The sequence below is a fragment of the Aquarana catesbeiana genome, linkage group LG03, assembly GCF_042186555.1.
Source record: "Aquarana catesbeiana isolate 2022-GZ linkage group LG03, ASM4218655v1, whole genome shotgun sequence".
Taxonomy (NCBI): domain Eukaryota; kingdom Metazoa; phylum Chordata; class Amphibia; order Anura; family Ranidae; genus Aquarana; species Aquarana catesbeiana.
This window is the reverse complement of record NC_133326.1, coordinates 470,222,515-470,510,872: the sequence shown is the minus strand read 5'-3', so window position 1 is coordinate 470,510,872 and position 288,358 is coordinate 470,222,515. Positions and strand designations below refer to the sequence as shown.

At 41.9% G+C, this 288,358-nt stretch overlaps 1 protein-coding gene across 5 annotated transcripts; it reads right to left on the bottom strand.

The window, feature by feature from the left end:
* Nucleotides 1-63,375: 63,375 nt before the first annotated feature.
* On the bottom strand, nt 63,376-190,819 carry LOC141132481 (protocadherin-10-like). Of its 5 annotated transcripts, XR_012242911.1 has the most exons (5): nt 187,950-190,819; nt 108,718-108,776; nt 104,153-104,187; nt 92,189-92,248; nt 64,311-64,401 (listed from the first exon to the last, which is right to left on the bottom strand). XR_012242911.1 is itself a non-coding variant. In XM_073620882.1 (4 exons), exons 1-4 carry the CDS (start codon nt 190,431-190,433, stop codon nt 64,148-64,150), a joined length of 2,880 nt encoding a protein of 959 aa, XP_073476983.1. In that variant the 5' UTR covers nt 190,434-190,802; the 3' UTR covers nt 63,376-64,147. The 5 variants fall into 5 exon arrangements, 4 of the variants coding, with proteins under 4 accessions (XP_073476983.1, XP_073476984.1, XP_073476985.1 ...); XM_073620882.1 differs by lacking the exon at nt 92,189-92,248 and having other exon boundaries at nt 63,376-64,401; nt 104,105-104,187; nt 187,950-190,802; XM_073620883.1 differs by lacking the exons at nt 92,189-92,248; nt 104,153-104,187 and adding an exon at nt 106,566-106,606 and having other exon boundaries at nt 63,376-64,401; nt 187,950-190,801.
* Between the last annotated feature and the right edge of the window lie 97,539 nt (nt 190,820-288,358).

The following is a 288,358-nucleotide window of genomic DNA, read 5'->3' as shown; positions in this document are numbered from 1 at the left end:
GAGGTTGGGATATCTGTATACAGACTGGGAGGAAGTGGTATATGACGAAAGCACTCAAGCGGAGTGTGGGACGTTCCGTGACAATTATAATGAGGATGTTTCACCTGCCACAGACAGGGCAGCTCCCTGTACTTGTCTATGAACAGGGGGAGGAAATTGTGGTCATTGAAGCTAGGTGGGCACTGATGAGGTGGCACAGATGGGCACTGATGAGTCGGAACAGATGTGCACTGATTGATTGCTCAGATGTGCACTGATTGATTGCACAGATAGGCATCCATTTTATCTGCAAGACACAACACAAGACAAACCCTAATGTCAGGCGAAACTCTCCTAATCTTGTTACAATACAGGCCTCAATCTAGAAGCAGTATAGGCCCAAGTTAAAATCTTACCTTCGTTATCACAATCGGCGTCTCCGATACTCCTTCCCCTGCTCACAGATTGTACGTACTACGCACGCCTGTTACGCTTTATATAAACTGCGCATGCGTGAAACTCCGCCCTCCCCTGAAGTTCTTTCTAGTCTATTCCCCACCCCTTCCCGTTCGGCGCAGTGGGGGAAGAGCACATGGCGGAGACACAGCAGGTGCGTGCTAATTACAGCAACGAGGAGGAGGAAAGCCTGGAGCCAGAAACGTCCCGATCCCGGAAGAGATGATTTAAGGCCTCAAATATGTCCTTTGGGGAGATGTTGGAGATGGTGGACATCCTGAAGAGGGCCAACTATGACGGGAAGTATGGACCTTACCCCAACCCCATTGTCAGAAAGGCCAAGATCATGGCGAAAGTGGTCAAAAGTCTGCAGAAGAATTTGGGGTACGTCGATCCAAGGATCAGCTCAGGAAGCGGTGGTCGGACTTCAAATTAAGGGAGCATGAGCAGTACAGAAGGATCAGGAGAATGCTGCAAAAAAGTAAGTAGTTGTCCTGTGTTCCTATTCTTTATTTTTCTAACGCTCATGCTGCTCCATGTGCTTTTCTTTACTGTTGTACAGTTTAAAATGGCAACTTTCATGTTCATGGGCACATTATTCGTTCGTATGAAACATTGTTCATTCGGCATAGAAAACACCATGTTTTGGACATATGCATTTAAATACATTTTTGCTAGCCTACTTCTCGTCAAATAATTTTGGTGTCTAGATGGGTTGGCAACTAGAATAAAATGCAAACTAGATTCTGTGTAAGGAGAGGACACTCAGCAGCAGTTTACACATCTGGACGCTGGAGCACTAGTGTGGGACACCAGAACACCCTTTTTATTAGGAGGTCCCACACAGGTGCTCCAGTGTATACTATAGGAGTGTCTCCATCTGTGAAGCTTCTACAAAAAAGGTAAGTATTCAAGCTTGACAAAGTGACTCAAATATTTCTTCATCTTGGAACTCTGCCATAACAGACAATTGTACCCCACTTCCAAGCAATGTTTCAGATTCCTATTACTGTCATCAAATATCTGTGTGCTAAGTATACCTATTTTTTTTACATAGGGGAGAAAAGACTCGGAGGACACCCCTCATCCGAGGAGACCACAGACCTCCACCTCATGAAGAAGTGGAAATCCAACAAAGTCAACAGGAGGAGGAGGAAGGAGACGTGGTGGAAATAGTCACCACAACAGGTGAGTGTCTGCGACCACAGGCTCAGGTAAGAGATGGATGCCGGCAGATTTATAATACATGGTGTTTCTGTTTTTATATTTTTAGGTGATCATGATGTTGTGGATGAAGTACATTTCACCAGTGAGAGTGCCCAGATCCTGATCTGGGAGATCATGGGGTGTAATAGGGACTTGGAAAACATCAAGAAAAACATCAGTGATGTTAAAAACAAAATGAAGAACATCATTGATATTTTAGGGAGAGTTTAAAACACCTCCAAATCCCTTACTTTTTTGTGTTTTTTTTAATTAAAAATGTTTTCATATTTTTGGACATATTTGAGAAAAGCCAAATTTTGAAGATGCACACAGTGTGTCAACATGTGCTATCTGCCATCACGGGAGAGCAATGTAGGCGTTTTGGGAGTGCAACCCCTTCCTCAATAATAAAGTAGCTGTGAGGAAGGGGTTGCACCCCCAAAACACATCCCTTGATCCCCCCGTGATGGCAGCTAGCACATGTTGACATTCGGCAATTTGTGTGCATCTTCAAAATTTGGCTTTTCCAGGGGCGACTTCACCCCATCTGAACGCAATATCAAACACAGTTTATAAATACTCATGTCTGATATTGCCTTCAATTTCTACAAAAGTTGAACTTTGTAAGTTCCAGATTTGTGTCTTTCTTGTTTGTTTGAAACATGCCTGTTTTACCTTAAATGGACATTTCTACTTTAATTAATGTGACCCAAAAAATTGTTATACAACAAACATGTTGGTTTGTTTTAAAAACCTTTTATAAATGCACATGTGATTGTGCTGGTATTAAAAAGATTGATACTCAAGAATGTGTGGATTATTGTTTCAATGCAGCTAAAATCTTAATTGTGGTAAAATTGGTGTTTTCAGTAACAATGGGGGTTATTTCCCAAGGGCAAATCCACTTTGCACTACAAGTGCAGTTTCAGTGCAGTCTCAAGTGCACTTGTAGAGCAAAGTGTATTTTCCTTTCATAAATAACACCCAACAGTGCTTTTTAAGGTTACACAATCACGCCATTTTCAGGACTCCCCACATTTCTGTCAGGGTCAGCTAAAAGAAACACAAGCAGTAAATGTCACCAAAGATTTTAGTAGTTAAATTTTTTTGTTTATTTGAAAAATGTATCAGACATTGTCTGGCATATTGATGGCCCCCCTACCCGCAAAGTAATCAAGGTATCTAAGACAGACCTTGCGGGCACTCAGGGGGGACAAGCCAGGACCGCCAGCCTCAAGCGCTGTCAGGGTTGGTTCATTTACTTGAATTCCAGCCTCAGGCCCAACTGAGGCAGCATAGTTGGCAGAATTTCGCCTTAAAAAGTTGTGTAGAACACAGCACGCCAGGATGATATGATTCAGTTTATACTCCGCCATGTGTTTGGGTGTAAGAAATAGGTGGAACTGGCTGGCCATGATTCCAAACGTGTTCTCCACCACTCTTCTGGCTCTGGCCAGCCGGTAATTAAAAACCCTCTGGTCTGGGGTGAGGGTCCTCATAGGGAATGGCCGTATAAGATGGTCCCCCAGCGCAAACGCTTCATCCGCAACAAAGACGAATGGGATTCCTTCCACATTGTCTTCTGGAGGTGGCAAGTCCAAGCTGCCATTCTGGAGATGCTTGTAGAACTCTGTCTGGGCGATGACTCCACCATCAGACATCCGGCCATTCTTCCCCATGTCCACATACAGGAACTCATAAGTAGCCAACACCACTGCCAACATCACAATACTATTGAACCCATTGTAGTTCTAATAGTATGACCCCGAGTTGGGTGGTGGGATGATGTGGACGTGTTTCCCATCAATTGCCCCTCCGCAGTTAGGAAAGTCCCACCGCTGGGCAAAGTGGGAGGCCACAGTCTGCCATTCCTGTGGCGTGGAAGGAAACTATGGAGTCATAATACAAAGAGATAAATACACACTGTACACATTTTAGCACATTTTTACATTCTGCTATTACCTATCCAGATAATAATAGGATACCAAAACTTTAAACAGTACCATTTGAAAGTATTCAGGCAGGCCCTTGCACTACATGATTTGGGGAATTCATCTATAAATCTGAACACTAAAGAGTGTGTATGGGTTTGGCAAAGTCAGCAGATAGAGGATTGTTATCAGCTGAGTTAGCAGTTGGGGGGGAGGGAGGGTTCCAAATGATTATGGGACACCAAAAAAAAGCCTCTGGCACTCTGCCAGAATTTCAAACACACATCACAATTTTCGAAATTTTAGGGGGTTTTTAGGGTAAAGCACTACTATGGAGCTGACAAAATACATTGTTAAGTGACTGCATGAGGTGAATATAGGGCCAGGAGAGCATGCTGGGGAGGTAAGTGAAGGCAAATATGCATGAAGGACAAAAAATAAAACCTAAAATTCCAGCATGCATGAGGACAAAGGGGACATTCACATATTGCAATCATGTTAATTAGGGAATGAGGAAAGAAATACAATATATTAACAAACATTAAATACAATAAAATTTGAGATTAAAGGATAAAAATGTTACCTTAATATAATCCTTCTGCAGGACCTGGATGATGGCAGAACAGGTCTCCGGGATAATGATCCCCAGAGCCTGGGGGGAGATGCCTGCTGAGAACTTCAATTCCTGCAGGCTTCTCCCCGTCGCCAAGTACCGCAGGGTGGCGACTAGCCTCTGCTCCGGAGTGATGGCTTGCCTCATGCAGGTATCCTGCCTGCTGATATAGGGGGTCAGCAAAGCCAACAAACGGTGAAATACGGGGTCCGTCATCCGGAGAAAGTTCCTGAAATCGTCAGGATTATTCTCACGGATCTCACGGAGCAAAGGCATATGTCAGAACTGGTCACGCTGGAGCAACCAATTCTTGGTCCATGAACTCCTCCCCACCCTGTTCATGGACTGGACTTGTGTCAAGGTCAGGACCCCAACACCGAGCCCCCGCACAGCACGAACTCTACGAGGAGTACGTCTGCGCAACATGGCTAGAAAACGGTCGGCTGCTCAGAGCGGAGTACGAACGCACTGAAGAACAGCAAGGCCTGTGAAAAGCGACCTGAAAAACAGCAACGAACGGACAAGAACGCACTGAATAGTCAAATACGAACTCACTGCACGCACTGAAGACCAGATACAAACCCACAAGCACAAACTGAACAGCAGAAAACGATCTGAAAACCATGAGTCTGAAAAAGCATGAATCGTCTCTCACCAAACTTTTACTAACACGAGATTAGCAAAAGGAGCCCAAAGGGTGCCGCGCTTGGTTCTGAACTACCCTTTTATAGTCTCGTCGTACCTGGTGTACGTGACCATGTTCTTGGCGATCGGAAATTCCGACAACTTTGTGCGACCGTGTGTATGCAAAACAAGTTTGAGCCAACATCTGTCGGAAAAAATCCATAGATTTTGTTGTCGGAATGTCCGATCAATGTCCAATCGTGTGTACAGGGCATTACACTTCAAATCATTGAAAAAATCATTCTCTGTACTGCACATTTCTAAAGTAAAACTGTGTTGCATTTAACATCTGTGTCTTAGAAGAGTTAGGCTTCCTGCGGATTCTGCCAAATAAGCAAGTGGCCATACTTTCTGCACAAATTGTGGGCAGCACAGTGGTGTAGTGGATAGCACTCTCGCCTAGCAGTAAGAAGGGTCACTGGTAGACATGTGCACACTGAAATATTTCGTTTCGGAATTTCGTTTTCGTCTCAAAAATAAATTTATTTAGTTACTCCCGAAATTCGTTTTTATTTATTTCGTTTTTCGTTAAAAATTGCATTCGTCCGAAAATCCAAATTAAGGTCGAATCTGTCATTGAAGGCTTATGGTGTCTGTCGAATGTTCAAAGAAGATTCGACGGAGCAGCTAAACTGTACAATGCCGTATAGTTTACCTGCTCTGTCGAATCTTCTTAGAACTTTCAACAGACACCATAAGCCAAAGTACGCGTGTACTTAGTTCTAGCTATTTTACTGCTCCACCTCTTTGGTTACAATCAGCCAATAACATTCATCATCATCATTATTTTTATTTATCTTTTCTCCCCTACGTCGAATCTTTCCTCCTCTACGTCGAATCTTTCCTCCCCTACGTCGAATCTTTTCTCCCCTACGTCGAATCTTTTCTCCCCTACGTCGAATCTTTCCTCCCCTACGTCGAATCTTTCCTCCCCTACGTCGAATCTTTCCTCCCCTACGTCGAATCTTTCCTCCCCTACGTCGAATCTTTTCTCTCTACGTCGAATCTTTTCTCTCTATGTAGAATAATCTTGGACTAATAGAGCTAAGGTTAGGCACATTCGACCACAGGTTTGATGGACACAGATTGTTATTGTCATCATCATGTCGAATCTCCTATCTATATCGAACTGTTGTAGCAACGAAAACGAAAATAAAGCATTTGTTTATGTCGGATCTTTCATTTTTCGGACTCTGCACTTTCGTTATCGTTTGTTAAAACGATAACGAAAATACCTGAAATTCGGACGAAAATGCATTCGGACGAAAACGAATGCACATGTCTAGTCACTGGTTTGAATCCCAACCATGACACTACCTGCCTGGAGTTTGCATGTTCTCCCTGTGCCTGCGTGGGTTTCCTCCGGGTACTCCGGTTTCCTCCCACACTCCAAAGACATGCTGGTAGGTTAATTGGATCCTGTCTAAATTGTCCCTAGTATGTATGAATGTGAGTTAGGGACCTTAGATTGTAAGCTCCTTGAGGGTAGGGACTGATGTGAATGTACAATGTATATGTAAAGCGCTGCGTAAATTGACGGCGCTATATAAGTACCTTAAATAAATAAAATAAAATAAATAAATAAATTGTGTCTAAGGAGGGCAGTCATTATATATACTGGCATTTGAAACAGATCATCAAAGTTAGATAGATCATGAAGAATTGTTAAAGTGGTTCTAAAGGCTCAAGGTTTTTTACCCTAATGCATTCTATGCATTAAGGTAAAAAACCTTCTGGGTGCAGCCCCCCCTTGTACTTATCTGAGCCTCATCTCAATCCAGTTATGTGCATGAGAGCAGTGGTTCTCCCAGGTCTCTCTCTCCTCAGTGGCTCACACAGCAGTGGTAGCCATTGATTCCTGCTGCTGTCAATCGTAGCCAGTGAGCCAATGAGAGAGTGGGGGGCAGTGTGTGAACAGACACAGAGAACCTGGCTCGGGAGTGAGCCTGCTCAAGTGCCCCCACAGCTTACCATTGAGGGCACTTGGCAGGAGGGAGGAGCCAGGACCACCATTTGGGAATCCCCATCAGGGCTGCTCTGTACAAAACCCACAGAGCAGGTAAATATAACATATATGAAGGAGAAAACTAAATGGTCGCACACTGGAGCAAAACAAATGCTTGATAGAAAACCTTTATCGTCAGACACAGGTACAGGAATTACAGTTGACGCGTTTCACATGGGTATATCGCTCTTGCTCACAACGGTAAATATAACATGTTTGCTTTTTTTTTTTTTATTTCCTTTAGAATCACGTTAAACCAAAATTAATACTTTTCTTTTAAACTGGCATTTTAAAAATAAAAAACACAATAATTTAGATGTTGGATGCAAGGTTAAGAATCCTTTTACATGGGCATTCCATTTGACCGTTTTTCTCCATCCGTTGGCAGATGAAAAACAGTATGTCTATGGGCTAGCGGGCGTTAGTGGATGATCATCCGCTGACATCCGCCTCCGTTAAGTTCAGTTTTTTGAGATGGACTGAAAACGGATGTTAGCGGACGACATCCGCTTACATCTGATCCACTGACATCCATTTTAAACCCTTTTTTACCCCTTTTTAAACACACTGCAAATAGTTGGTTGCTAAGGAGGGAGCCGGGAAGCCAGCTACCGCGTCCTTAACAACCGATGAGTTATCAGCTGCCGGCGGGGTGCCGGAGCCATCTTTTCCCCTTGCCGTCCTCTCCCCTTGCCATCTTCTCCCACTGCTGTCTTCTCCTGCTGCTGTCTTCTTCCTCACCGCTGGTTACCCTTAAATAAAAAAAAAGCTGCACTTTTTCTGTGGCTGTCTTCCTCCGTGTTGTCGCCAGCTGTCTGGCATATTTTGTATAGCCACGGGGCATGGCCATCCAATGATGTCAACCAGAAAGCCTGCCCCTTGTGATGTCACGAGAGGCATGCTCTCCAGGTGATGTCAGGCCTGGTATGGACCTGGGGGACCCCACATTGTTTTTCTTCGCAATTTTTTTTTTTTTGCAATTTTTTTTTTACATTCAGCTGTCAGAGAGGATCGCGGCTGACAGCTGTTGATTCATCGGTTGTTAAGGACGCTTTCTGGCCCCCTCCTTAGCAACCAGCTATATACAGTGTTTGAAGTTCAGTTCAGTCACTTTTTTTTTTTTAAATAAATGAAAAACGGATGTCAGTGGACATGAAAACGGATGTAAAAATTGACATCCGTATCCGTTTTTGATCTGTTTTTTTACAAAAAAAAAGTGACTACACTGAACTTAAAAACTGAACAACCATGTGAAAGGACCCTTAGTTTATTTTTTGTTAGTTAAATAGATAAAAGGTTTTACCTTTTTGTTAGTTAAATAATATGATATTTTATTGAAGTTAAAACATCACAAAGAAATGAGGGACAACTAAGGAAGAAATAGGCACAGAGGGCTCAGGCTGGGAGGGGGCCGGCTCAGGCGGGGGTTTGTCCACACGGTTTGGGTGGGGGGGCAGGGCCGGCCCGGATCTGGCGGGGGGGCAGGTCTGCTCGGTTTGGGCGGGGAGGAGGGACGACAGACAGAGAAGGCAGCTGGTGGAGAGGAAGCTGCACACAGGCAATGAAGCAGAAATGTGGTTTTAAGGAGCCTACAGAATCAAGAGTAATGCCGCGTACACACGATCGGAATTCTCGTTGGAAAAAGCTATGATGGTTTTTCCAACGGAATTCTGCTCAAGCTTGTCTTGCATACACAGGGTCACACCAAAGTCCGACCGTCTAGAATGCAGTGACGTACAACACGTACAACGGGACTAGAAAAGGGAAGTTCAGTAGTCAGCGTGCCACCCTTTGGGCTCCTTCTGCTATTCTCGTGTTTATCTCGTGTTAGTAGAAGTTTAGTGAGAGACGATTTGCGCTTTTCAGACTGCTTTTTCAGATCGTTTTACTGCTGTTCAGTTTGTGCTTGTGGGTTTGTATCTGGTTTTCAGTGCGTGAAGTCAGTTCGTATCTGTTTTTCAGGGCATTCTTGTCCGCTCGTTACTGATTTTCAGCTTGCTCTTCACAGGCCTTGCTGTTCTTCAGTGCGTTCTGTTTAGTTCGTTCCAGCCGACTGTTTTGAAGCCATGTTGCGGGTACGTGCTCATCGTAGAGTTCATGCTGTGCAGGGGCAGGAGGAGTTCATGGACCAAGAATTGGTTGCTCCAGCGTGACCAATTCTCTCATATGCCTTTGTTGCGGGAGATCCAGGAGAATAACCCTGATGATTTCAGGAATTATCTCCGGATGACGGACCCCATTTTTCACCGTTTGTTGGCTTTGCTGTCCCCTTGTAGTGTTTAAAGTTTTGTTCTCCTATTATCTTAATAGGTAATTGCAGAATGTAAAAATGTGCTTCCATTTGTACAGTGTGTATTCATATTTTTGTATTACGACACTTCTTACCTGTCCAGTGGGCTGCCAATAGTGTAAGTAAGAATGGGCTGGCCAAAGTAACACACATTATTTATGCATTCAGCTCTCAATGAAGTTGAGAGGGTTACCTGTCCAAAAAATACCCCCCCTAAAATATTTCCAAGGGGCCATCAGAGGGGGTGAGGAATCTGATAAGTGGGCCTTATATTTTTGCATTTAATTACTCCTTAAAATAAATGTTATATTGATGTTGGCCAATAATGTTTGTGTCTAATCTGCTTGAAATGTTTATGTGCAAAATGACTATTTTTTTTTTCTTGTTTGACTCCACAGTTTCCTTCAACTCCACAGGAATGGCAGACCGTGGCTTCCCAATTTGCCCAGCAGTGGGACTTTCCTAACTGCAGAGGGGCAATCAATGGGAAGCACGTCCACATCATTCCACCACCCCATTTGGGGTCATACTATTATAATTACAAGGGGTTTAATAGCATTGTGTTTGATGGCGGTGGTGTCAGTGACATATGAGTTTTTATATGTGGACGTGGGGAGGAATGGCCGGATGTTGGATGGTGGAGTATTTGCCCAGACTGAGTTCTATCGACGTCTCAAGAGTGGTGGCTTGGGATTGCCACCTCCGGAGGAGAACGTGGAAGGACTGTCATTTCTCTTTGTCGCAGATAAGGCATTCGGTCTGGGTGACCACGTGATAAGGCCATTCCCCCAGAGGACCCTCACCCCGGAGAAGAGAGTTTTTAATTACCTGCTGGCCAGAGCCAGAAGAGTCGTGGAGAATGTGTTTGTAATCCTGGCCAGCCAGTTCTGCCTATTTCAAACAGCCATAAGTATGGCGGAATACAAACTGAACCATATCATTTTATGTTGCTGCATCCTGCACAATTTTTTTAAAAAGACATAAAGCAAGTTATGTTGCCTCTGTTGGGCCTGAGGCCGGACTTTCAGAAACTTCAATGATGGCCCTGGAAGCTGGCCGTCCTGGCCTGCCCCCCCAAAGTGCCTGTGAAGTGCGAGAAAAATATGTAGAATATTTTACGGGTAGGGGGGCCATTGCTATGCCAGCACATTTTGAATAATTTTTCTATTTTATCAGATCAAATCTTGATTTTCATTTACTGCTTGGGTTTATTTTTGCTGTCTCCTAGGTTCTCCTAGTGCACTTGTATTGCCAAGTGGTTTTTCCATTATTAAATAACACCCATTGTCACTGTAAACACCAACTTAACGCAAAAAATGGTATTGATCATTGAAAGAAGAAGCCACACATTGTTGAGTATAAAACCTTTTACTCCGTGCACATTTACATGTGCGTTTTATAAAACATTTGGCGGTAAAAAAAACACATCTTTTTTTTCAAAGTTTTACCTTGAAATTTATGAAAAAATACAGAAACAGGCATGTTTACAAACATATCATACACAACTCTGGAACTTACAAAGTTCAACATTGCAAAAAAGAAGGCAATATCAGACATTTTATAGTGTGAAAAAGGTCTTGATCTTGCCTTCATCAGATGGGGTGAAGTCACCCCTGTAAAAGCCAAATTTAGAAGATGCACACAAATTGTGAGTCAAAATGTGGATTTCCTTTCTGATCCCATACCTAATGTCAACATGTGCTATCTCCCATCATGGGGGATCAATGGACGTGTTTTGGGGGTGCAACCACTTCCTCTCACCTACTAGAGTTGGGAGGAAGGGGTTGCACCCACAAAACACATACATTGAAATCCCCTGATGGCAGATAGCACATGTTGACACACTGTGTGCAACTTACAAATTTGGCTTTTCAACTGTATTAAAACTTTAGATAACATTTTTTTTTTTTAAATAAAAAAATTCCAGGAAGCTTTTTAGGATTTAAATTCTCCCTAGTACATCAATCATGTTCCTCAGTCTTTGTTCAATCTCCTTGGTTTTTTCCTTGATAATGTCCAAATCATGACTACAAAACATGGTTTCCTGGGTAATCCATTGGGCACTGTCACTGGTGAAATGACTGGATTTTGGTACCACAACCTGAACATCACCTAAAATAAAAATACACACCATGTATTAAAAATATGCAGGCATACATCTATTACCTGAATCTGTGGTGTCCGACACTGACCTGTTGTGGTGCCAAATTCGAGCACTTCTTCCACCTCTCCTTCCTCCACATCCTGAGGTACCACAATACTCTGCTCCCCTTCTTCAGGAGGTGGGGGGTTCCTGGTGTCCTCCGATGGAGCGAGTCTTTTCTCCCCTATGAGAATGAAACAAAAGGTATACTTAGCACACAGATATTAGTGGACAGAAATATAAATGTGAAACATTGCTTGGAAGTGGTGTACAATTGTCTGTTTGGGCAGAGTTCCAAGTTGTAGACATGATTAATTTCCTTAACCCAGCTGGAATACTTACCTTTTTTGGACAAGTTTCACACATGGAACACCCCAAGTATCCACTGGAGCACCTGTGTGGGTCACCCTAAAAAATGTGCTCTGGTGTCCCACACTAATGCTCCAGAGTCCAGATGTGTAAACAGCTGCTGAGTGTCCTCTCCTTACATTCCACGAAATCAAGTTTCAAGGACATCTAGACAACAATGTCCTAAACTTCTTTGTATACAAATTATCATGACCAAATGTAGTTAACCCTGTATCTGGCAAAAACATCGTATTTAGTTGGCAAACGAACAATGTTTACTACGACCGATTACTGTGCCCACGAACATGAAAGTAGCCATTTTAAACTGTACAACAGTAAAGAAAAGCACACGGAGCAGCATGCAAGTAATAATAAGAATAGGAACACACGACAAGTACTTACTTTTTAGAAGCACTTTCTTGATCCTTCTATACTGATCCTGCTTCCTTAATTTGAGGTCCGACCAGTGTTTCCTCAATTGCTCCGTGGATCATGATCTTGGCCTTTCTCACATTTGGGTTGAGGTACGGTCCATATTTCCCATCATAGTTGGCCCTCTTCAATATGTCCACCATCTCCACCATCTCTTCAAAGAACATATTTGAGGCCTTAAATCTCCTCCTCCTGGATCAGGACATTTCTTGCTCCGGGCTTTCCTCCTCGTTACTACTATTAAGCACCTGCTATGCCTCCGTGTTCCTCTCACACTGCGACGAAAGAGACGGGGCGGGGAATATTCAATAAAGAACGTCAGGGGCAGGCGTCACAGGCGTAGTTTCACGCATGCGCAGTGGATATAAAGCGTAACACAGATCGTACTACGATCTGTGAGCGGAGGAAAGTGTAGCGGAAGCGCCGATCGTTATAACGAAGGTACAATTTTAAGTTGGTGCATCAGTGGCATATACTGCTTATAGATTGAGGCCTATATTGGGTCAAGATTAGGAGAGTTTAGCCTGACATTAGGGTTTGTCTTGTGTTGTGTCTTGCAGAGAAAATGGATCTATTCAATGACGAGGACTTTATGCCCATATTCATTGATATGTACAGGGAGCAGCTCTGTCTGTAGCAAGTAAACCACCCCTTTTATAACAATAAACCAAAGCCGGTGATCCCCACGGCAGACACCCCCTATTTGAAGGCCCTAATTGGTGGCATGAGGAGCACTTATAATAGGGAGCTCAAGAAGGTACAAGATTCCCTGAGATCAGGTGCTGCAGCAGATGACATTTATGTACCCAGGCTGTGGTACTCTGACAGACTGCATTTTCTGGCAGGCCAGACTGAACCCAGGCCAGCACTCTCCAGTCTTCCTTCCACACTTCCTCCCCCGCCAGCTGAGGCTTCTGACGTCCAACCTGGGCCTTCCAGGCAGCAACATGTGGAGGAGCCCAGCTTGAGCCACGTATAGCATTCTTCAAAATATTTCTGGTTGTCAAATTACTGATGTTAAATATATGCTAATTTTGATCACTAAATTCTGATTTCACAAAGTGGTTTACATATCAATAGACAGTAGTGGCCACAAATGATTGGGACAAAAATGAAAAATGCTAGGGTCAGACTGCTAGTCATTTCTATTTATTAACATTCAATTTGCAATAGTCATGAGATGAAAATTGTGTGTGATTGATGAACCAAAAACTAAAACTAGGTCCCTTTTTCATACACAGGTAAGCCTCAGCCAGGCCGTGGAAAGTGGCAGCCAGGAGGTGGCAGGGCCCAGTAGTCAGCCAGAAGCGCAGGTCCCTCCCCTCCGCCTTCCACCAAAAAGTGGCAGGAAGAGGAGTAACGTGAAGGAGGCAGCAATTGGCCTATTTCTGAAGGCTACTGCGGCCCCCCACAGTGTTCAAGAGGACTTTGCGTACATTACAGCCTGCAAAATGCTGGATATGGAGGAGGGCCAACGCCTCTTATGTGAGGAAGTGATGTTACAAGCCCTAAATAAGGGGTTGAGGGGCCAACTCAAAAGTCAAAGCCACATTTGTGAGTTGAACCATGGTCCTCCTCCTCCTCCAGGTCCTCCTCCTCCACCTCCTGACACACCTCCAATACCACAGCCACAGCCTGGAAGGAAGCCTCTAAGGAAGACCAGAGAGTGATGGCCTGGGTTCAGTCTGGTCTGGCAAAAGATGCAGGCTGTGGTATGACCACAGCCTGGGGCCAGATATGTCATCTGCTGCTGTTCCTGATCTCTTGTAGTCCTGGACCGGATTGTGCTCACTATTATAAGGACTCCTCAGGCCACCAATTTTGACTGTAAAATTATTGATGTCTGCCCTGGGGTACAAAGGCTTGGCAAATTTCACCAATTTCTCCAGCGTTGCCTTCCTCTTTATTTTGTTATGACCCAGAATAAATGGATATTTTGTTTTCAGAAATACTTGCCTATGTGTTTTACTTCAAAAAGGACAGTTTGTTTGTGAGTAGGCAGGTACATTTCAAAAATACAATGTCAAATTAACAAGGGACACCAACCAACCTCCTTGAGATTTACAAATACAAGATAATAATGGTGTTGTGGAAACGTGACATATAAAAAAAATTAAAAAATGGAAATCACTATAAAATAATTTAAAAAAAACAAAAAAACAACAGGAGATCTTGATTAAATAAAAATGACTATAAAAATTAATTTTAAACAGTATTAGTGAGATCTGGCTTGAAAAACTAAAATATTATTCAGGAGATCACGAGAAATAATAAAAAAAATCAGTTTGTGAGAACTCTGTGTGAATATGTGCAGCAAAACAACTTAATTCTTCTAGCATTATAAAGAAGAAGAGAATGCACTGCATTGAAAGATTTAAAAATTTGCAGTGTGACGAATGTGCCATCTCTATTATGAACAGTCGTTTTACCAGACTGAGCGGCTCCGTCTCATACTTGATTCTGAGCATGCGTGTTTTTTTTCGGAATTGCATACACACGAACGGAATTTCCGATAGAAACTTTTTCCGTCTGAAAAATTGAGAACATGCTCTCAATTTTTTGCTGCCAGAAATTCGGCCAGTAAAAGTTCAATTGGGCATACACATGGTCGCATTTTCCGACCAAAAGCTCTCATCGGTCTTTTGCTGGCCGAATTTCCGATCGTGTGTACGTGGCATTAGAGTAAGTGGAAAAAGGGTGCATTAGTGATGGAGCAGATTGAAAGCAGAACATATAACAGGAAAAGATGCTGTACAGATAAGATTGTAGCAAATTGTGCTACTCCTGGTACAAACTGAATACAGACACCATAACCAGGCACGTTTGTCCCTTTCTTTTGTAAGTAAAGTAAATTCACAAAGAGGTTCAACCATTTTTGGTCTTAAAAATGTTGCTTTCTTGTGACTAGCATTATCAGTAAGTTTCAGCGTTGTATTTTGAGAAGTGCAGAAAAAGAAAAATTACAGATAGAGATAAAATAACAACTGATGAAATAAAATACAGATTCATGAGAAATAGATGTTTAATTGTTAAATGTTAATTTCATAAGCAAAATCAAAGTTTCCATATCAATGTGATATTTAGTGTTGTGAATTGGACATTCGTTGGCTTTATGAATTAATCCAGGCTTTTTTTAAATGATTGGGTCCCCATCATGTATACAAAAAAAAAAAAAAAATAGTGGCAATATTCAAATAACCTCTGCACATTCCTGCGCTGTCCCTGATTTCCTTTGTAGTCCAATGCCAGCCCCCCAATAGAAGGAAAAGGAGCTGATGATGCAACCAGACCAGCACAAATCCCATAAAATATTCCCATTGCATACACTCCTGGAAATAGTTGATAACACGTATGAGGTAAGTAGTACACCACTTGACCCTGCACTCGGTACATAGCACACCACTCCGTACTGTAGTAATGATGTGTACAGTGCCTATAGTAGTCAATCATATTTTATCCTTATTTTATCTTATTTTATCACAGTCAGCTCAATGAAATATGCTTTATGTTAATATTGTTAAAGTTGTTAATGTTAATTTCATGAGATAATTTACGAGGGCGTGTTTAGGGGCGGAATTGGGGGCAGGGCAGGGTAGGGGTTGAATGGGGCAACTGGTGGCAAGTAACTTTTAAGGCCTGGCTAGTAGCTCAGGACTTGAGCCCGATCTGAGCGGACTCGTCCCCTGCCCGAGCCAGCCCACCTCCTCATCCGAGCAGACTCATTTGGAAATTTTGAGGGCTGTGATATGTTATGATGATTTTATATATAAATTTGTAAGTAAAAAACTAATAATTTATTTCTTAAAGTGATTGTAAACAATCTCCTTGTAGAACAACCCATTCAACTTAATTACTTACGGACGAGCCGCCGTTGTTATGCGTCGGTACTTTGACGTGGAATTCCGTTGTTATGGCAGCAGATAGCTGCCATAACCCCAGTATCCTCTTAAATGGCTGGCGGTCAACTTTCATATAAAAGTGGTCTCTGTGGCGGATTCACCACAAGATCACTTTTATCAGCGACGGGAGAGGTGCTCTGGTCGTTTCTGCCGCTTACCAGAGCGTCAGTAGCGGTGGAGACAATCCGATCCTATCCCCTCGGCCTGGAGCCGAGTGAGGGAAAGATGGCCTCCACTCAGCTCCATAACATTGGATGATGGAAGCAATGTCAAATATCACTTTCGCCCAATGATCTTAAAGGGGAAATTTATTTTTTTTTAACCAAAAAAATACTTTTTTTTATTGCATTTAAGTGTAAATGTGAGATCTGAGGTCTTTTTGACCCCAGATCTCACATTAAAGAGGTCCTGTCATGCTTTTTTTTTCTATTACAAGGGATGTTTACATTCCTTGTAATAGGAATAAAAAGTGACCCAAAAATGTTTTTTTGAATGACAGTGTAAAAAAATAAAAAATATAAAGTAAAATAAAACGCCCCGCTTAGCTTGTGCACGGAAGCGAACGCATACTTAAGTCGTGCCCGCATATGCCGCATATGAAAACGGTGTTCAAACCACATATGTGAGGTATCGCCGCAATCGTTAGAGCGAGAGCAATCATTTTAGCACTAGATCTCCACTGTATTGCAATGACTGCCATTTTATTCTCTAAAAAAACACACAAAAAAAAAAAACGATCGCGTTTCAAGGGTCGTAGCCTGGCGATCTGGGGTCACCTGGGGTATGTAACTGAAGTCTTACCACACCACTGGTCAAAAGGTGGGGCTTCTATGATCTGTGGTTCCGAAAATATGGGGCTCCTTGTGCAGCCTGTCAAAAGCTACATACAGAGCGGCCAGTTTAAATACAAGCTGGCACAATCTGTTTGCAGCAGATTGAGAGGATGAGCTCACAATGCCTCTCCTCACTTCTTGTCAGAGGCACTGAGCTCAATGGACAGCTTGGAGTCTCGGTCCAATAGTAAAGTACCATTTGCCCAAGCTGTCCAATAAAAATGCTGCAGTGGAGGCACGCCTCTCACTGCAGTGTCAAAGAAGGGGGCATGTGTCTAAAAGACACATGCTCCCTTCCAGCCAGCCCTCTTAACTAGAAGGAAAAAACATGGATTTATGGGTATAAGATTTACCCACAATCCCATGTTTTTCTCACACAGCTAAGAGGGAGAATGAGAATCTGCTTCTGTTGAAAAGGTATTGTTTTAATCAAGCTAAATCATATATTTATATGCTATATGTTATAAGATAATAACAATATATATTTTTAGCAGACACCATAGAGAATAAAATGGTGGTTGTTGCAACTTTTCATGTCACATGGTATTTGCGCAGCAATTTTTCAAACATGTTTTTTTGGAAAGAAACTGTTTCATGAATAAAAAAATAAAATAATAGTAAAGTTAGATTTTTTTGTATAATGTGAAAGATGATGTTACACCGAGTAAATAGATACCTAACATGTCACTCTGTAAAAATGCACACACTTGTGGAATGGCGCCAAACTTCAGTACTTTAAAATCTCCATAGGTGACACTGTAAAATTTTTTACAGGTTACATGTTTAGAGTTATAAAGGAGGTCTAGTGCTAGAATTATTACTCCCGCTCTAACGATCGCAGAGAATGTAACTTGTGTGTATCTGGCTCTGATACTACCCAGTGCCCCACCAACCACTGACCTCACCGCATGTCCCTGTTATCTGCATGTTTTGTTTGATTCTGATTACAGTATAGCAGGGGAGGACCATACAGGTAGGACAGTGTTATGAGTAAGAACGAACAGTGCATTTTACTACACAGCACCGGGAATCCTATCATTTACTCAGCTGTTTACATCAAATGTTTTTTGGAGCTAAAAAAGCAGGTAGTAAGACTCCTGTTGCTATATAAAAATTGATATTTCCAAGAAAATAATTGCATTTGTGGGACTGTCAACCAATAGTCAATTTTAATAACATTGATTAATGACATAATTTAAATAATTAATTAATAACATTGCCATTTTGTCATTATTGCAGAATTGCTGACACAGAAGTTGCATATCTAACATGGAACACATGTTAGTGTTCCATGTTCGTGTTCCATGTGTTATGTTCTGTATATGCATTTAACAGCTATCACAAGGTGAATGCAGCAAGCTGCAGTACTCAGGCCACGGCAGTACAAACATACATTCATTGCACAAACTGGTCTGAAAAGCTAAAACACTCCAATAGCGTAATATTGCTAAAACCAGTCATCTTTTAATTGGTAAAAAAGTTACATTCACATGTCATCAAAAAAGTTAAGCAAAACATCCAGCATGGGTTCAGCATGACAGACGCCGGCAAAGTAGGTTTCTTCCAGCATCAAAGATGGCCGACATGTAGCTAGGCGTGCGTGATGGTGCGTGTGCGTGGCTCCAGAGTAAAAGAGAAAATCAAATACAATACGACACAATTCTAATCTTTTTGCTCTATACACCACCACAAAGGATTTGAAATGAAATGAGCAAGATGTGCTTTAACCGCAGACTTTCAGCTTTAATTTGAGGGTATTTAAATCCAATTCAGGTGAACGGTGTAGGAATTACCACAGTTTGTATATGTGCCTCCCACTTTTTAAGGGACCAAAAGTAATGGGACAATTGGCTGCTCAGGTGTTCCATAGCCAGGTGTGTGTTATTCCCTCATTATCCCATTTACAAGGAGCAGATAAAAGGTTCAGAGTTAATTTCAAGTGTGCTATTTGCATTTGGAATCTGTTGCTGTCAACTCTCAATATGAGATCCAAAGAGCTGTCACTATCAGTGAATCAAGCCATCATTAGGCTGAAAAAACAAAACAAACCCATCAGAGAGATAGCAAAAACATTAGGTGCAGCCAAATCAACTGTTTGGAACATCCTTAAAAAGAAAGGACGCACCGGTGAGCTCAGTAACACCAAAAGACCCAGAAGACCACAGAAAACAACTGTGGTGGACGACCGAAGAAATCTTTTCCTGGTGAAGAAAACACCCTTCACAACAGTTGGCCAGATCAAGAACACTCTCCAGGAGTTAGGTGTATGTGTGTCAAAGTCAACAATCAAGAGAAGACTTCGCCAGAGTGAATACAGAGGGTTCACCATTGGTGAGCCTCAAAAACAGGAAGGCCAGATTAGAGTTTGCCAAACAACATCTAAAAAAGCCTTCACAGTTCTGGAACAACATTCTATGGACAGATGAGACCAAGATCAACTTGTACCAGAGTGACGGGAAGAGAAGAGTATGGAGAAGGAAAGGAACTGCTCATGATCCAAAGCATACCACCTCATCAGTGAAGCATGGTGGTGGTAGTGTCATGGCGTGGGCATGTATGGCTGCCAATGGAACTGGTTCTCTTGTATTTATTGATGATGTGACTGCTGACAAAAGTAGCAGGGTGAATTCTGAAGTGTTTCGGGCAATATTATCTGCTCATATTCAGCAAAATGCTTCAGAACTCATTGGACGGCGCTTCACAGTGCAGATGGACAATGACCCGAAGCATACTGCAAAAGCAACCAAAGAGTTTTTTAAGGGAAAGCAGTGGAATGTTATGCAATGGCCAAGTCAATCACCTGACCTGATTCCGATTGAGCACACATTTCACTTTCTGAAGACAAAACTGAAGGGAAAATGCCCCAAGAACAAGCAGGAACTGAAGACAGTTGCAGTAGAAGCCTGGCAGAGCAGCAACAGGGATGAAACCCAGCATCTGGTGATGTCTATGCGTTCCAGACTTCAGGCTGTAATTGACTGCAAAGGATTTGCAACCAAGTATTAGAAAGTGAAAGTTTGATGGATGATTGTTAATCTGTCCCATTACTTTTGGTCCCTTAAAAAGTGGGAGGCACATACACAAACTATTGTAATTCCTACACCGTTCACCTGATTTGGATGTAAATACCCTCAAATTAAAGCTGAAAGTCTGCAGTTAAAGCATGTCTTGTTTGTTTCATTTCAAATCCATTGTGGTGGTGTATAGAGCCAAAAAGATTAGAATTGTGTCAATGTCCCATAAATATTGGGACCTGACTGTATATATATATATATATATACCAGGGCTCAAAATTTCACCAGGGCTTCAAAATTCAACCCTGTACCACCCCTAATTCTGCCACTTAAACGCTCTCCCTCCTAAGAGAACCCAGCAGTGTGGCCTTTCGGCTTCACACCGGAAACCCTACTGTGCATGCGCGAGGCTCAGCTCTTCTCTCCTACTGACCTGGCGACAGGGGGAGGAGGAGAGAACCCCAGCCATGACATCAATACCTGCGGCTGAGGCTCCCAGAAGTGGGGAAAGCATACCTGTAAAAGATAGGTATGCTGTCCCCCCTCCCCCCTGAAAGATGCCAAATGTGGCACCTGAGGGAGGGAGGAGTACAATGAGCAGAAGTTCTCTGCAGAAGTAACTCCGCTTTAAGTTATAAAAATAAATATTAACAACAACTTTATCAGTGCCCATCAGTGCAGCCTCACCTGTGCCCAACAATGCAGCCCCACCTGTGCTCATCAGTGCGAACTCACCTGTGCTAATCAGTGCAGCCTCACTTGTGCTCGTCAGTGCAGCCTCACCTGTGCCCAACAATGCAGCCTACCTGTATCCATCAATGCCACTTCACCTGTACCCAACAATGCAACCTACCTGTGTCCATCAATGCCGCCTCACCTGTGCCCATCAATGCAGCCTACCTGTGCCCATCAATGTCGCTTCACCTGTGCCCAACAATGCAGCCTACCTGTGTCCATCAATGCCGCTTCACTTGTGCCCAACAATGTAGCCTACCTGTGTCCATCAATGCAGCCTACCTGTGCCTAACAATGCAGCCTACCTGTGCCCAACAATGCAGCCTCACCTGTGCCCAACAATGCAGACTACCTGTGCCCATCAATGCAGCCTACCTGTGTCCATCAATGCCACTTCACCTGTGCCCAACAATGCAGCCTACTTGTGTCCATCGATGTTGCTTCACCTGTGCCCAATAATGCAGCCTACCTGTGTCCATCAATGCAGCCTACCTGTGCCCAACAATGCAGCCTACCTGTGCCTAACAATGCAGCCTCACCTGTGCCCAACTATGCAGCCTACCTGTGTCCATCAATGCTGCTTCACCTGTGCTCATCAATGCAGCCTACCTGTGTCCATCAATGCAGCCTCACCTGTGCCCAACAATGCAGCCTACCTGCAGCCATAAATGCTGCTTCACCTGTGCCCAACAATGCAGCCTAACCTGTGTCCATCAATGCTGCTTCACCTGTGCAGAGGAAGAGAAGAGTGGAAGAGGATTGCTGGCCGGATCTTCAGAGAGCAGGGAACATCACTGTCACATACAGCCCTGCCTCCTGGCCCAGGTACTTTGATACACGTCACACGTCCCAGGATTGGATGGGTGTTCTGTCTATCAAAGTACCCGTGTCAGGAGGTGAGGCTGTATGTGACAGCAAGTGCGGAGAACACTCTGCAATTTAAATGAAAGCTGGCACAGCGATGTTCCCCACGCTCTGATTATCCGGCTGGCTCTTTCTTCTCTCTTCCCCTCGGCTATCACTGGAAGAATGGGTCCCTTTCAATGCTGCCTGCCGGCGGTGCTGGTCCCCCCCACTCCCAGGCAGCCCACGCATCATGTTCCACTCACAAAATGCATGTAGGCGAGTGGAAAATTTGAGGGCTGTATATACACTATATTACCAAAAGTATTGGGATGGCATCCCATTCTTAGTCCGTACGGTTCAATATTGAGGAGTTGGGCCACCCTTTGCAGCTATAACAGCTTCAACCCTTCTGGGAAGGCTGTCCACAAGGTTTAGGAGTGTGTCCATGAGAATGTTTGACCATTATTCCAGAAGCGCATTTGTGAGAAAGCCTGATTCACAGTCTCCACTCTAATTCATCCCAAAGGTGTTCTATCAGGTTCAGGTCAGGACTCTGTGCAGGCCAGTCAAGTTCCTCCACCCCAAATTCGCTCATCCATGTCTTTATGGACCTTGCTTTGTGTACTGATCCAAATCATTTGGTGGAGGGGGGATTATGGTGTGGGTTTTTTTTTTTCAGGGATTGGGCTTGGTCCCTTAGTTCCAGTAAAGAGAACTCTTAAGGTGTCAGCATACCAAGACATTTTGGACAATTTCATGCTCCCAACTTTGTGAGAACAGTTTGTGGATGGCCCCTTCCTGTTCCAACATGGCTCTGCACCAGTGCACAAAGCAAGGTCCATAAAAAATTAAAAAAACAGTGTCCCCTGACGTAAATATATTGTCAATCATGACGCCTGCCACACTTGAAAAAAGAAGAAAAAACGCTCCACACACATTGACGGCTGACCACCGAATGCCTCCTCCGCTGTTTGACAGTTCTTATATAGTTGGTGCACTGCATGCACTGGTCCATGATGTCACAAGAGGAGTGGTGCCACAAGGTGATGTCGCCAGGGGCCCCGCTCCCTGGCAACCGTGGTGGAGGCATTCAGCGGTCAGCCGTCAATGAGTGCAAAGCATTTTTTTTACTTTTTCTGGTGTGGCGGGCGTTGTGATTTATGATGGATTTACATAGGGGGGACACTGTGTTTTTATTATTTATTTTTTAATAAAGGGGCCCCCCGCCCCAAAGCACTCCCCCATGTTGAGGGTATGTGGCCTAGTATGATTTAGGAAGGAGGGTGCTCACTTTTCCCCTCCCTTTCCTGACCTGCTAGGCTGCATGCTCCGATACAGGTCTGGTATGGATTTTGGGGGGCCCCATATAATCTTCTTTTTTAAATTGTGGCGTGGGGTTCCAGTTAAAATCCATACCAAACCCGCTGTTTTTCTCCTTCATTTTGCCTAAATACTTGGGTGTCGGCGATTGCAATTGGGAGTCAATTTAAAGGTGATTTGACTTTTTTTGTTTAGAAATTTCATTTTTGCTGCAATAGGTTCTATACATGCTACAGATGCGCTACTTTACAGGTAGACTAAGGGGACCCCCCAGCCACTATATTTAAAGGAATTTTCATTTTTATTGTTGCACTTTAAGCATCATTAAAATCACTGCTCCTTTAAAAACGATTGTTTTTTTACAAAAAGAGGTGCATTGATACATGTCCCCCAGGGCAGTACCCAGACCCCCATACACTTTATATGCCCAATTATTTGCATATAAGCCTTCAAAATGGGAACTTTTGATTTTTCAGGTTTGGCTCCCATTGACTTCAATGGGGTTTGCCGTTCAGGTCAGAACTTTTTCTCTGTTTGGGAATTCTAGTGTGAGCTGAGCTCAACTTTTATAGCAAAGGTTTTCTACATAACTTTATTTCTACTGATCTACATACAGTACATTCAGTTTCCACTGAAGGTATTATTATCTTATGAATTTTTAAGCAAGTTCTCGGTTTGAATTGCCAAATTTGAAACAGATTTACTTGATATGGTCATGATATATAAATGTCATAATTTTCATTAACTAGTATCATGCCAAAGATTTATACATGATATTCAAAGATAAACATTTGAAGATTTCAAGAGATTATCAAAAGAGAAGTTATTTAAAAGCAGAGTGCTTAGTGATAAGCAATATTTTCAGCACAGAGATGACTTCTTGTGCAGTAGAATTATATTATCAACTGCTGTCTCCAGTGTCAACTCACAGCCTGCACTGCAAAATTACATGCATCTTAAAATAGATTTAAATCTTAACTGGATGACATTCCCAGTAAATTATTGTCATGGTTCTTTTCTTACAGAAAATAAAAAATTCACCTTTTTTATCCCTTTTTGCATTTTAGAGCTGATGATCGCTTCCAGTCTCTTTTCAGCCAGTTCTTGACTACTTTCAGAGGGTACCAGTGGCAACTGCATGTAATTTCTCAGGACATGTGAAATTGGCAAACATGCCTGCCCTCAGTCTCATATAGTCTATACAAAATTGCATGTTACGGAGTGACAATACATTAGCACTACTAGGAGATAAGGTACAGAATGTGTTGTCACCATACAATAGAAAGGAGGTCTGAACAAGGACCTTCATGGCGGGATCACAAGGTATTATTTTCATTAAAACAATAGATTAAAAATGATTGTAATAACTTTTAAAATGGTATTAACTTTTTCAAAAGTACTGTATATGATATTTTTGTGATTTGGTTTTCCTCAACTTTAAATAACTTTGAATAATAATAAGCACTTCTTGGGACAATATAGATATGAGCTTTGCAGTAACATGGTTGAATCATTTATGCCAAATGAGGTTAACAACAATTAATTAAACAGAACATAAAACAGATGATTATCACACCATGGAACTGGGCTGTGTTCGGAAGTCTGCTACTGACATATTTGTGAAAATGTGTCAGTGATAATTATGTTATTCAGCCAGTCGAGATGGAAAGTGTCACCCACAGCCATCCAGTCTACCAATGATGCCACAACTCCCATCAAGTGTTGTTTTTTCATGCTAATTGTATGTGCAATCATAAGAACTGAGTGTTACCTCCTGTACACTTACATTGCCAGCTGGATTTTATATAATTTATTAGGAATTCAAGTTCATCTTATTTTGAAGGAATATCAAGTTAAAATGAAAATAACAATTATGGCACAGTGCTAATTTAACTGAAGTATAATCACTTGCCCTAATGAAGATTTACTCCCCTTCATGACCAGGCCATTTTTTGCTTTTTGGCACTTTAACTGACAATTGCACGGTCATGCAACGCTGTGCTATAAATGAAAATTTTTGAAAAAAAACCAATATTTTTTACTTTCTGCTATAAAACATATCCCATGAAAAAAAATTAAAATCAAATCTATAAATACATTTTGGCCAAAATGTATTCTGCTACAAGTCTTTGGTAAAAAAAAAAAAAAACAAATACCAATAAGGGTATATTGATTGGTTTCCATGAAAGTTATAGCATCCAAAATCTATATATATAAATATGGTATGTATACTGCAATTTTTATACTAGTAATGGCGGTGTAATCAGCGACTTATAGCGGGATGGCGCACAATCTGACACTAACTGACATTTTGTAGGAACTAACTAACTGTCACTGACATCACAAGTGATGCCCCCTACCTGGAAATGCAGAATCACATACAGTGGGGAAAATAAATATTTGATCCCCTGCAGATTTATTAAGTTTGCCCACTTACAAAAAAAATGAAGGGTCTATAATTGTTATCATAGGTATATTTTAAATGATAGAGACAGAATATCAACCAACAATCCATAAAAAACACATGATACAAATGTTATAAATAAGTATTTAATCCCCTACTAACCAGCAATAATTCTGGCTCCCAAAGACTGGTTACAGTATGTGCTCATGTGGTGAACAGATTAGTCCTGTCAATTTAAGAAGGTGCTCCTAATGACAACCCATTATGTGTATAAAAGACACCTGTCCACAGAATCTCTTTCTTCCATTCAAACCTTACCATCATGGGCAAGACCAAAGAGCTGTCAGGGACAGGATTGTAGACCTGCACAATGGGCTACAAGACCCTCAGCAAGAAGAAATACAAAATAACTATAAATCCATCTTGGTCTGGAGCTCCATGCAAGATTTTGCCTCATAGGGTAAGGATGATCATGAGAAAACTGAAGGATCAACTAGAACTACACGAGAGGAGCTTGTGAATGATCTCAAGACAGTTGGGACCATAGTCACCAAACACACTATTGGTAACACAATACACCACCATGGGTTAAAATCCTGCATTGCCCGCAAGGCCCCCCTCCTCAAGCAGACACATGGACAGGCCAGTGTGAAGTTTACCCATGAACATATAAATGATTCAGAGAAGGATTGGAAAAAAGTGCTGTGGTCAGATGAGACCAAAATTGAGCTGGCAATCAGAGGCGGCTCTCTAATTAGGCGAAATAGGCGGTGGCCTCAGGCCTCGCAGTCATAGGGGCCTCGCACAGCTGTATTGTTTACCTAATCAGAGAGCCGCCTCTTCCAGCAGCAGAGGTATCCGCCATCACACAGTCCTGAGTCCCCTCGTTTTGTTACAGGGAGAGATAACAAGGCTGCGAGTGAGATGTGTGATCGGAGCTCAGGTACATCTCCGGATCACAGACAGGGAGAGCCGCTCAGTATAGCCTGTTCTGACAGATCTCCCCCCTCCCCCTGCTGCCCGCACAGCCAAACAGAAGAGGAGAGAGAGCTTCTGCTCCTCCTCCTCCCGCCCTCTCCTCCTGTGTCTGCCCCGTCCACTCTCCTCGGCAGTGTTCTCTGTTCTGCCTCAGAGAAGGGGATGTGTGGGCGGGAAGATTCATGCTGAAGAAGAAAACATAAAAGGAAAAGGGGAGTCTGATCCATCCATCCATCCATCCCTCCATCCATCCATCCATCCAGTCCCTCCTGCGTCCCAGTGAGTACACTGATGTAGGGGATGCTCTTCCTTCCCTCCTTCCTCCACCCCCTTCTCTTTCTTTCCTTCCATTTTTCTTTCTTTCCTTCCATCTTTCTCTTTCTTTCTTTCTTTCTTTCTTTCTTTCTTTCTTTCTTTCTTTCCTTCCATCCATCCATCCATCCATCTTTCTCTTTCTTTCCTTCCATCTTTCTTTCTCTTTCTTTCTTTTCTTCCATCTTTCTTTCTGTTTCTTTCCTTCCATCTTTCTTTCTATTGCTTTCTTTCTTTCCATCTTTTTTCTCTTTCTTTCTTTCTTTCTTTCTTTCTTTCTTTCTTTCTTTCTTTCTTTCTTTCTTTCTTTCTTTCTTTCTTTCTTTCTTTCTTTCTTTCTTTCTTTCTTTCCATCCCTTCCATCCATCTTTCTTTCTCTTTCTTTCTTTCTTTCCATCCATCTTTCTTTCTTATTTTCCTTCCATCTTTCTTTCTATTTCTTTCTTTCTTTCCATCTTTTTTTCTCTTTCTTTCCTTCTTTTGTTCTCTTTCTTTCTCTCCTTCCATCTTTCTTTCTCTTTCTTTCTTTCCTTCCATCTTTCTTTCTTTCTTTCCTTCCATCTTTCTTTCTCTTTCTTTCTTTCCTTCCATCTTTCTTTCTATTTCTTTCTTTCCATCTTTTTTTCTCTTTCTTTCTTTCTTTCTTTCTTTCTTTCTTTCTTTCTTTCTTTCTTTCTTTCTTTCTTTCTTTCTTTCTTTCTTTCTTTCTTTCTTTCTTTCTTTCTTTCTTTCCATCCCTTCCATCCATCTTTCTTTCTCTTTCCTCCACCCCCTTCTCTTTCTTTCCTTCCATTTTTCTTTCTTTCCTTCCATTTTTCTCTTTCTTTCTTTCTTTCTTTCTTTCTTTCTTTCTTTCTTTCTTTCTTTCTTTCTTTCTTTCCTTCCATCCATCCATCCATCCATCCATCTTTCTCTTTCTTCCTTCCATCTTTCTTTCTCTTTCTTTCTTTTCTTCCATCTTTCTGTCTGTTTCTTTCCTTCCATCTTTCTTTCTATTGCTTTCTTTCTTTCCATCTTTTTTCTCTTTCTTTCTTTCTTTCTTTCTTTCTTCTTTCTTTCTTTCTTTCTTTCTTTCTTTCTTTCTTTCTTTCTTTCTTTCTTTCTTTCTTTCTTTCTTTCCATCCCTTCCATCCATCTTTCTTTCTCTTTCTTTCTTTCTTTCCATCCATCTTTCTTTCTTATTTTCCTTCCATCTTTCTTTCTATTTCTTTCTTTCTTTCCATCTTTTTTTCTCTTTCTTTCCTTCTTTTGTTCTCTTTCTTTCTCTCCTTCCATCTTTCTTTCTCTTTCTTTCTTTCCTTCCATCTTTCTTTCTTTCTTTCCTTCCATCTTTCTTTCTCTTTCTTTCTTTCCTTCCATCTTTCTTTCTATTTCTTTCTTTCCATCTTTTTTCTCTTCTTTCTTTCTTTCTTTCTTTCTTTCTTTCTTTCTTTCTTTCTTTCTTTCTTTCTTTCTTTCTTTCTTTCTTTCTTTCTTTCCATCCCTTCCATCCATCTTCTTACTCTTTCTTCTTTCTTTCTTTCTTTCTTTCTTCTTTCTTTCTTTCTTTCTTTCTTTCTTTCTTCTTTCTTTCTTTCTTTCTTTCTTTCTTTCTTTCTCTTTCTTTCCATCCATCTTTCTTTCTTTTATTCCTTCCTTCCATCTTTCTTTCTTTCTTTCTTTCTTTCTTTCTTTCTTTCTTTCTTTCTTTCTTTCTTTCTTTCTTTCTTTCTTTCTTTTTCTTTCTTTCTTTCTTTCTTTCTTACTTTCTCTTTCTTTCCATCCATCCATCTTCTTTCTTTCTTTCTTTCTTTCTTTCTTTCTTTCTTTCTTTCTTTCTTTCTTTCTTTCTTTCTTTCTTTCTTTCTTTCTTTCTTTCTTTCCATCTTTCTTTCTTTCCTTCCATCCATCTTTCTTTCTCTTTCTTTCTTTCCTTCCATCAATCTTTCTTTCTCTTTCTTTCTTTCCTTCCATCTTGTTTTCTCTTTCTTTCTTTCTTTCCATCTTGTTTTCTCTTTCTTTCCTTCTTTCTTTCCATCTTGTTTTCTCTTTCTTTCCTTCTTTCTTCCATCTTGTTTTCTCTTTCTTTCCTTCTTTCTTTCTCTTTCTTTCCTTCCATCTTTCTTTCTTTCTTTCCTTCCGTCCATCTTTCTTTCTCTTTCTTTCTTTCTTTCCTTCCATCCATCTTTCTTTCTCTTTCTTTCTTTCCTTCCTTCCATCTTTTTCTTTCTCTTTCTTTCTTTCTTTCTTTCTTTCTTTCTTTCTTTCTTTCTTTCTTTCTTTCTTTCTTTCTTTCTTTCTTTCTTTCTTTCTTTCTTTCTTTCCCTTCCATCCATCTTTCTTTCTCTTTCTTTCTTTCCTTCCATCTTTCTTTTTCTTTCTTTCTTTCTTTCTTTCTTTCTTCTTTCTTTCTTTCTTTCTTTCTTTCTTTCTTTCTTTCTTTCTTTCTTTCTTTCTTTTTCTTTCTTTCTTTCTTTCTTTCTTTCTTTCTTTCTTTCTTTCTTTCTTTCTTTCTTTCTTTCTTTCTCTTTCTTTCTTTCCATTCATATTTCTTTCTCTTTCTTTCTTTCTGTTTCTTTCCTTCCATCTTTCTTTCTATTGCTTTCTTTCTTTCCATCTTTTTTTCTCTTTCTTTCTTTCTTTCTTTCTTTCTTTCTTTCTTTCTTTCTTTCTTTCTTTCTTTCTTTCTTTCTTTCTTTCTTTCTTTCTTTCTTTCCATCCCTTCCATCCATCTTTCTTTCTCTTTCTTCTTTCTTTCTTTCCATCCATCTTCTTTCTTATTTTCCTTCCATCTTTCTTTCTATTTCTTTCTTTCTTTCCATCTTTTTTTCTCTTTCTTTCCTTCTTTTGTTCTCTTTCTTTCTCTCCTTCCATCTTTCTTTCTCTTTCTTTCTTTCCTTCCATCTTTCTTTCTTTCTTTCCTTCCATCTTTCTTTCTCTTTCTTTCTTTCCTTCCATCTTTCTTTCTATTTCTTTCTTTCCATCTTTTTTTCTCTTTCTTTCTTTCTTTCTTTCTTTCTTTCTTTCTTTCTTTCTTTCTTTCTTTCTTTCTTTCTTTCTTTCTTTCCATCCCTTCCATCCATCTTTCTTTCTCTTTCTTTCTTTCTTTCTTTCTTTCTTTCTTTCTTTCTTTCTTTCTTTCTTCTTTCTTTCTCTTTCTTTCCATCCATCTTTCTTTCTTTTATTCCTTCCTTCCATCTTTCTTTCTTTCTTTCTTTCTTTCTTTCTTTCTTTCTTTCTTTCTTTCTTTCTTTCTTTTTCTTTCTTTCTTTCTTTCTTTCTTACTTTCTCTTTCTTTCCATCATCCATCTTTCTTTCTTTCTTTCTTTCTTTCTTTCTTTCTTTCTTTCTTTCTTTCTTTCTTTCTTTCTTTCTTTCTTTCTTTCTTTCTTTCCATCTTTCTTTCTTTCCTTCCATCCATCTTTCTTTCTCTTTCTTTCTTTCCTTCCATCAATCTTTCTTTCTCTTTCTTTCTTTCCTTCCATCTTGTTTCTCTTTCTTTCTTTCTTTCCATCTTGTTTTCTCTTTCTTTCCTTCTTTCTTTCCATCTTGTTTTCTCTTTCTTTCCTTCTTTCTTTCCATCTTGTTTTCTCTTTCTTTCCTTCTTTCTTTCTCTTTCTTTCCTTCCATCTTTCTTTCTTTCTTTCCTTCCGTCCATCTTTCTTTCTCTTTCTTTCTTTCTTTCCTTCCATCCATCTTTCTTTCTCTTTCTTTCTTTCCTTCCTTCCATCTTTTTCTTTCTCTTTCTTTCTTTCTTTCTTTCTTTCTTTCTTTCTTTCTTTCTTTCTTTCTTTCTTTCTTTCTTTCTTTCTTTCTTTCTTTCTTTCTTTTTTTCTTTCTTTCTTTCTTTCTTTCCCTTCCATCCATCTTTCTTCTCTTTCTTTCTTTCCTTCCATCTTTCTTTTTCTTTCTTTCTTTCTTTCTTTCTTTCTTTCTTTCTTTCTTTCTTTCTTTCTTTCTTTCTTTCTTTCTTTCTTTCTTTCTTTCTTTCTTTTTCTTTCTTTCTTTCTTTCTTTCTTTCTTTCTTTCTTTCTTTCTTTCTTTCTTTCTTTCTTTCTTTCTTTCTTTCTTTCTTTCTTTCTTTCTTTCTTTCTTTCTTTCTTTCTCTTTCTTTCTTTCCATTCATATTTCTTTCTCTTTCTTTCTTTCTGTTTCTTTCCTTCCATCTTTCTTTCTATTGCTTTCTTTCTTTCCATCTTTTTTTCTCTTTCTTTCTTTCTTTCTTTCTTTCTTTCTTTCTTTCTTTCTTTCTTTCTTTCTTTCTTTCTTTCTTTCTTTCTTTCTTTCTTTCTTTCTTTCTTTCCATCCCTTCCATCCATCTTTCTTTCTCTTTCTTTCTTTCTTTCCATCCATCTTTCTTTCTTATTTTCCTTCCATCTTTCTTTCTATTTCTTTCTTTCTTTCCATCTTTTTTTCTCTTTCTTTCCTTCTTTTGTTCTCTTTCTTTCTCTCCTTCCATCTTTCTTTCTCTTTCTTTCTTTCCTTCCATCTTCTTTCTTTCTTTCCTTCCATCTTTCTTTCTCTTTCTTTCTTTCCTTCCATCTTTCTTTCTATTTCTTTCTTTCCATCTTTTTTCTCTTTCTTTCTTTCTTTCTTTCTTTCTTTCTTTCTTTCTTTCTTTCTTTCTTTCTTTCTTTCTTCTTTCTTTCTTTCTTTCTTTCTTTCTTTCTTTCTTTCTTTCCATCCCTTCCATCCATCTTTCTTTCTCTTTCTTTCTTTCTTTCTTTCTTTCTTTCTTTCTTTCTTTCTTTCTTTCTTTCTTTCTTTCTTTCTTTCTTTCTTTCTTTCTTTCTTTCTTTTTCTTTCTTTCTTTCTTTCTTTCTTACTTTCTCTTTCTTTCCATCCATCCATCTTCTTTCTTTCTTTCTTTCTTCTTTCTTTCTTTCTTTCTTTCTTTCTTTCTTTCTTTCTTTCTTTCTTTCTTTCTTTCTTTCTTTCTTTCTTTCCATCTTTCTTTCTTTCCTTCCATCCATCTTTCTTTCTCTTTCTTTCTTTCCTTCCATCAATCTTTCTTTCTCTTTCTTTCTTTCCTTCCATCTTGTTTTCTCTTTCTTTCTTTCTTTCCATCTTGTTTTCTCTTTCTTTCCTTCTTTCTTTCCATCTTGTTTTCTCTTTCTTTCCTTCTTTCTTTCCATCTTGTTTTCTCTTTCTTTCCTTCTTTCTTTCTCTTTCTTTCCTTCCATCTTTCTTTCTTTCTTTCCTTCCGTCCATCTTTCTTTCTCTTTCTTTCTTTCTTTCCTTCCATCCATCTTTCTTTCTCTTTCTTTCTTTCCTTCCTTCCATCTTTTTCTTTCTCTTTCTTTCTTTCTTTCTTTCTTTCTTTCTTTCTTTCTTTCTTTCTTTCTTTCTTTCTTTCTTTCTTTCTTTCTTTCTTTCTTTCTTTCCCTTCCATCCATCTTTCTTTCTCTTTCTTTCTTTCCTTCCATCTTTCTTTTTCTTTCTTTCTTTCTTTCTTTCTTTCTTTCTTTCTTTCTTTCTTTCTTTCTTTCTTTCTTTCTTTCTTTCTTTCTTTCTTTCTTTCTTTCTTTCTTTCTTTTTCTTTCTTTCTTTCTTTCTTTCTTTCTTTCTTTCTTTCTTTCTTTCTTTCTTTCTTTCTTTCTTTCTTTCTTTCTTTCTCTTTCTTTCTTTCTTTCCATTCATATTTCTTTCTCTTTCTTTCTTTCCATCCATCTTTTTTTTTCTTTCTTTCTTTCTTTCTTTCTTTCTTTCTTTCTTTCTTTCTTTCTTTCTTTCTTTCTTTCTTTCTTTCTTTCTTTCTTTCTTTCTTTCTTTCTCTTTCTTTCTTTCCATTCATATTTCTTTCTCTTTCTTTCTTTCTTTCCATCCATCTTTTTTTTCTCTTTCTTTCTTTCCTTCCATCTTTCTCTTTCTTTCTCTTTCTTTCTTTCTTTCTTTCTATTTCTTTCTTTCCATTCATATTTCTTTCTCTTTCTTTCTTTCCTTCCATCTTTTTTTCTCTTTCTTTCTTTCCTTCCATCTTTCTTTCTCTCTTTTTCTCTTTCCTTCCTTCCTTCCTTCCTTCTCCACCCATCCCCCTTTATTTCTCTCTTTGTAACAGCCTACCAGAATAGGTAGGAGCTGTGAGAGCAGCTTCCCTGTGCAGCTCTGCTTGAGGAAAATATATCTTTATTATGCCCACTTACCTACCCCCTGTACTGTCCACTCCCCTATACTGTACACTCCTAATACAGTTCATTTTCATCCCCTTGAATTATTTTTCCCATTATGGGAGTGAGTGGGGCCTCATGTCTAAGTTTTGCCTAAGGCCTCACAAAGTCTAGAGCCGCCTCTGCTGGCAATAACTGTTTGAAGGAAGAAAAATGCTGACTATGACCCTAAGAACATCATACCTGCAGTTAAGCACGGAGGGGGAAACACTATGATTTGGGGCTGTTTCTCTGCTAAAGGTACAGGGCCAACTTTGCCACATTGAGGGGCCAATGGACAGGGAAATGTATTGTAAGATCTTGGATGAGAACCTTCTTCCCTCAGCCAGAACACTGAAGATGGGTCATGGATGGGTCTTCCAGCATGACAATGACCCAAAACATACCGCAAAGGCAACAAAGGAGTGGCTCTAGAAGAAGCACATTAGGTCATGGAGTGGCCTAGCCAGTCTCCAGATCTTAATCCTATAGAAAATTTATGGAGGGAGCTGAAACTTTAAGTTGCCAACGACAGCCAAGAAACCTTAAGGATTTAGAGAAGATCTGTAAAGAAGAGTGGACCAAAATCCCTCCTGAGATGTGTGCAAACCTGGTAACCAACTACAAGAAACGTCTTACCTCTGTGCCTGCCAACAAGGGTTTCTACACCAAGTAATAAGTCATGTTTTACCTGGGGGTCAAATACTTATTTTACACTGAACTGCAACTCAATTTATAACGTTGGTATCATGTGTTTTTTCAGGATTTTTGGTTGATATTCTGTCTCTATCATTTAAAATACAGATTATAGACCCTTTGTTTCTTTGTAATTAAGCAAACTATAATTAAATAATTATTTTCCCCACTGTATTTATATATGTGATTCTTGTGCACAGCGACCACCCTGTAGCAGTAAATCTACAAGAGGCGGTCTCTAAGTGGATATTTTAAGCAAAGGTTTTCTTTCTTTAGCTTATTTAAAGTTTAAAATTTCCATGAGAGATTTTTTAGATATCTGTATCCTGTTTGGTAGATTTCAATTCCCTGTCCTTAGAGAGGAAATCTCTCTATAGAGAGGGCAATCACATTTTGACAATTATCAATAAGGATAAGCTAATGTATCTGGGTTTAGCTCAGAGGAGAATTTAACAAACTCTAAAACCAAACATGGTTGAAGCATATGTGGGGGAGCGAATCTTGAAAATCAATTCCTACCATTTTCAAGGCCAATACGCAAAGGATGGTCCAAAAAAAGGACATTGGAGGATCCAGGCTGTGAAGATGTCAATACTCCCAAAACTATTTTTTTTTTCAGGGCCCTACCTATCTATGTGTCATGCCAGACGATTGATCTGATTCAGAGGGATGCCAATAACTTCGTTTGGCAAAACAAAAAACCCCGCCTGGGTAGGAATATGGCATATAGACCGCGGGCCATGGGTGGGCTGGGACTACTGAATCTTTGGCTATATTACCTCTCTGCCAGACTTGTCCAATTGGCACAATGGCATACTCTCCCGAATGATATCCCTTGGCTCCGCTTTGAGCGGACTTCCATAACTCCATATTTCCTACCTACTTTGGGCTACCTCGATTCGCCACAAAGATATATCCCCTATAAACTTAGTAGTGGGACAATCCCTACATCTATGGTCATTATATAAGAAAAAATTATCACTACTCCCTTTAGGCCCCAGGTTAGTAACTTTCATCGGGGACCTCACATCCCACTTGGCATTCCCCTCCCCAAGCGCTTTTGCCCTTTGGATCTCGAAAGACCTTATTACCTTGGACTCATTACTAAAAGATGGGGTAATCTGTTCTTTCTCCTCCCTACAAACCACTCACTTCCTCCCTAGAACAGAGTTTTACAAATTTCTGCAGATGAGACATTTTTTCAGCTCCCATTACTCCCTGAGTGCGACTAGTACAGCCACCACATTCGAGGACTTATGTGGTCCCTCATCTAGGGACAGAGGGACTGTCGTCTTGATATATAATTATTTGAACGGTCTGGGCCTTCCAGAGAAATCTGCAGCTATGCTGGGCTGGGAAGCAGAGACCGGACAAGAATCTTCCCTGGACGACTGGGTAGACAGGATCTCTAACATGCACAAATGCACTAAATCCATAGATAAAACTACACATGAGATGGTATGACACCCCCTCCAAGTTACATACATTTTTTCCCACTGTATCCGAAAACTGCTTCAGAGGTTGTCTTGAGAGGGGGACCCACCTGCACATCTTTTGGAGTTGTAAGGCACTTTAGCAGATTTGGCAAAATGTAGCCTCCAAAGTGGCTGAGATCACTGGTATTTTGACGACCCTGACACACCAGATGTGTCTATTCTTCGCGGAAATACCTGGGACCTCCCCCCGGAACAAAAACTGGCCCATACCCTATTTAGTGCAGTCCACTGGACTATCGCTTTGTTCTGGCTGGCTCCTAAGGGTCCCATGGGACCAAATCCTTAAACGTATGGCAGTTATTCAACTCATGGAGAAAGTATATCATACTATCATGGACACCATGCCCATATATGATGGTAAATGGAAGTCCTGGTCCTCATGATCTTAGGGTGTATATATATATATACTCTCCCTTTGTAAACAATCCAGATAATATGCATTGTACGCATACATAATCCTAAGGTTTCCCGTAATTACTTTTTTATTTTGTTTAATGGTTTGTTTGTTTGGTACTTTGTTAGCTTTCTTGCACTTTTTCTTTCTGTAGTAGAAGTGTCAACGAGAACTTGGGACGCCCACTATACCCTTAGCAAGATTTTGGGCTCCTCTCATTGGGCTTCTGACCATCAAGAGTTGTTATTTGTACTTTGCTTTTAATGATTATATAACTTGTTACATACATTGTACCACCTTTTGTATGTGATGCTTACTGTTACTACACTTTATTTTCTACAATAAAATCGACATTGGGAGCTGTGGACTGCCATGGGGAACATGTTCCAATGCAAAAAAATATAAAAAAAATACCAGAAGAAGTTTTTTGTTAATGCAACTTCAAAGGCAACATGGGAAAACATGAATCTTGTCAATCTGGAGCTTGGCCTTTAGGCTTTATATATTGCTTTATATGGCAGTACAAATTTCACAGACAGAATCAGTGACACTGTATACTAATATTACATATATTTAATTCAGCAAATCGAGATCCAGTAGTAGATATAGCAGGTAGGGATCAAGCAAAAGCAAAGTCAGGATCAAGCCAAAGGTCGGTAACAAGTGGTTGCAGGTTGGGATCAAGTAGAGGCATAGTCGAGAAACAAGCCAAAGGTCTGTAACAAGTGGTAGCAAATACACGAATGACAGCAGGAGTGAAAAGAGCAAGATATTGGCTAGAGAGAGCACAATAATCTGACAAACAGGAAGTGCAAAGGTATGGCTTAAATAGGAAGTTTGTGGGAGGAGCAAAGAGTTCAAGTTTCAGAAACAAGGTACAAGGTAAGATTGTCTAAGGAGCTGTCCAGTTGTTCAGGTGGTTTAGCAAGAAGAGACACCAGACACAGCATAGGTTGCAGGTTCAGACCCACGTCCTGACACTGTGGCTGGAGAGCATATAAGCAGCTTGGTTAAACTGCAAGAGGAAGAGATGAAGCAGCTTCTATCCATTATTTAAAAATTAGAGTGTTTTATTTCAGAGAAAATATCCAAAAATATTGTATAATATAGTCACAGGACACTGTATAAGCAGCTTGACTAGGTCATAATATAAGAGGGAGAAATAAGAAATAAATATTATACTATATTTCTTCAGAGACAAAAGCCACACATATTGCACAGTGACTTGAGAGCAAATAAACTGCTTGTTTAGGCTGCATTGTAAGAGGTAGAGATGAAGCAGCATTCATCCTTTAAATTTTAGTATGTATTATTTCAGAGACAATAGCTTCCAGCCACGTACTACTCCCAAGGGTTCTGAGTGAGAGGAGCCCTGTTTGTTTGGACTGAAAACAAAGGTTTGCTTTTCCTCATGTTTTGTGGGTGACAGGGACCAACCTCACACCGTATAGAGAGCAGTGTACTGTTTAGTTTAGTGCCGGACGGCAAGGATTTGTTTTACTGTTTTGTTTATTTTTATGACTTTGAAAACCACCTGTAAATAAAGTTGGCAAACCGCCAGATTTTAAAGAAACTGCCTGTACGCTGACCTTCATTTCAAGAAAAGGTAATCCCCATGAGCTAATCTCCCCACACGTGGTGGATTCAGCGGGCAATTTCTGAAGACGGAGGAAATGATAAAGGCCCTGCTACAGGCCAATGCAGCTCAGCGGGAAACCAACCGCCAAGTTGCAGAGGCCACTGTAGCACAACAGGTGGCCCAGCAAGAGATGCACTGCCAAATCGCAGAGGCCACTTCAGCACAACAGGTGGTCACTGCAGCACAACAGGCCGCCCAGCAGGAGATGAACCGCTAAGTCATAGAGGCCGCTGCAGCACAACAGGCGGCTCAGCAGTAGATGAACCGGCAGTTCGCAGAGGCTCTAGTGGAACTGAAAAAGGGGTCCCCACCTCCTGTGCCAGTGGAACCAAAGATGGTATGTGCCTCCTACCACCTACAGAAAATGACTCCTGCCGATGATGTTGAGGCATACCTTGCGACTTTTGAGAGAGTTGCTGTCTGCGAAGGATGGCCAAAAGAACAGTGGGCGGGTCTGTTGGCCCCATTTCTGACAGGAGAACCTCAAAAGGCGTATTTTATTCTGGAACCGGATAAGGCCCAGGACTTTGAGTCTCTGGAGACAGAGATACTCGCACGCTTGGGTGTCACTATTGCAGTCCAGGTCCAGCACATGGACCTACTCCAGCAACCAGCCACCCCATTCTCAAATGTTCGACCTGGTCCACCTTACCAGGAAGTGGTTGCAGCCGGAGACCTTGACAGGCCCTCAGATTGTGGAGCGTGTGGTAATGGATCGGTACCTGCGTGCACTCCCTTCTGCTCTGAGGAAATGGGTAAGGACAGGGGGACCCCAAAACTGCAACCCAGTTGGTGGACCTAGTGAAGAGGTACATTGCTACTGAGGACTAGGTGAATCCGTCTACGCCACACTCCGGTGTGTTCAGGGGTACAAGATCGCACAGCCATTCTGGTAAGACTGTTCTGGGGTTCAAGAGCATGGGGAAGTTAGATAAGACTGTTGTTACAGCTCATGAGACTGTGGGTCCTAGACCTGGAGACTGGCCAAAGAAGCCAGGGAGGTCTTTGGGACAGTTAGGACTGGGGGTAGAGCATATACGGTGTTTTCATTGCCATGCATTAGGGCATATTGCTGCAAACTGTCCTATAAATGATGAACCTATGCAATGCGATTGTGCTTATATGAAAAGACGCATTTCTCTGTTTGCACAGGTCGCATGTACTGCATCATGTCAGACTAGCGTTGAAAAACAAATGTGTGTTATTTCAGTGGATGGGAAGCCACTCACAGCCCTGCTAGACTCTGGTAGTGTGATGACCCTAGTCAGGGATGATTGATCCGGATTGATACCACGAATCCTAGGGTCCATTTACAGGCTTTGCAGAATCAGGGAGGCCATGCAGCATAAGTTTGCAGAGGCATTCGATTCTGAGTCCTCTGGGTCACTAAGGATCACATGATCCGTAACAACCTCCTACCAGCCACGTACAACTCCTTGGGTTTTTGGGGACTGAAAACCATCCCTTGAAGACTGCTGCTGAGTGTTATCCTCCACGTCCATGCTGACACAATCCTCCACCTCCTCTTCTTCCTGTGTGTTTGGCAGGCCCGCAGGAATACTATCTGGATAAAGGGGGCCTTGAGAGGTAAGGAAGTCCTCCTCTTCCTCCCGCTGTTCTGCCTCAAGTGCCCTGTCCATGATTCCATTAAGCGTGTGCTCCAACAGGAAGACTAGAGGGACAGTGTCACTGATGCATGCATTGTCACTGCTCACCATCCTTGTGGCCTCCTCAAATGGTGACAGGACAGTGCATGCATCCTTGATCAGTAGCCACTGGCGTGGCAAAAAGAAGCCAAGCTCCCCTGACCCTGTCCTGGTGCCATACTCACACAGGTACTCAATGATGTCCCTCTGCTGCGTGTGCAGCCGTTGCAACATTGCCAATGTTGAGTTCCACCTGGTGGGCATGTCACAAATGAGGCGGTTGGTGGGCAGGTTGCATTCCCTTTGAATGTCAGCCAGCTGAGCACTGGCATTGTATGACTGGCGGAAAAAAACGCAGACTTTCCTGGCCTTCTTTAGGAGTCCTGTAAGCCTGGGTACCTGCTCAAGAACTGCTGCACCACCAAATTCAGGATGTATGCCAAACATGAGACATGGGTCAAGTGTCCCTGTCAGAGGGTGGAGAGAAGACATACAACCATTCCTGGCTGAAGCTGGCGTGGTGTCAACCACCTCTAAGCCTGCCCATGCAGAGCTGACAGAATCTCTGCCCCAGTGTGACTCCTGTACCCTAAGCAGAGGACCTAGATAAAGAAGAAGAGGAGGGGGTGTAGCAGAGAGCTGTGGCAGAATCACCACTAGCATTTTGGAGGCGTGGTGGCGGAACAAACTCCAACAATACTGAGCCCTGTCCCGCATCCTTCCCAGCTGCCAGCAGAGTTACCCAGTGCGCCGTGAAGGAAAGGTAACGTCCCTGCCCATGCCTGCTAGACCATGAGTCAGCAGTAATATGCACCTTACTGCTGACCGCCCCTGTCCAACGAGGCCAAAATATTGCCTTCCACTTGCTGGTAGAGAGTCGGAATGGCCTTCCGTGAAAAGAAATAGCGTTTTGGAACCTGCCACTGAGGTACAGCACATTCCACAAATTCACAAAACAGGGCAGAGTCTACCAGCTGAAAAGGCAGCAGTTGCAGTGCTTGCAATTTGGTCAAGCTAGCATCTAGACATGTGGATGGCTGGAACTGAATTTCTTTTTACGGTTTAGCAACTGGGGTATGGAAATTTGCCTGCTAAAATCAGATGGTGGTGTACTGATAGCAGATTGGCTGCAAGTACTTGGGACACCTATTGCTATACCTTTATTGCTCTTAGTGCAGGTTTTTGAGAGGATTGGAGGTATAGTGGTTTGGAGATCCCAGATGAGGAGAAAGGAGAAGTCAGCCTTTTTCTCTGATGTGGGTCTTTCAAGTGCTGTTGCCAATGGACTCCATGGCAGGTAGTCATATGTCTGGTCAAGCATGTGATTCCCAAGCGGCTGCTGTTCTGGCCACGCTTGATCCGCTTCAGACATAGGTTGCAAACAGCAATGGTGCGATCTGCTGCACACGTGTCAAAAAAGGCCCACTCCAAGGAACTTTCCAAAATCAGCGGGGAGTCAGCAGTGCCCTGCACCTACGGAGCTCTGCAGTGTGATGCAGTAGGGTGGCTGCCCTTAAGCTGCCCCCTAGAGTACATCCTGCCTCATTGGAGTTGTGCTCCTACTCTCGTCTCTCAGGCACCCAAGTACAGTCCGTGACCTCATCATCCCCTCCCTCCTTGTCACTGGAGCAAATTGGCAGTATGCTGCAGCTGTGGGAACATGACTGCCAGTTTATTTTCCTTCTTGGGCACCCCCTCTCTCTAGGCTCATGTTACTCCCTTCCTCAACCTGGGAACCAACATTGGAGCCTACAAATTGCTGCGCATCCTCCAGCAGCATGTACCCGACACTGTGGTCGAATAATTCTGGGGACTCCTTCGTGCATGATGGTGGGGCTACGGGAAGAGTGACTGTGGAAAAGGAGCCAGTGGAATAGGCCGCTTTGACAGCTGCGTTGGAAGGCAAACTACTCTGAGCCTGGGTGACAGAGGATGAGGAGGATGAGGATGGCTTTGTTATCCACTCCACCAACTCTTCTGCATCTTCTTGCTCAATAACATGGTCAGCAGCAGGAAAAAAAGGACAAGCGTGCCCCACGGCCACCTGCAGAGGATACACCATGCCCACGACCAGCACTGTTGACTGTAGACACAGAGGCTGCTTGCCCTCTTTTAGTGGCCTGTGAGCATCTGCCTCTCCTTGGTGGCCTTCCAGACTTGGTGTATATTTTGTTTTGCAACACCACACTAAACTGTATTGTGTACTGTGTACAACACCAGAAGTGTAGTAGCAACTGCACTGCGGCTGCACTGTATTGTCTACACCACCAAAAAAGTAGTAGCACTGTATTGTAATTACAATTTTTGATCAAATATTTCACAGCAGGGCCCGTTCCTGTGCCCATAAAGAGTAACTGTGAAAGCTTACAGTGTGGCACCACCACCACTAAAGGCCCAATTTTTCTGCCCCTGTTTAACAGGGGCATGTAATTACAATTCTTGATCTAATATTTCACAGCAGGGTAAGGTTCCTACTCCCACCAAGAGTAACTGTGAGCGCTTACAGTGTTTTGGCACCACCACCACCATCAAAGGCCAAATTTTTCTGCCCCTGTTTAACAGGGGCATGTAATTACAATTTTTTAAATAATATTTAACAGCAGGGCCTGTTCCTGCGCCCAACAAGAGTAACTGTGAGGGGTTACAGTGTTCTGGCAAAACCAACACCTAAGGCCCAATTTTCTGCAGAGTATATAGTGCAGGCCGTATAGTATATATACTTCTGTTCAGAGTATATAGTGCCTGGGGGCCCCCCCCACACCATTTTTTTTTATAAATTTGGGTGCAGGGTTCCCCTTTTTATTATTATTATACAGGATTTATACAGCGCCAACAGTTTACGCAGCGCTTTACAATATAAAAGGGAGACAATACAGTTATAATACAATAAAATACAAGAGGATTAAGAGGGCCCTGCTCAGAAGAGCTTACAATCTAATAGGGTAGGGCAGGTGGTACAAAAGGTTGTAACTGTGGGGAATGAGCTGTTGGAAGTGGTAGGAGATTAGTTGGAGACGTGATAGGCTTTCCTGAAGAGATGAGTTTTCAGGGATCGCCTGAAGGTAGCAAAAGCAGGGGATAGCCGGATAGATGGAGGTAGCGAGTTCCAGAGGGTGGGAGAGGCTCTGGAGAAATCCTGGAGATGAGCATGGGAGGAGGCGATGAGAGAGCTTGAGAGCAGGAGGTCTTGAGAAGAGCGGAGAGGTCGATTTGGGTGATATTTGGAGACAAGATTGGTGATGTAGCTCGGGGCAGAGTTGTGAATGGCTTTGTATGTTGTGGTTAGTATTTTGAATTTAATTCGCTGGGTGATTGGGAGTCAGTGTAGGGACTGGAGGAGAGGGTTGGCAGACACTGAGCGGTTGGTAAGGTGAATAAGTCTGGCAGCAGCATTCATGATAGACTGAAGAGGGGATAGCCTATGGAGAGGTAGGCCAATGAGAAGAGAGTTGCAATAGTCAAGGCGAGAGATAACAAAGGAGTGAATGAGGAGCTTGGTGGTTTCATTTGTTAAAAAGGGGCGAATTTTATAGATGTTACGGAGGTGAATTCTACAAACTTTTGACAACGATGGGATTTGAGGCTGAAATGACAAGTCAGAGTCTAGGATTACACCTAGTACCCTGTTGTGAGGGGACTGATGGTTGCATTGTTGATTTTGATGGAAAAGTCATGGAGGGGGGCACGGGCGGGGGGGAATATTAATAGCTCAGTTTTAGAGAGATTAAGTTTAAGGAAGTGGTGCGACATCCATGCTGATATGTCAGTTAGTAAGTTAGTAATGCAAGAGGAGACTGAAGGAGTGAGGTGAGGAGTAGACAGATAGATTTGGGTGTCATCAGCTTACTATTACTTTTACTATTACTATTTTACTATTACTATTACAGCTTACCTTACTATTCATACAAGACCCAAAGAGCCTGGTAATGGGCTGGGGGGAGACCCATACCATTTTTCTCAATGATTTTCATCTATATTGCCGGGACCTAACAATACATTACAGCCGCAAGCAGTGTTAGATGACTTTTTTTCATTTAGAAATGTCATTTTGCTGTGGTATTGTTCTAAACACGGGAAAACTGTGCCACTTTACAGGCATACTATAGACACCCCTCAGGCATGATATTTAAAGGAATATTTCATTTTTAGTGTTTCACTATAAGCATTCTTAAAATCACTGCTCCCGAAAAAACATCCGTTTTTAAAACTTTTATTTGCATTGATACATGTCCCCTGGGGCAGGACCTGGGTCCCAAGACACTTTTTATGGCAATAACTTGCATATATGCCTTAAAAATTTGCACTTTTGATTTTTCACGTTCGTGTCCCACAGACTTTAATGGTGCTCGCGTGTTTGAACAAACTTTTTGCATGTTCGCATGCTGCGAACGGGGTGTGTTCGGCTCTTTCCTACTGTTTAATGAATGTCTTTCTCTGCTTCAATACCTCCAAAACTCCCAGAATTCTACTCCTCCTCCTCCTCCCTCTCCACTTGTGTGTTCTGTGGCATAGGAACAATGGTGTCTGCATAAAGTGGGCCTTGAGAGGAAAGGAGGTCCTCCTCTTCCTACCGCTGCTCTGCCTCGCGTGCCCTGTCCATAATGCAACGCAGAGTCTGCTCCAGCAGGAACACAACAGGGATTGTGTCACTAATGCATGCATTGTCACGGCTCACCATCCTTGTGGCCTCCTCAAATGTTGACAGTATAGTTCATGCATCCTTTATGAGCAGTCATTGGCGTGGGGAAAAAAAGCTGAGTCAGCCTGAGCCTGTCGTTGTGCCATATTTACACAGGTACTTGTTGATGACCCTCTGCTGCATGTGCAGCCGCTGCAGCATTGCCAAAGCCGAGTTCCACCTGGTGGGCATGTCACAAATCAGGCAGTTTACGAGCAGGTGGAATTCCCACTGAATTTCAGCCAGCTGAGCACTGGCTGTGTATGTCCACCTGAAATGAGTACAGACTCTTCTTTCAACCCTGGGAACCTATTTAAGAAATGCTGCACCACCAAATTGAGGACATGTGCCGGCATGGCACATGTGTCAACTTTCTCTGTCTAAGGGCGGACAGGAGGTTTGTGCCGTTATTGCACACCACCATTCCTAGCTCCAGTTGACGTGGCATGAACCACCTCTGGGCCTGGCCCTGGAAAGCTGCAAGAATCTCTGCTCCGGTGTGGTTCCTGTCCCCTAGACAACCAACTGAAGCACTGCATGGCACCTTTTAGCCTGACTCATTGAATAGCCCCTTAAACACTTAGGGGGTACTTGTGGTTCATAGGTCAATTCTGCAGAGGAGGGCATGGAGGAGGAGGAGGAGGAGGGGGTAGAGCTGACAAATCTCGCATCATCACCACTAGCTCTATGGAGACATGGCAGCACAGCAATCTGTTGCACTGAGCCCTGTCCTGCATCCTTCCAAGTTGCAAGCAGAGTTACCCAGTGTGCTGTGAACGAAATGTATCGCCCCTGACCATGCTTGCTGGACCACGTGTCAGCAGTAACGTGGACTTTGCGGCTGACTGCCATGCCTAATTATGCCACCACACTGCATTCCATGTGATGGTACAGAGCTGGAATGGCCTTACATGAAAAGAAATAGCGACCTGTCCTTGTGGTAAAGCACATTCTGCAAATGCAGTGCATGTGGTGGCAGTGACTGTATTTTTTTTTGCTGCAGCAGAAGGGGCAGAGAAATTTGCCGGCTATAGTCTACAGCTGGTGGTGTGCTACTGGCAGATATGCTGCAAGGACCTTGGACACCCTGCACTATACCATCATCCCTGTGAGCGGTGGCTGCTGAGAGGTCATGAGGTATAGTGGGGGCAGACTGAGGTGAGTAAGAAGGGGGAACAGAATTGCACCCCTTTTGTGTGGCTTTCAGGTGCTCTTGCCAACAGGCTGAGTGGTGGGAGGTGTTTGGTGCACTTTAACTTGAGGACTCACTACACAGACACACTCCACTGATACACTATAATATACTGCAGTAAAACTGCATTGACGCACTGCAATATACTGCGGCAAACATGCAGTAACGCACAGAAATATACTGTGTTAAACTTGCAGTAACGCACTGAAATATACGGCATTAAATGATATGTAATGCACTGAAATATACGGCATTAAACTTGCAGTAACATACTGAAATATGCCGCGCCAAACGATGCGTAATGCTCTTAAATATACGGTGTTAATTTTGCAGTAGTGCACTGAAGTATACTGCGTTGAACGTGCACTAAAGCACAGAAATATACTGTGTTAAATGGCATGTAACGTACTGAAATATACGGCATTAAACTTGCAGTAACATACTGAAATATATGGCATTAAACTTTCATTAACGCACAGAAATATACTGCGTTAAATAGCACGTAATGCACTGAAATATACGCCATTAAACTTGCAGTAATGCACTGAAATATACTGTGTTAAACGGCACGTAATGCACTGAACTATGTGGCGTTAAGCATGCAGTAATGCATTGAAATATACTGCGTTAAACTTGCACTAATGCACAGAAATATACTGCATTAAATGGCATGTAACACACTGAAATATGTTGCGTTAAACTTGCAGTAATGCATTGAAATATACGGCGTTAAACGGCATGTAACACACTGAAAAATACAGCGTTAAACTTGCAGTAATGCACAGAAATATAATGCGTAAACATTCACTAATGCACAGAAATATACTGCATTAAGTGTGCACTAATGCACAGAAATATACTTGGTTAAATGGCATGTAGCACACTGGAATATATGGCGTTCTACTCACAGTAATGCACTGAAATATACTGCATTAAATGACATGCAACAGACTGAAATATACAGCGTTAAACTTGCAGTAACGCACTGAAGTATACTACGTTAAAGATGCACTAACGCACAGAAATATACTGCGTTAAAGAGCATGTAATGCACTGAAATATATGGCATTAAACTTGCAGTAACACACTGAAATATACTATGTTAAACATGCACTAATGCACAGAGAATTCCCTGCCCCAGTATATCCGATCAGCCGCTAAACTGTCCACCTTTAGGAGATCCCTGAAAACTCACGTATTCAGGAAAGCCTATCCCACACCCACCTAATAACCCCATCAAATCATTCCCTGCATCTATTACCTTTTGTACCACCACCCCCTCCCTTTAGAATGTAAGCTCTATGACCAGGGCCCTCCTGTCCCTTCTGTATTGTACTGTAATTGTGCTGTCCCCCCTCTACATTGTAAAGCACTGCGTAAACTGTTGGCGCTATATAAATCGTAAATAATAATAATAATAATTTCACGGCACATAACGCACTGAAATATATGGCGTTAAACGGCACGTAATGCACTGAAATATACTGCGTTAAACTTGCAGTAATGCACTGAAATATACTGTGTTAAATGGCACGTAAAGCACTAAAATATACATCGTTAAATTTGAAGTAACGCACTAAACTGCGTTAAACGGAAGGTAACGCAGTAAAATATATGGTGTTAAACTTGCAGTAATGCACTGAAATATACTGTGTTAAATGGCACATAACACACTGAAATATATAGCGTTAAACTTGCAGTAACGCACTGAAATATACTGTGTTAAACGGCGCATAACGTACTGAAATATATGGTGTTAAACTTGCAGTAGCGCACTGAAGTATACTGCGTTAAACGTGCACTAAAGCACAGAAATATACTGCATTAAATGGCATGTAATGCACTCAAATATACAACGTTAAACTTGCAGTAACACACTGAAATATATGGCATTAAACTTGCACTAACGCACAGAAATATACGGCATTAAATAGCACATAATGCACTAAAATATACTTCATTAAATGGCACATAATGCACTGAGCTATATGGCGTTAAGTTTGCAGTAATGTACTGAAATATACTGCGTTAAACATGCACTAATGCACAGAAATATACTGTGTTAAATGGCACGTAATTAGAGAGCCTGGCTCTGTGTACAAAGAAGTGTGAGATACAGGGAACAAAAAGGAGGATACATATAGAGTGCACTGGGATAGATGTTGCAGCGCTGCTCCCCATCTAGCTTATTTACTTTCCCCTTAGTATTTGTCTCTCCTTCAAGTGGAGGAAAGTCAGAGGCGTTTTAACTTTTCTTATCAGGCCTATAGCAGGTAGACCTGCAAACTGCACGGAACCTGCCGTCGCCTGGTTTATTTCTTTTTTTTTTTTCCTTCTCTTCCCCCCTCTCCACTCAATCTCGTCGGTTGGAGACTTAGTAAAAAGAAACCTCAAGATGACTAGGTTAATCTTAACCTCCTATAATGTGAAAGGGTTAAACAGCCTGGAGAAACGTACTAGATTGCTTGCTGAACTTGGAAAACTTAAATCTCATGTTATTTTTCTACAAGAGACACACTTCAGAAACAAAAGAGTTCCGAGATTGGGTAAACGGAGATTTCCAACTGTGTATCACAGTGCATCAAAGACCTTAACCACTTCAGCCCCGGAAGGATTTACCCCCTTAATGACCAGAGCACTTTTTACAATTTGGCACTGCGTCGCTTTAACTGCTAATTGCGCGGTCATGCAATGCTGTACCCAAACGAAATTTGCGTCCTTTTCTTCCCACAAATAGAGCTTTCTTTTAAACGGAAAAAGACCGAAAATTTTGAAAAAAAATGATATTTTCTACTTTTTGTTATAAAAAAAATCCAATAAACTCAATTTTAGTCATACATTTAGGCCAAAATGTATTCGCCCACATGTCTTTGGTAAAAAAAATGTCAATAAGTGTATATTTATTGGTTTGCGCCAAAGTTATAGCGCCTACAAACTAGAGTACATTTTCTGGAATTTACACAGCCTTTAATTTATGACTGCCTATGTCATTTTGGGGTGTAATTTCACATATTTCCATGGCATGTTTGAGCAATATATCATTTAGTGACAACTTTTTCCAAAAAAAAATAAAAAATGTGTCTCTTTCCGGCAACTTGTGTCACAATATAAAATATTCCATGGACTCGACATGCCTCTCAGCAAATAGCTTGGGGTGTCTACTTTCCAAAATGGGGTCATTTGGGGGAGGTTGAACTGTCCTGGCATTTTATGCATAACATTTAGAAGCTTATGTCACACATCACCCACTCTTCTAACCACTTGAAGACAAAGCCCTTTCTGACACTTTTTGTTTACATGAAAAAAATATTTTTTTTTGCAAGAAAATTACTTTGAACCCCCAAACATTATATATTTTTTTAAAGCAAATGCCCTACAGATTAAAATGGTGGGTGTTTCATTTTTTTTTTTTTTTGACACAGTATTTTTAAAACGCATTTTGTGGGGAAAAAACACACTTTTTAAAACTTTAATGCACTAAAACACACTATATTGCCAAAAAGTTTGATGGAATAAAAAAGACGATCTTAGGCCGAGTACATGGATACCAAATATGACATGCTTTAAAATTGCGCACAAACGTGCAGTGGCAACAAAATAAATACATTTTTAAAAGCCTTTAAAAGCCTTTACAGGTTACCACTTTAGATTTACAGAGGAGGTCTACTGCTAAAATTATTGCCCTCGATCTGACCTTCTCGGTGATATCTCACATGCATGGTGCAATTGCTGTTTACATTTGACGCCAGACCGACGCTTGCGTTCGCCTTAGCGCGAGAGTAGGGGGGGACAGGGGTGCTTTTTTTTTTTTATTTATTTTTTTTTTTTTCTTTTTTATCTTATTTTTAAACTGTTCCTTTCATTTTTTTTTTTTAAATCATTTTTATCTCAAGGAATGTAAATATCCCCTATGATAGCAATAGGTAGTGACAGGTACTCTTTTTTGAAAAAATTGGGGTCTATTAGACCCTAGATTTCTCCTCTGCCCTCAAAGCATCTGACCACACCAAGATCGGTGTGATAAAATGCTTCCCCAATTTCCCAATGGCGCTGCTTACATCTGGCAAAATCTAAGTCATAAAATGCTCGTAGCTTCCGGTTTCTTAGGCCATAGAGATGTTTGGAGCCACTCTGGTCTCTGATCAGCTCTATGGTCAGCTGGCTGAATCACCGGCTGCATTCTCAGGTTCCCTGTTGAGACAGGAGAGCCAGAGAAAAACACGGAAGACTGTGGGGGAGGGGGGGCATTCCCTCCCACTGCTTGTAAAAGCAGTCTAGAGGCTAATTAGCCGCTAGGATTGCTTTTACATGAAAGCCGACCGCTGGCTGAAAAGAATGATACCAAGATGATACTTAAACCTGCAGGCATCATTCTGGTATAACCACTCAAAGTCGTGAATGGCGTACCTGAAGACAAAAAAATGGTTAACAATAAAGCACAGTAAACGGTAAAGTATAAAAAATTGCATACCTGAAAAGCAAACATGATAAAACATAATAACAATAAAACATTGCAGAATAGAATACAGTAAAAAAGAGCAGAACAATAGAGAGAGAATAGAGAGAGAGAGAGAACAATAAAACGACAACTTTTTTTTTATTTTATATTTTTGTTTGTGGTTTTTTTTTTTACACTTTTTTTTGTAACTAACTTTTATAACTGTAACCGGTTCCAGGTTTGGGTCTCTCAAAATGCGATGGCATCTTGGGAGACCCTGTGAAAGTGTGTCCTAGTCTGTGCAATGCTGTACCCTACGCTAATACTCGTGTATGGTAGCATTCAAAACATTCACCAATGCAAAGACCAGGATTGTCAGGACAGGAGGGACAATAATAGCGGGTGTCACGCCTATATCCACGCTTGCTGCAGACACAACATCTTTTTGGGGGGGTTCGTTGGGTAGGGGTACTCGGGAGGACATAAAAATGCCTCTCATGCAGCCGACTGCATTTGGTTGGGGATGTGAATGGGGGAAGTACGGGCGCTGCAGAAGTGGTGGGTTCCCAATTAGGATTGGCAAATGCAGCAGGAAGGGCACGACGGGCCTGTTTGTCTTCTTGGTGGCAGTGGGACACTACTTGTGCTTGCCACCTCACAAGCTTGAATTGCACTTATGGGACTCGCTACGTCACCAAGTGTTACTGGAGTGCTGGTTTGACTACGACTGGGGTGTACTAGGCCGCTGGTGCTTGCCAGTTCACCAAAAAGCTACCAAAAAACTGTTAGTGATCGCAGGGATCAGGCCTGACTGTGCGAACGCTGCAGTTATGCGTTTAGTGTTTTATAAGTGACAGTGATCGATCGATACTGCACTTGGCTGGGCTGGGCGGAGGGGCAAAACGCAGGTGCTAGCAGGTATCTGGGCTGATCCCGCTAACACTGCGTTTTTGGGAACCCTAAACTGCTTGGGACGCTAGTATAAATCTGATCGGATCAGATATTGATCCGTTCAGATACTATACCACTAAGGGAGGTGTACGGTGCGTGCGTGGGTGTTAGCGGTACTGGCGCTAATCTGACGCTGCCTGGGGCTGGTGCTTGCCAGTTCACCAAAATGCTACCAAAAAAACTGTTAGCGATCGCAGGGATCAGGCCTGACTCTGCGAACGCTGCAGTTATGCGGTTAGTGTTTTGTAAGTGACAGTGATCGATTGATACTGCACTTGAGTGGGCTGGGCTGGGCCGGGCGGAGGGGCAAAATGCAGGTGCTAGCAGGTATCTGGGCTGATCCCGCTAACACTGCGTTTTTGGGAACCCTAAACTGCTGGGGACGCTAGTATAGATCTGATCAGATCAGATATCGATCCGTTCAAATACTATACCACTAAGGGAGGTGTATGCTGCATGCATGGGTGTTAGCGGTACCAGCGCTAATCTGACGCTGCCTGGGGCGACGCATATCACCGCCGGGCGATCAGGGGGCTAAACCTTTATTCGGTAATAAACGGCGGGTGCCCTGACACTATAAAAAATAAACGAACTAACCAGCGTCACCCGTAACAGTTATACGGTGATCAGTGGGGAAAGGGTTAACTAGGGGGCAATCAAGGGGTTAAAACATTTATTCGGTAGTATATAGGGGTCCCTGACGCTATAAAACGCTGACGGCGAACCTAAATATTTATCTCCCTAGCTAGCGTCACCAGCGACACTAAGGCCCCTTTCACACTGAGGCGGTTTGTAGGCAGTATTGCGCTAAAAATACCGCCTGCAAACCGCCCCTAAACAGCCTCCACTGTTTGTTCAGTGTGAAAGCCCGAGGGCTTTCACACTGAAGCGGTGCGCTGGCAGGACGGTGAAAAAAGTCCTGCAAACCGCTTCTTTGGAGCGGTGAAGGAGCGGTGTATTCACCGCTCCTAAACCGCTCCTGCCCATTGAAATCAATGGGACAGCGCGGCTATACCGCGGCAATACTGCAGCTATAGCCGCGCTGTACGAGGGATTTTAACCCTTTTTCGGCCACCAGCGGGGGTTAAAACCGCACCGCTAGCGACCGAATACAGCTGCAAGAACGACGGTACAGCAGCGCTAAAAATAGCGCTGTTGTACCGCCGACGCCCCCACCGCCCCAGTGTGAAAGGGGCCTTAGTGACACTGACGATGGGGGGTGATCAAGGGGTTAAAACTTTATTAGGGGGGCTAAGGGGGGTACCCTAGACCTAAAGGGGGCTAATACTAACTGCCCTACCATACTAACTGTCACAAACTGACACCATGCAGTAATCAGGAAAAAAAAAAAAAAACTGCTTGGTGTCAGTGTGACGGGGGAGGGGTGATCGGGGGGTGATCGGGGGGGGAATAGGGGGGTAAAGGGGGGTGTTTCGTGTGCCTGGCATGTTCTACTGGGATGTGTTGTGTTTTACACTCACATTTCAGTCTTCTCTCCTCGGCACCGGAACGGAAAATACCGAGCCAAGGAGAGATGACTTCACATCCCCTGCCTCTGTGTACTATACAGAGGCAGGGGAAGATTCTGATTGGCTGGGAGTGATCGCAAGGGGGGGCCACGAATAGATGGCCTCCCCCTCATCACTGAACGCTCCCAGACCAAAGCCGACCGCCTCTGGCACCGGGGGGGGGGTCCGAACGGACCCCCCGCCCGCAGGAAGGCAATCACGTACCAGGTACGTGATTTTGCCTGCCCGTGCCATTCTGCCGACGTATATCATCGTTAGGCGGTCGGCAAGTGGTTAAAAGCAAATGGAATATCGATCATTGTGTCAAAACAGATATCATGGAAAGTATAAAAGATAATTACTGTTGAGGCAGGATGTCTCCTTATCGTAAAAGGGTCTTTGGGTGCACAAAAGGTGACGTTAGTGAACCTATACTTACCTAATGAGGATCAAGTCTCAGCTCTTGAGACTTATCTAAACTTAGTACATCAAAATAAGGAGGGGACCCTGCTGTTGGGGGGAGACTTAAACATGGCACTGGAGGCCACGTTGGATGTTTCAAAAGGTGCCTCCCATATATCCTATGTAAAATTGCGTAAAGCAAAGAGATTTCTCCAAGATCTCCAATTAATGGACAGTTGGAGAACTTTCCACGTACATCATAGGGATTATACCTTTTTTTCAGCAAAACATAAGACATATATTAGGATTGACTATGTCTTTATCTCCCACAATGCCCTGTCAAGTATCGTGGAAACCTCAATAGGTTCATTCACATTATTGGATCATGCCCCAACCAATTGCGTGTTAGAATGGGAAAACTTAGGGCCACGGGAATGGTATTGGAAGATCAAAGAGACTCTTCTGAAAGAACCAGAATATGAAAAACAGATAGCCCAGGAATTAGAATCTTTCTTTTCAATCAATGAGTCAGGTGAAGTAACCGCACTATGTATATGGGAAGCTCATAATATATGTTATATCAGAGGAATTCTCATATCCTTAGGTACACGTAGGAAACGCCTTATGGGGGCTCAGCTGGAATCCTTACTCTGGGAGAATCAAATACTTGAATTGGCACATAAGAAATCGCATGCACAACAGATGGAGGAGAAACTTGCATGTTTACGTGAGGAATTAAACTTATTATCAATGGATAAAGCAAAAGCTACTCTAACTCGGTGCAAGTGAGCATTCTATGAGTATGGAAATAAGCCAAACAAGATGCTAGCTAACGCGCTCAGAGAGACAAGAGCACGGAATCATATTGAACGTATCAAAACCCAGGGAGACGTGTTAGTTAGCTCATCACAGAAAATTGCAAAGGCATTTAGAGATTACTATATCAGTCTCTACCAGATAGAGGGTCAATTGTCTTCCCCAAATTCGCCTACTGGAGGAGAGGCGGCTAAAGAATATATAAGGGCCTCAGGAATGCCCAGATTGCCCGAGGAGGGTGCAGGGGACTTAGATGGTCCAATCACAATAGAAGAATTTTCAGAAGCTCTTAAATCGTTGAAACCAAGTAAGGCCCCTGGCCCTGAGGGGTATACTTTGTATTATTATAAGACCTTTTTCAAAAAATTGGCACCAAGATTCCTGGCCGCCTTCAATTCAATACGAGAAGAGCAAACGATGCCTGAGGAGACTTTAATGGCCCATATAACAGTAATCCCCAAGGAGGGGAAAGACCCATCACAATGCGCGAGTTTTCGGCCAATTTCAATGCTAAATGTGGATCTCAAGATTCTTATGAAAATACTTGTGAATAGACTATTGCCCTATATTCCCTCCCTAATACATCCTGACCAAGTGGGGTTCACCCCAGATAGAGAAGGTAGAGAAAACGCGCAACGGGTTCTAAGCGCTATACACTATTCTCAACATTATCAAAATCCTTTAGTGCTGATATCCACGGATGAAAACGCAAAAGCAAGAAAAAGCATTTGATAGAGTAGACTGGACGTTCCTGAGAGCCATATTACAACATTTAGGATTGAGAAAGGGGATGCAAAATTGGATCACAAGTTTATACTCTTCTCCGAAAGCAAGGGTTAAGATAAATGACATAATGTCCGAACCCTTCTCCATATGTAGTGGAACGAGGCAGAGATGCCCACTATCACCTATTATTTTTATTCTTACACTGGAACCCTTTTTAAAAACTATACGGGCTAATCCAGATATTAGGGGCATCCCAGTAAAGGGGGAAGAGCATAAACTTGCTGCTTTTGCAGACGACTTGCTATTTTTTAAAACCTCACCAGTAATATGCCTAACTTTAAGGTAAATTATAGTAAGTCAGAGGCGATGGGAGTGGGGAGGAATATATCCCAACAACAGCTATCTACTTATTGCATTCAGATGGACCGACTCCCATATATGTTATTTGGGGACTAAAATACCGAATAAATTAAACAGAATATTCTAACTCAATTTTTCCTCGTTAGCAAGATAGATTAAATTAGATCTGCAGCGGTGGGATAAGGAAGTCTTTACATGGTTCGATAGAATTAATATCATAAAAATGAACGTAATGCCAAGATTGTTATATCTGTTACAGACCCTACCTACCAAGAGCCCTTCGGGATTTCTGAGGGATCTGAGATCAAGTTTTACTAGTTTCACATGGGCTGGGAAACCAGCAAGAGTTCGTAGAGATATTTTGACCCTTCCAAAAGAAAAAGGAGGGGTGGGTTACCACGAAGCATCTCACCTTACAAGGGCATTGGACTGGTGTGTACTTCAAAAAGATAAGCCATGGATACATACGGAACAAGCAACGGTCGATATACCTATGGAGGGTTTGGTATGGTCCTCGAATTCGGATATACCACAGGAGGTGGAGTTGTTAAAAAGATATTTTTAAAAACTGACCTATCGACATATCTGAGTCCGATGATTCCAGTCATGGGTAACCCGATATTTGAGCCAGGCCTTACAGACCGGAGTTTTATTAATCTAAGGCGACAAGGTAGTAGTAGACTCGTGTATTTCTCAATAAACAATCATGTGATGTCTAGTGGAGAGATTGAACGTGTGTTCCATTTAGGCAAATGCAGCTTAACGCCTTCCTCCAACCATTATCACCGTGATTGACAGTAGTACGTACACCATCTAAGTTTGAGCAGATATGCTTAAAGGAGGAACCAATGAGACATTCACTCTCATTTTTGTACGCTCTATTGATTGAATCGAAAAGCTCCAAAAGAACTGGCCTTTTTTCAGGCCTGGGAAAGAGACCTTGGGGTTACTTTTTCTGAGGCAAATTCGCCTACTGGAGGAGAGGCGGCTAAAGAATATATAAGGGCCTCAGGAATGCCCAGATTGCCCGAGGAGGGTGCAGGGGACTTAGATGGTCCAATCACAATAGAAGAATTTTCAGAAGCTCTTAAATCGTTGAAACCAAGTAAGGCCCCTGGCCCTGAGGGGTATACTTTGTATTATTATAAGACCTTTTTCAAAAAATTGGCACCAAGATTCCTGGCCGCCTTCAATTCAATACGAGAAGGGCAAACGATGCCTGAGGAGACTTTAATGGCCCATATAACAGTAATCCCCAAGGAGGGGAAAGACCCATCCCAATGCGCGAGTTTTCGGCCAATTTCAATGCTAAATGTGGATCTCAAGATTCTTATGAAAATACTTGTGAATAGACTATTGCCCTATATTCCCTCCCTAATACATCCTGACCAAGTGGGGTTCACCCCAGATAGAGAAGGTAGAGAAAATGCGCAACGGGTTCTAAGCGCTATACACTATTCTCAACATTATCAAAATCCTTTAGTGCTGATATCCATGGATGAAAACGCAAAAGCAAGAAAAAGCATTTGATAGAGTAGACTGGACGTTCCTGAGAGCCATATTACAACATTTAGGATTGAGAAAGGGGATGCAAAATTGGATCACAAGTTTATACTCTTCTCCAAAAGCAAGGGTTAAGATAAATGACATAATGTCCGAACCCTTCTCCATATGTAGTGGAACGAGGCAGAGATGCCCACTATCACCTATTATTTTTATTCTTACACTGGAACCCTTTTTAAAAACTATACGGGCTAATCCAGATATTAGGGGCATCCCAGTAAAGGGGGAAGAGCATAAACTTGCTGCTTTTGCAGACGACTTGCTATTTTTTAAAACCTCACCAGTAATATGCCTAACTTTAAGGTAAATTATAGTAAGTCAGAGGCGATGGGAGTGGGGAGGAATATATCCCAACAACAGCTATCTACTTATTGCATTCAGATGGACTGACTCCCATATATGTTATTTGGGGACTAAAATACCGAATAAATTAAACAGAATATTCTAACTCAATTTTTCCTCGTTAGCAAGATAGATTAAATTAGATCTGCAGCGGTGGGATAAGGAAGTCTTTACATGGTTCGATAGAATTAATATCATAAAAATGAACGTAATGCCAAGATTGTTATATCTGTTACAGACCCTACCTACCAAGAGCCCTTCGGGATTTCTGAGGGATCTGAGATCAAGTTTTACTAGTTTCACATGGGCTGGGAAACCAGCAAGAGTTCGTAGAGATATTTTGACCCTTCCAAAAGAAAAAGGAGGGGTGGGTTACCACGAAGCATCTCACCTTACAAGGGCATTGGACTGGTGTGTACTTCAAAAAGATAAGCCATGGATACATACGGAACAAGCAACGGTCGATATACCTATGGAGGGTTTGGTATGGTCCTCGAATTCGGATATACCACAGGAGGTGGAGTTGTTAAAAAGATATTTTTAAAAACTGACCTATCGACATATCTGAGTCCGATGATTCCAGTCATGGGTAACCCGATATTTGAGCCAGGCCTTACAGACCGGAGTTTTATTAATCTAAGGCGACAAGGTAGTAGTAGACTCGTGTATTTCTCAATAAACAATCATGTGATGTCTAGTGGAGAGATTGAACGTGTGTTCCATTTAGGCAAATGCAGCTTAACGCCTTCCTCCAACCATTATCACCGCGATTGACAGTAGTACGTACACCATCTAAGTTTGAGCAGATATGCTTAAAGGAGGAACCAATGAGACATTCACTCTCATTTTTGTACGCTCTATTGATTGAATCGAAAAGCTCCAAAAGAACTGGCCTTTTTTCAGGCCTGGGAAAGAGACCTTGGGGTTACTTTTTCTGAGGCACAGAAAAATAAGATCTGCACACTTACGCATAAGGCATCAATGGCAACTAGATATCAGGAGGAGGGGTACAAAATTTTGAGTAGGTGGTATAGAACCCCGATAGTATTGAATCGGATGTTCCCACAAGTGTCGAATCTCTGTTGGCGATGTCAAGGTAGGGAGGGCACCCTGATGCACATATTTTGGGAATGCCCAGGCCTAAAAGAATTCTGGTAAATGGTTTCAGAAATAGTTAAAGAAATTACTGATGTGGCTCTTGGAAAGAAACCTGCGGCCTTCCTATTGCATGATACTCCGATATCGACTGAAAAATATAAAAATTCACTGGTGAGGCATTTGCTTACGGCAGCGAAAGCTTGTATACCAGCTTTGTGGAAAAGTACGGATGCCCCAACCAGATCACAATGGTTTGCGAGAATAACGGAAATCCAACAAGTTGAAAATCTTACTATGATGATAAGAGAGCAGGAGAATAAATATTGAAAAATCTGGACCCCCTATATTATATATAGGGAACAACACCCTTAAGAAATACATAATATCTTGAGGTGCTATGTGGGGGGGAGACTGGGAGAGGGGGGGATGATGGGGGTTATAGGGTTTTTTTTTTTGTTTTTCTTTTTCTGTCTCTTTTTCTTTGTCTTTTTCTATGCTTTTTTTTTTGCTTTTCTTTGTAGTCTATCTCTGTTTTAGGAAGGGCCTCATCCCCACAACCCTTGCCCGGTGGTTGTGGGGGTCTGCGGGGGGGGGCTTATTGGAACCTGGAAGCCCTCTTTAACAAGGGGACCCCCAGATCCCGACCCCCATCTGAATTGGTAACAGGTACATTGTATCCCTACCTATTCACAAAAAAAGTGCCAAAAATAGTAAAAATGACAGGAGACACTTTGGGACAAGTCCTTTATTAAAAAAGAAAAAAAGAAAAATGTCCCGCGATGTAGATACATCTCACGCCGCCCAACGGACCGAAAAAAGAAAAACAATGCAACAGCTCCTCCTCCATGGGAGGCTCCCGCCGAGTGATGCTTCTTCTCGTTGACAGCTGTTATATAGCTGAGGGCAGGGCCACGTAAACGGGTGACCCCACTTTCCTGGGACGTGATGTCACTTGTCCCAAAGTGTCTCCTGTCATTTTTACTATTTTTGACACTTTTTTTGTGAATTGGTAGGGGTACAATGTACTCGTTACCAATTCAGATAGGGGGCATGGGATCTGGGGGTCCCCTTGTTAAAGGGAGCTTCCAGATTCCAATAAACCCCCCTGCAATGAGTATGGAGTACATTGTACCCCTACCCATTCACCCAAAAAAAGTGTGAGGAAGAACGAGAGAACCAGAGAAAGAAGACATCACTGGAGGGAGAAGAAATCGGAGGGAGAGGGAACTCTGGAGCTGCTTTAATAAAGGACTGTTTTTTTTGCTGATTTTTATCTCTTTTGAACACTTTTTTTGGGTGAATAAGTAGGAGTAAAATTGACCCCATACTCATTCACATAGGGTGGGGGGTCAGGATCTGGGAGTTGTTAAAAGGGGCTTCCAGATTCCGATAAGCCCCCCGCCCACAGACACTGACAACCACCGCCCAGGGTTGTTGGAAAGAGACTCTTGTCCCCATGAGTAGAGCCCCCCCACCCCAAAGCACTCACCTCCCCATGTTGAGGGCATGTGGCCTGATATGGTATGGGGGGGCGCTCGGTCCTCCACCCCCTATCCTGACCTGCTGGTCTGCGTGTTTGGGTTAAGGGTCTGGTATGGATTTTTGGGGGGAGCCCCACACCGTTTTTTTTTTTTGGCATGGGGGTTCCCCTTAAAATCCATAAGAGACTGAGCGGTCTGGTATGGTCTTGGGGAGGGGGATCCCACACAGTTTTTTTTTTAATTTTGGCTTCGGGTTTCCCCTCAAGATCCATACCAGACCCAAATTGCCTGGTATTGGCAGGATTGAATTTGGATCCTGCTCATTGAAGTTGGATGGAAGTCGGACATGAAGTCGCAGGGCAAAGTCGGATCCACAGTCGTACAACTGTCGTGTTGTACCAGTGGGAACACGCTCTTAAAGGTGCAGAGGCACACCAGAAGCCCAACATAATAAAGGCAGCTGAAGGCCTCAAGCATGTCCAAACAATCAGTGACTAGGAATGGGCTCGGGCGTGTTCGGGATCACACCTGCTCAATCCTGCCAGGAAGTCTACACTGTACACCGCACAGGCAGTAAAACATTTCACGATCTGCAGCTGCACAGAAACATCTCACGGCCTGTGATTAGCGGTGTGCAGTGTCAGCTTCCTGCCGGGATCGGACAGGTGGGATGCCAAACACGCCTGAGCCCATCTCTATAAGTGACTAGCTTTTAAAACATTGTGCTCATTTCCAGCACACTTTTGTATTTTTTTTTTTTACTGATCTAAACAAGGTTTTAGCTTAAGGACATTTACTCTCCTGTGCGTACAGGCTTGTTGAAAGCTATGGGCTGCATTCAGATCAGTTAAAAAAAGAAAACCAGAATGCCTAAAAATGTGGTGTTTTTGGCACCTGTGCGCAAGAACCCGAATATTGTTCTGTGATTGCAGTCAAATTGCTTAAATAAATCTTTACATTTTAGAAGCACATATGTTGAACAAGGGTGGAAGCACAGCTTACCACTCCTCAACCACAAATGTAAATGAGTATAACAAATAAACCTACGGGCCACTACTAAATAGTGATAAAACTAAAAAAGCCACCCAAATAAACTGTGCAGCGCTAGTATTTCCATTAACTTATATATACTGTGCATTCATTACTGTAACAAAATAAATACATATTGCAAAAATACATACACATTTAGAAAATAGAATTAAATATGTTTCAAACACCAAGTAAATATAAAAATCTATATATAATGAGAAAACTGTGCCCATGCAAAAAAAAATAGTACACATACATTTTTTTTTCAAGAAGAATACTGTGGGCCATCCGGGAGCAAGTAGTGGAGAGGAGAGCTGGAGTGTGCCACATTGTAGCCCAGGAGAGGCTAAAAAGTGTTTCTGACCCTACTTAACTGTAGTGGACGCGCTGCTTCAGGCGAGAATACTCCTAGAGGGGGGGAGGGGGCACCTACGGTAAAATATTTATCTTCACTATTTGTCGGCACGAAAGGAATGGATGGAATAACAGCACCACTGTGAAAAGCATACCTGTGGGATATCTTATTTATGTGGACTATCTTTATTTTTGCATGGACACAGTTGCCTCATTATATATAGATTTTTTTATTTACTTGGTGTTTGACACATGTTTGATGCTATTTGCTAAAGGTGTATGTATTTTTGCAAAATGTATTTATTTTGCAAAAATACATACACATTTAGCAAATAGCATCAAATATGTGTGACTGTGTTTTTTGGACATACTAGCACTGCACAGTTTGTTTGTGACAAGTGTAAACAAGGTTGAAGTGTTTTACTGGCAGAATCACCAGGTGAAATTAAAGAAAATTTCCTTAATTAATAAAGAAATTAAAGAAAAAAAAAGACAAATGCCTCTACCACACCTTTGCACTGGTATTACATTTATGCTATTGGATTTAGATATATTTTAAGTATACAGTACTTATCATCTGTACTCAGTGCGGTCTACAATTTTCTCATTCTTACTGCTTCAGAAAGTGTAATAATGGGGTGTAACCAATGGAAGTATGCGTATTTATTCAGAATTGTGTGGGTTTTTTTCATTCAAAGAGTAAAATATTTATAGGCACATAACATTGGGCATATCAAGTGGAATTGCAGAAAAAAAAACTTCAATTTTGTTGTGCTTTAATAAAAAATAATGTAACATATTAGGGAAGATTTACTAAAACAGGTGCACTCAGAATCTGGTGCAGCGGTGCATGGTAGCCAATCAACGCCTAAATTCAGCTTATTCAATTAAGCTTTGAGAATAAAACCTGTAGGATGTTTGGTTTCTATGCAGAGTTGCACCAGATTTTGCACAATAGTCGCACTTGCAATGGAGCCCGGCATTCCGCTACTGTCGGGGGGCCCAGCGGAGTTGCTATTCACACACAGCTCTGAGCGGAGCTCGTGTCTGTCATGGAACAGTAGCACAGAGACACCAACATTAAGGTTCTATTTGCCCGTCCATCCTCTTTCGCAGGGGATGAGAGAGGACACAGCTGATCTCACTTCTTCCCCTTCTCCCCCCTCCCCTCTCCTTTGTGCTCCGCGGGTAGTCAAGTGTGAAGCTAAAGAGCTCACATTTCCCGCGGAACACACAGGAGAGAGGAGGGGGGAGAAGGGGGAGCAGTGAGATCAGCTGTGTCCTCTCTCATCCCCTGCCAGAGAGGACGGACGGGCAAATAGAACGTTAATGCCAGTGTCTCTGTGCTACTGTTCCATGACAGACACGAACTCCGCTCAGAGCCATGCTGTCCTGAGAAGGCAGATGGCACAGATGGAAATTAATAGCATTTACTGATGAGCACTGATAGGAGGCACTGATGGGCACTGATAGAAGGCACTGATGGGCACTGATGAGCACTGATAGAAGGCACTGATAAGCACTGATAGAAGGCACTGATGGGCACTGATAGAAGGCAATGATGAGCACTGATAGAATGCACTGATGGGCACTGACAGAAGGCACTGATGGGCACTGATAGAAGGCACTGATGGGCACTGACAGAAGGCACTGATAGAAGGCACTGATGAGCACTGATAGAAGGCACTGATGGGCACTGACAGAAGTCACTGATGAGCACTGATAGAAGGCATTGATGGGCACTGATAGGAGGCACTGATGAGCACTGATAGGCAGCACTGTTAGGAGGCACTAATGTGCACTGATAGGCTGCACTGATAGGTGGCATTGATGGGCACTGATAGGTGGTACTGATGGGCACTGAGGAACACTGATAGGCAGAACTCAGGCAGTATTGATGGGCTGTTATGGACAAAATTGAAGAGTACTGATAGGTGGCACTGATGGACGCTGTTAGGCGGCATTAATGAGCACTGATAGGTGATGCTGATAGGCAGAATTGATGGGCACTAATAGGCGGCATTAATGAGCACCGATAGGCAACACTTGTAGGTGGAAGTGATGGGTACCGATAGGCGGCATTGATGAGCACTGATAGGCAGCATTGATGGGCACTGATAGATGGCACTGATTGGGGCACTGATTATCAGTGTAAACAATTTACTGATATTCTTGACAGTTAGCGGCAGTCCTTTCCTAACACAGACACAGTATGGGCGGAAAGGGCTGCGGATAACCGGCAAGTCTGTTTACATGTGATCAGCTGATCACACGGTAAAGGGCCGCTGTGTTTGCGCTGGATGCATGTCCCAGGGGTCATGCGGGAAGCATGGTTTTGGGAGGATGTCCATGGACACCCTCCCAAAATTGGAAGCCCGGGGCTCGGATGGAAGGAGGGGGGTCCATCATGGTTTCTTGCACCGAGGCCCTGAAGGTTCTAGTTACGCCTCTGCCCCTATGTGTATATATCTGGTACCAGCTTAGCTTCCCATAGTCTCCTACACATCAGGATTTGGAATAAAAGAGGAAGAACCAGCACTGTAATCTGTCAAGGCTGTATTGTATCAGTTTTTTCCTGGTTGAGCACATAACGGCTTCACTGGTGTGATTCTCCTCCTTTACTGTCTAAACAATAGGCTGAGGCTGTGGAGGGGTAAGGAGAGAGCATGATCAAGGAAGCAGAAATTTGGCGATCGTTCGCCTATGACCATCCATCTAATAGGCGAGCACCACAAGTTCAAGCATGAGGAGGGCACTTGTTCATAAGATGTGGATGGCATGCTGATCTGTGCACATGAGGAGCACGTGCAGTTAATACAGTAAGGCAGGATATATATTGATATTATGATGTATGCCTGGAGTTTTGCTTCAAAGCAAACCTGTGCTTTGCCCATAGCTCATGACAAAGCAGCATATACTCACCGTTCCTTCAGCCACCAGGAGCATAGAAAATACCCCATACTTCCAAGTACAGTGCAGTATAGAGGAGCATGTGGCACATTTCCTTTTCTCTCATGAGAAAGGGCTGGTCATTGGTCGCGGGGGGGCTGGCATTAAGAGCAAAGGCCCTGTATGCACAAGCACAGGTATGCTTAAAGGGTCAGTCCACCCAGAGCTGGTTGATGTCAAATAGGGGAGGAATTGTATTTAAGGGCCAGTTCATACCAGAATGCAGCATGGGAAACCCCCGTTCCATGCGTATTTCCTGCACAGCGTTTAAAATACAATGCAGTTGCGATCTACAGCAGGTGATACTATTAAGATAATGACACCCCAAACGCAGGTCCAAAATGCAGTTTATTTATCCACCCCAGATCGCAATGTGCAGAAGTACCATGGGATCCGCTTTTTACGGAGTTTCCAAAGGAACTATATTAACTACTTTTGTTGCAGTGCGATTTCAGCCCATTGAAAATGAATGGGCTGAAATCACACTGCACAGAACAAGCACGTTCCTCTGTGATCCTGGTATGACCCGACCCTTAATTAGCTAAATCTCTGTGAATCTCTCAGGTGGAATCTCTTGAGTCCTTCGTTTTGCACACTTGCTAACTGTAGTCATTATGAGGAATCCATACTATTTTATATCATACAGATTGCATCAGGAGATGCTAGAATAGACATATACTGGTGACTTATAGGGAGACAGGAGCTGATGCAACCCAAAAGGCTTTATCTGTGACTAAAATATAACATTTTGGTGGTCTGCCCCTTTAACTGTCCAGTTACACTGCTGACTTTTTATGCATTTAATTAAAGAAGAACATGTCAGATGAAGCAGATTTCCAGGAAAACACTCTGATATCAGCCATTATTATCTCCAGATTGTAATGAGGAAAGACGAGTGACCTTATCATGCTGGATCAGGATTTGAATGCGATCTCCGAGACATTTTTAAGTTTGTTCATCTCTTTCTGCAGCTCTTGCATACTGTACCTCTGTTAAAAAGCCTTTGAAATGTCGTCAGTTTTACACAGTAACTTTAAACATCACAGTGAGTGTAGTTTTCTTTAATACAAGTGTTAGTTTAAAAATAGCATATACATATATTTACACTTGTTTGGCGATTATTTGTGTTCCATGTGAAGCAACAATGAATGCCTTTAGTTGATTATAGACTATATGTAAATATGATTTGGACATATACACACACCCTTCATTTGCTCTGGACAAACACACGCGCTAGCCCAACAAACAAAAAAATAATGTATATATTCACTGAATACATTCACATATTAACAATGAAAGACAGAACTGTCACTAAATGGAAATTGCCAAAGGCTGGAACTCAAAATGACATTTCAGAAAGGATGTCCCCTCATTCACTCTCCAGTCCTCAAGGAAGTTTTTCGCTTGACTGCAGATAGAGAAAATTGCTTTTTACACACAGGCGACTTTCATTCGCACCCACATTGAATCTGTTTTACCAAATGAAATTGCATCCTGTCCATTTACCCAACACACTGCTTCACTGTCATTTATTTTCATTGTCTCTGTGTACGTTTCTTTTGCGCCTTCATTACCTCACCAAGTGTACTTTCATTTCAAGTGTTACAGATTAATTTTAGATCTCCTTGTCCCATTGCACTTTATAGATCGGGACCTGTCACCATTTGTGTTTTCAGAATTATCGCACACAAACAGACGTCAGGTAGGTGAGTTGAGACGGTGTTCTTGGCATAGTAATGACACAGTTTATTAACCGCTGAGGTCCCAGCTCTCCTCTAGAAGGTTGGCATTGGCTCTGTGGCTTACACTTTGGAATGTCTTTGTTTTGAGCCCAGCTCATTTTAGGTCATTGTTGATGATCATATCATCGTGTACGTCACAACATGATGTGATTTTCCTTTTCTTTCCGAAGGTGGAAAAACTGTTTTTCTCTTCGTGATCCATATAGTGACCTTTGTTGGCTAATAGCGTTGGCGTCCCAGGAATATATACATTATGTTGATAGTCCAGGGATGGAACATGTTGTTGGAATGGTGCACCGTACTTGGGGCTCCAAACGCCATTTGATGTTGGAGGTGTCTTTTTTATGTCTGTGAATAGAAAAAAAATTTTTTTGTTAAGGTGTCTTCACTAACAAAATGGAAAATTTGGGACTAGGGTTTAAGGAAAGATAGGTGATAGGTGAAGGGACATCAGTGATGCTTAAAACAACCAATCAAAATTAAACTAGTATTTTTTTACTAATGAACACTAGAAAACAAAAGCTAACACTTGATTGGTTGCAACAACCCTATAAGTATTTGCTAATACTATGACTGACTAACAGCAAGGTATTTTTTGCAAAGTATTACACTTTGCAAAAAACAGCTGCGCACTTCTGCAAAATATAGTGGGAACTGTAAAATGATCATTTTTGTGGCTCATTGTTTAGTACCACTGATATTGGAGCAGTGCCTGTGTACATCTATTTATTGCAGTATCTGGTAAATTTTGTAATGGCCCACAGGGGAAGAAACTGAATGTGAATGATCCAATTTTCTGTGTAAAGAACTTTGAAATATATTGGCTATGTGAATTAAACATATTATATTTTACTAGTAAAAAAAAGGAAAAAAGTATATACACTGTATATATCCAGAGTATATATATATATATATATATATATATATATATATATATATCCAGAGTATATATATATATATATAGATATAGATATAGATATAGATATACACACACTATATTACCAAAAGTATTGGGACGCCTGCCTTTATACACACATGAACTTTAATGGCATCCCAGTCTTAGTCTGTAGAGTTCAATATTGCGTTGGCCCACCCTTTGCAGCTATAACAGCTTCAACTCTTCTGGGAAGGCTGTCCACAAGGTTTAGGAGTGTATCTATGGGAATGTTTGACCATTCTTCCAGAAGCGCATTTGTGAGGTCAGGCACTGAAGTGGTCAAGGAGGCCTGGCAAGCAAGTCTCCACTCTAATCATCCCAAAAGTGTTCTAGCGGGTTGAGGTCAGGACACTGTGCAGGCCAGTCGAGTTCCTCCACCCCAAACTCACTCATCCATGTCTTTATGGACCTTGCTTTGTGCACTGGTGCGCAGTCATATTGGAACAGGAAGGGGCCTTTCCCAAAAATGTTCACACAAAGTTGGGAGTATTAGATTGTCCAAAATGTCTTGGTATGCTGATGCCTAAAGAGTTCCTTTCACTTGAACTAAGGGGCCAAGCACAACCTCTGAAAAACAACCTCACACCATAATCTCCCCTCCACCAAATGATTTGGACCAGTGCACAAAGCAAGGTCCATAAAGACATAGATGAGCGAGTTTGGAGTGGAGGAACTTGACTGGCCTGCACAGTGTCCACCTCTGCAGCGTTTGCACCCCTAAACTCTAGCAGACTTGAGTTCTGACGTCATCAAGCTCAGAGCAGCATCCATAGCCATGCTCTGAACACAGGGATGCCAGAAACAGTCCACCATTGGATTGTGGAGGAGCACCGTTTTTGCTGGGGTAGCAACGTTTTGAGTAAGTATAAGGGTTTCTCCTCTCCTCTGGACAAAACAAACACTCAACACCTGCATTGTGGACACAGCCCCATTGCAAAGAATATTTTTTTTTCTGCCCGGAGTTGGACTTTTTGACTGGTCGGTGGACTTGACCACTGATCGGTTATAACTTGCATTTTGTGTGTTTCTTTGGAAAATAAAGTTATCACTACAACTTTAACTCTATGCTACACAACAAAAGAATGTACAAACATTGTTTCAAAATTTTCTTTATGCTTCCACCGCCCCCCTTGTTTTATTCAATGCCCCTCAATTGCATCCAAGGCTACTTTTGCCAGAAATATAAATGTATGAACTGGTAAATACATCTTGTGTTTCTCAAGGCATCCCAAGGCATAAAATTATCATTAGCCACAGTAGGCCTGTTACCATAGGCTGAAAGGGCAAATAGGCTTTTTTTTTTTACCAACCACATATTTTTAACTCACCACCAATAGAAAAACATTTGTTTCCTATAAGCTTATTTACACAATATTCTAATCGAATAAATCAAGAAAATATTCTATATAGATGATCCTAGCAGAATGATGCTGCTCTGGGCAGCAAAGGTTGTGTGCCTCTAATGCCCTGTACACACGGTCGGATTTTCCGACGGAAAAAGTGCGATCGGATTGTGTTGTCGGAAATTCTGATCGTGTGTGGGCTCCATCTGGCTTTTTCCGTCGGAATTTCCGACACACAAAATTTGAGAGCAGGATATAAAAATTTTCCGACAACAAAATCCGATCGGTTAAATTCTGATCGTGTGTACACAAATCCGACGCACAAAGTGCCAGGCATGCTCAGAATAAATTAAGAGATGAAAGCTAATGGCTACTGCCCCGTTTATAGTCCCGACGTATGTGTTGTATATCACCGCGTTCAGAACGATCGGATTTTCCGACAACTTTGTGCGACTGTGTGTATGCAAGACAAGTTTGAGCCAACATCCGTCGGAAAAAATCCATGGATTTTGTTGTTGTCCAATCAATGTCCGATCATGTGTACACGGCATAAGGTCCACTGATGGAAACCTGACTCTGAAGTTCTCAAATTTACCCAATCCTAGTTAGGAACTTCTTACACAGACCACTGCAAACGGTGATAGGTGCTAGGCAGAGAGAAAGTCTGTAGTAAAGAACACAGGCTGTTGGGAGTCAGGACTAATGCCGCGTACACACGAGCGGACTTTACGGCAGACTTTGCCCGCAGACGGGATTTTGTCGGACAATTCGATCGTGTGTGGGCTCCAGCGGACTTTGTTTGCTCAAAAGTTGGACGAACTTAGATTTGAAACATGTTTTAAATCTATCCGTCAAACTCGAGTCCGGTCGAAAAGTCCGCTCGTCTGTATGCTAGTTCGATGGACAAAAAGCCACGCTAGGGCAGCTATTGGCTACTGGCTATGAACTTCCTTGTTTTAGTCCGGTCGTACGTCATCACGTATGAATTCGACGGACTTTGGTGGATTGTGTGTAGGCAAGTCCGTTCATTCGGAAAGTCCGTCATAAAGTCCGGCGTAAAGTCCGCTGAGCAAAGTCTGCCGTAAAGTCCGCCCGTGTGTACGCGGCATAAGGAGTAGCTACTGGTACAGACTCAGTGACTTTCCCTTCTTCGTACCAATTTGTGGAAAGGCAGAGACAAATCTGATCTTAGGAAAGTGAGAGATGGAAGATAGATCAGTTTGCAAAAAACTGACCCAGTGAAAGTAAGACCTATAGAAGCCTTGTCAGAAAATGTATTCCATGGCCCAATTGCAGAGAAATAGTCCCACTATTTCACTGAAGTTGAATTTATTGTAATGCATGGATGTAAAAAATATGTTGGCAGCTGCTGTTTGGGGCCTGAAGCATTTTTAAGGTTGCTTTATTACACCCACGCACCCCTAATTAGGGGCACATCTATGGTAAATAGTGCCCATTGCAAGCGTTGAAACTGCACCCTGGCCAAACATTTGACATCCCAGTTCTGCCACACCCAGACACTTACAAATACACTAGAGCTGCTGAGCCTGTAAGTTTGGTGTAGAATAGGAACAGCACAATATACAGAATAATGCAGTGTGGTAAAGGACACGTACATTCTATACACAAGGTGTATGGAATGAGGTAGAGTGGAAAAGGAAAAGCATAGCAAAATCAATGTGCCGTAGCGGAATAAGAAAGGTAAAGCATGGCATATGGAATGAGGTGGTGTGAAATAGGGAACGTATAGCATGGCATATGGGTTGAGGTATTTTGGAATAGGGAACATACAGCATAGCATATGGAAGGAAGCTGTGTGGAATAGAGAATGTACAACTTTGCATAAGGAATGGGGTGGGGTGGGGTGGAATAGGGGAATAGGGAATGTACAGCTTTGCATAAGGAATGGGGTGGAAAAGGGAACATATAACTTGGCATAAAGAATGAGCTGGTACGGAATAGGGAACTTACAGCATGGCATACAGAATGGGTAGGTGTTGAATAGGGTACGTACAGCATAGCATATTGGATAAGGTGGTGTGGAATAGGGAATGTACAGCATGACATATGGAATGAGGTAGTGCAGAACAGGGAATTTACAGCATGTCATATGGAATGAGATGGTGTGGAATTGGGTACATAAAGCATGGTATATTGTATGAGCTGGAGCGGAATAGGAAACGTACAGCATGCCATATGTGATGAGGCAGTGTGGAATCCTGAACATATAGCATAGCATATGGAATGATGTTGTGTAGAATAGGGAACGTACAGCACTACATATGGAATAAGGCTGTGTTTAATCGGGAATGTGGCATATGAAATGAGGTGTTGTGGAACAGGGAATGTACAACATGGTATATGGAATGAGGAAGTGAAGAATAGGGAACAAATCACGTGGCATATTGCACCAGTCAGAGCTGGGCAAAGGAAGCAAGTAGTGTAACTTTCTCTGCCCCAATTCTTTATTTCACATGTGACGACAGTGATCGGCTGCACTGTCTGTTGCTGCAGTTCCGTGCTGATGGGAGGTCTGAAAGAGACATAGTTTGACTAAAGGGGCACACACTACTACTGTACCTGAGTGGCCCCTTCAAGTGGCGCTCAGGGCACTTGCCCTGTTTGTTATACCCTAGATATGCCACTGCTCACTGCCAATACATATACTGTATACAGCCAGTACCTGTGTCTTCTGAAAAAAAAAATGCCTGCATGTATGTAGATAGATAGATACACGCATACTGAACATTACGTATAGTGTATACAAATATAAAAATAAATGCTGCACTGTTTATAGTGCTGTACAATAAATATGTGGTCTATATATAATATAGCTATTAGTGCATTATACAAATCCAGTAGTGGTGTGCAAATTCAACATATGCAAACTAAAAGAAAACCAATTCTTACAATAAGTAAATACAAATTCAATAATCCTATACATATTGGAAAGTGGTCTACATTTCTTAAAAAATATGGTATTTTTTTTTATATAGACAGTCTCTCGTGTTCTTTCTTTGTCCGTCACCTCTTGTGCTCAAAATAGGCTTCTGTGTCCCCTAACAGTGTTACTGTGTCACCACTGTGCCCACAGAACTCTCACCTTCTTTGTACTTGTGCCTCAGCATATATCATGAATCCTCCCAATATGTGGATCCTCCTATCGTCCCTGTCCACTAGTGACCCTCTTGGTAGAATTTTCCTCTGTTAAGATCTATTTGGTGGTACGTTCTCCTTTAAGATGCCTGTCTGTATATATTCCAGGGTTAACCGCACCGATGGTATAGGAACATGCAGAAAAAGCCTCCCATATTGTGATAACGTTTAAAGCAATGAATTTATTAAAGTTAAAACCCCCACTTACAATAAAACTACTTGGAAATAGGCATAAAACCATGAATACCAGACATATACTTTCACTTACATCTCGTGTGCCTCCGCTCATGCCCTATGCATTACGTCACCTGACATCCTCAGGGGTGAGGAGGTCAGCCCTGAGGAAGTCACGTGATGGTGACGTAATACATGTCCTACGAGACAGTGTCCTATGCGTTATGTTACCATCACATGACTTTCTCAGGGCTATTTCGAGCACAAGAGGTGACCAACAAAGAAAGAACAGGAGGGACTGTCTTTATATACTGTTTACTATATTTTTAAAGAAATACAGACAACTTTCCAATACGTATAGGATTATTGAATTTGTATTTATTTATTGTAAGAATTGGTTTTATTTTATTTTGCATATGTTGAATTTGTACACCGCTACCGGATTTGTATAATGCACTATTATCTATATTATATATAGACCGCATATTTATTGTAAAGCACAATAAGCAGTGCAGCACCATTCATTTTTATATTTGTATACACTATATAGTTGTGGGAACACTACAGGTGTTTGCAGCAGCCAATTTATAATAATTTATTTACTTAATAAGGGTGATAGCGTGGGAGTAGTACCCATATTTTTTATTACGTATTGAGCTGTATATAAGTTTCAGACTAGGTTTTAAAATATATTAACCATCATGCCTCTTACTATTTTCAGCAGAAAGGTTGTTTGTATGTCACGGGAAGGGAATTGAAAATTTACATGTGTTAGTTAAGCAATTATGAGGCAATTATTACAAGATATGATTAGAACTACAGAAAGCCCAGTGATAATACAATCATTAATTATCCACAGGAATGTAATAGGTAACATGTTTACTCTGAGGCTGATTTAATTTTCTAAGGGAAGCTGATCTAAATTAAGAAAGGCTATCCAAATTAAAATTGTTTACATTAGAAAAAGGAGTCAGAGAGGCAATATAATTACTTATTGCAAGTACAGTACATGCAGGACTAATCTAAGCAACTTTCACTAAGACATGAATAATATCAGGGTCACTTCTTGGGATTAAAAAGAGAATATTTAAGCAAATTCAGAATAAAAGGCTCTGGGAACAGTAAAAGCAGTCAGCCATGAAATGTACTCTCTGTATAGGCAGCCTTCGCAAGTTGTGCCTAATATAATCATCAATTTTTAAAAGGTGCAATAATACAGTTATTTAAAAAGTCAGATGTGCACCAAACTACGATAGAGAGGAAGCAAACTTCAAGGAACTTTATATGTTATTATAGCATTTAGTGTAAGATTTTTTTTTATTCCATATATTGTCTCCAATTTTACATGCAAACCTGTCTACTATAAGTGACAGTACCAGAGGTTGGAACAAACTATAATAATGCCAGGGGCGTGTGTAGGCAGGTGTAGTCTACTTTCTTCATTGTAGTTGGTGCTCTCCCATAGCGGCACTGTAGTTGGAGAGGAAGTCAGAAGGAATATGGTTTCTTGGATCTCTGGGGAAGCTATGCCTTTGGATGCTGCCACTCCATGTAACTCTGGTGGCCATCTTGGGTCAAGCAGCGCCTTTTTAGGGCCCTGGCTCCAAGTTTTGGCGAGCATTTGCGAGTTAGTAGAGTAGGGACAGGTAACCCGCCTTGTAGGGACAGAACTAGCAGCAGGGAAAGGTTCCTGACAAGGAGGGAAAGCTCAAGGCTCGCAACTTCTCTGGACACCTGCCTGTTTGGGCACAAGACATCCACATTGCATTCTTCCCCTTTATACAGTCACTGTTGGTTCGTCTGCATCCTGCTCTGCCTACATGCTGTTGGAACAGTGCGTGTTCCCAGCTGCCTTCCCACAGTTCTTTCATTGCACTGGGACTGTATGTGTTATTCTCGCCACACCGCACTGTACCCCACCTACATTCTTACCTACACTCCCTTTTTATTTATTTTATTCTTCCAATTGTGAGGCTAGTTCAGATGAAAAGTGTGTAAGAGAGGTTTTCTCCTCACTTTTCTGTTGTGTGCTCAGGATAAGAAGTAAATGGAAATCTATCCAATTTACAGCAAAAAACTGAAAAAACTAAAAACAACAGATTTTTAAATGCACTTTGGATACTGTGATATCCAAAGCTAAAAATAAAAGATTTGACTAGGGATTCAGTAAATCGTCTATTTAAGGAAAATTGTTACTGCAGCTGCTGAAACACCCCTGGAAGTGGTTTATTAAAAAAACCTAAAATAAGAAAATCTATATCAAGTCCCTGGAAGACAAAATACATTATACTCTCCTTTCTGGTGGCCTGTGTGTTCTAACTCCCCTTTGTTTTAGTGCTGTAGCCTCTATCATTGTCTTCAACTTTCAACACTTCTTGGAGTATCAGATGCCTATCTTCCTCACTGCAGGCTGTGGCTCCTTCCAACCCCATTGTCACTGTTCAGTCCTATAGAAATGTGGAGGGTTAGAAAAGGAATTACAGTGTACAGCATGGCTCTTCTTTTTCGGGGTCCTAACAATTTGATTTCTTTGGATACCTTACAGCAATTCTTAAAATTAAAGCGGGTCTAAAAAGGGGCAATTCAAATTGAACATAAGATAGAAAAAATGCATGAGCATTGGTTACCTGAATTTCATAACAGTCGGTAAATGCAGAGATAGCAGCAGTGAACATGAAATTGAAGCAGTTACATTTACTTTAAGACTGGGTGCATGCCTTTGAGGTGTATTCCACTTGCACTTCAACGTGTGTTGTGGTAGGGCAACCAATTTATTTTGCATGCAGCACGACTTTGTGCACTTTGGGGATGTGTTCGGGGTGACATTAAAAATGAATGGCACACTAGTGCATGTTGTTGCTGTCCCCCATTAGCCAGTCAAGTCATGTGTGACAATAAGGCCTCAATAGGTTGACTCAGGAGGTGGGAAGAGATAGAACAAGCTTGACTTTTCCAAAACAAATCAAGCTCTGGGAATCAGTTTAGCTGCCAGTAGCTCTAGGTCTACTAAAAGTTATAACATGCAGTTTTCATTAAAGGTAGCCCTTGATGACGCATAGTTACATCAGAAGATCAGTTTGAATTAACTGTGTTTGCGACAAGTTTATTTAATTGGAACTGAAACTTTGCGCTTTGCCTTCCTAAATAACTAAAAATCTTTAAAAGATAGAATAAAGACTAACAACCAGGGAAACCAAACAAAAAGGCATTGTAAGTTCTGGGGTTTTCCATGACCTCCAGTAACTTTGCCAATGTGTGTCCCCTATTCTGTTTCACAAAACAGCTTTTATTTCATATAAGTTACTTGTTTTAAAGATAGAATGCTTTAAAACAATAACTTTAACCCTCTGTTGTCTGATAACCCAGAAGCACATTGTGTTTGTGCATGCTGAATGCAGATCTGGCAATTGTGAAGCTAACCAACAAGAGCAGACAAATGAAGTGTAAAGCACATCCCTTGCAGCAATGCAGGGATCATTCAAAGTCACATTTCTATGTGATAAAATATAGGAGGAGTAATGTAATGTTTAGACGTGGCAAAGCAAACAAAGGTATAGTATAGAAAAGATGCAAGTAAGATATACAGTAAACTGGCTATTGCTTTTTTAGCTTGTACTTGTATATGGCGCTGTACCTGAATACAGCTACCAATTAGATCAGTCTACATCTGGACTGAATGGTATTGTATAGATTAAAGTGATTAGGTCTGATTAGTGATCAGATTTTTGAAAGTTTATATCCTACAATTTGTGTGAGATGGAAAAAAGGAGTACAAAAACATTTTATTGTGATCTGTCATCACTAAAGAGTTAGCTGTCATGTTTTTGTAGCTTCCCATTTTGCAAGCTTTCCCTAAGCCCTGACCACATACTGGTTTGCTACTAAAGAAACTTGCACCATAGGTAAAGGAAGAGCCCTCCTGTAAGCCAGTGCAAGCAGGCAATGCCAAAGTCAGTGTCCTTTGTAGCACTTGAGTTTAAAACATCTCTCCAATGGGGGTGATTTTCCAAATGCATATATATAAGCTGTTCACTTTACAGGAAATTTTTCCCTTAACTTAGTAAATGATGTGAAGCTCTGTTGACTTTCATCATTCAATCATGTGCATCAATCATCATGTTCATCATGTGCATCATTCAATCATGTGCATGCAAAAATACATGATTAGGTATACCTCCCAACCGTCCCGCGATTTGAAGTAAGTCCCGGGGTCCCGCGAATCTGGGCTGGAGTCCCGGGGCCCAGTGCCGGAACAAGTGCTGACACTTGGCTCCACTTAGTTGGAGTATCCTCACTGCAGCCAGTAAGGATTTCTGCCAGCTTCTCCCTCCCCCCTCAACCTTTTTTCAAGTTATTGGTTGCCAGGACCGCCAGCAACCTGGCAACCCATGACATGCTCTGCGGGTGCGCACTGTGAAGAGGCAGAGCGGCTCTCCCTCCCAGCCCCGCCCCCTGACTCCAAGTTGTTCCTGCATAGTCAGGTAAGAGTGGCGCTAGGAGAAAGGGCAGACAGGTTCCCTAGGGGGCAGAGTTTACATGGGAGAAGGAGGGGCATCACTTAGTAGTGCCCCCTTCCCCTGCAGTCTAGAGCACATTGGGCAGTCCCATTGGCATCGACAGTGCAAGTGATAGCAGGGTCCTGTGGAGCAGCCCTGTGTTTTCAATTACCGAGCTCTCTACCTGGCTCCTGGTGGTTGTATTCACTAAAAGAAAGAGATCCGCCCCCTCAGTCTTGGCTCAGCAGGGAATGCCACAAGTTTACACTGAAGTTCAGCAGGTCAGTTTTCCTGTGCTGTAATACAGATGTGTGATGTGAAGGGGGAGGGGTGGCTGCATGGAATGGTTAGGGAGCTTTGTAGAGCTTGGAATGCCCGGTGGGATTTTCCCTCCTCCGCCCCTCCTTCTGAGCCCATGCTGCCTGGAAATTGGGGGTGCCATGATGGCACTGAGAGTGATGGATACACAGAGGAGGCAGGCTGGCAGCTGTGCGCCGTGCTGTGCAGAACGATACCTATTATATCACAGCCTGCAGGGAGAGGTGGAGCTGGAGCGCTGGTGATGCTCTGACCCCGCCCCATGCAGCTTGAATGGTCGAAAGTTAGAAGCCGCGGGGTAGGAGCTGGAGTGGGAGCTGCTGACTCGGCAGCACTGAGAGCCCGCCTGAGGAAATGGCATTGTGGATGGTGTCATGGTGAGCCCAGCTGTACAGCACTGTTTGCACCGAAGAGCTTGGAATGCCCGGTGGGATGTTCCCTCCTCCTCCCCACCTTCTGCCTGCATGACTTGATTGGTATAGGTGAGTCTTTGTCACAGTGCTGGAGGTAGGCACATAGCCAAAAGTTCACATGCACTGTATCTCCAATGGTAAAGGGGGTACTACATACATGGAATAAAGGTGCTGGGGGATATCAAGGATGTATGGGAGAAAACAATGCTGAGGGGGGATCTGGGGTGTATAGGAGGTAGCAATGCTTGGGGTATCTTGGGTGGCTATAGTACTAGAGCAGTGGTTCTCAACTCCTGTCCTCAGGACCCAACAGGCCAGGTTTGCAAGATAACTGAAATACATCACAGGTGATATAATTTTCTGCTCAGTGATTGCAGTATCCTAGTCTGAATCTCCCCAAGGTAATACTTAAAATCTGGCCTGTTAGTGGGTCCTGATGCTAGAGGTATCAGGGATGTAGAGACGCTACAGTGTAGGGGGTATCGGGGATGTAGTGGGGTCACAATACAAGGGGTATCTTATGGTATATTGTAACAGTGCTGGGGGAAATATCTAGGGTGCAGAGAGGGTTTAGAGTGCTGGGGGGGATATCTGGGATGTAGAGGGGTCTGAGTGCTGGGGGAATATCTGGGGTCTAGAGGAGTCAGAGTGCTGGGGGGAATATCTGGGGTGTAGAGGGGTCACAGTGCTGGGGGGATATCTGGGGTGTAGAGGGGTCAGAGTCCTGGGGGGATATCTAGCGTGTAGAGGGGCCATAGTGCTAGGGGGATATCTGGGGTGTGGAGGGGTCAGAGTGCTGGGTGAATAACTGGGGTGTAGAGGGGTCAGAGTGCTGGGGGGACATCTAGGGTGTAGAGGGGTCAGAGTGCTGGGGGGATATCTGGGATGTAGAGGGGTCAGCGTGCCGGGTGGATATCTGGGATGTAGAGGGGTCTGAGTGCTAGGGGGTATCTAGGATGTAGAGGGGTCAGAGTGCTGAGGGGATATCTGGGATGTAGAGGGGTCAGAGTGCTGGGGGGATATCTGGGATGTAGAGGGGTCAGAGTGCTGGGGGGATATCTGGGATGTAGAGGGGTCAGAGTGCTGGGGGAATATATGGGGTGTAGAGGGGTCAGAGTGTTGGGGGAACATCTGGCGTGTAGAGAGGTCGGAGTGCTGGAGGGATATCTGGGATGTAGAGGGGTCAGAGTGCTGGGGGGATATCTGGGATGTAGAGGGGTCAGAGTGCTGGGGGGATATCTGGGGTGTAGAGGGGTCAGACTGCTAGGGGCATATCTGGGGTGTAGAGGGGTCTGAGTGCTGTGGGGATATATGGGGTGTAGAGGGGTCAGAGTGCTGGGGGATATCTGGAGTGTAGAGTGGTCTGAGTGCTGGGGGGGGATATCTGGGGTGTAGAGGGGTCAGAGTGCTGGGGGGATATGTTGGGTGTAGAGGGGTCAGAGTGATGGGGGGATATCTGGGGTGTAGAGGGGTCAGACTGCTGGGGGTATATCTGGGATGTAGAGGGGTCAGAGTTCTGGGGGGGATATCTGGGGTGTAGAGGGGTCAGACAGCTGGGGGCATATCTGGGATGTAGAAGAGACAGAGTTCTGGGGGGATATCTGGGGTGTAGAGGGGTCAGAGTGTTGGGGGGATATCTGGGATGTAGAGGGGTCAGAGTGCTGGGGGGATATTTGGGGTGTAGAGGGGTTTGAGTGCTGGGGGGATAACTGGGGTGTAGAGGGGTCAGAGTGCTGGGGGGATATCTGGGATGTAGAGGGGTCTGAGCGCTGGGGGGGTATCTGGGATGTAGAGGGGTCTGGGTGCTGGGGGGGTATCTGGGATGTAGAGGGGTCAGAGTGCTGAGGGGATATCTGGGATATAGAGGGGTCAGAGTGCTGGGGGGATATATAGGGTGTAGAGGGGTCAGAGTGTTGGGGGAACATCTGGGGTGTAAAGAGGTCAGACTGCTGGGGGCATATCTGGGATGTAGAGGAGACAGAGTTCTGGGCGGATATCTGGGGTGTAGAGTGGTCTGAGTGCTGGGGGATATCTGGGGTGTAGAGGGGTCAGAGTGATGGGGGGATATCTGGGGTGTAGAGGGGTCACACTGCTGGGGGCATATCTGGGATGTAGAGGAGACAGAGTTCTGGGGGGATATCTGGGGTGTAGAGGGGTCTGAGTGCTGGGGGATATCTGGGGTTTAGAGTGGTCTGAGTGCTGGGGGATATCTGGGGTGTAGAGGGGTCAGAGTGCTGGGGGGATATCTGGGATGTAGAGGGGTCAGAGTGCTGGGGGGATATTTGGGGTGTAGAGGGGTCAGAGTGCTGGGGAATATCTGGGATGTAGAGGGATCAGAGTGCTGGGGGATATCTGGAGTGTAGAGGGGTCAGAGTGCTGGGGGGGATATTTGGGGTGTAGAGGGGTCAGAGTGCTGGGGAATATCTGCAATGTAGAGGGATTAGAGTGCTGGGGGATATCTGGGATGTAGAGGGGTCAGAGTGCTGGGGGGATATCTGGGATGTAGAGGGGTTAGAGTGCTGGGGGGATATCTAGGGTGTAGAGGGGTCAGAGTGCTGGGGGGATATCTGAGGTGTAGAGGGGTTAGAGTACTGGGGGGATATGTGGGGTGTAGAGGGATCAGAGTGCTGGGGGGATATCTGGAATGTAGAGGGATCAGAGTGCTGGGGGGCTATCTGGGGTGTAGAGGGGTCAGAGTGCTGGGGGATATGTGGGGTGTAGAGGGATCAGAGTGCTGGGGGGATATCTGGGATGTAGAGGGATCAGAGTTCTAGGGAGGTATCTGGGATGTAGAGGGATCAGAGTGCTGGGGGATATCTGGAGTGTAGAGGGGTCAGAGTGCTGGGGGATATCTAGGATGTAGAGAGGCCATAGTGCTGGGGAGATATTTGGGGTTGGGAATCCAGGAGGTGTGGAGGTGGTAACAGGATAACAATGGTAGGGGGGAAACCTGATGTATATGTGTGTGTGTGTGGGGGGGGGGGGGGGGGGCATTGGTTGGTTGGGTTGGTTGGTTGGTTGGGTGGGTGGAGTTAGGAGTGCTGGATGTATATAAGATGTAGAGGGGTTACAATGTTGGGGGTATCTGAGGCCCTGTCAGGCTGGATGGTGCCTCATGATTTTTATTGGCAGCCGTGTCTATACTTGTTACAACTGCCCTGAGCATCATTCTAGCAGATATATTATATGCACAGGACAGCTTTGTTACTTTATGTATGTAGTATTTTCCCACTGTTTCTTTGCTGTACAGAATGATTGTTCATGCAGTTAAAGTGGAGCTCCACCCAAAAGGGGAAGCTCCACTTCTCTGCCTCCTACCTACTTGATGTCTGTTTACCTGCACTGTCTCCATTGTAGGGGCCCCAGAGCATTACTTTACCCAGGGGCCCATGGTGCTATTAAGACGGCCCTGCATAGTGCTACAGTCTCCTAGCCTCCATAATTGTAGTCAGCTTGGGAAGGGAAGACTGCAGGGAGAGGAGGGGAATCTGACTCCAACAATGAGGCTTACTTTACTGACAGCAATGATGGGTATTTTAGGTACTGATGGCAAAGGTGGGACTAATTTCACTCAGACAGCAGCCACTGGGCTTACTTTAGATGCAAACAGGCTGCAATATCCATCAAGCTGTAATGCAAGTATTTCATAGGTCATGATTTAAGGTACATACACTACACAATCTGATTGTACAATCCGCTTTAGATCTGCCAAGAACTACATAGTGTAAGGATCTGTTTATTTTATACAAATGCAATGCATTGTTTAGGTGTGTCCTCACATTACATTATTTTGGTAAGTCTAAAGGAGATTGTACAATGATATTGTGTAGTGTATGGCCACCATAAGCCCTTGTTGGGGAGAAGCACATTGAAGGAGTAGGAGGGGGTCTGTTCCTACAGTCGGGCTTTGTGAGTTTGCACTACTTGCAATAAAGCTTGTTGGATATTGAGCCCATGTTTACATTGGCCCGATTTGGTGTGCGATTTTACATGTCAAATCGCATGCCAAATCGGATCCTATTGCCGACAATGGCGCAGTCCGAGTCGGTACGACACAGACTTTGCAGCGCCGCACCGATTATCAAAAGTAGTTTCCGCACTACTTTTGGCGACTTCTGGGGCAATTTCAATAGACATCTGTGCATGAACAGATGTCTGTCAAATCGCCCCCGAAGTCGGACTGAAATGCTGGTTTGAAATTATGCGAGTGCAGCTGAACTCGCATGATTTCAAACCCACATCAGTGTGAACCTAGTGTCCAGCAGACGTTCAGCTTAAATGTTGTGTTGGGTTTGGCTTGAAGAAAACATGTGATGCCAGAATATGGTCTGCCTGATGATGTCCTTGAAAAATCATACTATTCCATAACACCACACACATTCTCTGTATTTTTCAAACATGTTTTTGCTTTGTTAAATGCCCCCATGACATTGTCCGTTTTCCCATGCCCATTTTTGGCAAAATTTGGCCTATTTGCCCACAAAACTGAACAGCAAAATTCGCCCCCTACAAAGTTCGGGTTCGCAAAACTTATGCTGCGTACACACAAGCGGACTTTATGGCAGACTTTGCCCGACGGACTTTTTGAATGAACGGCCTTGCCTACACACAATCAACCAAAGTCCGACTAATTCGTACGTGATGACGTACAACTGGACTAAAACAAGGAAGTTCATAGCCAGTAGCCAATAGCTGCCCTAGCGTGGCTTTTTGTCCGTCAAACTAGCATACAGACGAGCGGACTTTTCGACCGGACTCGAGTTCGTCGGATAGATTTGAAACATGTTTCAAATCTAAGTCCGGCAAACTTTTGAGAAAAAAAAGCCCGCTGGAGCCCACACACAATCGAATTGTCCGACGGACTCCGGTACGCCGGAAAAGTTTGCCGGAAAGTCCGATCGTGTGTACGCGCCATTAGAAGCAGTTTCATCAAACCTTCAGGAAATCAAACCCAGGCCGATTCATTTATCACTAGGATGAGATTTTTTTTAGTTGTGTCGATTTTTTGTTCCCCTGCTGCTCCCTCTCTGTTCCTCCCTCTGACCCTTACTTCACCACTACTAGGTGATCTACTTTACCCAAAACTGTCAGAGCTGTAAGCGGGATTTTTCCTCTATTTGTAATATTATTTGCACAAGTCTTTTCTCAAGGCTAAGTTCACCTGTCACAAAATAAATAAATAAATGCAAATATTCTTGCGATTACAAAAATTGTGCATTTAACATTTTTTTCTAAAGAATCCTGCAAAGTATTGCATCTGCAATCAGTGGATCATGGGTGCAATGTCAGTCTCCTGCACACTCTTCCTTCAGCTTTTTGCCCATACTTCTGTACAATAGGGGCTTGCAGCCTATTGCACTAGGGTGTGTACCCCAAAGCTCAGACACACATGCGTGGCTGTGTATATATATATATGTTAGAAGGCCAGTGTGCTGGCCTGAATTTATGGGAGGAGCCCGGAGGGTATTTAAGCTGACCACTTCCCCTTCCTCTTTGTCAGTTTCAGTGCATGATACTACATGTCACTGTGCTGACTCTTCCCAGCTTACCTTGTGTTCATAAGTCTGTGCGTTCGATTACAAGTGGGTTGCGGCGTCTTCGTAGGCGGTTCTCGCTTGCTGTTGCAGGTAGGGTTCAAACCTTTTTGTTCATATGCAATGTTACCATTGGATATGTTTCCTATACCTGCAAACTTGGATTTGCAGGCTCGCTCTGCCTTGCTTGTCATCCTATCCACAAACATACGATTCGTTCGTAGATCCAAGGCTCTGAGCCATTGTCGGTTGTTCTCTGAAATCACTCGATACAGGCTTCATTTTCTCATAGGATTCACTGTCTATGGGGTTGCCATCTCATCCATTTGGAGATCAGCATGTATTATTTGCATGGGTTTTGTGTCTGATTGAGGTGGTAATTAGACCCACATGGGGCCTTGTCTGCACTTTGATTAGCCTGGGGGGCTGGGTGGTTGGAATGTGTTCGGTTTTAGAAGTAAGGTGTGGTATACACGCTGCAACCGATTTGTATTGGATTCACTTCATACATCTTACAACCGATTTGTATCAGTGCCATCTCTTTACAACCGATTCATATTGCATACCTGCTACAATCCGATTCGAATCTAGTCGCATCGGCAGCACAACGGTTCGCATCGGATGCATCCCGCTCACTGATTCTTATTAGTCCCTGTTGTACCCCACAAATGGTTCATTGTTTATGTAATTTTCTACTGACTGTTTCGTATTGCTTTCATGTCATACGAATCAGTCGGATTCAAGCCTAGTCGCCTCGGCGGCACAACGGTTTGCATCGGTCTTATCCTGCACACCAATTTGTAATGGTTCTTACCATACCCTACGATTCATTATTTATTTTTTGTCCGATTCACATCACCTCAGCAGTTACATGCATCACAGTCCACTCCGAACCTAGTCGCACAAGTGGCACAACGGTTCGCGTCACGAGTATCCCACACACCAATACGTAACAGTCCCTATAACAAATCTACGATTCGTTACGTATGCCACTTCGCAGTTCCTTCCTACATATACAATTTCTGCTATCCTTTTCTTTTTCGCCTACCAGTAGGTGACCTTTCTTGCAATCGCTGCAAGCTACGCATCTCATCATAACTCCTTGCAATCGCTGCAAGAACACGCATCTCAACATTTACCCATTTGCAATCGCTGCAACATGCATCTCAGTATAAACTCCTTGCAATCGCTGCAAGAACACGCATCTCAACATTTACCCATTTGCTATCGCTGCAAAAACATGCATCTCAGTATAATCTCCTTGCAATCATTGCAAGATCACGCATCTCAACATTTACCCATTTGCTATCGCTGCAAAAAACATGCATCTCAGTATAATCTCCTTGCAATCATTGCAAGATCACGCATCTCAACATTTACCCATTTTTGCAATTGCTGCAACGTGCATCTCAGTATAAACTCCTTGCAATCGCTGCAAGATACGCATCTCATGATAACTCCTTGCAGTTGCTGCAAATACACGCATCTCAGCATATACCTATTTTGCAATCACTGCAAGAACACGCATCTCATCATAGCTCCTTGCAATCGCTGCAAGACACGCATCCCATCATAGCTCCTTGCAATCGCTGCAAGACACGCATCCCATCATAGCTCCTTGCAATTGCTGCAAGATACGCATCCCATCATAGCTCCTTGCAATCGCTGCAAGATACGCATCTCATCATAGCTCCTTGCAATCGCTGCAAGACACGCATCTCATCATAACTCCTTGCAATCGCTGCAAGACACGCATTTCATCATAACTCCTTGCAATCGCTGCAAGACACGCATCTCATCATAACACCTTGCAATCGCTGCAAGACACGCATCTCATCATAACTCCTTGCAATCGCTGCAAAACACGCATCTCGGCATATACCCATTTTGCAATCTCTGTAAAATTATGCATCTCAGTACAAACTCCTTGCAATTGCTACAAATACACGCATCGTACCATTTACCCGTATACAATCACTGCAAAACATGCATCTCAGTATAAACTCCTTGCAATTGCTGCAAATACACGCATCTTAGTGTTTACCCACTTGCAATCGCTGCAAAACATGCATCTCAGCATTTACCCATTTTTGCAATCACTGCAAAACACGCATCTAAGTATAAACTCCTTGCAATCGCTACAAAACACGCAGTTCAGCATTTACCCTTTTTTTTGCAATCACTGCAAAACACGCATCTCAGCATATACCCATTTGCAATCGCTGCAAACATGCATCTCAACATATACTCCTTGCAATCCCTGCAAGCACACTCAGTGGTGCTCATACAGCCCACTTCATTTTTTAGTGGCACTTAATCGGTCACTCGTCTCCAGTGGCATTCATACGAGCCACTCATTGTTTTCATCTATCTTTTCCCCCTCAGGTCAGTCGAGTTCAGGTTCCATCCTGTACCAGGTTGGACGTTATTTCCCAGGTAAAAAAAAAAAAAACAAAAAAAAAAAAACGCTATGTTTGCATCTTCACCAGGGCCAGTCGCATACAAGGGGGACACATAAAAAAAAGAAAAAAAAAAAGGAAAAAAAAAAAAAGTAAAGAAATCTTGTTGCACTCATGTCACCCCTACTGCAGGTGTTCCCGGTCAACCGAGTTTCGATCATAACCAGGACCTCGCTACTAGAGCGTCAGTCAGGGTCTAGCTCATGGGCTTTTCTATCACATCATTCTGCAGCACCCTTTCACTATACTGTTACTTCACATACATCATTGGACGTGATCTCCAGGCGTTAGTTCTGTCACATATGTCTACACATGACACTCTGTTTTCGAAGGGCGACCCTTCACCTCGCAGACAAGGTCGCTTAACAGTAGACTTGCTGGCAGGGCAAGTGTTAGCAGGCCGAGCACAGGTCACCCCCTACAGACCGCAACATTCCTACGTAGGCCGTACCAGACTTCTACTTCTCGCCCCAGTACGCCCTGGGCTTCTGGTCTTCAGGTTTGTGCTTGCCACAGACAGGCACCCGAGCTATCGGTTATCTGGCCAGTCACCTCCTGGCCCACCTCGGTCGCCACGCACTCTTCTGAGTTTTCTAAATTTCCACTCAACATAAGTTCTGCACAACAGAACTCTGTCAGCTCCTGTCTATGCCTATCATTCCTTTTTCTGTACTTCTTCCTTTTTCCTCCTCTCTGAGTTTTCTCTTTACCACTCCGCTCTCTATCCTATGGCTATGACTCCTCTTAAATATGAGCAACCAGCCCCCTTTTTGTCTTCTGGCAGCGAGGACTTCACACCCGCCCCTCTGTTACCCCCCCAAACGGCTCAGAGCACGGCTGCCTGCAGTCCCTCAGGGGACGGAACATCCCCAAACTCATAGCTGAGTCGCAGGGATATTCCCTTTCCTGCTAACGGCCAGGAAGGCAAAGCTTTTCAGGCTCCTCTTCCCGCCTCCAGCTGCAGCTGGGCCCAACAGGCATCCCTACAATCCATCCACGGGGCCCAGCTGCACTCTTTGGTCTCCCCCTTAGCCGCAACAGTTCGGACTTCCAGACCAGAGTCACACCTTTGAAAGTTCGCCCATCCATGGCCCTCCCGGACCTGGTCATGGTCCCGATGACAGCTTCTCCTTCTGCAGGTACACCAGGCTCTGCACCTATCGTCCTCCCCATTCATCTTGTCCCGACCAGCATCAGGGAGGATATATTGGAGGGAAAAGATGTCATTTGGCATCCCTGCTCATCTCAGTCCATGACTTGGCGAACAACAAATCATACGCCTGGGGGGATGTCTCAGTGATTGTCAAGTCGAGAGACCCCAGCCTCAGTCGTAAGCTGTCAGCCACTGAGTTCTCCCTGGCCTTCGGGATGTTCAGAGATGTACTTTGTTCAGCCACCCTCAGCAGGAGGGAGGAGCGGGACTTATACCTTCATGCAGTGACAGATCTTGCTTACAAATATGGAGGTTTTGCCATCTACGACCATCGGCCATTTTTCAGCCAAAGCAGCAGCGAGACTTGCCCAGTTCCAGATAAGCTCTAACTGGAGCCTCACAGATACGGAACTCTTTTGTCGCCACTTTGCTCACAAAGCTGACGGTTTCGCCCAATCCCTCACTTGAACCTGTCACACCAGGCCCAATGTCACAGGGTTATCCATAATCCGGACGATTTTCTGCTTATCGAACACCTAGACATACCCCCCCCCCCCCCGATAGATCTAGACAAGCTAAGAGGTCTTCAACAATCTCAATGGACGCATAGTGGAAGGCCCAACACATTCCATAAGTTTCTCAGGCATCGTCCTGGATACGCATGCCATGCAGCCTAGCCTGCCTTCTGACAAATTAGCTTGTGTTAGGTTGGTCATTCAAGAGTTTACCCGGTCACAGGAATGTACTAAAAGACAGCTGCAGTCCTTGATAGGGATGCTCAATTTCGCTATGAGAACAATTCCTCAGGGGCGGTCGTTCATCTCAAGGCTCTTAGTCTTTCTTGCCCGAGTGCAGGACCCGACCAAGTCCTCAGACTAGACCCAGCAGCAATAGCAGACTTGGCTTTGTGGGACGAGTTCCTCTTCAACTGGAATGACATATCAATGTTTTTCCCTCAGTATCAGCTCAGTCGCCCCAGATAGTCACAGATGCTGCAACCTCCACTGGCTTTGCTGCAATTTTTGGCCATCACTGGTTTTCCAGACCTTGGCCCCCGGAAATCTGCCTGATTCCTGGCTTCCCTCGATCTTTGTCATTGTTCGAGCTGTACCCCATCGCGGCAGCAGCCCAAGTCTGGGGCCACACGTGGACAGATCAGACAACCAGGTTACAGCTGACATCAATAAGGGTAGATCCAAGTCGCTCCCCGTCATGTCCTTCCTGCGCAGTCTGCTGCAATTGTCACTACATCACCAAATTTAACAGTTACTGTAAGCATATCCCTGGCAAGTGCAATACCGCAGCCGATGCACTGTCCCGCTCCAATTTTGTCTCATTCTTCCAGCAGGAACCCGGAGCCGACCCATCATCCACTCCTATCCCACCTTGGTCTCAACTAACAATGGATTGAAGCCACACCTTGCCAATGCAAACCGGCTCATCAACCACTCACTGTCTAGCAACACACTAAAGGCTTATCCCACGGCCTGGTACACCTACCGTAGGTTCCTTGCCACTTGTCCCGGAACCACAGTAGATGACGTCACTCATGTCCTAGCCTTTATATCTTATTGCCACACACAGCTGGCTCTCCCTCATACCCCTATCAGGCTGTACCTGGCCAGTATCCAAGCCACTATGTCCTTTATCTTACGGAAAATGCAACAAACCGGACCCGGAGTGGATATAAACTTCTTTCGAACCAGCAACGCCTGGTGCCCAGCAACGATCTTTTGACCGTCTGCTCTTTCACCTACCCAGCCAGTCTCCAGCCCGTTACTGCCTTTTCAGGTCAACCCCCTGAGTGGAAATCAGTTTATTAAACATGTTTGGGTCCTACTGGTCAACTTAGGCCTAGACCCCGGGCGGTATTCTGGATATTCCTTTGGATCGGCGCAGCCTCAGCCACATCTCAGCAAGGAGTTCCAGACCATGTGACCAAGAAGCTAGGCAGGTGAAAGTCTGCCTGCTTTACCAGATATATATTCCCTCAAGATGGCCCTTTCTCCAAGCTCACTCAATGAGGTTAGAGGCAATAAAGATACTTCCCTACCTGGTTATTTTTGGCCCCTTTTCTTGCCATACCTACCAGACGACCAAAAGCCACACCTCAGGTCTATTTATGTTGTGAGTCTTGTCGCGTGTTTATGTGATCCACATTTGTCTCGGTCTTAGGGCCACGACCATAAGTTAGAAGGCCAGTGTGCTGGCCTGAATTTATGGGAGGAGCCCGGAGGGTATTTAAGCTGACCACTTCCCCTTCCTCTTTGTCAGTTTCAGTGCACGATACCCTCCCTCCCATTCCCCTTTTTACAGCACTTCTCAGCAAATTCTCCTCCACAATCATCCATTACTTATCTTGGGTATGGCCCCTTTTCTTGCCATACCTACCAGACGACCAAAAGCCACATCTCAGGTCTATTTATGTTGTGAGTCTTGTTGCGTGTTTATGTGATCCACATTTGTCTCGGTCTTAGGGCCACGACCATAAATATATATATATATATATATATATATATATATATATATATATATATATATATATATATACAGTACACACCCATGCATACACACACACACACACACACACACACAGTATATACTGTATATATATATATATATATACACACACACACACACACTTCCACAATTCTCTTACAAGCAGAGCTGCCCAATGGGAGATCTTTTCCATCTCCCGTTGTCACAGTGAAAGAGAAGTGTACTTCTTTTGAGGCAGGGCTGGTCAGAGGGAGATGTTTTCTTATCTCCCAGCAGGCACATAGAGCCAGAGACGTCTTAATAGAATCAAGCGCCCCTGGGCAAAAAATAATGCAGTGGGGCCCCTACCAGGGAGAAGGCGACCTGCAGTATGCTTAGCAGCAAAAAGTGGGTGTGGCAGGGGGAGAGGGGTTAACTTTCACTGTCATGACCAAAATGCAGAAGGGGGGTGATGGGTTGAAATATCACTACCATGGCTACCATTGCAGGTGGGAGGTCAGTGACAGTGAAAGTTAACCCCCCATCCCCCACTCCTGCATCAATGGTAATGGAAGTGAATGTTAACCCTTTCCTCAATAACAGCCCTCTCCCACATTGTAATCACTTACTGTACAGGATCACAGGCTTCCGCTCCCCTCTCTCCTGGCTGGGACTTTGCTTGTACTGGGGCAGAGATAGTCGCCGTTTTTCTTCCTGTGCAGAGTGCTGGTACACGGAGAGGGTTCCAGTGCCCAGCACTCAATGCCACTCTGCATGTTGGGCGCTACATCACTCCTGAAGCAGAGAGAGTTCCAGGGCCCAGCACCCTGGAGCTACTCTGAATATTGGGCACCATACAGTATTGCAGCTGTCCCCAGGGCTGCAGTCCTGTGACATAGGTCAGGACAGAGCAATAATGCCTATAGTTGCCAACATTTCAAAGAATATTCTATGGATGCCTTTTTCTTTTGTGCATCCATCAAGTCATTGTAGGTGGAGAATTTACTTTAAAAAGGGGCAAGGCATTCAGTTTAAATAGGTGTGGTTCCACAATAGGCATAACATTAACCTATTGCCATTCTTTAACTGCTTCAGCCCCAGAAGATTTTACCCCCTTCCTGACCAGAGTGTTTTTTGCGATTCGGCACTGCATCGCTTTAACTGACAATTGCGCGGTCGTGCGACATGGCTCCCAAACAAAATTTACGTCCTTTTCTTCCCACAAATAGAGCTTTCTTTTGGTGGTATTTGATCGCCTCTGCGATTTTAATTTTTTGCGCTATAAACAAAATAAGAGCGACAATTTTGAAAAAAACGCATTATTTTTTACATTTTGCTATAATAAATATCCCCCAAAAATATATAAATTTTTTTTTATTTCCTCAGTTTAGGCCGATCGTATTTTTCTACATATTTTTGGTAAAAAAATCGCAGTAAGCGTTTATTAATTGGTTTGCGCAAACGTTATAGCGTTTACTAAATAGGGGATAGTTTTATGGCATTTTTATTAATTATTTTTTTTTTTTATTAGTAATGGCGGCAATCAGCGATTTTTATTGTGACTGCGACGTTATGGTGGACATGTTGGACATTTTTAACACATTTTTGGGACCATTGTCATTTATACAGCGATCAGTGCGATTAAAAATGCACTGATTACTGTGTAAATGACACTGGCAGTGAAGGGGTTAACCACTAGGGGGCGGGGAGGGGTTAAGTATGTCCTAGGGGAGTGATTACTAACTGTAGGGGGATGGGCTCTGTGTGTGACGTCACTGATCTCTGCTCCAATGACAGGGAGCAGAGATCGAGTGACACTTGTCACTAGGCAGAACGGGGAGATGCTGTTTACAACGGCATCTCCCCGTTCGTCCTCTCCGTGAGGCGATCGCGGGTATCCCCGCGACGATCGAGTCCGCGGGACCCGCGACCCGACTCACGGAGCTCCTGGCGCACTGGCACGGCGGGGAACACCCATTTGCCCAGCCGTGCCATTCTGCCGACGTACATCAGCGTGCGCCGGTCGGGAACCGGTTAAGTATATGTATATTAAGATTAAAAAAAAAAGTAAACAAGGGGCAGGCTTTACATACCCCCCACTTCAAGAATTGCGACATTCAGACTGTGCCTGGCCCTGGTATATTCAGCTAAATCCCAATAAAATGAAACTACGTCATTCTCTTCTTTGTCTTGCTTGACTGTACGATATATTATGAAGATGTACAGTCATGCACAGATAAACAAACATAAAAAAAATAAGCCTTGATGTGTTGTGTGCAAAGCGCCTAATTGTAAGAAAGTTACATTCAAGCAAGACAAACAAGGGAATTAGTTTTATAAGAATTGCTGAAAAACAACAACAAAACACTGGTACAAACAGCAAACCTGTAAACACTGATCCCAAGGTTCTAAAAGAAGACTGCAGACATTAACTATATGAACAATCATTCTGTACAGCAAAGAAACAGTGGGAAAATACTACATACATAAAGTAACAAAGCTGCCCTGTGCATATAATATATCTGCTAGAATGATGCTCAGGACAGTTGTAACAAGTATAGACACGGCCGCCAATAAAAATCATGAGGCACCATCCAGCCTGACAGGGCCTCAGATACCCCCAACATTGTAACCAGTCTATAGCTTATATACATCCAGCACTACCACCCACCCCACACCAGATTTCCCCCTAGCATTGTTACCACCTATATACTCCCTGGTTTCTAAACCCCAGATACCTCCCTAGCACTCTGACCCCTCTACACCCCAGATATCTCCCCAGCACTCTGATCCCTCTACACAGGGCCGGCCCTACCATGGGGCCCATTTAACAAGGGGTGGCAGCAAAGCCGGCAAGAAGTTGCGTAGTGTGGGGGGTGCAGGGGATGCCATGGCCCCAGGCGCAACATTTCACGCCAGTATGTGTCACTACTGGCTGCCTCCTCCTAATTTTAAGTTCCTGTGTCCCCTGCGCCCTGGCCGCCATGTTCAGTGTCCGGCGCCATGTGATTGGGCGTATGGGGGTCATGTGAGGTAAAGGGCTGGCCTGTCTGTGATCGCAGTTGCGCCTGAAGTCCTGCCTCCGCACCTGACCCCCATACGCCCAATCACAGTGTGCTGGACACTGAACATGGCGGTCAGAGTGCGGGGGAGACAAGCAAAAATGTGAGCCATCGCGGCCGCTGTCTTCTCCTTCTCCTATCCTCCAGACCGATGCAGGACAGGACAAGAAGGTGAGTGAGACTCCCTCGTGTGAGTCGTGTTACAGGCCCCGGGGGGGGGGAGAGAGATGAATACTGTAGGCAGGACAGTATAATGTAGTATGGTGATCAGTGTAGTGTAGTATGGTGGACAGTGTAGTGTTGTATAGTGGACAGTGTAGTATGGTGGCCAGTGTAGTGTAGTATGGTGGCCAGTGTAGTGTAGTATGGTGGCCAGTGTAGTGTAGTATGGTGGCCAGTGTAGTATAGTGGACAGTGTAGTATAGTGGACAGTGTAGTGTAGTATGGTGGACAATGTAGTGTAGTATCTTGGTCAGTGTAGTGTAGTATCTTGGTCAGTGTAGTGTAGTATCTTGGTCAGTGTAGTGTAGTATCATGGTCAGTGTAGTGTAGTATGGTGGTTAGTTTAGTGTAGTATAGTGGACAGTGTAGTGGTCAGTATAGTATAGTGGTCAGTGTAGTGTACAGTATAGTGGTCAGTGTAGTGTAGTGGACAGTATAGTATAGTGGACAGTACAGTGGTCAGTTTAGTATAGTGGTCAGTGTAGTGGACAGTATAGTGATCAGTGTAGTGTAGTAGACAGTATAGTGCAGCGGCGCTTTGCCGGCGGTTCGGAGGCGCTGCCCATTTGATTCCCCCCAACACTGTTACCCCTCTACGCCCCAGCAATGTGACCCCCCTGCACCCAGATACCCCCATCACTGTAACCCCTCTACAACTCAGAAATCCCCCTAGTATACTGACCTCTCTACACCTCAGCACTGTGACCCTCCTACCCCCCAGATATGCACCAGCACTGTGACATTTATACTATCCAGCACTGTGACCCACCCACACCCCAGATATCCCCCTAGCACTCTGACCCCTCTACACCCCAGCTACCCCATCACTGTTAGCCCTCTACAACACAGACATCCCCCAGCACTCTGACCCCTCTACAGCACTGTGACCCCCCCCCCGAATATCCCCCCTCTACAGCACTGTGACCCCCCCCCCGAATATCCCCCCTGCACTCTTACCCCTCTACACCCTAGATACCCCTATCACTGTAACCCCCCTACACCCGATTGCCTTCCAGCACTCTGAGCTCTCTGCACCCTGGATATCCCCCCAGTACTGTTACCATACTCACTCTAGATTGGATACCCCTTGTACTGTAAACCCTCTACATCCCTGATACCCCCAGTACTGTGACCTCTTTAGCCAGCCCCTATACCCCCACACTGTGACCCCTCTACACCCCTGATGATATCTCTAGCACTATGGCCACTCAAGATACCCCCCAAATTTCTAACCCCTATACACCCCAGATTCCCACTCAGCACTGGCTTTACCCATACATCCTTGATATCCCCGCCACCATTATCCCATCCATATAATACCCCCTTTTCACTTGAACTTTTGGCTATATGCCCCTTTCTAGTTCTGTGAAAAGGACTCACCCATGTACCAATCATGTCATGCAGGCAGAAGGAGGTGTGGAAGAGGGAGCAGTAGTGATAGACAACCTAGATCCTCCAGAAGGAGTGGCACTCCCGTAAACTCCAAAGGCATCCCAAGCTCAGTGGTGCCCACAGTTCACACACAGTGTGCACCCTTCTGCTGGAACAACGTAGATGTGATGGGGGGATGTGCTGAACAGGTTGTTGAAAAGGTGAACTCCTTTAGGATTGGTGTTGTGATTGTATCACATCTTATTGTAGATGAGAAATTTGCCAGTACATGGATAGTCTAGTTCAGGTTTAGTCCACTTTTGCATCTCCAGCCATGTAGAAACTAAAATCCCTAGCATATATTGCCAAGCATTTCATGTCAAAGTTTCCTTGGATTTATAGTTTTACAAGAGCTAGATAACATCTACTATCTCTGATAAACTCATGCTATATTCTACCACAGGAACCTGTGTGGAAATTCCTTTTCCGTCTGGTGAATGTTTTGTAGGTGCTTTCCACTAGCTTTTGTTTTTGGTGTTTTAATACTCTTAAATTACCCCATATATTGTACACATAGCCATAAGTAAAAAAAAAAAAAAAAAAAAAACAAGAGCTCTGATAAAAGCAATTTTTGAAAATCCTATTCAGCCAACTAGATAAATATCATTTTGCTTCCTGCAAAGTTTTTGTTACAGTATACAAAACAATAGGCTGAACCAGTGTTCTTTGCATTCAGCAGCTGTCATTGATTTTTGATATTTTCATTTAGTTGGCAAGGGCTGAAAAGCTCATTTGCTTTCCAGTAGCTAAAGGAAAACAGTTTGACAGCACGTTTTTTTTTTTTTTTTTTTTTTAAGTCGTATTCAAAGGTTTTGATGCATGCTCAATAGAATAAAATGAAGCTTGTTTTGAGTGACAGATAAAATATATATTTTTTTTTGAAGGGTCAATTCACTCAAAAGATCTCTTTGAAACTATAATAATAAGATATCTTCATCAGGCCTCCTGGGTCTTCATACCTGCTGTGGCCATTATTAGGGGTCCCACAATCCTTGTTGAATTGTTTTATTTTGGTTATCCTAGGTAAAATAAAACAGGATATGTTGGAATACACCAAGATAAATGGAAACACCAAAACCCCCAGGTGGTCAGAAAGAGACATGAATTATGATATGTGGATCTCAGTGTTGGAGTACCCAACATATACTGTATAATTAGCTAATGACATAGGGCTAGTATCCTGTGCTTCACATATACAGTGCCTTGAAAAAGTAGTCATACCCCTTGAAATGTTCCACATTTTGGCATGTTACAACCAAACATGTAAATGTTTTTTATTGGGATTTTATGTGATAGACCAACACAAAGTGGCACATAATTGTGAAGTGGAAGGAAAATGATTAAGCCTGGGCTGACACTATAGCGAACACAGGCATTGCATGTGATTTGCACCCGCACTGCGGTGCCGATCGCATGCGATGACTGTGCAATGCGAGTTCAGCCATACAATTGTATGGCTGAACTCGCATTAGATTCACACACAAAAAAGGTGTAGGGACTTTTTTTTTTCCCCGCACTGGAATCGGATCACATAAGTGTTCTCACCCATACGATTGGATTCCTGTCCAAATCCACAGTTCGCACTGCGATCTGAGAACCGTTCTGGGGTGTCATTAACATTGTATTGACACCCGCAGTGGTTGGCAGAGGGCAGTGTGAACTGCCTGCGGAATTGCGCTGGTGTGAACCGAGGCAAATGGTTTTCAAAATTTTCTACAAATAAATATGTGAAAAGTGTGGCGCGCATTTGTATTCAGCCCCCTTTACTCTGATACCCCTAACTAAAATCTAGTGGAACCATTTGCCTTCAGAAGTCACCTAATTAGTAAATAGAGTCCACCTGTGTGTAATTTAAATAGTATAAATACAGCTGTTCTGTGAAGGTTTGATCAGGGGCGGCCTGTCCATTAGGGGGGCACGGATACCACCTCCTCTTTCCATCGCCACTGACACCCCCCTATTCATGTGTCCAGCCCCTTTCAGGACGCTGGGCACATGAATTAAAGTGTCTGGGTTTTTTTTTAAGCATCTGATTAGAGCCAGAGGCTCTAATAGGCTTTAAAATAGGGTGGGCTCTAGATGCAGAGCATTGTGCTTGTGTTAGAATAGCGAATGAATATTCGCTATTCTAACACTGACTCACCTTCCGCCAATCAGGAAGCGCGGATGTGAGATGCGTTTCACGATTGGCCAAAAGGAGAAGCAGTCTGATCGATTGCCAAGAAGGAGATGGAAGCCGCCAAGCAGGGGAAGGATATGCACGCTCGTGATGCCCGCAGAGGAGAGCCGAGGAAGCCGCCCATGGTTGAGGTAAGTGCACTGACCGGGGGGGTTGGGTTTGGGGTGGCGGGTGCACTGTTTGCTGCCCCCTCCCCCCAAAAAAATTACCACCAGCTTTCACTGGGTTTGATAGAGAATCTTAGTGAAGAAACAGCATCATGAAGGCCAAGGAACGCAACAGACAGGTCAGGAATAAAGATGTGGAGAAGTTTAAAGCAGGGCAACTGTTCAATCAATCATGGAAAGAGTATGGCACAACTGCAAACCTACCATGACATGGCCGTCCACCTAAACTGACAGGCCGGGCAAGGAGAGCATTATTCAGAGAAGCAGCCAAAAGGTCCATGGTAACTCTGGAGGAGCTGCAGAGATTCACAGCTCAGGTGGGAGAATCTGTCTACAGGATATTAGTCGGCCACTCCACAAATCTGGCCTTTATGGAAGAGTGGCAAGAAGGAAGCCATTGTTGCAAGAAAGCCATAGGAAGTCCCATTTGTAGTTAGCGAGAAGCCGTTTGGAGGACACAGCAAACATGTCGAAGAAGGTGCTCTGGTCAGATGAGACCAAAATTGAACTTTTTGGCCTAAAAGCAAAATGCTATGTGTGGTGAAAAACTAACACTGCACATCACCCGGAACACACCATCCCCACCGTGAAACATGGTGGTGGCAGCATCATGTTGTGGGGATGCTTTTCTTCAGCAGGAACAGGGAAGCTGGTCAGAGTTGATGGGAAGATGGATGGAGCCAAATTCAGGGCTGTTAGAGTCTGCAAAAGACTAGAGACTGGAGGGGGGTGTTCACCTTCCAGCAGGACAACGACCCTAAACATACAGCCAGAGCTATAATGGAATGGTTTATATCAAAGCAAATGTATGTGTTAGAATGGCCCAGTCAGAGTTCAGACTTAAATCCAATTGAGAATCTGTGACAGGACTTGAAAACTGCTGTTCACAGATGCTCTCCATCCAATCTGATAGAGCTTGAGCTATTTTGCAAAAAAGAATGGGCAAAAATGTCACTCTCTAGATGTGCCAAGCTGGTAGAGACATCCCTAAAAAGACTTGCAGCTGTAACTGCAGTGAAAGGTGGTTCTACAAATTATTGATTTAGGGGGCTGAATACAAATGCACTCCACACTTTTTACATATTTATTTGTAAAAAAAAAAATTGAAAACCATTTATCATTTTCCTTTCATTTCACAATTATGTGCCAATTTGTGTTGGCCTATCACATAAAATCCCAATAAAATACATTTATGTTTTTTGGTTGTAACATGACAAAATGTGGAAAATTTCAAGGGGCAGGAATACTTTTTCAAAGCACTGTAACTAGACTATGACTTTAACTGGAATGCTTGTTAATAAATACCTACCAAGACTAAAGTGGCACGTGGCATTTCTCTTTAAATGACAAGTGCAATTTGGGCGCAAATCCTTTGGCTGTCATTGTCCATATAGGTTCCATGAAAAAAACTAAATAGAACACAATACCTTGCTTGAAAAGATCATCGTGTTCACCCACCATAGCCTTCAGCCACATCCTGCTATGCTCCAAATGAAGCTGCTCCCAGCTGTCACTAAAAGAAGCACTCAGAAATCAGGAGACAGGAGGCTCAATCAATCTAAAGCATAGTACTCTGCCATCGCTGTAGACTTCCCTATATGGATTGCACTCTCTGCCATCCACAAATGGGTGGGGGTCCAATTGACTGGTCCAATACTGGGCCAATCACATGCGCTATCCCATATAACCTACATCCCAATCCCAAGACCCAAATCCCTAGGTATTTCCATTTATATTCGGTAAATGAAATAATGGCATGAAAAAATTGTGAGTATATGCAAAATTTACATTTCTTTGGCCTGCATGGGCAAAATGCAGGTTCGTTTTAAAGACAAATTTCGGGTTCTTACAGGAAATGATTTGCAAAGTTTTCTTAATTTCTTATAAACAAGAAAAAAAAATAAAGTGCACATGCTTGCAGCAGTCTTCTAAACCTTCCTATCATGACTGTATCTTTGCCTATTCTGACAGTCAAAATTTTATCATTTGCTGCCCCCTGTTTATTCCTATAGTGATGGGAAAAAGGAAATGTGAGGGGGGTGGCTTAGTGGCAAACTACCTGAAATTGTTGAATTGCCTGCAGCAGTGTCCCCTCATCCTTCCCTAACAAGCCCTCTAAGTCTATTCCAAGCCCAAATGAACCCTCATTATTAATGCTGTAAAAAAGTCAGGATGCATATACAATTAAAAATGTGGGTCTCTTTACTTTAACACCTCTTAGTGCTGCAGCAAGGGTTAAATTAACCTGTGTAGGCAGCACCTAAAAGAGTTGGACCTTGGCTCTCTCACATATTGCGATGGCCTGACTCTCCAAGCAAGCCAACGCACCTCTGAACCATGCTCCAACTAACAGCGCTGCTCAGGGAGTGAGAGGGTATTTTATCACTTGCTGCAACATGTAGTGGTGTTAAAAAAAGTATAACAGCCTCATATTAATTAATGTATATGCAGCCTTGCTGCATTACAGTAATAAAGAATGAAGGTTCAAATGGACTTTAAGTAAATGCATACAGGAGCTAAAGAGGGATATGTTATTTAATTAAACATAAACAGTTCATGAACACTCCTTTGTTCTGCTTCACAAATTTTGGCCATGCTATAAAATGTGGGTAGCATGCTTTTTCAAGTCTAGCACAGATCCTGCAGTAATTTTTGATCCCCTTTGTTATTGCTGAAAGGGTATAATGAATAGCTGCTCACTCATCTTTACCTACTGATTATAATAGGAGAAGGGGAATAATGAAATACAAATGGATAGGAATGCAAACCTGATTGCCTTAACTTGCAAATGTGTGAATGAGGGATGGAACACAATTTGTAGTCCACTCACCACAAATGATAGATTTTAAGAGCATTTTTTTTTTAAAGTGAACCTGTCAAATGAAATAAAGGGATCATTATACCAATGTGCCAAATTGCCAGATACATTCATGTTTTTTTCTTCAGTTTTGTATGGAGTGCAGAAGAGATAACATTTCTACCAAGTTTATATTTCTGCCTGTGACCCTGCTAGGGAAATTTCCCTTCACTTCCTGTTACTGTGACACTTGTATAAGAAATGGAGGGAGCAGCAGACAGCAATAAAATATTGAGAGATATTCTAATTCTCAAGCTAATAAAAAGGTATGTTTTGCCCCATTACTGTAAGATTTCCCATTACTTTCTGTCGTGACAGTAAATGTAGAGGAAAATAGGGAAAAACACAGTAATAAAAAAAATAGGATTTTTGTACTGCCATAAAATCTATTTCTCAGAGTCCATTGAGAGACAGAGCTTTATTGATAATAAGCAACCAAGAGTTATACTGCCACCAACATGAAATATTGGCACAAGGTATATAGAAAACTGAAGACCAACCCCCCAAAGGCTATAAACCCTCCCTGTAGCAAACTGTCCAAAACAAAAGGAAAACAAGGGTATTAAATATCCTCTTGAAGAAAATTTTCTGTCAAAACTAAGGCAGATACAAAACTTATAACATGTGAACAGAAAGCCAGGTCACAACCTTACAGAACCGAGGCCTAGCAACGAAAGTCTCAAGAACTGCTCTAGTAGAGTGAGCTTTAACAAGGAAGCAACCTGTCAAATCCACTTAAAAACAGTGTACCTGCAAGTCAGAGAACCCTTATCAGGACCTTTTGGGAAAAAAAACAATACATTGGCAGACAGGTAAACCCTGATGACCCTCACCACGTCCAGATAATGAACAAAGATCTCCTTGAGGTAAACTGGTGCTGGACTCATCAAATACACAATATCCTCATTAAGGTAAAAAGCAGTGACCACCTTTGGCAAAAAGGAGGTCCTTGGTCTCAAAATAAACTTTTCTTGGTTTAAAATCAAATGGAGATCCTTATGGAACAATTCTGATAACTCAGAGACCCTTTCTAGCTGAAGTGATAGCCATAAAAAGGGCTACCTCAAAGGATTACATTGTCAGGGAAATTTCTCAAATAGGTTCAAATGGGGGTCTTTGTAGTAGCAACAGTACTAGATTTAAATCCCATGGTTATGGCGTGTGCCAAACAGGGGGAGAAGCATGTACAACCCTTTGAATGAAGATATGAATCAATTAATTACTGGCAAGCAGATGTTGAAAATAAACAGACACCTGACCATTGATGATGCCCATGAGGGTCCACCAAAAAGGCACACAAGGAAACCACCAAAGCTTCACACCAGTAAAAATAATTTTTTTCATGTCAGGTTATGCATCAGGTCCCATGTCCTGAAAACAAACATGTTCAGCTTCTTGCTGAACCAAACACTAGTAAATCCATAGCATCCTCCAATGCAGACATATGTCCCAAAACACCTCCTAATGGATTCCACCAGATCCAGATATTGTACGTGCACTCTCAAAATCACTGGAAAATGAAACTCCACCCAGGCGAGGATATTGCCCCCACAATACTCCTGCTGACACCCTGCTGTGGAAATGTCTGATTTAATCTTGTCCAGATGACCGGTCAGAAGAATGGTCCTTTGAAGAAATGACAGATGAATCATTTACGACTACAGAATGTTGTTTGGAAGCTTTGTTTCCTCCAGAGACCAACAACCCTGGACAGAAAGATGTTTCAGAACTCCGCACTAATCCAGAAGGCTGGCATTTTTTGTGACCATCTTCCAATGTAAAGAAACCAAAATCCCAATGACAATGTCAGGGGTCTAAGCCAGAATGATAAAGACATCTTGGTTCAAGGATGTAATTGCATCCTCTTGTCCACAGAAAGACTGCACTTGTCTTACACTGTGAGGATGTTCCATTGTAAAGTTCTGAAGTGGAGTTGAGCAAATATACATGTAGGGAAGGTGGATGTCGTCAATCATAGAACTTTTATGCAGCTCAGGAAGACCAAGATCAGGAATGAAATTGCTGAATCTGACCCTGCATTTTGTCAGTTTCTCCACGGGGTAGGGTAGGAAGACCTTCCTTGAAAGGTATGTGGAAGAAGGCCCAAAGACTCCAAGTGATATGACGGAAATTTTTTTGAATTTCAATATCCATTAAAAGACAGAATCATGAATGACACATTGGAGTAAAAGGTCTGAAAGGTCTGTTCACACAGCAGCAGATCTTCCGGATATCCAATGACTGGAAAAGCTCTGAGACGCAGAAGACCCAAAAATGATATAAGGGCCTTTGTACACATTCTTGAGGCTGACGCAAGGCTGAAGAGGAAGGGCCATAAATTGATAGTGATTGCCACCCGCAACAAAGTGAAGAAATTGCTGGTAACCTGGAAAGATGGGTATATGCATTCTTTAGGTTGATGGATGCTAAGAAGTCTCCATGATGAAAATAGGCAAAAACTGACTAAATAGATTCCATCCAAAAATTTTGAAGATGAACAAAGGTCTCCTTTGAATTTCGGAACTGTAAACAGCTTTAAATAGATAAAAACTTGGAATCTGTCAGTTGAAGGAATGGGAATAGTAACTCACTGATTCATCAATTCCAGAGTGACTGAAAAAAAAGGTCTATCTGATGTTGTTGAAACACTGCAAGATGCAAAACAAAAAATAGAGGTGGAGGACAGAGGTGAAACCCTGTTTTTAACCTGCAGATATCACCTCCCACACCTAAGCGTTGGTTATACAAACTTCCCAAATATCCACAAAGGCCCCCAGACATACCTCTACTTCAGTTGGAGCTGGCTTTGATGGAACATTATGCTGCAGTATATTTATCTGCACGTTTGAGCTCTTTATCTGCTTAACACGTTTAGGAGTCCCTGAACCCTAGTGAGTGAAAGAAGACTTGTGGGTCTGAGCACTAGAACTGGACATGGAGGCACAAAGGAAACCTTTTGCTTTTGCTGCAGACCAGGAAGCTTGATCCTTATTTTTGTGCAGCTGGGGTAAGGGAGTACCCTTATCCCCTCCCCCATCGCTTTTTAATTTACGCTGGAAAAATATTCTCCCACAAAAAAGTAGTCATAACAAAGCCTTCTTATACTGTTGCTCCACAAACCAGTAGTTAAGCCAAATTGCTCTGCGGGCACAGCCCCACTGCATTGGAGAAAAAAATGTTTCCTGGAATTCTTCTTTAAGGAACCCCTAGCAATCTGTGGAGGAAGGCTAGGGTTCCACAGAACCCTGGTTGAGTAAGGCTGCTCTATATTATATGTACAAAATCAAACAAGGAATGTTAAAGTTGGACACCATATAATGGCCACAGCAGGTGTCCTAATCCAGGAACAATCCTGGCAAACTGGCAACCAAATGGGATATACATTTTAGATGTGCTGACCCTTTGAACTGCAAGTACATTCAAATCTTGTTATTCAATTTTGGATGAAACCTGCTTGGATTTGTTCACCCATAGGTTTTGCCAGCAACACACCTTATTAATGTCATCTGGCATTTCAGGCCACCATAAAGTGCCAATTATTCTTAAATTGAATTATTGTATTTTATGGTAAAAATTTAGGCTGTCTAAACTATAGAAAAGAAGAAACCCTGTGTATGGTTACAGGGAGAGTATCTGGCAATTAAAAGGATGTTATGTATTCTTTTTTTATTCCTTATATTCACATACCACATTCCTCTTGTTACCTTTCACTTACACCTTTTTAGTGAATCACACTAAAGACATTGTAGACAATCTCTCATCAGTTTTAACCATCTGGAAGATAGTAGATAACACTGAGCTGCACTGCAAATGTAAATGCAGAGCTAGGCGCCTCTCACCTGCCCCCTGCTGCCTCCGCCACCATTTATAGAACTCAACTTGCTACACTCCCATGAGTTGTGTGAATGGGCAGAGGACCTGCAGTCATTCAACTCCTCCTTTCCAATCACAGAACTGAAACATTTTTTTTTCTTTTGGCTGAAGCACGCTCTCAGACATGTTGCTAGGATGGTTAGGTAAACTTTGATTTTTTGGGCTTCTCTGTAATCAGTTGAGCAGCTTGTGATTGCTTTGGGCTGTTCTGGGCTCCACTGGTTGCAGGTTTAATTGTTTGCCCCCTGCCTTCTGGAGTATTCTAGAATGTAGTGGTCTGGAAAGGAAAATCAGCAACCTGAATATTTATGTTGTCTTAGCCAGGCCCTGGGGAAGGGTGCCCAGAAGGTGGCTAGGGTAGTGCATAAATGGTCTGGGGTCTGGAGCTGCCCTGTTCTTGTCCAGGAGGAGAGTTTCCAAACGTGAAGGGCTGCTGCCCTTCTAGGCAGCCCAGCTGAAATTCTACTTACAGTATGTTAATCGAGGTCCCAGCTGTGCTAATGCTGGGGGGCCTGTCTGCTGAAAGTTTTAGAAACTAATCATAGGATTTCACTGAGAATCTGGTCTGGAAGGAGGGATCCAAGTATCCAGGGGTATTGTGTGTACAGACCTGGGTGCAGGATCCATTTACTGGGCCAATACTAAGGGGGGTTGTCCTAGGGAGTAGCGACAGGGTGAAGAGTGTCCTCTTGTTACTGTTCAGTGCTAATGGAGTATCCCACAGCTCCCTATGTCCTATCCAAGTTTGTTCAGCTATAAATATTGAAAAAGGTAACCACTAGACTGTTCATTGAGCCAGAAGAGTGACTGTTGCTGTGTGCCTAGCTGATGTTGCATCTATGGTAAATCGCGGCCCTTGAGGGGGTGAGCGCTACATGGGTGTGCTGTGTGGAATCCAATTGAGAAGATTTCCCCTCATTTTGTATCCTTGTGACACCTGAATAAGAAATGTGGGGAACAGTTTTGACTGAGGTAGGAAGGCACAAGTTGTGTTTTTTTTTTTTTTTTTGTCTATGTCCTTGTTAGAGAAATCTCCCCAACAGGGACACAGATATCAGTAGAAACTGTCACAGGCTCTAATCCTTATTCATTCTATCCAAAACAAAATAATTTTGGTTGGAGCAGAAGTTTAACCTGTGTTCCAATTGAATAGAATGCACCTTGAATGTTTTATTTAAAAATGCAATATTAAAAATATTATAATAAAAAAGTGCACTGATCATTTTTGCCCCCTTTCCCTGATCTAACCTTACCCATCCTCCGCCTCCAGAGATACATACTTACATCAATCCAACAGTCGCAGATCTGCTCTTTATTTACCTCCTGCGCCACAAGTCCTCACTATCCTGGCAATGCCTGCACATTACAGCCCCAGGGATCTCTCTGAGACCATCTTATAACCTTCTGGCTTTGGGGCCTAAAGATGTTTATGGGGCAATAATGTGTAGCATGGCCAGAACAGTAAGGATGTGAGCAAATGGTGGAACCGTGACTGTCAGACTAAGGTACAGGTAAGTATGTGGAGGGGGAGTGTGGGTTAGGTGAAGTCAGGGGAAGGGGACAAAAAAGAATAAATGCATTTTGTTTAAAAGTGCACTTACAGTGCCTTGCAAAAGTATTCACACCCCTTGGCATTTTTCGTGTTTTGTTGCCTTACAACCTGGAATTAACACGGATTGTTTGAGGATTTGCATCATTTAATTTACAGAACATGCCCACAACTTTGAAGATTTTTTTTTTTATTATTGTGAAGCAAACAACAAATAGGACAAAATAACAGAAAAAGTCAATGTGCATAACTATTTACCCCCCTAAATTAAACACTTTGTAGAGCCACCTTTTGTGGATATCACAGCTCCAAGTCACTTTGGATAAGTCTCTATGAACTTGCCACATCTTACCACTGGGGTTTTTGCCCATTCCTCCTTGCAAAATGCTCCAGCTCCTTCAAGTTGGATGGTTTACTTGTGAACAGCAATCTTTAAGTCTGACCACAGATTTTCTATTGGATTGAGGTCTGGGCTGACTAGGCCATTCCAACACATTTACATGTTTCCCCTTAAACCACTCAAGTGTTGCTTTAGCAGTGTGTTTGGGGTCATTGTCCTGCTGGAAGGTGAACCTCCTCCCTAGCCTCAAATCACACACAGAGTGGTACAGGTTTTGCTCAAGAATATCCCTGTATTTAGCACCATCCTTCTTTCCCTCAACTCTGACCAATTTCCCAGTCCCGACTGCTGACAAACATCCCCACAGCATGATGCTGACACCACCATGTTTCACTGTGGGGATGGTGTTCTTTGGGTGATGTGATGTGTTGGGTTTGCGCCAGACATAGCGTTTTCTTTGATGGCCAAAAAGTTCATTTTTAGTCTCATCAGACCAGGGCACCTTCCTCCATACATTTTGGAAATCTCCCATGTGCCTTTTTGCAAACTCAAAATGTGCCATTTTGTTTTTTGAAGAAAGTAATGGCTTTCTTCTGGAAACTCTGCCATAAAGCCCAACTCTATAGAGCGTACGGCTTATTGTCGTCCTATGTACAGATACTCCAGTCTCTGCTGTGGAACTCTGCAGCTCCTCCAGGTTTACCTTAGGTCTCTGTGCTGCCTCTCAGATTAATGCCCTCCTTGCCTGGTCCATGAGTTTTGGTGTGTGGCCGTTTCTTGGCAGGTTTGGTGTTGTGCCATGTTCTTTACATTTGGTTATGATAGATTTGATGGTGCTCCTAGGGATCATCAAAGATTTGGATATTTTTTTTATAACCTAACCCTGACTTGTACTTCTCAACAACATTGTCCCTTACTTGTTTGGAGAGTTCCTTGGTCTTCATGGCAGTGTTTGGTTAGTGTTGCCTCTTGCTTAGGTGTTGCAGACTCTGGGGCCTTTCAAAAAGGTCTGTATATGTAATGACAGATCATGTGACACTTAGACTGCACACAGGTGGACATCATTTCACTAATTATGTGACTTCTGGAGGTAATTGGTTGCACCAGAGATTTTTATTGGCTTCATAACAAAGGGGGTGAATACATACGCACATGCCAATTATCAGTTTTCTATTTCTGAAAAATAGTTTTATGTATATATTTTTCTAATTTTACTTCACCAACTTAGACTATTGTGTTCTGATCCATCACATATAATTCAGATTAAAAAAACATTGAATTAAAGGCTGTAATGTAACAAAATAGTTAAAAAGCCAAGGGGGTGAATACTTTTGCAAGGCACAGTACCTTTTTTAAAAAAAAACTAATTTGGGATAAATATTTAATGCCATTGCAAGCTTCTTTTGAACAAGCTAGCTACCTGGATTTCATGCTACGTTAGTGGCTTCAATATTTTTTGTCACTTACCCAGAGGGTATGCAAATTAGGGATTTTGTCTCAACTTGCTGCATGCCTGTCCTGGATCAAAGATTCTATAGTGTATACAGCATGGCAGTCAGATAATGTGCATTTCCAGAAGGAGGTCAGTATTGGCAGCTCACATATTGGGATCAGGGATTTTTTTTAATTGTCATTAACTGATCTGGATGTAAGATTCGAGCATTGCTCCCTGTTGACCCCTGGATATTTCACTTTTCTAGACATTGTACTCATAGATAATGTTTAATATTTCAGGAGTAATCTCATCTTTCCTGTAGTTCTACTCTGCATCAATATAGCTTGAGTTTCCAGTCATCGGCCACGTGACCATTCCAGACTATAGGAGGTGGGATATACACAGAGGGATAAGCGTGGGAAATTGTCTGAACTGGTCTAAGACCACTGCAAAGGGGCAATGTGTGTATACAGACCAGTTGGGGTAACTAGTGAACGTAGTCTGTCATGATCTTTTTTCACACCTTTTCGAGTTCCAAGATCTTCAAGACTCTGTGAACTGGAGATCAAGAACAAAAAAAAGATATTTATATTCTGTCCCCAATTTACAATTAATATATTTCATATTGCTTCTGATACTGTAATGTATGTTAATTAAGTTGAATTTATAGTGTTTTGTATTTTTATTTATCAAAAAGCTGTAATTATTTTTACTCAGATAAATATGAAATATTGCATATAAAGATTTCAATTTTATTTGCAGCCAGCAAATGGCACACTGGGCTCCTTTTCACAAGAATACCAGGCTACTATTAACTGCTTGGCTAAAACTGAATGGATGAAGCTCAGGTCACACAGCTAGATTATTCAGAGAAGTGACTCTAATCCCCCCCCCCTTGTGTCTCTTGTATGGGCCCATGCAAACTTAAGATAATAATGTAATCTTTAAAACACATTTAAAGAAGGTAGCTTTCTCCAAGTTAAAGGACTCATTCATACTAGCACTTTGCAACATCACGTTACCACAGCTTGCAGTTACACGCCATACATGGTGCATTGTGGTGCCATTAATATTAAATGGCATCCTAATACACCTCCCCACAACACACCTGTGCTACAACTCACCACAATGAATATCAATGCAAGATATATTTTGTGATTTGCTGTGCAGCAAGAAAATGCAGCGTGCATTACATTTTCAGTAGATGAGATAAGTTACAGCCTATTCATTTTGAATTGGCTGTATAACATAACGTGTCATAATACGGCTTAACGCATGAAAATACAATCATGGATCATGTTGTAAGCCAACTCTATGAAGAAAAAACATCATCATCGGTATATCATGGCAATGCGACAACAAAGCAACTCACAAAGTTTTCATTCAAATTACCAGCCTCCACACACTTTTATGAAAGCAAAAGAAATAATGTTTGGAGAGGATGCCCAGTCACATGAGCCAATCACATGGGCTCAAACCCCCATTTCTTCAGTTGTTCAGCTCATGCATGCAAGACTGATGCACATGGGTGTGTTAGGGCACATAACATAAAATAAGGCCATATTTTGGTGCCCTAGAGTCACATGTTGCATACAGACGCCTGTACAAATGTATTACATAATACAGCTGTACATAGATATATACGGAGCTCCAAATGCAAGCTTGCATATACATACATATGTACACCCCTGGACGCAAACAGTCTGGATCCAAGAGCATTCAGCTATGTGTGTATGCATGTTTACACTCAGAGCTGTGTATACACACGTAAAGCCATATCCTGTCATTTATTTGTTCAGAATGCTGTGGGCAACACCTTTGGCTCCCATACATCGAAATATGACTATCATTTACATAATGCCCCTTTACACCCAGTGCATGAGTTCTTAAACTTGGTATATATTTTGACTGGAAACTTTACAACAGTAAACGGGATAATTTTGTTCTCAGGACCAGCAACAGTAAACAGGAAGAAAGTGGAGATCTCACATTAAGGAGATTTCCACTCACTTCCTTTTCTGTATAATACCCTTTAAAGGGGAAATTTTTCCAATAGGCACCCAGACAGGGGTTTAAACCTTTCCCTGCTCTATCCAGTACTAAAACTTTTGGCAAAAGTTGGGCTTTAACATTTTAAATGAAGAGTTCTCTTGACAGCCTTTGGCAAAAGATTACAGTTCTGGACGAGTAGTTAAAGTGATCATCACACAAACGTTAATGCAACACTTAACAACTGGACAGAAGCAGCATTTTATGCCATAAGTGGTTGTAAGATGTAGTTCTATTGTCCAATATTTAAAATGTTACCATATTCTGGAAAGGTCACTTGAAGCTTCAACTTCTGCATCACTAAGTTCCACTCCTTTTATATATAACAAGGCATATCTGGGAACTTTTGAAAATCAGTGGGCCTGGGGGTGAGACAATAAACTGAGTAGGGGGCATGGGCTAATAGTGTTGCACGCAGCACACTGCATGAAACTGTTTGCACAGTGGGAGAGAATTAAGAGTATAGTTATATTAACACCTGAGCCTAGTCTGCTTTGGGTTGAGAGTGTGCATCACACAGAGTGCAGGGGTCAGGAGTAAAGAATTCACAGAATGCAGGGATCAGGAAAAAGTAGCTTGCAGAGTGCAGGAGTGAGGAGTAAGTAACTCACAGAGTGTAGGGGTCAGGAGTATATAATGTTCAGAGTGCATAGGTCATAAAGAATAAGTCAGTGTGGCACTTACAAAAAACAACCCAGCAACACTGTTTCCAAATCACATACTTGAATTCATGTTCAGGAACAGATTTCCTCCAGGATAGAATGAAGTTACCACTGTACAAAATCTCTACAGCCCATTTCATAACACTGTCTAGAAGTAGCTGTGAATAACATATTGGAGATTCACGCATCAATATTTTGCTGTGGGGCCCAATGACCTGTACTTACGCCCCTGTTTAGCAGAATTGAAACGTGTTGACATCTGCTGGCTGCATGTAATAAATATGGAAAAATACTCATATGCAATATTTAATAACTTAGACCTCAACATAAAAAAATACATACGGTATTCAAACAAAACCATTAAATGGTACTTTTAAGAAATACAGCAAAGCCTTTACTATTAAAGCAGAACTATAAGTTAGTGCATAAATGCACAGTTGAAATATTTGATTCGTTTTGATTAATTTTTGGGTGTTCCTCCCTGATGAATCCTTTTCCAGCCCTTTGGGCTTCTTTCCTGCTCTCCTCCCCGTTCCTGAAATTTTGTTTAAATTACTGGTTTGATTCAGAGGAACTTGCTTTATTAGCCTTATTATTATTACTATTAACTGTCTGGGCTATAAGCAATAGACCCCTTTCCCCTGGGTGGGTTGAGTGTTTTTATTATGTTTATTTCTGTTTAGATATTGTTACACTCCCCTTCCTTTGGGCTATCTTTACAGATGGTACCTCCTTGACGATTTTATCCAATTTTTTTCTATACTGTTTTACCTGCCAAAGGCTGTCAGCTCAGTTCATTCACTCACACCTACCAGCACAGTAAAGCCAGGTCCCTGAACTGAGACCTAATTTAAAACAATACAGCTTGTTCATGGACGTGTCTTAGCTTGTGACTGGATAATTGGAAAGCAACAGCTCATGAACGAGGTCATTAAACACTGGTATGCATTAGACTAGAGTCTGATTGGCTTACAATATTGCCCCTTCCTCTCCCAGCCTGTGTGCTGCTATACAGAAAATTAGAAAATTAGAAGAATCTCATATGAAACTGTGGTACTAATTAAAAACATATTTCCATTTTTTAAATAGTAAATATATGAAGATACGGGGTATGTAAGGAGCAGAGTGTATGTTGTGCCCAGATTGTGGCTTTTTTTTTTAAGGTGAAAGAAAGGCAAAAAAGATTTTTATCTCAATATGGCTCTGGACTGTCTGTGACGGGGAAACAGTGGGTAGATTTCCTAAGAACCCGTCAACTACAGGTTTTGTACCTTGATAGGAAACCACAGGGGCTTTACAAAGGTTGGGCTCTCGGCTGGAAATGAGTGCTGTTGATGGCAATATGAGAATGCTCCACACACAGCTGAATGGTTGCATTAGCCAACAAACATTTAAAACTAAGTCAGGAAACTGGAAATTCTGAAAAATGTTTGATGGACCCTCCTAAGGAAGATTTTTTGTAAGTGTGAATTTTTTTTTTTTAAAATGACATGTTGATCTTGGTGTCCTCAAGCTGAACTGAAAAGATTGTGATACCTTCCTGGTACCTTTGTCATTAGATACTGATCTCTCACATTGCTTATAGTTCTGCTTTAAAAGAATGAAACACAGTGCTCACCTTGCCCACCATCCTTCTTCACAACATTATGTGACTCAAAGAATATCTAAAGGCAAAACTTTTTTGTTTTGGACACAGTGGAAAATATTTAGAACCCCTGTCAGTTTTTTAATGCTTTCTGGTATTAATTATATTAATAATTATATTTGTCCTTTAGACTGCTGTCAGCAGGAATAAGAATGAAGGTGAATTCAAAATTTTGAGTTGCCACCAGAACTGGAACACAATAGAAATCTTCCAATGAGGACACTTTTTCCTGTGACAACTATCTAATAGAGGACTTACCTCAATTTAGAGATATTTCTTCTCACTTCCTGTTATCTGTACACAAAAACCAAGCAGGGTTTTAACAATTCCCTACTCTATCCAAAATTAAAGAAAAGAGTTTTGGCTTTTAGAATTCTTAGGCAAGGCACACAGAATAAATAGGAAGAGCACGCCTCCAAAATAAATCCTTGGTAAGTTCTTTATTAATGACTGCTTGAAAATAGATAAAATAAGTAAGTAGGCATGTCGCTATTCATGAACTCTCTATTCTGTATCTTTGTGAGAGAAGGGATTGCTCAATTCAGCCCTGTATTCTGTTCTTCTCTCACAGCTATTAGCACGTATTGTAACAACCTTTGAAAAACATTTAATAGTACAATCATTATTAATCATAGCATTCCATGTGTAATTATTATGCATTATTCATACATTGCCAGAGAATGCATTGTCTTTTATTAAAAGGCAAATGACAATAGCACTGAATAAATATACCTTTTGAGGCTTGGTTTCTGTGTCTTCTGCGGTGACCAGTCAGTATTGGGAAGCTTTATCTATAAAAAACAAAGCAGGACAGAACAATGAAATCATACACATAACCTATGTGTTCTTCCCCAGAGACTGTTCTTTGAATTTTGCTTAGAATAGTGTTTTCCCAGCTCCAGTCTCTTAGTGACCCCCAACTGGCAAGATTTTTAGCATATCTCTGCATGAGACCAATTTGCATACACTCATCCTTAATTACATTTGAATGGAGATGATTTGCAGGTGGCTTGGTTATAATGAAAATCTGATGTGTTTCAGGAAAGGTCTGCATAAAAGATAATAAGAAAATGCATAAAGAATTATAGCTGTCAGGTAATAGAAACTAAGAAATAAATAGGTCTATGGACCTTGTGCCCAACTTGCAGCCCAAGGTTCACCTTTGGCCCTTTGTTGCTTGTTTTGTTGCCTTCAATCCTAAGCAGTCTTCTAGTGGGATTGGGATCACTGATTTGTAAAGGGGCAGTGACCTCTAGCAGTCTCCTGTAACATGTCCCCAGAAGTCCCAGTGTCTTCTGCAGCATGTCTGAAATTTCCACCCATAGCATATCCACAGACTATGACCATGTAGTATTTCTGAAGACCCTGACAGTCCTTTCCCAGACAGCAGGGATAACTTGCCACAAATGTGTGGCAGTGTTGAATTGTAAGTCTGTTAACTTGCTGGCAAGTTGTACACTTGCAGAGCACTTGAAGCACAAGTTCTAGTTGACACTTTTCCAATTTGCAGCAAATTTTTGCAAGTCTCTACTAAGAAGAAAGTTGCAGTGGTGAGTATACAGCAAGGGCTCTGCAAGTCTACAGCATGAAAATTCAGCCACAGTGACCCCTGTGGTGGGATGACTATCGTACAACATAACTGAACCAGAACTTGCAGCAGACTTGCAAAATGTTTGTAAAGAAAGTTATCTGGAGTCATGCAATGTGAACTTTCTGCAATTGCGCAACACATGTGTGAAGCCTGATAAGTCTAGCAATAGCTTAGCAAGTCATTTTCAAACTTGTAGCTCAGTTGCTTGCTACCTGGGTTGTAGCATTACAAATGCTGAATATTAAGTGTTGCTCCTTGGTGATATAAAGAGACACAGTTGGGACTCCCCATACTTTGTAGCTTGACGACCATTGGTCTACGGGCATTCCTGCTTTTGGCGGTACTTTCTACTGCTGACACGTGGCAAGGATCAGCATTGCTTTATAGCAACCTGCTGCTTTTAAGCTGATATAGGCACTAAAAACAAAACTTTGGGTAATAAGGGGGGTCAAGATTGAAATCTTTAACCAAATCAGCACCCCTACACTGTGCCAATAGTTTAGCTCCAGTGATTTGGCATTTTAAATTATATGGAAAGGGGGGTGCTATAACCGGTCATTTTTTGTTACAGTCTGTGTCCCTGAGAGGGGGTTCCTTCACTGATCCTATCCACTTGACCTCGAAGGGAGTGAGGGGAATCTCCCAACCTGAATTGGGAAAAAAAAATAATTGTCAAAATGTCTTATTCCCACCATACCTGAATGTGAACCTTGAGCAAGCTTTTCAAAATGGACTGAAGTGTGAAATACAAATTACATTTTTTATTTTTTTTAAAGTGTAGTAGAGGAAAATGAGCTGTTTCACAAAGAAACCAATCAGATTACAAATATTGTTTTGTGGGCAAAAAAAAAAAAAAAATACCCTAGTAAATCAAGTTTCCAAATATAACTTAATTTTTTCCCCTTTCTCCTTAAGTCCACTGAGAGCTGTACAGAGATCTTAACCTTTTGCCAATTCAAATGTATTGCCTGGTGGCTGCTAAGACATCTGCAGACATCTTCAAACACAGGTGTATTTATATCAAAGAAAAAAGTCCTTTGATGTGCTTTGCTCCTAGATCAGAGCTCCTAGCTCACATTCTCCCTATTATACTAAACTAAATCACAACCTGTCCCTTTCAAAATGCACACTATCTGTCCCTATCATAATAAAGTTTCAATCTGATTTAATAGATGTCTTTGAAACAAAGTTAACTTAAAAAGGCTAAAAAACATGAATACATAGTAAGAAATGAATACAAAAATCAAAGAGCAGGGATTTCATGATCAATAGAAAGGGACTCGCTGCCAAGGCCTTGAACTGCCCTTGGAAATTAGGTACAGTTGGTAGCTTTTAGTGCCTATTAGTGAAGATAAGCATAAACATGTAAATACAGTATAAAGGGTTGTTGGGATGCCTCTGTGTTTGCATACAATTATAGCCACTAAATATAGCTTTTTCTTATTTGCCCTTTGCTCAGTAAACTCCTTGTATATTTTACTAGAGATTTTGAGAATAATACTGGCCCTCAGGGAAGGAAAACTATATTTTCAGGACTGCAATCTCCTGGCATTTGCTCAAATAGGTATTGTGAGACAAGATAACATTCAGTTGTCTTTTTTTATTTTATCAAGATAGAGGCTTTGTTCAAATTGTGTTTTGTTTGGGACGCATAAGCATTCACTGTTTGTTCCCAATATTCTACAACAAAATAGTTACAGTAAAAGTGATTGTAAAGTCTTGTTTTTTTTCTATAAAAATAACAAACATGTTATACTTATCTGCTCTGTTGCAGTGGATTTGCACAGAGCAGACCAGACCCTCCTCTTCTTGGGTCCCACCTTTGTGATACTGGTCCCCCCCTTCTGTTAGGGGCCCCCACAGCAAGCAGCTTGCTATGGGGCACCCAAGCCAAGCTGCAGCTCCATGTGTCCATTTAGACACAGAGCTGCTGTTTGGCCCAGCCTCCTCTCTCTCCTGATCGGCTAACTAACTTTAAATGACAGCAGCGGGAGCCAATGGGGCCGCTGCTGTGTCTCAGCCAATCAGGAGGGAGAGTCCCAGATGGCCCAGACACTTGTGGACATCGCTGGACAGAGAAGGGGCTCCGGTAAGTATTAGGGGGGCCGAAGGGGGCTCCTGCACACAGAGGTTTTTTCATCTTATTGCATAGCATGCATTAAGATGAAAAAACTTCTGACTTTACAACCCCTTTAAGCTGGCCATACATGGATTGAAATTCGGACGGTTCAGCAGGGACCAGCTGAATTTTGGTCCATGTATGGGCAGGAAGGTTGTATAGAAATCAATATACTGATTGACTTCTGTGCGACCATCCTGTTGGACCCTCCCTGCTTAATCAGTGCTGCAGGCTATAGCTCATAGCCTGCAACACTGATCAGTGTATTCTGAAGACGGGGGAGTCTCCCCACTCAGAATATAAAGATAAAACAGGAGGATTCTCTCTCCCACATCAAGTGGGGGAATCAAGTCAGTTTTTTAATTCAGCCTGCTGGTTGAATAAAAAAAACTGTATCGGGCCTTAGGCTTAGTACGCACGGGTCAAATGTCAGGCGGCATAGGCCGGCTCAATAGAAACTGGCTGACATTTGGCCCGTGTGTACTGCAGCTGGTGCGATAGAAGTCGGCCGTTCAAAGGGGCATGACGGAAAAAGGTCTGCCGTTTGGCTACTGATCAGTGTACTGACCGGAGTGTTCTGGCGTGGGGGGTCAGCCCCCTATCAGATTACAATAGAACAGCAGGGGAGATCGCTGTACTAACATTGCATAGTTAGTACAGCGGATCTGAACCGAGCTGTGAGGTTTTTTTTCATTCAGCCCACTGAATGAGGTTGACAGAATACCAGAGAAATACCAGGAGATTCAAGGAAACAAGTAAATTGATTCAATGTTCCACCAACGCACATCAAAAAATACTGCTGCAATGTTAAAGTCCTCTTAAGTTACTCAAAGTTAAGCAAGATTCACAGTATGACTCTGAAAAATTAGTGAGTGAAAATAGTTTAAAAATAGTCCTAAGCTATTTCTAGATGCATTGAACTTTTCTGCCAGGCACTCCTCAATTCATATTAAAAGATTTACTGTCTGTCAAGTTCTCCCTTTGTGGCAATCAGAGAGGTAGCGACCTAGGACCAGAATAAGGTCTACCCAAACTATATTTTCATTTTTGAAGGAAAACGCACCTTATGGTATGTCCATCAGAACCAATTTTCACTTATATCAGTACAGGTCAAACACATATCGTGCACAATACAATTGAAAGCCTTTTTCCATAGAATTTTCCTGGAAGTTTTTTTATAGGACGGGTTGCCAGGTCTTTCCTCAAGCTTCGCTATTTGCTCACTCTTGGAACCCGCCATTTAGAATGTGATAACATATGTGCATAGCCAATTTGTACACACATACTAGGCACATAGGCACAAATCAGATAGGAAAACACACACCAAGATCTCAAGTGCTAAGAGCTGTCAGTCCAATGTGTATATATGTGTGTATATATATATATATATATATATATATATATATATATATATGTATGTGTGTGTGTGTATATATATATATATATATATATATATATATATATATATATATATATATATGACCCGGATAAATGAGATAATAACCAGTGTAGCTACCTAACCACTGGAAAATGGAAGACTAGCAACAAAACACAAAAAAGCAGCGCTCCATGGGCAAAATCATGAGTCATATAACTGGTAGATATATGAAAAATAGTTAATTGAACTGAGAAGATGAACAATCCCTACACAGTTCTGTATAGGATTGTGGGATATAAAAAAAAACAAATGCAGCAGTCATACAGCATAAAGCATCAAAATAAGGATAAGTTTAAAATGTTTTTTTTTTTTTTTTTTTTTTTTTTTTAAAGCAAAGCAGTACCACACAGAAAAACTGTGACACAGCACCATTTCAAAGTGAGTGAGATTTTATGTTCATAGCTATGGTGCACAATCCCATTGTGTATATTATTATGGCTGGCAACTGCCATGTAGCTGAGTCTAAAAAAAAACAATGATTATGTTTAATAAAAATATATCACTGGGTAAAACATTCTGCAGCATGACTAGTAGAATTAAAAATTGATTTATCTACATTAAAATAAATACAATGCACCTAAATTATTCAGCTTTTGATAATATTCCTCTTTTGCCATTGTTATAAATAACCTTAATTTACCAATTCTGCTGAAAGCCGGCTCGGTGTACCCACCACACTATTCCAGTAAGCTTCTTGCTTTTCCTTCTAAATGAGACGTCAACTGTAAAGCTGTAACACGGTGTTCTAAATTGGCCTTTTACTGCAAATAATGCATTTATAAATGAATGCAAGTATTTCTTTCATGGAGTTGAAGAAATGGATGCTTCTATGTGTTATTTGACAACCATTAATTCTGATTCATGTGGCTTTATATTTGCACAAAAATGAAATTGGGTAATGAAACAATTCCAAGTAGATGATAAATAACACAGCGCTGCCATCTAGTGGTAGATACAACACTCCCTGTTTGTACCACACTGAGGCAAAGCCTTAAAAGGTCAGTGGAATTGCCATCAAGCCATATCATTTTAAATTAAATTAATTAAATCCACACAATCCAATTAACGGCTTTCGCACATCCTTCTCAAAAATAACCCTGCTAATTATGTTATCAAATAATTTGCTGTCGCACATATGGGGGCCATATGCTGAAAAAGTACAAAATAAACTTGATTTGAGCAGCTGCCAATATTCTACATCTAGCCATCAGGATAAAATGTCATATTGTTATTTTAATTCCTGCTGATATGCAGTTTGGTACTGCTCTACATACAGTATATGTGAGGAAAGTGATTACTACGCTCAGCATATTTATATAAAAATATATTGTCAACTTATACATCAAAATGTGACTGTTGGCATATGGCAATATTTTGTTAAAAGTTCAATGGAAATCTGTACTGAGAAAATATAGAGGGCAGCTTTGCTAACCTTTCCTTCAGAAAATGCTAATTGCTTGGCCTCTGTGCTGAATCAATGAAATCATTACTTTCTGGGTTTTAATGACCTCCAAAATGTTTGCAGATCAGAGGTGGTTGTTTTATTTTGTTATCTGTAGCTGCATGCTTCTTAAAGTGACTTAAAGTGATGATAAAATGTATGAATGTATCCAAGTAAACTGTATCTAATTGTTTACCAGCTATATACAGTATTATCTGAACACTTTTAAAGGTAACACTGGAATATCATCATGGGAAATGCAGCTCAAAGAACAATGTAAAGAACATACAATAAAGAGCAATGGGAGTTATTTACGAAAGGCAAATCCACTTCACACTACAAGTGCAAAGTGCACTTGAAATTGCACTGAAAGTGCACTTGGAATTGCAGTTGCTGTAAATCTGAGGCGTATATCTGAAATGAGGGGAAGCTCTGCTGATTTTATCATCCAATCATGTGGAAACTAAAATGCTGTTTTTTATTTTCCTTGCATGTCCCTCTCAGATCTACAGCAACTGAACTTCCATTTGCCTTTGGTAAATAACCCCCATTGTTCTTTACTGTATGAATGCAGAATTCATCTACAACATAAACACAACCCTATGAATACATATACTTATATTTACAACCTGTGCTAATGTTGCACCAAGATCCAAATATATGAAGTAAAAAAAAAAAAATGGTGAATAATTATTTTGTATTTTAAGGGGTCTTTTTTAAAGCAGCGGTATGGCTGCACTGTGGCCATACAAATGCAGTAAAAAAAAAAAGAAGAAGAAAAAAAGAAAAACATTCAAAAAGCACAGAGATGTGTTTTACAAATGTGTTCTGCGCTACATCATTTTTGGGACTCTAAAGCCAAGGGAGCACATTAAAAATGAATGAGCTTTAAAAGAATGAAAACGCTGGAAAGAGAACCCAGGCATGTGGCCTGTCAAAGTCACATGACCCGATCACCCTGAGGCTCTCTGATGCATTGTGCAGAGGGAAATCTATGTGGCTTTGCAGGCTACACCTATTTTTATGACTGAACAGCGAGTGGATAGCCCTTAATGCCTCATGTGTAAACAAAGTGCTACAAAAATGTTTTTTTCTTCTAGCAATCAGTCACCATCCAACTGGCAATTTTAAAGGGTTAGTTTGCCTTTCTGAAAATATGAGATAACAAAATCTAGCTCACGCTGAGTCTATGAGGACTGAGAGAGCCGCTGCTCTCGTGCACATCGCTGGATCGAGATCGGGCTCAGGTAAGTGTAAGGGAGGACTGGGGTTAGCTGCAAGTTTTTATAGTAAATGCAGAGAATGCATCAAGGTAAAAAGCCTTTAACCTTTAGAACCATTTTAACCTCCCTAGCAGTATTCCTGAGTGTGGCTCGTGGTGAATTTTCAGTACCAAAAGCAGTAACCTCGAGCCACACTCCAGATCGCATCGCAGGATCCAGGCAAAGTTACTTCCCTTATCCCCAGGATCCTGCGATGTCTCTCCGCTGTGTGTGCGACCTGTCCTCCGCACGATCTATCACAGTACCAAGCTCCGTTCCCATTGTGTACTTAAAAGGCATACCCCACTTTTAAGTACACAATGAGGTTTATTTACTAAAGTTGGAAAGTGCAAAATCAGGCTCACTTCTTCATAGAAACCAATGAGCTTCCAGGTTTTATTACAAAAGCTTGATTGAACAAGCTGGGGTTAGAAGCTCATTGGTTTCTATGCAGAAGTGAGCCTGATTTTGCACTTTCCAGCTTTAGTAAATAAACCCCATTGTGTACTTAAAAGTGGGGTATGCCTGTACTGTTCTTTCTGCCTGGAAACTGGAGATTGTCCATAGCAACCAAAAAGTGTCCCTTTACGTTAAAAGTGGTTTTAGACCAGCTAGAAAACAGCGATAGTAAATTAGAATCACTTGCAGAATTGAGCAATAGTGAATCACGGGGAAATTCGTCATCAAACACTGAAAGTAATGACAGCGACAATTCTGCAAATGAGCAAATCTCAGTGTTTTTGATTTGATTACATTATTGAATAAATTGTATTATTATTATTTGTTATAATTATTTATAGTTATTTATTATATTATAATTTATGATTTTGTGTTTCAAATTTTATCATACCCGGGATGTCTACTAGACCCTTATTTGGATAGATTTAAGTGTGTTATTCCTAAGAATTACAGGTCTACAATATAAAACGCCAAATTTCCATGCAAAACATTGTACCGCTTTGAGCATCAAAAATCTGACATAATCATACCGCCAGGGAGGTTAAGGCACAATCATATCTAAATGAATGCAGACAATGCACCTCTTACTATTAGAACACTGGGATTGCTTAGCTATTAAAATAAAAGCAGATCCTTTCATTCTTATGTCCTTGTCAGAAAGGGTGCAGTAAGACAACCAGCAATTTATTCAAAACAGTCAAAGGTATGACTTTGCTAGTAAGGCTTCTAAAAGTCTTGCGTTGTATATTAGTTCACCCAAAGGGGATTTTTTTTTTCTGAACAAAAGCGGGGTTTCATTTAGGGCTGCAACTAATGATTATTTTCATAATCGATTAGTTGGCTGATTATGTTTCGATTAATCGATTAATCGGTTAATAACCTTAAAAAAGGTGTGATATATAATTTAGTTAATATGTAAAGTTTAAAAAAAAAAGCCAATTTATTCTTAAATATCTCTATGCAGTGGTAAATATAAATAACCAACTATATGGTTAGGGAGCAAAATTTAGAATCCACTCTGAGAATAACAGACAGAAGAGATATACTGTATATACTATTAGAGGAGAGATATACTGTATATACTATTAGAGGAGAGATATACTGTATATACTATTAGAGGAGATATACTGTATATACTATTAGAGGAGAGATATACTGTATATACTATTAGAGGAGATATACTGTATATACTATTAGAGGACATATACTGTATATACTATTAGAGGTTGAATCTGGTAAATATCATCAGACTCAGATCTTTTTTTAAAGAAAAAAAAAAAGTTAAAGACTGTTTTGCAGATTTTCAAACAGAACTGTAATATATTATATGCTGGCCATACAAAAACGATTTTCGAATCATTAGTGGGGTCAAATCGATGTTCGTTTTCAACCAAAGTGCCAGGAAAATTTAGAAATAATAGAAAATTGCTTGGTCAAAGGAATTTTCAGACAATGTATGTGGTTTTCGTTCAGAAATTGCATTAATTTTGAAACAGAATGTTAAAAGCAAGTGAAAATGTCAAACATTCTTTCATTCAGTGAATGTACAAAGATTTTTCATATGAATATTCTCATCTGAAAATTGATCCATGTGGCCAGCATAAGGCTCGGTACACACCTATGCAGTTTGCTTTTGATCTGTTTCTACACTGCTTTTTGCTGTATGTTAAGTACAGTATAGAGTGCGCCAATAGCAAGGTAAAAAATTTCTGCCTTTAAAACCACTCACTTTCTGCCCAGGACTACATGTCCCATGAGGCATTGCTCCTCACACATTCACAAGTTCTCAGGCACTTACTGACATGTATGGACGGTGTACTGAGCTGTATGTGTGCTGCACTGTATTTCCTGATATGTAAACAAATAATGCATTCTGTATGCTGGCCAATTAATCGGCTGGCCGATTAATCGATTATGAAAATAGTAATCGATTAATTTCATAATCGATTAGTTGTTGATTAATCGATTAGTTGTTTCAGCCCTAGTTTCATTTTAAGTTTTCTGATTATATGTAAATACAATCAAGTTCTAAAAGTATTTAGATATCCAGTAAATGTAAAAAATAATTAGGCCATACATTACACTGAATTTATGTTTAAACTGAATGTTTAAGATGAATACGTTTCATGTGCATTAAAACAAAAAGTGTGCAAAGTATCTTGCTTTCGCTAGAAAGCAGCTGCAGCTTCAGCAGAAAAGACTATCCCCTGACAGCATGCTGCAGAGAAGAACCTTTGTTCTGGAAGCAGTGGTCTCTCTGCGAATGTCTAATACACCCCCCTGCTGAGTCAGAGCTAGATCTCTCCAATCAGCAGGGGACATAAGTTTTGCTGATTGCTGAGCTGTAGGTGTAATGCTGGCCATACATTATAGCATTTTGTTGTACAATTTTCCTTTAGATTTACCAAAATTATATCAAAAGGCTGTCATGGACAAGAGTCTGTCCTCACTAGGGGGTAGACTGGCTAAGCAGGATTTGGTTATAGCAGATGGAGCAGGCAGTGGTGAAACCTTACGACGAGACACAAAGAGCTCAGCATGCCCACTCATTCAGAAAAGGCGATAGCCCTTAGAGGGGCCAAGGTGCAGAGTCAAAGAAGCTGCCTGGTCTTCTCCAGAGCTCCTGATGGTGATGATGGGTTTTGCTGCTGACAGTTCCCAGGTTGCAGCCCTTTGACTCGAGCAGGTAACTACCTAGGACAAGATCGGGTATGCAGATAGAGTTTCTTAAACTGAGATGCTGGGACCACAGGTCAGTAGTGAGTACAGTTTAAGTTGGCAGGGATGTACAGAATCACACAGAGACAACTGAGAGCTGATAGGTATACATGGGATCATTGGAAGCATGGGAACACCCAAGGAATCACAAAGGTTCTAGGATGAAGGTTGCTGGCTGGAATACACAGGAAGTCACTGGAATTAAGGAAGACGTGGTGTTGGCTAAGGTGCACGAAGAAGTCACAGCTACAAGTGAACTGGAGTGCTCAGGAGAATAACACAGGTGCTGGGATTCAGGTTGCAGGCTGGAACATGTAGAGAATCACTTGGGATAGCTAAGAAAGGAACACTGGAGATCACAGAAGCATAATTAACCTCCCTGGCGGTATGATTATTTCGGATTTTAGGTGCTGAATGCGGTACAATTATTTTGCATGGAAATTTGGCGTTTTATATTGCAGGCCTGTAATTCTTAACAATAACACACTTAAATCTGTCCAAACAAGAGTCTAGTAGATATCCCGGGTATGATGAAGTTTGAAACACAAAAACATAAATTATAATATAATAAATAAATATAAATAATTTTAAAAAATAATAATATAATAATAATAATAATAATAAAATAAATTTCCCCACGATTCACTATCGCTCAATTCTGCAAGTGTTCTAATTTACTATCGCTGTTTTCTAGCTGATCTAAAGCCACTTTTGACATAAAGGGACACTTTTTGGTTGCTATGGACAATCTCCAGTTTCCAGGCAGAAAGAACAGTATATATAATATAAAACTGCATGCAGGGCATGGGCCAAAGCACTGGGGACAAAAGGGATGTGAAATAATTTCATACAGTACTGTAATCCGTAAGAGAGAAAGAGTGACATGAGAGAAAGTCCCCCCACCCGTCTGACTCAGCCACATGAGAAAAAGTCCCCCCACCCGTCTGACTGATTCCCGGCTCCCGCTGCCGGTTCCCGCTGCCGCCTCCCGCACACTTGCAGCCCACGGCGGCCGGCTTTCTGTAGCGGCGCCGCGGTGTATGGGCGTGCTTGGCAGAGGGTGGGGGCGTGTATCTCACGCCCCCTACTCTCTGACAAGCACGCCCATACACCGCGGCGCCGCTACAGAAAGCCGGCCGCCGTGGGCTGCAAGTGTGCGGGAGGCGGCAGTGGGAGCCGGGAATCAGTCAGACGGGTGGGGGGGCTTTCTCTCATGCGGGGGGGTGGCGTGTGTCACTCGCGCCCCCCATATGCAACAGGTGACAGGTGGAGCCTTAAGCTCCACCTACCCTCCCCTGCACTGCTTTCCTGCAGTGAATCTTCTCCTCGGCCCTGGGGCTGTGACGTCAGGAGGAGAGAGAGGAGCACGAGGGAAACCCCCAGGACAGCAGGTACAGTGATTTAATAAAGTATATCAGTGTTATGGGCACTGGCAAAATTTGATGGGCACAGTGGCAGCGTTCGATGGGCACAGTGGCAGCGTTCGATGGGCACAGTGGCTGCGTTTGAGGGCACAGTGGCTGCGTTTGAGGGCACAGTGGCTGCATTTGAGGGCACAGTGGCTGCGTTTGATGGGCACAGTGGCTGCGTTTGATGGGCACAGTGGCTGCGTTTGATGGCACAATGGCTGCGTTTGATGGCACAGTGGCTACGTTTGATGGCACAGTGGCTACGTTTGATGGGGCACAGTGGCTGCGTTTGATGGGGCACAGTGGCTGCAATTGATGGGGCACAGTGGCTGCAATTGATGGGGCACAGTGGCTGCAATTGATGGGCACAGTGGCTGCGTTTGAGGGCACAATGGCTAAGTTTGATGGCACAATGGCTACGTTTGATGGGGCACAGTGGCTGCGTTTGATGGGGCACAGTGGCTGCGTTTGATGGGGCACAGTGACTGCGTTTGATGGGCACAGTGGCTGCGTTTGATGGGCACAGTGGCTGCATTTGATGGGCACAGTGGCTGCATTTGATGGGGCACAGTGGCTGCATTTGATGGGGCACAGTGGCTGCATTTGATAGCACAGTGGCTGCATTTGATGGGCACAGTGGCTGCGTTTGAGGGCACAGTGGCTGCATTTGATGGGCACAGTGGCTGCATTTGATGGGCACAGTGGCTGCATTTGATGGGCACAGTGACTGCGTTTGATGGGCACAGTGACTGCGTTTGATGGGGCACAGTGAGACCCCCCCCCCCGTGATAGCATTAAAACTCAGCAGCTAAAAATACTGTAGCTGCTGACTTTTAATATTAGGACACTTACCTGTCCAGGGACCCAGCGATGTCGACACCTCAGCCGATTTTCGGATTGGCTCTCGGGTTTTGCCACTATCATTTATGGTAAGGGAAACCGCCCAGTCCCCTACTGCACATGTGCGAAGCGCGTTGCACTTTCTGAATGGCCCAGCGGAGGAAGGAGGAGGGGGGCAAACTTCAGAGGGGACAGCGCAGTCTCCCAGAAGTGGGGAAGCCCGTTCCCCCCTGAAAGGTGCCAAATGAGCCTAAAGAGGAAGGGGTGTTGTTTACAGATGATAGGGTGGGTCTTAAACAGGAAGGGGTGTGGCCTCGGCAGGATGGGGTGGGTCGTATTTAAATTAGGGGGGTGCATGCGTTTAGTTAGGCCTAGGGCAGCACAAAACCTAAATACACCACTGCTGAGGAGTCCGGCTGATAACATGAACATGTGCTGCTCGAACACTGAGCAGCCCACACACTAGCCCTTTAAGACAGCGCCCCCTCTGTGATTTGCTGCAGTGAAGGGGAAGCAGGAAGCCAGCAACCAAAGTCAGGGCAGGGCCCAGCGCTAGAACTTGAAATCGGTGAGTGTAGGTCAGGCTTCTCATGCGACTAAAAATAAAGATCAATATAACAAGTAATACATCCTGTTTTAGTGAACAGAATTGTAAGATCTTGGTATACAAGTAATCCTTTCACTTGCGATGGCGTATAGCTTACAGGGCTGGCAGGAAGAGCCCTGTAAACAGATTCTATATAGCCACCAAGTTTGTTTACATTTCTTCAGCTGTCAGCTTTCTTGCAGAAGTGATTTGGCCAGCTGTAAAGATCACATGATAGCTTCTACAGCACCTTGTCATAGCAACAAAGATGTGTGGGAAAAAAAAAGAAAAAAGTAAAACAATTGCAACTAAGTGTTTTTCTCAATAAAAAAACTGCTTAAAGCGACTGTAAAGGTAAAATGTAAAACAAATATATAACAAACATTTCTATACTTACCTGCTATGTGCAATAGAGTTGCACAGAGCAGCCATAAACCTTCGGGTCCCCCACCGGCTCCTCCTCTCTGTCCAGTGCTTCCATGGGAATCCGCTTCCCATGGGGCACTCGTGCGTGTAAAATCCCCAGCCCGGCTCCTGCGTCCATTGACACAGACAACAGGACTCAGCCCCGCCCCTGCTTCTCATCACTGGCTTTGATTGACAGCACTGGGAGCCAATGGCTTCTGGAGCCCCAGCAAAGCCAATGAGACCCAGAAGTGAGGGGAGAAAAGAGCTGCAGATGTGCACAGTGCTGGATCAAATGAGGGCTTGGGTAAGTAAAAGGGGGGGGGGGGGTGCTGATGCCTAAACATTTTTTACCTTAATGCAAGGGATGCATTAAGGTAAAAAATGTTTTGGCTTTATAACCACTTTAAAGTCCCCTGTACCTACGTACAAGCACATGCAAACATATAAACATATACATGCATTTTGAGGAGCCTACATATGAAAACAGCAATTGTGTCACACATGTTAAATATTGCCACTCACATCCCATCAATAAGTCTAGAGCCATCATTCACAGATAATGCTAACATTTTTATAATGTTGCCTTATGAACAATTTTGGGTATCACATTTTTTTTTCTTTTTGCCGTTTTAGGGGCATGCACAATATAAAGCTAGACCTGCTTGGTATGTGATATAAAACATTGCAATTGCCAATATTTCTGCTTTCAGAAAATGTGTCGTATTTTGGGGGTTTTAAAAGCAATCTTCCAGCCTTAAAGGATAAGCCATTGCAGCTGTTGGTTTGTAGTTTTCAATGAACTACCACGGCGCTGTGGAATGCCGTGGTAGTTCATTGAGTCTTCCTGTCAGATTGTATCTTCTTGCCCGTACGATACCATACAGGAGACCTGCATGGTACCAGCAATCTGCTAATCACTGGTGCAATGTTTCAGAGCCTCTAGAAACATAAAAATAACAAATGCACATTTTTACCTGCAAAAAAAATTGCAATTATTATTTTTTGTTAAAAGGTGAACTTATCCTTTAAACATGGTTTTTTACCTTGAGTACAAAAAATGGTTTTGGCAGCAAAAGAGTTATATTCTAAATTTAAATATTATGGCTTTGCTTCAGAGCTGTCTAATCCAACGACAAACCCAAACTGCGTAGATACAGAGTATGGAATTTCAAATATGACCCGCTCTTTCCATCAAAAAAAATAAATGTAATGTGGATTTTAACTGACTGAAAAGAAAGATTGTGTGAGTAAAATTTTGGAGCTATAGTGATTAAAGATGCACTAAAATATGTAAGATACATTTTTAAGCAGGTCACTAAAGGAACAAGCAATAAAAGTAAAGCATAAAACAAAGAAATGAAAATATTAATTTGTAAGACTCGCCTAAGTACATTTTTAATGCAGTAGAAAAAAATTACCTTTGTACCTTTCCTAAAATAGAGGTTTAATATTGCCTGGCTCTGTAAAAACAGAAGACAAATTTCTGGATTGAATGTATAAATTGTTACAAGGATTAAGTAGTACTTCATGAATATTTACATGTAGATTGTTATACCCGGATAGATCAAGGCATTTTGGCAACTAGCTGGAATATTTGATTCCAGGTACCCCTATCTATATTCTAACCCAGATCTGTTTCCCAGCTAAGCAAATGTGAAGGTTTGCCTGGAAATATCATAATAATGATGTAATAGAGGTAAGACGTTGCGCCTAATGGGACTACATAGAGATATTGTAATAGAAATTTCTCTCTTAATCGGGAGTACCCAGAGGAAGTGGTGACAAAAAATATTTAATTTATAAAAAGTAAAATATATAACAGTACAATATGCTATGTATAGATTTACCAAATTGAATATGCCAAAGTCTAATAATATTCCAAAATACATTTTTTCATAGTTACATAGTTAGTCTGGTTGAAAAAAAACGCAAGGCTATCTAGTTCAACCAATCCAGTTCGTAAAGTGCTGATATATAATCTGGGGCCCAATATCAGTAATATCAGCAGAATTTTTTTTAGTGTAAAGCTACCCAACCCTTGATAGCCTCAAATGCAAAAAGGCTCAAGTTTATTCCAAACCTTACTGAAGAGAGCTGGCAAGAGGTTGGTGATACATGGTTTGGGGATGTCATCAGTGTGGGCGATAAGCGTACAGATTTTAAATTCATACATCAGTCACACTACAACCTAGATAAACTGCAGCGTATGGCCTTTGTACTCCATAGATACGGTGAATCTCCAGGTACTACATATCTAATGTTTTAGACTTGCACTCGTATTGATGGTTTGTGGAATAACATATTTTCTATAATGGAAACCTATTTAAGTTTTAGGTCACTTAATTACTTTGTACCAGTTACACAATCCAATTCTATTTTTCCTTTAACACTTTTCAAGCTAGGAAAGCCAATTTACTCAATTGGAAATATACTGACCCTCTGACTCTGTGCTCAAGTGAACTGCCAAATGAGGTAGATCTTCCAAAATTGAAAATGTATAGCAGATATGGCACCTATAGTTAGACTCTAATATGCCACCCTTACATATGCTTCCTTAAATGTAAATGTTTTTTTCTTCTGTGCAGTCTTTTTGAGGTGTCTGATCTTGTGATCTATGTATTGCTGGTGAAGGGGAAAGAGCAGGTATGAGTGCTGTATGTGTGTCTGTGTGCACAGGATCTGAGTTATTGTCTTTGTAGCTGGGCCCTATGTGGCCTCAACTAAGTTTTCCTATGCCTTATGGCTAAGGCCTCTATAAATAAATATTTTTTTTTGGAGGGTAATGAATATTTTATACGTCTAGTAGAATCAAAGTCTCCGATAGCTAGACACTATTTTATTATAGGGTTTAAGGCATTGACATCATAGACATCAGTAGAAAGAGTTTCCCTTCCCTCCCCTCTTCAGCTAACACTACATTTTGTTTATATACGTTATATTGTGTTATAAATCGATAAACCTGCGTTACATTATAAGGAACATGATGCCTATCAAAAAGTATCAGGTAACACAAAAAGCAGAAAAATGTTGTTGAAGAAATGCACATTACATTTGCTTTGAGCTAAACCTGTTTCATCGTGTACAATGCAGGGCTATTAATCCTGCATTGTACATGGAGGAGGTAGGCAGAGAGGAAGCTTTGGGGGAACAGTTGCATGAATGGGGGGCCTCACTGTAATGCCCTATACACACGGTCGGAGATTGATCGGACGTTCCGACAACAAAATCCATGGATTTTTTCCGACGGATGTTGGCTCAAACTTGTCTTGCATACACACGGTCACACAACATTGTCGGAAAATCCGATCGTCCTGAACGTGGTGACGTAAAACATGTACGTCGGGACTATAAACGGGGCAGTAGCCAATAGTTTTTGTCTCTTCATTTATTCTGAGCATGTATGGCACTTTGTGTGTCGGATTTGTGTAAACAGGATCGGAATTTAACCGACAACGGATTTTGTTGTCAGAAAATTTTATAGCAAGCTCTCAAACTTTGTGTGTCGGAAAGTCCTATGGAAAATGTGTGATGGAGCCTACACACTGTTGGGATTTCCGACAACAAGGTCCTATCACACATTTTCCATAGGAAAATCCTATCGAGTGTACAGGGCATTAGGGTATTTTTTTTCTTCATTTGGGTTTTAGTTGTTGTTCAAACCAAGCACTTAAACGGAGGCGAAGATACCCCCTAAATTGGTTACTTATTTGTATATCCACATCCTGATTCTGATGCCATCCACTTTCATGGTGATGCCCTTTACTAATTCTCTGGGATTCTAACTAAACTCATCAAGGCCCCATATATGCACAGACAATAGGGGATGGTTTACTAAAGGCAAATAGGGTCTTCACTTTACTAGAGAATTTTCCCTTAGCTTAGTGAATATGGTTAAAATTCCCTTTGAGAAGAATACCCAATAACATACAAGAAAAACAAAAATACAGTATTTTCCTTGCATGTGATTGGATAATGTAAAGCAGCAGAGTTTTACCACATTAAGCTAAGGAAAAAATATTTTGCAAAGTAAAACTTACCCTTGCAAACTGAACTATTTGCCTTTCAAAAATCAGCCCCCAAAGTAAGCAATGGAAGCCTGAAGTAACATTAGGAGAAAAAAGTCTATTATTTTTTAAAGGCAATGTTTCTTTGTCTGCAGACCATCTCCTCACTTGTTTAATGGCTACAGAAAAATCAACAGGAATGAAGGGAGAGTTGGCCAGCAGAAGAAAAAATACAAGCTTGCACTAGTAAAAAACCAGTAGCAAACCTATTTATGGTAGTGCCTTATCCCAGAACTTTGCAAAAGGCCAAACCATACTTAGGTCTTCAAAAGTAGACGTAACATGAACTTGGTGACAGGGTAGGTCTTCCTAGGTAAACGAGCAGTTTATTATGTCCAATTTTTATTTAAAAGGCAGGGATTATACAGGACTGCAAGACTGGCTCTGTAAGCTGAAAGGTATTTGTGTTAAAAAGTGTGTTTCGTTGGCAACTGTATCTTTCTCATCTCCGGCATATCAATACTTGGTGCTATGCTCCTATTCCTTATCACTAAACACAGAGTTTATCTTAGCACATCCACTTCAGACAACAGTACTTTCTATATATCTGACAAGTTACCGTGTCATTTTTTTGAGCAAAACATTCAGGCTTTGTACTGTGATATATTGAGGAGTCGTCTCCACAGAGGGAAGAATTATCTCCTATTACTGCTTACATTTGTCAGAGTTAACATAAAACTTCTGCCTGCTTGGAAAACAGTATCACAGGTTTTTATTTTATATTGTTATGTTCTAAGAAGCATTTTTAGGATTGTTGGGAATTGGCTTGGTTCTTTTTACTACAGATCTGGAAGAATAAAAGCAAACTTGTATAATTCTGCAACATTTTTAATCTAATCCGGCTGCCTAAAAGTGGACACCACAATCTACCTGCAAGTAATTTTTCTTGGACTAAAGTCTACTTTTTTTTGTCCACCCTGGAAGCCCACAATCCCAGGAATCTACTGAACAAAGGCCCCAACTTTTTTGACATGGATTGCTTTTGCCACCTTTTCTGGTTTTCTAACCGTATGATTTCTTCCTATTGTCAACAAATCCTACCCTTCCTGCCTTCCAGAAACAAATGAAAGCGTCATTATTGACTATTGATGATGCTCCTTTATTCGATGTGCAACTGGGAATGGTTGAGATGTTTGTGTGTGTAAGGAAACTATCTCATGAATAACAAAAAGATATGTACAGGCACTTTGTGATACCCGTGTTTAAGCAGTAGCAATAGACCCAAAACACAATCAGCACTGACAAGTGTGCTTTGATATACAAGGACACATTTGCTTATTTAATAACATACAGTAAACTGTAGCAGGTTGCAGCCACTGAGAATTACTGTCAGGGATCGGTTTTTATTTGCCTGCCACATGTGATTTTCCATTGGTTGCTATAAACAATTGCTCACATTTCTATTTTTACAATTTTACTTAACATGCCATTCTATTCACAGAGGCTACACAGGAACACCACAAAATAAAAGGCTTATCATGGATAAAGCATACATAAAAGCTATAATATTTTATTAATTTCATAAGACTTTAGAGGTAACATAAATGATATGATCTGCTCTGACAATATTGCTTAAAAGGGATTTCCTTGTATTTAAACTTGGCAAGATATGAAAAATCAAGAGTGAAAGTAATAGACAGTCCAACGCTGATAAATTATTTATATAGATGGTACATCTAGAACGTTTGAAAAGCACTCTTAAGACTCATCTGGCCCTTGTGTAAATTAGTCACTCACAACAAATTATTAGGATAGATTTTCAAAGATGATATCATGCAGAGCAAGTAACTTTTAAAAATAAATTCAAAAGAGACTAATTTAAAATATGCCATTGGATAGATGAATCAAGAAAATGAGAATTTGAATTTTACTTTTTAATCAAAAAAGTAATTGGACTGATGAAAGGTAAACTTTAATTAAATGCAAAAATGTAACATACATAACAAATATATACAGAGGACAGAAACGTCCTGTCTTTGTTTTTGACTATGACATTGTTTGTTTATCCTAGCACCATGCAATTCAAATGGTTATGGTTATTCTATAAAAATTCCTGAGAAGTCTGACATACACCTATCAATGTTAAATTGGCAACTGATTGTCAGCTTATAGCTTAATACAGTATGTATAACCATGACATCATAGGTTAAACATAGTTCATAATAAACATTCTGAAGACGACCCTTTGCCATTTTTGCACACCTCTGAGCAGAAGGAAAGCACTTATTCACCCCCTCGGCCATGCCTGTTGTCTTCTCCACTCTACTGGAAGTGCTGTGTCTTAAAGCAGTTGTGAAGGCTATATTTTTTTTTAAATAAAAAACATGTTATACTTACCTGCTCAGTGCAATGGTATTACCCAGAGTGGCCCCAAACCTGCTCTTCTGGGGTCCCCCAGCAACGTTCTCTGCTGCTCCTCTTCTCTGAATCCACTTCTTATAGTGGTACACCTGCAGGCTTGCTCCTGAGCCAGGCTGTGTGTGTGTCTATAGACACACACAGCGCGACTCAGCCCTGCCTCCCGCTTCTTCCTCACAGCATTTGATTAACAGCAGCAAGAGCCAATGGCTCCTGCCTTTGTCTCTGAACGTGCAAGAATGGAGAGAGAGAAGCAGTGCTGCTGCAGGCGGGTACAGCGCTGGATCAATATAGGACTTAGCTAAGTATTTAGGGAGGGGGTTGTGGGGTACAACTAATGGAAACATTTTTTTACCTTAATGCAAGTAATGCATTAAGGTAAAAACATTTTGACATTAGAACCACTTTAAAGTTATATTAAATTCAACTTCTTTCATAAATCAGATACTAATAATAGAACTTACAAGGATGTTCCCTTTTTAAAAAAAATAAAAAATGTTTCCTTTGAGCTTGGTTCTGCAACTGTCCCAGAGCCATGCTGCCATACTCCTGTTATATTGGTGTCCCCTGGGGCCACTGGGACCTATGGAGTAGGGTAGGAGTCTCCTCTACATGTGCAATCTCGCTTAGAACTTCAGCTTTACATGCAGCCACAGGCAAGAGGGCCACATAACAAAAGCCACTTCTCTCCTCCTCTATATCAGTGATTGACAGTGGCTATCAAGATATTGTGTTCAGCACGAACAAAAGCAAAAAGACTTTTTTAAACTAGTTTTTGGGCTGTTATTACATGGCACCACATCCTTATTGCATAGTAAATCGAATATTGGTAATAGACCTTAAAAGGTGCCCACAAGGTTTACAACATATGTTCAAATTATACAAATGTATTATTACAAAAATAAAACATGTTCACAGACATAATAATACAACTTTAAAAGCCAGTCCTACACAAAATTGTATCAGCAGGAATATCAGACTCCCACAGATTGTGAAAGACCCCCCTGATATCCCCAGCTGGAAATTTCTGATGCACATACCGATTCAATTTAATTGATTTACTATTTGAAGCATACCCTCTATGTTTACCAGTGAATTGATATATGTATTAGAATTTTCCAGCTGGGGATATTAAGGGGATCTTCACAATTCAAGGAAGTCTTATATTCCTGCTGATACAATTCTATTAACAAAATAAAATTATTATACATTGCACACGGACATTTTTTATTAAAAAATGCAGCCACCAGGTGGAGCTGTAAAATTCTTTTAACATTTACCTGTCTGTTCTTAGCTGTTTTGTTCAGGGTAAACCGGTTGTTTACAGAGCTCAGCGGCACATATTGCACAAACACAAAAATTAATTTAGAGGTGTACAGTATATCGTCTTCTTACCCTCCCCCACTATGCACACTTTTTCAAACAGAGAGAGATATCTTTGATTTGAGTCCCAAGGCAAAAAAGCACAATAAACATTTGTACTGCTGTGCTTTATAGATGTGTATTTTTTTTTACGCAGTGGCAGGGCTGTGTTAAGGAAAGAGAATCTTTACTCTATTTCTTCACATCATTTATCACTATATTATAGGTTAACGTTAAAGAACATTGCTACCATTCTAGAGAGAACACATAGAACAATACATCTTTCTGGAGGGGCAAGCATAAGAAAGAGCAGGAGACAGTTGAGATTCACAATACAAATAGAAAAGCCCTATCTAAATTAAGATGTCCATGTACTTCATCGTAGGAAAATCTCTGTATATTGATATTACTACCACCAGGGCTTTTTTTTCTCAGAGAATAGTCAACTTTGGTCTCCACCGCTACTAATCTCCAAGCACCGTTTCTTGATTCCACCCCCCACCCACCTCTCAGTACTGCCCCTTTAGAGAATACAAAGCCAAGTATCACTTTGTGGTGTTAAGTAATTTGTTTGGAATTTGTTAATTATAACAAGAAAAGCCGTAATATAGATCCCCTGCAGCCATAAGCAATAGACCCTCCCCAACAACAACGGAGCCCTGCAAAAAAATATCACCCCAGCAACAATAGACCTTGAGCAGCAACAAAAGATCTCCCTGCAGCCATCATCAATAGGCCGCCCTCAACAGCAGATCTGTTTTAGCAACAATTGACCCCCCAGCAACACGAGTTCCCTCCAGCAAACCATTAACAATAGACCACCATGCAAAAATAGATCCCCTTCAGCAACAATAGATCCCCCAGCAGCCAGCATCTATAGACCCTCCAGCACACCCCAGCACCCCTTGTCATTGCATACAATACATTCAGTACTGGAGGTGCAGGAACTGCATTCCGGCTGAAAAAAAGCCCTGACTACCACTAATGGCTAATAATAATAATAACAATTTGCTGTTGTGCATGTTGTTTTTGGTACTGTTGTAATGGTATTTTGGTTTTGGGTTGTAATTGTTGCTATAGTCACTGTTCATATTATTTTTTCTTTTCCATTTTCTTTTTCTTCTTCTTCTTATTATTATTTGCAGTATTTAGTGTTGTTATGTATTAAAAAATACAGAAAGTGCTGCCAGTGCAAAAAATGTTAGCAAAGAAACTATCATCCAATCAAAAGAGAGAGATAAGGCTAAAAATGATATCATTGATGTATTTTATATCTTAACATTTGGTTAGCATTAGCTCACTATGGGGCCTATGCTAATCAAATATTTTTGTATAAACTCAAATGAGAAAAATATCATGGCATGGTAAGTTATTTTCTGGAGGCTAAATCATCAAAGTGCGTAAAGTATCTCAATACTTGATGAATCAGCTGCCTAATAAAATATAATCTGAAGTGAGTCTATCTCATGAGAATAAAATAACATGGTTGATTATCATAGAGTCCTGGGATTTACATTACAACACTGGTCTAGGCAAGTGATACTGTATAACTGATAATCTTCAGCAGCTTTACATGTTGCAAAAATATCAATGTTGTTTTGCCACAGTATTAGTATACAATAATTGCAGCAGTACTCAATTAAACAAAGCAGGCAATCTCAAGAGCAGCATACTTTTGGAGTTGCATGCTATCTCAGCAGAGACTCCTATTGCAGAAAGAGGCGTGAATGTAGCAAGAATAAGAGCCAATTAGGAATTAGATTAGGTTAGTATTAGACCAAAGTTGGCCATATAGTCAAAAAATGATCAGTTTGTGGCCCTGTTGACACTACTCCAGCCGACATCCTTAAGAATCAAAGGAGTTGGAGAACAACACTTGCATCCAAGTACCTGTACAATTGTCTGTTTAGTGTGGATGGAGGAATCTGTTAGACTTCTTTCATTCAGCCTGCTGGCTGAACCAAAGAAAGCAATGTATGTATGGCCAGCTTAAAGAGGAATTCCAGGTATGGATAATTTATACATAATTAGATTGGTCCAGCTTGGACAAATGTAACTATGTATATCCCATACTTGGTACCTTGAAGCTAAAAGTTACTTTTTCTAAAAAAAAAACGTACTTACCTGCTCTGTTGCAGTGGATTTCAATAAAGCAGCCCAGATGTTCCTTTTCTCGCATCCCTTTTAGGCACTCCTGGCCCCTCCCTCCTGTTGAGTGCCCCCACAGCAAGCAGCTTACTATGGGGGCACCCAAGCTGAGCTACAGCTCCCTATGTCCATTCAGACATAGAACTGCGGTTCGGCCCCACCACCTCTCTCTCCTGATTGGCTAACTGACTTTGATTGACAGCAGCAGGAGCCAATGGTGCTGCTGCTGTGTCTCAGCCAATCGGGAGGGAGAGTCTCGGACAGCCCGACACACTCGTGGATATCGCTGGACAGAGATAGGGTTCGTGTAAGTGTTATGCCCTGTACACACGTTCAGATTTTCCGACGGAAAATGTTTGATGGGAGCTTGTTGTCGGAAATTCCGACCGTGTGTAGGCTCCATCGGACATTTTCCATCGGAATTTCTGGATCTCAAATTTTCCGACAACAAAATGCGTTGTCGTAAATTCTGATCGTGTGTACACAATTCCAACGCACAAAGTTCCACGCATGCTCAGAGTCAATCAAGCCACACTGGTTATTGAACTTACTTTTTCTAAAATCAATTTGTGTAAGTGTAAACGTGTAGTGCTATTATACCATACTTAAATATTTAGTGTGGCAATGAAAGGTAATATAAAGTGCTGAAAATTACCCCAATATGCAAAAGGGTACAAATAAAGGTACATAAAAAGTCTACCCTAGTGAAAAAGTGACTCATGCTAAATAAGCAACATTATACGTAAAAAATCTGTTAATGAACTACTATGAAAATATCATGAATAAAGTCAATAAAAAGTGACTGAATATGTGAATAAAGTGATCATACCACAATAAATAACAGTTATAATGTGTGTAAAGTGCCAATAGTGACAGAAATCAGTACTTAAACATAAAAATGTTATGTGAAAGGCAAAGTCCAGAAATAGCTGGCAAGTATGTTTTTAAGTAGGCAAGTACGTATTAAGTTTAACAAGTCCAAGGATGATCCAAAACACACTTGGGCAGATATTCGCACGATGTTGACACTCCAAAGAAGCTGTGATAACAAGTGGGCCACCGCCAATGAACAAAAGGAGGCTTACCAGATGTTGATGACCTGGAGAGGCTTGCGCTACCCAAGTCATACATGCTTATAAGTCAGCTGGCTTGATGGATAGGCCCGGGCTGAACTGGCACGACGGATCCTGGATCAGACCAACAACTTGGCACAGACGTTTTCAGACATCAACGTAGAGATAGTATTCCAATAAGAGCCAGAAGCTCAGTGTTCACAAACCATGCAAAAATAGATTAAAAAATTTGCATAGCGTGATACCGTTTGACATAGGATTTATTAAAAGAAAAGATGTAAACTCACATGTTAGAGAATCATCAAATAGGCTTCGTATAAATACAGGAACAAGAGCGGTATATGTAAGTGGGACTACCCGACGCGTGGACCACTTCCTTTTTCTCGGCTCGTTGTACGTGTTGTACGTCACCGCGTTCTTGATGTTTGGAATTTCGACAAGATTTGTGTGACCGTGTGTATGCAAGACAAGTTTGAGCCAACATCCGTTGGAAAAAAACATGGATTTTGTTGTCGGAATGTCCGATCGTGTGTACGGAGCATTACGGGGGCTGAGGGGGCTGCTGCACACAGAAGGCTTTTTTGTCTTAATGCATAGCATGAATTAAGATAAAAAAAACCTTCTGACTTTACAACCCCTTTAACCACTTCAATACTAGACACTTTTACCCCCTTCCTGCCCAGGCCAATTTTCAGCTTTCAGCGCTGTCACAATTCGAATGACAATTGCGCCATCATGCAACACTGTACTCAAACTAAATTTGTATCATTTTGTTCACACAAATAGAGCTTTCTTTCGGTGTTTTTTAATCACCGCTGAGTTTTTTATTTTTTGCTAAATAAATAAAAAAAATACCGAAAATGTTTGTTTTTTAAAATACATTTTATTTTGTTTCTGTTAAAAAAATTTGCAAATAAATACTCTTTCTTCATGAATTTAGGGCAAAATGTATTCTGCTACATTTCTTTGGTGAAAATAACCCAAATCAGTGCATATTATTTAGTCTGTAAGAAAGGTATAGAGTCCACAAACTATGGCAGTGATGGTGAACCTTGGCACCCCAGATGTTTTGGAGCTACATTTCCCATGATGCTCATGCAATCTGCAGTGTAGTTGAGCATCATGGGAAATGTAGTTCTAAAACAGCTGGGGTGCCAAGGTTCGCCATCACTGAACTATGGTATATACAGCATCTGAAAATTTATCAATCCTGATGTACTGATGGTCTATCTCACTTTTTGAGGCCCAAAAATGTCAGGACAGTGCAGATATCCTCAAAATTACCCCTTATTGGTAAGCAGACAGTCCAAGGTATTTAGTAAGAGGCATGGCGAGTGTTTTGAAGTTGTCATTTTTTGTCATAAGTTTTTGGAAAATGAAGAAATTAACCAGTTGCCGACCGCCGATATAAGTCGGCACAATGGCAGCGGTGGGCTAATGGGAATACCTGTACGTCCCCTTCAATATGTGGGGCTAGTGGGCCCGCATGCCCGCCACATACGGCGTGACCATGCCTGCGGGTCCCGTGGACTCGATGTCCGCCGTTGTCCCACGATCATGGAGTGTCAGAATGGGGAGCTGTAAAAATGGCATTTCCCTGTTCTGCCTAGTGGCATGACAGGGATCTACTGCTCCCTGTCATCGGGAGCAGTGATCGCTGTCATGTCAGTGGTAGCTCATCCCCCCCACAGTTAGAATCACTCCCTAGGACACACTTAACCCCTTGATCATCCCCTAATGTTTAACCCCTTCCTTGCCAGTGTTTACACAGTAATCAGTGCATTTTTATAGCACTATTTGCTGTACAAATGACAATGGTCCCAAAATAGTGTCCGATGTGTCTACCATAATGTCGCAGTCACGGTAAAAAAAAAAATTGCAGATTGCCGTCATTACTAATAAATCAATCCCCTACTTTGTAGGCGCTATAACTTTTGCGCAAACCATATATATTTTTGGGGGATATTTATTATAGCAAAAAGTAAAATATTTTGCTTTTTTTTCAAAATTGTTGCTCTTTTTTTGTTTATAGCGCAAAAAATAAAAACCACAGAGGTGATCAAATACCACCAAAAGAAAGCTCTATTTTTGGGGATAAAAAGGACGTCAATGTTTGTTTTGGTGTAACGTTGCACGGTCGCGCAATTGTCAGCTAAAGGGACACAGTGCCAAATCGCAAAAAGTGCTCTGGTCAGGAAGGGGGTAAAATCTTCCGGGGCTGAAGCGGTTAAAAATGTATTTATTTTTTTACATACTGTCACCAGTGCAGTACAGCACCATCATATAACAAGTGTGGCAGTGATCAGGGACTATCAGGGAAAAATATATATATATATTTTTTTTTATTATAGTTTTTTTTCTTTTTTTTTACAATTTTTTTCTTAACACAGTTTGACTAGACTAGAGCAATATAATGTTACCATAGTAACATTGTACTACTCTGGGGAAGTGATCAGGATTTTTTTTTACACATTATGTTTGCATAGAGCAATGCATTTTACTGAATGAAAATTGATTCAATTAGTCTGTTTTGTTGTTATTAGCTGTGACTAGCCAGGATTGTGGCTGCTCTGTGCAAAAAGTGGTTGTAAAACCTCAGACATAAAATATGAACAAAACACATCATTCTATACTGAGTGTGGTTTCTCTTGGCTGCCTCATTCCTCTGTTATCTGTAGGAGTAATTTCTGACGGCTTTTCCCGGACACCAATACAAAAATGGTGGCAGGGAATGGAGAATGGGTGCTCTAGCACACAGCCTGTGATTGAAAGCAACAGGTGTGCTTGTTCTCTTTGTAGTGTGATGGGGGGGGGGGTCCCTCCAATCAGGGCTCAGAGTAATTTCCCCATAGCTTTGAATTGTGTGAATTCAGACCCCCACCTGCTGCTTTGTGCTGCTGACAGACTCTGTGTAAATTCTGGGTGTTGTAGAAGGCTATACAGGACAGATGGCTGAAGATAAAAAGGTACAACTTATGTAGAAGGATTTGTTTTATCTCTGTGTATAATATGAGGATTGTTACTTCACTTGTTATATGTAAGGGTTTTTAGCCACTTTAACCACTTCAGCCCCGGAAGATTTTACCCCCTTCCTGACCAGAACGCTTTTTGCGATTTGGCACTGCGTCACTTTAACTGACAATTGCACGGTCATGTGACGTTGCACCCAAACAGAATTGACGTCTTTTTTTTCCCCACAAATTGAGCTTTCTTTTGGTGGTATTTGATCACCTCTGCAATTTTTATTTTTTTTGCTATAAACAAAAAAAGAGCGACAATTTTGAAAAAAACGCAATATTTTTTACTTTTTGCGATAATAATATCCCCAAAAATACATATAAAAAAAATTTTTTTTCCTCAGTTTAGGCTGATATGTATTCTTCTACATATTTTTGGTAAAAAAAAGAAAATCGCAATAAGCGTATATTGATTTGACGGTTTGCGCAAAAGTTATAGCGTCTACAAAATAGGGGATAGTTTTATGGCATTTTTATTATTAATTTTTTTTTTTACTAGTAATAGCGGCAATCTGTGATTTTTATTGGGACTGCGACATTATGGCGGACACGTCCGACAATTTTGACACGTTTTTGGGACCACTGGCATTTATACTGTGATCAGTACTATATGCTATGCTAATGCATTGATTACTGTAAAAATGTCACTGGCAGTGAAGGGGTTAACACTAGGGGGCAATCAAGGGGTTAATTGTGTTCCCTAGTGTGTGTTCTAACTGAAGGGGGGAGGGGACTGTGTAGGGGAGATTACAGATCATTGTTCATACTCTGTATGAACCGACAATCAGTCACTTCTCCCCTCAGAGAAACGGAAACTGTGTGTTTACACACACAGATCCCGGTTCCCCCGTGTGCCCCGAGCGAATGCAATCGCTCGGGGCACAGTGGCCACAGGGTGAAGCGAGGTTACATAACGTCGTTTCGCCCAGCCGTGCCATTCTGTCACAGTACAACTGGTCGGCAAGTGGTTAAGAAGACACCGCTACTACAGTGATCTCCACTTGCTTCTAGTCACATAGTTACAACGCTTTGCATTTATTCAAAACATGGAAAGCATTCTCTGAATGGTGTCTGTGCCGAGCTGCTTACCCCCTGTGTTCAGAATGCATCAGGCCAGCCACTCAGCGCAGGAACCATAAACAAGTGGAAATCACTGGAAAAGCGGAGTCTACTTCAGTGATTTTCAGCTTCCAGGGGCATCAGCCATGTATGTGTAGTACCCTCCTAGGTAGGTGCTAGGTTAGGTAAATTTAGTTTGGGTTCACTGTATTCAGCGGAGCTGTATTTCTTTGATAGGCAATTTAAGTTCAGGCTCACTGTATTCAGTGGAGCTGCACTTGATTGTTCTGGTCTGTTCTGTATTTCAGTGGGTGCAGGATTAACTGATTCCCCCTGTTTGTCCAGAAATGTTCTGGAAGATAGTGGACATGGAGAGTCTAATCAGCAGCTGCATATGTATGCAGCCCTGGACAATCCTTAGGAAGAGGTACACAGATGGTGTCTGAGAGTGTGTATAAAAGCTCTGAGACTGAGAGCAAAGGGTTCTTTTTCCCTGAGGAGGAGATCACATGTTTGCCCCATAGGTAATGCTGCCGTGTGTCTGTGGTTCATTAGGGCCACAGGTCGGCTAACTGGAGGCCTACTTTTCTGAGCGTTTTCTGAAGCTGACTGAGGGGCTATCGTCTGAGGATCTAGTCTGATATCATTGGGGGGAAAATGTCTGGAAGATATTGGGAGAAGGCAAACAATTATCCAAGGACTTTAGTGAGTACAGACTGATTTGAGAGATCCTAGAGACTGTGTGCTGTTGTCATCCCTCTTATGCTAGAGTCAGTGTGTTTAAAAAGGACATTCTGTCTGGTGTCCCTAAAAGCTCACTTTAGTTAATTCTTAGTGTAAAGACTACTTAGATCACTAACAGGAAGAATAATCTCCTCAGGTTGCTACTACAAAGCACAGTCCATTTACTTGTGCAAGGACTTGGTTCACAGTTGTAAAGGATAACATTTAGTGTCCTCAAATCCCTACTAACGGTTACCGGAGCATCTTACAATTACCCACTACCCATCCAAGTTCAAGTTTTTATTAAAAGCATCAGAAAGCATACCCTCTAGATTGGTTAATGAGTCTGAAGAGCGATCAGAATTGTGTGCATGGTTGCGGGGCAATTACTGGGAAAAGAATCCTGGGAATCCACTCAGCAGCACCTTTGGGGGTAGTGCGCATGCTTAGTCCCACGTGTTTCCCCCGGTGCTGATCAGAGGTGTGCGGGAGGCCCAGGTGCCGTGCGATCCGTAGGACATGTTATCGTTCTCTGTCCACCGCTTGGCTCAGGAACTTCCCTTGGGACTACATCTTCCGAAATGGCGTCCTGCTGTTGCTGAGTAGTCGCCCAGGAAGCAAGTTGGCAAGATTCCCTACAAAGCCTCTTAAAGGGACATCCTTCAAGGTCCATTTCACATCTTCCTCTACTAAGCCTGTTTTGACCCCCCTGAGTAAGGGCGGTCGCTGGCTCTCTGATAAGCCTTCACTACTCTATCACCAGGTGGTGGGAAGCACGGGCTATGGATTATTGATCCAGAACTCCGCATGGAACAGTTGTTTGGATTTTATTTACACTATATTTCAGAACTTTGTTGCACTCATTGCACATGTTTTCTCACCATTTATGGACTTTTTGTTTGAAAGGTTTTCTCACTAGTCATTATTATTAGATGTTTATTTTACTGTTGCTTTATTATCAGGTGTTATATATCACTGTTGCATAGAAATTTGCAGTTCTTTATTATCTTCACATTTTTATTTATGATACATGTCCAGCGCTGCACTTTTCTCTTTACATATATTTCTTGTGCCCTCGTATTGGGGTTATAGTGTTCAACAGCAGGACCCCTTCACGATCATTTTATTATTAATCATTTTCACATACACATTTTTTGAGCACCTAGAGCAATTCTTTTTTTCTTTTTATTTTGATCAGAATTGTGTGCATGGTTGCGGGGCAATTACTGGGAAAAGAATCCTGGGAATCCACTCAGCAGCACCTTTGGGGGTAGCTTTACATATGGTATATACTGCACATAGTTACATTGGTCCAAGCTGTCCCTTTAAAACAATCATTTTTTTGCCTGTGCTTTTCTTGCAAAGCACAAGGAAGGTGAAAAAAGGCTGCCGATCACAGCCTGCACAACAAAAACACCTCTGCTGTTCCTGTGACAGTCATGTGTCACTGCTCTCTGCAAGGGATGAGCCAGATGTTCGAGTTGAACTCGAAAATTGGCTGTTCGCCGAACAGCGAACATTATGCGGTGTTCGTGGCAAATTCGAAAAGCCGCGGAACACCATTAAAGTCTATGGGACACTAACAAGAAAAACCAAAAGTGCTAATTTTAAAGGCTTATATGCAAGTTATTGTCATAAAAAGTGTTTGGGGTCCCGGGTTTTAAAAATGGCAGTTTTTTCGGGAGCAGTGATTTTAATAATGCTTAAAGTGAAACAATAAAAATGAAATATTCCTTTAAATATCGTGCCTCCAGGGGTGGCTATAGTATGCCTGTAGAGTGGCATAGTTTTCCTGTGTTTAGAACAGTACCACAGCAAAATGACATTTCTAAAGGAAAAAAAGTCATTTAAAACTGATTGCGGCTGTAATGAATTGTCGGGTCTTGGCAATATAGATAAAACTCATTGAAAAAAACAGCATGGGTTCCCCCCAGTCCATTACCAGGCCCTTTGGGTCTGGTATGAATATTAAGGGGAACCCCAAACCAAAATTTAAAAAAAAAAATTGCGTGGGGATCCCCCCTTCAGTATGGATTTTAAGAGGAACCCTGCTCCAAAATTTTAAAAAAATGGCATGGGGTCCCCCCAAAATCCATACCAGACCCTTATCCGAGCACGCAACCTGGCAGGCTGCAGGAAAAGAGGGGGTCGAGAGGGTGCCCCCCTCCTGAACCATACCAGGCCACATGCCCTCAACATGGGGAGGATGCTTTGGGGTCCCCAAAGCACCTTGCTCCCATGTTGATGGGGACAAGGGCCTCATCCCCACAACCCTTTCCCATTGGTTGTGGGGGTCTGCAGGCGGGGGGGCTTATTGGAATCTGGAAGCCCCCTTTAACAAGGGGACCCCCAGATCACGGCCTCCCCATGTGAATTGGTAACGGTTACATTGTACCCCTACCATTTCACAAAAAAAGTGTCAAAAATAGTCAAAAAGACAGGAGACACTTTGGGACAAGTCTTTTATTAAAAAATAAAAAATAAAAATGTCCCGCGATGTAACTGCATCTCACGCAAAGAAAAAAGAAAAGCCGCAACAGCTTTGCCTCCATGGGAGGCTCCCGCCGAGTGACACATCTTCTCGGTGACAGCTGTTATAAAGCTGAGGGCTGAGCCACCCGGTGACGTAAAGGGGTGACCCCGCCCCCTTTGACGGCACGTGACATCAGAGGAAGGCGGGATCACCCATCTACATCACCGAGTGGCCCCTTTTTCAGCTATATAACAGCTGTCACAGAGAAAAAGCATCACTCGGCGGGAGCCTCCCATGGAGGTGGAGCTGTTTTTTTTGTTTTTTTCGTCTCGTTGGGCGGCGTGAGATGGATCTACATTGCGGGACATTTTTATTTTTTAATAAAGGACTTGTCCCAAAGTGTCTCCTGTCTTTTTTACACTTTTTTTGTGAACTGGTAGGGGTACAATAAACCCGTTACCAATTCAGATAGGGGAGCCCGGGATCTGGAGGTCCCCTTGTTAGGGGGGCTTCCAGATTCTGATAAGCCCCCTGCCCGCAGACCCCCCACAATCACAGAGAAAGGGTTGTGGGGATGAGGCCCTTGTCCCCATCAACATGGGACAAGGTGCTTTGGGGACCCCAAAGCATCCTTCCCATGTTGAGGACATGTGACCTGGTACGGTGCAGGAGGGGGGGGCGCTCTCTCGTCCCATCCTCTTTTCCTGTGGCCTGCCAGGTTGTGTGCTCGGATAAGGGACCCCAACGTCATTTTTTTTGGCACAGGGTTCCCCTTAAAATCCATACCAGACCTGAAGGGCCTGGTATGGATTTTGGGGGGACCCCCATGCAATTTTTTAAAAAATTTTGGTTCGGGTTCCCCTTAATATTCATAGTGCCTGGTAATGGACTGGGGGGGGGAAACCCATGCCGTTGTTTTCAATGAGTTCTATCCATATTGCTTAGACCCGACAATTCATTACAGCCTCGATAAGTTTTAAATTACTTTTTTTCCTTTAGAAATGTCATTTTACTGTGGTATTGTTCTAAATACGGGAAAGCTGCACTATATTACAAGCATACTATAGACACCCCCTAGGCACAATATTTAAAAGAATATTTTTTATTGTTTCACTTTAAGCATTATTAAAATCATTGCTCCCGAAAAAATGTCTGTTTTTAAAACGTTTTTTTTGCATTGATACATGTCCCCTGGGGCAGGACCCAGGTCCCCAAACACTTTTTATGACAATAACTTGCATATAAGCCTTTAAAATGAGCACTTTTTATTTTTCATGTTCATGTCCCATAGACTTTAATGGTGTTTGTCCAAATTTTTTGCCTGTTCGCAAGTCCTGTTGCGCACCGAACCGGGGGGGGGGGGGGGGTGTGTGTTCGGCTCATCCTTACTCTCTGCATATATCAGCTAACACTAAAGACCCAGTATGGATTAAATCTTGCCTTAATACACCTAAAGAAACCTTGGCTAAAGTTTCACTTTTAAACAACGTTTTTCTTTTACAGAAACCACTGGCAAATATTAATTATTCTTCTTATTGTAACGCACACCCCCAAAGGGGCAGCTGAAGATAGACACTAATAAGGTCAAAGATCACGCCCCCCCGCCCCTCGAAAAAAAAGACCTTTTCTTTTTTGATAAAATATTTTCCACTCAGAACTAAAATAAAATAAGTATTACAAAAGTGCAGGGTTTAGGAGTGTGTTACATCACCTCCCTCATGCACATACACACAGTGGTGTCCTCTGCCCCCATTCCCCCCCCCCTTTCACCTATAGCAGTAGCCTCTGGCCTCCCTTCCCTTAGCAGTGTCCTACCTTTTTCCACAGCAGAGACCTGTAAGCAGCACAGTTATGGACAGGGCAGGAGCTGGCTGAGTCAATTTTCATATTAGTAGGCTGGTGATTGGTTGCTTGGGACCACCCTGTGACCTAGCAACCAATCACCAGCAGTTTAACTTAAAAGATTAATTTGGCTGACTCCTCCTCCCGCCCTCAGTCCTGAGTTGTGCTTCCTCCCGGGCTCCGCTGTTCACTGATGACAGCAGTGGAGGAGGCTGGAGGGGGGAGGGAGGGAGAGAGGGACCAGGACATAGAAATCGCAGCAGAGCCACGGAGAAGGCGGGAGTGAGAGAAAGACCGGGAAGGGATGGTGCGGCAGAGACGGCTGGTAGGAAAGGCAAGGACCAGCACTTAGAAGGCAGGGGTCGTTACATCCTATAGATCGTAATACATTAAAAAATCCAATTACTAAACACTCTCTATCTATCTGGGATAGACATAAGACCTCACACGGTCCACAATCTCCATATAACCTGCTTCTCTCTTTTCATAAAAACCCGGCCTTTTATCCAGCTTGGATATGTCCCAGAACTTTTATAGCCAGACAGACATTTCTTGTCTATATGACATAATTTCAATACATCCTTTCCCAGAACTATGCGAATCCTTTGGGCTCCCCCAATCCGAAATATTCCGTTACCTTCAAATCAAAAATTTTTATGCACCTCTCCTCAATACTAATGATACTATAAACACCCTCTCCCAATTTGAACGAATTTGTCTAAAGGACTCACATGCTAAGAGTCGCATTTCCATAATCTATTCTCAACTGATCACTAAATCAGATACTAATATACCAACATATGTTGCTAAATGAGAAAAAGATCTTGAACGCAATATTGATCTTCCGGTATGGTCTAATATATGGTCTAATACTAGGTCTTCTTCAACAAACATAATGGCATTGAAACACCATATAAGGTACTTACACAGTGGTACTTGGTTCCTGCTAGAATAGCTAAATTTGCAAAGACAACTCAGGCCTCTGTTTTCATGGCTGTTTTGAACAAGGTACACATCTGGTGAAATTGTCCACATGTACATACATTTTGGGAAAAATTCTTTCTAATAGCCTCAAAAATATTTGATTGTTCTATTATACCAGACCCAATAACAGCTCTCCTAAATTTTAAACCGGACTTTCTCACACATAAACAATTTAAACTATTCCTTATATTCTTGACAGCCGCAAAGCAGACAATAACTAACGTATGGAAAACACCTATATTGAACATTACAGAAACCAAGCTTAGAATGAATCAATCATTTATACTTGCTAAGATGGACGCTTTAGATAAAGATAATTTGAAGAAGTTTGACAATTTATGGAAACCATGGATCAAACATTGCATACCAGATAACTTTGACAATTGAGTACTCTCGTCATGGTAATTGACACCCTCTCACGCATTTTTCTTATCGCAGTCTATACATAATGTTTGCCTCCAGAACCCTGATGTCTTCCCTACACTCATACTCTTATTTCTTCTTATTATCTTCTTTCCTCTTATTCTTTCAAGAACTATTTTCTTTCTCAATTCAATCTTTTACACATAATATTTGTTACCAACAGGTAATTTTACATAATCGCTGTTATGGTTTATATTATAGATACAAAACATTAAATTAAATAGGTCCATGTTAACTCCAACTTATTGAGACTTTCAACTTTTCAACTGGAAAACAATACATCTACATATGACAATCTAATATTTTATTATTACATGGAAAGTTTATTATAACACCTTGAAAGTAAAGGACTCTCTCAAAATGGATCATTCTCTACCAGTCATAAACATAGAGTAATATATATACCTGTATTTTCTGTAATATAGAATAATATTCTAAAAATTGTCAGATATATATTGTATTTGTTATTATTTAATATTTTAAAATAAAACATTTTGAACGAGAAGGCAGGGTTCGGCAATGCAGGAACCTGTTCGCGGTCTACCTGTCACCTGCAGGCTTTCGAAAGGTGGACGGCGATTGACGAGTTGCTGATCTCAGGGTAAGGGGATGTCTTTTTAGGGTTTATTGCTGAAGAACTTTAACAGGAGAAGGGTTTAGGGTCACACTATACTCCAAAATGATCAGTAATCACAGTAGAAGGACAAACTTCCCTCCAATCTTCTCAAGAGCAGCTTTTCTTAGGGTAGAAGGCATGACTAGGATGTCGAGCACCTTACAACAGCAGTCCATAAAGCAACCTCTGGCAACTGATTCCCCTCTGGCTCTTACCCAACTATCAGTCCCAGTAAAGTCTTTACTTGCAGTGTTCCAGGGGCTGTCAGCCACCCAGCATCCTCAGGCAAAACCTCTGTGAAAGAAATAAGGATCCTTCTTTCAGTCCAAGACTCAAAGACAGTGCCCTTTCGCAAGGGTATTTCTGTGGCAATGTATTTCAGACCCTCAGCCCAACTGCAGAGGCCCAAGCAGCAATCTCTTGTCTCCCAGGCTATTACCCAGGGGCAACAGTCCCCCCCCCCCCAGGAGACTGGAACCTTGTCTGATGAGAAAAGAACAATCTGCTCAGGCTTCCTGCACATTTATCACCTCCCCAGCCACCTTTTTGATACCCCCTTCCAGGGATTGGTCAGTGCATGATAACTATACAACCGATCATTTGAATCTTCCTCCCTATGCTCTGTAAGCTAGGAGGGCGCTACACCATGAATAACTCACAGGCACCTCATCAATATACAAAACCTCTACTTCAGTGTTTCTCTGAAGAACCATTTATTTCCAAGTCCATCATTGCTCTCTGTATACAGTGGGAACGGAAAGTATTCAGACCCCCTTATATTTTTCATTCTTTGTTATATTGCAGCCATTTGCTAAAATCATTTAAGTTCATTTTTTTCCTCATTAATTTACACACAGCAACCCATATTGACAGAAAAACACAGAATTGTTGACATTTTTGCAGATTTATTAAAAAAGAAAAACTGAAATATCACATGGTCCTAAGTATTCAGACCCTTTGCTGTGACACTCATATATTTAACTCAGGTGCTGTCTATTTCTTCTGATCATCCTTGAGATGGTTCTACACCTTCATTTGAGTCCAGCTGTGTTTGATTATCACAGTGACCAGGCCCATCTGCAGGCAGAACTCACAGACAGTTCCTAAACCACGCAGTTGCTGGCTAAATCAGGTCCAGGGTTGATGTGAACACTTGCAAAAGTGAGGACTATTTTGTGTCCAGGCTTGTCCATTGCCTGAGAGTGTGTGCTGGAGCTTCTGAACTTCTAGCTTCTCCTGTCGCCAGTGTGCTGTCTGAGAGAGCCCATCTAGAGTAAAAAAAGCTACACCATGTGGTTAATTTGCTAAAACTGGAGGGTGCAAAATCTGATGCAGCTCTGCATGGTAGCCAATCAGCTTCTAACTTCAGCTTGTTCAATTAAGCTTTGACAAAAAAAAAAAAACTGGAAGCTGATTGCTTTCTATGCAGAGCTGCACCAAATTTTGCACTCTCCAGTTTTAGTAAATCAACCCCTATAACTGCCTCAGTCTAGTGGTCTAAGCCCCACTTTAGCCAAGATTAGTGCATTGCAAACCCCTTATCTAACCTAGTGGAAATTTCTTGGCCTGGGTTGCGCCAGTGTGGTGGATTCCCAGCAACAGTTTTTTTTTTTTTTTTTTTTTACTCATGCTATTTTTTTTTTTTTTTATGTATTTGTATTTTTGTCTTAATTTTTGGTATTGATACAGTGGTGCACACAGTAGAGGCCTGGTATGCCTGGTAATCTGCTTTGAAAGCATAATCTTTCTCCTCTCAGGCACTCAGCAGGCAGTTGTATTTTTGTTATTACTTATTTCATTGTAGTCAGGACACCAAAGGCATAGCTGCTGGGGGAAAACCTACAGTTATAGGCTGCTTATCCTTCCACAACACAGGGTTTATGGGAATACAGCAGGGGTTGTGGTGCATCTGGGGTGCGTGTGTGCAGTGTTTTGGATGCACGGTTGTTGTTTTTTTTTTTAAAGGATGCAGTGAGGTGCTGCAAAAAAAAGGCAGCTCTTGAAAGGACAGTTTGCCTAATGCCAGTGGTTCTAACCCCTATTTTACCTGTAAAAGCAGCTAATGTTATCCTATGGGGTTGATTTACTAAAGGGAAAAAGACTGCAGTTGCCCTCTGCAAGAGCAGTTGCTCCAGAGCTTAGTAAATGAGCAGAAGCTCTGCTGACTTCCATCATCCAATCATGTGCAAGCAAAAATGCTGTTTTTTTTATTTCCCTTGCACAGGATTGGGTACTCTTTGCAATGTCAAGCCTTACCTCATTTACTAAGCTCTGGAGCAATTGCACTTGCAGAGGGCAACTGCCCTCTGCAAAGTGCACAGTCTATCTGCCTTTAGTAAATCAACCCCTGTGTTCATGCACATTAGGATGATTAGAGGCATATATTAAGCTCAGTGTTTAGAGGAAAGGAAAAAAAGCCCTTCTGGTTTGCGTTTCTGATTGGAGCGGACAGAAAAAATGCTAAACACTCCTAAACTCGCCTAAACTGTGTACAAAAACGTTCTGAGTGTTTTTTTTTTTTCTACCAAGGCAACTGCCATTTTTTTTAAAGCCCAGTGTGCATGGAGCCTAAGGAACACTTTATGTGGCTGATTTCTTTACTAAGCAAATTGTGTCTATAAGCTACTACTTGTTGCTGTTTTTTCTGTTACGTTGCTGATAAGAGTTTATTACTAAAGACAGCGGACTTACGTCATTTCTTTCTGAGCTGCTTTTTCTCCCTAGCACATGCAGGTTATTACATGCAGGTAATGAGTACTGATCCTATAAAGTCTTTACTAATGATGCTGCATGAAATGTCCTCTTAACAAGAAGAAACTCATTCTAATGCTATAACTAATCTCCAAAGCAGTAATGTAGTTATTAAAACCTGAGTCACGGTTTCAGATCTGTTACACTTTTCTTTTCTATTGCCCAACCATCACAAACGATTATTACAGAAAACGGTCAACAGAAGAGATGCTGTTCAGTGCCCGGAAAAAACAACAAGACGGTGCCCTCAATAAATGAAAACATTGTGCCAAATGTTTATCATCATCATCATATCATATTTTTTTGTATTGCAATTTGCAGCATGAGCGAAGATAGGAAAAATCTGTATTCATTGCTTTATATATACACATTTATTTATTTATTTTTCTCTCCCTGTCAGCGGTTCATGTTTTGCAAAGTCCAGGGGCTTTGTATTAACATCTGAACTCCATCAAAGAGCTGTAATAGAGCACTGCTCTGTCCGCCATACAGATAGGCTGCTTGTCGCAAATCATGCACAGGCTCTGCTGGATTCTACCGCTGTCATAAATTAGTGTGCGTGCTAAAGTCGCTCTAAATGGGCTTCACATTGTGTGAAGAATCTGAGTCAGTTAATGAGGCAAGTTAATGAAGCTCATAAAGGTAGTTCACTGATAGATGGGGAGGAACAACCTTGACCTTTATTTTGATGGCTCATGCAATGGTGAATGGTTAAAGAGGAAACCTTGAAATGACACAGCTACATCATTTTTTTTCTTACAATCTGCAATCAATACAGTTAAAACTTTAGGCAGCATAACATGTCTTCTAAAGAGCTATTGAAAACCAGTGAGTTATCTGAGCCAGGGGGATTCTGGGAGAAAAAAATCTATAATGCCAAGATCCAATTGTCATATTGACCTATGAAGTGGCCTTAGTGTGATGAGAAGTATAGCAAGTTCTACCTAGATCAGTTAAGATCTTTGTTTAATTGACTGATTGCTTCATAATACACTGTTCTAATGATGTACAGCTCTCTCTTCTTTATCTCATTAGAACTACATTTAAAGGCATGGGACCTATTAACCAGAACATCAGAACATATGAGCCTAGCTATTACATGTCCTTAAAAAAATGTCAACTGTACTTAAAGATACAGTATATGGAGGCTGCCACCACCAACCTCTCCTTTTGAAAATCTTTGCCTGCCTGTCATAATTATCCAATGACTTGAATACATTCTGAGTTTCTGACCTGGAACATGTATGCAGATTAGCTCATGAGAATTTGGATTCTAGCCTGAACCCACAAAGCTACAACTTGTACTGGGCCAATCATCTGCAGCTGGAGCATTTCCTATAGGCATGTATATGTGCCGCTGGAGGCCGGGGAATGCCTTGGACACTTATGATTGTCTTAGTACTGTGAAAGCTTCCTGTTGGGCTTGCTCAAGTAAATTCAGATTAGGATCTGAACACACCTGAGCTCATCTTTAATGCAGATCTTACAAATGCTTGTTTCTTGGTCAGTGAACAAGAAGGCATTGAAGGTTCAGGATCAGCTTGAGAGTCAAGTCACTAGCATTTCAGAAGGGGGTCAGCAAAGAGAATACCCATACTTCTCTCACTATAGACTACCTTTCATTTACAGCACATCCATGAGATTAAACAATTTATAGGCACCCACATGAATTACTTTTAATACATTGACATTGATTATAATGTAGATGTTGCTATGTAAGTGTGTGTGTGTGTGTTTTTTAGCAGTGTTTCTACAATTAGTATAATTTTAACCCCAAAATCAACAAATGTATGCTTCTGCTTACCAAATCAAGGGAGATTTACTAAAACTGGAGCACTCAAAATCTGGTGCAGCTATGCATGGTAGCCAATCCTTCTAATTTCAACTTGTTCAATTAGGCTTTGACAATAAAACCTTAGCTGAATGGTTTCTATGCAGAGCTGCACCAGATTTTGCATGCTACATCTTTAGTAAATCTCCATTAGGGCTGATTTACTAAAACTGGTGAGTGCAAAATCTAGTGCAGCTGTGCATAGTAGCCTATCCGCTTCTAACTTCAGCTTGTTCAATTAGGTTTTGACAATTAAACCCGGAAGCTGATTGGTTTCTATGCAGGGAAAATAGGAAGGAAAGCACCCCGCGAGATTGTTGTACTGGCGAGGGTTGTTAAATGTAAAGTGAGTAAGAAAGTACTAGAAAAATAACACATTTTATTCACAATACATTAATAACATGATTAAAAGCAATAATTGGAACAATTCATAACATTGATACAGTCATTCTTCTGAAGCATGGTAGAAAGGACTCTGTAGTAAAAGAGCGCAATCAAGCATGACAATCAGCATACCCAACATGTTTCGGAATTTTGCTTATACAGTTCCTTCTTCAGGGGTTTTGAAGATATACTGTATTGGTTATTAAAGAATGTTCATGTACACCGAAGGTGTGCCACAGGCGGATAAAGGCCCATTGGTTTGACAGGTATCACTCCACACGGTAATGGTAACAAAAACTGATTAAGGATACGTCATCCCAATTTTATGCAAATAGGGACTGAAAACTAAAAAATATATATAAAGATGACTTCTTAAAAATGACTGGCAAGCCATAACGTTAAGGAGGGGAGCGGTGGGCGGAGTAGGCCAAGGGATCCACAAGGAACAGCACAGAGAGGATCCAGGCCCTTGCTTGGTTCCGATTCAGCAAAGATCTCCCTATTCCTGATATGTGGCCTGGGCATACAGCAGTTCTGAATAGATTGGTTTCTGCAGAGCTGCACCACCAGATTTTGTACACTACATTTTTAGTAAAGTTCTCCCATTGCGTTGCTACAGATATAGTACAGAGAAGATAGTACAAGCTGGGGCTATAAAACTAGCTATCACACACACCAAGCCAAATACTAAGGCCTCATTTGTTAACTCTAGAGCAAAAAGAGGTAGGCCTGTGTCACTAAGCAAAGATGATGAGGAACAGGGGACCCAAGCTACTTTCTTCCTATGTTTCTCATATTACCCACATAAAAAAAATATATATCTCATTAAAATAAATGGACAGTACCACATATAAAAAGAACAAATACATAAAAGGCCATTGTTCATAATGGATGAATGTTATTAGAAGGATACTGTATTTCTCCAGTATTTTTTTATTCAGCAGAACTGATTGCTCATAGTATTGCCTTGGCTGTTAATGCATCAGTAAAAAAATTGACCTTGACCAAACTGAAAATCAAACTCAGTATTATCAAAATTGTTGTCACTTGTTAGTGGCATATTCTTGTAATTTTTTTTATATCCACTGCTAAGGAAAAATGTGTACAACATTTTTGCTATATTTTTGCATCCCGCATATATTAGACATGCCTAAACAACTTTCTTGCAAATTTACAACAGCCTATTAAACCAGGGGTCTCAAAATGTTTCAGTGTGAGCGATACATTTATATTTTACAAATATTTGCAAGCAGAAGAAAAAATCGTATTTTTAAATGAATTAATAGAATCTAAATAAATGAATACATTTTACTTGAAGCTTTTTTGTATTCATCATGATATGATTCAGAACAACAGAAAAAGAACTTCAGTAAAATAAAAGAATAACATTTTACATTTGAGCCCATCAGAGTTCCCCCTTACATTAGATTCCTCCTTATATCAGAGCCTCCATCAGGAGTGCCTACCTTACATCAGAGTCCCTCCTTACATTAGGATCACCATCAGAGACCTCCTTACATTAGAGTCCCCATCAAAGTACCCCCTTACATTCCACCCTTACCTGGCACACTTTCAGCACTTTCAGCATGGCTGAGAGCCTGTAAAGCCCTGGAGCTTGGCTGTAGCAGCAAGCACAGGCAGAGCAGATCTGGAAATGTTGTCCTCCTGTGAACGCTGGGGCAAGCATGTTATTAGGGCACCGGTGGCCATAGCAACCAACGACGGTACAATGACAGCACAGCTGGGGGAACCTACCCTGAAGACCGTGGAAGAGGGTTGTGGATGTTGGGGAGAAACAGAGACTATAGGCTGAACTGAAGACCTGTGTGAAAGGGCACTGACCCTAGTTGTGGGCCGGGCAAAATCTTGCATTGGGCCATAGTTGTATGACTCCTGCTCTAAAAAAACACAACGGAAAGCTGTACTATGTATGGGGGCTGTCAAAGATTATCTCCTCTCTTGATAATACCAGTTCCCTGGCTGTCATGCTAATCCATTAGCATTAGTATTTGTTAAGTCACCTACATACATTTACAGATTAGATACTCTATTTATAATCTGGCTTTCCTGATCTGCATGCATATTGTGGATCATAGTTACATAGTCACATAGTAAAAAAAAGTCTATCAAGTCCAACCTATGTGTGTGATTATATGTCAGTATTACCTTGTATATCCCTGTATATTGCAGTCGTTCAGGTGCTTATCTAATAGTTTCTTGAAACTATCGATGCCCCCCGCTGAGACCACAGCCTGTGGAAGGGAATTGCACATCCTTGCCGCTTTTACAGTAAAAAATCTCTTTTCTTCTAATTTTATTGAGTGGCCACGAGTCTTGTTAAACTCCCTTCCGCGAAAAAGTTTTATCCCTATTGTGGATCAGAGCCTCAGAAAGTATTGAAGCCAGAGACAATAGCCCAAAAGCATTTACTGAAACAGATCAACAACAGTGGCGGCTGGTGTTTTTTTTGGGGGGGCAAACAACCACCCCCCCTCCACCTCAACCCCCCCTGCCTGCTCGCTGTCTGCCGGTCAGGAACTTACCCCATCTAGCTGGCGGGCATCGGGCAGCGGCTCCTGTGTCCTCTCCTCCTCCTCGCTTCCACCGTGCCTCTCCTCCTCCTATAGGATCGCCTGTCCTTTCAGCCAATTGGGTGACGGGTCTCAAGACCCACTTCCTGATTGGCAGGGAGGAGGATCAGTGTTTCAATAGCGAATATTCATTCACTATTGTAACACACCTGGGTGGTCTCAGTTTGCATTCTCTGCACTCCGAGCCCAACCTATTTTGAAGCCTATTAGAGCCTCTGGCTCTAATCGGGTGTTTCAAAAAAACATCCCCGCCCCCATTGGAATTTATGCATCCAGCATCCTGCAAGGGGCCGGACACAAGGATGGGGGGGGCACCTGATCAGAAATGAAGCCCCTTTTATTTCTCTCATTATAATTTTCCTTTATTCTTATTTTAATACTTTAATTCTGTTTCCTAATTGCCTTTTATTTATTTATTTTTTAAATCTTAGCTCCAACGATTATAGTATCCATGTGACAAAAATTTTATCAAATTCAACCTTCATTGTCACTATCTTTGCATTAGAAATCCCTTTTCAGTTTAGTATTCAAATCATTATCTGACACATCATTTTTTAAATTTATGTGGTGCAGAGGTATTCAAAAGTGCTTTACGGCATATGCAGACCCATTCAGGTAAAACCATGAAGCATTCTTGTTCTTCTAATGGTTGCAAAAAAACACCTACACAAGCTTCAGGACCAAATTCGATAGAACATACACCCAAATGGACCTAAAAATTTACAATGCAACAGTGTTGAGTACTGAACTACAGTGATGCAACAATGTTATCCACTGCATATCAATACCCTTTACTGAGTCTCTCTCCCACTCTGTTGATATAGAACCCAAGAGGCCCACTGAACATCAATGCAACAAACTTGACCACTGAGCCACAGTGCAATAACAGTGCTGATTACTGATCCACAGTGCCCCTGCTAAGCTTTTAACTCTGTTAATTTTTTCTCTCTATAATAAGTTAGGATTGTTAGTATTGACTATAGCTAAAGAGTGTGTTGATTATATAAATATAAAAGGCTGCAATTAATTATTTTTCATCTAGAAGTAAGCATCTACAAATTATAAAATGTAACACCTTTCCACAAGTTGTGTATTTAGAAAAAGCAGTTATTACTTAAAAAATAGCTATTATGCTACTACATTCCCTCTTGCCTCATTGATGTTACAAGTGTGGCCTAGCTATAATAAGGATAATTGGCCTGGTATTTGCAGACAAAATGTCAGCCAGCAGCAGTTGACACGGGAGCTCTGTTTGAGGATGTACATGATGCATCGGTCATTTGGCCAATGTCACTAGCAATGATTAGCCCAACTAGTCCGATAGCACATAAGTGTCTAAGATGTGAATCATACTCGTTAATGGAGAGGAATACAACTGGGACATTAAATCTATCCAACACAACCATTTTCTGCATAACAGAACAGGCTCAACATTTAAATTGCCAACACGGATCTTCTGCAATGTGGCATTTTGTTTCCCCATAGAGATCTGTTACTCTTACAGATGCCATATAAAGCTTCAAGGACACGCAAGGTTTACCAGTAGTTAAGACAAATTACAATGATATTATGGTAATAATCTTTTTCTCCCATTTGTTTTCCTATTACTTGATTTTCTGCACCCCGGGGTGATGTGGAAACCCAGCTGAGAAAAGCTTTACGTTCTGGAAACAGATCCAGAGATACAGAGATGCAAATAAGATACAGAGAGTAAAGGAACGTCAGCTGAAAAGCAGCTAGAGACTGGAAGATAGATGGAGACAAAGAGAAAACAAGCACAGGGATGCACATAAATGTTAGCAATACAAGGGGAAGGTGTAGTCTATCTTTTTTATCTAACCCTTTCTTATTCCATTCTTTTCCTTACTTAAAGTAATATTAATCCCTCAGGTTTTTTTTTTTATTCTTTATTTTATCAAAATGTATTATACACAAAAAAGTAAAACATTTTCTCTACTCAGTAGGGATATACATTTCCAAACCTTTATCTACCCTTACCCTCCCTACCCCCCACCCATTCTAAAAAAAACCTTTCTTTGTCCTCTTCTCTAGATAATCTTAATCTCACTGTATTTCTTTGTTAATTTAAACTTTTTCCACTTTTCCCATCGCTTAATGAATCTTTCTCTAGTATCCTCATGGTTCTGTCTTAGAAATTCCATGTATATATCTCTTCTATTTTATCAAACCACTCTCTGATTTTTGGACTCTCTACTTCCTACCATTTTCTCGGTATGAAGCTTTTTGCAGCGTTCATCATATGTACAATCATTGAGTTTCTATATTCATTTACAGCCCCGCCAACACTCCGTTGTTTGTCCTATTTGATATTTCCCTGGTATTTCTGGGGTTCTATACCATCAGGTTACGCACTTATAATTCATTTCCACCATCCCATTATTTATTTATTTAGTTTGAGCTGAAAATACCTCCATTCATTAATCTCCAGTATATCTTTTTTTATTTTTAATTCTTGTAAAGTGCAAATTTTTCCCCCTTGTATTATATCACATAGATGTGCGTTTTCTTTTTTAATCCAGTTCCCCCCTATCGAGCTTTTCCCCGGTGCAAATAAATTATTTTCCTTTAGTGCCATCAATGGTGAATTATATTTTCATTTATTTTTCTTGTGTAGTGCATCCCAAATTTTTAATATCATCCGTGTCAATGTTTGTGTATTTTCTCCCAATGTCCTATTATGTGGTGGGATCCATATATCCCTCCCTAAATGTGTATTAGCCATTATGTGTTCTATATTAACCTCCCTGGCGGTTTTCCCGAGTGTGGCTCGGGGTTAAAATTCAGTACCATTAGCGGTAACCCCGAGCCACACTCGGGATCGCATTGCAGGATCCTGGGGCGGCGTTACTTACCTTGTCCCCGGGATCCTGCGATGTCACCCGCAGTGTCCGAGGACTCCGTCCTCCTCCGAAGCCTCTCCGTGCCAGGCTCCGTTCCCTGCGAGCGGCGCGACGCACGGGGGCGGAGCCTGGCGGCAAATTCCAAAAAATGTCAAAATCATAACACATACAGTACTGTAATCTTACAGATTACAGTACTGTATGAAATGATTTCACATCCCTTTTGTCCCCAGTGCTCTGGCCCATGCCCTGCATGCAGTTTTACATGATATACACTGTTCTTTCTGCCTGGAAACTGGAGATTGTCCATAGCAACCAAAAAGTGTCCCTTTACGTCAAAAGTGGCTTTAGACCAGCTAGAAAACAGCGATAGTAAATTAGAACACTTGCAGAATTGAGCGATAGTGAATTGTGGGGAAATTTATTTTATTACTATTTTTTTTAATTTCTTTTAATTATTTATTTTTATTTATTATATTATAATTTATGTTTTTGTGTTTCAAACTTTATCATACCCGGGATATCTACTAGACTCTGGTTTGGACAGATTTAAGTGTGTTATTGTTAAGATTTACAGACCTACAATATAAAACGCCAAATTTCCATGCAAAATAATTGTACCGCTTTCAGCACCTAAAATCCGAAATTATCATACCGCCAGGGAGGTTAACCCACCTTTTCTCATTGTTTGATTTAGCCCATTCCACCACGCCTATTAACAAAACCGCCTCGTAATATTTTTGAAAGTAAGGTACATTTAATCCCCCTTGGCTTTTTACTTTCTTCAGAATTGCCAGAGAAATTCTAGGATTCTTATTGTGCCTTATTAATTTAGTGATTAATATGGCACAATAAGTAATATGCTGGGGGTATATATATGGGGAGCATCTGAAGCTTGTACATGATCTTCGGAAGTATTATCATCTTTAGGGCGTTAATCCGGCCCATCCATGATAGGGGGCGTGCTGCTATCCTTTTTGTTTCTATTTTTATCTCCTCTAATAATGGGATATAGTTTGCTTGATATATTTCCTCTGGCGATGCTGTTAATTTAATCCCAAGATATTTTATTTCTGTCCTCCTCCAAGTAAATGGAAACTCTTGCTGTAAATTCTGTTCCTCTTTCAATTTCAGATTTATATTTAATATTTTGGATTTACTCGGGTTGATCTTAAAATTAAATAGATGTCCGTATTCCTTTAGTGCTTTCATAAGATTGGGCATTGTAATTCGGGGGTTTGATATATAGAATAATATATCATGTGCAAATGCAGCTAATTTATGCTCCTCTTCTCCGACTTTGAAGCCCCCTATGTCTGCATCTCCCCGCACTGTTGCCAGGAAAGGTTCCATCGCCAGCACAAACAGGAGCAGGGACAGGGGACATCCCTGTCTCGTCCCGTTATTAATTCTAAAGGGGGATGACAATGTTCCATTTACTTTCACCATGGCTGTAGGACCTTTATATAATGCTTGTATTCACTTTATCATCCTTGGGCCTAGCCCCATGCTCTCTAGGGTGCTCATCATGAATCCCCAGTCTACCCTGTCGAATGCCTTTTCGGCATCTATCGACAGGAGTAGACTGGGGACTCTCCCTTCTTTTATTTTTTAAAGTAACAGAAGTGTTCTTACCCTGTTGTCTCTCCCCTCTCTCCCTAGTAGAAAGCCCACTTGATCGGGGTGGACCAGATTAGTCATTAAATCTTTCATCCTTGTTGCTATTTTTGCTAACAATTTTGTGTCCACGTTTAACAATGATATAGGTCTATAGTTTGAACAATTAGTACTATCTTTGCCTTCTTTTGCTATAATGGTAATTGATGCCAATAGGGCCTCTTTATTCATCTCGTACCTCCTTCCCAATCCATTCATATATGCACAGTTTTGGGGTCAGCATTTCTTTAAACTTTTTTCAGTATAATGTCGTGTACCCATCTGGCCCTGGACTTTTTCCTGGTGCTGATTCTTTTAACGCCCGATGAATCTCCTCTACCATTATTGGTATTTCTAAGGATATTGCTCTTTCCTCTGTTATCCGCGGGATCCTAGCTTTTTTTAAAGATATTCTTTCTTTTTTCCTCTCATCCTGTTGTCCTTTCTGGTTTACTGAGTATAGTTGTTCATAGAAGTCTCGGAATACCATCCATCCAATACCACCATTTATTTTGTATTTTTTTCTATGAAATTCATTGATTTTTCTTTTCCTAACATCCTTGCTAGACACTTACTATTTTTTTCCCCCATTGATCTTTCCTTTGGGATTTTATTGAAGGGTTTCCTTATTTCCTGTTCTAATAGTTCTTTTAATCCATCTCTTTTTATTACTAGTTCTTGTGACAGTTCCTGATCTTGCCCTCTCCCTTTTTTGTGTCTTTGCTCCAATAGGTATATTTCTTCTATCTATTTTGCGCTCTTTTTTATTCTTTCCTTCTTTCTCCTAGTTCCCATTGAGATCAGAATTCCCCTTTATGTAGGCCTTATGAGCCTCCCACAGGGTATCGTCCGCAATCTCACTGGTTCCATTTAAGCTAAAATATTGCTCCAATTCTTTTTTTATCTCCTCCCCTTGTTTATCTAGAACAGTGATGGTGAACCTTGGAACCCCAGATGTTTTGGAACTACATTTCCCATGATGCTCAACTACACTGCAGAGTGCATGAGCATCATGGGAGATGTAGTTCCAAAACATCTGGGATGCCAAGGTTCGCCATTACTGATCTGGAAGATCTTCATTTAGCCTCCATAAATACGCTTGTATCTGAGTTTTTGGTATCTTTATTTTCATGGTCATTGGCGCATGGGCAGATAGTGTAGTTATTTCTATATTTGTTGATACTTCCAAGTCTAGCATTCTATGTTCTATTAGCCAATAATCGATCCTAGTGTATGTCCCGTATACAGGGGAGTAGAACCTATAATCTTGTGTCCTAGGATGTTGTATTCTCCATATATCTACTATCGCCTTCATTTGGACGTTCCTCGTCCCCTGTACACGTGACGTACTATCTTGTTTTGGGTCCACACAAAAATTCAGGTCCCCCGCCATGAACACTTTCCCTTTTTTAAATTACGATAATTTTTCCAAGGCTCCCCCCAAATATACGGTTGAACCTTTATTAGGGCAATAAATATTAGCCAATGTGCATTCCATTCCCAACAGCTTCCCCCTTAAGAAGAGAAATCTTCCCTCTGAGTCAGTTAATCTGTCCTCCAAGGAGAACCGAACTCCCCTACCTATTCCAATTGCAACCCCTTTTGCCTTATTTGTCATTGAGTCACCATAGTACCAAGTTGGGAGCTGATGGGAATACAACCTCACATTAGTTTCATGGGACAGGTGTGTCTCCTGTAGGAAGACCAACCCGGCCCCATGATGCTCGATCTCTTTCAAGATTTTATGCCCAGCCATTGACATCCAAGGCACAATGCAAAATCCTCAAATGAGATAAAGAAGAACCCACAAGTACAGCTAAAGGCTTGAAGACATCACTGGAACTGGCAAACATCTCTGTTCACGAGTCTACTATATGTAAGTCTTCGAATAGGCAGGTTCTCCATGACAGAACTCCACGGAGGGAGCCGCTGCTCTCAAAAAAACATTGCTGCACACCTGAAGTTTGCCAAAGAGCACCTTGGCAAACTGCAATGCTACTGGGAAAATGTTTTGTGGACTGATAAAACAAAAAGTTTAATTGTTTGGGAAAAATACTCTATGAATGGCACAAAAAGGACACAGCTTACCAAAACATCATCCCAATGGTGAAGTATGGTGGAGGGAACATCATGATTTGGACTTGCTTCCCTGCCTCAGGGCCTGGACCACTTGCCTGGAAGAACCCTAGGGGAAGATGCGAGTGCTGGCTAGGGACCTCACGAGCATCAGACTGAGGTCAGTATTGCATACTTTGGTTCTGCTTTAAAGCTATGAGGTTTCTACAGCTTAAAGCGGAGTTCCACTTGTTTTTCAGTTTATTAAAAGTCAGCAGCTACAAAAAGTGTAGCTTCTGACTTTTAATAAACAGACACTCACCTGTCCCATGGTCCAGCAATGCGGCTGCCCAAGGCCTTGCTTATCTCCCCCTCCTCTCCATGGCGCCACCATAGCAACTGTGGGCACCCGGCCATCACAGCTTGCGGCTTCACGGCCAGACGCACACTGCGCATGCGCGAGTCGCGCTGTGCTCTCATAGTGGCCAGGCGATCTTCTGGGACATGTCCCAGAAGATTACAGAGAAGGGGGGGCCACCTAGGGAGAGAGAAGTCGCCTAGGCAGATGGAAGAAGGAAGTGGGACAGGAAGTACCTGTAAAAACCAGGTATCCACTCCAACCCCCAAAAGGAAAATTACATATTTTCATAAAACAACAATAGCTGGCAGTATAAGCTGTCATTAAGGCCTGGAATATTTCTGTAATCAGTGGCCACATACTGTTGTGGAATCTGACAACCCTGCTGACACCTTGGACAGAAAAAGAACTTTCCTGTTTTTTTACACAACCAGACTGTGCAAAGCAGATAATGCAGAAGATTGTCCTATGTAGCTCATGAGAGCAGTAAACAGCTCTGACATTACCAGCACTATGCAGCCTGTCAGTCACAGCACAGATACATGTTCTGTCTCCTGCTCCTGTTTTCAGCATATAGTACAGGATGTTTCTGACAGGCTGCAGTCATCCAGCTGAGATCATCCGTAACTTCTTCTCCACAGGCTACGCTCATATTAACTCCAGCTCGGCTAACAGTTACTGAAAATAAAGTTTGTTTTTTCCCCTATAAATAAACCTGCTAAAAAAAATATGGGAGATGTCACTAAGCAAAAGCCTGGGGGCAAACACAGCCAACTAGCCTTTTCACATTAGGGACTACAAAAAGGGGTTGTTGATTTAGTAAAGGCAAATGGACAGTTCACTTTGCAAGGGAATTATCTCCAGGGCTTAGTGAATGAGGTGAAGCTCTGTTGACTTCCATCATTCAATCATGTGCAAGCATAAAATGCTGTTTTTATTTTCTTTCCATGTCACTGCGTATTCTTTGCAAAGTGAAATTTCACCACATTCACTAAGCTCTGGGGAAAAATTAATTAGCAAAGTGCAATTTTCCTTTTAAAGTGAACAGCCTATTCACCTTTAATAAAATCAACCCCACTGTGCACTAAGTAGATGTTGAAAGATGGATGTTACTAAGGACAATACAGTAATTTATTGACACAACTTCACATCTTCCAGAATCAGCTTTTGTTTACATCTCTCTTAGCGTTCAATCACATGACATCTCAGAGCCGCAAAAAAAGGCACTGCTCAAAGATTTCCCTCTGCCAACAGTAGGTCTGAATAGGGAGCCTGTATCTATATAATATTCAACATGTTTCACTGACTGTTCTTTCCCGAATGATGTATGCACAGCGCAGTATCTCAACGTTGGGCTATCAGCACTACATATCTTGTTAGTACTGGCCCAGGAGACCAGTGCTGACCCCCAAAACCCCAGTCCTCCCCCAATTCCATTACTGACTTTTTTCTAAAAATACTAGTTGTCTGGCTGTTATAATGGCCCTCTTGCTGTGAACATTTGCTGAGCCACTGACCTGGCACAAGTATGTATATCATGAAAATCAGAATAAAGTCCTTTTCTGCCAACTTGTTCTGGGTCAGCGACTCAAAGCATTGACAGTCAGGGAACTGGCAAGAGTCGTCAGGTTGTCTTTACCATTGAACACCAGACACCAAAGGAATGACACAAAGTTAATGTACTTGAGGGAGCACAACAACCATTGCATATGTAATTGTTTAAGGATTGTGTAACATTTAAGTGGAAGTAAAGGCTAAAATAAATCTGCTTAAAAACGTTGCATCCCCCTCCTCATACCTATGCTGCATACCATTTGTAAAAGAGATTTGTGTAATTACCTATTTCATCATTCAACTTTGATGCGGTCATGTGAAGCAGAGGTTCTGCTGTGTCAGGGGATGGGAAGGAGCAGTAACAGAAGGGAATGGGGGGCAATGAAAACCAACAGGGGGACATCAAAGATCTGTGAATTCATCTCTGCTGTTGAATGCTCCCTGACGATCAAGTGGCTACACTGAAGCTACAAAAAGGTATTTGTACTGAACTCTTTTACAAGGAGGAGGCAATGTTTTTAAGCAGACTTATATTAGCAATTACGTCCACTTTTATATCTCCACTGCCTTCCCTCCTGGCGACCAGTCTCTTCTGTTAGGTCATTATGTGTTGTTAGAATGGTCACGTAAGTAACCTCTTCTATTCCTCCAATGCAAGCTTGAGTTGCTATGTCCTAGATAGTCAAAGAAAATTCAGCAATTTTTATTATTAATCATTAGGTCAACAACTCAAAGTTTTAAAGCAAGATTGTGGGCGTGACAATCAGGCAACTAACATTTGTAAAGTAAGAAGACAGCAATTGCAGCCTTAGTTTTTCTCTCAGGTAAGTTTCTATCTAATTGGTACCATTTATTTGATTAGAAAAAAGTGTCATTGGCGCAAAACCAAAATAAATTTAAATGATCAAAGTTGTGTAATCTAGTTGTGCTGCAACTAAAAATCACCACTAGGGTGAGAAAATTAAAAAAAAACTGTGTATTATTAGTTGCGCTCACTCTAGTAATTTATAACCATATCCCCAAATGCTTACAATAAATAATAAACAGTGATTTGTAAATTACATTACTCCTCAAATCCAATTAAGTGCATTAATCATCAAATCCAATAAACACAAATGAACATTTCACGTTTATGTGCTTATAATAGTCCATCAATTGTGCTCTTCTTATAATATCCACTGTGCTGTGCATCCAAAATGCTATTGCGTGTTGTGATGTACCACCACCTACCAAAAAAGCCGCTTACCAGAAAGCAGAAATTTAAACGCCTGTATGTGTATCTTAACACCCAGTTTGGTCTCGGTTCCGTCAGGTACAGAGTGGGATCCCCAAATTTCTCCAATGTGATACTCATGTAAACAATAAAATGGCCATCATTGCGCAAACTCCTTAAAGAGGGTGTCCACCTAGAAAAAAAATATTAAAAGATGGCAGCTACAAATACTGCAGCTGCTGAATTTTAATAAATGGTCACTTACCTGTCCTGGAGTCCAGCGATGTCGGCAGCCAAAGCCGATCAATCGCTCGGCTCTCACCATTCTCTGTGAGGGAATCAGGAAGTGAAGCGTTGTGGCTTCACTTCCCGGTTCCCTACTGCACATGTGCGAGTCTCACTGCGCTTTCTAAGTTGTCCCTGCTCTATATTCTGGGACCTGTGTGTTTCCAAGGAGACAGTGGGGGGGGGTGAGGGAAGGGGCGTGACTCCCGTGGGAGTTTATTCCAGGAAGTGGGTGCAAATACCTGTAGGTGCCAATTGTGGATTGAGGAATCAGATAAGCGGAAGTTCCACTTTTGGGTGGAACTCCACTTTAAATAAACCTTTTATTATAACAATTAAAAATTTCTCACTTACATGTAAATGTGCATCAGACCGGCACTAAGTCTGTCCAGCATTCACAGTAATGGCCTGCAATGGCCGGTCTGCATACAAGGAGCCGGCGCGAGGTCCAAGCCTCGATCTGAGTGTAGCTAGTGGGCAGGATACATACTCTCCTGGATGCATGCTTGACCTAAGGGCAGAAGGATTCCAGGAAGTAAATGCTACATAAATGATTTGCCCTTGCTCAAGATGGCCATGGCCAGAAATGCTAGGGGGGTGTTTTTCAAAGTGATTTCTCAACAAATGAAAGCACAGGAACATGGATGGATGGGGAAGTTTGCTTATGAATATTAAAAATAAATTAAATTGTGTTTTTGATCTGTGGTGCTCAGATGCAGTGAAGATCTGCTTTAAGAGATCACTGTGAAGAGAAACAGTTTTCAAAGAAGCATGCCCTCCACCTTGGCAGGCAAGTAAAAACTTTGGGACTGGAGTTCTGCTTTAAGCAGTCTATCATATTAGCCAATGCATTGTATCACTCTTAAAGAATAAAGAAAAAAATGGTATTACCTCAATGAGAAGTATACTTATACAAGTGCAAAGCCAATGCACACTATAGCATTGAAGGATATCTTCAAACACACATTTACAACATGCAAAGTCAACTGCACCAAATGCAGATAATACTTCACTACAGTTGTGCAGCTTTTTCTCTATGTGTCCTAATGGAGAGCCCATCTATGTGCTTGTTCATCCTGGAGTGTGTATTTGGAGCCATAGATTACATCAGGAGCACAATCTGACATTTTAAAAAGTATAGTTATCTTTTAACTCCAGATAATAATATATTATTCGCATCAATGTTTGCCCAATAGGAGCTTACAGTCTAATGTCCTTGTGACAGTCACACTAGCTAATATTATTATTATTAATTTAAATTGCTCTGAAATTCTTTCCTGCTCTCGCTATAAACATGAAACTTTTCATATCAGTCTCTGCTCCAAGCCAGCTTAAGCTATCCAATCTGCAGAGATTTGAGCTATATATGGATCGGAGGCCAGGGGCTTGCTGGACAAGAATAGTAGAGATGGAGTTACCTAAGGCTAGATCAAGAGAAACAGATGACAGAAGCATTATGGAAGATCCAATGCCAGAAGCAAAAGTCATACTTCAAGAGACTGAGTAGTTAGACTACCAAACAATAAAACTATAAGGAGCAAATATGGACATATGCAGGACATGGAGCATGTACTGTATATACAATAAGTAAATATGAGTGATCCCCATTTACATATGTAAAAAGGCTATACATTGAAGCAAGGATTGTATGCTAATACACATTCATATGATTACTTACTATAAGCTCATTATATTCACATACATATCTTGAAAAATGTTAGTATCCCCATGAGGTGACAAGTGTCAAAATTAAATTAGAGTCAATGATTTTTGTTTCCTTTTAGCCTGCCTTTTATTCTCAAAGCCATTTTCGAAGGCGAGCGAAAATTACATCTTAATTGGCGATCCCTGACATATATTAACACAAAAGCACTAAAATGCCATACAAATCCACAATTAGTATATATCGGTGATACTAAGCTACGTGCCAAAGAAAAATGAAATACAGCAAACACTCAATTGAAACAACAAATGTCTCTAACAGCTTAATGATCATAGAAAGTGGCAGAATGGTTGCAACACTTTACAGATCAATACCTTCTAAATAAAGCTCCCAACAGACCTAAAAAGATCTAAATCTTTATTGTCTTTAGCGAGAGTGAAAGCATCCTGGACCAAAATCTAATTTTTTTTTTTTGCTGTACCAAAGCTATGATAAATCACTTTTAACCCAACATAATTGATGAAGAAATATCTTATAAAAATGCAAACACAAAAAACAAAACTGTCATAAAAAATGTCTCTTAAGACATCTGGAGAATTTTAGAAGGGCATAGTAAGGGACACTGAAAAAAAAAACAAAAAATGAAAGAGCTTGCATGAAATCCAGGCACGATATTTTATCTCCATAGTAGTACTGTTTAGAAATGAAGAGCACCTCTTATTGGCTGTGTTTCATTACATCATCAAATTTTCCTTTTCCCAGGATGGTGTTTGGTCACATCACCTATGTAGCCCTTGTGCAGTGGTTAACTGCCTACTGTAACAGTACCAGGTACACAATAAGCCCCTTCGGCTACAAGCAACAAGGACTAGTACTGCGGCTAAGTATCAGTAGATCTAATGTGTGTAATTGGGCAAAAATGGTTTGCCTTAACGAGGAAATAGAATCAGATCTTTTACTAGGTGCCCACAAAATCTAGTTGGTAGGTGGTTGAGGGTGGGGAAGATCACAGCAGGTTCCAACCCCTGCAAATTCAGCACCTTCACTCTAGGGTTGAAATAAAAAAGAAACATTATAAAGTACATATCAGCAATACATGCCCATTCCACGTGTTTTGTCCATTTGAAAACACAATACAGAATATCATCTGTTGATCCACCAAAACCCCATTGTGCCCCCCACTTCCTGGAGCTTCCTGAGCTGCAAATACAGTGCCTCTTCTACCCAGCCCGGTTCTCTTCTGATGGACTACAGAAAACTATGGAATTTTGGCAGATCAACGGGTATTTTTCTGTACTTGCAGCACATCCTTTTTCTTTTGCCCTGACATACACATTAATGAGACATCTTCCTGTCTAAGGCCAGCTTAGATGGATGATAGCTTTGATTTGTGGGTGGGTTTAATTGCTAACAAACTTGCCACTGAATTCCAAGGTGTATGTGGTCTACCCACAGATCCTGGCTTGCATGTGCACAAGGGTTCATTAATGTTCACTTAATATTCAGTCATCAAACACCCTGACAAGATGGCTTTCATTTCACAAGCAGCCAAACAATAACATTGCAGAGGTGATCCTGGCCCCCATTGACTCCCCAGGGTGCAGTTTTTATGTACTTAGTCATGTACTTTAGTGGTCCTCAACCTCAGTCCTTAACAACTTCCCGCCCGCCCTATAGCGGATTGACGTCCGGGAAGTGGTTGTGTTATCCTGACTGGACGTCATATGAAGTCCAGCAGGATAACATGCCGCAGCGCGCCCCCGGGGGCGCGCATCGCGGCGATCGGTGGAGCGGTGTGTCAGTCTGACACACCGCTACACTGATCTTGGTAAAAAGCCTCCGGCGGAGGCTCTTTACCACGTGATCAGCCGTGTCCAATCACGGCTGATCACGCTGTCAATAGGAAGAGCCGTTGATCGGCTCTTCCTCACTCGCGTCTGACAGACGCAAGTAGAGGAGAGCCGATCGGCGGCTCTCCTGGCAGGGGGGGTCTGCGCTGATTGTTTATCAGCGCAGCCCCCCCACAGATCACCACACTGGACCACCAGGGATGCCACTAGGACCACCAGGGAAGGGGCAACGTGGATGGCCAGGTATGTACCCCATGGCCATCGACATGTGCCCAATCTGTGCCAATCAGTGCCCACAAATGGGCACTGATTGGCACTATTATATCCATGATCTGCCCAGCAATGCCCAGATCTGCCCAGCAATGCTTTTTTCAGTGCCACCTGTCATTGCCCATCTGTGCCAACTGTCATTGCCCATAGGTGCCACCTGTCAGTGCCCATCTGTGCCCATCTGTGCCCATCAGTGCCCACCTATCAGTGCCCATCAGTGCCACACATCAGTGCCACACATAAGTACCCATCAGTGCCACCCATATATACCAGTCAATGCCACCTACGAGTGCCCATCAGTGCCGCCTATGTGTGCCCATCGGTGCCACCTATGAGTGCCCATCAGTGCCGCATACCAGTGCCACCTATCAGTGCCCATCAGTGCCACCTATCAGTGCCCATCAGTGCCGCCTATCAGTGCCCATCATCAGTGCCCGTTAGTGCCACCTCATCAGTGCCACCTCATTGGTGCCACCTCATCGGTGCCCATCAGTGCCGCCCTATCAGTGCCCATTATTGAAGGAGAAAGCGTACTTATTTACAAAAAAATTTAACAGAAACAAAGAAAAACTTGTTTTTTTTCGAAATTTTCGGTCTTTTTTTATTTGTTGCGCAAAATATAAAAACCGCAGAGGTGATCAAATACCACCAAAAGAAAGCTCTATTTGTGGGAACAAAATGATAAAAAATTTGTTTGGGTACAGTGTAGCATGATCGCGCAATTGTCATTCAAATTGCAACAGCACTGAAAGGTGAAAATTGGGCTGGGCGGGAAGGTGTCTAAGTGCCTGGTATTGAAGTGGTTAAGTACCCCCAACAGGCCATGTTTGCAGGTTTTCCTTTATCTTGCACAGCTGCTTTAAATCAGAGTCACTGGCTTGGTATTTTGGACAGACAGCTATTTTATCTAAGAGAGATTCCCAAAACATGGCCTGCTGGGGGTACTTGAGGACTGAGGTTGAAAACCACTGGTGTACTTAGTCTACCCTTAGTTACCTTTGTGTCAGGGCTGGGCTCAGCCCTTCCTTCTCTGGGCTGGCCGCTTAATCCTATCTCTCCACAGTGACTCACCTGTTGATTCTATCCTGCTCGTCAGTCCTGCCTACTTAAGCCATCCAGTCCAGATGATCTCTGCCTTCGCCTTGGTCACATTTCTAGAGATTCTCTCCTGTGTTCCTGTTAAAGATCTGCTTGGCTGACATTCCTTCTGTCTGCTTGATTTTAGCAGGCAGCTCACATGGCTCTCTCTGCCCATGCAGTGAACACACTCCATGGGCCCAACCTACATATAGGCAGGAAAAGCTTTTTTCCCTACCTACATGCTCAGCTGGCAAATGCAGGGCTTACTGCGTTCCTCCCCACTCTCAGCTGAGTGAGTGCGTGGGTGGGTGGGGGCAGATGAAGCCAGAGCAAGCAGGTTCAGTTCTCCTGCTCTCTATGCTGTGTCTGGCACAGACATGGCATAGAAAACAGAGCAGAATATCCCTTTGTTAATTAGGAGCAGGATGCAGGATCTGCCTTATTTTCTTTGTTTAGAAGAGCAACACAGACTATACGCCTTAGCTACTTTTTATTAATCTCCCCAATGTATACTGAGTGTTGATTCTAGTCCACAAGCACAGGAGTGGCAGTGCTATCCAACTAAAAAAGTGGTTGCATGTCTTACATTATTTATGCTACTGCACACAATTATAGAGATGTGCAGCTTTGTTTTCCCATGTAAAAGGAAATGTATAGTGTTTTTTTTATATTTTTATGTTTGGATTTAAAAAACCAAAAGCATATTGCATAGGAATATAATCTCCAGCCAGTACCTGGAGCTCCAGACTCCTTTTCACACTTTCACCAGTGCAGTCTCATCTACAATCAGTTTACAGAGCTAAAATCACTGAAATTTGAACTGCATACAAAACTGTACAAGTGACAGTAGTGACTCATCCCCTTCCCTCCCTGCCCTGTATAGTGATTCCATTACCAAGAGACAGTATAAGAGAGAAGCCACTGCTGTGTTCTTTCTTTAGAAAACCACATATTACTGGTGCAACCTTTATTAAATGTTTATTTGCGATACTAATATTTTTTATAATTTTTTTTTTTTATAATATAAATAATGAAAAAATAATAAATATCACTCTGAATACAAAAAAAGGAATGGAATACATTGAATTTAAAACCTCTACAGTGTTCCGTAATGAGATTTGGACATACAAAAGTTAAATACATACATTTTATAAACAGATTTCATCCCAAACTTCTGATTTCCAAGTTTTAATAATTTGGCAATACCCATTTATTGCAGCCTAGTACTCTCAAGGCTAAAGCTGCATAACTGTTTCTTGCCCATAATCTGTTAATTAACATTCCCAGCCTGAGGTTCCCCTCTGGAATAATAGTTATAAATGTTTCTCCTTTGAAATCCAGCAGCTGACACTTTTCCCAGCTGCTGGATCTCAATGCCGGCTGTTGCTGACCGCTCAGGACTTCATTGATGATAATCAACCAATCTGGCTTCATTGACAAAATAAGCCTTCAGTCACCAAATGAACACTGTCACCTTCAAGCTGCAGTGGGATCCATCTAATAGTGTAATCGTCACATACAATTACATTATTAAAAATTATAATAAATGAGTTATATATTTGCAGTCTTGTCAAACAACAATAAAAAATGAGCAGGGCATTTATTAAAGCAGTAAACCAACTTAATACCTTACTTGTCCTTAAAAAATATTATTGAGGAATGAAAAGTCAAGTAATAGAGTTATTGTCCAATTAGCCAAGACATACTGTTGCTACTATATTTGGTGTGGGCATATAGACATCATTTTTGGTAACAAAAAGGTTATTCTACCAGATAACCAGCCTATATTTCCAAACACTATACCTCTTTTTGCTGAGCGCATAGGGGATATTTGTTATTTGTATATTCAACTGCTGTATTCTAATCTAATTGTCCACTTTTGTACAGCATTAATATCTAATTAATCCAGATTTCTGATAGAATGTTTTTCATTCTATAACAGCCTCACATAATTGACACCTAATTCTCCTTCTTCCCTGTGTAGCCTACAACACTTTTTGTCCTAGTAAAATCATTTTTATATGTGAAATGGAACATTATGTTGATCATTACTTACAGCGAGAACACATTTACGGCTTAGACAACAGAACATGAGAAAACATCAACAAACTAATCTTGTAATATATGGCTGCCCGCACAGTGCTGGCAATCTATTACTGAATGTTTCTGTAATGCATCAAGATTCAAGACACTAAGCGTAAAACATAGTAATTAATTTTTAAGGCAGGGTAATTATGTTCCAGGTTATCAGAATAGTTCAGGCTGTTTATTTATAAAACATATTGAAGTGCGTAAGATTGCAGGCTGTAAAATTTGAACATGGGACTGTAACCTTGTACAATATAGGTGAGAAAGATTTCAATTGTATTCAGAATTTTTTTTTTTCCTGGAAATCATTGCTTCATTCTCGCCACTCTTTCTAATGCAGTCTACCCTGCACCGGATTTCTTTCTGATTGCTATTCTTACTTTTGACATTTTCTATTATATTATATTTACAGGTTTTTTTTTCCAGGTTAATTCCATTCAGAATTAGATGAATGTCTATAGGATGAATCACCTTCAGAATTGTAATACCTCTAAGGGATTTTAGTGACAAAATGTTCACACTAGAATAATAAGCTCTTCTCCCACTGTTACCTTTACAAAGTCATGCAAGGAAGTGGTACTCCTATTACTTCACTGTACTTAGTATAAAATAATTAGATAATCATGTGACCAGAATCAGATTTATTACTATTGCACAATGGCAAAAGATAGGATCTCAAAAACAGACATCTCAGTAAGATATACTTTAATTTGTGATAGGTAACTCACGGGTCTCCAAAGTTTTTAATGTGAGGGCCACATTGTATAATTTACAATTGTTCATGGGCAGAAAAAAAATCAGCATGCATGAACAAATCAAATATAAATGAATTAATGAGGTGGATACATGGAATCACATACCTGGAGACGACCCAGTGAACCTTTTTCTACACCTATAGGTATACTGACATATTTCTGATATTACCTATATTGGAAGCTTGGCTTGATGCTAGGTGTACATCTGAGCTATCCCTACTAAGCTCGCCTTCTATATGGGCATAATGCTGTGCTGTCCCCCTAGTAATCGGATGGATACTTCCACATGCTTTAAATCTGTTGGCTGTTATTGATTGCATACTGAACAACACCATAAATGTCTTTGTTCTACTAAAGGAAGGGTATGATCCTGAAACATGTTGGGTGCTTCTGGTTGACTGGCCGTTGTTGGACCATGACTTGATGTCAGGAGATATTGTTGAATATTGTTCACGTATACAATTTCTTGCTGTTTTACTACAATATCAGCCTTCAATTGTTCTTAAATACTTTGTTCAAAAAAATTTGTATTGAGATTTTAATTTTTACTGTTACTCATGAGTTTTTGGTATCTATAGTCCCTTAAAGTTCTGGAGTGGGGTTTTTGTTTATTTTTTTTGTTCCCTTACATCAAGGTTTCCATCAGAGTCGCCATCAAAGTGTCCCTTACATCAGAGTCCCCTTACATAAGACTCCCCATCAGATTACCTCCGTACATGAAAATCCCCAACAGAGTTCCCTTTACATCGGGTTCCCCATTAGAGTCCCCTCTTACATCAGGAAGCCAAATAAAACCTTGCAGCAGGCTGTATTTGGCCCACAAGCCATAATTTAGAGATTCCTGCTCTAACTAAACAAAACATATACTATATATTTTAATGACATGCCTCTGTACATACATTTAGGAGTCAGTTTACATTTCTTTTTTCAGTTTGTCATTAAAAAGTGCTATTAGCTAGCTGTAACATAACAATGCCACCAACCTTACAATGACATCTGTTTATTAGCACAGTTTGTGTTTATGAGTAATTCTACAGAAGTGTGCAGCACAGGGGACAACCTACAGCAACCAATCAAAATTCTCCTTTTAATGATTTCTTTTTTGTGCTACTGTGCTTTGCATATTACCTACAAAAACTCTTTGAACTCTGTATACTGAATAGCCTATTACTCTAGCTAGCTCACTCAGTAACAATCTCCTTAAAAATGTAAAATAATATGATTGATTATCCACATCAGCATTAAAGATGCCAAGAATATGTATATTTTTTCACAATACTACTTATAATTAACATAATTTCTTTCAAAGCGATAATTTTGTCTGCAAATAAGTAAGACAAGTAAAACATCTAGATGATTGCAATCAAAGCAGAATTTTAAGACAAACAAGTTGCATAAACAATACTTTTCAGATGGAATGTTTTTGTTCCTAGAATAAAGGTAAATGGTGATAAAGGTGTCATTTAAATAGCCACAGGGTTGGGAAGTCACATGTCATCCTAGGAGTCTCCTTGAAATACTCTCAAACAACACAGCTGTCAAACTTGCCGTGGTAGTCTGGCAAATAATAAGCATGACATTGACATAGTACAACAGGTCACTTGAACAATAAAATCTAATATATACACAGTGACTAATTAGGGTTTGCTTACAGTGCCTTCTATAAATAAAAGATGGCCATAAAACTACTAAGCATTGTTACTCAATTTATTAGCTTGTTCAGCTCAAGCTAACTGAAATTACATTTAAGAAACTGTGTGTGCTTAGACTTAATAAATATTGGACAATGAAAATATCAGTTTATATATATCCATCTAAAGATTGGGTGCATTCTACTGGTAGACTCTACTCCCTAGGCCTTTAATATAAATGGCGCCAAGTGCTGCACTCTATTATAAGGCAAAAATCAATGTTATTCCAGTACATAGGTATGAACAGGAAAACAGTTTTGGATGTCCCAACCATTCTTCAAGTTCAAGGCACTTAAAGTGGTTGTAGCCCTCTGTAAATAACTATGAACAGGGCACGTACCTCTATAGTGTGTACTTGTCTTGACCCAAAGCACCTAGTGTGATTTCTATCTCCTCTGTCATTCCTCTGCTATCTGCATTAACAGGTCATGCCAACACCAGAGAATCTCAGGAGATGGCCACCCCCTCCAGCACACAGAATGTGAATGACAGCCTCAGCTGTGCATGTTTTCCTATAAGACTGTGTAGAGGATGATGTGTCCATTCTCTCCACTCAGGTCTCAGATTACACTTAGCGCTCCTCTTTATGCTGTGCAGTGTGTGATGTCAGATCCATGCCCCCTGCTTGCTGGAGCTGAAAAATAGCTTTTGATCTGTGTGTTTTAGAAGGCTGATCAGAAGAGAAGGCCCCAGATACATGGGTACAACTTATGTAGGAGGAATTGATTCATCTCTGTGTGTCACCTAAGGCTTCATGTACACTAGCAGCTCCTAAACTTTAGGAGCCTTTGGCGTTTTTTTTTGCCAAAGCTACTAAACTAAACTCCATGTCAATGTACACATAGGCTTTTACCAGTGATTAGGAGCTGCTGCGGTTAGGTGGGCTTCAACCTTCCTCAACCTCCCTCTCCTGAATGCAGAAGAATCATTTTGACCGCCGACCATGGGAAAACACAAACTGTGGCAAAATCGCAGAACGAGTTTGCATGGTTTTTCAGCTATTATGTGAATTCTCATTTTCCATTACCATATAGCACTAACGCTTACATGACGTACTGGCATTAATCAAGCCTGAAAAGTTAATGCTAGCTAATTTAGCCTAACCCTCACCCTAAATTTTGTGCCAATGCTAACCAAAAAACCTTACCTGTAGCCTTAACCTTCATCACACATCCTGTCTCAACAGCCATAACCCTATTGCTGTTTTTTTTTTGCAAGGAGAGTTAGGTTACTGCACCTTCAACTAATTGTCATATTAATAAATACATAATATACCGTTAATTTTACTTAATCTCTAAGCTGAGTTCTGCCAAATTTCTGTCACAGTCCTTTAGATGTGCCATATATATCATTGGATATGAGTATCAGAACACAAATCCCAATGTCAGCCAAGTACTAAAACTCGCTAGTTACCTCCTAACTCAGCTAGTTGTTACTCCACAGAGCAAGCTCAGGCTGGGGGCAGTATGTACTCCAGAGTTAGATATTTAAAGAGTACCTGTGACCTCTGTAAGCATCTTCAGTTTACTTCTAATGTGCTTCAGGAACCCCGAAACCCTGGTCAGTCTGTGATACAATTTCTAACCTGAGCTTGCATCATCACTCTCCCTCCCATGAATATGCCTTCCTATTGGCCATCATTTATAATTGGCCAATAGCGAGACAGAGGCAGCAGATGGTGCCGTGGCACAATAATGCATATCCGCTCTGGATTTTGCATAATACATGTGCAATTTCCACATTCACTAAGCTCTGGGAAAAATATCTTGCACAGTGCAACTTCCCTTGTAAAGTAAACAGCATACCTGATTTTAGTAAACCAACTCCATATTGTCCAAGCTACTAGACAAGTGGAATGTATACATTTTATTTTTTTTATACCACTGTGTATGTACTATACGAGATGCAGATTATATCTTGCCAAATTATGTTTAGTATATCCACGCTAGAAAAAAAAAAAAAAGCAGACAATTCAACCAGTTACAATGATTACTAACTCTGATACACAGATACTAATATCTTGCTGCTGTGTTTATTTATTACAATAATTTATATAGAGCCATGAATTTACACAGCGCTTTACATACTGTAATTCACACCAGTCCTTGCTCTCACGCAACTTACAATCTACAGTCCCTATCTCACATAAACATATTAGAGTCAATTTAGACAGTGGCTAATTATCAGCCTGTCTTTGGAGTGTGGGAGGAAACCGGGGTACCCAGAGGAAACTAATGCAAGCACAGAGAGAACCTGCAAACTCCCCGCAGATAGTGCCCTGACCAGGATTTTAAATGGGGACCCTAGTACTGGGTTGCTAACCACTCAGTATGGTTCACACTGCTGGTCAACCTTACCCACCAACTTTTTTCATCTCTAGGGAGAACAGGAAGTAGGGGGAAATCTATTGAATGCAGTTACATCCAACAGGGATTCTAAACTGCTCTATTCAAAACTAGCAAAAAAAAAAAAAACACAATAGTTTCTATTCACTTGTCCTACTGACAATCAACACCTGCTTTAGTAGAGAATGCCATATGCGCCCACCCAGTGGTCAGATCTAGTGAAGAAGACCTCTTCATGCTAGTAAAGAATGGTTTATGTTAAGGTCTTCATAGATGTCCCTTGTCACCTGCACAGTTCTTTACTGAGGTTAACTGCAGTAAAAGCAAACTCCATCCACTACACTTTCAATATTTTTTTTAGAGCACCATAAATTTGGATCATCTGACAACTTTTTAAATCTTTGGAAGACCCAGAAGTGAGATATTCCTACATTCAGACAACTTATTCACATATACTCAAAGAGATATAGGAAGGCACTATTTAAAAAACAGTGGTGGGCTTAGGAATGTGAAATGTAGCATAGTCTAGGCTCTCTTCATGCAAACCAAAAGCACCTTTAGAAGAAAACCCGTGAAGTTTCTGAGAAATTACTAAAATCATAGGCTAGATCTGACTCATTTTTCAGCACAATAAAGTGATTGGCCTTCATCACAGAGATGAAACAAATCCTACATAAGTTGTACATGTCTATTTGCAGTCTTCTCTTGTCTACAACTGTTCAAAGTGCTGAATTTTGAAGCTTGTTTGAGAGTTCAGAAAAAAAGGGGGCGGAGAGCTGAAGTTACACTCTGCAGAGCTCGGTGAGTTCTGAGAGCTGACTGGAGGGAAAAGACACCCTCCACACAATATGCAGAAACAGAGCTGAGGCTGTCAATCTGCTGGAGGTCCCTCTTCTGTCACCATTTTTCTCTTGGTGTCAGGAACACTTGTCAGAAGTGATTCATGCTGATAGCAGAGGAATAAAGTAGCAGGCAACAGTGACACTTAATGCTCTTAATTGAGGCATGTACACACTATAGAGGAATATGCTTTGTTCAAATTTCATGGCTGAGGTTTACAACCACTTTTATATAAGTCATCTTTATTGGTCAGTTAGTAGAAAGAAGGTTATAGTCTGAGGCAGTCTGTGCTGACCATGGCTACCAATCAGATTGGCTTCTCTTATTTCACTTGCAGAAGAAACCTCATTGTTATGGACAATGCAACCTGCCTGGGACAATCATTTCCTTTATAAAGAGTGTCCAGGTAAAAGAATCATTGGGCTGAAAACACTAAGCAATACAATCATTGTTTGCCAGAACAACTGCTATTTCAGCATTGACAGCCAATGAGAGCTGAAAATAACAGTTACGTGGCTGATATAGTGATTGTTATAGAAAATAACATATACATATGTTAGAGCCTTGTGGAATAGGCCTATTGTGTATTTTTTCAAATGTTTTCTATAAAAGCTGAACTTCAGGCAGATTTAAATTCAAGCAGTATAGGTGTCTGAATTTGAATTGGTTTTAACACTTCTGTAGCCCAGCCTGTACAGCAGAGTGCAGAGAAGTGGGGAAACATTGCATAAGAAGCCAGGCAAATATGCTGCCATGCTGATATGAGTGAGCAAAGTAACAAGGAGATGAGCTCATCATTGCACAGGCATAAAAACACAGCTGCATTTTAGCACCCCCGCACCCCTTTAAGCTGCAAAGGCAGCAGACAGGAATGTTTTTGTCCTCAGCAAAAAACTCCAGCTCCTGACACATCCCACAGGCTGTACTGCCACCAAAAGTGACCCTTTCAAGCAAATGGGAAAGCACAGAAGACACACCACAACCGCATGCCATGCAATGTTGGTGCACCAATGATGGGGTTTAAGTAGGCAGTGAGGAGGCATCGCATCGCCTCTTCGCTGCCCATCAAACATCTCTGAAAAGTGATATGAATGCAGATTGCTTCAAAGGGGTATCAGTTTAGAAGTCTAAACTTAACTTTAATACTCACCTCTGCAATGGTCGGCAAGTCGGAACCTCCCTACCTTCATAAAATTTGGCAGCTGAAGAATTTTCAACATTCAGGACTTCCAGGTAGATTGGATGCTCGGTCCTCTGCTGTGTGCTTTGGTTTCCCCTGCCAACCCTTTTATTTCACTACTGTGTCCTATAGGGAGGTAGGGGCCTGGCAGATGGACCTACAGCACATAGGAATGATGCAGGCATCCAACACTCCTGGCAGTGCGACCACCAGCCAGAGAGGTGTTAAAAGTTATCTTTTGCAGGGAATTTGTTTACATTTTTTTTCATGCAACAGAGTTGTTTTAAAATGTGCATAAATCCTAATGATGAACTTCTTTTATCTGCCTTCTTTTAGTCTGTTAAATATTATTATTCTTATATCTGTTTGTTAAGTGCCAAAAAAAAGAAATACCTCCCTCCAAAGTTATGGGGATGAGGCGGGGGGGGGGGGTCCGTAATGCTAACACACCTTTATTTTTTTATTTTTTTTTTTTTTTAGAGTAACAACGCAGTACAGTACAGAGAAGGTACATTGAGTGAGCATTGTCACCCTTGCACAGGGAATGTGTATACATAGTATGCCTAGAACAGGAAATGTATATACGCAAATTATATATATATATATATATATATATATATATATATATATATATACACACACATAATTATATGTATGTATATATATTAGATTTAACCGCTACTGCATAACATGTGAAGGCAGTTTTAATTATAGCTCTTTGCAATCTCTAAAGTGTAGTTATATATGTTCTTTTAGTGATTCTTGAACAGTTCATGAAAACTTCAGAAGACAAAGGGAGCTTTAGTGAATTGCAACCAATTAAATTCTTTTTTTACTTTTCCCAATGCAGGTTAAAGTAGTAAAAATAAAACCTATTACTTTAAATGGGCAGTTGCTCTACTTTCTCTCCTGCTTTGGTTTTCATAAATCAGTCCATCGGAGTCAGAAAACAGGCTGGTTTTCCCTTCAAATGCCACTAAAATGACCTAATTGGATGCAGCTAACAATCCATCTGCCTGACATATTATTAGCATTGGCAAGGTTGTGAAAAAATTACATACATGTCTTGGAATTTATTAGCCCACAAATGCTACTGTAGCCTTACTTTTAATTTAGATAGAAAATGGTCAGTCTGTACCAAACTGGTTCGTTTTTTCTATCACATTGCTTGTTTCTTTGGAATTGACCACAAGGGAAAAATCTGTCTGCCAGCTTAAATGTGTCCATATTAAACGGAACATTTGAACTCAACTTTGCAGCTTCTCCAGCTTTCTAACACTTTAGTTGAAAGGCAGCACAGAATAATATCAGTAGGTTTCATATTGATTGAAACTCAAGGCATTTCTGGAATCTCCAAAGGCAGGGAAACTTTGTACATTTACAATTATAATAACTGCCAAAAATAGCAATGGCATGCAGTAAAAAATAAACCCAAATGAAAAAAAATACAAGATGAACTAGATGTGTTAACTAGTGTTATCCAGATAATGATTTGACTGATTAAATAATTAGAGGAAGTTCATTAGTACCCATTATTTGTATTCAGATTGTATTGGCATTATGCATATTACAGAAAGGCAGCACAATACTTTCATTAACTCCATTATGTGCCAACGGAAAGTGATAGAATGAGTCAAACATTCAAAAAGAATAGTAGTTATATTCTATAGACATGCACTTAATGGTCTCTATATACATTCTGCTCCAAAATCAAAGATATTACATTTTGTTCATGCTATCTTGGTTTGGAAATAGATTTATGTAGGTCATATGAAATAGATCTATGTAGGTCATGGCATTTACCATTCTGCCAACCTGCCCACTTTAATAAATCAATCTGCTGTTTGACAAGATGTCTACTGGGAAACAGTGATATCAATGACGACCCTGATTGTTGTGAGTACTGATCACTAGAGGGGATTACTTAAAAGGCATCAGTGAATGTCCCAGGATCATGATGGGCCATTGGATAGCTCATAAACTGACAAAGGCTCCAAAACTTGTTTCCGTTCCAATTCAAAGAATTTTTTGAAAGGAATAATGCAAGAGTAACATAAAAACGCAACGTTGAAACTGTCTTAGGTGATGCACCCCACTCCTTCAATGGCTCAAGCAGATAGTCAGATTCTGTACAACTAAATATTTTATGCCTGCCAGTATTGTCACCTTCCAAATTTCTCTGACTTTAAAATTGCAGCCGATTTCAATTACTGGCTTCAGGCCCACAGCAACCTTGCCTACACATAATGAGCACCAAAAGGTCGCTGTACAGTAGAGAGTCATGTAAGAAGAAGCTGCAACCTCACACAGAAGCCTTGATATTAGCTATTAGAAAGTTGATAAAATTATTTAAAAGACACACACTTAAGCAGCTATGTACTCATGAGTATATCATTAAATATTTGAATTTGACTTTCTATCAGACACTTGCAATTCTCTGTACAGCTTGTGAGAGTGAAAAACAGCACAAATGAGCCAAACAGTTGTGCTGCAGTGCAAGCGGTATGCTGATTGGAGGAGTAAGCATAGTAATAAAGGGATGAGTTTAGAAGTGTGCTGCTTTTCCTTTTAGAATCAATTCATACACGGGGGGCTATGCTGTGTGATAAAGCCTTATAAAACTCAGGATAGACACAAAAACAAATCTGTTGGCAGGAAAACATCTCCCTTATATGTATTTTATCTGTTTGTTTACCTGTTTGCCTGGTGTTCAGCTTTATTTGTATTCTTGGATTTAAGAAATATGGAGTATTACAATGCAACGAAAACATATATGGCACTCAGCAGCATAAAATGTAAGGAATATGGATTTAGGTATCTTGAGTGGACCTTATAACTTTAGCTCAGTTGCATAGCTAGCAGTTTTTTATTGACAGCAACATTTTCATTGTAGGTTAAGCACTACTTTAACACCAATTAATCAAATCAGCATGCGGCTATCTATAAGGTGCACATACAGAAGCACAGACACATTCCCACTTTACATGTACCAATTAGCAACTAAGGAGTTGTAATACTAATTTAAAAAGTAGGACATCAGAAAAATAACTGATATACCATAGTTTCTCATAACCTTATTATTTCCACAGCTAGTCTGGGAAACCTATTCAGTTATAAAAATAATATTAATATATTTAATAATGTAACACAATAGCATAGTAAATCAGGCTTAACTAATTGCCCAGGTCCCTTAGCGTCAGCCTGTGAAAATGGTATTATTATTTTAATACAGCTGATCAGAAAATAAGGTAAAATCAAACTTCATTAAGCCATGGGGTGCTGACAATATGGAGGATTTGGAAAGCTGCTATCATTGATAGATGTATCCAAGCAGTGAATCTCCATATAACATTGTCATTAAACACATAGGTTCTATCACTATAGTGTCCGCGGGCTACAACAAAATGGCCGCGGACGTCCTATATTAACTGACAGGCTAGCTGTCCATTTACTATATTTTCCCCCTGAAGTAGATACAGAAGTTCCCTGTATCGATACTCGTTGGGGAGGGGACAGGACAGACGTTCAGCAGGTGACCTGTCAGGAAAGAACCCCATACATCCCAACATCAATTCGGTATGTTTACATGCTGTTTGCTGTTTGCCTGATGCAGAGTGGCGCACTGACGTGCCTATAATATGTGAGTACCCCATAGGGGGGTTTTATGTGATTAATAAACTGTTAAAACGTTATTACACCATCCAGTCCTTTTTTCACTTAAACGAGGTATAGTGCTGACGGGTTCAGGAGTCTGGTTAAAACTGCAGAGCTCCAGAGGTGGTTCACAGGTGTGTATTGACTAAGCTTAAGTGCAAAGTCAGAGGTGAGCGTTTAATACCTAGGGGGGAGCACCTGAGTGTGATCACTGTGGCTTGCTTTGGGCTATCTACACGGCAGTTTCCAAATAGCATGGGTCACTGAGACTTGTTTTGGATTATTTACACAGCAGTTTCCAAATCGCATGGACTTTAAAAGCACTTTTGAATTGAAATAATTGGATGACACATATGCACATAGAAGCACTTTTTATTCATCTATATGTTTTAGTGGATTGAGTCCACTATATATTTTTATTAACACTATATGATTTTATGAACAATAATTTTGATACAACCAACCATATGGATGCACATTATAGCACTTTTTACTAGTGTGATTATTTATTTTCATTTATATGTTCATTTTTTTATAACTATTTGTTGCACTATTGTCACTTTTTACAGTCACTAGTTACTGGATGTATCACAGTGTGTGATTCACACGCATATTTGCACTTTGGTTAACACATATATATAATGTGAAGAGTATATTTGAAAGCGCAGCGTATATATTTATTTCTTTTTAAAACTTCATTAAGCCAGCTGGCAAATTAGATAAGGAAAGAAATTACTTCTTGACCCCCTCAGTGGCAGTCAGATTAATTTCCTGCATTAATTAATCCACTGATGAGTCCTATTAATTACATCTGGAGTTGCCACTTCTAGTAAGAAAGACACCCAATCCATGTGTACACTCACCTATATTGTTCATCATCAACACCTCCTTCAGCAGAGAATTCAAATATCTAGGTAGTGAAGACACCCCATGTACGCTGGGGATGAATGGTTTCTTTTCATATCTAAATGGATGCCATCTGTGCAGGTGTACAACTTATGTCATAGTTCTTTAATTAGCTTGATGTTGCCTAGATAGAATATATATACACACACACACACTACATAAACAGCAGCAAGGCGCAGTTTCCCATGGCAACCAATCACAGGTCAGGGGTTTTTTTATGAATGGAGCTACATTTGACCAGTTAAAACTAAACGATAGAGTGATATGACACATTGCACAGTTTAAATTATAATAGAGTCACAATGAAAGACTCTGTGATGGAAAGCAGAAACCTAGGGATAAGGAAAAACACATTCATTGTAGAAAGATACTGTGAGCAATTAGAGCAATGTGTCAGAGCAGGTGATGTTAGCTGCTGGCTTGTTAAAGAGAAGTGTGTCCAACTAATATTGGAGCTGTCCATGGTGCTGAAACCAGAGGCCAGTATACATACTAGCAGGTGTTATATGGTAGAGCAGGACATAATAGAGAAGGCAATGCTTCATACTAAATGTTTACCGTGTATGTGTGTGTGTGTGTGTGTGTGTGTGTGTTAGTATTTTGCATTTTGATGTCATAATTAAACTCCATTCTTAAAAAGAGGCCTTTATGAAAGTGAATCAATAGAAAAATGCTAATAGGAGCCTTGCTGGAAAAGGTGCATATGTAAGGTTGAACAATGCTAATACATCATTAAAAAACAAAGACGTTGCCCAGGAGCTCATTACCAGCCAGGAGATATAACCAAAATCTTTTATTGCTGTCTCACCCAGGTTCAAACCTTAGCCTGTGGTGACAACTTATTACTGCTGAGCAGACACACACATGCATGCACAATCACTGTATTATTCAAAACAAAGACCTGCATTCTATGAAAACCAATGAGAAACAACATTTTACTGTTCTGGGGACACAAATCTGGCATCTGATTAGAAGCTTAGACTACACATTGACTTTGCTTTGACTATGCCTGACAAAGGCTGTGAAGCAGAATAATATATAATAATATATACTATATATATATATATATATATATATATATATATATACATGCATACACATTGTATATATTTTTTTCAGTATTTACACATACACACAAATATTATTTTACAAACCCAAAGCTTATATTTAAAGGATCAGACATCCCAACAATTATTTTTTATTTCTATGTAAAGTGTGGTTAGCTAAGTGGCTTGTCTTTTTTTTATGTTTCTTGGAAACTCCATTAATAGGATTTTTGTGCCATAGCTTTGGCTGTCTCCCTCTTATGCCCTGTACACACAGTCAGATCGTGTGTGGGCTCCATCTGACTTTTTTCGTCAGAATTTCCGACACACAAAGTTTGAATGCAGGCTATAAAATTTTCTGACAACAAAATCCGATTGGTTAAATTCCGATCGTGTGTACACAAATCCAACGCACAAAGTGCCACGCATGCTCAGAATAAATTAAGAGACGAAAGCTATTGGCTACTGCCCCATTTATAGTCCCAACGTACGTGTTTTACGTCACCGCGTTCAAAACGATCGGATTTTCCGATAACTTTGTGCCACCGTGTGTATGCAAGACAAGTTTGAGCCAACCTCAGTCGGAATAAATCCATGTCCGATCAATGTCCGACCGTGTGTACAGGGCATAAGGGTCACCATACACACTACAACTTTGGATATACCAAAACTATGCAATGTGAGGACCTTCCTAATCTATCCAATCAATGTGTGTTCATTCAGGCACTGTTGCATATGCACTACATAGTTAAAGTGTTTGTAAACCTTCTTTTTTTTTTTTTTTTAAATAAAAATAACAAACATGCCTATACTTACCTACTCTGTGTAATAGTTTTGCACAGAGTAGCCCCGATCCTCTTCTTCTGGGGTACCCCGCCAGAATTCCAGGCTCCTCCTCTTCATCGGGTGCCTCCATGGAAAGCCACTTTCCATGGGGGCACCTATGCGTCCATTGACAGACAGCGTGACTCGCCCCGCCCCCATGTCACAGGATTTGGTTGACAGCAGTGGGAGCCAATGGCTCCTGCTCAGGGGCGGCCCATCCATTAAGGATGCACAGGCACTGCCTCTCCCATCCATGTATCCGGCCCCTTTCAGGACGGCGGGTGCATGGAATCCAATGCGGGGTGGGTGTTTTTTTGAAGCACTGATTAGAGCCAGAGGCTCTAATAGGCTTCAAAATAGGGTGGGCTCGGGGTGCAAATCATTGCACCCCAAACCCACCCAGGTATGTTACAACAGCAAATAAATATTTCGCTATTGAAACACTGATCCTCCTCCCGGCCAATCTGGAAGCTGCCATGGAGGAGAGGACACAGATCCGCTGCCCACCTACCGCCTATATGAGGTAAGTGCCAGACCGACCGGCAAACAGCAGGGCGGGGAAGAGGGGGGGAAGGTGGTTGTTTGCCCCCCCCCAAAGAAAAACACCAGCCGCCACTGCTCCTATCAATCTGCCCAATGAGGAGAGAGACAGTGGCTAGAACTCGTGCATATCGCTGGATCGGATCGGGCTCAGGTAAGAAAAGGGAGGGTCTGGGTGGGAGCTGCAGCACAGGTTTTTCACCTTAATGATTAGAATGCATTAAGGTGAAAAACCTTAAGGCTTAAGGCTTGATTCACACTTATGCATTTTTAGTGCGTTTTGCATTTTGCAGATTTGCACTACAGAACGTATTCCATAGGAAACCATGTTAAATGGACTGCCATGCAAATCTGCAAAATGCAAAACGCACTAAAAATGCATACAGTAAGTAAGAAGATTATACAATCAGATTGAATAGTGTATGGTCACCCTAAATCTCTCACTTTTTCTGCTACCACAGGTATGTTCTCATTCCTAAAATTGCATTCCCAAAACTATGAATTTAAAATGTTCAAAGCAGTATAGAATGATTTTATGAAAACTGCAGTATTGGGGGTCCTGTGTTCTAGAGACATAAGAAACAATGAGATATTTTACCTCTTCAGCACATGCCCTCAATTTAAATGTCAGTTTTGGCTGGCCGCATATTTCAACATTATTGCAATATCTTTTCCCCATATTGGGTGATGTCATTACTAACTTTTTATGGGTCTTCTGTAATAAAACATATGTGAGTAAAAAGGTAATTATAAACAATACTGATACTTTGTTAAGAATTATACAACAGCTTAGGCTATCCTTTCTATCTAATTGCAGCTAGGGTGTTTCCTTGGGATCTTGCGCCATCTGGTGGCCATCTGAATGAATGACCGCTCTTTTATCTCGTGCTTGCCTTTGTGTTTGATATGCAGCATTTAACAGACGCCAAGCGGATCGTAATAAATAAGATAATAAGCGGGAAATCAAAGGCGTCCTTTCTAAATCTACAACACCTGGAAGAGCGGTGATCCCCGAACCCTGGCACTGTGTGATGAGGAGTCTATTTCTTCTTCCCCAACCTTATGCCTTCTTCCCAGATATCATTAAATGTTACTTCCAGCTGGATTCATTGTTGTCACACCTGTCAGAGTTTAATGATGTATTCTGGTGCTAATAGGAGCCCCGGGGAGTTGGGAGATACTCTCCTGAGCCACAGGTTCAGTGTCACTGGACTGCTATGTGACAGATAGGAACAGACAGTCTGGGCCACTCTCCATGTTCAATCGTGACACCTAGAAACCACAAGAGACACATATATACCTATGTATGTCTGCATGTCACATGACCCAGCACTAAGCATGGCCAATCTAGGGTTACATTGGATTTATACATTACTGATATATATTATACATCCTCACTCTGTACAATGCAACAGTATAGGTTGGAGCTATAAATAGATAGTTACTACACTGTATGTTGGAGATATAGATGGAACTAAGGATAGATAGATAATATACCAGATGTATGTACACCACCTGTACCTATGTTATTACTCCTATACATCCTCACTTTGCACATTGTATAATGTATGGCCAGCCACAGCGTAGCAGTTTTCATGTACAATTTTCTTTTAGATTTACCAAAACCATATAATATGAGGTCAGACGTAAACACTTTCAATTTGTATGCAACCAGACAGGCCCTTGCACTACATAATTGAAGGTAAACCTAAAGGAAATTGAATAAGAAAATTGTATAATGTATGACCAGCGATAGATAGATAGATAGATAGATAGATAGATAGATAGATAGATAGATAGATAGAATGTTGGATATATATAGCAATATACAGATGACATACCAGGTGTATGTATATCACCTGTACTTATGTTATAGCTCCTATACCTCCTCACTTTGCACAGTGCTACAGTGTGTGTTAGAGCTGTAAATGGAAAGATGTGCAGCACCTGTACCTACAGTATGTTATTGCTCCTTTACATCCTCACTTTGCTACACTGTATGTTGGAGCTATAGATGTCAATATGAATAGATAGATAGATTTTGTATGTTAGAGCTGCTACACTGTACGTTAGAGATATAGATAGATTCCTAGCATGGATGTTGGATATATATAGCAATGTACAGATGATGTACCAGGCACATGTATACCACCTGTACTTATGTTATAGCTCCTATACCTCCTCACTTTGCACAGTGCTACACTGTGTGTTAGAGCTATGGATGGAAATATAAACAGAAGATAGATAGATAGATAGATAGATAGATAGATAGATAGATAGATAGATAGATAGATAGAACATGATGATTAGATATGCACAGTAGCATATGGATGACATACCCACCAGGTGTATATGCATGTACCTATGTTAAAGCCCCTAAACATATTCACTTTGCACATTACTACAGTGTACAGTATGTTGGAGCCATAAATAGATAGATAGATAGATAGATAGATAGATAGATAGATAGATAGATAGATAGATAGATACAATGCATAGCATTATTATTAGATATGTACAGAATGATATAGATGACACACCTGCCAGGCATATGCTTGCCACCTATGTTAAAGCCCCAAAAACATCTTCACTGCACAATGCTACAGTGTATGTTGGAGCTATAGATAGAAAGATGACAGATGATAAACAGATGATGCATAGCACTGATATTAGACTTATCCAGTAGAAGGTAAATGTATGCCACCTGTGCCTAGACACAGATCTCTTTTCTAGTATAGCCCCAAGTGTGCCACTGTAACCTTGGAGCACAATAGGCCAGCAGAGCTCTCAGCTCCCTAATACATATTGCAATCCATTGATTCACCCCAGCAGCCACACACTGGTGCTTTGTTAATCTAGAGAGTGTCTGTATAAAGAAAGACATATGTGGCCCAGCTCTGGCGCTCTGCATAGTAATGGGGCTCTTGTGTCTCCCCCCAGCCTGCTGAAATTCCAGCTAAGAGAGATAATACAGTGTTGTTGGAGCTAGCAGGAGGGGGAGCAGGATTTATGGGCACACTGATCAGTGATTCACAGCTCTCAGACACTGATTTCATGTGTCACACGTATAGGCAATGACAACATAGCCATCGAAAAAGATCCATTCGGTCCATCCTGAAGGACGCCCTTGGAGTTAGAACAGAATAATTGTAAGACATAAATTACATACACAGGATTGAAGCCGGGGACACGGAGAAGATATTCCATAAAGCTAAATGTCCTTGGATGCTTATGAGGAATACATGAGCAGGATGCTCAATGCACTTACCCCTTCCTTCTCACAAGGATTCTGACTCCTGATGATCAAATGAAAACGATTCCAGCCTACATTGTCTGAAACTGTTTAATGTATTTTAAGTGTTGTATCAACTTGAAAAGTAGCCAGCATTATGTTCTTAGGTTCACACCTGAACAATGTGCAGCGCATTTTTTGAAGCCCTTAAACGCTCAACATCAAGATTCCCATTATGTTCAATGGTGCCCATTCACACATGAGCGTTGTGTCCCTTGATGCTTGTCACTTCAGGCTTAAAAAAAGTACATGAGCTGCTTTGGGGCAAAGTCGCACATTTTTGATCCCTATAGATGTCAAATGAGAGCACTTGAAAAGCATGCCTTAAAAAAATGTAAATATTCTCCAGCGCACTGCTTACAGCCAATGGATCATGGGTGCTGCAGTTAACTGATGGCTTGCGCCAGCAACAAAGTCCATAAGCAAAATGATCATTGGCACACATGAAGTGAGTCTCTACTCTGCATCAGAATAGCAATGGGTTAATGGTAGACTAGCTGGTACAGGTCTTGTCATCCCAGCCTCAATAGCTGGAGGATGGGCCCTGTGGGTGGATAAATGACCCCTTCTAGGTTCACACTTGAGCTTCTTCAAGCGTTTTTGGAGCATTATTTTATGCATTAGCGCTTATTTCAGGCATCTTCAGACTTAAGCAACGTTTCGGGGCCTCAAGAGACCCCAGAAACAGGGGTCCCCTGAGGTTCCGAAACATCACTTGCCTTTATGAAGGCAAATAAAAGAGGTTTGATACTATGGGTATGCCGGTGATCGATTTGCTAATGAAAAATACATATAATGTGCATTTTCTCAGAATTTCTTGTTTCTATTTCACCTAGTAATGCAGGAGAAAGAGAGGCAAAATATGATATTGGCTAAAACAAAAAAAACTGCAAAACGTGTGTACATTCGTAAAATAACGCACCAAAAACACGGACGCTCAAGTGTGAATCTATGAGGGGGAGTCAGGGATCATCCTCCAACTCTTTATATAGGCTGGTATAATCAGACTTGTAATAGCCAGCCTACCATTAACCCTTTGCATGCACATGGATCTGCATCCAAGGCTCTCCTACTCCATAGGCTGATGCTCTATAAATGCCCCATTCTGCTTCAAAAGTAGCTTATGTACCTTTTTGAGCTATAGGGTCCATGCACACCAGTGTTCTTGGCAGAAAATTTTGAGCATTTTTTGTACTAAGGTATAGGTATGTTTAAGAATGTTTAGCATTTTTTTTTTCTACCAGAAAATCGCTCTCAAAAATGCAAAGCAAAGGGTTTTTTTTTTTCTCCCTCTAAACGCTGAGCTTAAAATATGCCTCCAAACAACCTAATGTGCATGGACACATAGGATAACATTAGCTGCTTCTACAGTTAAAAGTCCTCTAGGTGCAGCTTTTTTTTTAGCCAGTGTGCATGGACCCTCAGGTGTCCAGTTACAGGCGCCTGAGTGCTCATGTATAAACAGGCACAATTTATTATAATTAGCAGATTTTGGTCGTTGGGTTGTGGAACTTCAAGCTACAAAACACTCAGGTGTAAATCAGGTCTCCGCTGTTGACCATGCCTCCGTGGCTCCATGCAGGGCTGGGACAAGTGGTGGGCAGGAGGGGAAGCTGCCCTGGATGCAATGGTTTATTGCAAGGATGGGGCACCCTGTGCCAGTTGCTTATGTTAAAAGGCTGACAGGAGTAGTGACAGTGGCATGACTGCTAACCCTAAGGCATAGGTGCTCAACCTGTGGCCCATCAGCTGTTGCGAAACTGCAAGTCCCATCATGCCTACCTTTGGGAGTCATGCTTGTACCCATCAGCCTTGCAATGCCTCATGGGACTTGTAGTTCTGCAATAGCTGGAGGGCCACAGGTTGAGCACTCATGCCCTAAGGGAAGAGGGGGCGCAGTTTGGCATCTTTACCCTGGGTGCTGGATGACCTTGTCCCAGCACTGGCTCCATGGCCACCCTTTCCAACTAAACCCATCAAAATTTACCTCATTGACTGTATTGTTCACAGCAGGGGGATTCTGTCCTCCTTTCCCCTGGACTGTCTTTTCTGGGATCTTCTCATTGTTCTGGGTGGTAGAGTTATAAGGCTTTAAAAACATAAAATCGCTTTTGGCCGATTCTGGGGTCAGGCAGACCTTATAACAGTAGTTTTGGGATCCACTCCCTGAAGACTCCATGCAGTTGGTCTGGACTTTATTACCAGAGGAGATCTGCAAGTTGATGTTGGAGTTCTTGAAAACATCTCCTGACGCTCCAGACCTTAGGCAGCAACAGGTAGGCAGGGAACACTTGTAATCCTGCAGAGACAATCTGTCTTTGTGACATTTAATGACTGTGAGGACAATTATAGCCACCAGGAAGGTAAAGGACACCGATCCGAGGGAGACTATTAAGTAGAGGGTTAGGGAAGAGGTAGAAGAAGGGTCTGAATTTAAAGGGAGATCGTTGAGTTCTGAAGGGGTCTCAGGGATGCTGTCTACCACAGTGAGGACTATGGAGACAGAGGTGGATAAAGGAGGCTGGCCATTGTCTCTGACTTGGATGAGAAGTCGGTGCTTGGTGGCATCCTTATCCCCCAAAGAGCGTATAGTCCTGAGCTCCCCGGTGTATAAGGCAATGCTGAATAATGTAGCGTCTGTAGCCTGGAGGATCTGATAGGAAAGACGTGAGTTTTGCCCAGAATCAGCATCCATGGCTGACACCTTGCCCACCAGGTAGCCTGGATCGGCAGACCTAGGGATGACATCGGTAGCTACAGAGCCATTCTTTGGTAAAGGGGACACAATAACGGGGACATTGTCATTTTGGTCCAATATAAAGACATTGACAGTGACATTGCTGCTAAGAGGGGGGAAGCCAGCATCCTGCGCCTGCACCCTGATCTGAAAGTTCCTGATCTGCTCATAGTCAAAGGAGCGCAGGGCATAGATGTTGCCACTGTCCGAGTTAATGGAGACATATGTAGAGACTGGCATCCCCTGGATCTGACCCTCCATGATGGAATAGGACAGGTAAGAGTTTTGATTGGCATCAGGGTCCACAGCAGTCACCGAACAGATGGAAGCCCCCGGCGGGTTGTTCTCCATCACATACACTGTATAGGAAGGTTGGAGGAAAGCGGGGACGTTGTCATTGATGTCGGTCACCTGGACGGTGATGATCTTTTTGGTCATGAGCGGTGGGGAGCCGAAGTCCCTGGCGCTGATGGTGATGTTGTACTCGGACACGGCCTCCCTGTCTAGGATCTCGGTGGTCACCAAGGTGTAATAGTTCTTATAGGAAGAGTGCAGCTGGAAGGGGACGTTTTTTGGGATGTCGCAGTTGACGTCCCCGTTGTCCCCCGAGTCGCGATCCATCACGCTGATGACCGCGATCACAGTCCCTGGAGGAGCGTCTTCCATGACCGGTGTGGACACCGAGGTGAGGATGACCTCCGGGGCGTTGTCGTTGACGTCCAGCAGGTTGACCAGCACTCGGCAGTGCACAGCCACAGCTGACGGTCCCCGGTCTTTGGCTTGGACGTACAGCTCGTACAGGTTGGACTTCTCGTAGTCCAGAACCCCTTTAACCCGAACGTTCCCGGAACGGGGCTCCACCATGAACAGGTCCCTCACCTTCTGAGGAGCATGGCCACTGAACGAGTACTCAATCTCCCCGTTGATGCCCTCGTCCAGATCGGTGGCGTTCAGCTTGAGGACCAAGGTGCCCCTAGGAACGTTCTCTTGGAGGCTCACCCTGTAGAAGGTCTGGTCAAAGGTGGGCACGTTATCATTGGCATCCAGCACGCTGATGATAACCATGGCTGTGCCAGATCGCTCAGGGACCCCTCCATCCATGGCAGTCAGTAACACCCTATGGGTCTTCTGCTGCTCCCTGTCCAAGGGTCTCTCCAGAACCAGCTCGGCGAATTTGCTGCCGTCGCTCCGGCTCTGGACTTCCAGGGAGAAGAAGCCGTTGGGGCTGAGCTTGTAGTTGCGCAGGGAGTTGGTGCCCACATCGGGGTCCTGGGCACTCTCCAGGGGGAAGCGGGCACCTGGAGCCGCCGACTCGGTCACTTCCAGCACGTAGTCATGCCAGGGAAAGCTGGGCGCGTTATCATTGATATCCAAAATCTCCACCTCCACCCTGTACAGCTCCAAAGGGTTCTCCATCACCACCTGCAAGTGTAAGGAACACACCGGCTGGAACTCGCAAACTTCTTCCCGGTCTATCTTCTCATTGACGAACAGAATCCCGTTCTCCAGGTTGACCTCCAGGTGTTGCTTGTTGCTTCCAGAGACGATCCTGAAGCGGCGAGATGACAACTTGGAGATGTCTAAGCCCAGGTCCTCTGCGATGTTCCCAACGAAAGCCCCGTGCTCCAGCTCCTCTGGGACGGTGTACCTGATCTGGCTGGAAGCTGGAACCAAGCAGCAGGTTAGAAGAGCCAGGTAGACCTGGCCAGACCTCAGCTTCATCCTCCGGCACATCTTCACTCAACACTGGTCAGACCTAATGAAACCCAACAAATCCTCCGCCAACAAATCCTTCCTCCCCTCTCGCTGGGGAAGCCGGCTCCAGCCAAGATCTCTTAATCCAATCTGATAGCAGAAAATCGGAGCCTCTTTGCTCAATGTGAGGATCGTGCTACATGGACTTGGCTTTCTTCAGTAGACTTTCAACAATCCCCCCCCTTCTCCCCCAGTCTCACCCCTCCCCAACTATTTTCATTTTACAAGGGGAGGGAGGGAGCCAAATTCACATCTCAGCTTCTGTATTGGTGGACAGAGACAACTAAGAGCTGAGCTTTACAGCTGTTCATTAACCCTTGGAGCTTCCAGGGATCGAGGCTATATCAAAGGAGGCATGAACACATTTCTGTAGACGTCCCTTCTTCTGTCTGCTGCTTGACAGCTATTGCCTATTGCTGATGGGCTCAGGTATCGGATCGCACAGACTTAACCCTAACATCACTGCCTGTTCTTGCTACACCTCAAATGCCATCCATCAACCTCATTATTGTAGTCAATTATTTTGGCGACATAATATAGGAACAAGGGGGGTTGGTAAAACTGGTGCACACAGAACTTGGTGCAGCTGAGCATAGTAACCAATCAGCTTTTAAGGCTGGCCATACATTATACCATTTTCTTGTACAACTTCTCTAAAGATTTACCAAAACCATATAATATGAGGGCAAACCTAAACACTTTCAGGCTGGGTTCACACTCTGAGCGGCTCACAGCAGGGGTCCAGTGCATCCCTGTTCACTGTTTCAGGTCAGAATGTTTGGCTGAATTCGGACCTGAAACAGAGAGGACTCCTGTGCAATTCGCTCCGGAGCCGCTCCGGAGATGTGTAAACCGGCTCCATTGGGAGCCGGTCACAATCTCCTCACATCTCTTGACATGTGAATTGGATGCCGGAAATCCGCATCCAAATCGCAATAATGTGAACCCAACCTCAATTTGTATGCAATCAGACGGGCCCTTGCACTACATAGTTGAAGGTAAATCTAAATGTAATAAGAAAATTGTATAATTTATGGCCAGCTCAACTTTAGCACGTTCAATTAAGCTTTGACAACAAAACCTAGAATCGGATTGGTTACTATGCACAGCTGCACCAGATTCTGTGTGCATCTGTTTTTGTAAATCAACCCCACTATAGCCAAAAATGTCTTCTGATAACTGTATGGGGTTGATACCTGTAAAAATAGTATTTAATATAGGCATTCCTTTATTTAGCATATGAATTCCTTTTTTTTTTTCTTTTTAAACTGAATGGCATGGTATATCATGGCACAGGAGCACAATGCACTGCGCTGCTGTGCAATGACATGGATGACGTGATGCTTCAAATAAAGTTAGAAGAAAAAAAACAATAAGCAATGTGATGCACTGAAAGGTGTATTGAACAGCAACATGCCGTAGCTGGCTCCGTCACTAGTCCTCCGCTGCATATTACTGTGAACGTAGCCTTAGGGCTCCCTCAGAGTATGTGTGGTGACAGTGGGGGTTATTTACGAAAGGCAAATCCACTTTGCACTGCAAGTGCCCTTGGAAGCACAGTCACTCTAAATCTAAGGGGTAGATCTGAAATGAGGGGAAGGTCTGCTGATTTTATCATCCAATCATATGCAAGCTAAAATGCTGTTTTTTATTTTTCTTGCATGTCCCCCTCGGATCTACAGCGACTTCACTGCCAAGTGCATTTGCAGTGCAAAGTGAATTTGCCTTTAGTAAATAACCCCCCATTATGTTTTAACACAATGGATAAGTGCAGGTCACTTCCAATACACATTAAAAAAACAAGTGTTTTCTATGTGCCCCATTCACACCACAATGTTGATGGGATGTGCAGCGCGTTGGATAGCACCACATGTTAATGCACAGCAGCACAATGCACCACATTGCTGGGCAGAGACATGAATGGAGTACCACTATGGGGGAGATTTACTAAAACTGGAGCACACAGAATCTGGTGCAGCTGTGCATAGTAACCAATCAGCTTCTAACCAGTGGTGGTGCATCCATAAGGGCGCACGGGCGCCGCCCCCTCTCTCCAGCCACCCCCTCTATGACCAATAGATAGATTCATGCATTGCATGAATCTATCCATGGCTGCCGCTGCCACCCCCTATTCAGGTGCCCGGCCCCTTTTCAGGCATCGGGCGCCTGAATTACAGTGGCGGGGGGTGTTTTTGAAGCACATGATTAGAGCCATAGGCTCTAATATGCGTCAAAAAAGGTGACCTGTGAACGCCTTCACCCAGGTGTGTTAGAACAGTGAATGAATATTCGACGTCCTAACACTGAACCGCCTCTCCGCCACTCAGGTGCTCGTGTCTGTTACCCATCACCCGATTGGCTGAAATGACAGGCGCTGTGATTGGACGCCTGATGAGAGAGGACGGGAGGAGACTAATGGAGGACACCACTTGGAGGACACCGCTCACCGCCGTCACCCGCTGCCCCACCGAGACAGGGTAAGTACCGGGCAGTAGGCGAGCAGGTGGGGGGGTCACAGTGGCAGCATTGGATGGGCACAGTGGCAGGATTTGATGGGCAGAGTGGCAGCATTTGATGGGCAGAGTGGCAGCATTCGATGGGCACAGTGGTAGCATTTGATGGCACAGTGGTTGTGTTTGATGGGCACAGTGGCTATTTTTGATGGGCACAGTGGCAGCGTTTGATGGGTACATTGGCTGCGTTTGATGGGCACAGTGGCAGCCTTTGATGGCACAGTGAGGCTGCAATTGATGTTTTTTTTTTTCAGTTTGTTTGCGCCCCCCCCCCCCCCCCCCAAAAAAAAAAAAAAAAATTTTGAGCACCAGCTGCCACTGCTTCTAACTTTATCTTGTTCAATTAAGCTTTGACAATAAAACCTGGAATTGGATTGGTTGCTATGCAAAGCTGCACCAGTTTTTGTAAATCAACTGTGTTATAGCCAAAAATGTCTTCTGGTAACTGTATGGGGTTGATATCTGTAATAATAGTATGCATGTAGTATAGGAATTCCTTTATTTAACACATGAAATCCTTTTTTCTTTTTTAACGCCTTTTTTTGTAACTGAATGGCACCGTATCTCACGGCACAGAAGCACAATGCACTGCGCTGCTGTGCAATGACATGAATGACGTGACACTTCACATAAAGTTAGGGAAAAAAAACAAGTAAGCAATGTGATGCACTGAAAGGTGCATTGAACTGTGACGTGCCGTAGCTGGCACTCTCACTAGTCCTCACGGTACACCGCTGCATTTTACTGTGCAGGTTAGTGTGAACGTAGCCTTAGGGCTCGCTCAGAGTATGTGTGGTGGCCTGTGTTTTTAATGTGCTGGATAAATGCAGGTCACTGCCAAGACACATAAAAAAACAAGGGTTTTCTATGTGCCCCGTTCACACCCAAACTCTGGTTTGATGTGCAGTGCATTGGAAAGCACAGCAGCACAGCAGCACAATACACCACATTACTCAGCAGAGGCATTAATGAAGTATCATTATGGGGGAGATTTATTAAAACTGGAGCACACAGAATCTGGTGCAGCTGTGCATAGTAACCAATGAGCTTCTAACTTCAGCTTGTCCAAGCTTTGCCAAAGAAACCTGGAACCTAGAATCGGATTGGTTGCTATGCACAGCTGTACTAAATTCTGTGTGCACCAGTTTTAGTAAATTCCCCTTACTGCAACACTTCAAATAAAGTTTAAAAAAAGTAAGTAGTGCGATGCACTGAGATGCACATCACATCACTCTGAGCTCAAGCTCACACTGACAGCTGTCCACACAGTAAAACACAGATGTGACCAGTGTGCATCTAGCAACATGTGCATTGAGTTTAGGGAAACACACGTGCATTGGCATGCTGCATTGCATTTTAACACACATTTGTCTCCTCTTTTTCTGGAACATGCATAGTTTGTCCTGTGTGTTGAAGCGCATTGCGCTGACACACGTTAACCATGCATTGCATTGTGCTGGAAAAAGTTTTTTGCAGGTTCGTGCGCTGCTATGTATTGAAAAAACTGAGTTGAATATCACCATTAGGGTAGATAACAGGGGCGGCCCATCCATTAAGGGTGCACGGGCGCCGCCCCCCTACCCATGCCACCGCCCCCCAATCCATTATCCATGCATCCAGCCGCTTGCTGGGTGCATGAATTACAATGGCGGGGGTGTTTTTTTGAAGCACTGATTAGAGCCAAAGGCTCTAATAGGCTTCAAAATAGTGTGGACTCGGGGCGCAGAGAATGCTCTCACAAGCCACTCAGGTGTGTTAGAATAGTGAATGAAGTTCGCTATTCTAGCACTGATCCTCCTCCTGGCCAGGAAGCAGTTCTGAAACCCATCACCCGATTGGCTGAAAGGATAGGCGATCCTATTGGACACCTAGGAGGAGGGGAGGAGACGCACAGTGGCCGTGATGGAGGAAAAGGAACATAGGAGCCCAATGCCAGATGCCTAGATGGGGTAAGTGCCGCCCCCCCCCCCCAAAAAAAAAAAACACTAGCCACCACTGGTAGATAGCTTTCTAAATACACTACCTCACATGCATACATACACATACTAGGGCCAACTTAGACAAGGGGCAATTATTCTACCAACATGTCTTTAGAGTGTAACACGAAACCAAAATACCTGGAGGAAACCCTGGCAGAACATACAAACTCTATGCAGGTAGTATCCTGCTTGGGATCCAAACTGATGATCTTAGTGCTGCAAGTAGGGGATGAAACTTTTCAGCAGACCTCACCTACTAGAGGTCCATTAGGGCCCATTCAAACCTATGCTCTGTGTGTGGTAATGCACAGTAAAACACACATTACTGCAGCAGACAGGAACATGTCTCACATTGCGCAGCCATTCATTTCCATTGGAACCCAATATAGTACAGTAGCAGGCAATACACCTGTGCTGCACTACAACGCCGTGTCTATTTTTTTCTGTGGTGGTGCGTTGGCAGCCTATTCAAAATGAATGGGCTGTCTTAATGCAAATTACACTAACATGCAACACAATGCATGTTTTCTCAATGCAATACAGTGCTAAAAGTAAATGGGCTCTTTTTTGGTCCACCTGAGACCAAGATTTAAGGTCTTTTTAATTGGCCACTGGCAGTCCTTGGATACCATTCTTGGGAGACACAGCAATTGGGCAGGTAAGAATCCCTTTCTTGATTGCATCTGCTCCCGTAAAGTGGTTGTAAACCCTTACGTATACTCAGTGAAGTAAATCCTCCCCAAGTTGTACCTGTATATCTGCAGCCCTCTCTTACCTATACCCGTTCAAAGTGCAGAATTTCTAAAGCTTGTCTGAGAGTTCAGAAAAAAAGGGGGGCGGAGAGCCAATGTTACACTCTGCAAAGCTCAGTGAGAAGAGAGCTGATTGAAGGGAAGAGATGAGACACACCTCCTTCACACAGCACACAGGAACAGAGCTGAGGCTGTCAATCAGCTGGAGGTCCCTCCTCTGTCACCTTTTTTTCTCTTGGTGTCAGGAAAACTTGTCATAAGGGATTCATGCCGATAACAGAGGAACAAAGCAGCAGACAGAAATGACACTTAGTGCTTTTAACTGAGACAAGCACACACTATAGAGGGATGTGCTTTGTTCATATTTAATGTCTGAGGTTTACAACTACTTTAAAACAAAATAGTGCCAGGGCTATCTGCGAGTACCTCCTCTCCCTTGACTTCATCTGCTCACTGATGTCTATGGCCAGTTTATTAGTGAAAAACTTGTAGTGGAAATCTCTTCCTTCTTGTCCAAACAATGATTATTTCAGCTGCTTCATTCCTATGTGTAGCAAAATATTAGCAATAACTTTACCTTGTATCATAATATACTCAACGCCACAGCTATGATTAACTAACAATTCAATAATGTGAAGAATAACCACAACACTGTTATTAATACACTGTAACTGAAACATAGCAAGCTGTTGCTCTCTGGGGATTCTCTGTATTGCCAAGTGGATTAGTTTGTGAGCTAGATTCCACACACAAGCCTACAACCTCAGCCAAACTGGCAACGGTCAACAAGAGAGGGTTTAAAGGCTGCCACTGTCACTAGTGAATTTAATGGGTCAACTGATCAAACCACAAATCCTGTGAGAAAGCTCAGGTAGAAACTGCTATGATCCGACTGCTAAGCAGCCTACCAGTTCCAAGCACTTGACATGGTTTGCAGGTTTAGCCTTGCTTTACAAATATGCAGCTTAGGTGTCAGAAAATGAAGACTTCCATCTGAGGCTTCTCACATAGGCATTTAGCTTCCTACCAGATATCCCGGTAAATACAATAAGTACAATGATAGCAGGAGTGGCGGCGTTTTGTGCACAGCAACTGATCAGCAAATGAGCAACCGTATGGAAGAACCATGCACAGCTAAAGGGATGCCAGAGATGCATTCTTTTTCTATAACAGTGCTTGTTAATTTATTAGATCACTGGCAGAGAGCACAGGGCCTTCATCCTTGCAGTGTCTGCATGGCCTTTAGTTGAGCAACAGTTAAGTTCTTCATTAACCTTAGCACAGCCAAGCTACAAACAAAGCTTCCTTTTTTATTTTTATTTTTTTATTAAAGGGTAATCCCCTATATTAACCTTTTTTAGCTCGTTAACAGCTGAAAAATGTACTAATTTTGTCAGTCGAAGAGTCAGGTTCACATCTCTTCATATCTGCCTTTGTCCATTTTTAGTGCATTTTTTTAATGTCCATTGTAGCATGTTGATGCGCGTTTTCATCATGTATTGCAATGCATTTTGGACGCGTTAAGTGTTGTGCATTTTTTGGTTTGGCCAATGAGAATTTTTTTCCTTCTGTGAAAACATTTCTGTGGAATGGTGCTGCTGCTCCATTTTTTTAGGGGGGGGGGCGGCAAACAAACCACTTGCTCGCTCGTCTGCCCACCAGCCCCGCACTTACCTCATCTAGATCGCAGGCAGCTCCTTCCTGCGTCTCCTCCTCGGCGGCTTCACGGCGGCTTCCCCTGTGTCTCCTCTCCTTCGGTGGCTTCCTCCTCGGAGGCCAATACGGTCGCTTCTCCTCTCGGCCAATCAGGTCTTAAGACCCGCTTCTTGATTGGCCAGGAGGAGAATTAGGAAGACAATAGTGAATATTAATTTGCTATTGTCACACAACTGGGTGGGCTCGGGGAGCAGTGCGCCCCAAGCCCACCCTTTTTTGAAGCCAATTAGAGCCTCAGGCTCTAATCATGTGCTTCAAAAAAAATTGGTTGGGGGGGTGGCGCCCCTGTGCCCCTTATGGATGGGCCACCACTGCACACTTAACTGGCATTTTTATGCATTGCTTTAGGCTACATTTAGGTGGGCCTTTTGCCACGGTGTGAATGCCAGCAGTAGGAATCTGCCGATTCCTGAGTGGCCAGCTGTGGCTGCCAAGCCCGCACACTTCAATGACAGGTTGTCAATGACCGAAGCTATTCGTGGCTGTTCACTCAGCCAGAAATTACCTGCAGTGACGACATATCATTGAAGTGTACATGCTTGGTGGCCACAGCTAGCCGCTCATAGGTGTCAAACACAGCAGCCAGAATTGGTAGATTTCTGCCACTGGCATTAGGCATTGTCATAAGGCCCACACAAATGTAGCCTTGGACCTCTTATGAGACTCAGAGTGTATGAAAAAATGGACCTGCCTAATTTTTTTGAAATGCCACACATAGATGTGAATGGCCTCAATGGGTAACGTGTGGTTCTGACATATCTGTTTTAGGTTCCAACTCATATGCTAAAACAGAGATGTGAACATAGCTAATTCACCTGTAGAGGGAGATTTACAAAAACGGGGCACACAGAATCTAGTGCAGCTGTGTATAGTAGCCAATCAGCTTCCAGGTTTTATTGTCAAAGCTTAATTGAACAAGCTGACATTAGAAGCTGATTGGTTACTGTGAACAACTGCACCAGTTTTAGTAAATCTCCCCCTTAGCATCTGGCATGTATCTAATATTAAAGTTGGAGCTGCAAAAATGCAAAGCTTAGTCTCTGACTTGTCGTGGCTACTACAGCACAATTGGCAGTTAATTAGTTAAATCCCATGCTAATCCTGCTCCTTGTCTAGAGCTAAAGGGTGCTTGAACAGTTAATTGACTCTTATCCGTGACATACACATAATTCTCATACTCCTGTACCGTTAGAGCACATAGGAAGGTTTTCTTATTTCTTTTGTGGGCAGTTGAAGAGTTAAAATCCTGTTAGTATTATTATTATCATTCACAATTTACACTCACCAGCTACTTTATTAGGTACACCTGTTCAATTGCTTGGAAACACAAATTGCTAATCAGCCAATCACATGGCAGCAACTCAATGCATTTAGGCATCTAGACATGGCGAAGACAACTTGCTGAAGTTCAAACTGAGCATCAGAATGGGGAAGAAAGGGGATTTAAGAGACTTTGAATGTGGCATGGTTGTTGGTGCCAGATGGGTTGGTCTGAGTATTTCAAAAACTGCTGATGTGCTGGGTTTTTTACACACAACCATCTCTAGGGTTTACAGAGAATGGTGGGAAAAAGAGAAACTATCCAGTGAGCGACAGTTGTGTGGACGAAAATGCCTTGTTGAGGTCAGAGGAGAATGGACAGACTGGTTCGAGATGGTAGAGAGGCAACAGTAACTAAAATAACCACATTAAAACCAAGGTATGTCGTATGAATACCATCTCTGAACGTACAACACATCGAACCCTGAATCAGATGGGCTAGAGCAGCAGAAGCACCGGGTGCCACTCCTGTCCGCTAAGAACAGAAAACGTAGACTACAATTCTCACAGGCTCACCAAAATTGGACAATAGAAGATTGGAAAAACACTGCCTGGTCTGATAAGACTCGATTTCAGATGGTAAGGTCAGAATTTGGCGTAAACAACATGAGAGCATGAAGCCATCCTGCCTTGTATTAATCGCTCAGGCTGGTGGTGGTGATGTAATGGTGTGGGGGATATTTTTTTGGCACACTTTGGGCCCCTTGGTACCAATTGAGAATCATTTAAACTCCACAGCCTACCTGAGTATTGTTGCTGACCATGTCCATCCCTTGATAACTACAGTGTACCCATCTTCTGATGGCTATTTCCAGCAGGATAATGCACCATGTCACAGAGCTCAAATCATCTCAAACTGTGTTTTTGAACATGACAATGAGTTCACTGTACTCCAATGGCCTCCACAGTCATCAGATCTCAATCCAATAGAGCACCTTTGGGATGTGGTGGAATGCGAGATTTGAATCATGGATGTGCAGCCGACAAATCTGCAGCAACTGTGTGATGCTATCATGTCAATATGGACCAACATTTCTGAGGAATGTTTCCAACACCTTGTTGAATCTATGCCATGAAGAATTAAGGAAGTTCTGAAGGCAAAAGGGGGTCCAACCCGGTACTAGCAAGGTGTACGTAATAAAGTGGCCGGTGAGTGTATATAGTACCAACAGTGTGCACAGTGCTCTACAAAATGACAGTACAGAGACAATACAGTTACATTACAATTCAATACAATGGAATCAGACGGCCCTGCTCCTTTGGAGCTTACAATCTAAAAGCCTTAGCTTTATCAAAGCACTCAAGAGGGTTTTCTTAGTTCTATGAAGTCAGAGAACACAGGATGTTTTTTTTTTTTTTAATGCCACTTTTCAGGTAGGTAAGGGATAAAAGCCTTGTCTTTGTTAAAGCAGGCAGGAGGGCTTTTATACTTCTATGCCGTTGAAGCAAAAATGATAGTTTACATTCATCTTTTTGGGTAGTTGAAGGGTTAAACACTTGTTAGCGTCATCTTTACTAAAGCAAGCAGATAGATTTTTCATGCTCATGAGAAGTCAAGGCACTCAGGAAGGTTTTTATATGTCTGTTTGGGTAGTTGAAAGACTTAAAAGCCTGTTAACCTTGGCATTGCCAATGAACAGGGTTTTTTTTTTCTTTTTTTACTTGTATGACGTCAAAGCACGAAGTTTTGAGTCATTTTTTTTTTGGGTAGTTGAAGGGATAAATTCCCGTTAGCCTTGGCTTGCCAAAAGGCTTAGGAGAATTGTCATGCTTGTATAAAGTCACAGCGTAAAGGAGAGTTTTCATTCTTCTTTTTTGGCTAGTTGAAGAGTTAAATGCTTGTTGTCCTTGGCTTTGCAAAAGCACCTAGGAAGATTTTCACGCTCATATGAAGTCAGAGCACACAGGAAGGTTTTCATGTGTCTGTTTGGGTAGTAGAAGGATTAAAAGCCTGTTAACCTTGGCTGCACACAGGAGGGGTTTAATACTTCTATGACGCCAAAGCACAAAAGGAGAGTTATTATTCATGCTCTTGGGTAGTCAAAGGGTTAAACGCTTGTTAGCCTTGGCTTTACCAAAGCACCTAGGATGATTTTCATGCTCCTATGAAGCCAAGCACACAGGAGAGTAGGGCTTAAACGACGAATTGACGTAATCGATTATGAAAATAATTGTCAACTATTTTCATAATCAATAAAAAAAAAAAAAGCTGCTGCTGCTACTAAATGTCTTATGCTGGCCATACACGTATCGATTTTTGGACAAGAATATATGAAAATTCTTTGCACATTCGATGAATGGACCAATGTCATTAGAAAATTTCTCTTGCTTTTAACATTCAATTTAAAAAGTAATGTAATTTCTGAAGGAAAAACACATACACTGCCCAAAAATTAGTTTTCCATTCTGCTCCTTTGAATTTTCCCATCAACGAATGTTGATTTGACCCCACTAACAATTAGAAAATCGACTGATCGGCGTTCCTTTGAAAATGTGTTTTTGTATGGATAGCAGGCGCAGGAAACTTGTATCAAGCTACCTACCCATGACAAAGGGAGTCTGTCATGCATAATATTATATTGCAGACCTGTCTGAAAATCAGCAAACAAGCTTTTCAGGTCTTTTTAAATTTAATCTCTGAGTTTGATGATATGTACCAGATTCAACCTCTAATAGTATATATATACAGTATTTCTTCTGCCTTATTCTCAGAGTGGATTATTTTGCGGCCTAACCATATAGCTGGTTATTTATATTTTCCACTGCATATAGATATTCAATAATAAATTGTCTTTTTTTTTTTTTTTTTACTTTTCATATTAACTAAATTATAAATCCACATTTTATTTTTGAGGTTTTTATCTGATTAATCAAAGCAATAATCGATCAATTAATTGACTATGAAAATAATCGTTAGTTGCAGCCCTACAGGAGTGTTTTTATACTTCTATCACATCAAAACAAAAATGAGATAGCTGAAGGGTTAAACACTTGTTAGCCTTGGCTTTGCCAGCCAAAGCACCTAGGAATTATTTGATGCTTATATGTAGTCAAAGCACACAGGAAGGTTTTTATAGTCCTGTTTTGGTGGTTGAAGGATTAAAAGCCTGTTAACCTTGACTTTGCCAAAGCATATAGCAGGGTTTTTTTTATACATACATCATCAAAGCACAAGAGGGGTTTTTATCATTTATCTTTTTGGGTAGTTGAAGGGTTAAACACTTTGCCAAAGCACCTAGGAAGATGTTCATGCTCATATGAAGTCAAAGCACACATGAGGGTTTTCATAGGCCTGTACGGTAGTCAGAGGATTAAAAGCCTGTTGACCTTAGCTTTGCCAATACATTTGGGAGGGCTTTATACTCCTAGGATGTATCTTTTTTCCTCTTTTGGTGGTATGAATCTAAGGCCGGGTTCACACCTTTCCCCGCATCCAATTCGCATAGCAGGAGATTGTGACCGGTCCCCTATGGAGCTGGTTCACATATGCGCGGAGCGCACTGCACAGAAACGCTGTGCGTCTTTGCCTCCGTTTTAGGGACAAATTCAGGCAAAGATTCTGCCTGATTCGTCCCTGAAACAGAGAACAGGGACGGACAGCGTTGCTGTGCGATCCACGGCCGGTTTAGGTGTGAACCGAGCCTGAATCTAATAAACCCAAATTATGCTCCCTATTAAGTAATCAAAGAGTTACCTTTCAGGTTGACCCTTGTGTTACCACAGCAGAAAGTTACACTTTTTTTTCAATGGCTTACTCTTTTTTTTTTTTCATCACTGTAATTACCTTTTAAACGTGTATGTAAACATTAACAATAAATGTATCTTTTTTTTTTATCCCCCCTGGTCTTTTAATAAATCAGTGGAAGAGTTTTAATTGTATCTGTTTGAAAAGTGCAAAAAAGTAGCTGCTATTATATCTGCATTCAGCTAGAAAACCTGTGAGCTGGTATCTTCCCATGTTCTCTGCCTCTAGACTGTTATCAGTTATCATTGTTTCAAGCAAATACAGCACAAGCATATCATGGGGGTAAAGATACGGTGCCCTATCTATCTATCTATCTATCTATCTATCTATCTATCTATCTATCTATCTATCTATCTATCTATCTATCTATCTACAGATACACAGGGCCGGAACAAGGGGTGGACAGGAAGGGCAGCTGCCCTAGGGAGATTATTGAAGGGATGGGGGCGCCTGCCTTCTGTTACAAGGCTGACAGGAGTAGTGCTAGCGGGAGTGATTTTTGACAAATGAGTGCTGGGCATAGGATTCCCTAAGCTTGCAAGTCATGAAGGGGGGGGGGGGGGGGGGGCACAGTTTGGCATCTATATATACATGCAACAAATATAGAACCAACAGATTCCATTCATAGAATGGGACTTCCTAGCGCGCTAAAAAATGGGCATCAAAAATACAATTAAGAAGATTAAAATACATGAAAAGTTATTAAAACCATACAAACTCTTATTTAATATTCTCCCTCTGGTAAGTATCTTACAGATAATACAGTACTTTGACAAGCAAGAAAGTTCATATAAAGTCGGCATTGGAAATTGGTACTTGGTGTCTTTGTACTGTTGCATTATTTTGAAATCCAATTCCGACGCGTTTTGCAGTCAAAACCACTGCTTCTTGAGGAGTAAAGCATGGGAGTATCTATTCTAGAATACAATAATGAATAAAACATAATAACATTCCTATTACAAACAAGAACTGTACTACACTGTACTAATCACATTGGCTGTTGTTAAATAAAGAAAATTCTCTCAATATTCTGTAAACTTATATTGATGAGAAAAGTCCCGAAATAGAGAGTCCACTCGGTTCTTATGTAAAAACTCAAAAATGGATTTAACAATAAAATAGTATATATAAGTCTGAAAAACACCCTGTGGATGAATAGTGGCGCTATATGCCTAATAAATAAAATGAACGGGCCAATCAATAAATTCTTGTTAAAGAGTGCAAAAATGACTAAAAAAATGACTAAAAAAATATTTTAAAAGGCTTATCTAGATAAAATCAGCCTATACCCTTATATTAATCTAGTGTATAAAGTGATGAACCACAATACAATTCCCCAGTGTAGTATAGCCTCCACTTGGGACACTGTGAATATAAAGTGGCAAAAATGTAAATACAGCAAATGTTCAAACAATAAATAACATTAAATGATGCTTTTTAAACAATCATTTTACACAGTGACCATTAATAGCATAATGAAACAAAAATCAACATTAGTGAATAAGTCCCAAATATAAAAAACGAAAAACCAAAAAAAGTTAGTGAAGAGTCCAAAATATTCGTGCAAAATCAAGCAAAAGAGAAGAGATTCCAAGAAGTGAGTGTCTTTATGAATTGATCCTGTGTTGCACTGTCCACCACACCTCAGTGACATGTAACCACACCCTTACAGATGGCAAACTCACCAGCTGTTGAGGCCTTACACTCGCGTGTTTGGCCTGACACGGCTTTAACCCACTAACATGGGGGTTACCATGTGCTCACATGGTAACCCCCATGTTAGTGGGTTAAAGCCGTGTCAGGCCAAACACGCGAGTGTAAGGCCTCAACAGCTGGTGAGTTTGCCATCTGTAAGGGTGTGGATACATGTCACTGAGGTGTGGTGGACAGTGCAACACAGGATCAATTCATAAAGACACTCACTTCTTGGAATCTCTTCTCTTTTGCTTGATTTTGCACGAATATTTTGGACTCTTCATTAATTTTTTTTGGTTTTTCGTTTTTTATATTTGGGACTTATTCACTAATGTTGATTTTTGTTTCATTATGCTATTAATGGTCACTGTGTAAAATGATTGTTTAAAAAGCATCATTTAATGTTATTTATTGTTTGAACATTTGCTGTATTTACATTTTTGCCACTTTATATTCACAGTGTCCCAAGTGGAGGCTATACTACACTGGGGAATTGTATTGTGGTTCATCACTTTATACACTAGATTAATATAAGGGTATAGGCTGATTTTATCTAGATAAGCCTTTTAAAATATTTTTTTAGTCATTTTTTTAGTCATTTTTGCACTCTTTAACAAGAATTTATTGATTGGCCCGTTCATTTTATTTATTAGGCATATAGCGCCACTATTCATCCACAGGGTGTTTTTCAGACTTATAAGTATTTTTTGTTTAAGTGGCAGCTTACAGGTGTTCTTACAATCCTAGGCGCAGAGGTGGAAAGACAGGTGTGGGCAGTAATTTCTCCTGGTCATCCGCAGTTTTCAATAAAATAGTATAAGATTACAAGAACGATATTAAAATACAAAATGTAAAAATATCAATAATGTAGTTATATTTTTGAGATGAAGATTGTGTATATAATCAGATGTGTGTCTATGTATGTCTGAAGCTAAAAGCAGCTTCCTCGTGTGCTTAGCAGTCTGCCTCCAATGTCCTCTTGTTCATTGCTTTTACTCAACCCCTACCTTTTCCTAAAAAGAGCTGGTTTTGTCTTATAGTTCAACAAACATTAGTGCCAAATTTATTACAGCCTAACTTCAATAAACGCGGACTTCAATTCAACCACCTCCCCCTTTCATGTCCTGACGAATGTCTTTGCTCATAGAGGAGGGGTAACTCAACTAAACAACTAAGTCTATACAAAATCAATTCTAACTATTTATCATCTAAATCAAATAATGTTACATAAATCAATATGTATATATTATATTCAATGGAAAGCCCTTGTTCTTATTAATATCCTAATCAAGAAATGTTACATTATAAGGAACTTATATTCTTAAATCAAACGTACTAAAACTTTTGTCATCTTAAGAAATGTGAAACCTTATCCCATTTGCGATGGGGAAAGGATATGTTAATTACTACCACATGTTAGCTCTCCAAAGCTATGCTTAGAAAGCTATAATAAAATGTATATTTTCACATACAGTGCCTTGAAAAAAGTATTCATACCCCTTAAAATTTTCCACATTTAGTCATGTTACAACCAAAAATGTAAATATATTTTATTGGGATTTTATGTGATAGACCAGTGGTTCTCAACCTCTCTAGTGCCATGACCCCTTGATAAAATATCCCAAGTTGTGGGAACCCCTAACAGTAAAATTATTTTCGTAGCGTGGATTGTCAGCACCCAAGGCAAGACAAGTCATTTGCGCCTCTAACCCACAGACTTTTAGCGCTCCCTTCCACTCGTACAGTATTAAAAGCCCTTATGGTACATTTTAGGATGTACCACTCTTGTTCTCCTTTCTTTCCCTTTTACCTCTCTACCCTATATTTTTGTTTTTTTCCCCATCCCTCTTTCTAGCCGTCTTTCTTGTTCTTTCCCTCCCTTTCTTTGTTCCTCCCCCTCTTTTTCTCTCCCTTCCATGTATTCTCTATTTTTACTCCTTGGTGGGGGAATGGGATCAGTGGCAGTGGTGGTGGGGAGTTGGGATCAGTGGCAGTGCTGGCGGGGAGTTCGAATCAGTGACAGTGCTGGCGGGGGGGAGTTCTGATCAGCCAACTTAGGTGCTCTTGATTAATGTCATCTGCTGATCTGAGAACTGTAGTGGGGACTTTTAATGGCAACTCTAATCACAGGTAGTGTTACTCACTGTCTCTCCGACTTTGTGGTGTCTCGTAGCAGTGACACCTATGCCAAAATCAGGAGATAGGGTCTCCTCCAGCCCCTCCCACTTAACATTCCTCACCAGTCAGCTGACCTCTAGTCTCTGCCCCCCAGCCATGTGGTGAACTGAATGGGCAGCTGCAAAGAGGCTGAGTGGGCGGCCGCGGTCTCCAGGGACAGCCCTGCTGGCCGGCCACAAAAAGACTAGGAGAGCGGTGCGGGCTTCAGGAACAGCCCAGGATTCGGTGACCCCTGGCAAATCATCTTTCGACCCCCGAGGGGGTCCCGACCCCAGGTTGAGAACCACTGTGATAGACCAACACAAAGTGGCACATAATTGTGAAGTGGAAGGAAAATGATAAATGGTTTTTAAAAGTTTCTGCAAATAAATATGTGAAAAGGGTGGGGGGCATTTGTATTCAACTCCCCCTGAGTCAATACTTTGTAGAACCACCTTTCGCTGCAATTTGCAATTCTTTGCAAAATAGCTCAAGCTCTGTCAGATTGGATGGAGAGCATCTGTGAACAGCAATTTCCAAGTGTTGCCACAGATTCTCAATTGTATTTAGCTCTGTACTTTGACTGGGCCATTCTAGCACATAAATATGCTTTGATCTAAACCATTCCATTGTAGCTCCAGCTGCATGCTTAGGGTCGTTGTCCTGCTGGAAGGCGAACCTCTGCCCCAGTCTCAAGTCTTTTGCAGACTCTAATGCCGTGTACACACGACCGGACTTTTCGACAGCAAAGGTGCGACGGGAACGAATCCACCGGACAATCTGATCGTGTGTGGGCTTCATCGGACCTTTGCTGTCGAAAAATCAGACGGACTTTAGATTTGGAACATGTTTCAAATCTTTCCGACGGACTCGAGTCCGTTTGAAAAATCCGCTCGTCTGTATGCTAGTCCGACGGACTAAAACCGTTGCTAGAGCAGCTATTGGCTACTGGCTATGAACTTCCTTATTTGAGTCTAGTCGTACATCATCACGTTAGAAGCGATCGGCCTTTGGTGTGATCATGTGTAGGCAAGTCCATTGCATCGGAACTCAGTCGGAACTCAGTCGGAACTTAGTCGGAACTCAGTCGGAACTCCGTCGAAAGTCCTTCGGAGTTCAGTTCGTCGAAAGTCTGCTCGTGTGTACACAGCATTACAGGTTTTCTTCTAAGATTGCCCTGTATTTGATTCTATCCATCTTCCCATCAACTCTAACCAGCTTCCCTGTCCCAGCTGAAGAAAAGCATCACCACAACATGATGCTGCCACCTCCATGTTTCACGGTGGGGATGGTGTGTTCGGGGTGATGTGTAGCTTCTCGCAAACTGCAAACAGGACTTCTTATGGCATTTTATTTAACAATGGATTTGTTCTTGCTACTCTTCCATAAAGGCCAGATTTGTGGAGTACACGACTTATAGTTGTCCTGTGGAAAGATTCTCACTCCTGAGCTGTGAATCTATGATGCTTCTATAGAGTTACCATGGGCATCTTGGCTACATCTCTGAATAATGCTCTCCTTGTCTGGCCTGTCAGTTTAAGTGGGCGGCCATGTCTTGGTAGGTTTGCAGTTGTGCCATTCTTTTTCAATTTTTGAGGGGATGGATTGAACAGTGCCCTGTGAGATGTTCAAGGCTTGGGATATTTTTTATAACCTAACCCTGCTCTAAACTTCTCAACAACTTTATCCCTGACCTGTCTGGTGTGTTATTTGGCCTTCATGATGCTGTTTGTTCACTTCTCTAGGTTCTCGACCTTCTCTAACAAATCTCTGAGGGCTTCACTGAACAGCTGTATTTATACTGAGATTACATTACACATAGGTGGACTTTATTTACTAATTAGGTGACTTCTGAAGGCAATTGGTTGCACTAGATTTTAGTTAGGGGTATCAGAGTAAAGGGGGCTGAATACAAATGCATGCCACACTTTTCAGATATATATTTGTAAAAATTTTGAAAACCATTGATCATTTTCCTTCCACTTCACAATTATGTACCACTTTGTGTTGGTCTATCACATAAAATCCAAAAAAAATACGTTTACGTTTTTGGTTTTAACATTACAAAATGTGGTAAATTTCACGGGGTATGAATACTTTTTCAAGGCACTTTTCCCAATCTAGAAGAAATAAATATATGCAACTCAATCATAATATAAAGACCCAACCCATTCATACATATGTTAGTAGTGTTAATTGGTAAATATTCGATATTAGATTAAGGAAGGCTTCTAACAGCTGCAAAGGGGTTAACATCAAGGGTGATCTAGAGGGTAAATGTGTGGCTAACAATGTTTAGTGTGTTTACTGTGGGGTATTTTACTAAGCAATGTGCGGGCTTTCACTCCCTGCTTTGCAGGGAGAAATAAAACGCCACATCGCTGCTGTATGAAGAGTCCTGTGTCATTCGCTGAGCCGATCAGCGGGTCCCGCCATAAATCAGTCGCCGGGACCTGTTGATTAGCTTGTGCTGCAGTGAATGACAGCACAGTCTTCCAGGTCCATGCTCACATGCGTGAGCGCACCCGGAAGAAAACCGCGATTTGCAGATACGTGATTGTGCCTGTACAAGCTGATCTGCCGCGGTAAATGTACTGCTGCAGGTCAGCAAGCAGTTAATCAAGGTATCAGTGTTTTGCCTGTTAGCTTGTTAGATTGTAATACAAAAATAATATCAAAAATGTAATATCATACACTGTAGCGCAACACTCTTTTTTTTTCTTGTAAGATTGTAGACTGTGTTTTGCTTCACTGTCATGTTTATTTTTCACTTTTGCTTTGTTTAGGGTCTGTTGGTTTTGGATTGGTTTTGTGTGCATTAATAAACTTTATTTTCTTCATACTCAGTCTGATTCCAGTTTCCTAAAAACACCTACACTGAACTGGTCATCCCGAGTGCCGCTGGATACTGCACTCAGTATCCCGTATGTCGCGTACACACGAGCGGACTTTTCGATGGACTAGGTCCGGCAGACCGGACTCTGTCGGACAATTCAACCGTGTGTGGGCTCCAGTGGACTTTTTTTTCCCAAAAGTCCGACGGTCCTAGAAATAAAACATGTTTCAAATCTTTCCGACGGACTCAAGTCCGGTCGAAAAGTCTGCTCGTCTGTATGCTAGTCCGACGGACAAAAACCGACGCTAGGGCAGCTATTGGCTACTGGCTATGAACTTCCTTATTTTAGTCCGGCCGTACGTCATCACGTACAAATCCGTCGGACTTTGGTTGATTGTGTGTAGGCAAGTCCGTTCTTTCGAAAGTCCGTCAAAATCCACCGGACCTAGTCCGTCGAAAAGTCCGCATTATGCCATGTACACACGAGCGGACTTTCGACGGACTGAACCCCGAAGGACTTTTCGACGGACTTTCGATGGAGTTCCGAAGAAACGGACTTGTCTACACACAAATCCGACGGATTCGAACGTGATGACGTACGACTGGACTAAAACAAGGAAGTTGATAGCCAGTAGCCAATAGCTGCCCTTGCATCCCTTTTTGTCCTCCTGTGGGTATAATTGAGAAAAAGGCACCACTATTCAAAATACCGCCACTGCGCCTCTGGATAGATACAGAGTATGTGGAAGCTGCCACTTAAAAGGATCACATATAAAAGCTGAATTTTAACTACTGGTCAATCTGGGATAATGACACAAAGTCAAAATAGCAGCGCTAAATGTTTGTGCACAAGGAGTATTAAATCCCCTAAAGTCCCTTTTTGTCCGTCGGACTAGCATACAGACGAACTGATTTTTGGACCGGACTCGAGTCCGTCGGAAAGATTTGAAACATGTTCTATTTCTAAAGTCCGTCTGATTTTTCGACAGCAAAGGTCCGATGAAGCCCACACACGATCGAATTGTCCGGCGGATTCGTTCCGTCGGACCTTTGCTGTTGAAAAGTCCGCTCGTGTGTACACGGCATTACAGCCATAGTTCATACCCTGTTTCCCCGAAAATAAGACCTAGCGTGATTGTCGGTGATGGCTGCAATATAAGCCCTACCACCCAAATAAGCCCTAGTTAAAGTCCTTGTAGGTCTTCTTTTCAGGGTAGGGCTTATTTTCGGGGAAACAGGGTAGGGCTTATTTGGGGGGTAGGGCTTATATTGCAGCCATCACCGACAATCACACTAGGTCTTATTTTCGGGGAAACAGGGTAGTAACTAGTCCATCTCGAGCAAGAGAGAGAGTGGCTACATTACTAAATACATTGGGACCATAGAGAACAAATGTAGCCACTGTCTAACAGGCAGTCAGATAACAGTAGCAAAGGAAAAAAATGTTGATATCAGATAGGTATGAATATTTTATACATAGTTACACTGGTTTAACTTGGACCAATGCAACCATGCATATACAATACCTGATCTATCCCCCTGGAAGCTGGAAAACACTACTTCAGTGACCTTCCCTTGTTTCTGAGTCCCACACTGAGTGGTTATCTGGTTGAATTGTGAACACACAAAGTGGGTTGCTCAGCACCAGCACCATCCAGAGAATGCTTTGATTGGGCGAGTTGGGGAGGTGACATTACACTCTCCACCTCATCTAATCAGAGAACACTTTACATTGATTCAGAAAATGTAAAGTATATTCTAAACGTCGCCAGGGCTGAGTGGCTGACCTCCTGTGTTCAGAATCCAGCAGGGCAGCTTGGTGCGGGACCTAGAAGTAAGTGGAGATCATTGGAGTAGCGGTGTCTATTTCAGTGATTTCCAGATTTCAGGGACATCAGCCAGGAATTACATATGCAGAGTTACATTGGTCCTAGCTGGACCTATGGATAAAATAGCCATACCTGGAATCCTTCTTTAACTTTATCCTATAGTTCCTCCTGCTATTATTTCTGTCCTCTCTCTTACACATGAAAGGTTAAACTCTATATAACCTCCCTCTGCACCTTCAGCCCCCAAAAGACACAGCAGTGTCTTCATTCTCCTTAGCTTTCTGCCTTCTTTGGGGCATCGGAAGGGTTAAACTCCTCAAGCATTTGAAACAGATGTGACAATGAATTTGGATTTATACGGCGATAAAAAAACAACATAAAATCTATAGTAAATAAACCTGACAAGTGAATATATAAACATTTCCTTCATATAACCGCCTTCTGGAGTCGGGTTAATGAGTGTGCTGCTGAAATACAAATACATGTTTCTGAGATGGTAGGGGCAGAGCATTAGTAGTCACCTCTTGTTCATCACAGCAATGAGAATGCAGGTTCATCTAGTTCATCTTCATATCCGATCACCCCTGTGCCACACACACACACACACACAGCCCACAAGCCACAAACAGTTCTCTCATCCTCTGTGATCTGCCAATAAGTGTCATAATGTTCACTGCAAAAGACTCTAATAGAACCTGAGCAACTGATAAAGAGAACCGATCGGCGGGGGGTGTTCAACAATCTAAATAGCCAATTTAAGGCTCTGCTCACACATTCATGTTTTGAAGCACACATCTATTTATTTATTACATGTACTTATATAGCACCATCAATTTATGCAGCGCTTTACATATACTGTATATTATACATTCACATTAGTCCCTGCCCTCAAGAAGCTTACAATCTAAGGTCCCTAACTCACATTTATACACTAGGGTTAATTTAGACAGGAACCTACCAGGATGTCTTTGGAGTGTGGGAGGAAACCCACACAGGGGGAACATGCAAATTCCAGGCAGGTGGTGTCGTGGTTGAGATTTTAACTAGCAACCCTAGTGCTGCTGGGCAGAATTGCTAACCACTTAGCTACTGTCATTAAGGCGATATTATAGATACAGCTTGCTCACAGAGCTCAGGTCCATTTTTTGTTTGTTTTAAGGCTATGTTTACAGTATTGCATGTGCGGGACTGCGTATACATCGCAAACGTTCTCGCACCCACAGCCAAAATGCGCTGCTCTATAGCATTAATTCCTAATAACACCCCCACTCATCTGAAAATGCAGCGCATATTTAGGTGCTTGAACCTAGGTTCACATATATGCAACGCGGGAACCAGCGCAATTCCAGCGCTGGTTCCTGCATCGCATCTCTCCCGATGGCAGTTGCTGACATGAAAATGCATACCAATGCTTATAAAAACACAATGCAATACAAATGAAAATACATGCTAAAATGCACATCAATGCACATGCATTTTTGATGCGTTGTGATGAGTTTTTATATGTAGTATAGTGTGAAAGATCCTTAGTGGGCTCAAGGCTAGGTTTACATCTTTGCATTTCAGATTTCATGATTTTTTTAGTGCTCATTGATTGAGCTTTTTTGTAGTTATGTTGATGTTCATTTCAATGCATTTTTTTTAGTCAATAAAAAAACAATTTAGTGTAAAAAAATGAAACAGTGTATAATCTCCTCAAGAAAACTTGTGCTAAAACTCAAACCGTGTGACCGCTGCAACCAAATAATTGTGTTCCCAGAACTCAAAATAAGTGAATAAAATATTGTTTGTTGATTGCGCTTGTCCAAAATATTATATGTGAATCATCAAAAATGTAGATATTGTGCTCATCCATAAGTAATTCAAAATAAAGTTCATCCAATTACTTTTTCAAAATAAAGTTCATATGTGATAACAAAACAGTTCATCAATCTTCACAATGTTCCTTAAACTGCAAATCTTCTTCAGACTTTCACCCTGTGTGGGTAAATGCATGCATATGTGGTGATCCCCACATATCAGGGCCATCTTTAGTATTAACTGGACCCTAGGCAAACATTTTCTTGGGCCCCCCCTCCATGCAATTTCGCTCTCCACCTGCTCTGAGACTTACAATAAATAGCAGCTAGACTCAAAATCAGTTTAATGAATCAGATCAGGCAGCAGTTGCGATAGGTTGCCAGAGGTTACCGTGTATCATTACCGCTCACTGACTGGCTGCTAGAGGCTACAGCACACATTATGGCTCACTGATTATTTGATAGAGGTTACAGCACATGACTTCTGCTTGTTGATTGGCTGCTGGAGATTGCTGTACATCAATACTGCTCACTGATGGGATGCTAGAGGTTACTGGACATCCTTACCACTAGCTAATTGGTTGCTGAACATTATTACGGCTCACTGATTGGTTGCTAGAGGTAATTGCACATCATTAATGCTCAATGATTGGTTGCTAAAGGTTATAGCACATCATCTCCTCACTGCCTGCACACCATGGACTGGGGAGATGAAGGGACCCATCAATAGACAGAAAAATCCTAGGGATCCTAGGACTCCTGGGATCAGTGGCAATGCTGGGGAGGGGGGCTGTGATCAATGGCAATTCTGGGGGGGTTGATGGAATCAGTGGCAGTGGTGGGATGATGGGATTAGTTAGGAGGCAGTACACTGTGGTAAATTCTGAATCATGTAGAGCAAAGCTGGAAATCTTTGGCAAATATATAGTGGGGGATTCTACACTGACCACCAGTGTAATAGGGAGCAGCTGGGCAGCATTAGTTACAGAACTACACACTGAGATATCGGGACAAAGCAGGGGACTAAAACTTCAAGAGACAAGGGAAACTGGAATAGTTGGCAAGTATGAGGCAGCCGCTTTGGGCCCCACAACAATGATGGGGCCCAGGGCAGCTGCCCCTTTTGCCCTGCCTTTAAGACAGCCCTGCCACATATGCATGCATTTACCCACACAGCAGGCATGTACTGGCTATCGGGACTACCAGGAGTTTCCCTGTGGGCCGATGGCTCTGTGGGCTGGTTTCAGTGACAGCCTGTCAAAGTAATGACTGCTCGGCTGGCGCAGCCATTAATTTGAGCACCGCTGTACAGTGGGGTCACTGGGGGTGCCTGAGGGGGCCACAACCGCCAATATTATAGTGTACCCCATGTGCCCCCCCAAGTATAACTCATTCATATAACAGCCAGTGCCATGGCTGCCTCGGGGAAGTCGGGGCTAGCTGACGTCATGTGATGGCCGCTGCTGTTGTTTATGAGAGTTGTAGTCTGCAGCGGCTGCATGCTCAAGCTCGCTGCTCCCGGTGGGTGGAGTCTGGAGAGCAGCCAGCCTGAGCCTAGTGAAATAGCTACAACTCACAGTCACAACGGTCGGATCTTGGAGAGTTGGACTGGACACACATGTGGCTGGCCTGGGCATGCCACTTGCTGCAGTATACTGTACACGCTGCACACACCAAAAATTGACCCCAGGAGACAGGAGCATCACCCACCCCTCCAGGACTGGAGGAGGCCAAGGCCGTGCAAGGAGGAGGACCTGTCCTGCTGAGCTCTGAGCCTGAGCTGGCAGCTGCCATCAGCCCATAGCTGGTGAGAGGTGAGAGACCCTGACACCCCCACATGATCATCCTATCTATCTCCCCCAATATACCTCATTTACCCTGCCCCAGTGCCCATGGCCGGTGAATCCTGCTGGGAACTGACCGTGGACCTGTGGGTCCTGCTGGCCAGTCACCTGTGAATCCTGCTGGGAGTGGACAATAGTCTATGGGTCCTGCTGGCCGCTGGCCTGTGGGTCCAGCTGGGAGCTGGCCAGGGCCTATGGGTCCTGCTGGGAGCTGGCCATGGACCTGTGGATCCTGCTGGTCAGTCACCTGTGGGTCCTGCTGGCCCCTGGCCATGACCTACAGGCCAGGGGCCAGCAGGTCCCACAGGCCAGCAAGACCCATAGGCCATGGCCAGCTCCCAGCAGGACCCACAGGCCAGCGACCAGCAGGACCCATAGACTATTGTCCACTCCCAGCAGGATTCACAGGTGAATGAATAATAAAAATGCCATAAAACTATCCCCTATTTTGTAGACGCTATAAATTTTTGCGCATACCAATTAATATAAGCTTATTGCAATTTTTTTTACCAAAAATATGTAGAAGAATACATATCGGCCTAAACTGAAGAAAAAAATTGTTTTATATATTTTTGGGGGATATTTATTAGTGCAAAAAGTAAAAAAGATTACTTTTTCTTGTCGCTCTTTTTTTGTTTATACCGCAAAAAATAAAAACCGCAGAGGCGATCAAATACCACCAAAAGAAATCTCTATTTGTGGGAAAAAAAGAAGTCAATTTTGTTTGGGTACAACATTGCACGACCGCGCAATTGTCAGTTAAATTGACGCAGTGCCGTATCGCAACAAGTGCTCTGGTCAGGGAAGGGGCAAATCCTTCTGGGGCTAAAGTGGTTAAGGAGCATAGTTTGTGAAAACTCATCAATATCTACATTTTTGATGATTCACATTTAATATTTTGGACAAGCGCAACCAACAAACAATATTTTATTCACATATTTCGAGTTGTGGGAACACAATTATTTGGTTGCAGCGGTCACACGGTTTGAGTTTTAGCACAAGTTTTCTTGAGGAGATAGCGCGGGATTATACACTGTTTCATTTTTTTACAATAAATCTTTTTTTATTGATTTACAAAAATGCATTAAAATGAACATCAACACAATTACAAAAAAGCTCATCAATGAGCACTAAAAAATCATGAAATCTGAAATGCAAAGATGTAAACCTAGCCTTGAGCCCACTAAGGGTCTTTCACACCATACTACATATAAAAACTCATCACATTGCATCAAAAATGCATGTGCATTGATGTGCATTTTAGCATGCATTTTCATTTGCATTGCACTGTGTTTTTCTAAGCATTGGTATGCATTTTCATGTCAACCACTGTGAAGTGACATGGAAGGGTCGAAATCCGAAAAACAACAATTTATTTTCTCACTTTTTTTTTCAGTTGCCTTGCATTTATATGCGTTCATGTGTATAACGTTAAAATGCAGACAGGTTGCATTTCAACACAACACACATGTACACAACATTGTTTTCTTTGTGCCTTTGCAATGACTTGCATTGACTTGGGATGATCAGTTGCAAAAAAACTCAGTTCGCCGCACAAGCTCTAAAACAATTGCATTGCATTTTACTGCACTTTATTGCAATGCACGGTAACACATAAAATACCTAAAGATCCTAACCAGTGCATTGGAACTCACATACAGTACCTGTATATATTAGAGTGATTGAAAATGTTGGATTTTTTTTTTTCTTTATTAAACTAACAAACATGTCATACTTTCCTGCTCTGTCAAATGGATTAGCACGGAGCATCCTCCTCTTCTCGGGTCCCCTGCTGGCGCTCCTGGCTCCTCCTCCCGCTTGGTGCCACTTGGGGCACTCGTGCATGCTTGCTCCCGTGCCCTGCTCTGTGTGTCTCTCTTCACCCCCCCCCCCATGCTCTCTCCTCACTGGCTGTGACTGACACCAGCAGATGCAAATGATTCTGCTGCTGTGTCTGAGCCATTGAGGAGTGAGCCTAGAGAGCCTTGGGTTATTGGGTTATTTTCACCAAAAAATGCAGCAGAATACATTTTGACCTAAATTTATGAAGTACAATTATTTATTTGCAAACTTTATAACAGAAACGAAGAAACTTGTTTTTATTTTCAAAACGTTGCTCTTTTTTCATTTATTTAGCAAAAGATAAAAAACCCAGTGGTGATTAAATACCACCAAAAAAAAACCTTTCGTTGTGTGAACAGAATGATAAAAATTTAGTTTGGGTGCAGTGTTGCATGAGCGCACAATTGTCATTCAAAGTGTGAAATTTCAGAGCTGAAAGGTAAAAATTGGCCTGGGCAGGAAGGGGGTAAAGGAAGGGGGTAAAAGTACCCAGTATTGAAGTGGTTAAGGAGCCATGGGTTTAGGATGCTTCTTAAAGTAAAACTAAACCCTCCTATACTTCACAGGCAAGAAAGCTGCCACCTTAGCCTCTGTTTGATCTGCAGTTGCCATGGTGCAGCACGTTTGATCAGTCATGACACCAGCCATTTGATGGCTTGACAGTTTGGTTGAGAACACAAGCAACTGTGACAGTTATTATTCATACCTTAAAGCGATTGTATTGTCCGCTTGGTCATTTTTACCTATAGGTAAGCCTACAATAATGCTTACCTGTAGGTAAAATTAATATTTCCTAAACCTGCATGGTTTAGGAGATATTCACCTTGAATGCAGCCGCCGACGTCAGCGGCGCATGTGCAGTGTAGTTCCGGGGAACAGAGGGCTCCCACGCACATGCGCGGGAGTGACATCATTGTGGCTCCGGCCACTCAAGGCGCCTGAGCCGCCTACCTGGATGAAACCTGGAGGGAACATGTCAGCTCCCTCAGCAGTGACCAGGTGGTCATCTGGGAGCTTCGCTCTAAGGTAAGTATTTCATAATGAGCTAGTATGCCTTTGCCTTACAAGGTTTTTTTTTTTTTGTCTTTTTTTGGGGTATAAGCCTGGGTTCACACATATATGAACACAGACATTGCTTGAGATTCACACCCGCATTGCTATGCCGATCACATGCGATGTTTGTGCAATGCGAGTGCAGTCATACAATTGTATGGCTGCACTCGCATTGGATTTGCACAAAAAAGGTGCAGGAACCTTTTTTTTCCTGCACTGGAATTGGATCGCATTGGGGGTTCACACCCATGTGATCTGATTCCTGTCTGATTTCACAGTTTGCACTGCGATCTGTAAACCAATCTGCGGGTGTATTTAACTTTGTATTGACACCTGCAGCGGTTCGCAGAGGGCATGTGAACTGCCTGCGGGGTAGATGCAATGCTGGAATTGCTCTGGTTCCCACATTGCATATATGTGAACCCAGGCTGAATGTAACTATTTTAGGAAACAATGAAATCAATCAGTTTAGTTTCACTTTAGGCTAAATAAGGAGCAGTGGCGGCCCATCCATTAGGGACGCCCGGGTGCTGCACCCTCTCTCCAGGCCAACACCTATATACAATGGATAGATTCTTGCATAGCATAAATCTATCCATGGCCGCCATGACCACCATGACCACCCCCTATTCATGCATCCAGCCCCTTTCAGGGCACCAGGCGCATGAATTACAGCGGCCAGGGTTTTTTTTAGGCTTCAAATAGGCTCTCATAGGCTTCAAAATAGGGTGGGCTCGGGTCGCAAGAGAGTGCGAACGGAGCCCACCCAGGTGTGTTACAACAGCGAATGAATGAAACACTGACCCTCAATCCGGCCAATCAGAAGTGGGTGTGAAACCCGTTTTACGATTGGCCAAAAAGAGAAGACATCCTATTAGCCGCAGAGGAAGGGAGAGGAAATGAAAGCCTCCGCCATTGTCGCCGTGATGACCTGTGTAGAGAAAAGGGGAAAGGAAGGCCACCGCTGAGCAGGGGAAGCCGCCGGTGATGGGGTAAGTGCTACCGACCTACCTGGGGGGGGGGATGGGGGCTTGCGGCATACTGTTTGCTTCCCCCCCAAAAAATATTTCCACCCGCCACCACTAATAAGGAGGCATATATGCATGTTTTAAATGCAAGCTTGCACAATTCTAGTGATTTAAGAATGAATATTCAAGTTCTTGTACAAGTGACTGGTTCTCTTTAAGTCTTGGAATCCATTGATAGTGTGGTCAGACAGGCTTATTGAATAGGGCACTGATGAAGTGGAAGTGCATTGCTGACTAGCTACCAATCAGATTATCCCTTTAGAGCTTGCAGAACAATAAATGATGATTACTGTGGAGTTACATTCATGTTGGCCAGCTTTCATTTTTATAATGTATGTAGTAAAATGAAGTTGTAACCTCTTAAAGGCTTAATTAATAAGGCAGTAGGAGTAGCATTGATCTGCAAAGCATTCATCAGATGTCAGTTTTTACAGCCAGAATTGGGATGCTAATTTTCAATTGGTAGCTATGTGTTTTTACATTTTAAACATTGTTCTTTGACTTAAAAAAAAAAAAAAGGTAGAATTACACCAAACAGCAAGACGCAATATGTAAAATGCTGGTAAGGCAGATCTATACTGTATTATATAGTACCCCTTTAACCTAACCCTCCAGCCACATTAAATATACAGATGGAAAAGGAGAGCTTTTACAAAGCTTTCCACAAGCTTCAAGCAGTCTTTAAACTACCTTCAGTTCCAGTTTAGGGGTTGCTGACTGTCACTTTAAACAAGTTGCTAGAAGGCTTCGACTGGCTTTCAACTTGTTTCAAGTATGTTGAAGCTCACTGAAAGCATGCAGAAACCTGAACTTCCATCATGATCTGTTTTTAACATCTCAAAAGTGAAGCCAAATGGTGCTTTAAAGACTTCAAGAAAGCTGCTCAAAGCTTGATGAGAGCCATGGGCATAACTAAGATTGTGAAGAACCTTGAGTACCCTGAGAAAAGCGATGATGTACCATGGCAAAGGGTGGTATGGCCTAATTGAAGTGGGAGAGACTTAAAGGGGTATGGTTAAATAAAATCTGAGCCTACTAACTCTTTATACAACACACATACTGTATATCACAGTCCTTCACTACTCACAAAATTTATGCTACAGGCAAGAGTTTCACAGACACCACCCTAACCTCAGCATCTGGAATCTTGAAACCAGAAAACCTGCTGTAATGAGTGGGTGTGCCCAAATTGCACTTAATATCAAGCTTGATCTATAGGAACATGGTCAATAGAGACATATGGTCAAAGCTTTTTTGGCCAAAATTCTCTTGTAGGTCACAGGATTATAATTACTTTTGTCCGCCTGTGACCCAGAGTCAGCTGATAATGAGCTATTGCTAACTACAGTATGTGCTGATGGGGCAGAGCTACATTAAGAAGCATCCCAACAATATTGTCGGGTTCCACCTCACTGACTGATTGACAGCTGATTCCCGTCCCAGCCCAGTGCCCCGGTGATCATTGGAGGAACAGAGTGGAAAGTAACTGGCATTCACTACTCTTTGCTCAGAGCAGACAGAGAACTGAGCGATCAGTTCTCGGTCTAAGAGCTGACATGGGATAGTAGCAGCATAATACCAAAGTTGCAGCATAGATTCGAGCATGGATTTTTTTTTTTAAACCCATGCTTTTTTTTTAATTATAGTGCATGTGTACTCACAGTACACACTGCACACATATGCCACAGTCCTTGTTTCCACAATTTACTTCCTAAAGTATAACTAAAGACATAAAATTTTTTAAGTTTTGCATAGAGTGGAGAGGGCATAAAACAAGCTGCATTTGCATTTGTCATTACCAATCACAGGGCACAGAGCAAGTCTGGCTTGTTCTGTGCCTTTGACTTATGATTTGTGCTGTCTTCAGTGTGACAGCACACTCACAGGCATTGTGTGTGCACCTTATATATGTTTTATATAAATGTGTGAAAAATAATGCAGGCAATCAAAATGATGGGACCTGGGACACCCAGCAGGAGATGCATGCCCAGTGCTAGCTATGCCCCCCGCTGAAAGATTTGCAAATGCTTGGTAAAAGTTTTCTGTATGCACTACTGTTATACAAGCTGGAGTCCATGTGCACAAGGCTTTAAAGAGACAGTCCACTCAAAACTGATCTTTCAGTTTTTAGTAGATTCTAGTTACATATAGTTACATAGTAGGTGAGGTCGAAAAAAGACACAAGTCCATCAAGTCCAACCTATGTGTGTGATTATGTGTCAGTATTACATTGTATATCCCTGTATGTTGCGGTCGTTCAGGTGCTTATCTAATAGTTTCTTGAAACTATCAATGCTCCCCGCTGAGACCACCGCCTGTGGAAGAGAATTTTAATGAGTGGCCACGTGTCTTGTTAAACTCCCTTCCGCAAAAAAGTTTTATCCCTATTGTGGGGTCACCAGTACAGTATTTGTAAATTCAAATCATATCCCCTCTCAAGTGTCTCTTCTCCAGAGAGAATAAGTTCAGTGCTCGCAACCTTTCCTCATAACTAATATCCTCCAGACCCTTTATTAGGTTTGTTACCCTTCTTTGTACTCTCTCCATTTCCAGTACATCCTTCCTGAGGACTGGTGCCCAGAACTGGACAGCATACTCTAGGTGCAGCTGGACCAGAGTCTTGTAGAGTGGGAGAATAAAGTAATTTAGAACACTTGATCGTTTCTTACATGTCTTCAGATTCCCACTAGTAAGATGCCTGTTTCTGAGTTCCTGAGTCTGCAGACCTGTTGTGGCCAATTTGAAGGGGGGTTCCTCTCTCCCAAGTGGATTTTTACTTATTTATTGTGGAGAATACAGCAAGAGGAACTAGGAAACGCAAAGGTGAACAGAAACATTCTGAATTCTCATGTGGACCACAAGAGAATAAGAAATTGACGAGATTTATCTTTGTTCTAGATATATCTTAGAGAATTCAAGACATATAAGAAGTCAGGGCCACAGTGCTCTACCTAATCTTTGGATGGACTGGCCGTTTAAATTTTTGGATGGACTGGCCATTTAAATTTTTGGATGGACTGGCCATTTAAATTTTTGGATGGACTGGCCATTTAAATTTTTGGATGGACTGGCCGTTTACATTTTTTGGATGGACTGGCCGTTTACATTTTTTGGATGGACTGGCCATTTCAATATCAGGTCACGCTTTTCACCCAAAAGAGATATTTCAAATTTAGGTGGAGTCCTGTGTGCAGTCACCCATTGATTTCCATTTTTAGCATTATTATTATTATTATTTTATTTTTTCTATTTGCTATTAGCACATGGAACTGAATCTTAAAATTTTGCTGCGTTCTCTATTATTTTGATTGAAATAATTATCTAACAGTGGATTTGGATGCCATGTATAAGCCATAATAGGTATACAGATGTTGAAACTCAAGGACAGAGAACTGATGACATACACTGATGTGCCTGCGGAACAAAAGGAATAATTAGGTGATTTACCTCTCCATCACTTGCTAAAAGCAGATATATCGCTTTTGGATGCTGAGAAACAAGTGTCATCTACACCAGTCAATAAATATACAGAGAGAATGAAAGAAAGGTGTTCTGGGACTCCATCTAGTGGTCACATTTGGTATATTTTTCTTTTTCTAGCTTCAGTCACATTTCTTACTCCGAAAACTTGAAGGGTTCCCTTTACACATTTTTTTCACCAAAAATTTAGTGTCATAACTGATCATATGTGAAGCACCCTGGCAAATGCAGATCAAACAGAAGCAGCTTTGTTGGATTTAAAGAGGTTGTAAACCCCAATAAAAAAAAAACCAAAAAAAACAAAACTGTAAGACAAAGGCATAATGAGCTAGTATGCATCTCATACTAGCTCATTATGAAATACTTCCCTTAGAACAAAGCCCTGCAGCTGCACCCACACACCGCTGAGACGGCTGACATCTTCCCAGGTGTTTCTTCTGGATTCGCGGGCCCCGGCCCTGCGAGTGGCTGGAGCCGTGATGACGTCACTCCCGCGCATGCGGCCGTTCCTTCAGAGTGCATGCGCCAATGACATCATCTGCGGTGTATACCAGTTTTCATCAACCCTGTCCTCGGCGCCCACTAACAGGCCAAGATAACTGAAATACATCACAGGTGATATCATTTGCTGCTCAGTGATTGCAGTATTCTAGTCTGCATCTCCCCAAGGTAATACATAAAACCTGGCCTGTTAGTGGGCCCTGAGGACAGGGTTGATGACCACTGGTGTATACAGTAAATATTTCCTAAACCAGGCATCACTAAAAGGCGGACCTCGGTCCAGTTCCGGCCCTAGCAGCTGTCCTACCCGGACTGCAGCCTCGCCAAACAGTTGCCTGTGTGTCCTCTCCCTGCCACCAGCTCATCTGCCACTGCTATGTTCACAGCATAGCAGGCATGCACGGGTCTATACCTTTGATAAGATCGCTGCACACCCCTCCCATACTGCCTGTCTTATTTACTCTGGACAAAGGGCGGGACTTTTTTAAATTAAGAAGCGGGTCATTGGTTGCTACGCAGTGGGGCGGTCCCAGCAATCATCCACCTTTAATGTGAAAAGTCCCGCCCGTTGTCCAGGGCTGCCGTGCTTTCCGTCTTGTGTGAATAAGGTAGGTCTCTGTAGGGAGGGGGGGAGTGCTGTGCTGTTATGAAAAGGGCAGGAGTTTACTATCGAGAGAGGACTGTGATAGGGGGGTGTGATGGGTCATTCTGTGATGGGTCATTCTGTGATGGGTCATTCTGTGATGGGTCAGTCTGTGATGGATCAGTCTGTGATGGGTCAGTCTGTGATGGGTTAGTCTGTGATGGATCAGTCTGTGATGGGTCAGTCTGTAATGGGTCAGTCTGTGATGGGTCAGTCTGTGATGGGGGGTCAGTGATTGGTCAGTCTGTGATGGGGGGTCAGTGATGGGCCAGTCTGTGATGGGAGCCTGTGATGGGGTGTCTGTGATGGGGGTCTGTTATGGGTCTGCGATGGTTCAGTCTGTGATGGGGGGGTCTGTGATGGGTCAGTCTGTGATGGGTCAGTCTGTGATGGGGGGGTGTGTGATGGGGGGGTCTGTGATGGGTCAGTCTCTGATGGGTCAATCTGTGATGGGGGGTCTGTGATGGGTGGTCAGTGATGGCTCAGTCTGTGATGAGGGGCCTGTGATGGGTCAGTCTGTGATGGGTCAGTCTGTGATGGGGGAATCTGTGATGGGGGGTCTGTGATGGGTCAGTCTCTGATGGGTCAATCTGTGATGGGGGGTCTGTGATGGGTGGTCAGTGATGGCTCAGTCTGTGATGGGGGGCCTGTGATGGGGGGTCTGTGATGGGTGGTCAGTGATGGCTCAGTCTGTGATGGGGGGCCTGTGATGGGGGGTTTGTGATGGGTGGTCAGTGATGGCTCAGTCTGTGATGGGGGGCCTGTGATGGGGGGTCTGTAATGGGGGTCTGTGATGGTTCAGTTTGTGATGGGGGTCTGTGATGCGTTAGTCTGTGATGGGGGGTCAGTGATGGGTCAGTCTGTGATGGGGGGTCAGTGATGGGTCAGTCTGTGATGGGGGGGCCTGTGATGGGAGGTCTGTTTTGGGTCTGTGATGGTTCAGTTTGTGATGGGGTGTCTGTGATGGAGCATCTGTGACGTGCATGGGAGGCTGTGATGTGGAGGATATGATGTGGAGTCATAGCACCAATATGACTCTCGGACCTCTGCTGGAAGAAAACATTTCTGACCCCCGTGAATTTTAATTCAGTACCCCTGTACTAAAAGGTGCAAGTTTAGGATAGGCTTACTTATAGGTACAAACAAACCAGGGGAGATTACTTCCTCATTAAAGCAGAAATTTACTCGCTCAATCAACATGAACTATTTTTAATCCTTATGCTGATAGCATTAGTAAATAGATGGGAAGATATACAGTATCATATTTACTTGTCTAGCACTACCCCCATAGGAGTTGCAAATGTTAGGGTCCCCCACTGCTGCACAGCCAGTCGCATAGCATTTCCTTCTTGCATCCAGACACAGAAAACGGTCCTTGAGCTTGTTTTTTATTAGGGGATAATAACTTGCATGAGGTCAGGGATTATGGGATGCCCAACTTGAAAAATGCCAAACAAAACCAGGGACAACTTCCTCCCTATTTACAGCCTCCACTTTTTCCTCCTGCACAAACTTTGTTCCTTTGCACAGCTCCTCTGGGTTCACTTCTCTGGGAACTAACAGTCTTTTTAGTTAGCTCAGCAACAGTCCATTGTTGTTGTTGTTGTTGTTGTTCAGTCATTTAGTCGTGTCCGACTATTTGTGACCTCATGGACCATAGCACACCAGGCTTTTCTGTCCTCCACTGCCTCCCGGAGCTTGCTTATTTTCATGTTCATTTTTTTGACGATGCTATCTATTGATCTTGTTTTCTGTCGTCCTCTTCTCCTTTTTCCTTCCATGTTTCCCAGCATCTGGGTCTTTTCCAATGAGTCCTCTCTTCGCATTAGGTGGCCAAAGGATTCAGCTTCAGGATCTGTCCTTCCAGTGAATATTCAGGGTTGACTCCCTTCAGGAGTGACTGGTTTGATCTTCTTGCCGTCCAAGGGACTTTCAAGAGTCTTCTCCAATGCCATAGTCCAAAAGGATCAATTCTTCAGCTCTTTCAATTCCAGCTCTACTTCCCGCAGAAATGCTAGCCCATCTGGCTGCCACCTCACCAGCCCACCTGGCTGCTTCTTCTTCTCAGTCTACTCGACTGTCACACTCTGGAGATTTCCCATGGCAAGGTTAGATGAAGACTTGAGCACACCGCTGTCTTCAAGAGTGACCTGCTACAGCTGTCAGCCTCTCCCCTTCTCTGTCCCTGCACCATGCTGATCTACTCAATCTGTCTCTCTTTGCTCCTGCAGAAAGCTTTCATCCAACTGCCTGCTGTGGAAGGATCCTTCCAGGCCAGCTTCCCGAGCTCCAGCCCGAGGTAAAACCCCTCCCCGGCAGGGGTCCCTCAAGAGCCACCGACAGTCTCCCTCAGCACTGCTTCTCCATCTTCTACCAACTCCCCTGCCAGCATGACTCATCAAATACTTAAGGGCTAGCCCAACCATCCTGCCAGGCCGACCACCTGGGGATTGGTCAAGCTCCCCTAAGTATGCAGATCAATCTTACTGGCCTCCGCCCACTGGCCTCTAGGAGTTTCACCAAACTTCCAGACCCTGGGGGAGGCACCAGAGACTTGTGTGCATGAGTCACCCAGCCCTGAACTCTAATAACCCTGACCCAGATTAAGAATTACAGGGTTTAAATATGAGTCAGTATATGTTTTTACCTACTCTGACACTAGTAGCACACTAGAAGAGGGTGCTACACTTGTTTTAAACTTTTTTATTACATTTCTTCAGTTGCTTCCTGATTTCCAGGCCTAGGAAAATTATGTCATACATCCCATAAGTCTTCAGGAGGGGAGGAGGGGGCTTTCTCAGCTAAGCACAATCTCCTGCATGCATACTTGAGCTAAGGGCAGATGGATTCCAGGAAATAACTGTTACATGAATCATCTGCCCTTACTCAATATGGCCAGAGTCGGAAATGCTAGGGGGATGTTTTTCAAAGTGATTTCTCAGCAAAATAAAGCATAGGATAGGGGAGTTTGCTTTGAATATTACAAATAAATTTGGATTTGTTTTTTTTAATTTGAGGTGCTCAGATGCAGTGTAGGTCTGGGTAGTTGGGTTTGGTTCTGCTTTAAGGTTAGCAGATTCTGGTAATGAAATTTAAGAACACCCTACTGACCACACCCACAAAACAGCACTCTCATTTGAAGCCACACCCACAAAACCACACCCCAATTTTTAAATTGTGGGTGAGACCAAATTGCGGTAACAGTGAGCAGGGCCTAAAAGGGAATGGTTACATTAAACCTGAACCTATTGCTATGGGTCAAAACAGTGTAAAGCAGAGAATACAGTGGTCAGTATTAAATAACAAGTGAATATCAATCTGCACAATCTCATGAAATAAAATGGTGGTGTGATGACGTGGTATTGGTAATCACTTTCCTCCTTCAAATCGCTTATTCCCATGGGATAAAAACCCTGATCATATGGATATGCAAAAGAATGAAGGCAGAATCTAGTGCTCTCCGTTTAAAATGTTTAATTGTATATAAAAAGGTAAGGTATCAAACTCACAAAGATGGTACTGTAAGCCACGCAAGCTGAAAACACATTTCAGAGACAATAGGTCCCAAGATGGCCGCGATGTAACGTCAATACGCAGGCTTCATCCCCTAGACGCGTACGTGTATTGTCAAAGTATTGACTTCTTCAGTAGGAATTTTGCACCGTTGATGTATTGATTTTTTTTAATTCACTTCAGTCAGTCATAGATACTATATATGAACTTTCACCAATATATGTTTATTGATTACCATTTTTAGTTATACTTTTATTATTATTGATGATTTTTTTTTTTTTATAGCGCAGCACTGTTTTTTACCAGACAAGAAACAGGACGTGGGCTGTAAAAGGTATTTACTGGCAGAAAGAAAAATGTTTTACTATCCAAAGTTAAAACAACAAGGGCAGAAGAGTTAATAGATGGAAAGTTGAAAAAATGACTGAAGGTCCACTTTAAAGCGGTTGTATACCCGCACATGTTAAAAAAAAAAAAAAAAAGGAGTAAAAAAACCCCCTGTAAGGCAAAGGCATAATGAGCTAGTATGCATACTAGCCCAATATGAAACATTTACCCTAGAACAAGGTCCCCGTATCGCAGCCTGGTCCACACCAAGGGAGCTGACATTTTGCCCTCTGCGTTTCTTCTGGGTTGTGAGTGGCTGGAGCCGCAAAGATGTCACTACCGCGCATGCGCGCTGGAGTCTTCTTCCCGGCAAGGTCCTGCAGTGTCTGTCGGTCCCTCAGCCATGCATTCACAGTGCATGTGCTGCTGATTTCAGCGGCTGCATGCAAAGTGAATATCTCCTAAACCGTACAGGTTTAGGATATATTAATTTTACCTACAGGTAAGCCTTATTAGGGTATACAACCACTTTAAGTAATACAGAGTCCATGGATAAGAATTAAGTAGCACACAGAGTTCAGGGATCAGGATTGAGACTTAATCCTGGCTCCATAAACCTGCTTTTTACCTATTCCTGATCCCTGGGCCACTGATAAAGCAGTACAGCCAGCCCTCCTGTATCGGGCTTGAGCTCCATCAGTTCAAAAGGGGGATCCGGGCATCTGCCAAGCAGGTGGGCCTGCTGTACTGCCTTATTGCAGACACTGATCCTCTTCTGCCTCCTCCTGCAGCATTGCCGGCTTCTCCTCCTCTTTCTCCCTCTGGCTGCATTGCAGGGGGATCAGTTCTAGCACCTTAACCACATTCCTCCAATGTCCAGGCTAGCCCGTGTGTGCTCGTTTCCGCCACAGTGCTACCAATTTCCCTCCTCTCCTGCTGGCAGCTGCTGCAGGCACACAGGAGGATGTTTCACTATGGAGAGCAGGAGAGGGCAGTAAATATGTCCGATATACCAGCCCTTTCCTTTCCTGAATGAACACAATGAGCGATCAGTACCGATCTCTCCTGTGTCCATTTATCAGTGAAGCATAGTAAACTGTGTTTATTATGCTTCAGTTTGTGAATGAACAGGAAGCCTCAGAGCGCTTCCTTTTCATTCATTTGTGCAGCTGAGGATGCAGAAAAGGGGACTGCTGAATCTACAGTATGTCCTCAGTCTCAAATGTGAGACAAAAGCGCCCACATAAATAAGCGAATAAATAAATGACTAAACATAGTCTTACCTCTAAAATCTGACAATATGGGGACCACAGATTTTTGTAACCCATTTAAATTCTTACTTCACAGGTTTCCCACTCTAGATCTATGATGATAAAAATAAATATCATTCCAAATAAAAAATAGCTGCTTTATAGTAGAGCAGCCAATAGACTTCAGTGCAGGTCAAATCTGTCTGCCTACAGGGCAAAGAATCTCCAGAGGTTTGCAGGGCACTTTCACCTTGCCTCTGTGAATGGAATTCCCAAAGGGGCTGAAAGCTAATGCTTTCACATTTCTATGGGCACCATAAGGATAGATGTCCATGGATGATGCTGCTTGAGCCCCACTTACATCTGGATGCACATAACGGAAAGTGGATGCAGACAGGCTCTCCTTCTAAGCTGATTTCAGGGTTCAATAAACCCTGAGCAGCCCTCCTGTGGGTTTCACTTGCACCTAGCTGTTTTGAATGTATTAAACATGTTCTTATTGAAATGCTTTGCACCACGCACAACCAAGCACAAATGTATCACCCTGGAGCATGGCTTGTGGAGTTTGTGAATCTTAAATGCAGCTGTTTAAAGAGGGTGCATTTCAGTTTCCATTTTAAGCGTTTTAAACACACTTTGTATCATTAGATATGCATGGTGAAACAGACTTATTAGGAATAGTAATTATTAATTGCACAAATCCGCTTAAAATGCTCAAAATTAAATATGTGTGTTTTTGTACATTTACTATTAATTTCAAAGAAAAAAGAATTTGATATACTTATTGTATTTGATACACAGGGTGGATCTTTTTTTAACAAACTCTATATGACAAAATTATGTTCAATAATACCAGTGTCTCTTTACTATGATAATCAGTGGGACAAATGCTGCCTTACATTGTTGGTCAGTGGAGAAACGCCCCCTTATATTGGTGTTTATAGAGGAATGCCGCCTTACATTGATAGTCAGTGGAGAAATACTACCTTACATTGATAGTCAGTGGAGATATACTACCTAACATTGATAGTCAGTGGAGAAATACTACCTTACATTGATAGTCAGTGGAGAAATACTACCTTACATTGATAGTCAGTGGAGATATACTACCTAACATTGATAGTCAGTGGAGAAATACTACCTTACATTGATGGTCAGTGGAGAAATACTACCTTACATTGATAGTCAGTGGAGAAATACTACCTTACATTGATAGTCAGTGGAGAAATACTACCTTACATTGATAGTCAGTGGAGAAATACTACCTTACATTGATAGTGGAGAAATACTACCTTACATTGATAGTCAGTGGAGAAATACTACCTTACATTGATGGTCAGTGGAGAAATACTACCTTACATTGATAGTCAGTGGAGAAATACTACCTTACATTGATAGTCAGTGGAGAAATACTACCTTACATTGATGGTCAGTGGAGAAATACTACCTTACATTGATAGTCAGTGGAGAAATACTACCTTACATTGATAGTCAGTGGAGAAATACTACCTTACATTGATGGTCAGTGGTGAAATGCTGCCTTTTATTGCTGGTCAATGGAGAAATGCCCTTTTATTGGAGGTCACTGGAGAAATGCCCCCTTATATTGAAGGTTACTAGAATAATGCCCCATTACACAAAGAAAGACCTGTTGCACTGGTGATCAGTGGAAAGAAGGGACCCTTACGTTGGTGGTCAGTGCAAAGAATGCCTCCTAACATATATGGTTAATGGGAAGAATGTTTCCCCACATTGGTGGTCAGTGAGAAGAATACCAATCATACAGACATCTAAATAGATCAGCGGTGTCAATACTTACCTGAGAGACAAGAGGAGAGGTTTCATTAGTCCAATGACAGGTGAAGTTGGTTCTGTAACTAATAAGACACTGTCAAGCTGAAGCTCTATCTGAAACTCCACAAGAAAGGAGCCCCTGGTAACCTCGGGAGAAATCTTAGAGTTTCCTGTAACCCCGAATGAAAAGAATGTCCACAGTCTCTTGCATAACACATTTTATATATATATATATATATATATATATATATATATATATATATATATATATATATATATATATATATATATATATAGTACTGTGCAAAGGTTTTAGGTAGGTGTGAAGAAATACTGTAAAGTAGGAATGCTTTCAAAAATATGTATTTTAATTGTTTATTTTTATCAGTTTACAAAATGCAAAGTGAGCAAACAGAAGAAAAATCTAAATCAAAACAATATTTGGGGTAACTACCCTTTGTTCAAACCAGTATCAATTCTTACACTTGCACAAAGTCAGGTATTTTGTAGGATTATAGTCAGGCGCATGATTAACCAACTATACCAAGCAGGTGCTAATCATCAATTTCATATTTTGAAACACAGTCATTAACTGAAACAGAAAACGGCTGTGTAGGAGGCTTAAAACTGGGTGAGAGCCAGCCAAACTCTGCTACTAAGGTGAGGTTGTGACAGTTTTATGTCACAGGTCATACACTATAGCAAGACTGAGCACAGCAACAACACACAAGGTAGTTATACTGCATCAGCAAGTTCTCTTCCAGGCAAAGATTTCAAATCAGACTGGTGTTTCAAGATGTGCTGTTCAAGATCATTTGTAGAATCACAATGAAACGGGCAATGCTGAGGACCATAAATGCCATGGTAGGCCAAGAAACCTAATGCAGCAGATAAAGACATATCATTGGAAGATGTCAAGCAGTGCCATCAGCACAGAACTGGCAGAAACCAGTGACTTAGGGGTGGAGGAACTTGACTGGCCTGCACAGAGTCCTGACCTCAACCCAATAGAACACCTTTGGGATGAATTAGACTGTAAGACTGTGAGCCAGGCCTTCTCATCATATATCAGTGCCCTACCTCACAAATGCGCTTATGGAAGAATGATCAAGTTCCTCCACCCCAAATTCACTCATCCACATTATATTGCCAAAAGTATTGAGTCACCCCCCCCTCAAATAATTTGGTGGACGGGGGATTATGCTGTGCGGGTGTTTTTCAGGGGTTGGCCTTGGCCCCTTAGTTCCAGTGAAGGGAACTCTTAGGGTGCCATTAGACATGTTGGACAATTTTATGCTCCCAACTTTTTGGGAACTGTTTGGGGATAGCCCCTTCTTGTTCCAACATTACTGTACACCAATGCACAAAGCAAGGTCCATAAAGACATGGACACCTCAACCTGATAGAACACCTTTGGGATGAATTAGAGAGGAGACTGTGAGCCAGGCCTTCTCGTCCAACATCAGTGGCATGCTCAAAAATCACAAATTCGCTTCTGGAAGAATGGTCAAACATTCCCATATACACACTTCTAAACCTTGTGGACAGCCTTCCCAGAAGAGGTGAAGCTGTTATAGCTGCAAAGGGTGGGCCAACTCAATATTGAACCCTACGGACTAAGACTGGGATGCCATTAAAGTTCATGTGCATGTAAAGGCAGGCGTCCCAATACTTTTGGTAATACAGTGTGAGGAACTCTTAAGGCGTCAGCATACCAAGACATTTTGGACAATTTCATGCTCCCAACTTTGTGGAAACAGTTTGGGGATGACCTCTTCCTGTTCCAACATGACTGCACACCAGTGCACAAAGCAAGGTCCATAAGGACATGGAGGAGAGATTTTGGCGTGGAGGAACTTGATTGGCTTGCACAATCGACTCCTGACCCGATAGAACACCTTTGGGATGAATTTAGAGCAGAGACTGCGAGCCCGGCCTTTTCATCCACATCATTGCCTGACCTCACAAATGTGCTTTTGGAAGAATGGTAAAACATTCCTATAGACACACTCCTAAACCTTATGGACAGCCTTCCCAGAAGAGTTGAAGCTGTTATAGCTGCAAAGGGTCGGCCAACTCAATATTGAACCCTACGGACTAAGACTGGGATGCCATCAAAGTTCATGTGCGTGTAAAGACAGGCATCACAATACTTTTGGTAATATAGTGTAAATATATATACAGTATCTCACAAAAGTGAGTACACCCCCCACATTTTTGTAAATATTTTATTATATCTTTTCATGTGACAACACTGAAGAAATGACACTTTGCTACAATGTAAAGTAGTGAGTGTACAGTTTATATAACAGTGTAAATTTGCTGTCCCCTCAAAATAACTCAACACACAGCCATTAATGTCTAAACTGCTGGCAACAAAAGTGAGTACACCCCTAAGTGAAATTGTCCAAATTGGGCCAAATTAACCATTTTCCCTCCCCGATGGCATGTGACTTGTTAGTGTTACAAGGTCTCAGGTGTGAATGGGGAGCAGGTGTGGTAAATTTAGTGTTATTGCTCTCACTTCTCATACTGGTCACTGGAAGTTCAACATGGCACCTCATAGCAAAGAACTCTGAGGATCTGAAAAAAAGAATTGTTGCTGTACATAAAGATGGCCTAGGCTATAAGAAGATTGCCAAGACCCTGAAACTAAGCTGCAGCACAGTGGACAAGACCATACAGTAGTTTAACATAACAGGTTCCACTCAGAACTGGCTTCACCATGGTCGACCAAAGAAGTTGAGTGCTCGTGCTCAGCGTCATATCCAGAGGTTGTCTTTGGGGAAAAAGACGTATGAGTGCTGCCAGCATTGCTGCAGAGGTTGAAGGGGTGGAGGGTCAGCCTGTCAGTGCTCAGACCATACGCCGCACACTGCCACAAACTGGTCTGCATGGCCGTTGTCCCAGAAGGAAGCCTCTTCTAAAGATGATGCACAAGAAAGCCTGCAAACAGTTTGCTGAAGACAAGCAGACTAAGGACATGGATTACTGGAACCATGTTCTATGGTCTGAGGAGATAAAGATAAACTTATTTGGTTCAGATGGTGTCAAGGGTGTGGTGGCAACCAGGTGAGGAGTATAAACACACGTGTGTCTTGCCTACAGTCAAGCATGGTGGTGGGAGTGTCATGGTCTGGGGCTGCATGAGTGCTGCTGGCACTGGGGAGATACAGTTCACTGAGGGAACCATGAATGCCAACATGTACTGTGACATACTGAAGCAGAGCAGGATCCCCTTCCTCCGGAGACTGGGCCATGGTGCAGCATTCCAACATGATAATGACCCCAAGCACACCTCCAAGACGACCACTGCTTGCTAAAGAATCTGAGGGTAAAGGTGATGGACTGGCCAAGCATGTCTCCAGACCTAACCCCTATTGAGTATCTGTGGAGCGTCCTCAAACAGAAGGTGGAAGAGTGCAAGATCTTTAACATCCACCAGCTACATGATGTCGTCATGGAGGAGTGGAAGAGGACTCCAGTGGCAACCTCTGAAGCTCTGGTGAACTCCATGCCCAAGAGGGTTAAGGCAGTGCTGGAAAATAATGGTGGCCACACAAAATATTGACGCTTTGGGCCCAATTTGGACATTTTCACTTAGGGGTGTACTCACTTTTGTTGCCAGCGGTTTAGACATTAATGGCTGTGTGTTGAGTTATTTTGAGGGGACAGCAAATTTACAAGCTGTACACTTACTACTTTACATTGTAGCAAAGTGTAATTTCTTCAGTGTTATGACATGAAAAGATATAATAAAATATTTACAAAAATGTGAGGCGTGTACTCTCTTTTGTGAGATACTGTATATCCTTATGTAAAATGTATATGTATCTAAACATTTACTGTATGTATGTGTAGTGGTCTGTGCAGTTACACATTATATATATATATATATATATATATATATACATATATATATATATATATATATATATATATATATATATATATATACACATATACATTCCTACCCATCATTCAGTACAAAACAAAGCACTGTTGTTTAAATATGCTTGATTCTAGTGGAATGCACTTATGATGATAAGGTCCTACAATAACATTATAGTATGTAAACAGCGTGTAATATCATAATAGCATTGGCTTAGATATTAAGCATAGAGGGAAGTAAATTGCCTAGTGATACGCTAGAAGTTTATCCTGCTAACCATGATGAAGCAGCTGCCCCCTCTAGCAGCTGAGCACCATGTCAGGGATATCTGCCTGCAGATGTTCACCTCATCAGTACACTAGATTAAAAGGGTCCAAACACTCACCGAGAGCCAAATCCTGCATATAAATAGTTTGACATCAGTATCCATGCATGGACTTAACCTTTAGCAGATGGTTAAGCTTCTGCAGAATTGATTACATTTTGATGCACACCGTTTTCCTTGTTAATACTGATTTTTTAATTATATCCCAGGATTACAATCCAGGCAGCCGGATAAACGTTAATTCCATAGCAATACTGATAAAGGCTGAGAGCTCCCTTTATGTTTTCTCCTTTCCCCTAGCAGCACTTACATTCAGAATGTGTAACTACGCAAGCATCCCAGTTTATTGGTTGATAGTGTCGCCAATCCTTGCTACTTGGGCTAAAACAATCAGCCGGCAAACAAACCACCCATGGAAAGAATTTCCATAATCCCCAAGCTTCACTAGTAAAACTTTGATGTTTGATTTGGCAAGGTCTGTGTAAAGGTTAATGTTTTCAATCAAGGTTAATGCTTCAATCCTTTATTTCCTATGGGGTCTGTAATACACTGAGTAGAAGGGAAAATGTTCCCCATTTGCACTCACCTATTATAACACTTTGTAAAACAGGCCCGGGAGAATAATTATGAGCATGTTAATACCACATATCATAGGAATTGCTGGATCTCCTGCAGGTTCTTTACTGCAGCTCTCAGGATTGGAGTAAGTGTGATATTCCTGTAGCGAGCTAGCATGTGGAACTCACGGCCATAACTCACTGCAGAATGGCTCATGGCCTAAGGAACAACTCTAGGCAACAAGTAGAATCACACAATGAAATGCTAATATTATCCGGAAAACCCCGCAAGCATGCTAAAACCAGGAAAATCATATTACTTTAAATTAAATTTAAGATTTAACATGATGCAATTTAAAACGTCTTTTTTAAATTTGCAGCTTTTATTAAAATAATACCCGATCCTGCCATGAAGATCCTTGATCAATAATTTCCTGTTACAGGGTGAAAATATCCCTATCTTTCAGTTGGCTCCTATGTTGTCACCCTGTCATGCAGGCTTCCTCTGGAGACTACAAATGGCATTTCCTACAAAGATTAAATAGTCATATCACTAAGAAAAATGTGCAGCAAGTTTACAGACTTACAATTCAACACTGCTACACATTTGTTAGCCTTGCTATCTGTACAGGACACCAAGGATGGGTTCTGGAAGGTGGATATACTGTATGTCACCATTGTTTGGGTTGTGGTCTCTTTAAGGATCGAGCTGGCGGTCCGCCGCGAGGCGAGCTACCGCCTGTCCCAGTCCCTGCCTCTCGGCGCCTCCGGATAATAAGAGACAGTTTGGGAGTACTCAGAGACCAATCTTCCTCCATTGGAGAAAATTTTTGACTGGAATTGGGCTAAAGTACATTTTCAATAAGCGTACATTTTTAATTATTGTAACATGCGCCTAGTGTGATATTTGGAGAGTCCGGATCACCAACCAGCAATGTTGGTAAAAGCAAACATTCTTTGTTTTCAAGAAGGTAAATGAAAACAGCTTCCTTTTCAGTATGAAAACAAAATAAAATAGTCCACCATCATGTTCCTGATCCTGAAGTATAAAAATAAAACGTTGGCTCACCGCTGGTATAAACCTTGTCCCCTAACAGGGTTTAAAGTTCCCATCTGCTCCAGAGGTCCAAAGAAAAAGTCACCATAGTTCTGCAGCATCTCATTAGTTCACGCAGTACACAGCAACTTCTCACAACTATGTCCTGCTCCACACCACACTTCATGGATCCCTGCTGACTGCTTCTTGGCCTTTTCAGGCCTCTCTGGCAGGTGGGTTGACACATTCAGGACCACAGTACCAGTAGTTAGGGTTGAAGGCTCTTTCTCACCCAAAATCTCTCTCAAGTCTCCCAATTCTGGGACCTGGGAAAGCTACAAATCCATTTTCCCTTTTCTAACAAATTAATCCCAGAAGCCCTCACCCTGCAAGGGTGAGAATCCCTGAGTACTCCCAAATTGTCTCTTGTTATCCCCCTTAAAGAGATCACAACCCTAACAATGGTGACATACAGTATATCCACCTTCTAGGACCCATCTTAGGTGTCCTGTACACCCCAGATAGCAAGGATAACTTGCCACAAATTTGTGGCAGTATTGAATTGTAAGTCTGTTAACTTGCTGCACATTTTTACTGGCAAGTTGTAGACTTGCAGAGCATTTTGTAGCAACTTTGTGTGGCAAGTCTCTAGCAAGAGGAAAGTTGCAGTGGTGAGTCTACAATGTGATATAGATAGATGTCTTGCGAGCTACCAATGAAGAGTGTCCAAAGAATGTTTTAAACATAAGAGAACCAATCCACAGCCGCTAAGCATATTCACACTCCTATAATCTGTGTATGAAATATTAAAAATAAAAAAATACAGCGCTATGTGATATCTCACTCAGGCGAAAAAATATATATATAATTGTCGTGGGCAATGCGCGAGTGAATGTTGGAGCAACTTGAATTCCCAAACAAAGAATATAAATGGTAAAAAATATATAAATAAAATACTTGTTGTCAAGAAAGTGCACAGTGAAAGAAATGTAAAAAAATTGAAGTAAACATCAAAATATCAAGAACTCTTAATTTCAGCAAGTCCACAGTAAAAAAAATATATATATACAGTATATTCAAAACTTATTTTCAGCAAGTCCACGGTGAAAAAATATATATAATGTAATGTCCCATAAAGTGACTCTGTGATGATGATCCAAATAAATATTAACCGTGACTTCACACACGTACTCCCCCGTGTGACTGCGCTCACCTCCAATTGTGTGACCGCACAATTAAGTTTGGTCCACAACAGCAGCTGAACCACCTCTGGGCTCTAAGTAGCAGGATTTACAGGCTCCCCCAGGTGTACTCCAAAGATAGTATCCTCAATTTAAAATACAAAAGAGGCCAGTGCATTATCATTTAAATATAGAAATGTATTGTAGGTAAACATCAGGGTACTCACACTTTATGGGTGCTTGCAGCGCACCAGGCTATAGAAAACATAAAATGTTAAAATCCTCTCCAAAATGGTTTGCAGGCTTGTGTGAATCAGCAGCTATCTAAGAGAGCATGTGACTGTCTCCTCCACCGTCCTGGCCCCTCCCCTACGCGTGACGACACAGGGCGGTCATGTGTCTTCCTCAGGGGGATCATCACTTTATAGGACATTATATTATATATATATTTTTTCATTGTGGACTTGCTGAAAATAAGAATTTCTGATATTTTGATGTTTACTTCACTATTTTTAGATTTTTTTACTGGGCACTCGCTTGCTTATATTATATATATATATATTTCTCACTGTGGACTTGCTGAAATAAAGAATTTTTGATATTTTGATGCTTACTTCAATTTTTTTTAGATTTCTTTCATTGTGCACTTGCTTGACAACAAGTATTTCATTTATATATTTTTTATTTGTGAGTCTACAGCAAGAGCTCTGCAAGTCACAATGACCCCTGTGGTGGGATGACTATTTCACAACATAACTGAACCAGAACTTGCAGCAGACTTGCAAAATGTTGATCTGGATTCTGGAGTCATGCAATGGGGACTTGCTGCAATTGTGCAACACACTTGTGAAGCCTAGCAAGTCCAGCAATAGCTTAGCAAGTCATTTTCAAACTTGCCGCTCAATTGCTTGCTATCTGGGACTAGATCTAATTTTTGTTGTGGCTTTCAAATTTCTAAGTTTTTTGGATGACTGTATTTCATATATAGATTGACAGATAATGCCTTGATGCCTGATAGACCACTGAGATAGGATCAATCAGCAACCAAGACAGTATTGATTTCAAGCTCTCAAATCAGGCTGCACTTAAAGCGGAGTTCCACCCAAAAATGGAACTTCCGCTGATCGGATTCCTCCCCCCTCCGGTGTCACATTTGGCACCTTTTAGGGGGGAGCAGATCGGCTTCAGGGAGGACATCGCGGACACCCTGGACAGGTAAGTGTCCATATTTTAAACGTCAGCAGCTACAGTATTTGTAGCTGCTGACTTTTAAAAAAAAAATTTCGGCGGAACTCTGCTTTAAAAAAGAAGCACACGCTGAGGAACATTACTAATGTATATATATATGTTTATGTCATTGTGACTGTCTTCATGGATACACAGTATATGTTTAAACCCCAACTCCAGCCAAAGCTTTTTCTTCATTTCCGATTGAGTGGGGAGAAATTGGAGCTGCTGTCATGTTTACAGAGCCTGAAACCACATGGTGAGTCTCAGGTGACTATTGATAAGGTGCAATCATAAAAAAAAAAATAGTGAACAGTCAGGTTTTTGTAATGCAGAAGAGACATGCTCTTCCACAATAAATCTTCTTACCTGCACTGATCTACACACGTAAAGCTCAGTGTGCAATTCTGGATCCCCTGAGATGAAGACACTCTGGTGCATGTATGGGAGTGACGCCATCTTTGCCTGGCCTATGAAAATGGCCAAATATCAGTACTGAAAAGAACACTGGCCGAAGATGTCAGGGGCCCATAAGGGAGCTCCAGGACACGTCAGTGCTGTATTGGAGGTGAGTATAGTTCGACTTACGAAGAAGTGAGGTCAGGAGTGTTCAGATCCTAGTCCAAACCCACCTGAGCACCAGGAAGTTGTCATCTGTACTTGGGCAAACATAAGTGGCTGAGGGGTGTGTATACGGCTAGCTGAGGGGCAGGAAATGCCTTGGCTGCTTATGATACCTTTCTGGAGGTATCACTCAGTGAGTTCAGACTAGGATTTGAACATGCCTGAGCTCATCGCTATTGCTAAGGTGTGTGAGTAGAAACACTCATGTAATATATAGTTAAAATAAAAAACTTTTAGGAGGCTATTGATGTATTCTATTGAATCTGAGGTTGCAATGCATTTCCCATTGCCCATTTCAGCAATGCACAGTTTATCCAGTGCTTCTGGGCATGATCCTCCCCCCCCCCCCCCCCAAGCACTACATCCCTCTGCCTGCAATGCTTTCTGAAAACTGCAGCCAGGGTAGAGTAGGGACATGAATACATTTTTCTGAATGCTCAGGGGTTTGTATAATTAGTTTGCAAAGAGGCTGTGATGGGCGGAGTTGGGAACAACTGCTCTGCAGGACTGCTGGCTCAGGATTACCTATCCTCGTAATAAAAGACCTTACACAGTCACTGTGAATTTAAGAATAAATGTTCTTTCAGAATCAATCAATTGCAGGACTTTTTATAGTCAGAGGACAATGCACTAATAGATTGAAATTATAAAAGGGTACCTTTTCCAGAAGCAAGTGTGCTTTGAACTGCCTGGTCTGCATAGGGCCAGCTCAGCAATTACAATCCTGTATGAAATCAGTAGGGACCGTAAGCACACTATGAGCAGAATATGGAGGACGGCATGGCTCTTACCTATCCCTCATCTGAAAGGACTGTCCCTCTTTGAGAACCAAATCTCTCTGTTCCTCCTCCGCTCTCCCTCTTTCTGATGTGATGTATCGACTCCTTTATTATACAATGATAATGCAGGCATTATTACGGTTTATTAAATGGAAACCTTAATGTATCATTTAAATGTCAAAAGCGTTTTATTACACTAAACCTTTCACCCAACGACTGATTGCATTTGTTATTTTGAAAGTCCGGTATAAAGGAAAAGTAGTGGTGAAAAAAAAGAACTTGTGGTTAAACAATGTTTTTTTTTCTGAATATATTCTTGTTGATTTGAGTAACTGGGGACGTGGCAGTGTACGTGTACCTTTCACCTAAATATTTTGTGCTAAAAGATGTCCCCCTGTCTCATCTCGGAAAGTTGGGAGGTATTACATTTTTACTTGCTCATTTCTGGAAGCTCCAAAACTGAGGTTTCCCTCTGCTATGTAATGTTAAGGAGAGGCTGTGGACTTAATATTTATCATTATTAACTATACTGGCAAATGTAATTATTAGTTGTAAGCTAGATTCAAATACTGTTTGTTCGAACAAAGGGTTTAAGATCTCAGTTGGGTTCTGCATGGTATGTTATTGAGAGGAAATTCAGCCTGTCCCCACTTTGTCTCTCCACCTTCACTTTTAAATTGTACAGGATGGCTTGCAGTCTGCCCAAAGGTCTACTCCAAAGAAAGAACTTTTCTTAAATTTTGGTTATGTATGCGATGTGAATGGAAACACAAAACAAACAGACAGCGAGGCATACTCATATTTGGCTGCAAATGTGAGACTATAATTTAAATCAATATTCAAGCTATTTTTTTTTCTTAAAATAAAAAAGATGTTATAACTACCTGCTCTGTGTAATATATTGCACAGAGTGGTAACTTACCTTCTCTTTGGTGCCCCCCCCCCGTTGGTACTCTTCACTTCTTACTCTGAGTGCCCCCTCAGCAAGCCGTGTGCTAAGGGGGCACCCATGTGTATGCACCCCCAAGCCAGCCTGTGCATCCATAGAGACACACAGGACTGGCAAGCCACACCCCCGCTCCCTCCTCACAGGATTTTGACTGACAGCAGCAGGAGCCTATGGCTTCTGCTGTCTTCAGGAAGAGGAGTGTGGTGCTGCAGCTGGGATGGTGCTGGATCGGTGAGACGTGTCAGGTAAGTGTTTAGGTTTGGGGGGAATGCATTAAGGTAAAAAACATTTAGAGTTTAGAACCACTTTAAGTATGCATCTACTCCAGTGGCTGCACCAGAGCAGACAAGCATTCCAGCAACACTGCGCAAGATACCAGGTCAGGAATCTCAAACCTCATTGTCTGCTATTGCTATCCTACAGTTATTTCTGCTACGTTGCCCGATATAATGAAAGACATGTTATTTGCCTTTTCTTGAAAAGGTGACAGAGCATCTCTGGCCACACTAATCAACATGTCTAAAACTCTTCCTATTCCTCTGTTATATACAGTTAAATGCTCTCCTTTATCTTCAAGATATTTCAGTTGGAATAAATGGCGCTATAATAAAGGCTGTATTTTTTTCTGTGCACCAGCAGTTCTGGTACTGTTAATCCAGGGACATAAAGGATACCTAGGGGTTGTTTACCTGCGTTTCACGTGTCTTTGAAATGCACATCAAATTCAGGTTATCACATTTACCTTAAGGGTACAGTGTGGATGAAAGTTCTGAGGCTGCATCTGACCTGAAGGTCGAACATAACCATTTGCATTTAAACTCATGCATTTGCACTGTGTTGCTCATTTGTTGTAAAAGTCAGTATTTGATCAGTGAAAAAGGCCTTAAGGAGACTATACTGCACTTTGCATTGGTTTAATAAAGGGCTTGTTGATTTTTAGCCTCACTATATGGGCTTGTAAAGATGAGCATTGTTGTCATGCTTTGCGTATTTAATTTAAACGCAACTCAAATGCACATGTTTTGAAACATGAAATGCAGAAAAAGGATATATTTGACCTGTCTTGGCTGGAATGCAAATGCATTTCAATAGGACTGACTGTAGAGCTGCACAATTCTGGATAAAATGAGAGTAAATTGAGTCCCCTTTACCCGTTCAGAGGCTGCCTGCCCTGTGTTTAGTCCTAGAAGCACACCAACAAATTCAGGCTCAGTCTAGGTCTTTTAAAGATTTATTGCAGATCTTAAAAAAAATGCAAGGATGAGGGGTTTAGGGTTGCAGGATACAAATCTTGAAGGGCAGCTTCCCTATTCCCTAATCCTATTCCTGCAGTATATGGCCCTTCAGTAGCAGCCTCAAAAATAATGCTGAAAAATAGGGGACAGCCAGTCAATCTAAGATCCTATGTGAGTATTGACCATCTTTAAACAGCAACTTCTGGCATCTCTTCCTCAGTGAGTAGTTCTGCACCTGGCGCTTCAGGCGAAAGGCAACCACCTCTCCGACCTTCCACAGGCAAATTTCCTTCCACAAGTTTGTTCAAGTCCAGCTTCTTTCAGACCCTCAGCCATAGCATATGCTGAGGCCCAGCAGCAGTAACATCTCTGGAAACACACAAATGCTACACCTCCCAGGGGGAAAGCCACGGGGGAAGAGAGCTCTGGTTAGATCTTCCCAAATATTTACTTCCTCCGCAGCCACATCTTCTGGAACAGCCTCGCATTGGGATTGGAAAGGGCCAGATAAATATTTGTAACCCAGGGATTGATCCTTCCACACTATTTCTGCAACATTCTTCCAGGAAAACAAGGCATGTGTACATGAACCCTAACCTGTTGTGTTATACATTCTCATTCTACATCTATTACATTCTAGTGCCAGTTTGAATCTGGTAAGCTTTTACTGGTGTAACACTGAGCATTGTTACTGAGGTGCAGAACTATATTTACCCACAAGATAGCAGTGTTCACTACTTTGCCTATCCATAGCTCTAAAACAAGTGCCCAGAGCAATCTGGGAAATGCAGTTTCGAAGGAAGATCTTAAATACAGTAAATCTGGGGTCACAACTACAAGGGCCACAAGCACCAGCAAAGGGGAGAGATGATATAAAAACAAAAGCCCAGGCAGGAGCCGGGCAGTTGGAGAGAGGCGCGCCAACTGGGAAGCAGTGTGTGTGATAGCCATGCTGTGCTGTGTCATGGAGGTAAGCCAAGGTGGAGCATTCATCATTCAGAATCACTGCTGTATCGCTAAAGGGGGCCCCCTACTGAACAGACAATGTATTGCCACCTAAGGGTTGCCACAGAAGGAACTGGTGACAGGGTTCTTTGACCCACATAACAACTATAACCAAAGGTAATTCTTGATTGAAACTCAGACTCAGGGAGGGCCATTACCCTCCATTTACACTGTTCTCCAAGAGAAGCTAAACACACTTGCTGTCATTCTCTACTGAAAGCAGCAGCCATCAATGCCAAAGACAGCCACCACAGCTGCCATTACTCCAGGCTGCTGACTTTGATTACTCCTGGTACACCACAGCTTGCTGCATAATACCTTAACCTTAACTCCTGCCAAACTTCTCTCCGCATTGCACTCCCCTCTCTTTGAGTGTGTTTGGTTTTGCCCAGCTGCTTTAAAGAGGCATACTCACAGATTGAATCTAACCTTTCATTTAACTGTTCCTGAACTCTTCACTCTAGAAACATTGCACTGCTTTTGTGCGCCAACGTTAAAGGACTCCAACTGAGTCGGCAGAAGAACTGTTCAGATCTTGTGGTCCACCTGGGGGCAAAACCGATATTGCTGGTATCAAACCCTCAGGCCTAAGCCTAGCCCCTCTTCTCTTAGAGCCCTCAAATGAACTAACCTGCTGTACTTATTGTTAGTCCTCCACAGTAACTTGAGGCGTAATATCTCAGACAGAGAGCTATTGTTTATGCTCTTGGCACTGCAATACATGCTGAATCCATTCTTAAAAGTACCTGGGTTAGCTGCATTGTATTTGTATTGCACTGTTTTTTATGTATAAACACTGAACTAGTGATTTGCTGTGTTACCTTGGTGTGTCAGTCAGTGTGCCATTCTTGTGTGACTGCAGGGAGTTCCCAGTCAAGGTATTCTAGTAGAGCCAGTAGGAGCGAGGTTCCAGCTAGGGCCAGAGAAAAAGCAGAGTACCCAATATTACCAGCGGCTCCTGCCCCCTTGAGGTGTGAGATATGAATGAGCAAGTTTGGGGTGGAGGAAGTTTACTGACCTGCACTAGTCCTGACCACAACCTGATAGAACATCTTTGGGATGAATTAGAGAGGAGTCTACGAGACAGGCCTTCTCGTCCACATCAGTGCCTGACCTCACAAATGCGCTTCTAGAAGAATGGTCAAACATGCCCATAGACACACTCCTAAACCTTGTGGACAGCCTTCCCAGAGGAATTGAAGCTGGTATAGCTGCAAAGGGTGGGCCAACTCAATATTAAACCCTACAGGCGAAGACTGGGCTGCCATTAAAGTTCATGTGCCTGTGTAAAGGCAGGTGTCCCAATACGTTTGACAATATAGTATATGTACTAGACTTGTGCATAACGGAAAATTTCATTTAGTTTCAGTTCGTTGTCATTCGTAAAATACATAATTTTGTTCTGTTATATTCGTTATGTTACGTTAATTCATTTTCGGATAATTCGTTATTTCTGTAGAGTGTCGATATTCGATATTTGTTATACTGAATCTCGAATAATGTCGAATTCATTCGTTATATCCGCTATAATTTTTTTCGCATTAGTTGAAATTCGATATTTATGTATGTATATTGATTCATGATAATGATTCGTAGTTTGGAAAGTCGTTTGTTTATTGAATCTATTAACACACACAATGACAATATCTCTTCTCCTCTGCTCAAATACAATACAACACCCTTCTCACTCAGTTCTCAGGAATGCACTTTGCCAGTAATCCAACCTCCAGCACAAAATTAATCAGCTGATTGAACTGTAAGATTTACTTTGAATTAACTTTTTGTTTCATTAGGTCTTTAAAGAACTACTGAATCATGTCAAAATCATTTGTTATATTCGCTATAATTTCTTTCGTATTAGTTGAAATTCGTTATGTTTTTATTGGACATTCGGATGCATCCGAATGTCCGAAAAATGCAAAATTTGGCCGAATTTCAATTCGTTACGAAACGCGTTGCACATGTCTAGTATGTACTAAAAGAGACCTTTATCAATGCAAAATGCGTAAGTAAACATATATGCAGCTTATGTCCAAATGGTATTTCTTTATTTTAAGCTATGAGCTTCAGATGTCCCCATAATGAAAATGAATATTCAACACATCCAGTTGCAGCGTCAATAGTTGCCAATTAAAGCATTTGTACCTATTACCATTGTTGCCAATTAAAGATTGTATATCTATTACCATTGTTAAATTTGACTTGGAATTGTTTTCATTTAGATACATAGTTTATATGGTCTATATCAGCACTCGCTTAAAAGTCATGAATATTTCCCTTGTAAATATTTTTAACGTGTGAAATGTTATTTTCCGATATTTGAGTTGTCTTTCGCAAGCCAAATGTAACATTTCCCAATACCACAAGAACATTTGATCCTAAGGAAAAATGGCTTAAGAATGTTTGACCAGAAGAGAAAATACCTTAAGGACATTCGATTTTGCCACATTCACACAACAGCCTCAGCTTCGTATTTTGGTACGAAAGATCCTTAAAATGAATCAGAGAATGCTGGTTATATAGCACAAAATGTATGTGCATGCAGTTTAGCCGATTGTAGAGCACATTTTTTTATAATTAGAATCTTGTGTATAATTTGGATCACAATAGGATGGTCCTGAAGATACACAAAATCCATGTGTGATAACCAAGACCTCAGAGACACAAAATGCCAAAACCTATGTGGGTCTTTAGCTTGTCTTCCAAAAATAGCATTCAAAAACCAAATGTAATATATTGCATATAAATATTTCATATGTATCACTTACAGGCAAGTAAATCTCCTATCCAAAGTGCAGGTAGCATCTGTACTAAACAGAAGCCTGAATGACTACTCAGAGTAGGGAAACAACTTCTCCACCTCTGCTAGATCACATTGCAATGCCTTAAAGAGGAACTGCATGCTGTTCACATAATTTGTAATAAAAACATCTTTGCCATTCTGAAGCTTCCCTCCAACCACATATTATTTTATATATATTGTGATTGTGTACTTGCCATATATACTGCAGAAATCTCCCTCCACTGAGTCTGGCTGCATCCATTTTAACCGTGGGCAGCTGAAGCTGCTGCCTGTTCACTTCCTGGATTTACACAGATACACACCTCCAGCCCTGCAGATCTCATTGGCCCTCTTATGACTCCCCCCTCCCATCCTGGCAAACTCTCAGGAGAGTGAGAGAGAGCTGTGTCATACGCCTAGGCTTTTTACCAGTCAAGAAACAGGAAGTAGGATGTAAACACATTTCAGAGACAATAGGTCTCAAGATGGCCGCGCTGTAACGTCAATACGCAGGCTTCGTCCCCTAGACGCGTATTGTCAAAGTATTGACTTCTTCAGTAGGAATTTTGCACCGTTGATGTATTGATTTTTTTTAATTCACTTCAATCAGTCATAGATACTATATATGAACTTTCAGCAATACATGTATATAATAATAATAATAATAATAATAATAATAATAATGTATATGTTTTTATGTATATGTATATGTATATTGATTACCATTTTTAGTTACACTTTTATTCTTATTGATGATTTTTTTTTATAGTGCAGCACTGTTTTTTACCAGACAAGAAACAGGAAGTGGGCTGTAAAAGGTATTTACTGGCAGAAAAAAAATGTTTTACCATCCAAAGTTAAAACAACAAGGGCAGAAGATTTAATAGATGGAAAGATAAAAAAAATGACTGAAGGTCTGCTTTAACTAGTCTGGCACAGTATGCTTGGCAAGCACATAATGTATAAACACAGGCATAGATAAGTTTAAAAAAATGTAAAACATCAGTTTATATATTTTTACCTTTCAGAAAAAAATAAAACATTGACTTAACAATAAAAGTTTCCCTGTAAACTCAACATAGTGATGTGCAAAAGTGATGCTGGGATAAGATAAATCACCTGAACATCGTAATATATGTAATAGCAACCTTGGGCCATTCCAATCTCTAATTATTTAAGTTTCTAAAGATAAAACCAAGGCTGCATACAAAGCACATCAAAAACTGAAAACCTCCGAAATTACAATGAATGCTATTTCAATTTACCTTCTAATTGATGCACTCCAGAGCATGAAATTAGCACGTGGAATTTAAAAATAGCTCAGGTTGACACAACAAATAGCCCAGTGACCATACACTGCTCCCACCACCATCAATCACAGCAACTGTACCCTAATTGATATCCTGAGGGCCTTATTGTATTAAAATAACAGCTGACAGGTGCAATGATATGTGACACAGGCTTCTAATCACTGGCACAAGGTATCAGGCTGAGTGCTCTGTCCTTCACACACACCCCCCCTTCTCACTGCTATGTCTAAAGGTGGGCATTTAATATAGCTTATTAGCATGCTACAGTTTCATTTGTGTTCCGTCAGTGCTTCATTTGCTGGGGAAATACATTTTTTATGGATGCTCTCCCTGACAATACGTGTTAGGGATTAGCTCAATTCATACGCACTGCCTTGTTCCCCTGACTACCTGTGTAGCAATCAGCCTATAAGAAAAATGGTGGGGTGGAAAAATGAAAGCCTGCACTGACATAGCTCCAGGGAAGGAACTCATGCTTTGGCATCTTATTCAGAAGAACAGACATATGTTATAGTCAACTTTGCCTCCCTGTGGGAACCGCACCAGAGGGTCCTCTCCAGATGTTGCTTAATCTGTACGTGTAGGTGTAAAATGCTGACACTGTGATTCCAATGGAGATAACTTGTTAGAGAGTCAGAGAGAAAAAAAAAAAAAAAAGCAAACCAATGTAACCGAATTCCTCCATTATCTATTCTCAGCTGAAATCCACTGCTAAGCAATAGTTTAGCAAATCAAGGAAAATAGATTAAACTTGGTCCATCTGCATGTGGTTTAATGTACGATAAAAAGTGATTTGCAAGCCATGTTGCTTAGAATACAAATGCACGCGCGGGCTTTCCTTGACAGGGCTAGGGGAGTTATCAAGGATTTATTGTGTTATCCTAGGCTGCAGAAGGCAGGTGGAATCATAAACTACCCTCAATATTTAAGTGAAGAATCGCCTAGCTTTGTATGCTTTTTGATTAATAAACTTTGTGCTGTTCTTCAGCTGATTACCTTTCTGTAGTTCCTGGAAGTATTTTCATTTTTTTAGTTTTTGTTGTTTAAGCTGAATGAAATCAGCAAATTATTTGTACTATGAGGTTGGCTGTAAACTTTTGTCTTAATAATTATTAAGTGTACCTCTGCAGCTAGTTTATCTTTATTTTTTATTTTTATTTTTTGTAATAGAAGCTCCCTCCTGCATTTAAAAAAAAAAAATAGTTGCAAAGCACTACTCGCTCTTTCCATGCTTCAGCAGTAATTCCTGACTCTTCCATTCTGCATCGTCACTATGTTATTTTGAGTGCAGTTTCCCACAGTAAAAGAATTGAAGTACCATGAAATGTTATGTGAATGGCCAGAAGACACAGAAAAAAATTAAAGGGGGATCCTGGGAGGGAGGGAGGGAGTGGATTGGGTGCTCAAGTGTGGGGGAGGGGGGGGTCTTTAAATAATTCTGATATCTATAGTCATAGTCAGGCAGTACAGGGATAATTAACTGGTAATGAGCTTGTAACTATAAAGTAGCTCATCTTCTTTGGAAACAATTTCCAGTTTGGATCTGCGGAATTAGCTAAGCTCAGAAAACTATCTTGAGTGGTGTGCACCACAATAACAAAGCAGATGGACCTGTTTCAGGTCTATCTGCACCACCCATGCCAGTTTTTATTTCAGAGGGAAATAGAAACTAGCGTAAGTCTACACCTAATTAACAGAGAGAATCTGACAGTTTTCCATATAGTTTTCCAGGTATAATCTTGTTGTTCTGGATATGAGCTGTCAGCAAGCCGCTCACATTCCTCTCTCTGCTATTGCAGTGATTACACTACAGGAGCAGAGCCTGCAGGGTTACATCCCCTCTCCTCCCTACCGCTCTGAGCCGAGCCGGGGGCAGTGATGTGTAGAGAGAACATGCAGCTCCAGCTCTCCATTCTCTGTCCTGTCTACCACAGCCAAAGCATAGATCTCCCCTCATCTCCTCTTCATATGGGTGTCATCATGCAAGGTAAAAGCTTAGTTGAGTCCCCCAGGAGACCATGTCTATGTAGCGCTTCATCCTGTTCAGATCCATCCCAAAGTTTCTGAGCAGCATGGTCAGACAGCTTGTCGCTCCTCTCCTACAGCTTTCCAACCACACTTCCAGCAAAGGGTCAAATACATACATAATTAGGTATGATTGACAGCTCTCATCTCTTTAAGCAAGAATGCACTGGAGATCAGCTCTATCATTCAGCACAGTAGAGGGTGGGATCAGCTATTGGCTGCATTCATAACACAAGCGCTCACAATAACAGTGGACCTACCAGTGCTGGCAAAGGGGTAGCTTGAAGCTTGTGGGCCCCGATGCAAGAGTTGACCTGCCCCCCCCCCCCCACTACTTCCAACATGCATGCAAATACATCTACTGCACGACAAGATACTCAAAAGATACTTAAGCGTTTTGAGCTCCCAGAATTCCTCCTTACATTAGAGGCCAGGGATTACCGCTGGAGAATCAGAGGACAGGGATCACCACTGGAGAATCAGAGGAAAGGGAGCCCTGGCAGGTCACTTGGCAGAGCTCCTTTCCCATCCCAGCATTGCATACAGCTCCCCCACCCCCACACTACACAGGGCTGAAATCACATTCCTTTACACACAGTCTGTCAGTCTTCACTGAGTGTATCTGGCTTTTATGTTGCCCTTCTGACCTGTGAAATTCTCTGGTCAGAACGGCAGTGTATTTGCAGTAAACAGATACACCCTGTGCAGATCATGGCTAACTGGCTGTGTGTTGTAAAGGAATGTGATTTCAGCCCTGCGGAGGAACAGTATAGAATGCTGTAATGGGAAAGGAGTTCAGCAGCCAGGCATAGCATGCAGGGTGGAGGGGGTGGTCAGGGGGCTTTGGGGGGGGCAACTTAGATCTGGGAGGGCAAAGCCATGTGACACAAAATCTGGAGCCTGCAGCCCCTCAGGGACCCCCCGAGGAAGTGTTAAGGGATTTGTTTTAGCAATTTCTGAAGGTTTCTCTGTCAGTGTTGGCAGGTGTTGGGGGAAGGTCACCTCCCGGAGGTGTGTGTCTTTTCCCCAGTTGTCAATGAAGTGGGGTAAGTAGACATCCCCGGGTAGGGGGTACTGAGAATCCCAGCTGGTGACTAGGAGACACTGAGCAGTGTCATACATTACCAGTGACATCGGTCCCATCGTGGCTACAAGACGGCACTCTCCTCCTCTTGCCTCTCTGAGCTTAGTTACCATTCCATGTTGCCAGCCCACAGCACAGACACATCCCCATCCTGGGCTGTTCTCACCTCATGCTCCTCTCCATTCAGGAAATGGCTCACAGCTTCTCCCCAGCCAATGGGAAAAGAGGGGTGTGGACTGTGGAAGGCAAATTAGAAGCCCAGTACTGGAGCGTGGCTGTGGGGCCCTAGGGCAGATCGGAGCTGGATTTTGTGCAGGATATGATAATATGACCGGGAGGCTGCAGGGGCCCCCTGGAGCTAGGAGCAGGGTTGCGATTGTGACCTCTGCAAATCCTTATGCTATGCCCATGGGTGCTGGTGTGATCTACCTACCCACTGTGTTATATATCAGCTGACAGATCTATGACCAGGAATTGATGGTGCAGGATGTGTGTGTGTGTGATGGCTTAGTGCTGGCTGTAACTCCCCCCATGGAGACGTCCATCAATCCGGTTTCAGGATGGGATCCCTTAGGGTACTCAACAAGTTTTTTTTGTTGTGGCAATACTTCTTTACTGGTTAGTGAAGCAGCAAATCATAGTAAAAGGCCACTATGGGTGTGGGATGGAGCAGGCAAGCTTTGATACGGCCAGGAAGTGTTGGAGCTTTGCCCATTCAGAAATGCCCAGCATTTAGCCAGAATGGGGGAGCTAAAACCTGCTGCAGTTAGATGCCTCGTTAGATTTTCATACCTGTGAGCAGATTGGTAAAGTGGTAAAATGACAGCATCACATTAAAACAATAAAGGTATGAGCAGTTACAAGTAGCTTTCGCATCACTCATGTTTGCCAATGGCAACTTTACTTTTAAAATAATCCTATCTGGCATCATATGCATGTTTTAATTTTAAGTGCATGCATGCACATTAATGTGTAGCTATTCTACTTACAGTCATTTATTACCTCTCGCAATGATCACAGTACTTCCCATGGCAATAACGTCATCTGTTTTTTTTTCCAGAAGACCATAAAATATCTTTGTTCAGGATCAACAAGGACAAGCAACTTCTTCAAGAACTAAAGTGATGGCTCAGAGGTTACATAATAATATTCATTTTGGTGATGGTAGATTTCTTGGCACTGTTGGCAGCAAACTGTTTGTCTAATACAGATCAGCACCTCTCACCTTGTGACTTCCTACAAAGTTTAAATGTTGCGGTTTAATCATTGGGGAAAAGCTGACTAGGGAAATGCTTCATCCTGCCTGTTGCAGACTGATGACAACTAGACTGGAGCTAGACTGGAGCGCAGTGTCAGTGTTCATGATAAATAGTACTGCCTTATAAAAAAAATTCATATATACTATTGCTAAATTGTGTTATATCAATATTTTATTAATGCAGACTTGTAAAATTACTGAAAGGTTACTGAAAGTTTTTGAAGCATTCTAAGTTACTGATCTGGATACAGATCAGGAAGGTCAGAGTCAAATCAGAACACCTTACCTGTATTTTTTTATGGGTCAATTACTCACAACATGGTAGCCAAACGACTTGTAAAACTGCCAGGCAACAGAAGGAGGGGTAAGCAATGGCAGCCTTCATGTTTCTAAGAATAGGTTAAAATAAGGGTCAAGTGTGGTCTTCTTCTTTTTCTCATGTTATCATGTGAAAAAAACTTTTTTTGTGTGTATGGTTCCTAAATAAATTAGACAATAAGAAAAGAGTTTGGGATATTAGTTTTAAACATCAAATTTAACACCTTTACTGATATTCTTTGTTCTTTAATAGACTAGCTTTAGTCAATTACATTTTAATGATTGGAAAGAGATTAATTCTAATACAATGGATTAAACACTCAAATCCCCCCTATTTCTCAGGTCTAATCACATTTAATATTAACCTTTTTATGATTGCACTGATCTGTTTACATAAAGGATCATTTCTCCTCCACTTCTAAAGCTCTTGAAAAAAAAATATTAGAAGAAAAAAAAAAGGGGCGGCAGAGAGAGAGAGAGAGAAAAGAGAGGCCCTTATAGTGTAGTAGTATATATTTGGGATGTAATGAATATGCAGATAGGTGTGTATGGAAAAAAGGAGGGTCTTTATATACATCTGTGTGGCTTGTGGTACAGCATAGGAATATTGTGCAACCTAAAGGCAAGCTTGTAGACAATAAGCCTCTCTCGTTTGTAGTAATGATTTAGTGGTGGCACTTAATGATCCAAAACCTTGTCACCGCAGGATGGCAAGCATAAGGATGGTTGAAGAGATATAAAAAAATCTACACAAAAATACCTTAACAGCATGCATAGCAGAGGCTTTCAAAAAAGATCTTTTTCCCAGAAAACAAAAGAGAAGTAGCCCCGGGGACTTTCTTAATGACTTAATACCACCAAAATAACACATTTAGTGGCAAATGGCCACCTCTTTAGATTCGGTATGTGAGAAGTTCTGGATAAAAAGTGTAGCGCTTTCCTAGTTAGGCTGCTAGGTAAATTTCGTTTTTGGCTCCTTCTGTAATCAAGGCAGTAGTGCTTGTTTGTTTTGGTGTGTTCAGGGCTTCACAGACTGGGAATGTGATTGCTTCCCCCTGCCTCTAGAAGAAGTTTCTAGAGCTTAGGGAAGAAGATGGTGGCTGCAGAAGCTGATAAATAGTATGAAGCCCTGCAGAGATTGTCTTCCCCAACATGGAGAACTTCTCAGCTTTAGAGATGGCTGTTGACCCTCTGAGGCAAGCCTTGGATTGTGCTAATGTTCTCTGAGGTCTCAGGGTGGCTGGAGACTTGGAAGGCACCAAAGGGATCTGATCTTAAGAAGAATTTTTCTCACGCAGAGTGCCCAGAGGAGTATGGAAGGCAGTGGCTGTCCTGGTGACTTCCTCAGTTCCCGCACTGATTCCTGGTGACTGTGTGCATTAGGGATATAGTTGCCAGACGTTGCTCTGAGTGAGACTGGTCTCATAGGGTCTCAGATAATGGCCATTCCCCTGTCCACAGTAAGATTCTGGACTGTGAATTTTGTGAAGAGTGCTTTTTTGTACTGTGCAGTGTTCCTAAAGTTGCACTGGTTACCAACTGCTGTGCAATAGTGCAGTGTAACCAGGTGCAAAGAGGCTTGCCTCATGGTCCCCAGCTGTGAGTGCTCCAATCCTTTTTCTGCTATAAATTCAACAAGCAATAAATTACAAAAAGACATCCTCTAGACATCCTCTGTTTATTGGAGCAGGATTGAATGGACTGTTGCTTCGGTAAATGGTGGCATCTGTATTGTTTGTGGGAGAACCAGTTAAAATCAGCAGCTCCTGCAGAGGTAGCGCCACATGAGAAATAATTTTAAAAAAATCTATACAGTATATGCAAATAATTATTAGCATAAGCTAATTGAAATCTAAGAAACATATAAAATCCTAATAGGATGTAAATCCAAGCATTCTTCTTGTTAGGATTCTTGCAAACATGCATACCAACAAGAATGTTTGCATTTACATTTTATTTTTTATGGTTCGTAGAAATTTCAAGTATCTTATGTTGAGCCTCATTTTGGCATAGATACATATTTTATTTTTGCCTTTCTATTATGCCCATTTTCCAGCTTTTGTGCTGCAGTTAATCTGAAAAAGTGGCCTTTCTCCATGAAGCACATTACTTTTAATGATATTAATTAGCTCATTAAGAAATGCTTGTCCTTTGGATACAAGTCCCTAAGACCATTTATTTGCTGTTTTCTAAGGTAAATACAAATACTGGGTATGGCTGCTATGCAAGCTGTTTGGGGTTTTTCTGTAGACCTCCCATACCTTTAAGTTGCTGACAGATTGCTGTTTTTAATTACAAGAAAAATATTGACATCTCCATTATTTGTCTCCATTAATGGCAGACAAACTATTTCTTCTATGACAGGTTTCCTTTAAGGCATTTTCTGGCAACACAAGCATTGATTCTCTAAAAGACTGTTTGGTGACAAATGGATTGTTCCTTACCTATACAGTACAAGACTCCTCTGCATACTTGGGCATGATGATTACAGTGGAACCTTGGTTTGCGAGTAACGCGGTTAACGAGCGTTTCGCAAACCAAGCACTGTATTTCTAAAATTCCTAACTCGATTTGTAAGTGTTGTTTCACAAAACGAGCAGGATTCAGGCCAAAAGCAGTGTGCAGTACCGCTTTTGGCCTGAGGTGGGGGGCGCCGAAGCCGAGCAGAGCCGAAAGTCGCCGATCAGCGCCATTCGGAAATGCATGGAAAGGCCCGAGGACAGTTCGGCTGACCTCGGCAAACCTCGGAAGGCTCATGAACAGAGTTATTCCGAGGTTTGCAGAGGTCTGCCAAAGTGTCGCTCGGGCCTTTTCGGACGTTTCCAAGGCTCTCCGGCGCCCCCCGCCTCTGGTTGCATGCGGTATTGCATCTCATTGAAGTCAATGTGGAACAAATTATTTTCTTTTCCATTGACTTCAATGGGAAAACTCGCTTTGATATGCGAGCACATTGGATTATGAGCATACTCCTGGAACGGATTATGCTTGTAATCCGAGGTTCCACTGTATCTGGATACCAAGGAAAATGTGGATTATACAGATCTGGTGGTTATTGTGGACTGAATGATATACATACAAAGTTTTCTATGGCATTAAAATCCTTGTGCCTGGTAAGTACAGTGTACTGGACAGATTCTATCATTCACACAGGATAGAGATTTGTTGCAACTCATGAATACAGCATCCTTTATTATGGCCAGTGTCACGGTACTACTTACAGTGAGCCCACAGGCGAGCAGGTGACACGGGATCCCCTAGGGCGTGGAGTCTAAGGGCCAGCTGGTATTCTGCAAGGGACCCCCTCACAAGGGTTTGGGCTTAGCTGAGTGCTGACCCCAGGTCACGACCCCCGGATTCACCCCGCTCGCTAGGGAAGTACCAGAAGACACTGTCAGACAAGGATGGATGGATGAAGAAAAGGAGAGCCGGTTAGCGAGCCAAGGTCCGGGCGGGCTGCAGACAAGGTAATCAGAACAAGCAGAGTCGGTACACAAGAGATCAGTTCACGAGAGGTCAGGTTAAGGCAGGTTACACGAAGGGAGCTCAGAAACAAATGTTGCTCAAGCAACCAGAACTGGTCTGCGAGGGATTTAAATAGAGAAGCACATGAGGGGCTGGACAGGAAGTAGAAGGAAGGAATCATATATTAAGCAACAGGTGAGGCCGGTGACACCCATAGCTGCAGAGTGCAGCAGAGCAGAACACAGGCTAGTGGAACAACAGGTGCCAGCCGGCCTACAGCAGTAAAAGTGAGACACAGATCAGCTCCGCAGCTGATCTGTGACAGCCAGCAAGATATCTGAGCCGGAAAGTGACTGCAGAATGTCATTAGACATATTCCCCAGCAAATCTATCCTGCATTGAGGAAATATGAAAAGTAATGGAGACATTTGGACATGAATCATAAGCGCCAACGTTCAACTTGGAGCAACATATTACCCAACAGCTGACACCATGGAAGAGTTCAATGAAGAGGCTGTGGACAAAATTACCGTGTTGAAAACAAGTCACAGAAATAGTTCTGTGGATTTTTCCTTGACTGTGAGTTTTGGTTTAATCCTACAGAACTGCAGATCTCAGCTTTACCTCCTCAAGGATACATTTCTGGGATATGACATGATCGAATAGACGAAACACATCTTTGACTTGTAAATGAAGAATACCAGGGCGACCCTTTTGAGACCCACCACTTGAGCTCTTAGGACAGTTTCACATATATGTGTTGCAGTAAGATGCACCACCACAGCTCACTGCAATGGCACCCCAACATATTAACACATTAAACCAATTCACTTTTAACACATGGGTATACACTACTGTGCTTTGTGGTGTACTGCATTGAAAAAGAAATTAGCGCAGGTGCAATTTTTCATCTGGTACCCCATTCAAATTAAGGAGCAACATAATATGTGTTAACGCATGTATGTTTTAAAAAACCTAATCAGGATACACAGATGTTTAGGGGGCCTCAGTGTAGGGAACATTCCATCTAATTTATTGAAACAAAATATCTGTATATATATATATATTTATATATATATATATATATATATATATATATATATACACACACACCTATCCAGTGCAATGAATTTAAAGCCCCAGTTTCTCATCCAATTTTGTTTTGATGTTTACAGGCAAATTCCATGTTTCTACAGTGCTTTTATAACTCAGAAACCACCAAGTCTCCCTGTTCATAGAGCGTTTTTATACTGTAGCCGTCAAGCTTTTGTAAACATCAAGTGTTTTTGACCTGTTTAAATAAAGTTTATCAGCGTTTGAGCGTTTTTACAGCTGAAAAACGTCTCTCAGAACCCACTAGTTTTGGGGTTTTTTTACTGCTCAAAAACGTTACTGCCCAAAACTGCTGATAACAGTCTATGTGTGCATGGACACATAGGATAACATGAGTTTAATGACTGTAGAAAAAACGTCTGCTGCCAAAAACAGCTGCTGTAAAAATGTCCAGTGTGCATGAGGCCTTAGGGTTCCCATCCTTATTTTCTCTGACAAAGGAACCTGCCCACCCCAGCTCCTGTCTGCCATCAGCAAACTGCCATCCCACCTGCCCTACTACCTACAGCACTTCAGAGGCCTGCACACTATAAAGCATCTTCTATTTTTCTTAACATAGGAGAGGGGCCCACCTATTTGGATTACAATACCCCCTTCAATCTTTGGCTGGAGCCGCTTCTGTACCATGCAGCAAATTGTCAAAGAAAAATTAGAATTCCTTATCTGTACATTTGTTCTAGCATAATAGGCAGGCAATGAGCATTTCCAGATGAAGCGGTCTGAAAATTCCTGCCCTGGAGGCTTATCCATTATTGGTAATTGCCAGGAAACGTGTCATTTGAGATTTAAAAGGAAACTACAATTTTGGGTCATTATATATTTTTAAAAGATAAGTACAATTGCAGGACAAATCTGTGAAGAATCAACAATTGTATGGACAATTTCAAACTAATATATATTTTTTCTAAAAAATATATGGACTTCCTATGGTTCTTAAATTACCAGCACCTCCCTAGCACACTCTGCCACTATTTCATATATTATATTATTTATTTATTTCAGGTACTTACATAGCGCCGTCAATTTACGCAGTGCTTTACATATACATTGTACATTCACATCAGTCCCTACCCTCAAGGAGCTTACAATCTAAGGTCCCTAACTCACATTCATCCATACTAAGGACAATTTAGACAGGATCCAATTAACCTACCAGCATGTCTTTGGAGTGTGGGAGAAAACCGGAGTACCCGGAGGAAACCCACGCAGACACAGGGAGAACATGCAAACTCCAGGCAGGTAGTGTCATGGTTGGGATTCAAACCAGCGACCCTTCTTACTGCTAGGCGAAAGTGCTACCCACTACACCACTGTGCCACCCATGAAAATCAACATAAATTGTGTAATTAATCCTATGCAAAAATTAAAGTGCAACTGCAAATGCTATATACTGTATGTGTCTATATAAAGTGCAAGTCCTGATTCAATAAGTGTATGTCCGTGATGGTGAAATATTCAATGTGATGAAAAAAAAACCTCTCTTTGCCATAGAGACAATAGTGTGTGTAATACTAATTATCTCCTACAGGAAACTGTTAATTGAATAATAACAAACCAAAATGTTTGATAGAAATGAGTATAAAAAAACACCTTCCTAAAACAAAACTTATGTGTAGCCTGTCTTAAACTATACGAAAACATATGTGTACCATAATTGAAAAATGATAAATTAATCTAAAATATCAAACAACCAACCAAAAAAAGTTCTTAATCTACCCCAAAGTGCCTTTTGCAATTCTCAAAAAATGTAAAAAAAAAAACGAAATCCAACACTTCATATATGCTGATGTCTGATGTGCTCCTTCGCCAAAAAAGTCCTAAAGTGACTCACCAGAGACTGTGGCTGGAAAAGTTATAAACCAGCAATTGCACAGGATTAAATGCTTGGACAAATCCACTCTCCACTCTGTAAACTCCAACTTCTCAACCTGTTAATTAAGGTACAGATATGTTTTTGTACAGTTTAAGACAGGCTGCACATGTTTTGTTTTAGGAAGGTGTTTTTTTATACTCATTTCTTTCACACATTTTGGTTTGTTATTATTCAATTAACAGTTTCCTGTATGGGTTAATTAGTATTACACACACTATTGTCTATGGCAAAGAGAGTTTTTTTTCATCTTATTGAATATTGCACCATCACAGACATACACTTATTGAACCAGCACTTCCACTTTATATAGACACCTATATATAGCATTTTCAGTTGCACTTTAATTTTTGCATAGGATTAATTACACAATTTATGTTCATTTTTATCATTTACAAACGTTTTTATTTAGCAAAGTAAAAAAAAACAAGATTATATAAACAGTCATTTTACAATAGTCATCATAAAATTGACATTAAATGCATATCATCAACAGTAGAGAGTTCCGAAGCATACAGAAAAAGTGGTATGAAAAAGGTATATTTAAAGGTATTGTCTATTAAAATATAATGACATTCAGTGGCATTCAGTCCTGTAGTACCAAAGTATGTGTATGGGTCTTCCAGGCTCCCCATCTACGTTCAAATAGGTCCATTTTATCTTGTAGGGTATAAAAAATTTGCTCCATTATCATAATCATATTAATCATATCCACCCTATCTCAGATGGAGCATAGGGGCACTACAGGGGTCTTCCAGTGAAGAGCAACAGCACACAAAGTTGATATGCATATAGTATGTATAAGACATTCCTCTTTGCGGAGGATACCAGGGATTGTCGCTCACCCAGTACACCCATTGAGATTGTGAGCTGCAAAGGAGTTCCAGCTATTGCAGAAGCAACAGCCGTTACTCCCTTCCATACTGAGGGTAGAAATTCACAATCCCAAAAGATGTGTTTAAAAGTGCCTGGAAGTTGACAGCCCCTGAAGCAAAGCCCAGATGTGCCTGGGAACATTACCTGGAGTCTGAAGGGGGTGTAATACCATCTGGTCAATACTTTATAGGCTTCCCTAACTGCCAGAGACTTAGTGGCCCTACGTAGGTTTTGCAGCATGGTACCCCAATCCTCTGGAGTAAATTTTTCATTACAATCAGCCTCCCATTTATTTTGATAGGAGAGCTCATCTGAAAAATATGAGGCCAACGTCATTTTATAAAGCATTGAGGTTTTTTGCTTCTGGGAGAGTCATGGCATATCTGTTCGAAGGATGTGGTGGGGGGGGGGGGGGTGAGATTATGATGAGAGATATAAAAGTGTCTTATTTGTATAAAATGGTAATGTTCCCGAAGTGGGATTTGATGTTTTGTGTGAAGGTGATCGAATGTAACAAATGTATCTCCAAACTGAAGAGCAGCTAAAGTGACCAGGGATTTGGATTCCCACCATGCAAAACTGTCGGGGTGATTAAATGCTAGGGCAAATAATGGTTCTCCTAGGAAGGAAGATCCTGGGGGTGCAAGTGAAATTAGTCCAAGTTTGTTTTTATATCGGTGCCAGAAACTATGGAGTTAAGGGGCGTAAGGTTTGACCCAGGGCACTCTCGCATCCCGAATGTTCCACTGCGCTATCTGGGAAAAACGGGCAGCTAAGAAGTAAAACCAGAGATTAGGTAGACCCAAGCCGCCGGAGGATTGAGATTTATATAGAATGTGTTTGGAGAACCTGGGTCGTCTGTTCTGCCAGATAAATCTATTGATATCCTGCTGTAGTTTATCAATAAAGGGTTTAGGGATCGTGATAGGGAGGGATCTGAAAAGGTATAAGAGTTTCGGTAGTAGGGTCATTTTGATTGCCATGACTCTCCCTAGGAATGATATATGATATGAACTCCTATGTTGATTTTTATAAATTAAATAGTGGCAGAGTGTGCTAGGGAGGTGCTGGTAATTTAAGAACCATAGGAAGTCCATATATTATTTTAGGAAAATATATATTAGTTTGGAATTGTCCACACAATTGTTGATTCTTCATAGATTTGTGTTGCAATTGTATTTATCTTTACTATCTACTAGCAATTTACTAGGATTCAGCAGCAGCATTCGTAATTGAAGTCCAAAATTGTCCAGTTATTTTTGTGGTCCTGATTCCTCTTTCTATTTTGTGAATATATATTTTTAATCTGATGTTTTATATTTTTTTTTCTTGTCATGTTCTGTATACAGCTATATGAATTTTGTTTCACAAATAAACATTTAATGCTCTCATGACACAGGATTCTCAGATCATTATTGATTTTCATATAGCCTGCAAGGCAAAAGCTATTTTCTTAGAAAGTGTGTTTCGCTGATTGAAGCATGGTAGGAAAGCCTGTCTAAAAGGAGGGGGATGAGTCACGACTCTGGCTAATCCACTTGTGTTTCTAAATTTCAAGTCCAACTTCTGTCTAAACATATTTTTGGTTATGCAAAGATTAAGAATTGTTGATTTTTTTTTTGTCTGGTATTCTGGTATGCTGTTGGGGGGGCTTTCACCTCACTTGTCACTCCTTGGTAATGGTAGTACAAAAAGCGACTGTCATCTGGACAGAATGCACAAATAGTCATAGTAAGCTAAGGTTCTAACCCATCCCAATGCTACAAAAAAAGGGTTTTGTAACTCTTCCCCGCTGTGATCAAAACTAAAATAAAAATGGTTTCATCTTGAGCTATTGAACTCTGTGAACTTCAGAGTTTTTGTTTTTTTTCAAAACGGATAAGGATAGCCAAGAAACACATCAGTCGGGCCCTAGAGCTCTGCCTGCTGGTTTGAAATGAAAATACATGTTTGTGTGCAGTATTTTATGAATTTCCCTGACCTTTACCATATTTACCTATGAAGGCAGATTGAAGTCTGAATTCCATTCTTGTTGAGTATAAATGAATAGGAAAGCACTGAAGCAAATGAATCATTATAACAGTATTTTCACTAGCATATTAGGAAAAAGATCATAAATTGCATTCTCTATTTAAACAAGCACAGGTTTCCTTTAAGCAATTTTGCCTAGCCAATGAAAGAAATAGTTGTTAATACCTGAACTATCTGCCTTCTAGACCCTCACATCCATTGCAATGGTCAAAGTGATCTTTACTCTAGAGAAATGTTTATTCTATGAGTTAAAAAGTGAAAATAAAAAGATGTATGGAGAGGCTGTATCTTAATATCATGCGTATTTATGTATTCATTATGCAAATACAACCAAGCTGGCACCTTCCATCTTCAGTGCATACAGGAAAAGTTCAGCTGTTATGATATGAAGCACATTTTGCATTCACCCAATATATCTGTCAACCGTATATACATAAGACACCGGCTCCAGTCACCTGTATCGTAAAATGTACTTTGAAAGTGCTCCATAATGCAATGCAGAGTTGACACTGATGGCAATTTATTAGGATTGCTTTTCACAAACAGCTTGCTTTGACTTCTTTCCTACAGATCCATATGCCAGTGCTCATGAACACAAAGAAAGCTGTGGTTTTACTATGCTTGACGTATATTTTAAAGGCTAAGACACCATTACATGCAAGTAATTCTGTGGCCTGGTCAGTCTATAAAGCTCTATACTGGAGCCTGAACAGTTAGTGATTGACACAGGAATACATTGGGTACTCCATGTGTACTTTCTTGAATTTTTTTATGATAATTTGTTTTACCGTGCTGATTATGATTAAATCATCCTAGCCTACCAATGCTGCAACACCCCATCCTGCTCAGATGTGCTTTGACCAAAATAACCCTAGGGTCAGTGGACAGCGGTTGACATTTCTGTACCATGAACTGGCACGATCACTGCACTGCATGCACAGTTGTGCAAGTTCCATCTCAGCTTGTGTTGGTGGAGGTCTTGCATTTTGGCATTTTTGCATTGGGTGTCAGAGCCTATTAGCAGCATTGGGCTTCAAAGTATAGAAAATGATAACTTGACAGTCTATCAATGTGAAAAATGATGCATCCATGTTTTCTCAAAAAAAATATTCTGCTGCATTTTTCTGTCAATGGGATCCAGTTGGGTAACGTCCACCCTGAAAGAAACATATACTATTTTGTTCACATATCAAGCCTTATTGCTCTGCTCTTTGCCCCCTTCCCCCAATGAAGCACCAAAATCTTTATAACTAACTTTTTTCCAGGTCTCTGTCCAGTCTGATCACAGGTTCTCTTTCGCCTCTTCTTTCTCCAGCAATAAGTGGATACAAAATGCTGTGGATATTGGTGCTACATATTGACCTGACCTGCTGTCTGCAGCATTCTCCTGTGAGTCCAGGGCAGGGGCAGAGTCTTGATGCCCTGGACTCAAAAAAGTGGAGTTGAATGACACTGGCCATTATTCGGCCTGGAAGACAAGCATCATTGGATTGGTGGCTGCAGGGCCGCTGATAAGGCAGTACAGTTGACCCACCTGTACCCATAAGTAAAAAAGGGGGCCCAGGCACCTCCTGAGTAGGAGGGCTGGCTGTACTGCCTTGTGACTTTTGTGGATCCCACTTGTAGCACTGGCAGCTTTCTCCCTCTAGCTGCACTGCATTGGGATTGGTTCTAATATCTACCCCTTCCACAAGCTGTCCGGGTCCCCTGCCCCACAGAGCTGCCGGCCTCCTTCCTATTCTGTCATGCCAGCAGCTGCTACGGGCACACAGGTATCACTTCAGGTTGGAGAGTGGGGAAATGGACTGGTAAATATGTCATTTACCGGCACTTTCCTTTCCCGAATGAACACAGTGAGAAATTTGTAATGATCCCTCCTGTGTCCATTCATCACTGAAACATAGTAAACTGTGTTTACTATGCTTCGGTTTGTGAATGAACAGGAAGCTGATGATGTAAGGTCATATACTTGTGTTTAAAGTGGTTGTAAAGGCAGAAGTTTTTTAACCTAAATGCATTCTAATGGATAGGGTGAGCGCACATGAGTGCCCCCATAGCAACCAGCTCGCTATGGAGGCACTCAGTGGGCAAAGGGAGGAGCCAGGAGCGCCAGCGAGGACCCATGAAGTGGAGGATCTGGGCTGCTCTGTGCAAAACCTTTGCACAGAGCAGGTAAATATAACATGTTTGTTAGTTTAATAAGAAAAAAAATAGCATTTACAAACACTTTAAGTAAGCAAATTGCCTGTAGAACAGTGAATGCTAAAGAGTAACTTAGCAAACTGGAACTGATATAGGAGTTAGGCCAGGGTTGTATTTGCTTCTTTTCCATGCATGTTTGTTGGAAATTGTAGTGAATATGTACAAAATGAAGCAGACTAACCAACCACTAAAATGTTGTTTCTTTTAGTGAGATCAGCCAACAAAATAGACTGAAATTGTACTGGTTAGAACTTTGCACATAATTTCTGGTCTCTCTTTTTTGTATGTGTAGCACCCTGGTGTTTAGGCAGAGTTGCAACCAAATTTAGTTATGCTAGGTGGTCACTAACCTGGCTAATTGGTAGTTGTATCCACTGATTTTCTGCCCTAAGCCTAAACCTGGTGCATTTCTCTCTTCTGTCAATAGGTGGCACTGCTGCCTTTGGCATTAGAATGACAAGACCACAGTGAGTTCAGGTTGTGAATAGACGTAATTTCTCAGCAAATCATATTTGTGGCTAAGCATGCTGGGAGAGTCTATTTAAAGGGAATGAGTCAGGTGATCAGTGTTCTTTTAGTGGCCACAAATGACGTGGCCTCCCTCTATACTTGCATACCCCATCATTTAGGTATCGAGGATGTTAGGTATTTTCTGGCTAAGGATGATTCACTATCCTGATGCCAACGGAAATTCATTATAGAACTCCTAAATTTCGCCACTAGACATAATTACTTCTGGTTTGACAGCAAATATTATTTACAACAGAAGGGTGTGGCTATGGGTGCTAAATTTGCCCCAAGCTTAGCCAATCTTTTTATGGCCATGTGGAAGGAGGATGTCGTCTATGCTTCCAATAGTTTCAATTTGGTTCTTTGGGCCAGGTACATAGAAGACATCCTCCTCCTATGAGATGGGACTTCCGACTCTCTTGATCAGTTTTTCAAATCATTGAATAACAATAACAGAGGCATTGTATTGATGCATGAGTCCAGTAGAGAGCCTATAGACTTTTTGGATCTGGATATTGGTTTGATTAATCGAGAATTCAAATTTAAAACTTATTTTAAGCTGACAGATCGTAACGCATTAATACCTGTTGATAGTTGCCACCACAAATCGTGGCTTTGGTCCATACCTCGTAGTCAATTTCTACGCTTACGCCATAATTGCACAGATACACAGCATTTTATCCAACAGGCCTCTGTACTTAGAGGTTTTTGGATAAAGGTTATATGCAGGCTGATATAGACTCTGAATTACATAGAATAAGTAATGTTGAGAAAAGTTCTCTTTTGGAGGTTAAACCCCATCAGAATAGGGATGACACTTTTAAATGGTCCATGTTTACTACATTCCAACCCAACATAGACAGATCAAACAAATTCTAGATAAACATTAGAATGTTAATAAAAAAAATGATGGGATCTTGGGCCCTCTCTGCCAGATCGGGCCAAGATAATCTATAGAGGTGCTTCATCCCAACAAAGTAAAATTGCCCCTAATATAATAAATCCTCATAAATATTGTGGTGGCACAGGCATCAGGACACCCCAGATGATGTCTGACCGAGACGAAATGCATCGGGTCCGTTGTCCTGCCTATGCCATTATAACGTGATACATTATTCAATCAATGCCTTTTGATGTTTACCAAAATGTGAGTGTTCTAACCTTTTTTTAAAACAAATTTTATATACAGTTTTACACTATGTCGAGTCTTCTATCCTTTCTCCTTGGATGTCCTAATGGAGCACTGTTGAGAGGATTTCTACTTTGACTCTGAAGTGCCTTACTATACTGGCTTTGGTGGCTGTTGAGTAACCCTCCCAATTACCATAAGATCAATTGGAGAAGATTGCAGCTAGCCGTCTCTACCTAGGTGTTGATACACCGCTTCCTGCCTGACCCATTTAGTATAAACTGAATAGGGTCCATACGTTCCGGTAAGCCTCCTTATATCCCATTTGGTGGCAGAAGTTTTTCACAGTGGTGACCCTTTTCTCTTGTCTTTTGGGTGAAAGATCATCATTACTTGGAACCACAAAGTTTATGGACTTTATGGACAGTTTATATGAACTGTATAGAAGTTCTCTAATTGTGTTATTTACCTTTTCACATTTTTCTCTATTCAATTTTTAAATTCACTACTATCAATGATTGTGTATTTTCATGTTTAACGCTGCACTTTTTATATTTACATTAGAATAACAAGACCACAGTTTGTTCAGGTTGTGAATAGACATCATTTCTCAGCCAATCATATTTGTGGCTAAGCATGTTGGGAGAGTCTATTTAAAGGGAATGAGTCAGGTGATCAGTGTTCTTTTAGCCCCAGGCTGAGGCCTGGGGGCTGTATGTGTAGCAGCAGCTGAAGGTTAGGCCTAAGCCTGAGGCCTATCCACGTGTGTAGAGGCTCAGCCTGAGGGGAGCCTGATCATTGCAGAGGTTCAGCGGACGGTGAGCCGAGTGTAGCCAGAGGTGAAGGAGAAGCAGTGTCCACATGGGATGACAACTCCTGTTACCAGAGGCAAGTGAGAACCAGCAGTCAGAGATAAAGGGGACACCATCACCAGTAAGGGACAACTACTCCTGTTATCAGAGGCCAGGTTTGTGAAGTCTGAAGAAGTACCAGAGCAGCCTTTTTCACTAGCTGAGGATGGTGGGAAAGCTGCAGCGTTCAAGTCAGGGAACCAGCAGGTGAGCGTGGGTGACACTTGAAGAGGATTCAGTGGGTTAGCTGAGAGCCAAGCCAGGGACCCAGCAGGTAGCGTGGGTGATGCTTGAAGTGTACAGCGGTTTAGCTGTGGAAGAGCTCAGGGGATCCAGCGGGCGGCTGGAATCTGAAGGTCTGGTGAGAAGACTGGGAGCTCAGTGAGAAAAGCTACAGCGGGAGGCTGAGAGATGGAGGCCAGGTCCCACACAATGGTGATACCAAGTCTGGTATGAGTACAGATCTGTGTTGAAGTCAACCTACAAGTTCAGTTGCCATAGGAGACAGCAGTTCTACAAATACAGTGCTGCAATCAGCTTAAAGGTCCTCAACTTGTATAACTGTCTGCCTATTCTGTCTTGGAGTCCGCCAATTGCTATTGCATCTGCCTAAGGGTGTTTCAGGCCCTAACCCTCTCTCTCCCAGTTCTTGTTAAGAGACAATAAATCTCTTTTGTTGGCATTCAAAAAGTGACTGGCGCCCAATCATTTCATCTTGCATAACACCCACTATGCCTAGTAACCCACTCTACAAAGAATTAGAATGTTACTTACCTTTATTATGCAATGTACACAATTTTTCTCCAGTCTGATACTGGTTATATGACTAATGATGAGGCCTCTCATGAAGGTGCATAGGGGGGCGAGATTCCTGCAGAGCCAGCCAATCAATGGCTGTGGCTGAGCAGTTTCTCTTCCCTTTGCCTGATGGCATGGGAACAATCCCAAGGTCTTATGACTGCCACTGGAGAGTAGAAGAATTATGAAGATTCATAAAGAATGAAAAGCAATAGTGATCTTTCAACATGTTCTATAATGTTATATGATAACTGAAGTGTGCATTTTGTATAACAGAAGCTTGGAAAAACAGCTATGTTAGAACTAAAAACATTAGGATCTGTGTGGTTGCTTTTCTGTGTGAGAATGATCATAAAGCAAAGCAGGAATAGTCACCAAACTATTTTGGGTGCCTGATTTAAGAGATCAAACTTATTATTAGGTTATATTTAGAGAACTATACAAGTTTCCCATTAAAAACTTCAAGGTAAGATTCTATTTTTTTCTTTGGAAACCGTGACCTACTGTTTCTAAGATTCATGCTTTACTTTTAAGTAGGAAAGCAAAGCAGTTAAATAGCTAAATTAATTCTATGCCACATATATTTCTCATTTCTTGCAAAAAGATTTCTTTCTTTCTTCCCTACCAACCTAAGCTGATCTCAGCTGGAAAAAAAACGTTTATAGAAGTCAAATGAGTGTCACCTGGAACTGAAAACTGCCAGAATCTAATAATGTTCAGAATATCTACAGGTAACCATGGACTTTTTGGATACCTTTTTCTTAAAGATGAACACCTGCCAAAATAAATAAATGCATACCCCAAACCTTTTAAAAGGTAACAAGTCTTGAGATTTACAAAGCCCCGCAAACAGCATGTCTAGGTTGGGTACCTTACTTTTTTCTGCAGAAGTTTTTTACCTTCATGCATTTAAACCTTTAGTGCGCAGGTTCCACCTCAATGCTTACCTAAGCCTAATCATGACCCAGCGATGTGCACAAGACCCGAGGCTCTCCAGGGTCTCTCCCTCCTGAATGGCTGAGATGCAGCAGCAGATTCCATTGGCTCCTGCTGCTTTAAATAACAGCCAGTGAGGGGGAGCGAGGGGGCGGAGCTGAGCCATGCGTTCTTTACCAAGGTGGCCATCTTCACAAAGAAATATAGTGCAGAAAAAGGCTTGGTAAGTCAGAAATGATCAGCATGCAGGGAGCCTACAGATAATAATGGTGACTAGTCCTTTGTCCTCTGCATGACTTCCTCGGAAACATTTCTAAAAGCCCTCTTTAAGGTACATTTATACATAAGATAAAACTACCCTGAGACAGAACAGCACTGATGGTATCTCTGTGGACCCCCCTGACCTCTCTCCTTTGGCCCTTAACATCGACACTTAGACAAGAGTTACTAAATATGTAGACATCCAAAAATGGTTAGTGGCTTGTCTGTCCTTCCTTAAAGCAGTGTTAAACCCAAAAGCAAACATTTATTATATTGCAGCTTACCAATTCTTAGATGTGAGGCCTGCATTAGTTTCTTTTTTTTAGGCTTTTTTTCCTTTATTTTCTTCTGATGATCTGGCCGGTAAGTCTGTTATTTTTTTAACAGAACAAGGTCTCCTGCAAATGAAGCAGTTGCAGGGTTGAAACAAACCATTTACCACTGACAGGGGTGTTTACAATGATCACTTTTTATTTATTTATGTAAAACCTTTATCCAAAAAGGAAAAAAACTGCTGTAAATTCTTATAAAGTGTTAACTTAAATGTTACAAAGAATATAACAGAATATGTAAAAAGGAAATCAAGGACGCAAAAATTGAAAATGAGTGACAAATTGCAAAGGATAGTAGGACAAACCCCCAAAAATTCTTCAAATAAATTAATAGTAAAAAGGTCAGGTCTGAGCATGTAGGCCCGTTACAAAATAATCTAGAAAATGTATTAAATATATTCTTCAGTTCTGTGTATACAAAGGAGCATGGTGGAGCTCCTGTCCATAATGGGGGTGGTATTGACACAGCCCCAAATGATCCACAATGGCTCAAAAGGGATACGGTCCAGAAATATTTAGACAGAATAAAGGTGGATAAAGCACCTGGACCAGATGGCATCCACTCACAGATCCTAAAAGAACTGAGCTCTGTCATTTCAAAGCCATTGTTACTAATTTTTGGGGACTCATTAATGACAGGAATGGTACCACAGGATTGGTGTAGGGCTTATGTGGTGCCTATATTTAAAAAGAGATCAAAGTATTTACCAAGTAACTATAGACCTGTTAGTTTAACTTCTATAGTCGGGAAGATACTGGAGAGTGTAATAAAAGAATACATAGATGAGTTCTTGCTGGAAAAAATATTAAATATTTTAAGCAACAGACAACATGGATCCATGAAAGACAGAAGTTGTCAGACAAATCTGATTTCTTTTATGAATTAAAACCTTGGACAGAGGGGTGGCTGTGGGCGTGGTATACTTGGATTTTTCAAAAGCGTTTGACACAGTTCCCCACACAAGGCTCATGTGTAAGGTAATGTCTACAGGCTTGGATATATCAGTTTGTAAATGGATAGAAAACTGGCTAAAAGACAGAATTCAGAGAGTAGTGGTTAATGATTAACAAAGAAAAGAATCTTGCTAGCCACAACAGTCCAATGCCAATAAAGTGACAAGTGATAATGCCCAGCTGCAGGCGCAGATCACGTTTCACAACCGTGCAAATTACATAGAGAGATATAATACGCTGCGCTAGGGTGAACCAAATTAATATGTAAACTCCTAAAGTATAAAAATAAATAGTGTATCAATCAAAAGATAAAAAATTTGTATAAACAACTTAACATATAAACTGCATTTAAAGTGCACAGTGCATATAGTATATCAACAAATGTTAAATTGCATGCATAAATATAAAGTGCCCAGTGCTCACACTGATATCAAACAGATTCTGTTGACCAATCCTGTGTGATAAGTGAAAAAAAGTCCTGAAAATCAAATATCAAAATAAATGTATAAAATAGTGTCCATATTTGGTGTTATCCAACATGCTCATCAGATCGTAGGTGCCGAAAACCATGCTTCGGTGCACTTCAGTGACCCCCCCTAAGATGTTGCGCTCACCTCAGAGCATGTGACACAGCTGCTAACTGTGTCAAAACACGCCTTGGAGCCACCCCCGGGCTCTAAACTGATTACAGGTGCCGATCTCCAGTCTGGTTCAATGTAGCTCCATATCATGAATATGAACAAAAGAAAACTCCATAGTGTAATAACGTAGGGTATATTTGTGGCATAAAAACACACTCCCCACAATGGGGTACTCACATTCTATCGGTGCTTAAGTGCACTGCTCTGTAACAAGCCTCCAAAGTATAAAAACTGCAGGTATAGCACGTGGTATGGTATGCGTCTCTAACAAACAGACTCCTTGCTGCTCACTCAGTCCTGGCCCCTCCCCTACGCATGTTCGACACAGGGATCACGTGTCTTCATCAGGGGATATATATACATACTCCGTCCTGGCCCCTCCCCTATGCGTGTTCGACACAGGGATCACGTGTCTTCATCAGGGGGATATATATCCCCCTGATGAAGACACGTGATCCCTGTGTCAAACACACGTAGGGGAGGGGCCAGGATGGAGTGAGCAGCACAGAGTCTGTTTGTTAGAGACGCATACCATACCACACGCTATACCTGCAGTTTTTATACTTTGGAGGCTTGTTACAGAGCGGTGCACTTACGCACCGATAGAATGTGAGTACCCCATTGTGGAGAGTGTGTTTTTATCCAATAAATATACCCTACGTTATTACACTATGGAGTTTTCTTTTGTTTATTTTAATGATATGGAGCTACATTGAACCGGGCTGGAGATCGGCACCTGTAATCAGTTTAGAGCCCGGGGGTGGCTCCAAGGCGTGTTTTGACACAGTTAGCAGCTGTGTCACACACTCTGAGATAAGCGCAACATCTTAGGGGGGTCACTGAAGTGCACCGAAGCATGGTTTGCGGCACCTATGATCTGATGAGCATGTTGGATGACACCAAATATGGACACTATTTTATACATTTATTTTGATATTTGATTTTCAGGACTTTTTTTCACTTATCACACAGGATTGGCCAGCAGAATATGTTTGATATCAGTGTGAGCACTGGGCACTTTATATTTATGTATGCAATTTAACATTTGTTGATATAATATATGCACTGTGCACTTTAAATGCGGTTTATATGTTAAGTTGTTTATACAAATTTTTCTATTTTTTGATTGATACACTATTTATATTTACACTTTAGGAGTTTACATATTAATTTGGTTCACCCTAGCGCAGCGTATTATATCTCTCTAGTGGTTTATGATTCTTACTCTGAATGGTCTAATGTTATCAGTGGTGTATCCCAAGGTTCAGTGTTGGGACCCTTACTTTTTAATATCTTTATAAATGATATAGGGTTTGGGATTAAAAGTACCATTTCAGTCTTTGCAGATGACACCAAACTATGCAGTGGAATAACGTCCTTACAGGATTTCTCCAATTTACAAGCCAACCTCAATGCACTGTCTAATTGGGCGACTATGTGGCAGATGAGGTTTAATGTTGAGAAATGTAAAGTTATGCACTTGGGGGCTACGAATATGCATGCATCATACATACTAGGGGGAGTACAACTGGGGGAATCCGTAGTGGAGAAGGATCTGGGGTTTTTTGTAGATCATAAGCTGAATAATAGCATGCAATGCCAAGCTGCAGTTTCCAAAGCGAACTAAGTCCTTTCTTGTATTAAGAGAGCGAATGGACTCCAGAGAGAGAGAGATATAATTTTGCCCCTGTACAAATCACTAGTAAGACCTCATCTGGAATATGCAGTTCAGTTTTGGGCACCAGTTCTCAAAAAGGATATCTGGAACTGGAGAAAGTGCAGAGAAATGCAACCAAACTGAGGCATCCGATCTTGTGTACGGGGCATAAGAAAAAAGCTCTTGAGACATTTCTTCTACACCTTCATACATGTTGGGAGAATACAGAGAAGCTACATATAGATAGATGAAGTTTGGAAAATGTAACACATAGCAATTTAATCCTGTAAAATAAACAACAATAGAAATAATTATCTTTTATTGTAATAATACTGACTGAGCATATGCAATTGTGTCCTCAAAGGAAGAGGTTAATATCTCACCGACATTTATATTATGCTCGCATGCAGGCTTTCCTTAGTCCTTATAATCCTCAATAACACCGGTAACATCTAAAATGCATTTAGAAGGAATTTATACTGAAATCCATTGCAGTTTCCACACAGCATTGCTTTAATATGCTGTCAGATTCTCTAGATATAAAAAGAACATCTAAAAAATATGATGAGTGTGGTCCCTGAGGCAGCAAGGAGTTGCTAATGTAAGAAACCAGGGTTCTTATACATTATCTATAGCAAAATATAGAAAGGAAAAAAGATAACACTATAAAAGCAGGAGACTGTTGCATGTTTTAATTGCGCATGTATCAGAATCCACATATACAAGCTGAACACATACTTACATAGATGGATTCTGTAAGGCAAACGGCAAAGCACAAAATCCAATATAAACTAATAAGAACCATTTGTCAATATCACAATATCACATCCATAGCACAGTTTTTATTTAGCAAGAGATTAAACAGAAAGAAAAGTTACTACTGCTTTAGATATATATATAAAATGTTTATCACTTTAATTAACATTGGTAATTAAAAAAGAAATTGGAATATTTATCCTCCAGTAATGATGCTTCCACTCAAGAAAAAAAAAATCTGATTGGTTGATATGAGTCATTGCATTTTGTACATCTTCATTTCACAACCTAAAAGAAATAGAGGATGCCTGCTTGTTAACTGATCTGCAGAGTCTTGTGACTCCTCTAAACATTCTCAGTTTTGCTGATATGCTTACCCTAAATAATACAGAGGTGACCAAAGAAAAAAAAATAAAAGAAAATAATCAAAACAATATATGATTTGTATTGGTCATATGGGGGTTGATTTACTAAAACTGGAGAGTCCACAATCTGGTGCAGCTGTCCATGGTATGCAATCAGCTTCTAACTTCAGCTTGTTCAATTAAACTCAAAAGCGAACATTTATTATATTGCAGCTTACCAATTCTTAGATGTGATGGCTGTATTAGTTTCATTTTTTAGACTTTCTTTCTTTTATTTTTAATAGTGATCTGGCCAGTAAGTCTGTTATTTTTCAATAGAACAAGCAGTTCTGCAGGTGTAGCAGTTACAGGGTTGAGACAAACCATTTACTACTTACAGGGGTGCTTACAACGCTCAGTTTTTATTCATGTATGTAAACCTTTATCCCAAAAGGAAAAAAAAACTGCTGTAGCTGCTTATAAAGTGTTAGCTGGAGTTCAGCTTTAATGTGTTAGTGTATCTAAATCAGTTAGTATATCTAACTATCCCCTCCCCCAGGCTGACTGTACTGCTGTTCAAAGGTGCTTCTGTTGCTCCTTTAGCCAGAGAGTAGGCACTCTAATACAGGAAATGTTTTACTGGCTAGATTGCCAGTAAAACTGATGCAGCCACCACCACTAATGGTTGGTAAGCTGTAATATATTACATTTTTGGTTTAGGGTTTAATATCATGTTAAATGTCTATGGCTAGCTTTAGCCTTAGACCATAGCCATAGCGATAGGCCATAGACAAAGCCAAAGGTGTTTCTGTTGCTCCTGCATCCAGAATGGAATCTAATGACTGGTAAGCTACAATATATTAATTTTTTTAATTTTGGGTTTAACACCTCTTTAAGAACCTTTTAAGCACCTGAATTTAACTGCTGCTATTGCCAGTTTTATAGTCCCTACATTTGCATATGCAGGATTATGTGTTAAGTTCATGAGTTAATGTGAAACCAAAGTTCCATAATTAAAACTGTATGATTTTTTTGGCTGAAGATATTTGCAAGTCGAGTCTCTTTTGACCCAACAATTTTTTCTCCTGGCTCATAGCAGTCATACAGTGTACAGGACTGGCCCACCATTAAGATGTTGAGAATGGAGCCAGGTGTGGCAGATAATGTAACTCCTGTGCACGTGCATTGGATTTAGTTCATCAGTAGCTGTCCAATTGCCAAAGGGGTACCTTTCAGGACTCAGAAGCAAAGGCAGGGGAGGGCAGGGGTGGTTGTGGAATAGGGAGCTGCGCCTGAAGCCTGGACTTTAGTTCCACTTTAAGATGTCATTGGAATTGTGATGAGACACCAACTAAGGGTCTTAGGTCTTAAGACTGTCATGTCTACAGGAGGCCCCTGACCCTGCTGGCTGTCAATTAATCAGACAGATTTGAAAACCTATTATGGTTCCTCCTGGTAAAACAGAACCAACCTTTTATTCTATGCTCCCACACCCTGCCCATTAACATACTTACATAAGATCTGTAAGGTCAACCGTAATCATTTTATGGAGGACTCTGCAGACAGCCTGGATTGAAGGAGGTCAGATTGTGTTTGCACATGTTATTACCATCAGCAGTTTTTAGGCACCTTTAGAGAGAGAATGTTGGGGGTTTTTTTTGGCATTTGGTATTTATTTAGCGGCCCATTTATAAATTCCTGCAATTTTCCCTCTCTGCACACAGCAAAACATCATACTTCACACTATGCTGACATTTTACATTTTATTTATAAAATGCAAAGTTCAGCGTGGAGCCTCCAACACCCTGCAATGTGTTCTCTGCATAACTCCAAAGACCACACTTGCAGATAGAAGAAAAGCCCCATCACATCACCTGTTTCAGGATTAGGTGACAAGTTTCCATCTACTCCTAGCACAAGTTCATCTCCAATGCATTAGAATGCATTGGGGTTGGCTTACTTCAAAAACAAGCAAAATGCAAACCACATTAGTAATGCACACAGCAGTGCTTTATAAATGCCCAAGGACCAATTAAGTAGTATAGTCACCTTTAGGTCATGTCATTACTTTTTTTATCAGCCTCTTTAATTTTTACTAGGTTAACGGCCCTGTATACTGCAGCAGAACCCGATTGGCTTACCTTGGTGACCCTCCTTTTACCATTCTGTATTATGCTGTTCAGGGAGTTATAGGAGGCTTATGACAAGAGAGACAAGGGTATTTATGCTTGTTGTATCTCAAAAAATCCTGTACTGGTAATTTTTTTTTTTTCCTAAATTTGATTTAGTAAATATTCGGCTGATGAATCTGCCATGAAGAGAAAAATCTCGAATCTACTCTGCCATATCTGTAAATCTTGCTATCCATAGTAGTAAGGCTGATCCTTCTGCTTCACTATTATTGAAAAGCCTGTGCTGGAACAAGTATGCAGTCAGTAGAACTGAAACATCAATCTGTAAACAGTATGTAGTTCAATATATTTACAGCATTCATAATGGATCTAAGGGATTTGTTTTACTGACTTGCAAGATGCATCCTACAAGAGAAATAAAAAAAAAGGCAGGAGTCTTTGATAGATAAACAAGTGCTTTTGACAGATCCCTTTAAAATTTGAAATCAATTACCTATAGTTTGTCCCTGATGCTTCTTTTTCTATGGCTTTGAGGGAAAACACAAAGTCGATGATACTTTGCGTTTTTAATTAACTTGAAAATTCACTTGGTCAGTTGAGTTTCATTGACTAAAAACAGTATAAACTACATGCGATATACTGAAAAATGATTAAAAAAAAGTTATGTGCTTGAAGAGCCCCCTTGTGGCCATTTATATATCACTCATTATACAAGGAACAGTTTTAGAATCATTTCGGCATCAAATGTTCTGGGAAATTTAGCTGCATCTGTTTTGTATTTCACTCACAGCTATGTTGATAAATAGTGGAGTTAGTTCCAGTATTTTTAGTTACCATTTTAATATATTCTAGTATAGAAAACAGATGCGGCAATGTAGATTTTGCAGATCTGTCCTTTGGTATTTGCAGAACAGATGTGAGAGACCACAATTGAGTAATGGAAATGCTCAGCACATTGGTTGTTATATGTGTAGGATGTGTTAACAGATTACACTTTGATAATTTTGATAATTGTGAGTGAATGTCAAGACAGATTGGTTTGTGGTAAATATAAAGAAGTTTCAAAAGTTCTGAGGAAGGGTTAGACAACAAAATGTCTTGAAGTAAACTTTTAGTACCAGTTCCTCTCCTTTGCGTCAACGGAAGCCTAACAAGTCACAGCCCTGCACCTGTAAACACCGGGAATGAAGTGTAGTAACTCAAACTGTCCCATCACTTCTCAACTTACAGTCATACTTCCTCTATAAACACTGGGAGCGAGATGTAGTATTACAAACTGTCCCCTCACCTCTAAGTAGTACAGCCATACTTCGGTAGACACTGGAAAAACTTCTGTAGTGACACTGTCCCATCGCCTTTCTACATTACAGCCATACAGCACCATTTTTAACGTGGGAAAAAGGGGCAGCTGCCCCGGCCCATACATTATTGTGGGGTCCAAAGCATCTGCCCCTTGAGCTCGATCTGCCCACAGATAGTTAATACGTGGATTTGGCTATCACTCAGGAGATGAGGATGAGTGCGGAATTAAATGTTGGGGGTGCTAGTGAATGGTTGGGTGTTATGTCTACAGCCTGTGCGTTGACTGGCCAGCTAGGTAAAGTAAACCTTGTCCTTGGTAAACACTGTCCCCTCTCCCTCACCATGTCCGACAAACCGCAGACCATTGGCAAACCACATTAGTAATGCACACAGCAGTGCATTATAAATGTGCCCGAGGACCAATTAAGTAGTATAGTCACTTTTAGATCATGTCATTACTTTTTTTATCAGCCTCTTTAATCTTTACTAGGTTAACGCCACTGTACTGCAGCAGAGCTAGATTTGCCTAGCTTGGTGACCCTCCTTTTACCATTCTGTATTATGCTGTTCAGGAAGTTATGGGAGGCTTATATCAAGACAGATAAGGGTATTTATGCTTGTTATATCTCAAAAATTCCTGTACTGGTAATTTTTATTTTTTCCAAAATTTTTTTTCCTAAATTTGATTTAGTAAATATCCGGCTGGTGAGTAACCCCAACATTTAATTCTGCACTCATTGGAGGGTTTCGGTGGGGTGTGCCTGGTGTTCACCTGGCATCCTCTGGACACCATCAAGGTGAGATTGCGGGGGGGGGGGGGGGGTTGCAAATCAGGGGTCTATGGGAGGGAAGATGGTACTGTAATGATAGGGGTAGTAATGGGGGGGGCTCTTGTGTAATTATGGGGGTAGTATGGGGGAGAGGGTCCTGTGTAATGGTGGGAGTAGTATGGGGGAGGCATCCTGTGTAATAATGGGGTAGTATGGGGGAGGTGGTCCTGTATAATGATAGGGGTAGCACGGGGAAGGGGAGTACTGTGTAATGATGGGGGTAGTATAAGGGAGGGGGTCCTGTCTAATGATGGGTGTAGTATGGGGGAAGGGTCCTGTGTGAAGGACAAGAAAATGTTTTCTCAGGGTCCAATCAATAGTAAAGACAGCCCTGTGGCCAAATTTCTTCTATGGATAATGGGAACATGGTGTATTGTCACAAACCATCACATCACCACTCTACATTACAACCATACTTCTGTGGACGTTGGCAGAATACTGTGGTGACATAAAGTGTCCCATTACCTCTCAATAGTACAGCCATACTTCTCTTACAGACACTGGGAACATGGTGTAGTGTCACAAACTGTCCCCTTACCTTATAAAAGTGCAGCCTTAGAGTGGAAACTGGGAACATAACATAGCGACCCAACCAATTCTCAAAAGTTCAGCCATATATCCCCCATAGACTCTGGGAACATGGTGTAGTGTCACGAGGGTTCCCATCACCTCTCAATAGTACAACAATTCTTCTGTAGACATTAGTTCTCCTGTAGATACTGGGAAAATAGATGATGGGACACAAACTGTCCCATCATCTCTCAACAGTACAGACATACTTTTACTGTAGACCCTGGGAACATGTTTGAAGGTCACAAATTGTCCCATCAACCCCTCAACAGCACAGCTATACTTCTTCTGTGGCCCTGAGAAAATAATTTGCCTCTTAACAATACAGCCACACTTCCCTATAGACAATGGGGACATGGTGTACTGTCACAAACTGTCCTGTCAGCTCTTAAAAGTGCAACCATACCTCTTCAGTAGACACTGGGAAAAATAATGTAGTGACACAACCTATCCCATAGCCTCTCAATAATTCAGCTTTACATCCCCTATAGACTCTGGGAACATGGTGTAGTGTCACAAATGATCCTATCACCTCTCAATAGTACATCTATTCTTCTGTAGACACGGGTTCTCCTGTAGATACTGGAAAAATAGTGTACTGACACAAACTGTCTCATGATTTCTAAACAGTGCAGACATACTTTTCTTGTAGACCCAGAAAACATGTTTTAGGGCTAAAAATTGCCATTCTCATCAACCTCTCAAAATTACAATCATACTTCTTTTGAAGCCCTATGAAAAAAAGTGTAGTCACATGTAATGGTCCATTGCCTCCCAACAGTACAGGCATACATCACCTGTGGACACAGGAGTTGATTTACTAAACTGGATAGTGCAAAATCTAGTGCAGCTCTACATGGTAGCCAATCAGATTCTAACTTCAGCTTGTTCTATTAAGCTTTGACAAACAAATGTGGAAGCTAGCTGGTTTCTATGCAGACCTGCACCAGATTTTGCACTCTCCAGTTTTAGTAAATCTCCCCCCAAACTGTCACATCACCCCTTAACAGCACAGCCATCCTGTATATAAAGGTAAAATCGTATAACAGGCTCTGATGAAGGCAGAATGTCCCCAAAAACACGTCCAGCCTTTCCAGTATACTGACGGTGGACGGTGTTGGGTGGCTTTATATCTAAGATCACCTTTCTGCTGTTTTTTATGTAATAGAAGCACTTGGTACGCGCTTTGACAAGTAGCATTTTATTTTTTTTCATTAAATTTTATTTACCCCATAAGGACAGGGCTCTCTGCCTTTCTCTTATGTTTTCATGAATAGATTTTTTCCTGGCTGTGATGAGAGCTTTTTCTTATAGGAGTTTCTAGGTAAATATTAAAAGAAGTTCTGATGTATTTGCCTTTTTAGAAACAAAAACAGACTACGGTAAATCATGTTTATTCCTTTAATATGTGTCACCCAAACACTAGCAAGCCATAGTCCCAAGGGTGCTGCTGTACCGTCTCTTTACACATGGACTGTAAGTGAACAGTGAAGGAGAAGCCACATAGATGAGCTCATCGCTTCTATCAGTATTTTCCATGGCAGCACATGAACAGATTGGTTCTTTATGCTGCTTCTTGCTCCTCCATTAAGCTCTGTTGTACAGGGACTGCAAAAGGCTGATGACGTCAAGTTACATTTGTGTACTTAGAAATTATAATGTATGATTTGAATACAGAGCTTTTTTTCATCTGCCTAGAATCCAGCTTTAATTATTTACCATGCCTTCCAAGAACATAAAAAGTAAAATCTGGGACATTTTGCGTACACTGCTATTATCATTGTGGTATTAACAAAGGCATAGCTATGTAGGCATCTTGGTCCAAATGCAGCCTAGTTGAATTGCTTATTAAACCACTGGGAACAATACCTGTACATGGGGCAAAGGGTAAAGTAGCATGTTCTCATTTTCAAAGCTGAGGTACAAAATATGAATAACTAGGGGTTGGTTTACTAAAACTAGAGAGTGCAAAAACCGGTGCAGCTGTGCATGGTAGCCAATCAGCTTCTAACTTCAGCTTGTTCGATTAAGCTTTGACAAAAAAGCTGCAGCAGATTTGCACTCTCCAGTTTTAGTTAATCAACCCCTAATTGTTCATATTTTGTACCTCAGCTTTGAAAATAAGAATGTGTGTCTTAACTTATTAGAAATATTGTCCTATGTACAGATATTGTTCCCAATGATCATGGAATGATGTATATTTGGGATATCACTAGCTACATTTACTGTCATTGAACCTTCACAACGTATAGACATATACATGTTATATATGATTGGTTGGTGTTCTACTATATAGAAACACGTTATTATACAAATATGTTTTGTCTGTAGAATTTTCTATTTTGCTATAAGTTAGTTATACTACTCATTTTTGTTTTGTATTTGCTCATGTAAAATCAATAAGGAAATTTTTCTTTAAAAAAAAAAACAACCATTGCTTTGATTAAGTCAATGAAGATCCTCAAGGTATGCTTGCTTTTTCTTATTTACTTGACATTTTGTTGACTGAATCGAATTTGAATCAGGGTGCTCATCTATGGTCAATAATACACATTAGTGTGCCAACAATTATCCCAACAATAGGGAACTCAATCAATTGTACCTATTGGTGCTAGGATCCATACATTCTTGCAACTTCCAAACTAAGCTCCTATGCCACCCATTCCCCTCTGGCTTCAAGAGTGGGTTCAGACTCATTAGTGATAAAATGAAGCTTAGCACTGTGGTGCAGGGAAAGAAGTTCCTGGGACAACTAATAGGAGCAGACCTTTCTTGCCTATGGACTATATACGTCCCGATTGCAGCTTGTGTCCAATGTAACCTTGACGGATGGCTACCATCGCATATTTGGCAATCCAGTGTTAATCTAGAATTAGTGACTTTCAGGTAATAAGCAGCATTCTAATGTGTTTTTGAAAGGAAGAACTTTTCTAAAAGTACAAGTAAATGAAATTGAACGTTCATGTAATTCCATGCTCCCAGCACAGTATACAAGCAGAGTAATTGAAAGAACAAATCAATCCAATGTATTAGTTATACTCTATGTTAGTACTCATCTCCCACTGCTGACTTCTCCTGGTACAAGGTGTGCATTGTATATACGAAATAAATAAGAAGCACAGTTCATCGGAAAATTGTGTTATGGTCTTTTATTGGGTTACAGTGACACTTACTTATGAATGTGTGCTGCAGGAGCACCAACATTTCACATCATATGTAATATAGTACATTGGAAGAGAAACTCTGTGGAAAGGATTAGCTTGTAAATCAGGTTAAGCAGAGAAGTTTGACCTGTCTTTGCAATGAACTGGTAAAATCAATATGCTTCTCAAGTATCCAATAGTGATTATGAAGCATGCAGAGTTTTATTTATTTACATTATGGCCTTTGGAAAGGCACAATTGTTGCCTGTAGAAGTTTCCCATGGGAAGAATAATCCATAAAACGTGTCAGCTGTAGAATACGTGGCTGCCATAGATGTAGTTCATTTATTGATCCAAGCCAGTGACTTAGAATGTGAGACGTGCTTCCAAATAAACATTGTTGTATTTAACTTTGGAGTGTTTGTTCGAGTAATATGTTTTTGTGACTGTCAACGATAGGTAGTTAATACTGGTGATTATCTTTTATAATTTGTCAGAACACATTTTGATAGAGTGTTCACATTAAACCCGTCTGAGGTGGAGTAGGCACTGGAAAGACTGCAGACAAAATAGTGTGTTTGATAAGACCAAGAGAAAAATGCAGTGTAGTAAGCCATAGCAACCTATCGGAAAGAATATTTGTGTTCTAATGCATGTATACCGATATTTGATATATAGGGGGTGATTTTCCAAAGGCAAACACTGTGTTTACTTTGCAAGGCTATTGAGGTGAAGTTTCACTTTGCAAAGAGTATAAAAAAAAACATTTTTGTTTGCACATGATTGAATGGTGAAAGTGATTCATCTCATTCACCAAGCTCTGGGGTGATTCCCTTGCAAAGTGCATCTTCCCTTGCAAAGTGAACTGTCTATTTGCCTTTAGTAAATCAACCTCATAGGCCTGCTACAGGTTGCATGCTTTGATTTTTAGCTTTGTGTCTTCTACAGCAGTGGTTCTCAACCCTGTCCTCAAGTGCCCCCAACAGGCCATGTTTTGAGAATTTCTCTAAGATAAAATAACGGTCCAAAATACCAAATCATTGACTCTGGTTTAAAGCACCTGTGCAAGATAAAGGAAAACCTGCAAACATGGCCTGTTGGGGGTACTTGAACCACTGTTTTACAGTACCCACAGACATCTGATTACCATCGCACAGTCTGGCCATTCATTGCTGTGAATGCTACCAGCCATCTGCTGTCCAAAAAATGAGTCAGCCTATAAAAACTATCACAATGACTATAGTTCCACTCCTATAAGCCAGTGCTGGTAGCATCCTCTTTCCTGCTCTAAACTTCCTGTACTGGAGGTGAAACTGAAAGTGAGAGGAAATCCCCACAAAATGAGGGAACTTCCCCTCCTAGCGGCTGTCACCAGTACAAGTGTCCCTGTGCAAAGATTTCCCTTCTATTCTTTTTCTGATGACAACTGTGAAAGTTTGGATTTATATTACATTTTGTTTTGGTGAAAATGGTGAGCAGGAGAAATAGAGGGGGTGACTCTTTCCAGTGTGTGGGTAGGTGCATCGTGGTTAGGGTTGTCACCTTTTCTTCAAGTCAAACCCCGAACATTTTAGCGACGCACACCAATTTTTTTTCAGTATAAACTATACATATATTTTGCAATTAAATAACCTTTCTAATCATATGTAGTTAATCACAAGAGTCCCCCTTTACATCAGAGTCCACAGAGTTTCCCTTTTACATCTGAATCCACAGTGTTCCTCTTTTACATCTGAATTCACAGAGCTCCCCTTTTACATCTGAATCCGCGGAGTTCCCCTTTTACATCTGAATCAGTAGAGTTCCCATTTTAAATCTGGATCCACAGCGTTCCCCTTTTACATTTGAATCCGCAGAGTTCCCTTTTTACATCTGAATCCACGGAGTTCCCCTTTTACATCTGAATCTGCAGAGTTCCCATTTTTATGTAGTACCCTCTACCTAACGGTAGGTGCTAGTGTTATATTTTTCTATTACAGGACTTCAGAGCAGGTAAATTTGGCCAGGCCTGTGCTTTGGGCTGGGCCTGGTTGTTGTGATCTGGGGACTGGGAGTGATCAGTGTAGTGGGGGGTGTGGCCCCCTACACTCTGATTCAGAGATGCCTCCCCTGCTTTTAGAGGTAGTGATCTGGAAGAGGGGTTAGACTTGAGACCTAAGTGGCAGGCAGCTCATGTGGAGCGCTCTGACCAATCATTAATTTGGACTGGCAGGGGCAGGCCTCTCATATAAGCTGGGGTCACATGCTTGAAGGGGAGTTCTGGAGTTGGGATTACAGAAAGAAAGCATGGAGTAACGGGTGCCGTTCTGGGCATCCCCATGGGGGGACGCGCCATGCGCGGAGGAGGGATGGAGGAGCCATCAATAGAGAAGACAAAGATGAGAATCCTCACCTATATGGAGACATCGGGTTGCTGTGACCGGGGAACACAGAACTTGGATGCAGAGAGGATCAAGCTGAGGAAGTAGTGGTAAAGCGGAGGAGTTAGAGCAGCATTCTGTGACCAGGGACACAGAACTGCTCTCAAGGAGTAGGTTAGTGGAGCACCAGAAGAGAAGTGAATCAGTACAGTGTAGAATGCTGGAGCTGAAGAACACAGCATTAGTAATTCCTGATTAAGGAAAGCAATGGTCCGTTCACGGTCATGTGTCAGGTCATCGTGTAGGGATGCCAAGTCATCTCCGGCCTGGTTAGCATGATGACTGTGCCTTCCAAGGACTATGTGGGTGTCTAATTCCCTTTAGGAAGAAGCAGGTATAGTTTCTGGCCTTTGGATTCTCAGGAATAATCCCTCTAAGTCTATCTTTGAAGAGTTATTCAGAGTGGCTCTTTATTGTCAAATGGAAGGGAGAAGAGGGCATTAGTATATCATTGCACTAAGGATTTGCATGAGAAGCAAGAAAGGAGTGTAATTAGTGTTCTTACAAAGTCACGGCTACTGAACAACTATTCACTGTTGCAATGCGTCAAAGGGCATCTTATACAATCCTTTCCCAATCCAAGTTCAATTATTGTAAATAAAGCTAGTAGAAAACTTCAACATTGACTGTTTAATGTCTTCTACATGGTGATGGGAGGTCGGAAGCAGGGTGATTGGCGGATTGCTATAACTAACTCAGCAGCCCTCACAAGAGTACCGCTACGTTTACATCTGTATCCGCAGAGTTCCCCTTTTACATGTGAATTCACTGAGTTCCCCTGTTACATCTGAACTCGCAGAGTTCCCTTACAATGTAAGCGGGAACTCTGGGGACTCTAACATAAGTGATGCTCTGGGAACCCTGATTAAAGGGGGAACACTGAGAACTCTGATGTATAAGAGGACTCTGATGTAAGGGGGAACACTGCGGTCTCTGGTGTAAACGGGAACTGTCACATTCTCATGTACCTGACTGATGTGCCCGATGCAGAGGAAGGCCTCCCTTATGTATCTGACTCGCGGCCCCTGGTAGAGCAGACAGGTGGCACGGGAGTGCAGAATAGTATGAGTGCCTGGCAGGATCAACAGCAGATGGGTCAGATGGCTGGCACAGCAGACAGGACCAGCAGGCTAGATGGATCAGCAGACAGGTGAGCAGACTGAATGGATCAGCCGACAGGTGAGCAGACTGAATGGATCAGCCGACAGGTGAGCAGACTGAATGGATCAGCCGACAGGTGAGCAGACTGAATGGATCAGCCGACAGGTGAGCAGACTGAATGGATCAGCCGACAGGTGAGCAGACTGAATGGATCAGCCGACAGGTGAGCAGACTGAATGGATCAGCCGACAGGTGAGCAGACTGAATGGATCAGCCGACAGGTGAGCAGACTGAATGGATCAGCCGACAGGTGAGCAGACTGAATGGATCAGCCGACAGGTGAGCAGACTGAATGGATCAGCCGACAGGTGAGCAGACTGAATGGATCAGCCGACAGGTGAGCAGACTGAATGGATCAGCCGACAGGTGAGCAGACTGAATGGATCAGCCGACAGGTGAGCAGACTGGATGGATCAGCCGACAGGTGAGCAGACTGGATGGATCAGCAGACAGGTGAGCAGACTGGATGGATCAGCAGACAGGTGAGCAGACTGGATGGATCAGCAGACAGGTGTGCAGACTGGATGGATCAGCAGACAGGTGAGCAGACTGGATGGATCAGCAGACAGGTAAGCAGACTGGATGGATCAGCAGACAGGTAAGCAGACTGGATGGATCAGCAGACAGGTGAGCAGACTGGATGGATCAGCAGACAGGTGAGCAGACTGGATGGATCAGCAGACAGGTGAGCAGACTGGATGGATCAGCAGACAGGTGAGCAGACTGGATGGATCAGCAGACAGGTGAGCAGACTGGATGGTTTAGCAGACAGGTGAGCAGACTGGATGGATCAGCAGACAGGTGAGCAGACTGGATGGATCAGCAGACAGGTGAGCAGACTGGATGGATCAGCAGACAGGTGAGCAGACTGGATGGATCAGCAGACAGGTGAGCAGACTGGATGGATCAGAAGACAGGTGAGCAGACTGGATGGATCAGAAGACAGGTGAGCAGACTGGATGGATCAGCAGACAGGCGAGCAGACTGAATGGATCAGCAGACAGGTGAGCAGACTGAATGGATCAGCAGAGAGGTGAGCAGACTGAATGGATCAGCAGACAGGTGAGCAGACTGAATGGATCAGCAGAAAGGTGAGCAGACTGAATGGATCAGCAGACAGGTGAGCAGACTGAATGGATCAGCAGACAGGTGAGCAGACTGAATGGATCAGCAGACAGGTGAGCAGACTGGATGGATCAGCAGACAGGTGAGCAGACTGGATGGATCAGCAGACAGGTGAGCAGACTGGATAGATCAGCAGACAGGTGAGCAGACTGAATGGATCAGCAGACAGGTGAGCAGACTGGATGGATCAGCAGACAGGTGAGCACACTGGATGAATCAGCAGACAGGTGAGCACACTGGATGAATCAGCAGACAGGTGAGCACACTGGATGAATCAGCAGACAGGTGAGCACACTGGATGAATCAGCAGACAGGTGAGCAGACTGGATGGATCAGCAGACAGGTGAGCAGACTGGATGGATCAGCAGACAGGTGAGCAGACTGGATGGATCAGCAGACAGGTGAGCAGACTGGATGGATCAGCAGACATGTGAGGAGGCAAACTGGGACTGGAGCTGGATGGCTACAGTAGGTAAGTATAGCAGACTGGAGGAGAGTCTTGGAACATCAGGCAGGCCGGGTCGGTAATCAGGCTGGCAAGAGAGGTACAAGAGGAGCAGGCAGAAGGAATCGTCAAACAAGCCAAGGGTCAGATGCAGGCGGATAACAGGAACAGTCTCAAAACAAGCCAGGTCAAACTGGAGCAAATATCAGATCTTCAGGAAACACATACACAGAGCTGCAGATCAGACAGCAAGGACACAGAGCTGCTGAGGTATTTAAATAAGGCAGCCTGTTGGCAATCATTGAAATCAGCCTGGACTAAGTTAACCCTCAGGTGGCAGATCCATGACAGGAACTCTGATGTAAGGGATGTTCTGAGAACCCTGATTTACCTTAGTGTACTCACTCAGAGGCAGGAGAGAGAAGAGGGGAGACTTCAGTCACAGACAGGGATGGATGGTGAGCTCACTAACCCCTTGGCACCTCTCATCCAGATGTATCTGTGGCTGCTGGACTTCAAATTTCCGGGCCCCCACTTTTCTTTTCTAAGGCAAAGCGCCGAGGATTGGAGTGTGTGCAGTCACAGAGGGATAGGGGCAGGAGGAAGAGGAGCAGATTGAGCCCTCTCTCCTTTCCTGTCTGTGTGTTTGGGGGGGGGGGGGGATTGTTAGTGCCTCTCCTGGGGCAGTGTGAAAGAGAGTGCAACAAACACTCATGGCTTACACAACTGCAGCCAGCAACCCTGCTGGGAAGCCATAGTCCGGTCTGAATACTGTGTCTGGTTTTTCAGACCTGATTTCAAACACAAACTGTACGGGTGAATCCCAGTCCAACCAAACCTGAATTACTTACAGAGAGCGGGGACAGTTGTCTGGAGACCCATAGATGCTGACAGCGCCTGCCACGAGGAGCGTAATGCGGCCTAGCTGGTCCGTACCCAAATCAGGAGGCTTCCAGGAAGGATGGCATGTCCCTGCACTTTCCCTACTCTCTAGGAACCTTCCCTGACACTAAGCACTGTCCCTGGCAAATGGGTATCCTGTCCTTACACTGCAAAATATTTTACAGCGCACACATTCAAGAATGACATTTCCTACAAGGCTAGTTAAAAACACCTGAACATATTCAAAAAATACAGGGGTTTGGTCACACTATATGGTCATATATTGCTAAGCCCACTTACTGTGACAAAGTACCCCGAATTAGTGGGTCCTACACTAGTAATAGAATGGAAGATCCTTTGTCTCAACCATGGGAGCTGAACTCCTCTATGTGGGAGAACTGAAGGGGATACATCCTAATCACTGGTGGCCACTAAATAAGAGGTAATGAGGAGGGGGAGAGGTGCTCCAGCCCAAAAAACCTGGTCAAGGTCTATTACAATATACAAAAACATATTTAGGGGGGCACACCATACAATGCGTTTAAATTCAAGATGGTGCTGCTATAAGACCTACAAACAGTACAAAATATTTTACAGCGCACACATTCAAGAATGACATTTTGACAGTTTGGTCACACTATATGGTCATATAGTGCTAAGCCCACTTACTGCGACTCTTCCATTCTATTACTAGAGTAGGACCCACTAATTCGCAGTAAGTGGGCTTAGCACTATATGACCATATAGTGTGACCAAATCCCCGTATTTTGTGAATATGTTCAGGTGTTTTTAACTAGCCTTGTAAAATATTTTGTACTGTTTGTAGGTCTTATAGCAGCACCATCTTGAATTTAAACGCAATGTAGGGTGTGCCCCCCAAATATGTTTTTGTATTCTGTCCTTACACTAGCCACTCACAAAAATGTGCACCAAACCTGGAAGCCAGGGTCTCTATCTGACCCAAGATGGCCACCATAGTCAATTGGGGCACCAGCATCCAATCAGATAACTGCCTCCCTGTGACTGAGGAAACCATAGAGGAACTAGGTTCCTCCTGATTTTCTCCACCATCTGCATTGCCGCCGCAGACGTGCGCCACGTGCAGTGGAGAAAATAGATTGAACTTGCCTACACAGGGGACACAGACACCAATATAAACCAATCTTTCTACACACTCCTCAAAAATTAAAATTGTATTAAGCCCAAAACCAAAATGTCATATATTGCAGCTTACCAATTATTAGATGTGGTGGCTGCATCAGTTTTCTTTTTTAGGCCTTTTTTCCCTCTGTTATCACCTGGTGATTTGGCCAGTAAAATACCTCCTGTATTAGAGGAACTAGGTTCCTCCTGACTTTCTCCACCATCTGCATTGCCGCTGCAGAAATGCGACACCTGCAGTAGAGAAAATAGATTGAACCTGCCTACCAATTTGAACCTCTCTTTCTACACACTATCCAAAACTTAAAGTGGTATTGAGCCCAAAGCCAAAAATGTTATATATTGCAGCTTACCAATTATTGGATGCGGTGGCTGCATCATTTTTTGGACCTTTTTTCCCTCTGTTGCACCTGGTGATTTGGCCAGTAAAATACCTCCTGTATTAGAGTGTCCCCACTCTGGATGAAGGAGCACAGTGGTACTTCTGGATAGCAGTATTGTTAATCTGGGGGGAGGGGAGGGATGTAGTAGCAGATTTAGATACACTAACAACATGAAAGCCAATTCTACAGCTAACACTTTTTTTTTTTACTTTCATTTTTTGTTATGTTTTAAGTTGACAAATTCCAACATTGTTGACATAGGGTACTTTTATAACTCATGGTAACATTGCTTTGCCATTGTTTAAACAATCAATAGAGAGTACAGCTAACACTTTTTAAGCAGTTACAGCAACTGTGTTTTCTTTTTGACATAAAGGTTTTACATTATTAAATAAAAGCTGATCATTGTAAGCACCCCTCTCAG

Bases quoted from the DNA above. Each gene is read 5' to 3' on its own strand.
- LOC141132481 (XM_073620882.1), bottom strand. From the start codon at position 190,433: ATGTGCCGGAGGATGAAGCTGAGGTCTGGCCAGGTCTACCTGGCTCTT. The intron at 108,777-187,949 runs GTAAATTTTGAT...TGTTTTTTATAG, and splicing joins TGAACAATACAGTCAATGAG to ATAAAGCTTCCCAATACTGA. The intron at 104,188-108,717 runs GTATATTTATTC...CTTGATCTCCAG, and splicing joins CAGAAACCAAGCCTCAAAAG to TTCACAGAGTCTTGAAGATC.